The 288,358-nt window shown below is 47.7% G+C and overlaps 1 protein-coding gene across 6 annotated transcripts; it reads right to left on the bottom strand.

The window, feature by feature from the left end:
* Window positions 1-71,061: 71,061 nt before the first annotated feature.
* PAX5 (paired box 5) lies at window positions 71,062-258,765 on the bottom strand. 6 transcript variants are annotated; one of them, XM_036996586.2, is made up of 11 exons: window positions 257,986-258,763; window positions 244,917-245,082; window positions 239,580-239,777; window positions 232,376-232,440; window positions 228,650-228,778; window positions 199,961-200,136; window positions 160,590-160,646; window positions 154,571-154,700; window positions 113,389-113,490; window positions 82,685-82,771; window positions 71,062-76,274 (listed from the first exon to the last, which is right to left on the bottom strand). In XM_036996586.2, exons 1-11 carry the CDS (start codon window positions 258,029-258,031, stop codon window positions 76,198-76,200), a joined length of 1,233 nt encoding a protein of 410 aa, XP_036852481.1. In that variant the 5' UTR covers window positions 258,032-258,763; the 3' UTR covers window positions 71,062-76,197. The 6 variants fall into 6 exon arrangements, with proteins under 6 accessions (XP_036852481.1, XP_036852482.1, XP_036852485.1 ...); XM_036996587.2 differs by lacking the exon at window positions 257,986-258,763 and adding an exon at window positions 250,865-252,162; XM_036996590.2 differs by lacking the exon at window positions 113,389-113,490 and having other exon boundaries at window positions 257,986-258,765.
* Window positions 258,766-288,358: the final 29,593 nt, after the last annotated feature.

The raw sequence follows: 288,358 nt of genomic DNA, 5'->3' as shown, positions 1-288,358 counted from the left end.
CCATTTTATAGAGATGAAAACTGAGACTCAGAGAGGTGAAATTTTGATCACACAGTTCAAAAACAGCAAAGCCGAGACTTGACCTACATTTATGTAGCTCCAAAACCTTGGTTCTTTTTCCTGGACCACAGTAGAAGTAACTCCCAGACGCTCCCACCATGGGCTCCAGGATGATTCTGAGATCCCATATTCCTGCTCCTCTGAGCTGCCTGCAGTTCCCGATCAAGACAGCATGGACTGGCCAGTCATTCAGCCACCACACACCTGCCCTGTGGGAGCCAAAGCTGGTAGCCATGGTCATGTCCCCAGGAGGGGCTCTGTGTTGCTGCTATGTTTCCCCAAAGCCCTCCCACACCCTCTTCACCCCAGAACTACCTAGTCTCTAGGCTCTTTGAGCCTTGATTTGCACCTATTTATGAACCTCCTGGGATTATTGGTGACCCCAGGTGGAGAGCCCCTGGGGTGGGGCTTGGGGCAAGAACTGAGTCAGTTCTGCCTTCTTCTCTGGTGTTCAAATGCATCTGTGGGAGGGAGAGAGGGGAAAGCGCCACAAGCTTTACCGAGATGCAGAAGGCCTGGCAAGACGAGCTGGTGACAAGATGTCCACTCGCCTAAATGCTGATCAGTCTAGATGGAGCCCATCTGCCTGGATTGTTTAATATCCGATGCCTCAAGAGAGTGATGGTGGATTACTTAAGGTAACACTAGCTGCCATAACAAACAAACCTTCACATTATATAATGCCTCAAACACAACAGATATCTATGTCTTTCTCCTCTAAAGTACTAGACACGTGTTCTGAGAAGTATAGGGTTGCCAGATAAAATGTAAGACACCTAATTAAATTGGAATTTCAGCTAATTTTTTAGTATAAGGCATCCCAAATGATAACAATCTGCCCAGGGGGTCCCGAGGACCCAGAGCTGATCCATAAAGGTGACTGGGGTTGCCTCAACCCCCAGTTTGTCTCCAACATGTCATACTAAAAAATTTTTCATTTCATTGCTTATTCGAAAGTCTCATTTAACTGGGTGCTCTGTTTTGTTTTTGCCAATTCTGGCAGCTCTTGATAGGTGGGTGGTCCTCCTTCCATGCTAGTTCAGGGACCCAGGCTCTATCAACGTCTGGACCTGCCACCTTCACCCTGTGTTTTCCAGGATCATGATGCTCGTTTGCATCAAAGTGAAAAGAAATAAGCATGGAGGGTTGTGTGGGGAGGTTCTGATGGGCCAGAGCTGTTAGAGCACATGGCTCTGCCCTTATTCCATTGGCCAGAACCGAGGGCATGGCCACGCCCACTTGCAAGAAAGGCTGGGAAATGTGGTCTAGCTCAGAGTTTAGAAGTGAGAAGAGGTTTCATGAACAGCTGGGCAAGACCCTACAATTAAAAAAAAAAAGGCTTTTAAAAACAGGCATGATGCCCTACCTAGGGTCATCCTTCTATAACTACAGTTTTATTTTAGCAAACACACACTCCAGGAGGGAACAAGCCTATATCTGCGTTTGTTAATGATGGTCCTTCCCTCTGTTTCCCTTGCAGAAAAGAAACAAACAAAACATTCATTTCTTCTATATTGAGAATAGCTTTTTTCTAGACAAAGTCCTGGTAATAGATTGTTAAATTTTATGTTCTTAAATAAGCAGCAAGAAGCAGTCATAACTTCAGAATCCTGGCATCCAACAGACCGGGATGTATCCTGGTAGAGCCTGGTACCGCCAGCTCTGTGGGACCTTGAACAAGTAACTTAATCCCTCTGAGTTAGTTTCATTACCTGTGAAATGGGGCTGATGACATTGACCTAATTGGTTTCTGTGGGGTCATGGCCTGGTCCAACACTTGGCATGTAAATGGAGCTCAGCAAACATGAGTGCCCTCCCTGTTTCTGTCCCCTCCACATTCCTGTACCAGGCCCCTGACTTGATCCTGAGCCAGGCCTGTCTAGACACTGACTGGGGGTCCTCCAGGAATCCCCCTGCAGCACTGGGGAGAGAGGCCAACAAAATCAGCTTGGCCACAAGCCTGGGGTCATCAGCAGGGAGGAGTGTCTGTCTGATAACTTTCCTCCTGGTCAAGTCCATCATGGACTCATGCCTGGAGCCTGTGAGAAGGGAGCTGCAGCAGGCAAACATGGAGCGGTCTGTTCCAATAAAACGTCTGCAAATCGCTGGAACACAAGCCTTCTTGCAACACCAATGTGGGAGAACCACAGGGACACAGACAGGCTGCAGACCGCCTGGGATTCCAGCACAACCATGTGGAAATGGCACTGCCCAGTGGAAGGTGGCTGAAACGTGGTCTCGGGACAGTGGCAGGGGGTTCTCCTGTGACTTGGCAGAGCTGAAGGAGGAGACAAAGCAGGAGCTGATAAGACTTGTGGTAAAAATACAGGAGTTTTCCAGAAGTAATTAAGCAGGTGGTGGAAGCAGCTAGAAATTTGTATTATCAGGTGGAGGGAGCACAGTGAATCAGTGAAACATTGGTTATCAGTAATGATGTGACTCTATTTTAAGCCCAGAGTTGGTGTGACTGGGATATCCCAGGTTATATCATTTTCTTCATAGAGTACCTCCCCTGAAAATGTAGTATGGATACATAAAATGGAATATCATTCAGCTATTAAAAGGAAGGAAATCTTGCCATATTGACAGCATGGGTGGACCTTGAGGCCATTACGCTAAGTGAAATAGGTCAGACAGAGAATCAGTAAAGTCTCTCCTGTTACAAAATAAATAAGTCAAGAGGGTGTAACGTACAGCATGATGACAATAGTTAAAAATACTGTATTGTATTTCAAAAGTTGCTAAGAGAGTAGATCTTAAATGTTCTCATCATAAGAAAAACATTTGTAACTATGGGAGGTGATGGTTATTAGCAAGACTTACTGTGTGATCATTTCACAACATGGACATATACTGAATCACAATGTTGTACACCTGAAACTGTTATATGTCAATTATACCTCAATTTTAAAAATACGTAAGTATTTTAAAGAAAAAAAAGGAATAGCTCCCTCTACTAAGTTTGGTTGCTTTTTGCACGGGTGTGTCCCGTCCCCCCCACTCCCACCCCTTGACTGAACTGATTTGCTTTCCCCTTAGGGGTCTGTGCCCTGCAGTAGAAAATGGTTTGCCATCTTTGATTCAGACGCAACCTCTCTGTTCTTTCCCTGCCTGCTTCTCACACCCCTCTGATCATTGAAAGGTTGTCTTCTGGTCTCTGAATCATTAATTTTGGTAGCTCTTGCCTGGCAGAGCATTTTTTTCTCTGAAAAACTCTGATTATAAATAGTTCAGTAATACATGTGTTCCTGAGTTTAAGACTCTGGCTTATGTAATTGGAAATCTGGGTGTGAAGCAAGTTAAAGTTGATGCCATAAAGACAGTAAAATAATCACTTTGCTTCGTTTAATAGATTCAAGGGCATAGGGATAGCTTTGCAGCCAGGGTGAGTCCTCAAGAGTGGCACTTGCTGTCATGGTGATCTTGGCAGACACTGTGGGCAAGGGCCCCAGAAATCAGCATGGGCTTCAAAGGATGGAGCCTCCCCAGGGTGCTCTACAAAGCTCACTGATGCCCTGCTTATAAAGGTGTCAGGTGTCTGTCACCCTCTGCTCATCCCTCCCTCTGCCAGGGGCCTCTTGTCCCTGGGTTCTGGTGTAGTGTGTACGTCCTAACACATGCACAAGCCTGGTCCAGCTCACCCAGCTGACCCTGGGTGCAGCTCTCTATTGGAATAATCCCTCTGCAGCCCACAAAGGATTTTTACATCCTCTGCCTTGCTGCAGCCTCACAGCGCTGTGTGCTGCACACTCATTCTTTCCTCTCTGCTTGTCCTAAGGGAAAAGGGAGGCCCAGCTGGGTGCTGGGGAAATAGTCCATTTCACATGTATTTTACTCAAAGTCACACAGCTAGTTGGTGAAGCTGGGTCTTGCATGCCCATATGGGTGACTTCTCAGCTTATGCTCTCTTGGCTCTGCCTCACTGGCTCCCCGAGGGACCATGGGCACAAGGGTGTGGGTGTCCACCCGGTGGGGGGGTGCTGCTCCAGGGGCAAGGGCCAGTGAGGAGCTGGGAGAGCTAACATGATTTGTGCATTTGTAATGTGCCAGACACTATTCTAAGCCACTTGCACACATTACCTCATTTATTTTTCAGCTTGCCTTTTGAGGTAGCCGCTGTTTATTGTCCCCATTTTATAAAGAAACTTAGGCACAGAGAGGGAAGGAAGCTCTTGCAAGGTCACACAGCTAGTAAGTGGAACAGATGGATTTGAACCTGTGCTCTTACACATTGTACCCTATGGAAGCCTATGAGCAGCTTTGAGTCAGAGTTGTTCTCTTAGTTGACTTAGTGTCTCAGCATCAAGCCCAGGGCCTGACACCGAGAAGGGGCTTGCAGGATGTTTGCTGAAGCACTGGAAAGCTCATCCAGGTAGGGCCTTCCTGCTTCCAGACTGGCCAGCTCCTCACTGTCTTCATTCATTTATTCCTATCACAAGTATTTCCTGATCTGGGTCAGGCCCTGTCCTAGCACTGGGGATACAGTGGTAGATCCGCCAGTCTCTGCTTCTGTAGAGGCAGGTGGCACGTGGTGGCACAGCTCATAATAAAGCAGTGTGGTTAGTGCCGTGATGGAAGCACCCTGAGTACTGGAGGAAGGCATCTGAACCCACCTAGAACAGAGTGACCAGGCTAGAGGACAGTGAGGAGAGAACAGGCATATCTGATGGAGGAAAAGCCTGGAAGAAGAAGAGCAAGACTTTTAGTTGCGGTGGCTTAAATTTCCTCTTCACAGCGATTGGTAACTAAAGGGAGTTTGAGGTCAGGCGACATTCAGAACCTTGAGCTGAGGGGCAGTGCATCAGAGGAGGCACAGGTTAGCCCTAAGCATCTCCAGAAGAATATGAGTTGCCATGTAGTGTTGGGCAAGCAACTCTCAGGACTTAGGTCAGGAGTAGAGAGAAAGGACATGGACTGTGTCATGAGCCACACAGGCCTTCTTCCCTGGTGCCCCCACACCCCATCCCTGTACATTATCTATATCCTGTCTTAGGCCAGTTTTCCTTCCTATTAGAATCCTGTCAGCCAATTTTTCTGGCTGGATTCCTCTCCAGTATGGGGTGGCTGTGAAACAGAATTCAGGTTCCTCTATTCCCTTGCTGTAAGCCCTCAACCTTTTGCTTTGATGTTCTGGTTTCTTAGAAGTATTTGCCTACCAGAAATCTGGCTCCTGCACCCATAGTTAGGACAGGATCCAAACAGTCCACAAGTGAAAAACATCCTATCCAGCTGGCCCACCCCTGGCTGGCCAGGAGGCTGAGTTGACAATCCTTTGGATTGTGGAGAGCGCAAGAGCAGGTACTGGTCAGTGTCCACTCATCACTGCATTCCCAGCACCTTGTCTGGGGTAGATCCTTAATAAATACTCATCATATGGATCATGCTTTTACCATTTTTTCTCGACTCTAAGGTACTATCAATTGTAAGAAACACTGTCAACTTTTGTATTCTCAGGAAATACAAAAGGTAAACATGACATTATATGCACAACTATTGTAAGATGCATCCTGATAATAAGAATGCGGAAATGTGAAAAAACAATACATGTATTTCAGAATCATGAACTTATGTGATAATCATCCATCCTTCCATGAACCACGCAGTTTGCAAGGTGGCTCATGTGGCCAGTTCAGCTGTCAAGGGCCCGTGGTTTCTCATTCTCTTGCCAGCGCTTGCTTTTATGTAGATACATCCCTAGGCCTGTGGATTTCTCAAGCCCAGTTTTCCTTTCCTCCAGAAAGTAGCCACAGCCACAAGTCAGCAGTTGTGCTTGGATGGGCTCCCTATGCCATCTCTCCATGACTTTGTAAATGATCAGCTCCACAACATATTTTCTTTGGAGTTATAGGAATAGTGGAAGTGACATAAAACTGTGCCACCAGATTCAAATGAAAGGACAAATGTAGTTGGCCAAAATGAACAATTATAGGAAACAAAGGGAAAATAACGATTAAAGATCTTTCATTACAGCCGGCTAATTATCATGAGTTCTGGACTTAACTGTTCAGGCATAGAATTAAAAACCTTAATTATATTGTCACCTTTGTCTCTCAGCTCCCATTGCCACAAATGAATCCATTTACTGTAAGTGCCGCTGATGAGCAGAAATTGATGGCAGTCCCAGTGAGGTGGGAGAGGGGGCCCAGGAGTGGGGTGGGGGGTGTGGGGGCGAGTGGACCAGACAGCACTACCCGGCCTGCACAGCTGGGCGGCATCTGCATTCCAGGACATTATAAATTAGAAACACTTTTAATGAGACAAATACAGGTTTGATGGATTTTATGATTTCTTCTCCCCTTCAAACCGCTAACAATGCTCCTCCTCTTTCTTCCTTTCCGTTAGAGCTGGCCTCTTGTTAAGTGAATGCTTTAATGGTCTTTGGAGACAGGCTGACTGTGGAAGGACAAGGGGGGACTTCCCTTGCGAGGACACTGGGAAGCTCTTCCCTCTAAAGGAAGACAATTCCCAGCTGTTGTTCCAAATGGGAGCCTTTTAGGGCCCAGAGCAATGAGTAGAAACCTGAGATTACTTTGAGAGTGAGGGAAATTGGAAAAGAAAGCTGCAGGATGGCTGCGGAGATAAAAATCCTCAAAATTAGCCAATTGCTCAGTGAAAGGGGCCAGCTAATTCCCTGAGAGAAACCAGGCCTGGCTACAGGGGTGGCCAGGTGGCCAGTTCCTTGATCTCAGGGTGGGGTGGGGTGCATCTGGAAGTGAGGAGCTCTATGGACAAAATCTCAGGAGCAACGCTATCTGGGCTTTAATCCAGGTTCCATCTCTTTCTGCATGACCCTGGGCAAGTTACCGAACCTCAGTGATAGCCTCATCTGAATGGTAGAGCTGTTGATAGTACCTGCGCCGTAAGGCTGTTATGAGGATTAAAAGAGTTAGTAGGCTGAAAACGCAGAACAGTGCCTGGCATATTATAAGAAGTACGTAAGTGTCAACTATAAAACACAGTCCTGAATTCAAATATTGTGTCCCACTTAATGGCAGTGTGACCTCAGGCACATTACTTAACCTCTCTGAGCTTTGATTTCTTCTATAAAATGGGAGGGACCACCACATGCACTTCAGAGTTCACAGTGGGGAGTCCATGAGGAAATGGGAGGGGACAGCTGCTGCATATGGTGGCTGTGCCAGCTCCAGCTCTGCTATGAGCCAGCTTGGATTTCAGTACTGTGTGGAGAAAAGGCAGGTTCACAGTCACGGAGAAGCTCAGACTAAACTGAAAGCCATCTGCTAACACACTTGGTGGCTGTGGGAGCCTTGGGCAGGGCGGAGATTCTGGAGGCAGGCACTGGGCGCACAGTAGGTGTGCAGGCCGTGGCACCTACCCAGGTCCTGATTGCAAATGCCACCAGGTCTCTGGCACTGCTGTGTATTGGGAGGGGGTGCAGGCCTGCCCGGGTGTCTGCACTCCTATCTCCCATCTTTGGGAGAGTTGGGAGCCTGTGTTGCCATGGTGATGTGGAGGAGTTAATGGGATGGAACTCCTCACAGGGTGGCTGTGGGATGGCGGCAGCAGCTGCAGCCTCAGGATGCCCAAAACAAAAGGGTGACCACCTTGGCTGCACAGGGTAACAGCCAAACCTGGCTCAAAGGGATTTCAGGCTCCGCTGCCCAGAGAATAGGAAGGAGACTTGCTGCTGAGGACCTGTCCTCCGTCTCTGGCCATCCCCCTCTGCCTCCATCTCTCAGGACAAAGGCAAGGGCAGGGAGATGTTGGGGACACACCAAACAGGCTGGGCAGAGGGAGAAGGAGGGACCAATCAGGGACAGGAAACAAGGGGCAAGAGGGCAAAATGCCCCCCTACCCCCTTTTCCTCAAGTGAAGGCTCAGGCAATTGGGTTTTACAGGTGACCAGGGGTTCTTCTATCCCTTATCACATCTGTTTCTCCACAACCCCAGAGGTAGCTGCAGCAAGGCTTAGTATCCCCATTTCAGCGATGGGCAAGCCCGAGACTCAGTGAGGTGGTGATGAGCATTCCAATCGTCAGTGACAGTGGGATCAGGTCCTGTATCTTTTTTCCTTAAAACCATGAGAACTGGCAGGACTGTGGGGTTGGGGGAGCAGGCTGAGCCTCATGTTTCCCTCACCCAGGCCTTTCTGTCTTTGTGGCCCTGGCTGGCTGTGCAGAAGCCCAGGACCCTTCTGCAGCCTCAGTCAGGTCCCTGCTGCCCAGGTGGAAGCAGCAGCTTGCAGCTGCTCCCTCATCAGTCCCGCTCCAGCCCTGGAAGGGCGAGTGCTGGAGAGGAGCGGGCCTGGCCTGCGGGAGAGAGCTGGTTCTCAGCCTTCCTTCTGGCCGCTGGCTGGAGGCAGAGGTCTCCATCTCTGGCCTCTGACTCAGGGCAGTGCAGACACTGCACTTATTCATGTGAGCCCCATTCTTGAGGGCAGTTAAGTTGGCTGGAGTCTGCCTGTATGAATCGGGACTCATTTGGTTGCAGACAATACAAGTAACTTCAGCTGTTTAAGAAGAAAGGGCTTTAATGGGGACTAAGTGCTTACAGTATCACTTGAAGAGCGGGAGCAGTAAACACTGGCTGGGCCTCCAGAAATGACTGTCAGAAAAGTGCTTCAGAACTGGCCTGCTGCATCTGCCACCATCAGGAGATTGGGGGAATTTTGGGGCAGCACCCGCTAGATCCACAGCTATCATGATGCCTGGACTCTGCTTCTTGACATACGGGGACTCCTGCCAACACTGCTGCACCAGCTGAAGGAGCAGGAGTGACAGAAATGTGACTCCTGCCTCATCTCCTCCTGCCACATGCACGTGCCCAAGTGCACCTGATTGCTGAACCTCTGTCGCATCTGGACCTCAGCTGCAAAAGTATCCAGGAAATGTAGCTTTGGGCCTCTTGGCTCTACGGCCCAGGGAGGCCACCAGGGAGGGGGGTGGGAAGGATGTTGGGCACCCAGACCCTGTGTCCACCGAGCAGCCATGAGACTGCGCTAAGGCCAGGAGTCCAGGTCCAAACTGGACAGGAGGCTTGCTTATGCGGAGAGAACTTGCCCTTCCCCAAAGCTCCCGCAGTGACCCTGCTTTAAGAAAAGGAGCACTGTACTCAGCATCCAGCATCCCGAGATTTCAGGCTCTGTTGGCAACTCTCAGGTGACCTTGCACAGCTCACCCCCACACACACGTACACATGCAACTTCCAGTGGGGCGTCTGTGAAGGACTGATGGGGAAGAAACTTCACAGCTTAATCTCAGCCTGAGTCCATGTGTTGTAACCATTAAGATCTTGGTCTCTGGGGTCAGGCCCCTTGCCATTCAGGCCACCTTTCTTTGAGCCTGCCTCATTCCGCCGCCATCTGCTGAAGCCAGGGACCAGGCACAGTTAAAAACCCAGGTGTGAATCCCCAGGTGTCCCAAGAGCTTTCAGCCAAGCGTGTGCTCTTCCTACTACACTAGAGCTTCATCCAAGCTGGAGTGGGTTACCACCTTCAGGGCTGTGGTTCCCCAGAGCCCCCTCCTAACCCAGGATGCTCAGAGGTAAAGTGAGGAATGTGCCCCGTTAGGGGCCACGGGCAAAGCCCTCTCCTGCTACGAGCGACCCCGATGGCTACCAACCCCTGTTAGCCTCAGTGCTCTCACCAGTACAGTCACCTTCCTAACAGGGTCACCTCAAGGGCTGGGATGAGGATTAGGAGGGGCGCAGCGCACTAACAGCACCCGCGGGCCCGGTGAGCGCCCGCTGCGTCCTTACTGACCGGCGAGTGGCCACTCCTCTGCCTCTCCCTGGGAAGGCCGCTGAATGGCTGCCCAAACCCGCTGAAATGACCATATGTTAGCCATTCCGAGCAGGATGAAGAGCTGACCCTGGGGTCTGCGGGAAGGAGCAGGGGAGTGAGCAAGCTGGGCCAGAGCTTCTCAGCCTGGGCTGCGTGGAGGAAGCCTCACGCCAGCTCCAGAGGTGGGATGTAATTGTTTTACTTATTATCATTGCCTCTAACTCTGATTTTTAAAGAAGCCACTCAGAGTTTCCATTAGGGACTGGTGGGTTCAAGGTGTGTGTGGCAGGTACCTGGAGTTCTGTTTATTTCCTTGGCCCTGGGACAGGCGCTGTTATCCTCAGAGATTTTGAGACACACTGGACCCGGTGTTCGAGGCAATCTGATTGGTTAGGACAGAATAACAATAGCCCTTACACCTTTCCAGGGTCTCTTCTCTAAACCTTGCAGGATAGGAATTAAGACTCCCTTTCTGTGGGTAAGGAAATTGAGGCCTATGAAGTTTGGTGACCCTGATGCACGTGCCTGGAAGGGCAGTGAGGAGGCAGAAGAGGGTGACTTTCGTGGTCTTTCTTTGTGAAAATCCTCAGGAGGAATTACTGGCAATAGAGAATCTTTCCCTAGGAGCCAGGGGTGTGGACTGTTTGGTGGGAGCCTGCCTTGCTCTGACCCCTGCCAGCCCTTATCTCCCACTGCAGGAGATGTGGAAGGGGCCCCACCATTCTTTGAAGCAGCCTTCAGCTTGTCCAGGCCCAGGTAGACCGGTCCGACACGGACAGGAAAGCATTCCCACTTGGAACTGAGCGCATATCCTTCCCGGCCACTCATCTGTGTGATGGCATCTTGAACCCAGTGTGCCTGGAGAGCAGGTTGTCCCACAGGCCTGGTCCTAAGATTAGCTGCCCATCCCTGCCAGTGAGGATTTCACCTCTCTCCTCACCACTGGGGCACATTCATCACACTGAGTGTTTCAAACATTGAAAGAGATGGCATTATAGATGGCACCAGGAGAAAAATGGAGAGCTAGCTCCGAATAAATGAATCTATCTATTCCCAGACCCAGGTTGGACAACGCCTGCTGGAGGAAGTCATTTATCTCTTTGAGAGATGATTTTAGAAATACAGTCATGGATATGTCAGTTTTGTGCTTTCCAACCTCAGGGTGGACTAGGAGGAGCTGAAGCGTCTTCTGCCCCTGGAAGACAGCAGGGGGCTCCACGGTGACCAGCTGCTCAGCCTGACAGGGGGGTCCGGGCGCTGGGTGCTAATTACCACATCCTCTTCGGAATTGGAGTCTCTGTTGTTCCTCTTCACTTCCTTTTGATTATCTCAGGGCAGTTTTGAGAGAGCTGGGGACGAATCTAAGTAGAGCTGGTGCACACATTATTACAGCCTCTCTCTGGGCTTAAATGGCTCTCTTGAAAATAGGCCTTTTTATTTATCTTCTCTTCTCCTCTCCCTAAATTGTAGCCCAGCCCTAAAGGAGTGGATTGATTGCATATTTCCTTTTTCTTGGAATGAGCCTGTTTATCACTTCCGTAGGTCTGGAAGTAGGAGAGGAGGTGGGGGTGCTGGGGACACGATCCTCCCACCAACCCCTCCTGCCCATGCAGACCTAAGGCAGCTCTGCCTCTGACTCCGGTGTTTAAAAGGGCCACTTATGGTTTCCGTAGGGACAGGTGGGTACAGGTGTGTGTGAGTACCTGGAGTTTTTATTTCCTTATGATTGGATTGACCTGGGCCCCAGGACAAGAGCTTTTACCGGTCAGTTTAGATGAGGGAAGCTGCACCCATTTGCCTGGCCACAGACTGCAGGTGGACCCAGAACAAGTAAATCCTGGGCCCGGAGAGGATGGGTTGCCCACCCACACTGTTGTCAGTTGGGGACATAGGAATTTCCTCTCAGGACAATGATCTTCACCTTGACTGCTGATCTGGGAGTTGATGGCAAAACTGGGACCAGAGGTTGGGTCACTGACACTTTCTGCAACCTCTTTCTAGCTTCTCCTTGATCTGGACTTTGTCAATCTTTTAACTCTTTGACCACTTTGTGGGGGGAGGATCAGAGAGTCAGAGCCCACTCTGTGCCTGGCCTTGTGCCCCTCGCTAAGGCAAGGAGTCCTGCAGGCAGCATGCCTCACTGTGGGTGGCCTTTGGTGGGAGGAAGAGATGCCAGCTGACCTGTACTGTTGCTCTGTGAAAGTCCCTGTGCCAAGTGCTTCCCATCTACTGGCTTACCCTCACAACAGTTCTGTGACATGGTGCCTTTATTACTCCCACTATACAGATAAAAACACTGAGGCACAGACAAACTATGCAACTTGCCTATGGTCACACAGCCATACAACAAGCAAGTGGTGAAGCCAGGATCACACTCAGGCAGTCTTACTCCTTGGCTTGGGCTCTCAACCATTGCACCAGGGAGCCTGTGCTGGGTCTTGGGGGATGTCCTGAGGGGACCCCATGAGCACTGCCTTGGGCTTGGACCACCTCTCTCTCACTTGGCCACACTCAGCCTCTCCACCAGATGCCATGCCTGTAGTGTCGCCCATCTAACCACCTTTCCCTCCAGCCTGCAGGGACATTCTAGCAGAGAACTTTCCTACACTCTCCCTTTATGGCTCCAGTTGTCTGATTCTGGGTCCTCCTGACCCTCCTGGTCTGATCTCCCACCACACCTTTCACAGGTCCTAACCGACCAAACAGAAGGATTCACCCCTTTTTCCACACAGCATGTTTTCCCACCTCCAGGCCTTTATCCAAGCCGGTCCTCCTGCCAGAATGCCTGTTCTTTCCCATCTAGCTCTCTCCTCTATCACACCTCAGGGCCCACACGCAGCAAGTTCTCACCACTGTGCATTGTGTGTGGACGTTGCTTTATTCATACAGGAAGTTTTATTTTTCTGAGTCCTAAAAAGAATTCAATTTCATTTAGGGAAATTTGGAACACATAGACAATCTCTCAGGAGAAAATAAAAATATATAAAATAACTTGGAACCGTACATCTGCTGTCAATATTTTAGTGTTTATCTTTTCTATCTTTTTGCTTTCATTTTTTTATAATTGTGAAATATTTCAATCACACATACATAGAAATAGAGAATAATACAATATTCCTTTGGGCACTCACCTACTCTTTTATCAATCCAGTAATTTTTCTATGTGTATATGCAAACGTAGTTTTAAACACTTTGGGATAATGCTGTACAAATTGTCCGCACTGTTTTGAACGCTGCTTTGCCTCCATCTTCCACTTAATAAATCACAACTACTTTCCCATGACCGAAGAGTATTCTTTGGAAAGATGTACGATAGTTTATTTAATCAGTCCTCAATTTTTGGACACTTATAGTTATTATAAGCAATACTGCACATCCATGACTATTTACTAAGAACAAGTTCAGAGAAATTCAGTGGAATTATAGGGTCAAAGAATATGGACACTGATATATTCTGCCAAATTGGTTTTTCAAAATGATTACCCTCATTTCCATTTCCATAAGCAACATGTAAGAACATCAATTTTAATGCATCTTAGTGAGCACTGAGTATGATCATTTTATAAGACCTTGTCAGTTATGAGTGAATGGAAAAATGAATGTAAGAGCACTTTTCATGGGAGTGATCAGGTCTCCTTGGAATGCTATCACACTGCCCCTTGTGGCCAGCTCAGATCCCACTGCCTGTGCGAGTGTGTGTGGGGGTCCTGGGCAAGGTGAGTCAAGACCACGTCAGGGTGGCTTTCAGGCTTCAGTCAAGCCTGTGAAGTGGCCATGTGGCCAAAGAAATCACCCTTCTGTGGGCCAGGCTAACGTGCTCCTCCCTTAGCTGCTTGGATCAATACCATACCTACTGCAGATTAGCTAAATGAGCCAGCGCAGCTGGGAATGAGCTTCTAGAGACAATTACTAGGGAAAATGCAGCCATATTTTAGGGGGCACCACATGCATGAAGCGCTTTGCAAATATCAATATATATTTGCTTGCTTGACAAAAACAGATCATACCTAAGTCAAGAGATTAATCCAAATGATTGAACTGTAAATGATCCTTATTGCACAAAGCGTGGTGAAACCTTGACCTTTTCAATGGTTGCTATTGTTCAGGTTGTGCTGGGAACAACCAGCCTGGAAATACTGAGGATGGTTGGCCCACACTGTCATCTGCACATTCATCACAGGGAGAAATAGTGATGGTGCTGTGGCTGACAGCCATTCATGTCTGCACAGTATTACCTCACTTGCTCTTCACCACAACTTTGGAATGCTCGGTAAGTGCTCATTTAATAAATCAACTCATTCATTTCACAAATAATTATTGGGTAGCTTTTGTGGTCCTGGCATTGTTCTGGGCTCTGGGGAAACAAGAGTGAACAAGACAGGGTCCTTTTCAGTGGAATCCGCAGACAGGTGGGGCAAGGCTGACAATAAAGGAGAAAACAAGCAAATGGGCAAAGTGATCGTGCACTGAGGGAAGGGCTGCAAAGGGACGGAGATGGTGCTGCAGAGAGAAGATCTGTGGGTGGTGGTGCTTAAGTTTGATGGGTGGTTGGAGAAAGAGGCTTCTCCAAGGACGTGATGTTTAAGCTGGGGTTTGAAGCATGAGGAGAAGCAAGCCAGGAGCCAGGGCAAGAGGAGAGGGTGTGTTCTGGGCAGAGGAGACACACGAGAGGGGCAGCTGCAAGGGGCAGGAGGCCGCCCGCAGAGCTGGGCCAGTGGAAAGGGAGAAGGGCTCAGGTGGGAGAAGCAGCCAGCAGCCAGGCCACACAGGCCCTAAGGGCATGGTGGGGAATTGGGGTTTTATTTTAAGGGGGGATGGGAAGCCATCAAAAGGCTTTATACAGCGGAAGGACATAATCCAGTTTATGCTCCAGAAAGATCGCTCTAGGCCCTGGGTAGGGAATGAAACATATTTCATATTCACTGGGATAGCTGGTTCCAGAAGAGTAACAAATATAAGCAGAGAGGCTGGGAGGCTGGGGGAACTGCAGATAGATCTTCCGAAGGGCTTTCTGGGAGGCGAGAGCTGGCCAAGGCTGCAGGCTTTGGTTCTGATTTAATGTCTCATCTCACATTTCTCTTTCTTTTGGGAGGGGTTGCCCCTGGCCCAGTAAAATGGAGGGAAGAGATGTGGGAGCCTTCGAGTGGGTGTGCCAGGGAGCTTAGTCATGCCCTCGCAGTCCGGACACTAGTTTTCACCCCAAAGAACAGTGTGGGAGCCCCTCCTCACTATGTGCTTAGCCCCTGGGGCACAGGGGCAGGTGCCCTCCAGGGCGAGGTGAGCGAGTCTCCCCCACTCAGTCACCAGGCGTTGGGGGCCAGAGCTTAGGGAGCAGGTGACTGAAGTCCCTCTTTGGAGGGTGGGCAGCTCATCAGCAAGGCCACCTGGCCCTCAGACTGTGCCTGGGCTCCTCCAATCCCTCACGGCACTGCCCGGCCGCAGCCGGCTCTTGGGCAGCCGTCTGTGACTGGCTTCCCGCGTCCTTGCCCTGGGCCCACCTGTCCACCTCAGCCCCAACCCCACGCCCCACCCCAGCCCAGGGAGGCCCCCACAGTCTTCTCCTTCATTTCTACCATGCCTTCCTTACTCCTTGTGCACAACTAGCCACTAAAAAACTACAATGCCTTTTGTGTTTGAAAACAAGCTTCAGTTCTAGGTAAAGAAGTCTGGAGCATGAAGGGAGGTGTAAAGATGCCTATTCCCTTTTGGCTGCTAGGGAACTATGACGTTAAATATGCATTTGCACATTTAGAGGATCAACCCTAAAACACTGGTAATAGAATGTACAGGTTCCAAGCTAGTAGTCAGGAAAGGGGTAAGAGGAAACCTAATCCAATGGGTGGTTGGATGGCTTCTGTAGCAAGTGACAGAGAAAGGAGGAGAAGGGAAAGAGAGAGACAGAAAGAGAACAAGTTGAACTGCATTTCATAAACAGGTTGCACATTCTTATCTGACCACAGTAAAGCTGGGGTGTGTCCTTTCAGGAGGTGGGAGAGCCGGGGAGGCCATTATAGGCATCTCCAGGGCCCATGCATGCCATATGACAGTTTGCACATCTGTTACCCCTCAATTTTAAACTCTCTGGGGCAAGGTCAGACCCCATTCATCTCTTTATGCCCCCAGAACAGGGAGGCTCAGCTCCTGAAGAAGGAATAAGAGTGTATGTTGTTATTACCCAATACATGCTTCCTTTTAGCTCATGTTACCCTCTGAAGGAGTAAATTACGACCCCATTCTGAAGGCAAGGGAATAGAGTGCATGGAGGAGCTCAGGGACCCAGATGAATGGGAGCCTCGCTTGGGCAAGACCAACAGACATAAAGCTCTGAATCGGAGGGGCACATGAAGCTTTCTTATCACACCGGCTTCCCTTGCCACGTCCTCCTCCTCCCACCTCCCTCTTTTGACTTTTCCTTAGCAAGTTTGCTTGAAATAAAGCAGTTCCCTGAAATGTACACATGAATTTCCCCCTGGGAGTGTATAGGAAACTTGAGGGCTTCTGTTAGATTCTCTTGGGCTCCGGAGCACAGGGAACAGCATGAGCCAGAGCCTGGTGACACTAGTGTCCATCGTTCTCAGAAGGCTTCAGGAGGAGCCTCCCAGAGTGGCTCCCACCAGCAGGGGTGACCCCCAGCAGGCACGCACCAGGAAGACTGGAAGGGCCGCGCTGCAGGATCATGCTCTGGACTACAAAACCCTGCTCATTACCCGACCTTTGCTAAGTACATCAACCAATGGAGCGAGAGACATGACAGATCTTCACAGGCCATGTGGAAATGTAATTCAAACCCAATCCGAGGAGGTCACAGTAAGTTAGATTAATTTTCATCCGCCCTTTCCTTACAAAGCTAACCTTTGCCTTACAAAAAAGTTCCTTGAAAAGAGATAAGTCAGTGTTTACTTGGCATTTGAAGGAGTTTTAATCCTAGCAGCCCTGTTGGAAGTGTCCGCGTTTCCTTGGGATTCAGCCCAGGAAACTGTTTATTGATCCTTCACATCAGAAATAATTGTCCTGGGTTTGAAATCTATCAAGTATTGGAAATTCAAATTAAGCCATTTATGAAGTTCTGTTTAATGAGGGTTATCAACTAAGAGAGTAGTTTATTAGTAGCACTCGCCAGCCTCCTCCTCCCCCTCCGCCCCTGCTCCAGGGAGGGGCAGCTGCTCTCTGTGCCCAGGGGCAGTGGGACGGGCTCTTGGCTTCCTTTGGGTGTCTCCTCCCCCGGGAATGGGGCTCTGGGTCCCGCTGCTGCTCCCCCACCATTCTCTTTCCATGACCCTTGCCCCTCTCTCCCATTCATTTTTTATCCTGTCTCCTGTCCCTCTCTCTTCCTCTTGTCCCCCTCCCACCTGTCCCCTCTCTCCCACCTGTCCCCTCTCTCTCCTGTCCCCTCTCTCCCTCCTGTCCCCTCTCCCACCTGTCCCCTCTCTCCCACCTGTCCCCCCTCCCACCTGTCCCCTTTCTCCCACCTGTCCTCTCTCCCACCTGTCCCCTCTCTCCCTCCTGTCCCCTCTCCCGCCTGTCCCCTCTCCCACCTGTCCCCTCTCTCCCTCCTGTCCCCTCTCTCTCCTGTCCCCTCTCCCACCTGTCCCATCTCTCCCTCCTGTCCCCTCTCCCACCTGTCCCCTCTCCCTCCTGTCCCCTCTCTCCCTCCTCTCCCCTCTCCCTCCTGTCCCCTCTCCCTCCTGTCCCATCTCTCCCACCCCTCCCCTCTCCCCCCTGTCCCATCTCTCCCTCCTGTCCCCTCTCTCCCTCCTGTCCCCTCTCCCACCTGTCCCCTCTCTCACTCCTGTCCCCTCTCCCTCCTGTCCCCTCTCCCACCTGTCCCCTCTCTCCCACCTGTCCCCTCTCTCCCTCCTGTCCCCTCTCCCTCCTGTCCCATCTCTCCCTCCTGTCCCCTCTCTCCTGTCCCCTCTCTCCCTCCTGTCCCCTCTCCCACCTGTCCCCTCTCTCCCACCTGTCCCCTCTCTCCCTCCTGTCCCCTCTCCCTCCTGTCCCATCTCTCCCTCCTGTCCCCTCTCCCACCTGTCCCCTCTCTCCCTCCTGTCCCCTCTCTCCCCCCTGTCCCCTCTCTCCCTCCTGTCCCCTCTCCCACCTGTCCCCTCTCCCACCTGTCCCCTCTCTCCCCCCTGTCCCCTCTCTCCCTCCTGTCCCCTCTCCCACCTGTCCCCTCTCTCCCTCCTGTCCCCCATCCACCCCCTGCCTGGTTCTTGCCTTGCTCTGCACCCCCACCCCCTGCTGTCACCGGCATTATGGCCTAGGAGCATTGCCAACACTGTCTCCCATCAGACGCCTCTGAAACTCCCTAAATCTTACCGCAACAAGTTGAGATGTGACCGCATGAGATCCTGAGGTATTAAAGTTCATCACTCTTTCTTTATTCACAGCACTTTTTTTGGCCTGAAACTGTGTCTCTCCCCCTCTTCGGGCTGCCTCCTAGGGGCTAGGTCGGGAGTTGATAGGGGCTTCCTGGGCCTCTTCTCTGGCCCTCTGGGTTTTCTAGGATGTGATGCTGGGTTCTCTCAGCAGTGATGCTTTAGACTGGAAAGTTCTATGCTCATTGGGGAGCCTCCCTCCCCTTTGAGGAACTTCCTTTTTGCAAGACTGTCAGCCATGGGGCAGGAGATAAAGGGCCAGACCAGAGAGGAGCTTGGAGGGAAACGGCTGATGGGGCCCGGAGGGGCACGTGGGGAAGGGAAACGCTGGGGAGGCGTCCCCTCCCCTCCCTCATCCTCCTCCCTCCTGCACAGCTCCCCCAGCCAACCCTGGAACGTTTGCTGATGCCCACTTTCCCCAAGTCCCACATGAGCTTCTCCCGTGCTTGTCTTTCTTCTTCCTTCTTCGGAATCTCCCTGCTTCCGACTCAGGAGGGAGCGTTTCCCTGATGAATTTTTCAGAAAACTCCTGTCAGCCTTCCTGCTGTCCTCAGTAGCCACTCGCGGCCTTTTGGTCCATGAGGACCATCCAGAGCCCATGTGTCATTTTTAAGAACCTTAGCTGTGACAAGGCAAGGAATTAAGAAGGCGGTCCCCCAGCAGCAGTGTGCGGCCGGGTGGGCGGGATGGAGAAGCAGGATGACCAAGGATCCGGGTACCGCGCTGCAGAGCGAGGCTCTGCAGAGCTGAGAAGCCTGCACTGTGTGCTGCTTAGAGGCAGAAGCCCAAGTCCAAAGAGGTGAAGCAAAAACATGGGTATTTATTGGCTCCTATAACTGGCCTCTGGCCATGGGATCCAGGGCCTTATGGTCTCTCCTGAGAGGCAGTATTGCCTTGTGGTGAGATGCTGCCTGCATTTGCATCCTGACCCCATCTTTTGGGAGCTATATGACCTGGGGCAAGTTACTCAATATCTTTCTACCTCAGTTTCCTCATTTATAAATAGCAATAAAAATAGTACTACCTTATAGGGCTGTGAATATTAAATGAGTTAATACATGTAAAGTGCTTTGATGGGTATGGACCACATAGAAATGTTACGTAAATATAAAAGCAGCTATATTCCTTTCCCAGGGCTACCATAACAAAGCATCACAAACTGGAGACTTAAAATGACAGAAATATATCATCTTGCTATATATATTATATATATGTTTCTAACTGTATTGTATTAGTTCTGGAGGCTAGATATCCAACATCAAGGTGTCAGTGGTCCATGGTTCCCCTGAGACCTTAGGGGACTCCTGCCCTGCCACCCCCTAGCTTCTGGTAATTTTCTGGCAATATTTGGCATCTCTTGGCTTGTAGATGTGTCCCTCCAGTGTCTGTCTTCACATGGAATTCTCCACATGTGTCTTCACAGCATCTTCCCTCTGGTGTGTCTGTCTCTGTGTCCAGTATTTTCCCTTTTTCTAAGGACACCAATCATATAGGATTAGGACCCACCCTAAGAACCTCATTTTAACTCGATTACTTCTCAAAAGACATTACTTCCAAATAAGTCATATTCTGAGGTACTGAGGATTAGGACTTCTACATAATTTTGGAGGAGAAACAATTCAGCCCATTATAGCAGCTATTCAGCTATTTTCTTTCTCTCTCTCTCTCTCTCTCTTTCTCCATCCTCTTTACTTTCCTCTGTGTTGGCTTTATTCTAGAGCAGATTTTCCCCTAGGCTTTGGCAATGACTGTCATTGCTTTCTGGGCTTATAGTCTTCTATCTTAGCACTGTGCCATCTCTTCCAATAGTTTTAGTAAAAGTATCTCATTGTCTCAACTTGGACCGTGTACCCACTCTGGAGCCAGTCCTGTGGCCAAGGGCATATGTTGCTCACATTGGCCATCTCTAAAGCCAGGGGCTGGGGTCAGATCCACTCAAGCCATGTAGATTGTGAGCTGGGCAGAGGTCAGCCCTCAGAATGAAGACCTGGGTCTTGCTTCCTAGAGAAGGGGTGCTGGGCAGGCAAGAGAAATAGATGGACGTAAAGCCTTGAAAGAACACCATCAAGAGGCCTGTAGCACTGTCCTCAATTCTTTTAATGCTGTTATGTTAGGCGGGGTTGGATGATTTTGTGGGGGGAGGTTAGAGAGCTGGGGAAAGCCAATGGGCAGGAGAATAAGAGGCAAATTGGAGCTCAGCATGAGGAAATGTCTCTGATGCACGGAGCACTTAGTGATGGAAGGGACTTTTGCTTTCGTAGGGTCCGCATCCGGTTCCCAGGGCTGAGCAAGAGCGGCCATGCATTTTATAGAGAAGGCTAGAAAGGCGGCTCACACAGGGCGCTTGGCAGGGGCTTCACCAGTGGCTTTCAAACAGTTACTGCTGTCACCCACGGAAATGCATTTAGATTTTGAACCAACACACACACACACACACACACACACACACTCTGCCTGGGTCCTCTCCTCTCTGGGTGACCACCCTGAGAGGGAGCATTTGTGACCAACACAGCCCTTTGTCGGACCCATTCAGGGGTTCGGCTGCTGTCCACGGGGTGGAAGAGCAATGTCTTCATCTGCCGGCCACACGGACTTCCCCAAGAATCTCTCCCATTGCTCCCCAAAATCTGTCCTAGCTGAGCTGCCCCTCCCCCACACCCAGCCCCACACCTCCAGCCTGCTTTCCCCTTGACCAGGTGTCCTCCCTCCATGTCCCTTTCTCCAGGTTCTCCCTGTCCTACCTGAGGCAGTGCCATATCCCTCTTCTGGGTAGTCCCCCGTGGCCCATGCCCAGCTGGAGGCGGGGAAGAGGACAAGGCAGAGGGAGGAGCCGGGCAGAGAGGCACCTCACCGGAGGCCTCAGCCAGCCCTGCAGGGAGGTCTGTGGATGGCCTAAGCTTTCAAAGGTGTGCAGAGTCGGGGTGAGGCGACTGGTCCTTACACTCCTGTGCTGCTCAGGCCCTGGGTACAGGCCGCCTGGGCGGGGGGGCCTTAGGCAAGGGGACTTTAATCAGCGGGGGCAGTGCCTGGGGCGGGGCGGGCTGTGGGCTCATGCTCCCCTGCATCCATCTGAGCACATGGGCCTGAGACCCCATTACTCTGAGGCACACAGGGCGACACTGGAGGCTTTTGAGAAGAGATGTGTTGTAACCGGACTTACGCTGTTAGAGGGTCCCTAGGTTGCCCTGTGGAGTAGCACCTGGGTCACGGAGGAGAGGGGAAGGAACAGAGCATGCTCCTGCAGGAGAGGGAGGTGGCTTGGCCTGGTGGTGGCAGTGGCTGTGTGACAGGTGGTCAGATTCTGGGCAGAGTTCGAAAGCAAGCTGATACAATTTACTGACAGATTTGATGTGGAGCTTGAGAGAAATAAGGGAAGCAAGGATGATTCTGAGGACTGTGAGCAACTCAAAGGACGGTTGCGATTCCCAGAGATGAGGACGCCAAAGTAAAGGGGCAGCTGGGGGACAAGACTGGGTGTTCAGTTCTACACAAGTTACTTTTGAGATCCCATTAGCCCTCCCAGCAGCCAGTGCCAGTTGACAGGGAAGCTCAGGACCTCAGGGCAGGGCAGAAGCTCTCCAGGGCTGGACCAGTCAGTTTTGGGGTCATCAGCATATAGATTTCTCTTGGTGGTGTGTGTGTGGACATACACACACCCGCATGAAGCATATGGGGAGTGGGGTTACCCAAGCAATTGGGATAACATAGCCCAAGGATGGCTGTCCCAGGCCCAGGGCCACCCATTCCCGGGCTGTTCCAGGCCTGAGGGGACACTGCTGGGGCTGCCTGTGTCCCCCAGAATGCCACTGTAGTCTGAACCTGGTGGGTCCCTGTCCCTGAACTGAGGGGCTGAGGAGTGGAGCCTTGATATTGGGGGTGGACATGTCTCCTCTGAGGTCCCTTTCCACTGCCATTCTGGGACTTTCTGCAGCACCAGGGGCTCATCTTCCATTGTTCCTCTAGGTTCACATGTCTTCCCCTTGCCCACCTTGTGCCCAGTTTGTTTTAATCTGGGCAAAGTTCTAAAACTTCCCTGTTTTATTCTCAGTCTCTCAAACTTTTGAAAGATATTAGTAGCACCCAACCTGTAGAGGAAAGTGGGGTTGACAAAATGAATTCTGACAATGATAATTACATGAAGCCCGTGTAGCTCAGCCCTGATCATGGCTCCACACTGTCAGTTTTTATTTTATTCAAATCAGCTGGAGTCTGTTGTCTGCCTGCAGGTGAAGGAGTGGTGGGAGATTAGGATAGGAGAGGGGCTGCTGGCCTCAGGCAAGACTTAACCCCCGACTGTGGGAGCACTCTTGGGATTGGGGACAGTGCCATGGCCCGGGGCTTCCCTTGGCCCGGGACCTAGACAGTCTCTGGGATGGGCAGAGAGACGGGCGTGTGAAAGGCTTAGGGGACCAACTCGTTGGCACTGCCTGCCAGGCTGGGAATTGCAGCTTTAATGAACACCGAGTTTCTTGATGAAGCAGGCATGGGTTTGGCCCCCCGGGGTGAGAAGAGGGAGCCACTGGCAGGAGGGGTCACAGTGACCTTGCAGAGTTGCACTGCAGCCGGCTCTCCACGGGCTTCCCTGCTGTCATAGCTGAAAGGGGCCCCTCAAAGCCTGCCACTCATGTCCAAATGCCCTCATTTCAAATTTCCCAGCTGTTGTTCAGTGGCTAATACCCCAACACCCAGGTTTATGGCCCCTTTTCTGAGTCAAGAGCCAAATGCTCCCAGGGTGCTTGGTGTGAATGTCCCCATGGATGACCATGTGGCTGAGCCTTTGCCCATTCTGGCCCCTTTGCCTGGAGTGACCTTCCTCAATGTCCCACATTTCACTCTGTGAAACCCAAGCCACCCATCAGCGCCTTACTCTGTACTTCAGAGTCCTTCTCAGCACGGGTTCTAAGCACCAGACCCAGAATAATGAGCACTGGCAAGTGAGATGAAACATATTTACCATCCCTGATCTAGAAAAGGGAACCAAAATTTAACCAGCATTAGTGTTTTAGTAATATGGAATTTAGTTACATGCAAACTATGCCAGGGATATCAGAAGATGGTCTGGCCCCAGTTATGACAAAGTTCTTCATAATTGTTTGGTGATGAACATTTGATCATTGTGTGTGATGTTCCTAATTAAGACAGCTTAGACTTAAAGGGCTGATGGGGCACCCATTCTCTTGGAGGACATGCTGAACCACTCATTAGCGGTTTAACACCATGAGAAAATGCATGGACAAATACTTGGATTACCCACATTAGAGTCCAAACATGTAGGTAGTTAAATCCTATCAATTACTTCAATGAGCAAATCAGTCCAACCAGTGAAAGTGTGCCAAGCCCTCATTCAGGCAATCTTATTGAAACCTGCCATGCAGAGTGACTGGGGCTTCTCCCACTTCCTCATTTAGGATGCCCCACCTTGACTTCCATTGCTCAGAATCACATTTCGAAGACCTAGGGGTGTGTTGGGAGGAGGGAGGTGTTTATTACAACTGAGGGCACCCGTGGTGGTTTCCTGGCAAAGTGAGATTAGTGGGAAAGGAAAGACAGAAAGCCAATGCATGTTTGTCAGCTACTCCTCTTGGCTGCAGTGTCTTCTTCTGTAAAATGAATAAGTGCATCAAATTATGCTCCAGAGCATTCCAGAGGCCTGGTGTGGATAAAGTGAAGGTTCCTATGGCCAGGATCCTCACCTGAACCTAAACTGCTTGATGATGTAATTGGCCTGCTTCCACACCCATAGGCAATAAGCTATTATTGACTGAATCACTATATTAAGAGCTCTGGGTGGAGGCAGATGAAGGAGGATTATAGACTTGCAGACTATTGGATGCAGATGCAATTCTAGTGCTCAACCTATTGTTGGGAGAACAAGCCAGGTAATAAACCCTTTCACCCCAAGAATGTTCCATTGTCATTCCTCGGTCTCACTGAATCATAGTGAACTTGCCTGGAGCTGAAACTCATTGGCAAGACAACTGGCGAAGTTGGCAGGGTTCATTGTTGACCAAGGAAAAAAACAGGCTGCCCTTATGGGAGGGGTACTTCAGCGGGCTGCCCCTATGAATGGGGAGACAGTGGATTTTCCCCCAGTGGGTATGTGGTCTGAGGTGGCTTGCCTCCTAGAGGGAGGGACCCACCTCCCAGGCAGGTGGAGGTGATACCTGAGGCAGTAGGGGTGGCCCTTGGTATAGTAAGTAGGTGTTGCTTTGAGAAACAGAGGGCCCATGAAGCAACAGAGAGTGTGGGTTGGCTGCTTCTCACAGTATTAAAAAAGTCTCTAGATGAGAAGAACATACTCCTGAAAGAGACACAGGAAATGGCAGCATGAGAATGTGAGCTGCAAACTGCTGTGAATTCATTGAAGAATGAAATGGCATTGATACAAGGAGGTAGCACAAGAATACTGGCTGCGAGGTGCCATTGAGGAGGTAAAAAATTTGTTGGTGACTGAAATGGCATCACTATGAGGTGCTTTGGAAGAGGTAAAGGCCATAAAGGAAAAGGACAGACCCCTGCAAAAACCACAAGTGCAAGAACATGAGCTGTGAGGTCCAATGAAGGAGGTAAAAGATTCCTTGCAGACTGAGACAGCAGTGCTGCCTGGTGCTCTGAAGGAGGCAAAGGCCATGGAGGAAAAGGACATACTCGGGAGGGAAGCACAGGAAGAGGCAGCATGAGAACGCCAGCTGCGAGGCATTGAGGTGAAGCTAAGAGAACTGTTGAAGGTAAGCGCTGCTGCGAGGCACTGTAGAAAAGGTAAAGGCTATAGCAGAGGAGGCACTTGGGGGAGTGGAGAGAAAGGTGCCATCAGCCCTGGAAATGGAGGAGCTGGGGAAGGGTGAAGGGGTGGTGTGGGAGGTGCCAACCCTTCCTCTATTGAAAGCACTCCCAGTAGTTGTAAAGAAAATAAAGACACAGCAACCAAGGGTTCCCCCAGGAGAGGTGCAGTCCCCTCCCCAAGTCGTGGAGCACTCTATGCTCTGCCCCATACTCAGGCTGAACTGGTGGATTTGGGCTCCCGGTTTAGGCAGAAGCCCTTGAAATCAATACCAGCTTGGCTCCTGCATCTGTGGGATTTAGGGGTGGATGGAATTGTTCTGTCTGGATCAGAGATGGGAAAGCTGGCTTCCCTGACATTTCATCCTGTCTTGAGGCAGCAATTACAAAGTGCACATCAGACCCCAGGAAATCACTCCATCCTAGATTGGCTTATGGCTGCACTTCATGCTGTATGGCCCAGTGGGGGTGATTTACTGTCCTCCCCTGCTAGATGGCAGACATATGCTGAGCTCCAACAGGTGTTACAGGAGCTAGGCATAAAAAACGCCATCTATAGTCCAGAGAATTATGGCCCAGACAAGGAGCCTTTTACTGCAGGGATGAGAAATGTTGTGCTTCAAATGGCACCCACATCCCTGTTTGGGTCTCTAGTGGTCATTCTTGCCCCTCACTTGGGGCATCCCATAAGTTATGTTACATGTACAGTAGCAGACTTAGGAGAGGCTGAAGCAATGAAAGCATGAAAAGAAATAGTCTGCTACTCAGAGGAAGAATTTAAAGGGCTCCATGTAGGTTACAAGGACCCAGATGTGGGTTGATTTAATATGGGCAGGAGCAAACAGAAGGAAATTAGAGGGGAAGTCAAATAGGATCTTACTGGAGCTGTGGCAACAACTGAAACTGGAGCAGCAGTTCCAGCCATTAAGAAAAAAGAGGCAGAGGCCAGAGATAGAGACATAAGTTCAGCCTGTGTGTTTGCAAGACTTCCTGCTGGAGAGTGAGCCACCCTCACTTGAACCCACTCAGGAAGATGATTGGGGGACATGGTTTGACTGAGGGGAAGGTTGAGGTACCTGTCCTGAAGGAACAGGGGTGGACCAGAGGCCACATGTTGAAATAGCCATCCACTGGTCCCCAGTGAACATACAACATGTCCTGGCTCTGGTGGACACAGGGGCTGAATGTTCATTGATTTATGGCAACCCTGAGCAGTTTCCTGGGACCCCCACTATTATAGATGGATATGGGGGTAAGGCTATCAGAGTGAAACAAGCCTAAATCCTTTTGGGAATAGGGGGTCTACCCCCAAAGGAGTATACTGTGTATATTTCTCCCATCTGCAAATATATTTTAGAGATTGATATCCTGCAGGGTCTATGGTTGCAGACCACTGCAGGTGTGTTCAGACTGAGTACATGTGGTGAAGGTAGTTCTAAGGGGACATGCTAGTCACCCACCCATAGCTTTTTCTGTGCCTCGGTGGGTGACTAATACCAAACAATACAAATTGTCTGGAGGGCATAAAGAAATTGGATAAACCATCCAGGAGCTGGAAAAGGTGGGTATGTATTATAAAGCCCACCCATAGTCCTTTCAATTCCCCAGTGTGGCCAGTAAAAAAGCCAGATGACTCCTGGCAAATGACTGTGGATTACAGAGAATTGAATAAAGTCATACCCTCTAGGCATGCTGCCATCCTTTCTATTGCAGACCTGATGGATACCCTCAGTCACGAACTAGGAACACACCATTATGTGGTAGATATTTGCTAATGCCTTCTTTTTTTAAAAATTTTTTGTTAAGGTATGATTGATACACACTCTTATGAAGGTTTCACATGAAAAAACAATGTGGTTACTACATTTACCCATATTATCAAGTCCCCACCCATACACCAATGCAGTCACTGTCCATCAGTGCAGCAAGTTGCCAGAGATCCACTATGTCCCTTCTCTGTGATACACTGTTCTCCCCATTAACCCCCACACCATGTGTACTAAACATAATACCCCTCAATCCCCTTCTTCCTCCCTCCCCACCTGCCCTCCCACACCCCTCCCCTTTGGTAACCACTAGTTCATTCTTGGAGTCTCTGAGTCGGCCATCATTTTGTTCTTTCAGTTTTGCCTCATTGTTATACTCCACAAATGAGGGAAATCATTTGGCATTTGTCTTTCTCCAGCTGGCTTATTTCACTGAGCATAATGTCCTCTAGCTCCATCCATGTTGTTGCAAATGGTAGGATTTGTTTCTTTCTTATGGCTGAATAGTATTCCATTGTGTATATGTACCACATCTTCTTTACCCATTCATCTACAGATGGACACTTAGGTTGCTTCCGTATCTTGGCTATTGTAAAAAGTGCTGCGAATGAACATAGGGGTGCATATGTCTTTTTGAATCTGAGAAGTTATATTCTTTGGGTATTCCAAGGAGTGGGATTCTGGGGTCAAATGGTATTTCTATTTTTAGTTTTTTGAGGAACCTCCATATTGCTTTCCACAATGGTTGAATTAGCTTACATTTCCACCAGCAGTGTAGGAGGGTTCCCCTTTCTCCACATCCTTGCCAACATTTGTTGTTCTTAGTCTTTTCAATGCTGGCCATCCTTACTGGTGTGAGGTGATATCTCATTGTGGTTTTAATTTGCATTTCCTTGATGATTAGTGATGTGGAGCATCTTTTCATGTGTCTGTTGGCCATCTGTATTTCTTCTTTGGAGAGCCATCTCTTCATATCCTTTGCCCATTTGTTAATCTGGTCATTTGCTTTTTGGGTGCTGAGGTGTGTAAGTTCTTTATATATTTTGGATGTTAACCCCTTCTCAGATATGTCATTTACAAATATATTCTCCCACACTGTAGGATGTCTTTTTGTTTTGTTGATGATGTCCTTTGCTGTACAAAACCTTTTTAGTTTGATGTAGTCCCATGAGTTCATTTTTGCTTTTGTTTCCCTTTCTCAAGGAGATGGGTTCAGGAAGAAGTTACTCATGCTTATATTCAGGAGATGTTTGCCTATGTTATCTTCTAAGAGTTTTATGGTTTAATGACTTACATTCAAGTCTTTAATCCATTTTGAGTTTACTTTTGTGTATGGGGTTAAACAATAATCCAATTTCATTCTCTTGCATGTAGCTGTCCAGTTTTGCCATCACCAGCTGTTGAAGAGGCTGTCATTTCCCCTTTGTATGTCCATGGCTCCTTTATCATATATTAATTGATCATATATGGTTGGGTTTATATCAGGGCTCTCTAATCTGTTCCATTGGTCTATGGGTTTGTTCTTGTGCCAGTACCAAATTGTCTTGATTACTGTGGTTTTGCAGTAGAGCTTGAAGTTGGAGAGCATAATTGCCCCTGCTTTATTCTTCCTTCTCAGGATTGCTTTGGCTATTCAAGGTCTTTTGTGGTTCCATATGAATTTTAGGATGATTTTCTCTAGTTTGTTGAAGAATGCTGTTAGTATTTTGATTGGAATTGCATTGAATCTCTAGATTGCTTTAGGCAGTATGGTCATTTTCACAATATTAATTCTTCCTATCCATGAGCACGGGATGTGTTTCCATTTATTGGTATCTTCTTTAATTTCTCTTAGAGTGTCTTGTAGTTTTCAGAGTATAGGTCTTTCATTTCCTTTATTAGGTTTATTCTTAGGTATTTTATTCTTTTTGATGTGATTGTGGATGGAATTGTTTTCCTGATTTCTCTCTCTGCTAGTTCATTGTTAGTGTATAGGAATGCCACAGATTTCTGTGTATTAATTTTGTATCCTGCAACTTTGCTGAATTCAGATATTAGGTCTAGTAGTTTTGGAGTGGATTCTTTAGGGTTTTTTATGTACAATATCATGTCATCCGCAAACAGGTTCAGTTTAACTTCTTCCTTGCCAATCTTGATGCCTTTTATTTCTTTGTGTTGTCTGGTTGCCATGGCTAGGACCTCCAGTGCTATGTTGAATAGAAGTGGGGAGAGTGGGCATCCTTGTCTTGTTCCCAATCTGTGGTTATATTTCCTCTGGTGACAGCTATTAAACCTTAGGAACACCTCCATCTATAGCAGTCCCTCCAAAATCGACTGTAGAGATGGTTCGTGAGAGGTAAATTCTCTCAGCTTTTGCTTATCTGGTAATTGTTTAATACCTCCTTCAAATTTAAATGATAATCTTGCCAGATAAAGTAATCTTGGTTCTAGGTCCTTCTGCTTCATTGCATTGAATATATCGTGCCATTCCCTTCTGGCCTGTAAGGTTTCTGCTGAGAAGTCTGATGACAGCCTGATGGGTTTTCCTTTGTATGTGATCTTATTTCTCTCTCTGGCTGCTTTTAATAGTCTGTCCTTATCCTTGATCTTTGCCAATTTTATTATTATATGTCTGGGTGTTGTCTTCCTTGGGTCCCTTGTGTTGGGAGATCTGTGGATCTCCATGGCCTGAGTGACTATCTCCTTACCCAGACTGGGGAAGTTTTCAGCAACTACCTCCTCAAAGACACTTTCTATCCCTTTCTATTTCTCTTCTTCTTCTGGTATCCCTATAATGTGAATATCGTTTTGTTTGGATTGGTCAGACAGTTCTCTGAATATTCTTTCATTCTTAGAGATCCTTTTTTCTCTCTGGGCCTCAGCCTCTTTGTATTACTCTTCTCTAGTTTCTATTTCATTTATCATCTTCCCCACTGTATCCAACCTGCTTTTAATGCCCTCCATCGTGCTCTTCAGCAATTGGATCTCTGACCTGGATTCATTCCTGAGTTCTTGGATATCTTTCTGTATTTCCATTAGCATGTTGAGGATTTTTATTTTGAACTCCCTTTCAGGAAGAGTGTATGGTCCATATCATTTAAATCTTTCTCCAGAGTTAAGATTAATTTTACTCTGGACCAGGTTCCTTTGGTGTTTCAGGTTTGTAAATGGCACCCTCTAGTGTCCAGAAGCTCTATTCTGGAGCTGCTCAGCCCCTGAAGCAATGTCAGGGGTCACAGGGGAACAGTATTGGTGCCTGTGGGGAGGAAAGAGCTGTTCCCTGCTTCCCGGCTGCTGTGCCTGTCTCCACTGCCTTAACCAGTGGGCTGAGCACACAGGTATAAGCTTTTGTCCCAGAGCAGCCAGATATGGATCCCTGCTTTCCACAAGCAGCTGGAATCTCAGTCTCTCCAGGAATTCTGCCTCTATTAGCTTTCCAACCCAGTAGTCATGCGAGTATCATGAAAGCACCATGAAATGTAGGTTTGTACTCCCAAAGCAGATCTCCGGAGCTAGGTATTCAGCAGTCCCATGCCTTCCACTCCCTCCCTCCTCCATTTCTCTTCCTCTTGCCAGTGAGCTGGGGTGGGGGAAGAACTCGGGTCCCACCTGGCCACAGCTTTGGTACGTTATCCTGTTCCGTGAGGTCTGCTCTTTTCTCCAGGTGTGTGCAGTCTGGCGCCATCCTCTTTCCTGTTGCTCTCTCAGGATTAGTTGCATCAACTATATTTTCTAATTGTATACAGTTTTAGGAGGAAACCTCTGTCTTTCCTCTCACGCCACCATCCTTAATCCAATCGCTATGCCTTCTTTTCCACTGACATTGAGCAGGAAAGTCAGGAACAGTTTGCCTTCACATGGGAAGGATGGCAATGGACTTTCACTGTCCTTCTACAGAGATACCTCCACAGTCCCACCATTTGTCATGGACTTGTAGCACAGGACTTGGCTACATGGGAGAAACTGCCAATGGGGTGGCTGCACCATTATATTGATGATGTCATGCTCACGTCCAATTCCCTTTCAGATCTAGAAGGTACAGCACCCTAGACTGCTGCAACATCTACAGGAGAAAGGATGGGCTGTGAACAGCAGCAAGGTTCAGGGACCTTGTTTGTCAGTCAAATTCTTGGGGGTCATCTGGCCAGTTAAAACTTAAGTTATACCAGAAATAGTCATAGATAAAGTCTAGGCATTTCCTACCCCTACAACTGTAGCATCATTACAGGAGTTTTTGGGTCTCCTCAGCTACTGCAGAGTGTTTATCCTGCACTTGGCATAAATTCTGAAGCCTTTACACTGATTGGTTTGAAAGGATGTCAGATGGGACTGGGATGAGACATGTGCATCTGTCTTTACTACAGCAAAATGGGCAGTCAAGGCCGTCCAGGCCTTGAGTGTAATAGACCTATGAAGGCCCTGTAAGCTGGATATTCATGTGACTGAAGACAGTTATGGCTGGGGTCTCTGGAAGCAGCTTGAAAAAACTTGCCAACCTATTGGATTCCAGTTACAACTCTGGAAAGGGGAAGAGTTTTAATACACTTTGACAGAAAAACCATTTGCTGCCTACGGAACCCATCACTGGAATGGCCCTAATAAAGGTAATAACCACCTATCCCATCTTGGGGTGGGTATGAGACTAGACCCAAAAGCCAAGGAATGGTGTGGCACAAACACCCACACTGGCCCAGTGAAGTGTGTACCTACAGCAGCATAGACCCTCTCTAGTGGCCCCTTGAATGAAGAACTCCAATGCTTATTGTGGCCAGTGACATATACTAGTGAAAAGCAGGAAGAATTTACTTTAGAACCATTAGTAGCAGAGAGTCCTTATCAGGAGGGAAGAGCCCCTGTACCTGAAGATGCATGTACACAGATGGCTCCAGCCCCCCAAAATGGAGGGCCATAGCTTTCTATCCTATGACTGAGACAATATGGATGGAAGATGGTGAGGGGAATTGTGGTCAGTGGGCAGAGTTGCGGGCCATGTGGCTTGTGATCAGCCAGGAGCCCTCCTCAAAAGCTGTCTGTGCTGACAGCTGGGCTGTCTATCGGGGCTTGACCCTATGGCTACGACGTGATACCATGCCAACTGGTCACCAACTCCTTTGGGGGCAAGAATTGTGGCAAGACTTATGGGTCTGTGGTCAGACTAAAACAATTACAGTATATCATGTGACAGGTCATTTGCCACTGGCATCCCCAGAAAATGATGAAGCAGATGAATTGGCCCAGGTGTGCTGGCTAGAAGGAAAGCCTGTCTCTGATGTAGACCAATGGTTACTTACATCAGCATTTGTTGCACACGGGGCAAAAGACAATGTGAGCTGCAGCCCATCAGTGGGGCTTGACTTTGACCTTTGAAAAAGTCAGCAGAGCCTGGCAGGAGGGCATTATATGCTCTAAAAGGGACTTACACCAAGTTACACAGCAACACGGGATAATAGCTAAGGGGCCAATACCCCTCTTCAGGTAGTAGATAGATTATACTGGGCCTCTGCCCATGTCAGAAGGGTACTAATATGCCATGACTTGTGTGGACACAGCTACTGGACTTCTGGTTGCTTTTCCTGTACATTGTGCAGACCAGCAGATGACCAAAAGAGGCCTGGAATGTCTCTTTGCAGCCTATGGCTGACCACAGGTAACTGAGAGTGATCAAGTTACCCACTTTACTGGACATGCACTACAAGAATGGGTGTGACAGCTGGGAATCAAATGGAAGTTTCATGTGCCATACAATCCTACCACAGTAGGCATGATAGAGAGGCACAATGGCTTGTTAAAATCAGGACTAAAGTCAGATACCAATAGTCTGCACAAATGGTTAGTCCTCTTATGGACAGTGCTACAGCATTTGAATGAGAAACCCTGAAAAGGAGCCCTGAGCCCTGTCAACATGCTAATGCATATTGCTTCCTCCCCTATACAACTGCAAGTACAAACCAAGGAAGAATCGTTGAAGCTGAGGTTTGGCCACTGGAATAATATCTTGCTGCCAGCACCAACTGCACTAAACCCTGGAGACTCCATTGAGTGAATGTGGCCTTGGACATTTTGACACATGGACCAACAATTGCTGGCCCTCCTGGTACCTTGGGGACAAGGCCTGGAAGCTGGCCTCCTGTGTAGTCCTGGAGTAATAGCAGAGTGGCCCCCAAAGATCACAGTAGTATATCCTGAATGGCCAGAATGTAGGAGCATCTTACTGGGGAGTTTTGTTTTGTCATTATGGCCAATGCATGCACCTCCAGTAGCCCCCTCAGTAACCCTGACAGGGAGAGGGGTAAAGGTAAGCTATACTAGACCTGGACGGGACCCCCTTCCTGCTAGTCCTATCACAGGACCACTCTCTTGCATGCATCCTATCTGATGGACAAGATTTGCCTATGTTGGTGTCATTAAAACATGTGTCTTATTGTCCTTAAGGTTTTTGTGGATTGGGCACACACTCTAGCAAAAAAAACTGCTACTCTCTGGGGTGCATGGAGCTCCACTATTAAGTGTGAGTCATGCATTCATCTGAGTAGAACTGGTTTTGAATACAGCTGAAATAACCTCCTCAGGCTTGAAGATTATTATGATTTTTGTTACCTGTATCAAAATCTTGTGGTATCATGATTTTTGTAATTATTTCTATGTAGTTGTTATCCTCTGTTCCTGTTGTGAAATCTGGTTACAATGCTCCAGCTTTCTTGCACAGCGACCATTGTGGAAGATTGACAGCGTGTAGGTTGTGAGGCAAGAGTCCTGGAGGGGTGGAGTGTGGAGGAAGTGACTGTTCCTATGGCCAGGATCCTCACCTGAACCTAAGCTACTTGATGTAACTGGCCTGCTGCTAGGCTACTGCTTCCACACCTGTAGGCAATTAGCTATTATTGACTGAGTCACTATATGAAGAGCTCTGCCCAGTGCTCTGGGTGGAGGCAGAGATGAAGGAGGATTACAGAATTTCAGACTGTTGGATGCAGAGGTAATTCTAGTGCTCGAAGTATCAGTGGGAAAACAAGTCAGGTAATAAACGCTTTCACCCCATTGTCATTCCTTAGTCTCACTGAATCTACAGTGAACTTGCCCGGGGCTGAACCCCATTGGCAGGACACCTGGTTATTGATTCCATAGCTTTGAATGATCACCCATGAGAGGTTAGACATGTTCAACACCAAAAGTATGGTCTAAATGTTTATTGAGTAATTCAACAAAAACTAGTTGTCACCTGCTCAGTGCTGAGCACTGGCTGGTGAGCAGGAGCCAGCTTCTGCCCCCAGGGACCTCACATCCTGGTAGGGGCAGACCCAGGATGCATAGAGCTGTAATGTAGGCAGAAGTAGGGATGCCCGAATAGTCTGGGAGGAGAGAGCCTTCCTCTGGCCGAGGGTGTGTCTGTACACAGATCTGGGAAGGCTTCAAGGAAGCAGCAGCACTGAGCAGAGTCCTGGTGGCCGGTCAGGATTTGGAAATGGAAGGGGAGGGACACCCCTTTGTCCATTACTGAGGGCTCGGCACACTGTTTGCTACCGACCGCTGAGTCCCTGCACATCTAGTTTCCTCCTTTGGGGCCCTCAGGCCGTTGTGTAGTATTTACAAAAATTAATTCTGGGAGCAGGTTGGCAAAGACAAGCACAATCCTTCCCTCTGTCAAGCTCTGTTTTGAGACACTGGAAGTCTGGTCAGGAATCATTTTGAGGCAGGGTCTACAGAAACCCACTTGGAGCTCAGGTGGGAAGGGAGGGTCAGGGAGACCTAGGGACTCTGATGTACTTGGTTACAGAATGGAAAGATGGGCCTCTCGGGACCTGGAAGACCTCAGGCATCTCCTTTTTCCACTTTGCTACCTGCCCTCTTGCCTCTGTACCACAGAGCCCTTTGGTCTTACTTGGCATCTCTCGGACTTCTATTTCGTTCTGCAGGCTCCACAGCCTGGTTTTTTAGCTTGTCCCTCTGTTCGCGTGTGACCCTTCAAGGCCTCCACAAAATGGGTGCTTCAGTTGATAGAAATAAACTAAGCAGTCTGGCCCCAGAGTCTGGGTTAACAATTATGCTCTGAGATCCCATGGGGAGCCTGCCTCTGCATGGTTCTAGCCCAGCCTAGAATGTGGAAGTATATTGCCACTCAGCTGGGCTATCCTTCTTCATCTCTTAGCATGAAGCTGCTAGGAAGGTTTACATAAAATACTGCATTCTTTTTCCTTGTTTTCCTCCCTCCCTCCCTTCCTTCTTTCCCCCTTCTCTCTCTTTCTTTCTTCTCTGCTTATAGCCAGGTTGTATTTATTTATGCAATGAATAAGTAACCTGCTATGTGCTGAGGCTGGGAATGTGAAGAACCAAAGGAGACTGCCCTTGGAATGTCAGCTCAGCAGAGCAGATATGAAATGGATGGGAATACCTTCTACCCAGGGTATGGAGAGCTCACTATTTGGGAATAGAGACAGAAACAGAGGAGAGAGGGGATTCTGACCAGCAGGGAAGGCTTCTCGGAGGAGGGGGCCCTACAGCTGAACCTTGAGGATGAGGCAGCATTTTAACTCATCCTCATGCCCCCATTCTGAGTTTCAGGCCCTCCTATCAAGAGCTGACAAGGTATGTTGCTACTGGAAGGATGACCTTTTACAGGAAACTCAGAACTCAGATTCTTCCAGTGTCCAGCTGCCCCTGGTGCCGAGTGGCTGTTGTCATGCCTCTGGTGTGCTGGTGGGAAAGCAGGCTTGCTGGGACTCCTCCTGCCTCCTTGACACACTGGCCTCCTTAGTCTCACAAGGACAGCAAGAGCTTCCTTCCGAGGCCCAGCCTCCAGCACAGGCCTTGCACACACTCCGGGCACCTGGACTCCTCAGCAGTTGGCTCCTGGGGCCTGTCCAGTAAGGCTTGGAAGCCCAGGTCCCCACAGACCCACTAGTTAATGAGTTCTGCAAAAACTAGGTCTTTCTGTAATCGAAGTGGGAGTACAAGGCTCGCACAGTCCCTGAATTAATTCAGTCCTGTTCGGGAAGGAGTCAGGCAGAGAGCCTGCGCCTCCCGCAGCGTCCACAGAGGGGTCTGTGTGCCGTCGCTTCTACTGGGGGACCCATTGTTTTTCATCACTTCAGCACAATCTGGAAAACATTCTCCATGTCTATTATTCCTGTCTCCTGCTGCCACACTGAGGCACTTGTCAACAATGCCCTCTGCCTACCCCAGACCTCTCCTCCATTTAAATACCAGTCTGATGGGCAAAGGGAGCATTTAATGATTGCTCCAGACTAAAAAGTTCCTATTATTTTATTCCCTTCTTACTCTTGCTCAATTTCCTTCCATATGGGGACAGGTGGGTATAAAGTAAATGAAGCTGGAATTAGAATTGCAAGAAGGCAAGTCTGAATGCAACAGAGAAATTGGATGTGGCTGCAGAATTTGTCCAGGTCCGTCCGGGTATGTCCCCTGAGAGCTCACAGGACACCACTGCCACCGTGCCCCAGCCTGGCCGTCCTCCGAATGGCCTGGGCCTGGGGAATCAGTGATGCCCACTGCCCCTCCCACTAGAGTGGGCTGAGTATCCTGACTGAAAGAAAGGAGAAATTCAGCAAGGGGATCTTGTCACAGCAGCCTTTGCAAGACAGAGGCAATATTTAATGCCTGGCTCACCAGACCTTGGGCCTCCCGTAGAAGAACACAAAGCCTTTGTACCTTTCTTCTGGTATTTTCTTCTCTCTTATTTTTACTCAAATGCCATCTCCTCTGAGAAGCTTTCCTTGATTGCCCCCTCCTCTGTGCTCCCTCTAAACTCCGTTTATGTCCCATTATGTCCCCCAAATGTGCTATTGGCCTGTGGTGCCCTTCTGCATTACGGGCCTCTCTCTGCTGTTGATGGCTGGTGACTTCCTATACAGAGGAGGCCTTGGTGACACGTGTGCTAGACATGTGCAACAGAACTGGCTTGCTGTGAGACCTTGTGCAATTGCTTCTATCACGGGTCCTCAGCAACTCAATTTGCAACACGGGGATGATAAGGCAGAGCTTGCAGGGCTGTTAGGTGAAGTAAATGAGATGCAACTCCCGTCTCTCTGCCCTCATGCCTGCTACTATCAGGACGCTGGGGTCCTGGAGCAACACCCACCTGGCTTTGAATCCTGGCTCTGCCATTTGCTTGCTGTATTTTTAGTCCTGTTACAACCTCTCTGTGCCTGTTTCTTCATCTGTAAAATGATGATGGTAACTCCTAACCCCTAACCTGTGTACTTGTAGGGAGGGTAAAATTAGGTAATACATGTAAAGTGCTGAGCATAGGGCTGGCACAGAATAAACATTCAAAAGTTTAGCTGTTGCTGTTATTAGCATTGTGAGTTGGTGGGGACAACAATATTCGTCTAATACAGTGTGCAGTGGCCAGAGAGTGTGGAATATATAAAGGAAAGGAAAATGCTTTCATTTTAAGTGGGGAGCATTGTACAGATGTATGCTTAATAGTATTACCTTTTGTCATTCAGGAATGACTGGGATGTGATGCAGGTGATCAGAGAATATGGGTCTGGAAAGGTACATGGGGTTACATGTCACCTGGCTGTCACAGTCCCCCACAGCCTCCCAGATGCAGGTGAGCTGGAGGTGACAGACATTCACCCACTGATAGCCAGAGATTTAACCCAGAAAGAAAGAAAATCCATGGCTGCCAGCACACATGCAGTCAGGAGCAATTGCCAGTGAGTCAAGGTCGATGGTCAGACAGATGGGAAGAACCAAGGGGAGGGTTGGCAGTTGCTGAGGTTGCTGATTTTTCAAGCTCTGGCCTGTGGTGGAGCAGCAGAAATGTGTTTGTGGAGCACTTGGCCTTCCTTCTGAGCTGTACCATGGACTTACTAGCCCAGAGCCATGTCCATGTTTACATCTATGCCTATGTCTGTCTGTGTCATAGCTGGTATTTAGTAAGTGCTTATTATGTGCTAGCTTATGTGAACCAGCTGATGTAATATCAGTCTTAAGCATGACACAGATGCCACAGTTTCCTCACTGCGAGATAGTGACAGTAACAGGACCATGGGAATTAGTTAGGATCAGCTAAGTTATGCTGTGGTAATGAGCACCTCTGAGATCTTGTTGGCCTAAAGTGGCCTCGATCACATTGCAAGTCCTCCTGGATCAGCCAAGAGCACTGGTCTGGGCTGTTGTCATTGTCATCCTAGGGCCCAGACTGACAGAACCACCGTTATGTGGAACACTGCTGGTCCCTGGACAGGGACAAAGAGTGGCAAATCATGCACACTGCTTATAAGGCTTCCTCCTAGAGCTGATGAATAGTATTGCTTCTTACATTTCATTGGCCAAAGTAAGTCACACGACCACATATAATTCCAAGGGGGTGGGCGATTATAACCTTGCTAAGTGCCTGAAGGGAGAACTGGAAATATTTGGTGAACAGCAAAGGCCTACCATGCCATCTGTGGTTTTGGGGATTGAATGAGGTCATATATATCATGCACTTAAAACAGTGCCTGGTACCCAGGAAGCCCTGCATGGATATTTAGCTAGGAACACCACTACTATTTCTATTATTTATTTTAAAGATGAATAACCAGAGCACAGAGAGGCCAAGTAATTTTCCCAAGGTCACACAGCTAGGGCGCAGGAATTCCCTAGAGATTGCATTCCTAACCAGTGTACTACGCAAGCCACCCCTGGGGCACCAGGCCCACTCTGAGAGCCAGGGCTGGATCAAGATGAACATGACATGCCCTTGAGGAGCACTATCATTTAGTGAGGGAAGCTATCACTTAGTGAGCACCACATACAAGGTCCCACTGAATTCTCATTATAACCTCAAGGTGAGGATTATTATTTCCATGGCTAGGATGGGGACACTGAGGCTCAGAAATGTGAAGTGATTTTTCCAAAACTAAAGTCTAATTGGGAGTGGATCCAGCATTCACATGTCATTTATTGAATTCTAAAACCTATGGGTTCCCTCCACTGTTCCACCATGTCATGTGGCCAATGGCCTCTCGGATGTTTTCGCTGAGGACAGAGTTGGCTTTTTGAGGGAACTCAGGATGAATTCAGGGATGAACAAGACTCACTTTCCATGCCCAAGGAGGATCCTGGTGTGTGTGTCTGTGAGAGAGAGAGAGAGAGAGAGAGCCGAGAGGCCCACTCACGGCTCGTCACAGTGCTGATAGGCTGATAGGCAGAGGGAATAGCTCAGGGCAGCTCTGTGAAGACCCCTGAGGAAGCACACGTGGCTTCCCTTTGGCAGATTCTGGCAGATGGCAATGTCTGGAGGTAGGCAGACTCTGACAGCCATCTCTGCCTCCAGATCCTGTCTCTATCCTTCCCTCCTTCTCTGTGCCTGGAAGGCTGACCCTGTGGGCTGAACCCACCAGGCTTCGTGTTTAGCCAGCAGGAGGCACCATCGGGTGGGTGGGGTGGCAGAGAGGTAGAGGCAGGGCACTGTTTCCTCAGCTTCCCTTTGGCTTGGTGGCTCTGGGCCCCTCTCTCAAGGACCCCTGAGCCCAACACGTGCCCCTCACTATAGATGAGGCTCATGTGGGGTTTCTGTGACTGCTTCTCTTGGTGTCGCTTGCAGCACGAGGGTGGTAGTGGCTCCCCTCTGGTGTCAGGCTATTTCATCAGCCCTTGTTGGTTTTCCTGACACCTGGCATACCTTAGTAAACAAGCTCTTTACTAAACTGTCTCCAATCACTCCTTTTGAGTGAGCCATCTGTCTCCTGCCAATACAGGACTCTTTCCTAATCCACAAAAAAATGCTATTGGACTAGCAGCAGCTTCAAACCCCATCTAACCTTGTTCTGTGGCATCTGGGAAGTTATTCCCACAGGGGGATCAGTGAGCAACACAGACTCCATTACTCATGGGGTGGCTGAAAGGAAAGTGCAGGGATAGAGCATGGGTAGCTTGCTGACATCTGTCTTTTTTCAAGCCTCCAAGCAGCATCCCTTTGAATGTGTGTTGTGGTGAGGTTAGTTGAAGTTGGCACACTGGGGCTGGAGAGGCAAGGACTTGGGGCATGGCTAACAGTGACCCACAGGTGCTGGCCCCTCGCTGCTCTCTCCTGCAGGTGCCCCCTCAGATCATGAGCCCTCCCAGGGCAAGCTGGGCCTCTCACAGCTCTGTTTGCCAGCACAGCCTGGCAGGAGCAGACAGGGAGCAGCTAAGAAGTGACCGGAGCTGAGTTGAGCTGGCTTGAGTTGACTGGAAGCCTCCTTTGGGGCGGACCCCTGATTTTTCACTGGAAGGTACACCTGCCCTTATCAGAGAGAAGTCTGACTTAATAGAAAACACCATTTTATCCTTTTTTCAAAATGTACAAGTAATCAAGAACTTTCCTCCTGAGTCTAGTACTATTTCCTCTCCAGTTCACTGCCCCTCAAGCCGAATCCCAAGTCTGCTTTAATGAATATAGAAAACTTACCTGTCATTAGCTGGACAAAAGCTAATGGACTGGAGTCCCTGAGGACAGCAGGTCTCTTGAGCAAATTAAACACTCCCCTTGCAGTCTTGAAGTCTATGTTAAATTGTTTATCAAACCCTTCCTTCCCAGGTAACGTTAACGTGAAATTTCCCAAGTTCTGGCCATTACATCAGGAAAGTTTATTGAGCTGGAGTCCGTCTCTGAGTCTGGTTCCTTCTTTGTTCAAACACGCCCTTCCTAACCTGCCAGCTGACGCAGTTATGATGATGGCCAGGGTTACAGCTGGAGGAGCTTGCAGGACTGTGGAGCAGCCTCAGAGGTTTCCTCCTCCTGGGAACTTGACCTAAGTGGCAGCAACTCACTCAAGTGAATTCATTCATTCATTCATAAACGTTTTCTGCCAGGGCCTGAGCTGGGCTCTGATGATTCACCATCAGCTCAAGCTGGAGCTGGCTAATACCCTCCCATGGCCTTGTGGTCTCATGAGTGACAGGAGCTTTAGAAGAGGGTATGGCTTTGCAAAAAGTCCTACCATTGGCTGTGTGTCTTTGGCAGGGCATTTCACCTCTCAGTTTCCTCATCTGTGAAACAGGAGTAATATCCCTCTCAGAGGGCTCAAATGAGGGCTTAATATTACCCTGAGGGGATTAGAAGAGATCATTTATGTAAAATGCCTGGCACATAGTAAGCATTCAAAGAACACTAACCAACTGCCGATATCAGGACCAATAATGCCTCATAGATCAATTATCCATCATTGACCAATAACTGCTGTGTAGTGATGGGTAGGTGAGAACACTTAAAGGAAGCCATGGCATATGGCCAGGTGGGAGAGGTGAGCACTCAAATGGGGCCCGTGTTCACATTCATCTGGCCCTCTTTCCTTGTTTCAGATGCTTATGAAACAGAATTCAGTGCAAATATCCAAAAAAGGGGCTTTCAGAGTGCCGGAAAGATTTTTATGTCAGCACAGGAAGTAAACAATATTATTAGCCCTAAAACTGCGAGGAACATGTTAAAAGAATGAGACTTGAAAATTGAATAACTTGATTTGCAGACATTGCATCATCAATTTCATCAGCTCAACCAATCAGCCTGTTCCTGGGTGGCATGGGGGAAGCCATCCTCTCTCAAAGGCCCAGGAGGCTTGGTGCCACCAGGAGCAGAGTGACAGGACCCTGGGGTGTTTGTGCTGTGAGTTGGGAATAGCACATGCGTAATCATTTCTGTACTCCCAATCAGGCCTCTGCAAGGAGCAGCTTTGCGAAGGCATCTAGGTCCCATGTTGGGGGGGTATTTACAGAGGGTCAACAAGGGCATTTGACGGCTACTCCTGGGGCCACAGCTCAATGGCTTGCGAGTAATACATAAAGTAGAATGGAGGCAGGTCCACCCAGGAAAGGCAAAGAGTAGATTGAGGGGCATTCCAAAGACCATTGTTTCTCTTGATCCTTCCTTCTCTCTGTTTCATGATACTAAACCTGCATTGCCCCTGAGCATGCTCCTGGCCATAGTCAGGTACAGAAATATTATTTCCTTGGACATGGACATTGCCATAGAGGAATCTAGAGCTGGGTATCCGGTACTTTCCTGTCATTCCTGCCCTGGCCCCTCAGGAAAGATTTGAAACCAGGAATTTGTAAGGAAAGGAGATCCTAAACACAGACACCATTTAAATGACTTTACATATTCCTTTGTAATCTTCTTTCTCTTTTCTCCCCTTTGTAAACCTGCTGGTCTGCTTGAGGTTCCACTGGGATTCTTTAAGTTAGGATTTTCCACCATAAGCTGCACTTCTATAAATTGAATGTCAGGTATAATTGTTGCTACTAAAGGCATGAAGAAGTGTAAATATATTCCCCAGTCCCTGGCCACTGACTGCTATGTAGTGATGGGTAGGTAAGAACACTTAAATGAAGCCAAGGCATATGGCCAGGGTGGGAGAGGTGAGCCCTCGAAGGGGGTGAACATTTGCATTTGTCCCACCCTACCTCTTCAGTAAAAGGAAAACAGGAAAGAGGGAGGAGAGAGTCTCCGGAGAGAACCCCGCCTGTAGGCGTTTGTGCTCAGTTGAGAGACAAGCCATACTCAGCCCTGCCAGCTTCCCCCCACCCCCCACCAACTTTCCCCATGATGGAACAAGCTCTGATTGTGTTAAATGTTGACTATTTTTGTGCCACAGCCCCGTAGGGACAGATTCTGGTGAAGATGATAGATAGACGTTGGAGTGGGAAAGCAGATGATGTTTGAAAGCACAGCACCGGGGGAGAACCAGTCTGGGGCTTGGAGAAAAGAACACGTTTTGTTTGTTTTTGTTTGTTTCAGTTGTATCACGTTCATGGGAGGTGGAAGGAACATTGCAAAATGCCCTTTCTGGTCTGCTGTGGAAGCTCAGGCCTTGCACAGCTATTGGTGAGCTGGGTACGTCAGTAGCTGTCCTGTGCCGCAAGGCCAGAAGCCCCCGCTCTGGGTCACACCTTGTGAGGGTACTTGGGGATGCAGAAAAAAGTCAGACGTGGTCCCTGTCCTGAGCGGTTAAGTCTGCAGGAGACAGGGCATGCACAGACAAGGATGATCGGAGTGACTCACGTGGTGATGGAGGTGGGTACGAGAGGCTGGGGGATGGACTGGAGGGGGCAACTGATGTGCACATGTGTGGGGGTGACTGGCAGGAGAAGGTGGAAGGGATCAGGGAGGAGAGAATCCCTACACATTTGTGCCTGGGAGGCATGGGTGATAAGAGATTTCTTATGGACAGTGATTAGAGCAGGGGGTTTATGCAGAGGGAACACAGGAGTAAAACCTAGAAAGGAAGCAGAAATTGGTTCATGGTGAAGCTTGAGTGCCAGGTGTCTCTCCAGGGGAGTGCTTCCTGTTAGACAGAGTGAAATGGGACAATTTTACCCTTGGGCGTCACTATCCAATCTGCAGGCTGGGAGGGGAAAGGCAGTGAGGTGAAGTATCAGGGAGATAGGAGGAAAGGAGGCAGGGTAACAGGTGGTGGTTAGGACACAAGTATTGAAACCAGGCAAACCTGGCTTCCAAGTTCAGCTCCACAGCTGTGTAAGTTTAAGCATATTATTTAATTTCTCTGTATCAGTCAGGATAGTCTAGATTGTGCTACAGTAATAAACAGCTCTGAAATCTAAGTGGCTTAAATGATAGAGGTTTCTCTCTTGCTCTTGCTACATGTTCATTAAAGGTTTGGTGGAGGCTCTATTTGTAATAGGAACTTTAGGACCCAGGTATATGGAGGCTTCATTTCATTACTGCTTCTGCAATGACTGAGGCAGCATGGAGAGAGCATGGTGACTAACTTACTGGTTCTTAAAATGAACTACCTCAACTGCCACTCTCATTTCATTGGTCAAAATGTATCTGGCTATGCCTATCTCATAAGGTGTGGGAAAGTGAGAATTGGAATAGTGGTGAAGAGTTGACACATATCCAATGAGGCTCAATTTCCTTATCTGTAAAATGGGGATAAAACTACCAACCTCAAATGGGCATTGTGTGTCTAATGAGCAAATGAATGTGAAGTCTAGTCATACTCAGACCATGGCAGCTGGGAGAAAAAAAAAAAAGTGAGCAAAAAGGGGAAGAAAGTGAGGCATTTATTGCTTTTGGAGTTGCCTAGACTGATGGAATCTGGACCTGAGTGCCGCCTTTCCAATAAGCCCTCCCAGCATCTCAGAGAGACCTAGGTTTCATCTTACCTAGGCTACAAGCACTCTCCAGAGGACATGTAAGCAAACCATAAAGCCCACCTTTCCCCTGACCCCTCCCCTCAAAAAGCCTGCCAAAAATCCTAGCTATAAAAAGCCTCTAGGCTTCTTAGGGACCCCTTCCCTTTGTTCTGCTGGCCAGAACAGAGGGTCCCTCTCAGGTTTAGCAATAAACCTGTTTGGACTGTTGAGTTTGCATGCCTTTCATAGACAGCATGGTCAGTTTGCCCAGAAAGCTGGCTGCGCTTGGAACAGCTGTCTCCCGGGCTTTTGCTTTGCTTGGGACCTGAGGAATCCCTGGTGCTCCTGGAACTCCTGCTTGTGGAAGGCTTTGCTGTCCTCCAGGAGTCTCAGGGCTGAGCTGGGTGTTCTAAGAGGCAGCCCCAGGCCTCCTTCCCGAAACAGTGCATTTCAAACACCGACCTACTGCCTTCACTGCTGCTGCTGAGGCCCCATGGAAATAGCATTTCTATTCCAAGAATCAGTTCCCATTCATCACCGTGAAGCGCAGTACCTGGGGGGAAACAGTAACTGAGACTTTGTAAGTCTCCAAAGATGGAATGTGTCTGCACGAGCTGAGTAATTAGAGCAGTTTTCTGCACACATGCCTAATCTTTATTTAAGACATTTCACTTAGGTACACATCTAAGTTATTCAAAAGTCAGTTCGATTTGAGATGTGTATCATCCAACAATTTCTCTTCTGTTTTAGAATAGTTAAATGAGCGCCAGTAACCAGAGCTGCAAATAATTTATTGAGGCTATGTGCTAAGCAACTGGACTCTGCACTTTACTTGAAATAACTCATTTACTTCACATAACATCCCTATATTCTTTCTTGTACCTGATCTGAGAAAATCCCATAGGACTCCCCAATTGTCTCCATATGAAGGAGTCTTAAGTAATCTTTCAGGTGAAAATGGTAAATAAATAAGGGTATTTGGTCTGTAAAACTAAGAAAATAATGGTAGCTAACATGTATATAGAGCTTATTATATGCCAGGCACTGTGCGAAATGTCTCTCATGTATTAGCTGATTAATCATCTCTGTAATCCTGACATAGATACTCTTCTCCCCATTTTACAGTTCTGGATGTACCTGAGGCATAGAGGGACTGCATGACTCTGCTAGGGCAGCCAGAGCCAGCAGGGGGAGGAACCAGCACTTGGATGCAAATAGTTAGACTCTTGATCAGTGCGTCATATACAGCCTCTTGGGCTCTAGCACTCCCAGTGTCTGACCTGCTGTAGGACTGGCATGTGGGCAGGAAGACAGGAAGGCTTTTCACTAACTCCTAGATCAACAGAACTGGACCAGTGGTGTAAGCCACAGAGAGGCACATTTGGATTCCACCTAAGAAACAACTCCCCCAGCTAGTGCAGCTGAAACATCAGGGTTCCTTGTAGGCAGTAAGCCCCGTCATCAGAAGTCCTAAAGAACAGACTGGATGGCCACTCCCAGGGAGATATGGGTGGGATTCCTTCCGTGGGCTCAAGGTTGACTCAGACGGCCTCTGTGATCCTTCGACAGGACAATTTTGTGAACACAACGACTGTCATGACATCTGGATATGGCAAAAAGATTTTTTTTGTTTTTTTAAATTAAGATATTATTGATATACAGTCTTATGAAGGTTTCACATGAAAAAACAATGTGGTTACTACATTCACCTCTGTTATTGTGTCCCCCCCATACCCCACTGCAGACACTGCCCATCAGTGTAGTAAGATGCCACAGAGTCACTGTTTGCCTTCTCTGAGCTACACTGTCTTCCCTGTGATCCCCCAACACCATGTGTACCAATCATAATACACCTCAATCCCCTTCTCCCTCCCTCCACTCGCCCTCCCCCACCCCTCCCCTTTGGTAACTGCTAGTCCCTTCTTGGAGTCTGTGAGTCTACTGCTGTTTTGTTCAGTCAGTTTATGGCAAAAAGTTTTAAAACTTATATCCTCACCCTACTTAAAATTGGGAGCCGATGAGAACGCTACATGAGTGGTGACTAGGAAGGCCCAGGGTACTTTGCCAGATCTCAGTGGTACCATCAAATTGAACTCATAGCAGAGCTACTATGACACATGGTAATCATGCAAATAATTGTTGTTACCTGATGACTGATTAACTGAAGTTCACTTTGTCGACTCTGAGTAGTATAATTTTCATTAGTCAAACCTGCATTTTTGTTTCTTCTTTAGCTATATTAATTTACATTTTCAAGAAGTACTGCATTTGGTAGTTTTTCTTCATACTCCATTGGATTTTATTCTTGGTGCAGTCATTGGAGGGTGAGAAGCTGGGATGGCACAGGGCGGCTCACTTGCTCATTGGTTCGCTGGGCCTGGAGAACCACGCAAAGGCCAAGAAACTGCCAGGTGGGCAGGAGCTGTGGGTGGGGGAGACCTGACAGGGACACAGGTCACATGGGCTTGGGAATGTGGAGGGAGCAGACCGGCTGGCAGCAGAAACTGCAGTGATCCCTCAAGAGGGCTCCAGCCAGGGCAAGGGGAAAGAATTGGTCAGAGGGGGTGAAAAAGGGCAAACACGGGAGGAACAGTATGACAGCTTAGACATTGTCCCTGCCTCCGCTTCTGTCTGAGTCACTTGGGGCAGGTGCATGGGCATAGGTACCCGATGCAAGGACAAGAAATTGGTGATAATTGTTGAGCAAAATGACCCAGCACAGGGGTCCCAGGAGCTCTTGGTAGCAAGTGCAGACAGGTGTTCACAGGCAAACCTCCTCCCTCCCCAGCTCTTACCCCACAGGGATGGGGGGTACAGGGCTGGGATTCCAGTGCCAGTGCTGCCCTGACTCAACATGTAGCCTTGGCAACATCCTTTCCTTCTCTGGCCTCAGTTCCTCATCTCTGCAGTGCGAGAATTGGTCTCGACAATCCCTAAGGACCTCCCAGTTCTAAAGCACAGTGGGGGTGGCTCTCAAACATCTTTCCCCCTTCAAAAGGGCTGTCAGGGACTGTGGTCCCTCTCTCTTCTGCTCAAGAATCCAGGATTTCTATGAACTGGAATTTTTTATTTAGAGTCCCAAGACCAAAGTGGTGCAGGAGGCAATAATAAGCTCTTTTGACTTGGAAGCTCCTGCAAGAAATGATGGATGTCCCCTAGGGAAGATACATCCAGGAAGGCATCCCCAGCCTCCTAGCAGGAATCAATCTCCCTGTCCCCTGAATGCCCAACACCTCCCTAATAGCATTTTCTCCTTGGTATTTCAAGCAGTTGCTTATATGTCTTATATCTCCCAACAAGGTCCCAAGCCCCCTGAGGTTGGTGACTGTGCACCTAGTAGGCTGTCAGGTGAGGTTCCTGGTATGGCTGCTGGCTGGCTGGACGTCTCATTCAGAAGATGACCAGAATCCTTGCTGCTTAAATGCACAGAAGCCCTGCTACTTGGGAGAGCTTGCAAATAGAAAAAATTCAATGGTGGGAATGCTAGGTAGGAGCTGCCCAGTCACCCCGCTGGCTGCAGACCCCTGGAAGCTTTGCTCCTCCCATCTGTGGCCCTGACTCCATGGACACTACAGGGCAGATCCTTGGGGGGTGGTAACTGGGTTGGCCTGGGGGCTTCCAAGGAGCCTCCTTGCCACCTTCTTAGTGTTGGAGGCCTAAGAGCTGGGACCTGGTGGTGTCACACCCTAAATAATACAAATAATAATTGATGGCAAGTTTGCATTTTGGCAAAGTCTTAGCTAAGCTCTTTACCCACTGAATCCTTTTCACGACTCTATGACGGTATAACTATGTCACTCTCAGTGAGCAGATAAGGGAACTGAGGTCCAAATACGCACAGCCAGACTTGCTTTCCCTCCTCATAGAATGGTCCTCATTTTTAATGCCTCAACCATGAGCATCACTTCTACAGACCAGCCTTCTTGACCACCCTGAGCCAAGACACCTCTACCACCCCATCATTCTAAATCTGGGACCCTCAGACTTGAGCTTGTATTGGAGTCACCCGAAGGGCTTAAGATGCAGATTGCTGGGCCCCACCCTAGAGGTTCTGATTCAGTACATCTGGGCTGGGGCCTGAGAATCTGCATTTCTAACATGTTCCCAGATGATGCCTATGCTTCTGGTCCAGGGCCATATTTTAAGATCCATTGATCACAGCACTCAGCTTATTTCCTTTGCAACACTGATTTATAAGGAGTTTGTAATTCTTTAATATACTGATTTGCATAGTTGCTTATTGTCTCCACCAAATCATTAAGTTTCAGGAGGACAAGAACAATACCTATTTGGTTCACCCCCCTATCGTGAGCAGTTTGCACAGTGCCTGGTACACAGTAGGTGCTCAATACATATTTGTTGAGTGAATGAGCAAAGTGGTGGAGTTACAAGCCATGAGACTAAATCCAAGCCTGTCTAACCTGAGTCTGTGTTTCTAGAGCCCATTCAGTACCATGTGCCCCTGATTCACACCCTCCCACTGGGCTGGCTTGTTGTTGCTGGGTCAATAGGCGCCAAACCTCTCATTGTGTCCAAAGTGACTGTCTTGCCTCAGCTCATTTGCGTACTCCCTGGAAACTGCCCAGAGCCTAGAGAGGCCAAGAGACAGGGTGAGCAGAGCCTAATACAGTAAGAGGCAAGGCCTTCATTTTCTTGCTGTGCCCACCTGAGGCAGGGCCATGGAGAGCTCAGGAGGAGCTCTCCTGTGTAAACCCAGGAGGCCCCAGGTGCGCAGGTCTGACCAGGGAGGGCAGCTGATAGTGCCGGGATCCTTGGCTGCAGGTTAAAGCACACAGCCTGTACATGCTTCCTCCTGAAGAGGAAGAAGAGTAAGGTGAGCAAGGACAAAAGGGGGTAATAGAAGTGAATCGCTCAGTGTGCTTCTCTTTGGCAAACTAGATGCTTATTGACATTAAGATAAGCTTGACAGACTTTTGTTAGCAATTTTGGGCCCTATCTGAGAAAATCTTGCCTTGTGAGACTTCTATTAGAACCGACTCCTTAAGTAATAATGTGGTCTCTGTCACTTAACTCAAAAGTCCCTCCTGGACCCACACAGTGAAGCGTTAAGGAAATGAAATCTTTTTTTTTTTAAACATATACAGCAAAGTTTGATTTGTTGAGAACATTTCTTCAACTGACAAGTTACAAGCCATGTCTGAGAGGCCCACTGGGAACTTTCAAAATTTGAGCAGCAGTTTCTAATCACTGACGATCATTAGCATTTTAGTGAATAGATTTTTGATAAGAAAAATCTTTGCTCTGTGGGAAGAAAAAAAAAACCCTGACATTTGATAATGCAAACAGAGTAGCAATTTTAATTAGGCCTCCCGTCCTCCTTGGAGTGGCAAACATTGCGTGAGATCCAGATGTTTTCTATCTTGCAGGTTGTGAACTTAAGGCTCAGTCAGGCCCCTGGTGCTGGGTATGGTGCCACAGACCGGATCTCCAGGACGGACAATAACGACCACTATTTCCTGACTACTTACCTGGTGCCAGATACTGTGCTGTTTCACATCTATTACTTAATTAATGCTCAAATTGATCCAATGAGGTAGCTATTATTATTGTTATTACCATCCCCATTTTACAGAGGAGAAAACTAGAGCCCAGAAACATCCACTAACCCAAAGTCACCCAGTTTGTTAGTGGTGGGGACACTAACAAAGGTCTGGGTGACTCCACAGTTTCCTGTTTACCCACTGAGCCTCCACTTCCCAGACACCATTCAAACAGGGACAGTGGGAAGAGGGAAGAGCGCTTGACTGTTCCCTGGCTCTGTCGCCGAGTGTGTGATGAGTCATGTGACTTCTCCTGGCCTCAGTGTCCAAGTCTGTGGAATGGGGATGCAACCAGCCATGTTTTCTTGCCTGGACTCTGGGGGGCTGTGAGGAAGGGGGTGCTGTGCTTAAGAGGACATTGTTGCTCTCAGGGAACTAGACCCTGACACTTTGTATTGTATATTCTTTCAACTGATCTTAGTCTCACCCTTTGGGGCCACCTAGAAGAATTCTGATGCCCTTTCCCTGTAACATTCAGAAATTTGTAATCAGTTCCTGCTGGGCCACTGGGTAGATAAATGTCTAGCTTTTCAAGAAATTGCAAAACAGTTTTCAAAAGTGGTTGTACCATACTACACTCCAAACCGCAATCATGTGTTTTACAATTGCTCTACAGCCTCTCCATCATCTGGTTTTGTCAGCCATTATCATTTTAGTCATTAGATGGTGTGTAGTGATACCTCATTGTAGTTTTGACTTGCATTTTCCTGATGACTGAGAGTGTTGAAGACTTTTCATGTACTTACTAGCCATTTGTATATCTTCTTTAGTGAAGTGTCCATTCTAGTCTTTGGTCAATTTTTAAAAATTGTGTTGCTTTTCTTTATTATTGAGTTGTAGGAGTTTATATATTCTGGGTACAAGTCTTTGTCAGACAAATATGTTTTGAATATCCTGTCTTATTCTGTGGCTTGCCTATCTATTTTCCTGATGGCAGTTTTGATGAGCAGATGTTTTAACTTTGATCAAGTCCATCTTCTCATTTTTCCTTTTATGACTTACATTTCCTATGTCCTTTCTAAGAGATCTTTAAGTCACAAAAATCTTCTCCTCTGTTTATTTTGTTTGTTTTGTTTTCAGTTTCACTTTGAGGTCTATAATCCATGGTGAATTGATTTTGGTGTGACACAGTGTCAGGTTCTTTGTTTTCATATGGATACACATTTGTTCAGCACCCTTTGTCAAAGCCTTTTAACTGCGCATTTAGCTGCTTTGGCATCCTTGTTCAAAACCAAGTGACAATGTATGCGTGGATCTCTCTCTGAACCTTCTATTCTCTTCTATGGATTTATCTGTCAATCCTTTCACCTTCTTATTTTGTAATTCACTTTCAAGATTTTTTTTTTTTTGCCTTTCCAAACAAATTTTTAAGTCATCTTGACTGGGATTACAATGGATCTTTAGATCAGTTTGAGCAAACATTATAATTATGCTGATGCTTCCAATCTGTGATTTTTTTCATTCCATTTTTAATTTATTCAACTTATTTAGGTCTTTTGAATTCCTTTTGCCTTGTTTTATAATTTCAATGTAGAAGAATTTCACGTATTTAGTTAAATTTATCACATATTTAGTTAAATTAAATGTTTGATGCTATTATAAATGGTATTTATTTTTAATATTTTCTACTTATTTACTCCTAATGTACAGAAATACAATTGGTTTTATATATTGTGATATCCCAAATTCATTTATTTGTTGCAGTATTTTTTTTTCCTTGTAGGTCTCTTAGTTTTGCCTATGTATACAAATAATCAATTTCAAAAAAAAATCCCTTCTACCCACAAGGTTAGTATTTTTCCAGACTTTAGAACAAACTCAAGAATCCAGCTTTACTTTTTCTTCTTGGCATGGGATGAAATTTAACTTGCATAGTAGTTATTAGTGCTGTTTGCCAAGTACTTCTAGTCCTCCCACATTCTGGGGACAGCTAGCACTGTACTTCTTTGATATGTCATGGTTCGGTGGGGCTGTGTGACTGGTTTCAGCAGATAAGTGAGTGCTAAAATGATATGTATCACTTTTGCTCTAGGGCACTGAACTATTACAAGTCTCCAGAATTCTCTTTTTTCTCTATCCCATTAATCAATGATGCTTGAGGTAAAAGCTACTCCATCTGCCTGGATCTCTGAATGTCTACAATGAACAGAGCCCCACACCCCCCAACCCTCTGCAGACCCACAGTGGAACATATGGCTTGAGATAGAAATAAAATTTTGTTGTTTCAAGGCACTGCGAATTATGAATTATTTGTTATAGCAGCATTACCCAGCCTATCCTGACTAATTTAACTTGACTGAAGTTTTAAAAGAGAGATGGCTAAGCAAAATGATAGATGGAGGCAATATAGGAGAACACACTGTTTTTCTTCTCTGAGTGAGACAAAGGACATATGCCCCCAGAGAACCAGCAGTGAGCTGCAGCCCAGAATCTCATGCAGGTCTTATGTACAACCAGATCCCCAGTGCCCAGAACACAGTAGACAGTTAAGCCAGTGTTCTTTCAGCTCATGCTTTGTAAGGCAGCAGTGCAACATTTCCCTTTACTTTCCTCCCACTACATTCTCCTTGCTTGCAAACAGAATGATAAAAACAACATTTTCCTAGAGATTTGTTGGGAAAAATTGTGCTGATTACAAAACACTTTGCAAAATGTGAAATCCTATCTAAGTGGCAATTTTCTCCATTGCTCTGCCAATTGTAATAAATAAATATTGTTTTTAAAGTTGGCTCCTGGCTTGCCTTCCTGTGGCCATCCCATCAAACATTCCAACCCGCCTGGGGTTATTGTCCACTCTGGATTTGCATGTATGCGCATGGTACTTATGTAATGCTGTTTACTGAGAGGTTGAGTAAGTCCATCTCATAGCAATAAAACTTGAGAACGATGTCATACTCCATTGGAGAGGTGATGGGTCAGAACAACTCACTCAGGACAACTGTACTATGTACTCCTCAAGAGCAGAGGGGTTGTTTCAGTCATTTCTGCCGTCCGAGTGTGTCTGGATTAGGAAATGGCTTTTAAGATTTTTCAGTTCTTGGCCCAGCTTGGATTGAGGCCCTGGGTTTCTGAATCATGTTATAGTCATGGGTAGAGTACAGAAAGGCCCATAAACTAACACCTGCTGGTGGATAAACTTATGTTTACTGATCACTTACTGTTGAACACATGCAAGGAAAACTAGGAGGATGTAAAGATTACTAACATAGTCCCTGACCCCAGCAAGCTCCCAGTTAGTAAGGGGCTAATGGAGACATTCATTCATCCATCCATTCATTCATTCACCTATTCAGTCATTGACTTTACTAATGTTGATATTGATTGATGTTCCACATGCCATTCTAGTTACAAAATGAAGTCTCAGCTCTCGTAGAAACATGTGTTCTAATAGGGAATACAGACATTAATCAAATAATTAGTAATAATCATTTTATTATAAACTGTGATAAGCACTGTTGAAGAAGAGTTTAGAATACTGTGAGCACAAGAAAACAAGAGGAACAGACTTTGTCAGAAGGAAGCAGCATGGGAGGTGTCACTGAGCAAGTGACCTTTGAGATGAGACCTACAGGATGAATTAAGAGTTACTTGGTCTGGGGGTTGAATGGGGGAGGGGAGCAAGTCAGACAGAAGAAACAGTACATTTAATACAAGACGGACTATATTATGGGCCACAAAGGAGGGGGAGATAACATGCTAGGAGAGGTCCCAGAACAAGACCCATTATTTCTAGGGGAATGAGAAAGGCTGCCTAGACGGGGTGGGGCTTGGGCTGGGCCCACAAGGACAGGAAGGACTTTCCCTGGTGGATGTGCCGGAGGAAGGAGGAGGAGCAGTGCAAGCAGAGACCTGAGAGGGGTAGGGAAGAGCAGAGAATGAGGAATCCAGGGCAGGCTGTGAGGAGTTTGGAATGCCAGGCTAAGGTGTCTGGGCTTCCTCCACTCGAGGAAGATGTTGGAACAGAGAATGATGTGACCAGAGCACTTAGTGATGAAGGCTCCTTCTTCCCCCTTGGAGACAGCCTTGTATCTAACTCAAAAGCATCTCAGAGCCTCTGGCCATCCTGGAGCCTAGATAGGGCTTCTGTGGTCAGCTTTCCTTTGCCCACAAGAAGAAACCCCAAGGCCTTGAGGAGACAGTGCAGGGGAAGTAGTGGGGTGGAGGACACAGATCCTGCAGACGGTCCTTCTCTCGTAATGGTAAGGGGATGTATGGGTGAGCACTGTAGCCAAGTGGTCCAGAGTGGAGGGCTGTGGGTATGCCAACTAGTGTGTGAAACTGACATGAGAAAGGGCCTTGTATTAGTTTTAGGGTTCTTCAAGGTACAAGGAAAAGAATTCCAACTCAGTCTAAAATGAAGACTAAAGAGAAGTAATTGAGCTTTGCGACTGGGTACCTCCAGGGTATGGCACTGGCTCCTGGCATGGCTAAATCCAGGGCTTAAGTCAAGCCTTCAGGATCCTCTTTCTCTATCTCTTGGGTTTGCTTCTATCTATAGATTGCCCTCACTATTTCCCATTGCAGCTGGACTTCCTCTATGCAGGTGAAGAAAAGCTGTGGAAAGCTCTAGCCTTACACTGCAGCAGAAAGAGGCAGTCTCTGTGTGTGCAGTCTATGAATCCCAGGAAAGTATTCTGATTGGCCCTGAATCACATGCCTATCTCTTGGGCCAACCACTGGTGCCAAGGGGAAGAGGTTCTGTGCTTGGTCAGGCCTGTCCTGAGACACCCCCAGGTAAATCACACACAGTGGAGGAGAGCAGAGCCCCAGTGGAAGCAAAGCTGGGCTAACAGTAATAACCCAGAGCCGCCACAGTCCTCTCAGGCTGTGCACTGCAGGGCAAATGACCCATGGAAGAGTGTTTGTATTCATCCTAGGAATCTGGGAAGCTGGGTCATTTAAGGAGAGAAAAATAATAACATATGCATTTCTTAAATGAGCTTTTGAAGACAGGCATGGTAAGTATTTTCCATATGACAAGATAAATTAAAGCTGTGGAGTTCTGCTTTCAGTAAGGTTCTAGTTGCCCCTCCAAGGGGTTTTGATGCCAAAGGGTGGGTAGCTCTGTTATTTTGGGGGAAGAGCCTTAGAGGGAGGTCAGGTGAGCTTTGGCTCTGAACCTGCTCCCCGCTCACTCTGTGATCTTAAGCAAGTCATTTTTTCCTCTCTGGACCTCAGTTTACCCATCTTTGTAATCAGATGGGTGATGGCTGCTGGTAGATCTCATGGACTATGGCCCTCTTCTGTAATAGCAGCTCTTAGTTAAGTCACATTGCAGAAGACACCCACTGTCCCTACAAGCACAGGATTCCCCCACAGGGAGCATGTGAGGACTGTAGAGTCTGGAACTTGTGCCCCATGCTGGGGTTAAGAATAAATACAGTTCAGTATTCCTGAAGTGCTTGGCCCAGGTCCCACAGACAGGGACTCACATAGAGGGCATTTACCAGCTGTGGTGTCTGAGAAGCCGATTCACAGAGCCACAGAGACCACGGCCTAGAAGGACCTGAGAGGTTGCCAAGCTGAGACTCTAGTCCTATGCTGGAGGCTCCTCCCTAACAGCCAACAGGTGCTCCTGTGGCCATTGCTCCACACTCCCCATGACACAGGCTCACGTTCATCCTTGGACCCCTCAAGAGTCCAGTGTGCCCTGACTTCTTCCTATAGGTCCCAGTGGCAGATAAGAGTATCCTAGTCAGATATATAGGGAACGAAAAGGTCAGGATGGCTGGAGCCTTGAGCAAGGAAGTGGTGGGAACAGGAGATGAGGGGCACAAGAAAGCCGGGCTTCAAAGACTGGAAAAGAGTCTGACTTCTGCCCCAAGCACAGGGGATACCTCTGAAAGACATTAGGCAAGGGGGAAAGTTTGCCCTTTGGAAAGGCCCCCAGGCTATGGTGCACAGGACGGTGGGCGCCAAGCTGGTGCCTAGGCCCAAGGGAGATGATGGATGTCTACACTGTGGAGGTGTGGGAGGTGAGGGCAGTTGACAGGTGGGAAGGCCAAAAGGCTGACTGAGTAGTGATCCAGTAGATGCAGAATAACGCCCAAGCCAGAGGACAGAGGCTGGGATGGGAATGCAGGGAGGAGGCTTTGGAGAAGGAGGTAAGTTCATTTGCAGACAGGGGGCAAGTGAAATTTGTGGGGAGCCATGTGGATATTTCTGGGATAGTAGTAGTAGTAGATTCGGATCAAACCCCAGATTCATGTCACCCCCGCAGAGGCCTCAGCAATGTCTTATCCACTCTGGGCCTCTGAGTGGACTCTAGCTGGAGCCACATTTCTGAACAGGCATGCTGTTTAGAACGGGGATGCAGGATTTTACTGCTTTCTTTGGGAGGGCTCATGATCACATGGTCCTGAGGGGGGCTCTGACTCTCCGGAGAGAGGGATATGTCCCTGCAGTGTCCATTCCTCAATGGTGGCTTCAGACCAGCTTGGAAGGTGGGTGGAGGCTGGGAGGAAAGGGGAGCAGAGGCCAGGCAGGTACATAGGAGGGCAGGTTGGTGGGGGGGTGGGGCACCAACACAGTATATAAATGTGTGTTCTTATTTTACTAAATATTCCAGGCAAACCATTTCTCAATGTCAGGGTCAGAGGAGAGGATATTATTGCTCACCTTTGCTTAAAAATGGTGACTAACTCCTTGGGTCTGAATAGAGAGAAATTCAGAGGTAAGGCCATTTAAAAGACAAGGGCACTGCTGAGGGGAAAGCAGGGATCAGGAGGCTGTAAAACTAGTTTAAATAAAGGCAAAGAAAACCCAAAATAATTATGTGAGCGTATACTGTATTTGTGAAATAGGAAGTATACAGAAGAAAAGAGATTTCTTTCCATGCCCCTCTTTCCTTTAGGTGGTGGGGGCCGGGGCTGGCTCCATGCGATGGGTTCCTGCCTTGGTGCCCAGGCCAGCCCAGCAGGAGCTCGGGGCGGCTGGGGGCAGGCAGGACGGGGAGCCCACATCCCGGGCAGGTGCCGGGAGCCCGGGTCCTGCACATGCTTTCTCTGGCCTTGGCTGTCTCTTCTGGAAAGTGGGGCGAGGTGCCTGTGGAGCCTCCAGCCAGGGGGCCAACTGCTGATGGGCACATGGCAGGGGATGGAGGGAGCCGGCTGCAAGCTGGTAATTAATAAATGAAATGCCCTGGGACTGCCGCGAGCAGCCTCAGATGACAGGTCTGTCGCGGGCTCGGCAAACCATTAAATGACCATTTTCTGACAGAACGACTTCCGCGCTTGCCAGGACGTATTCTCTCTTCGCACCCTCTTTCCCCGCCCCTCCCGCAGCTACACTCCGCTTCGCGGTGCGCTCGCTCCCTGTCTCTGCATGTGTCTCTGGCTCTCTGGCTCTCTGCCTATAAGCATGTATCCCTGGGGGTCTGGTGTGGCCCTCTCAGCCTCTCCGGGTCTCTGTCTTGCTCTGTCTCTGGTGTCTCTGTCCATCCCTTCCCCCTCCCACCCTGGCATCTCCTCTGGCGGCTGCTTCTCCCCTCGGGTGTCTGGCCCTCTCTCCCCCCCTGGCTGCTCTCTGTCTCCCCCACCCCCTAGTCCCTGGCGCCCTCCGCGCGCCCCGCTCTGTTTCTCCCCGTCTGTATGAGGTTTAACTACCCCCGCTCAGCCTCCCCCTCCCTGCCCGCCCCTCCCCCGCTGCCTGACGGCTCCAGTTCATTTCTGCCTGTTTAATTGGGCCCCGGATGAGTTTGGTCGACAGGGCCATTCATCATGTGGCCGCGGCTGGCGGCGGAGCCCGGGGGAGCGGGGCTGACAGCTCCGCCAGGCTGGGATGCGGCCTGCGTCGGGAAGTTCACATATTTGGGCATTAGTGCAGCTATTAGTTTAACAAGCTTCGTTTATCCTTGTCACTACCACTTCAGCTTCCCATGTAATCATTTGAAATGTAGATTACAGCCAGACAAATGGGACGGCGCAAGACGCGCGGGTGGAGGGAGTGACACGCTGCTCGTTAGGGCCGCCTTCCCAGCCCCATCCCTTCCCGGGCAAGGCTTTGATTAGCTTAATATTCACATGATTTCGGTGGGCAGCGCCAGTCACCTGTGCCGAGCCCCTGGCCCTGGGCAGAGGTGCCCAGGGTGCACGCAGGTAAGGGTCCAGGTCTTGCCAGGGTGGTGTCCCTCTGGTCCAAAGAGGACCCAGCCCTGAGAGGACACCCTTGGATGGTGGGCCTCAGAGCCTGCCCCTGGAACGCCTCCCACAGGAGTCATCTGCCCAGGAGGAGGCCTCTTGGACAGGCTGCTCCCTCCAGCTCTGACTGGGGCAGCCTGGACTCTGGGTCACTGTCTCCCTGTGTGACTGGAGCAAGGTCTGGCCTTTTCTGGGCTTTGCGTCCCCATGAGGAAAGTGGGAGTTTCAGATTTGATCACATGGGCTCACTTTCCTCCATTTCCCCGCCAAGACCCCTCCCACCTTCCAGATTGCAGTCATTTCTAGTCTTCACCCGGGAAGCAGAGTGTTCTTTTCAAAATGTTAGCCTGGCTGTGCCTATGCCCTATGTTAAGGGCCCTTCTGGCCCTCAGTGTAAAGGCAGAATCTGCTAGTAGGGCTTGAGGGGAGGAGAGCTCCAGGACCCACTGATACCCACCTCCCAGCTTTACCTCTGGGCACCCCTCCTTTGTTTATGCACTTGGCTCCCTGCGCCCCTGGCATCTGACAAGATGCCCTGAGCTCTCTTTCTCCTTTGGGGTTTTGTGCATGCTGTTTTCTCTCCCTGTGCCTCCTCCCCCAACTCCTTTTCTCAGACAGCTTTCCTTCCTTCAGATTCTCAGTTCAGATGTTCCTCCAGGAAGTCTTCTCTCCCTGCTTCTGCCCATGCCCACCCTGCTCTGCTCTGAACCTCCACAGTGGCACTTAACACACAGGATTATGCAGGCTGCGTGTTTTCATCCTCTACTGGGCTGTGAGCTCCATCAGGGCAAGCCCTGCCTACCACAAAACTTGGCCCCTGGAAGCTGCCTAACCCACATGTGCTGAGAGAACAGATAGGACACAAACAGCGACACGCCTGCGAAGCCTCAGATAGAGAGGCCACCGTGCCCAGGAGCCTCATACCCAGGCGCCTTCTCCCTAGCTCCCCTCCCACCCATCCTGCTGACTCTGCCTGTGCCCAGCACACACACACACAGCTCCAGAAAGGTCAGAGTCTGCTTTTCTGGGAAGAACTCTGAATCAGTCTGGGTTTCAGGAAGTGGTTGGCCCACAAGAGTTCAAGGAAGAAGATGAGACTCTGCCGAGGTGTGAGCAGTGCTGAGAGACCAACCTGGGGCAGGGAGGCAGGTGAGGCATCAGAGGGGAGCAGTTGTAACCCTGGGCCTGGAGGGCAATAGGGAGGGAGTGTTGCCGCCAGAATCTGAAGAACAAAAGCCATGGAAAAGGGACTGCAAGAAGATGTAAACTCTAGAAGGTGTGAGGTGACTGGAGGGAGGTGAGGACAGAACTGGGTGAGGCAAGGAGGGAAAGGGGACGAATTCTTGGATCGCTCGCTGGTCTCTCCCTCCTGTCTCCGGCTGGTGCCTCCATGAGGACCAAGGGGCCTGGGTATCGTGGCCACAGAGATCAGCTTCTAGGATACAGAGCAGAGAGAAGGGAGGAGCTGTGGGGTACGGGACAAAAGGAGGATGCCGCGCATGCCCCTAGTGTCACCACAGCTGGCCCTTCTCCGGGGAGAAGGGCCGCAAGAAGTCATGTCTCAGGACCAAGTGGAGATCCTCCACAGGGGGCCCGCAGGGCACAGACACCATCACCAGCCACCTTTTACATCATCCCTTCACTGTCCTGTCTCTCTGGCCAACCCAGCCGCCCAGGCACTACCTCTGCCGGTTTTCTCACCTCTCCCCCTGCTGGAGAGCTCGCCTCCGTTTCCTCCCTGACACCCTCTGAATAATGACACCAGACCTTAAAGCCAATGAGTCGTGAATCAAAGTGGCTCCTCCATATCATAAAAGAGATGTTCTAAACCCCAAACATAAAGATCGTTTTATCTTTATTAATAGTTTAATGCATCTGAGAAAGCTATTTGACATATTTTACACCTCCAACTCTTTCCTTCATGCATTGCTGGTCAGATTACACCAGGGTTCAGCCACTTAAATCCACTTAATAACTGACTAAATTCTACACTGAATTTACATTGAGCTACAAGCTGATTCTAGGATACAGATGAATTTTCTAGTGGAAAGAAAAAAAACCCCACACCAACACCCTGACTCCAAAGTTGTAAATCTGCTTTAATAATGAAAAAGGAATTAGTTAAACTATTGGGATTGATGTCATGTTTAACAGCATGTCCTGATGAAGACTGCAGCACAGAGTGAAGGAATGAACCTCGTTTAATAATTGGGAATATTTTCTTCACTTGTTTAATTAAAGCATCACTTGCAGACACACGTGCAAAATTAATTCAAAACACCTGGAATTTGGGACCCGGAGAAAATTCAGTCTTCACAACTGCTGGCAGGCCCAGTATACTTCAGTGCATGACCTTGTGAGCAGAAAGCTTTGGTCATTAATGGCATCTGAATTGGAGTAACATCTGACTGGCTGATTCCTTCTATTGGAGATACATACACACAGCCACCACTACCATTACCACATCACAGAAACATGGCCACACACGTGAGATTACATTTACTACATACATGTGCACACACTGGAGCCCAGCACACCACACACAAATATATAAGCCCACATCTGGGCCCACACATGGCAGTGCTCTCTCATAGGAGGCACACATATACTGAGTCCATAGACGGCACACAAATACTCCTGAGTAATTCTTAGTGGAGAAAGGGGAAAGACATGTTCTCTAACTCTCCTTAACTTCCCAGGATGAAAAAATTTATAACTGTCAGAGATGTGATAGGACTGTCGAAGACATATGGAAAAAACTCAAACAAACCACGTAAGTTGGGAAACATAAATCCCAGTTCTATTTGTTCTGTGACATTGTAGAAACCACACATTTTTCATCAAGATAGAAAATTAAAATCCTCACCAGGTTCAGAATGCTAGGGAAGTTAGAAACTCTACTGTGGCTAACCCGGGACCAAAGGATGCTTGAGCACCCAGCACAGCAGAGCTCGGTGGGTCGGCGTCCTCTGCAGGGCAGAGGGAAGCCCACCCAGGTGCACACACCCAGGGCCATGGCTGGCCGAACCTTCCACAGGCGTGCCATCTAACTAAAGGACTCCTTGGTCAAGGATGGCCAGTCCTACTCCCCCACTGAAGCTCATCTCAAACCTCCAAGTAGCCTGGGAGCTCTCCTGGTGCTCTGGTTCCAAATGCTTAACTTCTTCCTTACAAGGAACCCTGCCGCCGCCCGTGATGACCAAATATACCTGAAGCCAGTTAATCCCAGTCCCTGGGGAATTAGACAATGTTACTCTATTCCATTCAGAGAAGTATCTATCTCACATTTGGTTTTCCTTTCCTTAAGCCATTTCTTAAGAAGTCTTGAAAAGCTCAGTGTTTTTACTGGGTTTGCTGCAGAATATCCCCAGCCATTTGAAGACTAAGTAATGACATCCTTTGGTTCTTCCTCATTCAAACAGATTCTTCCTCAAAAAAGTCTCCTGGATCAGGCAGGCAGGCTTCTTTTTGGAGAAGCCTCACTCTGCCCTCCCTCCAACATGGCTTGTCCTTCATGGATCCCCCAAACTACCATTTTGAATAGGTCCCCCCAGGTGACTTCTGTTGACACTTCCTTGGCTTGGGGCTGATTTCCAACGGCAGGTGCCTCACTGTGGCCAGAGTTCTGCAATCTTACTGTCTGCTTTCTTCCCAGCCCTGGGTGGGTGCCAGTGTTGGCTGAGATCCAGCTCGTTGGCCAAGGAAGATCCAGTGCCCAGGGGCTTCAGAGGGCATTTTGAGGGCTAAAGATGACCGCAGGGAAGAGCAGGCCAAGGGGCCTCGGTCTCTCTGATTCCCGTGGCCTTCATGGTCGGTGCTTGACCCTCGCCTTCATCTAGAACCATAGACTCACTGAGAATTTGAGATGGAATGGCTGGAGAACATGTGGTTAAACCTATGTCCCCCACTGTGCCGACAGAGAGGCTGAGCCCCAGGTGGGGACCTTCCGACTTGGGTGTGAGAGGAATCAGGCAGGAAGATGAGAGTTCTTTCTGGAGGGGATGGTGGGACTGTGGGAGGGAGCCATTCAGCTGGTCCCTCTTGAGTTTCTGAAGCAGAAACTCTGGGTCACCTGTCATCCTCATACAAATCTTCCCTACCTGCCATCTCCCTTCAGTTCAATTTAACAAACGTTTACTCAGTAGTGACTGGTTGAATAAATAAAAGTAGGAGTCTCTACTCTAACCCAGACAGTGTGCTATAGGTAATAAAGGCACAGTAGGGTGGCAGAAACTGCTGCTCATGTTCCAATATTATTCTCTTTTCCCCGTAGTAGTAGAATTTTTAGCTGGACAAAATAGGGCCATGCAGACAAAGATCACATTCTCCAGGCTCCCTTGCAGCTAGATGTGATTCAGTGTGGCAAATGGGATAAAAGCAGAAGTGTCAGGTGCCAGCTTCCTGGAACCTTACTCAAGCTGGCTCCCTTTTCTTTGTCTCCTCTTCCTGGAATCCTGATGCTGCCGTCTTGGATGTTGGCGCTGAGGGACACAGCCTCAGGAGGGTCACGGATGACTAGAAGACTGTTCCCTAGGGCTCTCCTGCAGCCAAGTTGCCATATCAGCCCTGATCACCCACCTCCAGATTCCCTATGTGAGAGAAGGTAATCTGCTGCTTATTTAAACCACAGTTAATCTAGATATTTCAGTCATTTGTAGTTGACTTACTCTATTGCAGGCAGTAAAATAAATACTTGAAGGTTTGGAAAAAAATTCCTATTCTTTCTAACTTCTCCAAGAAAACACTGGACTTTTTCAAAAGGAAATTGCATTAAGAAACTATATTCTCAGGTTGAAAATATTTTAAAGAGATAGTGTATACACATTAAACATACTCTATATATACATATATGCTTGTATAATTATCTTGCATAAATTTTCTTTTGAAGAATAAGAAGAGACTATGGTTATGGGAAAGAGAACTAGGAGCCTCAGGTTAGGTGGGAATTAGACTCACTGCCTACTTTTTTGTTCTGTTTGAATTATTTTAACCACCCATGTTGGGTTTTTTAATGCAAAAATCTAAACATGAGTGAAAGGCCATTTTACCCCTTAGAGGCTCCCAGTCCAGTCACCATCAGATGAACCCTTTCAATGTTGCCAGATGAGCATCCAGCTCCCCCTTGGATATCTCAGAGATGGGGTGCCCAGCTCCTCCCCAGATGGCATACTCTCTCTGTGGAAAAGGAGAAAAGGGACAGACACACCAACCTTGGAACTCATTTCCGCATCTTGGGAAAAGATGGGCCCTCCTCACAGAGCTGTGGCGAGTGCACCTGGGGAGCTGGCACATCCTAACTGCTCAGCCACGTGCTGATTAGCGTTACCACAGCCCATGCGTGCCTGGTGTGCCTGCCTGCCCCGCAGCACCTCCCAGACTGCTAGTTTGTGTAACTATTGTCCTGATATGGGCTGGCCTTCCTGCTACCAGATGGGATGCTCCCTGAGAGCAGGGACCATGCTCAATTCACCTCAGTCCCCCAACCTCCATGCCAGAACTTGGCATGGAGCAGAGATTGATCAAGGAGCATTTACTGGCTAAAGAAAGGAAAAAACAATCTGACGATTCAATTAAAAATGCAGGTCCTGACAGCAGTTCCCAGTAACCCCAGTAGGTTCATGATTTTTACTGTAATATCAGTGTTTAGTGTATTCCACTTCCAGATGTGTCAAGGAGTGCCAAGGAGGGGCCTGACAGGAGAAGGGCTGTGGGAACTCTTCTGGAAGGTATCACCAGGCAAGTGCTTTCCTCACGAGGAGTATGAGAACCTCCCAGGAACCTCCATCAGAACTCCACCCCTCCTGCTGGGCTGGCACTAGAGCCCACAGCCACAGTGCAGCGACTCTCAGAGACTGCTCTGGCTCACACAGCCTGGCTGAGCGTCTTGGCCCCACCGTTCACCAGTTATGGGAGCTGCGGGGAGATGTCTGAGGTTTCTAGGCTTAATTTCCTCAACTGTAAAAGTGAGAACTATAATAATTGGACTTACCTCCTAGGGCTAGTGTAAGGATTAAATAAGATAATGCACGTTAAAAAAAACCCTCATTATCAATTTATTAAGGAGTGGCAACTCTTTGAGGTATAAATATGACATGGTTTAATTTTTTCTGCAGCTCCTCCAAGCTATGCTACATAGAGCTATCCCCTTCCCTTTCCTGATAGAAAGGCAGAAGGACTTTTATTTACATCTTGGCCATATTCTAAAAGTTTCTAGTAAAGTCCACTGATTAGAATAGTTTCATTCTGAAATTTAACACTCAGTCCTGTTCTTTCTGAAACTCCAGTCTCAAACAACGCAAAGCTGGTATTTGCCCCTCATCCTCCAGAATAGCCTGGACATTTCTGTGGCTCCAACAGCCTGTAGAGAATTGAATTAGTTTTCCATTGCTACATAACAAATTACTGCAAACTCAGTGGCTTAAAACAACATAAAGTAATTATCTCACAGTTTCTGTGGGTCAGGAGTTTGGGCATGACTTAACTTGGTCCTCTCCCTGGGGTCTCAAAAGACTGAAATCAAGGTATTGGCTGGGGCTGCCATCTCATTTAAGGCTTGGGGTCCTCTTCCAAGTTTACCAGTTGTCAGAATTTGGTCCTTTGTGATTGAAGAACTGATGTTCTCAGCTCCTAGAGGCTTCCTGCCCTCCCCTGGCACATGGCCCTCTACACAACATGACGCTCTGCTTCTTCAAGGCCAAAAGGAGGGCATCTAATTCTCTGACCTCTAGATGCTCTTGTAAAGAAATCACTTGCTTAGCAGGCCCACCAGGACAATCTCCCTTTTGATTAAAGTCAACTGATCAGGTGATATAATTACCTCTACAGAATCTCTTCACCTTTACTTTGGGTAGTCCCATATGCCTCTCTTACCCAACTCCTACACAGAGTTCCTGAACATGGGGGATCTGACCCTGCTTCTTCTCCTTCCCCTGGTTCCCATTAGAGGTCATCACCCCAGAGCCTTCAGCTTTCAGATGTCCCCTCACTAGGGAGAGGCTCTTGGGGCAGGGTTCCAGTAGATGAGTACAAAGATGGCAATCACCAATGGTGCCTCCACAACTCACAAGGTTCACCCATATTTTTGCCCATTCTCCTTTCCCCTTTTTCACTAAAATGAGGACAGTTTACCAAATCTGCTGGCCAAGCAGATACCCATACAAGGAGCAAAATTCCAGTTTCTTCTTCAAAAGATCTCTAAGCTTTCAAGACATTCTGTTAAAGTCTCTTGATTTTGAAGAGTAGCAGCAACAGCTCTGTCCTCAGGACTCCTGGACCTGCATTTCCCCCAAGCTGACCATCTCTTCCTCTCCCAGGCTTCTTATGGGAAGGGTGAATGGGGGTAGTTACTGGATAGTCAGGCCCATTCTCCAAATTGTCATCTCTCAGCACTGCAGGAGGTGACTGGACCCGACCAGCAGAGAGACTCAAGAACTTCTGGCTTCAACTTTGGGCCTTACATATGCAATTCTGGAACAACAGGAAATATCCCACTAAGTACCAGTGCCTGGTAGACAGTTAGTGCCCAATAAATGTTAATAGACATTATTGATTATACAGGCTGAAGATCAGAGTGAATCAAACAGAATACTGCTGATGACAAGCTGTGGGACTCCTTCAGTTCTTCCAGGCCAGGAATACCCTTATTCTCCAAGCCTGTTGTCAGTTCAATAGACGGTAAGGAAAAAGGTGAGAATCAGAGAGCTGGGCAGGATATGGTCATGCCTTTCTTTTGCTTCAGCCTATCCATCCTTCACTGCCCCAGAGTTGGAAGAAAAAACTGAGTGAAGCTGAGATTGAAAGTCTCTGGAATTCATGGTGTCATGAAGACACAGCCTGGCTGTCTGCAGACTAACTTCCTCTTCTTCAGCATACAGCTAGACTACATTTCACAGCCTCCCTTTTCAGTTGTGTATGACCACGGGACTGCGTTCTGGCTAAAAGCATGTAAGTGGAAATGATGTATGCAATTTCCAGCTCTGCTCACGAACACCTCCTAAGGCATGATCCTCTATCCTCTTTCTTTTTTGCAGGCTTGATGCAGACAAACAAGATAACCTTGGAGGCCACACATTGCAGATGGCAGAACCAAAAGATAAAAGGAACCTGGATTCCTGAGTCATCTTGTGGAAGACTGCCTGCCTGACAGGAATATCCACACTTAGCAGTTATGTCAGCAAAAAGCAGACTTTTATTGTTGTAAGACAGTTAAGTTATAAAGCATATTTGTTACATCAGATGGCACTGAGTTAACTAATACACAAGTTCACAGACTAAATGATGAAATTTGTCTGCACCTACATTGTCTATGTTTTAAGAACTTGTAGGAGTTTCAGTTTATCTGCCATGCTCAATAAGGTATGCACAATGTTTTAATTCCACTTCACAGATAGGTTTTCTTTCCAGTCCCTCTTCAGGGGCCTTCCCTATTAAAAAGGCCCATTTATAGAAACTACTATTTAGTGTTTTTGGAACTTGTTATCCTATTTAGCAGAGTCTAAGTCAGGAGGCTTTGAACTCAGACAATTACTGCTCTTGATTAACAACAAGAACTGATGAGTTGGTCTTTCCAGTGTGCTAAGCAAATTCAGTGAAGCAGAAAATATCACTGAAGGGGAAACAATGGGAAGTGACTTTCTTGGCTACACTATGAGCTGTCGCGATATTTACACGTGTTTGTGGATAATGTAGGAAACTCTGCTGCTTGCATGCCCTTCCAGATGACACTGGTAGGCTTGAAATGCCATGTTTCCCACTTGACCTGGGCTCTTAACATCATCCTCTGATGGCAGGCAGCCAGGCTAGGGGAAAACTACAGATGGGTGAGTAGATGGGCCCAGGTACAGGATCTTGCACCACACCTTTGGGCTTCCTCTGGAGCCAGCACCAGGCCTAGTGATCAACAGGCAGCTCTGGTCCCTTGTTGGCAGACAGCTTGCTCAGCAGAAGCATGGAGGAGTGTCCATTTCCTCACACCCTCCCCAGAACTGGGTATTTTTTTTTAAAGACCTTTGTGAAGTTCAATCATGCTATTTTTAATCTTGGATTGGACATGTAATAATATTTAGTATGTCTTCATTTGTGAATGATCTAAGCATGTCTTTTATCATTTCTTTATTGGGGATAGTAGTATGTTTCATATAAATGCATATAAAATTTTAATATATTAAGGGCATTGGACCTCTTCATATTTCATAGGGTTTATTTTACCAAGTTGTCTTTTTTTTGTTGTAATTTTTTTCATACATATGGAAGTTAAAAAAATTAAGTGGTTAAATATTACCTTTTCTTTTAAGACTTTTCCATCTTTTAAGCTTACAAAGTCACATTCCATATGGTGGTTTGAGACATATTCATCTATAACCCCACTAGTTTTATTTAAAAAAATTTTTAAGTAACTGTTTAATCCACCAGGGGCTTATCTGAATGGACGATGTTAGGTGGGAACTCCAAAATCAAGGCAGTGACAAACTCAGTGTTTAGCAAGGACCTGTTTCCTACATCTTCCTATGTAGAAGGGATGAAGGAGCTCTCTGGGGCCTCTTTTTTTTTTTTTTTATAGTCAAATATACATTTCGAGGGGGTGGGTATTTATTTATTTACTTATAGGTATCATTGATATACAATCTTATGAAGGTTTCACAAGAAAAACAATGTGGTTACTACATTCACCCTTATTATCAAGTCCCACCCATGCCCCATTGTAGTCACTGTCCATCAGTGTAGTAAGATGTCACAGAGTCCCTACTTGTCTTCTCTGTGCTACACTGTCTTTCTCTGGGGCCTCTTTTATGAGGACACTAATCCTATTCATAAGGCTCTACCCTGATGAACTAAGCACTTCCCAAGGGCCCACCACCAAATACCATCGCACTGGGGATTAAGTTTCAATATGTGAATTTGGAGGGATGTAAATATTTGCTCTGTAGCCACCTTCCTCCTGCATTTAGCACTGAGTCTGACTTAGAAGAGGTTTTGACTACATTTTGATCTTTGGATGTAAAATTTTGACTATATAGCAGAGAAAACATCATGGCCACACTCACATTTGTCATTTGGAAAAGATTTCACAATGCATGACATATGTTCCTCACAACATGTTCGAAGTAAATGTTAGGTTTCCACTGTGCAGATGAAGAAACCAAGGCCCCCAGAAGCTAAGAGCCCACTTACCTTGGCAGACTGACCACCAAGGGCTGGGGCCAAGACTCCTGCCAAGGCTCTTAGGGGACCTTGTCCCTCTGCTTTTCTCAGAGCTTTGTACATCCTCATCCCCCTGCAGGTCACCTCTGCATGTAGCATGGGGCCTGGCTCCCGTGGGGGTTTGAGGAACAAATGGGCCTAAGATTCAGTCTCACAAGGCAGACCTCAGGCATCCCCCTGGCCTCTCTTTGTGGCCAGCACCAAGGCAGATGTGCTGCTGAAGACTTCTGCCCACGTGCCCTGGTTACCACAGGTACTCATGCTCCATACCCAAGGAGTGCAGGCATGAGGCCTCTGTCCCAGGAGAACAGGCACAGTAGCTGTGGCATCAGGGATGGAGGCTCCCGCTCTGCCTCACCAGTTCCCATAGGTCTGGGGTCCAAAATGATCAGTTCCAAAATGCTGCCACTTCCCTTTGAAGTTTATGCCTCTAAATCACAAGCAGTGCGGAGAAAGGAGCCGGGCCAGTTCCCCACCACTGCAGCATCCCTCTCTCCCTTAGGAGTTACTTTCGTCACCATCCATTGCCGAAATGAATGGAGGCCGCACAGCTGGCTTTATTAAATATGAATGAGTCGCAGCCCATGGCCCCCACGCGGTCACCTGCCCACTCCATCTCTGGCAATTACTGCACTGTACACACTGTGCCAAGGGGCGCAGCGGTCCCTGCTTGCCCTTGCAGACTGACACCACCCAGCAGGGGCAGGGCTCGGGTCCGCAGCTGCCCTGCCCCTGATGGAAAGCCACCTCTGGGCTTCCAAGCAGTGCTCAATTCTGAAGACAGGGACAGGGAACCTCCCATAGAAGGCTCATGGATTTTTGGGCTCTGAGCTCTGGTCAGATGTGGTCTGTGGCTTTGTGACCAAAGACTAGGTCTCCTGGCATGTGTGGCTTCTGAGCTCTGTCTGCATGTTAGCGGCGTGTGGGCAGCACCCAGACATTTTAGGTTCCAGGCAGTTTTGAGATTCAGCCAAGGTCAAGGTTAAGAGCATGTGTGCATGCACACACCAGTACTGAGCACACATTTGATGTGTGTTACCTTAACCCTCACAAACATCTACTAGATTGTAAACTTCCTGTTAGTGGGTTCTTGTTAGCTCTGTTCACTGCTGTGTCCCAGGTGCTGGGGACAGAGTAGATGCTCAGACACTGCTGAATGAAAGAATAAGGGTGTTCTGGGTGTTGCTGTTTTGGGGCTAATGAAGTTGGGGTTATAGAACTTAGCCAAGGTTCCACAGCTAGTGAGTATCCAAGATGGGAATCCAATGCAGGCCTGGCACAGCCATTGCTCCATCCTGCTAAGCCGGCCGGACCTGCTAAGCCAGCTGGTAGCGCGCCTTACTGGGGGCAGGCACTGCTCCTCTCACCTCAGCGCAAGCCACAGTCCGACGCTATAGCACACTGCTGTAGTTGCATGGATTTTGTTTTAACCCTGATTTCATCAGAAAAGCCAACAAAATTCCCCACAATCCCAGGTGGCTTTGTCAAAGATCATCTATGAAATTGTAAAAACAAATGAAATCAAATTCTTTTTCTGAACTTAAAAAATTATTTTTATTTTAGGAACCAATAAAATTATGGCAAATATTTACAAATAATTATCTCACATAAAGGTTACATAAAATCAATTCTTCACAAGTAACAGTCACTCATGAAAAGACACACAGATATTGAAACTACGCCAATCTTATTGCAAGTTTCTCCAACTAATCTAAAATAAAAGTGTTGCAGTCAACCATTTAACTTAGAATAAAACCACAAATTCCAGTGTTGACGAGAAAAAAAAGTTAAAAAATTAAACCAAAACCCCACCCTGTTTTCTCCCAAGTCCCACCCCCAGCCCCTGCCCTCGTCCCAACAAAAGAAAAATATGTCCAACATCTTTGGCAAATTGGCACTGCTGTAATTACATTCAAATATTATTACACACAAAAGCAACACACGTCACTAAGAAAAAAAACCACCAATATTTCAAGTCAGTTTTCTACTAGAAAAAAGAATACAAAACATACACATTTTTAAGAAGCATTTTTTTGTTTTCAATCCGTTGGAGACAGATCATCTCCTACTTTCCAAGGCAATTCCATTGTGGGTTTTTTTTGTTGTTGGTTTTTTGTACTTTTTTTTTTTTTTAACAAGTAAGCATTTATGCAGGCATCACAAACTTTGGCGGATACAGTAGATATGTAATTCTTTGATGCTGGAAGGGTCAGTCCCTAGGACAAAGCCAACTATCTCAAAGAATGAAAAGAAAAATCCATGTGTCTTCCTGGCAAAGAGTTCCATTTGCAATGTAATCTGCATTTCTACAAATACTCAATGTCCAAAGGCCACGAGAGGGTGAAAAACCAGGGCAGTGTCTTCCAGCAAGAGTCATGGCAAAACCCGGGTCCAATTTCCACCCTTGGCCCAAACTTGGAGGCAAGAAGCTGAGGCCCTCACTGGCCACTGCCCCACACTGTGCAGGCAGCTGGGGGCCAGGGCCTGCCTCCTCCTGAGCCCCCGGGTAAGCTGCTGCCAGGTCTGCTCACCTTCTCTGACCAAAGGCAAGGAGGGCAGGCAAGAATTGGCATGAGGAGACTCAGTGCTTTCTCTGAGTTTCAAGTATGTTTGAGGCGTGAGTGTGCATGTGTGTGCGTGTACACACTAATGTGCACGTATGGAGGGGAAGGCCAGATTTGGAGACTGAACTTTGCAGGGCATTTCAAATAGACTCAGGACTTATTTATTTTATTTTTTAGCTTTATAGCAATTAATTGGCTATTGATTGGTTGGGATGTTCAACTCTCCATTTCCTCTAATACAATAAAATAGTTTCATTAAAATGTATTCATGCTTGAAAATAAGGCAGCCATTAAATGGTTTCCTTTCTGTTCCACTCCAAGGGATATGCACCGTGTGTAAATCAAAAATCCATCATCCAAAATCACTTGTTCTTAATGGTGCTTTTAGAGAAGAGGAGGGACATGGCAACAAGCATGGTGATTTGGGTGGACAGCGGCAGGACTGGGTGGGCAAGGCTGCAGTGTGGCCTCCTCCAGCCAGGCCTCAGAGTCAGGCAGGGGGCATGTGACTCCCAAGTCATCTCTCACCCTGGAGCTTCACACACTGCCTGCCCGGTGCCACACTCAGAGCTGCCCAAAGCTGAAAGGGGGATTCCTTCCCTCTTTCTCCTGCCTACAGGCCAAAGGCATTACCTGAGATGACTCCATTTTAGAATTCATCAAGAGTCCCTCAAAATATAGATAAAACTGCTGCATTTTCTCCATGTGCTGCTTGGGAGTCTAAGATATGGAAGAATATCTAGACTTACTGAATGGTGGTTACATTTACTCCAACTCAGAGATGAGCTAAACAGGACCCCTGGGAACATGCAGACTGAAACACGAGAATGGCAGGGATGTGACTAGGAGGTCCCCTTTGGTCCAGGGAGTCTAGAAACAGGACCCCAGTGCTGAGAAATTACAGCAAATGAAAGAAAGACTGGTGCCTGCCTGCTTCTAGCAAGCAGCTCATTTCAGAGAAGCTGCAGACCCCTCATCAGGATAGTGGGCGGCCAAGGGACTTGTTTCTAGTCCTCTGCAGCAGCCCCTCGGGACCTGGCCGCCTGTGTGGAGGCACAGCCAGGAGCTGACAGAGGGGAAGTACAGATCAACACTGTGGTTCCACCATGAATATGCAAGAGGGAACCCTGAGGTTCGAGGATCTGAGGACAACAGGGGACAAGGGCTGAAGGGGCTGCCAGGAGGTGGGGCAGCCTGCTGGCTCGGAGTCATGGCCTAACTGTCCGACGTTCCAATAATGTATTTTGTTACCTTTTAGGAAATGTACTTGTCTTGGACCTCTCTGAGGCCTAAAGAACTAAGGGAATAAATTCTCCTGGAGCACTGGTGTGCATGCCTGGAAACCATCAGAGGCAGGCTCCTAGATGGGTGACAAGGTCAAGGCTGCACAGCCAGCCTCTCAGCAGGGCTTCTGGGGAGCTGAGCCAGCCCAGAACGCTGTGGGGTCCGCCCACTTCAGCCCAGGTTTGGCCTGTCCGGGAGCCTGGACTTTGCTCTACTCTTGAGGAAGCGGTGTCTCAGCCATATCTTGTTTCTAGGCATTTGTCTGGAGTGCTTGGTTTGTTGTTTGTTTTTAAGATTTGCTCCCCATGGCTTGGAGCTAAATTCTAGCTGAAATGTCATCCAGAAATAGTCCCAGGGGCTGCCAAAGACAGGGCAATGGCTCCAGGATGTGACTTCTCATAAAGGGATTTCACCCCTCAGTGCCCTGTGGCCACATCTGGGGCTCTGTCCTGCACATGTGAAAGGCCTGAGCAGCACTGACCTCCCCTCCAGGCCACAGTCTCCCCACGCCCTTCAGATGTTCCACCCCACCCACTTTCAAAGCTCAAACAGTCTGCAAGAGCCCAGGATGAGAAGGGAGGGGCCGCGGACCCAGGGAGACTGCTCTTGACACTGAGTGGTTGGACACCTCTCTCTGAGCTCACATCTCCCCCAGATCTGCAGTGCAGGGCAAGGAGGTAAAGAAGAAAGGGGGCATTGGACAAAGATTGGGGGTTACAAGCTGGTCACCAGTGGGGCAAATTTGGCTCACAGACATATATTTCTGCTTGTAAGAGCATTTTAAGAGCTTTCACACCTGAATGCTGCTGGAGAGGACACCTTGGCTCCCACCAGCCCTGGCCGCCTGCCCCTGGGGCAAGTTTGCTCCACCTGTCTGGCCCCGGAAACAGTTCAGGGCCCTTGAGATTGTGATGTGTGTTTCCAGGCCTGCGGGTCCCCTGATGGCCCGCTCAGGGACTCCTGTGTATTGTCACAGTGAGGCATGGAGTCTGATCCACAATGGGAAGAATAAAGAATGAGGAGGAGTCCATGGCACTGGAGCCCTGGACCCTGGGAGCCCACTAGGCCCGTATCCAGGCCCTGTCAGGGCTTCTGGGGTGGCCTTGGAAAAGCTCTGGTGCCCTTGGAGCCTCAGGACACAGCAGGGCAGGAGTCTGGGTGGAACTTCAGAAGAACTCCTGTGAATCTGGACAAAGAATTCACAGGCTTCAGTGTAACGGGGATCAAGTTGGATCAGCAAAACCGCCAGCCCCCGGGTCCCTCCTACAGGCCAGCCTGTGGCTCCCTGTTCTCCTTTCTCATTGTGGGTCTGGGGGTTTCTAGGGGATTGAAGGGTGTCTCTAAGCCATCCACTCCCATGACAGGAGCCCAGTTCTGTGAAGACCGAATGGGGCTCAGAGATCTGACAGGTCACTTGACGTCTATCTTGCACGTGAGCCCAAATCTCAATTTTCCCACCTGTAAAATGGGCATTGTGATCTTCGTCCCAGGGAACGGTCAAGGATTGCAAGCACCACACAAATGTCAGTGATGAAAGGGCTAACCCTACCTGAGGTGCCTTGGAAGTACAATGTTGGATATGATATGTCATCAAAGTTTTCAAGGCTGGAGCTAGACTTCTGGTAGGAAAACTGTTCATAAAATCCACAATGTCCTTTTCAAAAAGTCAGAGCTGGAACACAGGGTTGAAGGCCCATGGAGGAACACCCCAGGCTTCCTGCCACAACGCTGGTGAATGCCCTCACCTTCTGTTGCCCATTCACAGTTCTCTGGCATCTACTCAATGATTTGCATCCTTTGGAACCTTTCTCCCCAAGCTTCCGGGCAGCTGCATGGGCAGGGTGGGGACTCCTGAGTCGGGGAGAGCAGATAAGTGTATACGAGCAAGCACGTGCATCTGCCTACTCTTGGCCTTCTGCCTGGCAGCCCAGGAATCAAGAGGTGGTCTAATAAATACAAATGCAACCTGAAGACCAGCAGAGCCTCAGGGGAGAGAGGAAGGACATGGAAGAGACTCAGTGCAGGGCAGGAGGAGGCACAGGATGGGTGGAGGGGCACACGTGGGGCCAGGTGAGCTTTGCCAAGGAGGGATGGTGTGCACTTTAGGCTGTCAGTTCAGGTAAGGCTGACCTTCTTCCAACAGCCTGAGACCACAAGGAGGGACCAGCACCTAGAGATGTGGGTGCAGGAGGCCAGGAGACCTGTGCTGCACACTCTGACCCTACCCTTCCTGTCAAAGGGAGAGAGGGAGGCCGGGAGAGGCCAGGCAGCATACCTTGTCCGCCCTGCCTGGCAGAGGGAGGCTGGAGCCAGATCAGCCCTACTCCAGAGGTGGGCTCCAGCCCCAGCCAGCTCCCTTCCTTGCCCAGCAGGCTCCAGGGGCTGGGTGTGCCGGCAGTGAGCATACTGGCTCCTGCCACCCCACCCTGGGGGATGGGCCCTCTCAGCAGTTCCCATAGCCCAGGACACCCCATCTGGGCAGTGGGTCCAGAACCATCTCCCACTGCCCTCACTGTCAACTTCCCTCCCCAGGGAAGGGAAGATCAGCCATGTGCCAGGGCTCAGGGGACTGAATTCCAGCCCCACCTCTGCCAGTCACTACTTGGGGACTCCACCTTGCTGAACGTCAGCTTCTTCTTCTGGCCCACCACCTTGTAGGAGTGGTGTGAGGAGAACACTTGGTGGTAAATAGAAGAGGTCTGCTCTGTCTCCCTGCATGGCTCTGGGCTTCCCCAAGCTGGGCTGTTTTCCCTGAGGGGAGCTGGACTAAGTCTTCTGCAAAGCTGCCTCCCTGCCCTCTGGCTGTTCTGATGTCCCGTCTGGTCCAAATATTAGCAGGACTCTGGCGCCTGCCCCTTTGTGCTTGCTTTGAAGAGGAAAGCCTGCCCCAGAGGAGCCTGCCACAGACCCAGCATCCTGGGAGAGGGGAGGGGAAGCAGGGAGCTCTCAGGTGACCCTGCTGTACCATGGCAGCTGAGGCTCAGAGAGGTGAAGGGTCTTGTATGAGGTCCCACAGCAAGGCAGAGGTGCAACCAGGACAAGACCTCTCAGGCCTGATAACCTCAAGTGGGGGTTCTCTCTGCCCCAGCTCTTTGCCAACTTGGTGACATTTCAACATTGGGGACACTGTCACATGAGATGGCAAAGTCCACTGTCATTGCTGTAATTCAGCCCAGATTTGGATGGGGCCTCCACCTGGCTGTTTTGAGTTGACAAGAATTGAGGCCCCAGGCAAAGACATGGTGGGCCTAGCAGCCCCATCTCAAGCCACTCACAGTTCACACACCAGTTCCTCACTGCCAGTCCCGCTCCTCTTCCTGGAGGCCTTCCTCTGTCCCCCAGATCCTCCCAGGTGGCTCTTTCCAAGCTCCCCTCGAGGCTCCCAGGGCCCTTGGCTGTGGCCTTGACCATCATGGCCCCTTGCATCCACAGGTAGATACATACTACACAAGGTGAGGCATCCGCCCCCACCTAGCACCTCCATTCCAGCTGCATTCGAGGCTCCACAAGGACAGGGAGGGGCAGATCAGAGGCTTCTGGCTGACTGCTGCAGGTGTTTGTGGTCCTCAGTGCAGGGAAAGCCCTCTTTGTTAATCACTGTATACATGGCAGGGACAGATTGCCCAGAACCCACCCGCTGGCATCCTGGAGGGTGGGAAAAGTGTCCATGGTGGCTGTCCAATGTAATTTGGGCCTGGGAGTGCCTCAGAAAACACATCCCAGTTCAGTTCAGCGGATCCAGGGTCTGGGGCATCAAGAAAGGCTTAGGCCGTTCCTTGGACCGTGATCTCCTGGGTCCCGTCCAGCCCTGATGTCCAAAGTCCACAATAGACAATATCTTACTTTAGAACTGTAGCTGAGGAATCTCACAGATGGTTCTCTTTGAGTCCTTTGATGTGGAAAAGAGCTGCTTGCACTGCATTAGGCCCAGGGAAACAGAGGCAGGAAGCTGGGGCATCTCCCCAAAGTGTATTTCTCTTGGGGAGGGATTTTTGGGGAGGGAGGGTCTCTTGGAGCATAAACACCCCAGTGGGACTCCTAGTCCAGAGAATAAAGAAGTAGCAGTGAACAGGAGGCCAGGCCCTGAGGTGGGCATCGTCAGTCTCAAAGACAGCTCTAAGCCCACCTGCAGGTCACCCAGGGCAGAGGGGCTGCTCTGTGCACAGGTCTAAGATGTCCTGTGACGCATCAGGAGTGCTGGATGTGTAATGGGTGGGCAGTCCGCTCAGTTGGACCCTCAGGCCCACAAAAAAGCAAGAAAGTATTTACATGGGTGCTGCTGAAGCAACAAAAGCAAGCTTTCCCTCCTTCCCAGGCCTGGGGCAGGAAGACAGTGGGTGGTCAGACAGCTGGGGGACTGGCAGGCTGGGCGGGAGCTGCAGCTAGCTGCAGAACAGTCTGTTGGTTTGTGGAGACCCAGTCGCCATTGGGAAGAAGCTCACTGATTGATCAGAGGTGGACCTGTGTCTGCAAGTCCAGCAGCCCTGCCATAGAACCCCCGAGTCCCTGGCAGGAAAAGTGGGGAAAGGAGCTTCAGACAAGTGGGGGGTGGCTGGGCACGGTCTGATTGGGCCCCTTGGCTGTCTTCAGAAGGGACTGGGAGGCTATCGCCCTCAGTGATATGTGTCTTAAGTGCTTGGCGCCTGCCTGGCTCCGAGGGTCAGTGACGATCATAGGCAGCAGCGGCTGCAGGCGGGGCGGCTCCTCGGGCGGCAGCACTGTAATAGTACGGGGAGCCTGGAAGACACAGAATAGGCAAGGAGGTTGGAGGTCACTCTTGTGCCCACAGCCTCATACCGGGACCCCTTTTCCGCCAGTGTCTCCCACCTCTGTCCCTTCCTCTCTCTCAACCCATCTAGGTCACCATCCCCTCACCAAGACCTCTGTCTCAGTCTGTTCCCTAAACTTCAGGCCTGATCAGGGTTGCTACCTGCTCACAAGATTTCAAGGCCTTCCTAGAGTTGGGGTGAGCAGACTGGAGCCCTTGGGTCAAACCCTCCCTGCAGCCTGTTTCGGCCAGTAAAATGTAGTAGAAGCTGGCCTTGACTGTTCGTTTCTGTGTGGTCTGTGGCTGCTTTCTGAGGCAGAGCTGACTATGGTAACAGAGATCGTATGGCCTACAAAGTCTAAAATGTTTACTATTGCACCCTTGACAGAGCAAGTTGCCATCTTCTGACCTGGAGGATGAAAAGTCAACCCTTCTTTGGTCAGCCTGCAGATGTTTGTGCCACAGCCCTGCCAGCCACTCTGGGGGCACCTCTCATAACCACTGCCCTGCCCCAGACCCCAACACACACCATACTCCAGGAAAACAAAACTCTTCAGAGCTATCTCAAATATACCATAATGTAACAGCACCTGCTACTAGCTGAGCATTTCCTCTGCCCTACACCATTATGTCCTTTACATATGTTGTCTCTTTTAACCTATGGCATAGGTAGAGCTAGCCCTTTTATCATACCCATGCCTCTGTGACTTTTCCTAGGCTCTGCTTCCTGCCTGGAACACCTTGGCCATGTCTTCCCTTTTCCTGTCTACTAAACTATTCCACCTCCTTTAAGTCCCTGTGCCCCTGTCTCCTCCCCTGGGAGCCCCCTAGCCTGAGCTCACACTCCGGTGCAGGCTGGACCACGTGCTCTGATCACTTGTTTCTGTGCTTCCTCCCTCACTGCTGGGCAGAGCCCAACAGAGGCAGGGGCTGGGCTCTGCTCTTCTTGGTGTCCGTCCCCAGTCCCCAGCCTGGAGTCCGGCTCAGGCACATGCTCAGCCAGGTGTGCAGAGTAAACAAACAGCACTGAGTGAGCAAGCAACAGTGAAGACCTCTGCCTGTTTGTTCACTTATTTTCTGGCCCTATTGGGTACAGTGCTAGGCAATAACACATAAGTATCAGCCTGACACAGGTCAGTGTTCAGTGTCAGGAAGAGGACCAGAGCTCTGAGGAAAGAGGTCTGGGAAATGCAAGATTATTTTGTCAGGCTCAGGCTTCCTGGAGGAAGTGGGGTGGGCTGGGCTTGGAGAACAGAAGGATTTGGACATAGGGGCACTGTGGTACGTGAGTATATGGGGGAAGGGCAGGGTGCCACCTTGTTGCCTGTGAACTGGAGAGAGAGCCAGTGTGAGGCCCTTGTACCAGCCCTTGTACCAGTGCCCTTGTACCAGTGCTGGGTTCCTCCCACCATCTCCAGGGGTGCTGCTCTGTGCTCAAACTCCTCCCCAGGGATGAAAGTTTCTGGGGGCCTCAGGAAGACCAGCAGATTGTCAGAACCACAGAGGTCAAAGATACTAGGCCATCTCTTCTTTTTATAGGTAGGAAAACTGAGGCTCAACAAGCCAGTCATGTGCCCAGAGCCCCAGAGCCTCTCAGTGCCAGAGCCTGGCCTGGAATTCAGGCTGTCCGCACACGGCTCAGGACTCTTTACACCACGACGCAGTTCACAGCCGGGACACCCAGTGCCAGAGGGCCATGTTGACCCAAGGGAACAGCATGGACCATGTGTCCACTGGGGTCGGAAGAGTAATTCCCTAAGGGAAGTAATTAAAACCAATTCTGAAATATCACCCAAATCCAAACAATTCTTGGCAATTCTTTCAGATACCATAAGTGGGCACCAAGGCCTGGAGAGGGCCAGTCAGGCTCTCTCATTCTTGGCTGAGTGACCTTGAACAAGTGGCTTCCTCCCCTGGGCCTCAGTTTTCTCACTTGTAGGAGGGAGTCCCAGTGGCATTTTAGGAGGGCACGTGAGATAAGGACATGAAAGTGCTTTGGAGATGAACTTTTCTCAGCCCTTTATATACAGTGACTCTTCTTAATTCCTACAACAGCTCTATCAGAAAGGAACTAGAATTGTTCCCATTTAACATATGAGGAAACTGAGGCATAGAAAGAGTAAGAGCTTGCCCAAGTTCATACAGCTAATATGACATCAAGAGGACAGATGGGGCAGGCATTTTAGCATGTCCCACCCAGCCCTAATCAGCAGACATACCTCTCCTGCCCCATGCCCACAGGAAGGCAGTACGGCCTGGCGGCACTGACAGCAGAGGTGGGGGAAATGCCTTGCTGTGCTGTCCGGAAGGCGTGGCTACCAGGCCCATGCCCACTGTTCCCAGAGGCAGGTTTTCCAGCTGCCTCCTCTGTCAATCCTTCCCAGTCAGAGCCCTGACTCAGAGACACCTGCCGGCTTCCTCTGATCTGGGAGGGGGACACTGTTAGAAGGCAGGCCCCGGAGGACCCTGGCTCAGCACCCGCGGGCTGCCTCTCACCCTCAACTCTCCCTCACTCCCCTGACCTCTCGGCCATGCAGTCCAGGGGCCTCAGCAGGAAAGCTCTACAGCAAAATCAAAACAGCTTGCATTTACTGAGAGAAATGAAAACATCACCTCACAGAGCACTCTGCCTTCCTGGTGCCCATTAGACTTCCTTCTAGAATAAACTTGTCCTTTCTTCCGTCATTTTTCCTCTCTAATTCACATTATCATCCATTTACTTCTTGACACAGTCTCTGTCACTCTCTAATCCCCTTACCACGGCCACAGGCACACCCATTCTCATCCTAACTGACCACAGCCGGCTTCCTTCCCGCCACCAGGTCTGCCAGCCCTGCCAGCTCAGGGTGGGCCGTGCGTGGGCCCCCTGCAGGCAGTTCCGGGGGTGGGGGGGGACGCTCAGTGGGAGGGAAGATCTCCTGAGAGGCCAGTGTGCAGCTCCATCAGGTGCCTTGGCCATTCTCCCCTTGGCAGTGTTTCTGTGAATATCCGGAGGGTCTCCTGCGGATTTAGCAGGAGCCCCAGGGAGCTTCAGAGCAGGTTTCTGCAGCCCCAGCACCCTCCCCAGGTAATAATCAGTCTACTTCGCCCACCCCATGGGATTCTTTCAGCTAAAACCCAGACGATACACCCTGGGGGAGGGCAGGCTGGTAGAGGTGAATGAGCCTGAAACTCTTTTGCAAAACTGTGGTAGAGGGGCCTGGCATCTCACTCAGCTTCAGGAGAAAGGGGCATCTTGCTTATTTGGGGCACTGGGCTTCAAGAGAGCATTGTGCTCAGCAACTGCTTGAATAAAGAAGCTGCCAGTGGTTATTATCCTCATTTTACACCTGAAGCAACTGAGCCCCAGACTGACTAAGACCTAACAATGATCCCCAGGTTATGGACTCGAGCAGCACAGGGGCCATTTCTCATGTTTGTAACTGTCAGACATTGTTTAAACTTGTCCTGTGTTTGCAGAGTTTCCTGGGGTATGAGGCCCAGCTCTTGGGGCTGGAAGCCAGAACTCATTCTCCCAGCTTCCTTGCTGATGGGCACAAGTGTGTCACCTGGGCCCTGCCCATTAGACTCTCTTGCATATGACCTCTCCTGGGAAGACAGCAATTTGAGGAAGTGGGCTGAGAGACCCCATCTGCTGGGGTGGTGGCAGAGGCACCCAGCTCTGGGCGGTAGCTGGGCACAGCACTCAAGCCTGCTGGCTGAAACAGCAGTGCAAAGCGAGCTCCTTGGGGGTGCTGACCTGCAACCGAGGAGTGCTTATGCTAGAGCAGCCCTGGGGTTGTGGCTGGGGGTCCCACGCCTCTCTCTGGTTCTCCTGGGGATTCTGGAAGACTCCAATACCCCTTAACAAATTTGTTTTCTGCTTAAACCAGCCAGAGTGGATTCTGGTGTTTGCAACTGAAAGTCTGACAGATAAATACAATAACCTGGCATTCAAAAATAGACCAGAGCTGTTCTCATCACACACATGGTCTGAATATTTAGGACTCGCAAGGCTTGTTCCCATGGAGGAATGAGGCCCCTTTTCCTGGCTGTAGTGCTGTTCAGACTGAATCAGTCGGGGAGAGTAGGGTTACCACATCACACACTGGTTATGAATATAGGCTTTGGAGACAAGATAACCTACATGCTATGTGACCTCAGGTATAAGTTTATTAACCTTTCTGAGTCTCACTCCATCTGTATAATAGAGACAACAGTATATGCCCCCTAGGGCTGCTGAAATGATAAAATGAGATAACCCACATGAAGGGTTTTGCCCAGTGCCTATATGATTACCAAGGGCTCATTCGGATGAAGAGAGTTTTCATTCTCTATTCACCCTCCAGGTCCTGTGCACCTCCCAGCACAAACACACTTGCCCAGGGCCCCCTACCCCTGAGCCTGTGAGCTCCCTGGGACTGAGTCTACATCTCTTCCACATGGGGCATGAATCCCACGCTGAATCATGGGGGCTGTGAACTGGGTTTCACTCCAGCTCAAGCAGCAGAGACCTCAGATGTGGTCCAGTCCCACCCTCCCCTTGCCATCCCTTTGGGCTCTTCTGGCATTCATTCAACATTCCCCAGATGTGGCTCCACCCACCTCCCACTCCATCTCTTTGCCACACTTGTCTCAGAAGTTTCTTCCCACTTTTCTGCCTCTTGAACTCCCAGGCAAATAAGCCTACCTGACACCTCATGAAAATTAGAAAAACATGCCCACTCTGGGCAGCTATTGCCCTGTACCAGAGCTTGGGACTTTGTCCCAGGCATGTGCTGGATTTCAGCCCCCACTTGTCCCCTTGGGGAGTGCCCAGCCATACATGGAGGTCCTAGTTGAACGTGGCCTCCTTGGGGTCACACCCCTATCTCAAGAAATTCTTCCCACAGCTTGGCCACATTCTTTGGGGTCTCACAGCAGCACTGGGACCAAGTCTCCATCTGAGGAAGATCTGTAGGGAGGGGCTTCCAGGCTCAGGCCTTCAGACCCATGCCCCCACCCCCACCCCTGATGAAAGACTCTGGCTCAGGGAGACCACTTGCCGCCTGAGATGGACAGCTGGGCCAACTCAGAGCCCAGGGCCTCTCAGGAGTGCTGTTTAAGGAAAACATTAGGTAAGTATAAATCTGATTCAATTCTGAAAAATATTTTTTACCCAAACCGAAAAAGGAGTCTGACAGATCAGTTCAGAGATTTAGTCCCTCAAGGAGACCACAGACAGTAAAGGCCTAGTCTTCCATAAAATGGGATCTCCAGGCACAGGGAACTGGATTACTAGTTGGCAGTGTTTCTTATTTCGCCTGCAAGTGTTGCATGATATACACTAAACGCTGGTGTCCGTGTCATGTGTCTGTCCTGCTCACCAAGCAGGTTTGGGAAGGGGCCAAGGGTGTGACTCCATGGCCTCCTTCACAGACCCATAGCCTGGCACCTTGAGTTTGAAGACACCAGGGTCTTGCTCTTTTGAGGAAGTCTATGTTTCTCAGTCCTAAAATATTTCAGGATCTAAGGAATTAACAGGTTAATTTAAGCAGCTCTTTTTAAGCTGGAAAGACAAACCTGGATGGTCTCCAAGGCCCTTCCACGTCTGACCTTCACAGGAAGTCCTCAGCTGCCCACCCAGGAGGGATCAGGTTGCTGCCCGCAGCTGACTGGCTAAGTCTGCCGAGTGATCTGTGTGAGCCCTGGGCCCCGGATTCATGCTCCAGAACTTTGGCTCCAGCTGACACTCACCAGCTGGTTTCATGTAAATTCATTTCAACACAACAAAAGGCTCTCTTTGGCCTTCTGAGGGCTGAGCTATCCCTGCTTGGCCTTTGGGGTGGCCCAGATATCTTTGATGGCATGCACAGATCAGGCTGGCCCCAACCCTGCTCAAGCTGCCAGTCTGAGGCCTGAGTAGAGGCTGGATGCAAGCTGAGCTCAGAATGGCAGGACTCGGCAACACTTTAGCCACAGGGCAACCAGCTTCCTTCCAATGGAGCTTGCTCTGGTGATATCCACGGCAGACATCGCTGATCAGTCACCGGCCTAAGAGTCCATCAGGACAGGTAGCCACTACCAATCAATCAAGTTGGCCTCCTTGGCATCTCTTATTTAGAGATTTCTTGCCGGAATATTCAGATTCTTAAGAAACATGTCACTCTTAGGCAGGTATTTTAACTACCTTCCTCTTTCTCCCTCAGTGCCCTTTTTTCCTCCCTTACCTCCCAAAACACCTGGGAGAGGGATGAGGGCATAAGTAGGGCTGGAGTGCTGATGGCTGCCCAAGGGCCCATCATGACTCTCACATTGCAGGTGACCAGACCTCAGGGTACTGAGGGACCCCAGCCCAACAAGGGGGCTGGATGGGGCAGCCGATGGCCCGGGGCCCCACAGGACCCCCACCAATACTCACCGAGCAGCCCCGGGTTGGGGAACCTCCAGGAGTCGTTGTACGAGGGATACTGAGGGTGGCTGTAAGGGCTCCCGGAAAACTCACTCCCTGCATGCGGTGGGTGGGGAGAGAAACAGGAACCGAAGGTCAAGTCAGGTTCGGAACATGCCAGTGGCGTTCGCCTCTTCCATAAGCTGCAGGCACTTCTCATGACCAGTAAGGGCAAGTCCGGTCCACACCCTTAAGTGGACAGCTGTCCCTGGCATTGTCTATATTTCCCCCCATAACATTTTCTTATTCGTGGGAGTGAATATCAGCCTCTCACAGGCATCCCATGAAACCACCATGTTCCAGATACTCCCTTGGGCTACTGGCCCACTTTATAGGTGAGAAAACTGATGCCCAGGGTCTCTCACAAAATGGCCTTGATACAGCCACCCAAGTCTAAAGCTGCATTCAGCTTGGTTCTCAGCCCTGATGGAGGGCCTCTAGGACCCAGTGTGGATGCAGTTCCATTCTCCATATGCTTGCTTCCGGGATGGCTCTCAATGGAAGAGCCAAAGGTGGTCTCATTTGAGTCTGGCTGTCCGTACTGGGAATCCAGCGGGGGCTGTGCCTGGGGCCTTGGTCCAGTGGGTACCATGAGACACAAACTCAGGCCTCTGCCAGGAGGCAGGTGGCACTTTGCTGAGATGAAGGGCAAGCCAAGGGCTGGGGAGCACAGAAGAGGGAATGGGTTGGGGCCTTCGGGATACTGGGGAAACGGCAGCTGTTAGCTGCCCTGGGCATGCTCAGACAGGAACTGCAGGCTATGCCAGGGTGGGGACAGCACTGGGTGGAAAGGCTAAGTGGGACCTGAGGATGGCTCACTGTTGCCCAGCTACTCGTGGAGTCATGATGCTTGTGTCTGGCACTTCCTCTCCTCTTGTTTCTGGCCCCAGTAGTCTCTTTACCACTGGCCAGTCATAGGAGAGGAGTTCAGAACTCCTGTCCTCAAAGCTTGCTGCCTAGGCTCTGTAGCAGGGTGGGCCCTGCAGCTCCCCTCCCCATAGCTTGTGGCTCCCAGAGTGGGGGTTTGGGCCTGCCCCCCAGCAGGGAGCCCAGTGTCTGGCACAGCTGGTGTTGGCAGGTGGCTGTTGAGTGGCTTTTTAAGCCACTGGTTACAGAGCAGGTGGGCCCCTCCCTGGCAGTGATGATGTGTTATACAGCCACAACAGACCACCTTCAGCCCAAACAGGCTTCTGTGGATTCTTCTCAAGGATGCAGAAGGGCCAAAGGGCAGAAGCCTCCAGAAATACCAGCAAGACGTCAGGACCTGGACCACTGCTCTTTCTCAGCAGCCAGGCCCAAATATAGGGACCCCAGGGCTCTACCAGGTGCGGCAAGTACAATAAAGCAGACTTGATGGGCCAGCAGCACCTGCCCCCTAGGCTCAGCTGGTCTCCTCCCTTCTTCCACAGGCAGAGTGTGCCCCCCTACACACACACACACACACATGAGTGCGCGTGCGCACACACGTGCACTCCTTCCTGGGCCTCTCTGGGGGCCACTCCCAGCCTGACAGGCTGAGTCTTCCAATTCTCTGTTTTTTATGCCTCAGTGGTCAGGGTGTCAGGATCCAGCGTATGGAGGGAGAGCATGGTGACAGTGCTGGGCCGCAGCAGCCCAGCCTCGACATATCCATCAGTGCCACAGAGCCTCCTCCTCCTAGGGGGCAGGGTGGGGGAGTGGGAGACCCAGCAGCCTGGGGAAGGGGACAGCACCCTCCCCTCAGGGCTGCAGGCGCCCTTGGAGCTGCCCCATCACAGGCACTTCCTGACAGCGTGGCGTTTGGGCCTGGGGCATCTGGCTACGCAGGCAGAGGCTGTCTGCATCGCCCACCATCCAAAAGCATCATGCCCGTGTGCCAGGCCCAGCTCTAAGGCCATCTCTTCCAGGAGATCTCCTTGAGCTCCAGCCCCAAAAAGTGCAAGTCTGGGGGGTCCATTCAGCTGGAGTTGATTAGTTAATTGTGCCTGTGCTATCCATCCAAACCCCATGCCCAAATTAACAAAGGGCCATTAACAGTTTCAACTCCATTACAGGATGTAGCTAAGTCAGGGTTGCCCACCATCCTCGACCCCATCCACCCCTGCCTGGCTTTCTACAACCCCACTGGGATACCTCTTCCTCTAGGAAGCCCCCCTTCCCCCACCGCCCATTGTCAGGTGCACTCAATCTCTCGCAGCACCCCACAGCACCGGGCTGGCCCAGACTGATGTGGGGGTCTCCTGGGACAAGAGAGTGCTGCCCTGCAAGTCTGCATCTCATTCCTCCCTGCACCCATGGGCCACCCACCCCCCAGTGCAATGCCCCGTCCATAGCAACAGCTGGTGCTCCATTCATCACCATAGCTTGCCTGCCTTTACCTGTAGCACAATGCTCTTGCACAATGTCCACATGGCTCTCTCCTTCACCTCCTTCTAGGCTTTGCTCCAATGTCATCTTCAAACCACTGCATTTTAAATAGCAACTCCTTTCACCCCATTCCTTTTTTCTGCTTTATTTTTTTTCCCATAGAACTGATCATAATTCAACCTATCTTGTTTACTGTGCTTATTTTGTTAATTCTGCCTCCTTTGCTAGGATGTGAGCTCCATGGGGCAGGGAGATTTGTCTGTTGAGCTCATGTCTCCATCCCAACATCTAGCAGAAGGGCTTAGCATCTAGCAGGCACTGAAAGCTATTTGTTGAATGAATGAATGAATGAATGAATGAATGGGAACTCTAGGGACACAGATGATAGCTCCTACTACTTCTGTTATTAGTACTGATAGCCAGGTGTGTATTGAGCACCTGCTGGATGCCAGGACTCAGACCAGTTTATCTGATCCTTTGCCCAGGTTCTAGCTACCACACCATACTGCTCCTTAGTGGAAAATATGAATCCCCAGGGACACCCTGTCTGGAGTGCCAAGAGTGGTGGCATGATGGGCACCTTCAGTGGGACTCCTCTCCTGTGAGATGCCCTGTGAGAGTGGGCACTATGCATAAGGGGAGCTTGGCCATCTTGGCACGAGGCTGACCTTGGGGCTAGTGTAGCCACTTGCTGGGGACTCTGAGATGGTGTCTAGTTATCTCAAGTGCCACACAGGTAACTGGCTGAGGGTAGGAAGCCCTCATCCCAGGAGATGTGGGGAGGCCAGGTCCTCGATGGCTAAGGAAGCAGCAGACTACCCAGGTTCCAGCCCAGATGCTCCCTATCACTGAACCCTGTGGCCCTCAGTCAATCTGGCAGAAGCTGGGAGCACAGGATCTGGAGCCAGACTGCCTGGGTTCAATCCCAGGTCTGCCTCTTCCTACCTCTGTGACCTTCAGCAAGTTACTAAACCTCTCTGTGCCTCAGTTTCCTCCTCAGTAAAGTAGGTACAATTAATAGATCCCACTGCATATCTCTGTTGTAAAGACTGAATGATACAGAGTGCCTGGCACACAGTGAATGCTCAAGAAGTGCCAGCCACTTGACAATGACCTGATCCTCGACACCAAGACCTCCTTAGCATTGAGAATCTCACTTAAACCTCCTGGCAATCTCAGAAGCTCACAAGGTGGCTGCAACTTTCCACATTATATATGTGAGGAGATGGGGCCTCAGGAAGGTAGGGAGACTTTTCCAGGCCAGGAAGCAGCTCCAAGGCTGGCCTCCAGCCTTCCTGCCCAGCATCCTCTGCCCATGGGACACTGCCTTCCCACCCCAGGCCTCTGGCTACCGCCAGGCCAGTGATGTCTCAGGGCCCTGCTTGTCTGCTGAGCCTGGATCTCACTTCTCAGGAGCCATGAGACTCCTAGCAGGGAGCCACCCTCCTTGGGGTTCCATAGGCCCCACCTGATGCTGGCTTTTTCTGGGTCTGAGGCTCTAATCTCCTGCTTGAGTTCACCACCATCATGATACCCAAAGAGAAGACATCTTCTTTCCTTCAAACCTTACCTAAATCATGGGAGGTTTTGCTATGAGAGGGAGAAAGGGGCAGAAAGGAGATGCACATGTCCCGCGGCAGGGGTGGGGCTAGAACATTCAAGAAGTGAGTGTCTAAGTTCCCATTTTAAGTAGCCTATGTTGGGGGCTATAACCTCCCCCCACATCTCTCATACATTAATGACTGCTGCACACTCCAGCGCCTTGGGCGGCCTGTTTTCTCCCTACATGGAAATCAAGGGAAGTGGCTGAGCGCCAAGTTTGGGTGGCCGGAATAAGATGAGAGATTGTGGCCCAAGAGCCAGGTGATGTCAGAGACCGTCCCCTGTAAACATCAGAGCATCCTGGGGAGGACATGTGACTTTTCCATGAGGCTGGGAATGAGGGTTTGAATAAAGCTTATCTCGATTTCAAGGTGCCAGGAGGAGCCTGCCAGCCCTTGTTGGGATTCTTTGCACTGGGTAAAGGAGGGGTAGGGCCAGAGTAGGCAATGACATGAGCAGGGAGGTGGGAACAGGTGGATGGTATATGATGGAATTCTGGGGCACCTGGGCCGATGCCCCCTCTTAAGCTGTTGCCAACAGGACCAAGAACACAAGGATGGTCCCCCTTCAGGTTCATGCCCAGGGTCACACCTACACATGTGCCCCACATTCCGCTCCTGCTCAGACTTGCCTACTCTGGAGGAGATGATAGAAAATAGCCTTTGTAATCAGATGCACCAAGCTCCAGGCCAGGCTTTGCTACTTAGAGCTTGCATAGCCCTGGACATGTGAAATGAGCCTCAGTTTCATCTGTAAATTAGAGGGTAGGGAAGTCCCTACTTTTTAAGCTTGTGGAGAAGATCAAACAGTCACAGAAGATCTTTGCAAACCCCCACATGGTAGGATTTAGTACCTTCTCATCACGGATGGTATAGAGAGCTAACTCAGTCATTCCTGCCCCCACCCAAACCTTCCAACCACAGCCCCAGCTTCTCCCCCATCCCCTTGGAGCCTGGGGAAGGATTGTGGGGACAGAGAGAAATGCAGCGCTGCAGAAGTATCAGAACAGCAGGGGAGAGATCATCATACATGACACACTCTGGTTTTACAGACATGAAACTGGGGCTCAGAAAGGAGAAGGGATTTGGCAGAGGCCGAGCACGTGGAGTCCCTCAGAGACCAGGAAGGGTTTCCTGGGAACTGTCTGCATCCAGCCGAGACAAGAAGGAGAGAAAGCACACCTGCAGCCAGGAAGCCTGTCCAAGGGCAGGGTGCTCCAGCTCCAGAAGCCCCGTGCGAAACAGTAGAGCGGAGAATGCGAGGCACTTGGCTTTTTACATTAGAAGGGCTGGCCTGCTTCTCTCATTACCACTCAATCCCAAGCAAAGCGCTTCTTCCTAGAATTTATAGGAAGTAAAATTGGCTCACCACCCTCTACACCACAAACTTATGTTGAACCCCACCAACCTCTGCTATTACTCATAGTCCCGGATTATTAGGACTGGCAAGAATTTGAGAGACAGTTTATCTCAACCTCCCCGCCCTCAGGGCCACATAGCCAGACAGGGATGAAGCAGGGCCGTAATATCCTTTGTATTCCGGCCTGGTCTTTCACCAACCCAAGGACAACTTCACTGGGTTGCGTCAGCAGGGGAAGAACAAGTCCTGGGGTAAGAGCCCTTCCTACCCCTGATATGTTTGCAAATGTTCAAGCACATAGCAAAGTTGAAAGAATTTTGTAGCAAACACTTGTATATCTACTGCCTAATTCTACCATCAATATTTTCTTATATTTGCTTATTATCTATCTCCATCTCTCCAGCCTTTCATTCATCTTATTCTTCAGCATTTCAAAGTAAATTGCAAACATCAGCACATTCTCCCCTACCTCAGCATGCATGTCATCAACTAAGATTCATTATTTGTTTACAAGTTTTTTCTATTGATATAAAGTACACACATAATGAAATGCACAAATCTTAAATTTATTACTGCTGTGTTTTAGCAAATGTGTACACCTGTGTAAACCCATACCTCTATCAAGATGTAGAATATTATCACCACCCCAGAGAGAGAAAGTTCTTTCATGCCAGATAAGGGGGAGTTTTAAATAATTGAGAACCCAGTTAGCTGAGGATCTGACCAAGCCATTCCCCAATAAACATGGAGTTCTGAGATTACCACTGACAACCTAACCCTGATTGCTCAGAGGCCCCTGACCCACAGACCAAAGGCCCTTCCAGAGCCGCTAAGCAGAATAAAGCTGAGGAATGCATGTTCTTTCCTCAAAGACTCAGAAAGAAAAGCAGAAGCTCAAGAAATGTAGGATAAATAGTGCGTTCTCCCAAACAGCACTGTCTTTCAAAAATAAAAGAGCTAGCTGTGAAAATGAATGAAATAACTAGAAAGGGCTAATTAAAATCAAAGGTTTAAAGGGGCCAAAATACAATGCACTTAATGAAGCTATCCTGGAGATTTCAGGGCCAGGATAATCTTCAGAATTAGAGATGTTTTCAGTTTCTCCTTCACTAAAAGCTCAGAGATGGCAAGAAAGTCGGAGTTGCCTAAAATTCTCAGAAGTGACAGGTAAACCAGCTCAGTGAAGCTCTTAATTAACCCAAAAGGACACCTGCCAGATGATGGGGACTTGCAGCGCCCACTGGGGGCTGACCCCATCTGCAGATGGTAGGCTCCCACCTCTGCTCAAGACCCTAGCCAGCTGCAATTAACATGCACAAAGTCTTTCAAAGTGACTTCACAGCCAAGTTCTATTTCTTGAAGGATTGAAAGTGGACTTTGAGAGAAAATCTTTGCACAGGTGAAGGAAGAAAAGATTTAAAAAGGACAATGAGATTCCTCCAATTCCTCCCCATGATTTTGCGGAACTGCAATGGCTCAGGGGTCAGTGGGGTCCTGGTGCAGTGCTGTCTATGGCTAGAGTGATCCTAACTGTAGTACCCCACACAGGCACAGTCTGCCTTTCAAATATATATATATAAAATGTGTTATATAGTAGTATATATGTCACTACATCATGTTACATGTTTATACACATAATGCATACACATATTCATGTGTATTTAATAATATGTATAATACATACACAAACATGTTAAAATATGCATATCAGGATGTGAGTGTATGCATATGCACAAACACACACTGTATTCTAGGGCTCTGTCACAGCCTCTCTGAGTGACCTTAATCAGGTCCCTCCTCCTCACCCCACCTCGGTTTTCCCAGCTATAAAAGCAGTATGCCTGGGAGAGATTTAAATCTGACCTGGAAGGGCTTCGAGCATAAGATTCTCGCCTTTCCTATTTTCACTGTGCCCACCTCCAGCCTGACCCCCTTGAAGGCCAAGGCTTCTCAACCTCCCTCTGGAGCAAGCCCCTCCTGGGGTCCCAATAGGGAAAGGAAAACCCAAGCAAACTCAGCAAAGGTCAACCCTGTCAGCCCCAACCGAGTGGCACACAGGGCACTGATCCATTCCTGGGAAAAACCTCTTCTCCCACCCACCCAGGCCAGCCATGAAGGCCTTCAGAAAAACCGAGAGAGGAGAAAAACCTGGAGAGAGCAAGAGTGAGGGAGAGAATGCAGAATGCATCTCGTTTCTGCTTCTCTGCAGAGCTGCGGGCTTTGCAGCAGGGGGCGCTGCTGGGCGGGCCACAGAGAGTCGGGCTGGACGTTCTGGGCCTCCACTCGGCGGGCCTGTCTGTAGAGAGGAGGCCACTGTGGCGTCAGCCCGCTTCCTGTTGTCCACAACTACACAACCCCAAATGCAAGGATGCTTCAGGGAACATGCTGGGGAACAACCCCACTGTCTCATTATTACAGCGTCTCCACCATGGGCCACAGGGTGAGCACCAGACCCCACCAGCTAGCCATCCATCAGAGGCAAGAACTGGAGTTTTGAGCCACACGGGGCCAGCAGAAATACACTGATGGTTGCCCAGGGTTTTAAAGGGGCATGTGTTATCAGCCACAAAACAAGGAATTTACAACTACTGTCTTATTCCCCAAGGCTGACTTCCCACCTTTCTGCAACCAGCCTGGTCCCTGTAGGCATTTCAGTTTGAGACCTTCCGCTATGCTATGGCACATTTTGAGCAGTTCTGGTTCAGTTTTAATCTGCTCTCCTGCTGTGGTATTATTCCAAAGTTCTGTCCCAAAGCCCTCATCTAAGCAAACAATGGACAAGACAATGGGCAAATGGCCCCTGCAGCCTCACAAGACAACACTGGATTTGTGTGTGTGTAAGGCAGAGGAGCTCCAGTCTCTGGCCTGCCTACACCTGGGAGTGCCCACAGGCAGCACAGCTCTGCAACCAGGCCTGCAAGGCAATGTCCAGAAGCCCTGTGGTGGTGTTCAAGGCCCTGCTGGGTCTGATCCCATTGAGCTCCCCGATCTCACCTCCACAACCCCCTCCCCCAAAGCCAGGTTCCAGGCCAACTGCCATTCACCACGTGTTCCAGGGGCCCATCTCCACACACATGCTGTTTCTTCATCTGAAATGCCACCTTCCTGCCCCTCATGTGCAATCCCCAACTTGTCAAGACCCAGCTCAAATACCAACTCCTACAGAAAGCCTTTCTGGATTGATCGTCCCAGCTGTGAGCATTCCCCCACTTTTCCCTGAATTCCCAGGCTCGGGTCCATCCCTGCCCATGGCCCAGAGCACATCTTGCCCAGACTCAGGGTGACTGAGACCCCATCTTGCATCCCTTGTTGGTAAGTCTGTGGCTCCTTCTTGAGGGGAGGAAGTGTGACAGTCAGATCCCAGCAACCTCCATCCCCCCAGCCCAGGGCCCTGCCCACAGCGTGCATGCCAGTGGGGTGAGCACCTTGAGGACAGATGCTCCTTGAGCCAGCCCCTTTTACTGTCAGACAGAAGCAGGTCAGGGAACTGTGCTGGGAAGCACTGGTGAAGCACTGGTCCTTGGCCCCTGAAGAAGTATGACACAGAGAGGCAAAGTGTGAGAAGGGAGAAGCATTGCCCTCCAGGCCTTGCCAGGCCTCCCTGCCACATAATGACAGCACCAAGGTCAGCTCACTTCAAAAACGTGTTTTTTTTTTTAATTAAAAAAGAAAGAGTAAAACCTGCTGACAGTTATAGCTCAGAAAAGAGCATCACCAGACTGCATTCTTTGGGATGAGTAACTGGCAGGTTTTGCATTTTAACACTCAATTGGCCACTGGAAGGTGCCTGGTCTGGAAACCTGAAGACTGTCTTTGAATGAAATGACCTTGTCAGGGACCCCTGCTCTATGGCCTAAACTGCCAGGCTCTAGTTTCCAGAGTTCAGTTGGAATAACATTGAATTATATTCCTGAGAAAATCCCACTCACACATCTGTTATGGACGTCTAACCAACTCACTAGGATCTTGGTAAATCCATTCAATTCAGCACTCACAGTGGCCCAGCTCCATTTGGAGCTCTGTGCTTGGCCCCCGCGGCAGGTGCTCAGGCCCCAGTTCTCAAGGAACAGCCTGTATCTAAGGGGTTCTGAGACCCATAACTAGACATTCTGGTACCAGCAGAGGGTGTGGTGGCTTCAGAAGCAGAGCAGAAGATGAAAGTTATTCTGGTTGGGGTATCCAGGAAGGCTTCTTGTAGGAAGAGGCTGTAGTTTGGGACTCCAAGGACATTCCTCCAAGAACTTCATCCTTTAGTGGGTCACTGAATTCTGTCCCTGTGCAACTCCCTCTAGTCCTGGCTGCACTCTGAAGAGTCAAAGTACACTGGCCCTGGGACCACGGGCAGAAGCCTGAGGGCAAGGTCGATTTCCAGCTCCTGCCAAATAGGAGGCCAGTTCAATATGAAACAGGCCACAGAGGCCTGACTCTTCTCTTTCAACTCCCTTACAGGGCAACTGCTAATGAAGCACATTGGCCAATAAACCCAGAGGCCTCTCGATAGCTCTGATCCACACCATGATTTTTGTAAACAGGCAGGCACTGATATTATACACAGGTACAGAGGGCACAGAGAACTCTGTGTTAGTAACTGAGATGATGGGACCCTGACTTGGGACCAGTCAGTTCCTATCAAAGCCCCCCAGCCACTTAGCTGAGTGGCCTTTGGAGAAGTCACTTTACCTCTCTGAACCTGAGTTCCTCATTTGCAACATGGTATTACAACACTTACAGGACTAAATAACATTGATTTCAACAATAGCATTTCAAAGTCTGTGGTAATCAAAATGTGTACTACAACATGAAGGGGCTATTTGATGCTTACCCCAGTCCTTGGCACATAGCACGTGCTCTGGGTGATTGCTGAAAAAGATGGATAACCTGGGGTTTTTAAATGAAAATTGTATTCTCATATTTCAACAAGTGCCTAAAATTCTTGATTATAGGAAAAGCCTTGAACCAGGAATCAGGACCTCTGTTCTCATTCTGTTTCAATCATAGTGTGACCTTGAGCATGTCCCTTTCAGGTTCACTTAGCCTCAGTTTCCTCAAACGGACAGTGGCTGGGTGGGAGGTAGACAACACTGGTTTCCAATCCTTCTGCCACTAAAGAATATTTTTTCTCCCCTGATTCCTGCCCAAATGACCTTTTGTTTGCTTTAATGATCAGTCTAACCCCATGCCCTTTTAAAGTGTTCTACAAGGGCTTTTTGTAGGCAAATAGGCAATATCTACCAAGCTGCCTGTGAAGTCGAAACAAGTCTCCAGCCCCTATTCCTGGATCCCAGGCACAAAATGGCCCCAGTGCCCTACAGCTCAGAGGCCCTCTAACCTCCAGGCATATTTCCAGAGCCTTCAGGGACTCCTTCTCAGCCTGACGTCAGCCCAGAGCTGGCTTACTTTCCTGTGGCCTAGACCTTGGCCTGTCCCTCGGAACTGCCAGGGGTCCTCTGCTGAAGAAATTGCCTCCCCTGGCTGAGTCTGGCTCAGTGCGGAGGCTGAGAGTCCCTGCCGCTGACTGATGAGAGGGAGGTGACGGTGTCACACCTTCCTGGGAAGTCACAGTGCTAGTCCCAATCCACGCTGACTACCATCAAATTTTAATGCGGTTGCTGACATATTTATGGAAGGCCTCACCAAGTGTTCGTGAGGAGATCAGACAAGATTTACCTCCACAATTACTACCACGTTGTGCAGTCTTTGCTGTGTGCTGGGAACTGGGCAGCAGAAAGGCCCCAAGCCCCAGTGCGCTTGAGGAATACACTCAATTCTGCATACTTTTCCTGCCCCCAGAGCGCAGGGCCTGGGGCCAGGGGAGGTAGAGATGAATCAGACACGGTCCCTGCCCATGAAGAGCTCACAGTCTGCGGGAAGGGGCAATACACACATAAATTACGTGGCTCCTGGGTGGCTGGGGACCAGTGCACAGATACAGGTAGAGAAGCAGGCTAGGCTGTAGAAGAAGGGAGTTATTTCTCTATCAAAGTCAGAGTCAGCGTCAAGAATGAAGCCAAAGATTGGAGCTCTGAGGGGTCTTCCAGCTGCTTCAGCTCTCCTGGTCTCTCGCTGGCTAGAAGGGCTCACCAAGCTCTCCATCCCTCCCCGCTACTGGCCTTGGGAACTCAGCAGCTCCCTCTCCTTCAGTACCTACATGCCCATTCCACTCTTGGGGCCCCCACTCCCAAGGCTGCCCAGGTGCCTCACCCTTCCTCACTGTGCCCACACTCCCCTTTCTCTGTAAGATGAATTGCTCTCTCATGGTGGCACTGCCCCAGGGGCAGGAATAAGGTGCAGTGACCCAGGCCAGTGGTCCTAAGTCCTTGCTGCCCATGACCTCAGGAGCTTAAAACACCCAGCCAACAAGGCCACACCCCATCCTAGTAAAATCAGAATCTCTGGGGTGGGGCCAGGTATCTGTATTTGTCAAACTTCAGAGGCAATTCCAACTGCACTACGTTTGGCAGCCAGGGGACAGCTCCTTAAAGGTAGCAGCGTCAGCCTCACTGGGGGGCCCATTAGAAATGCAGCACCTTGGACCCCTCTCTGGATTTGCTGGACCAGGATCTGCTCTGGAAGATGAACTCCAGGTAGTTTGTGTGCAGTACCGTTTGAGAAGCACTTCCCTATGGTAAAGAGTTTATTGGCAGTCTCAGGGGCACACCAGTGTCTAGTCCCCCGGCCCTGGGAAAGGGGATGTTAAGGCCAACCTCTAAGAATGCTTAAAAGAGCTAGCTGGTGGGGTGGACTCCAGGCAGGACACTGGGCAGCCACCACCAGCCCTCAGTGACCTTGATAACATACACGTTCTGCGGAGGGGGCTGAATCAGGACAATCCCCCAGGCTGGTCCTCACAACTGCCAAGGCTGGACAGGAGGTAGGAGCTCCATGCAGTCCCTTGTCTACCACAGAGCCCCTTTTCTGTCACTGCAGCAAGGCCCTTCCTCAGTCCAGGCCTCAGTATTCCCTGGAATGCGGTTAGGAGATCAGCCCTGATGTTGGCTGTGCTGATGGAGACCTTCTTTCTTAAATTCAACTAACACTCTCATCCGTGTCCTCTGTGACCAGCCCACAGACCTGGCTGAGAAGTAGCTTTGCAGGGAGGAGGAACCTGTGGGGAGGAGAGATGTCTTTGGAGGCCAAAGAAGAAAGAGTGGAGAAACCCCGAAGGGAGCGAATGCAGGGCTAGGTGGAGGAACCCCACAGGTTTGTGGGGGAGACCTGGTATGTTTCTACCTTGAGGCCAGGCACACAGCAGACAGTCAATATTTATCTACCTATTCATTCACCAGATATTGATTGATACCAGGCACTATTCTAGACACTGAAGATACAGCCACGAACAAAACAGAAGTTCCTGCTCTCATGGAGCCTGAATGCTAGTGGTACAGACAGTCAATAAGAGAATACAAAAGGAGGTAAAATTTCAGATAGAGTAGCTAGGAATGCCTTCACCAAAAAGGTGACTTTTGAATAAAGAGCTGAAGGAAGTGAGAATTAGCCATGTGAATATCTGTGGGAAGAGTAATCCACACAGAGAGAACAGCAGGTGCAAAGGCCCTGAGGCAGGAGGATGGGTGATGTGTCAAAGCAGCAGCAACGTGGTCTGCGTGGATGGAGAGAAGCAAGGGGGGAAGTAGAAGGTGAGATCAAGTAAGGACTTCAACTGCTATTCTGAGTGAACCAAAGCGACGTGACCTGACTCAGATGTTAATAGGCTCACTCCAGCTGCTCTGCTGAGAATGGAGTGAAGGGGGCAAGGGTGGCAGTGGGGAGACCAGTAAGGAAGTCACTGCAAATATTAGTTAAAGACTGAGCTGCCTACAGAGTGGGAACCTCTGGCTATTTGGAGCCTAATGGAACCAGACAGGAAGGGCCAGGCTGTGTAGCTGTGCAAGTGGATGGTCAGCTGGCCGAAGCCAAGGACACTCATGGAGTGAGGTGCTCTGCATGACCTTGGGCCAGCCCCTTCCTCTCACTGAGCCTATAACAAAAGCGATAAGCAAGAGTACCCAGAGTTGTGAGGATTCCGTGAGTGTGGATGTACCAAGTACAGGTGTGGCTGCCGGAGGCGGTCCTGTCCTGTCACCCACCAGGAACGCAGGAGGGCTGTGCCTCCCTGTTCTCCACTAGGGGGAGCCTGGCAATTCTTCCCTGAGCAGAAATGAAGTTTGCAGGCATCAGTCCTGTCTCATCCAGGGAATTTGAGAAGCCCCCAGCACAGCCCTCTGGGGTGGGAATGAATATGGCCCTGAGCTGTCCTTATAGTGCCTGGGATCCTGTGGTTGGCAGGCTTGTTCTCTCCAAGAGACCTGAACAGTCCAGCTGAAAGGTTGGTACATGGAACCCTAAAAGTTCCGTCAGGCTATAAATAAACCAAAGGGGTGGAAAGGAAAAGCCATGTGGAAAGGAAAAGATGCAGCTGTCTCAAAGCATCTGGACTGCGGTAGGCAGGCTGGATGGCTTTAGCTCACCCCTGCACAACTGTATGCTTCTTTCCTCTCTTGGTCCACATGTTACTCAGTGTGGCTTCTCAGGCCTTCATTGAGCATCTGCTCCTTGCCAGGTTCTGTGCTGGGCAGTGGGTGGGTGCTGTGATACAGCAGGGACTCAGGCTCATGAACTCTCCTCTGATCCACAGAGAGCCAGGACCCAGCTAGGCTTTGAATTCCAGAGAGTCTCTCTCACCTCTGCATTTACCCGAAGGCCAAGATGGCCCAATCAGATTCCCTTAAAACAGGCAAAGGGGGCAGGTGCAGCTATGTAGGGGTGAGTAGGTTGTTCACTGCACAAGAGCAACAAGCTGACTGGGCTTGTGGTGACTGATAATCAGGCTGCTCTCCATTCCCCAGACCTTGCACCCTGGCATGAGGCTATATCTACTCACAGGGAAGAGGGAGCAAGGTCCTGAGAAACAGCCGAGGGGAAACTTCAAGACAAGCCTGTAGCTTCCCCCTTTTTTCCTGCAGTAGCTTCTTCACTCTGCTGTCACACATCAGGAAGGGAAGAAACATAAGATGCAAACAGTGGATTCCTAAAGACAGTTCGTACTAAGGCCATCTGGGTTCTCTTCTTTCAACCACATTTATTTAGCACTGAGGAGGTGCCAAGCACTTCGAGAGGCACAAACTGCCTTCAAGGGGGGGTCATCATGCCTTTTTCAGAAGAACGATCTGGCTCTCAGGGGGCCCTGCATCTTCTCTTGTTTAAATGACTCTGGAGCAAGCAAGACTGAACTCTGTTCTGGCCCTGCCACTTGGGCAAGTTGCGCTGTGGGAGCTGAGGCCTCAGCCTCCTCCTCTGTGAAATGGGATAACACTGACACCAACCTGGTTACTGTGAAGGGCAAGCAGGCTGGGAAATGACCAGCATTCAGCTTCAGCTAGAAAGCAGGGCCTTCTCCCTCTCTCCTAGCCTCATGACAGCCCTGGGAAGAAGACCGCCATAAAGATGCCTCCACCATAAAGATGCAGACAAAGGTCCAAAGAGGAGAAGGTGACTTTCCTAAAGGCTAGTAAACCTGGAGGCAGGACTGAGGTCCAAGGGTGCTGAGTCCCATTCCAGGGCAGCCTGCCCACACCAGACCCCTTTTTAGCCTGCCCACAACACCTGCTCCATTATGGCTGGAGGAATTCCATGCACAGATTCAGACAGAGATGTTCCAAGGATCGGGGAGAATGAGCAGGGATATGTCAGGGCTGAAAGACACAAGAGAGCAAGGCAAGACTTGAACTCGCTCCTTGTGGGTGTGTGGGCGGGAGAACATGCCCTAGAGTCCCCACAGGACCACTCTCAGAACCACAAGAGTCCTTGTGCCCCAACCTGAGCCAGGGGGCACCCCTCCACCCTCACTCTGCCCCACTGCCCCAGTCCAGACAAGGCTGGTGGACCTGAGCGCCAGCCAGCCTCCCCCACCTCCTCCCGCCTGCCTCCTCTTCCTGCAGGCATGGTGGCAGGCCCTGCCTCCTCCCCAGGGAGCCCTCCGCCAGGCCTGCTGGCGCTGACGAAGGGAGGGAGGCCGCCAAGCTGTCAGTCTGGAGGTGCCCCTCAGAGCCCCGCCTGGCTGGAGCTAGGAGGGTGGGCCAACGCTGGAGCTGGGCTGTCAGGGCTTTCACAGAGATGAGGCCGGAGAGGCGCTGCCTGACAGCTCGCCCACCGAATTAGGACCATTTGCATGCTAATTTCCAGTGCTCTAACGGGCTGGCAGGCTGACTGGGGTGTGTAGAGTGTGCAGAGAGGCACCACGGCCTCCCTGCTCAGGATGGAACAATGCTTGACTGATCTAGCTGCGTTAACGAGCAAATTATGGTAATTTTGTTATTACAAATGCATAGAAATTTCCAAAGCAGGCAGCCAGTCAGGGCGGCTCCCTGCTCCTAAATACTGAGCCCCCTGTTCGTACACATGGGCTTGGCACCTGCTTCAGGGCTGGAGAATTCTAGGGTCCAAGCTGCCCTCAGAGTGCTCCTGGGGAGGCCCAGGGTGAGCGGGCCACAGGCCGGCACATCCCTTTCTGTCAACAACCAAAATCTTGGCTCCCACATCCCCCAAACCTCACTCTCGTGTCCCCCAGCAGTCCCTGCCTAGTCCCTGGGCCCAACGATGCCACATGCAAACTGGTTTCTTTCCATTCTGAGCAGGTAACATGGGTGGTTCTCCTTGTAGATCTCCTAAGTCATGAGAAATGCAATTAATTCCCTGCCTACTCTGTGAGCTGGACTCAGCATCCAGGAGGAGCTCAGGGATTGTCTGACAAATGAATGAATCAAGGAATCAAGGAATGGATGAGTGCATGAGTGAATTAAGGAAGGAGGAAGGGAGGAAGGAAAGGGCTGAGAAGAGAGAGAAGAAAGGCAGAGGGAAGGAAGGAAGACCACGACTCATCTCACAAATGAGGACGATTAAGAGAAACCTCACCGGGTCAGCTCACTGGTGGTGTAGTTGACCCAAGGCTGCCCCAGAGGGGTTTATTTACCGACTGGCAACCCCTCCTGGCATTGATAATTGTCCACTGTCCAAATGACAATTTGTCCCAGGTTTTCTGGTGATCTTCTTTTTGATTAGAAGTATGTTGTTGGAAGCATGCTCTGGAATGCATCCAGATGGAAGCCATGTCCAAGAAAGTGGGGGCTCCCTGCTCCACTGAGTGAAGCCTGGGGGGCTCCAAGCATGGGGCTGGGCTCAAAGAATGGGCTGGGCTGGATGATGGGATCCTGTTAGAAACCAGTCCACTTGCTGGGGTGGCCAGAAGGTTCACTCCTGGGCCCTGGCAGGTGTCCTTCTCCTGAGAGGGATTCCAGTTTGGGTTGTTACTACAAGGCCAAGAAGCCGACTCAAATCCATTTTGGGAGTCGGTGGGGAATAAATCACCGATTATGGAGAAGCGCAGCAGCGAGACAGGTCTGTTCCGGGCGCCTGCGGAAGCCTGAGCTGCCTGGGAGTCACAGAGAAGCATGGGAGGCAGAGACCCAAATACGAGCCGAGACTTTATAACCTCAGCTGGGGTCACTGCCAGATTTTCCTATTTGCTGATTTTTAATAGGGTCACAACTTCCAAAGGGAAACTGAACCCAGGAAAAGAAAACAATTATTTCTTTTTGTTTAGCCACCTGACTCGGGGGAAAATCAGAGAGCAGGAGAAACTGGGGCCTTGGCATGGCCTGCAGGTCCTAGGCAGACCTCTGTGCCAGGGGGTGGACTCTGCTGCGTCCTAGGAGATGCTCCTGCAGCTGGCCAGGGCCCAGGAAGAACATGACAAGGAGGGGTGGGTGAGGTGGAAGTCCTGCTCTGAGTTCTTCAGGAAACCAGGTCACACAGGGACCATCCCAGGAATACCAGGTCTGCAGGACACCAGGAGACAAACCGCTTCTTTTCATTGCATTGGTGAAGAACTGAAGGGACAACAGGGCAGGCGGCTGCCACAGCAAGAGGGCCAGCCTGGTTCTGCCTCTGATCTGCCATGTGACCTTGAACAAGTACTTTCCATGACCTCATCTGCACACTCCCAGGCTGATGTCTGAGGGTTAGTCCAGCATTACCCATCCATGACGGAGGGAGGAGCAGATGTATAAGGGCCATCTCCAGCCCTCCATGAGGTCTGTGATAGAACAGATCCTCCGCACACTGCACAGACACACCCCAATCTAGACCTGTGCTAACCACCTTCAGAGTGCTTCCCCCAAGCCAAGGGCAGGGCCCTCAGCTGGAGGCCTCCACTGAGTCAATGCCTTTGTTACTGCCCCTAGTTACCTGCTCTACACCCCCAGAAGTCCTGCGTGGTGGTGCGTGGTACATGGCTCCAGATTCCAATTCCCTTGCAGCCATTTTTCCAAGCATCTCTGGCTCCTTCCTGAGGAGCTCTTCTTCCAGAAATCCTCCACTGACACTGCCCTCAGAAAGACTGCATGCCCACAGAGCCCGATCGCAAAATTTCAGGAACTGTGGCTATTTGCTTCAACCTGAGACTCAGTATAGATGTGGTACCTCTCCTGATCTCGGACCTGCTTATGCCCCATCTTTCTCTCGCGTCACTCAGAGGAAGCAAATTCTACACTTGTGCAAAGTGTTTCTGAGAGTCAAATGCCAAACTGGCAAAGTCCTCCTGTTGTCATATGGGCTCTACCACTATGCTGGTGCGTGACCTTAAGCAAATCGACTTTTCCTAAGCTTCAGTTTTCATCTCTGTGAAATGGGGCTAATAACTGTTTCTTCCTAACACCACAGTGGGGATCCACTGAGGTCATGTGTGAAAGAGGCTTGTAAACTGTAAAGATCTGTCTAGATGGTGGTTCAAATTCTTTGCATTGTTGTAAACAAGATCTCAAAATGGTCACAGCCGTTGTGCATCCTGTTCTGGCAGGACAATGCCAGAGGTATTTGTGACCTGGGATCGCTCTTGCTCTTTAGACAAAAGGACATAACACAGTTGTCATTTTAAAATTTCTTTTCCTCCCTCTTTTCTCTCTCTCTTGCCCTCTTTTCCACTCCTTCCCTCTTTCTTTCTCTTTCTCGTTCAACCCCGGATCTAAGGCTCCCTGATTCGGGCCCTTTATTTGTGCCTTTGCACATAGACTCCTTATAAAGAAAATTCATTTGTTCAGGGTCACCGCGTGGTTTTTCATTAAAAACAAATTACCCGCATTCAGGGAGGACATCTGGGCTTCGTGGGTCCCATTAATGACTATATTTCCAGCCTCCTCGGCCCGGTTGGGCTCCCCTTGCCTGTCACCCCGCGTTCCTGGCCCCGGGAGGACAATGAGAGTGACAGTCAAGTGAAAGGGGAAACATGAGGGATGAGGGCGAGAGGCGAGTCCCCCGAGAGGGGAAGGAGGGAAAAGTGAAAAAAATAAATAACTCAAACAGAGGGTAACAAGGGCCATTGTCTCAGCATCTTCCAGCAAGGAGCCAGAGCAAATATTGGAAGAGTGAGCGGGGGCTTGTAAGTCAGCTAAAGCTCTGTTTAATTACACAGTTCGGTCCTAAGCCCTTGACTCTGAACAGGACAAGATAGGGGAGGGCACGTGCTGAGTTCAAATAAATATCACCCATATCCGTTGAGTGCCTCCTATACTCCAGGACGGAGTAGGTGGAGAATTCTAAGAGGGGGGACCATGGGTTGGGGGCACTTGGTCCCCCCAGCTCTGGCCAAGGCAGACATGGGCAGTGCCGGAGGGGACACTCAAAGGGGAGATGAGGTTCCTGGGGGTCGGCAGGTTTCCTGCAGGGGAGAGCATTCAGTTTGGTTCTGTGAGGATAGGTCTCACATGGACAAGTGAAGACGGGGCGGTGGGGCGGGGGGGATAGAAGGGAATATACTGGAATCTGAAGTGTGGTTCCCCAGGGTCTGGAAAGGGCTTCTCCTGGGTCAGGAAGGCCATACACAGCCCCGAGGGAGCACCAAGGAAACCAAGATCTTCCCCTGGGCCCAGAGCCCAGTCTCTCTCACTCCCCATGGGTACCAGGGGCTAGGTGAAATTGAAGCATGAGTTCCAGGTGCCAGGCCCAGCTGCTCCCCCGATTGGCTGTGTACCCCTTGCAAGGCATGGCATGTCTCTGAACTCAGTTAGCATGCCTCCAAAATAAGGATAAACACTCCAACCTCACAAGATACTTTCAAATTGCAACCTGAGGTAATAGCTGTGGTTCCTTTCTAGATTGTAAAGCACCAGGCAGGTCCAAGGGAAGCTTGCTGGTGGGATTAGCTCATGGGCATAGGCAACTTGGCTTCATTAGAAAGCATTCTCCTTTTGGAAGGCACGGGAGCCAAGCCTCACTTACTATCCCTCCCCTAAATGCTCCCAGAACTGCCAGAAATTCTCTGGAGAGAAGTGTCCCAGGTGGAGTGACCCACAGGCTTAGAGGTGGCAGTCAGACCAGTGAGGGCTGACAGCTAATGAGGTCTTGGAAACAGGGACTGCAGATTCCAACCAATCAAAGGGAGGAAAACATAGATGACTCCAGAAGCTAAGATGGTTTTGGAAGGACTAGAGTATGTGCACAAGCAAAGCATGTCTCAGAACCTTTGTTATCAACTGCTGCCCCCACCCCCTCCACGATTTCCTCCCTCCTCACCCCACCTCCCACTGGCTAACATGCCAGATATTCTTCCCAGGTTCCTCCCCTGACCCAAGGGAAGAATCATGGGCAACTTGACAGGCTCGAGCTATGCCTCTAATTTCCCCCCATTCTTTGATGTGGACAATGTTTCTCAATTTCAGTGAAACTCTCTGCAAGGAAGCTTTAGACATGCCCTCTATGCCTCAACCCTCCTATAGAGAAATTCTGGAGCCCTCTATGCCTGACATCCCCAGTCTAGGCTGGACATCCTTGAACTTACCAGTTATCATGTCTACCCCAGACCTTTACTGACTTGCCCATCTGTACTGCAGACTGAGAGCTTTCCATGGCCAAGGGCCATGGCTTTCACCTTTATGTGCCTAGGCTTATGCCTGACACATGTAGATGGTCATTAAATGTTGGGAAAAAGGAAGAGATGAAGGGAAAGAGGAAAGATGCTGGCTGGCTGGCGGGCTGCTGCAGCCTAAGCAGCTCAAGGCCCCCACCATTTTTTAATGTTCAATACAGTTACTCAGGAAATCACGGTCTCTCCCAAGCCCCTCTTTCCTAGACCCCAGGTGCCATCCTATGGAGGCCCCTCTCTGCCCCACCTTACAGCACATCACAGCTTAAATGCACCACAATAATAGTTTTCATTCTAAAAATATGAAAGGCTTATTTTCATGATTTTGCTTTTGAAATTATTTGGCCACAAGTAAATACACTTATGATTGGCTAAGTCTTGCAAAGTGAGAAAAATCTAATCTAAAAATTGTTTTCAAATGTAATAAAGTTTTTGTAAGCATTGAACTTAATAGTTAATGAAGTAATGTTATAATATGTAGACTTTAACTTAACATTTATTATGCCAGTTTTCCAGCATCTTTTTGAACTTTAGAAGCAAAAGGAGTTTTGGTCAGGCCTGTCCATTCCTGAGGGTTTGCCTCCTGGAATCTGATGAGGCCGTGAGGACTTAGCAGGATGAAGGCCCATGGCTCAGTGAGGCCACCCAGCTGCCTCGGGACACCCACGCTCCGGGCTGTGCATCCACACAGCACTCTCCACACTGACCTGGGAACCCAACCTCTCAGGGCTGGGGTGGGGCCCTTAATGGCCACCAGAGCCAACCTGCCCCCACTTCACTCCACCCACTGCTCAGACACCTTCCAAATACTTTGATTTCTTCTAAAGCAAATCTTGACTGTATTCCCCCGATCTAAAAAGTCATCATGATCCAGTTTTTGACTTTTTTTGCTTAAAGAAATACCACTTGTAGAGGCACTTCAGGATGACAGAAGTCAGGAGCCCAGACACATGGTCTCCCATACTCATGACTGGGTCCACCAACCACCATCAGGAGTGGAGACGGGGGAAAACTAACCAAAACGCTAGACACGGAGTAGCCTGGAAGAGGTGGGGTGTCCTCCACACCCACTCCAAGCTCCCCAGTGCTGGACAGCAGGGAGCCTCTGGCTTTGCACAGGGGACCTTTCCCAGCTGGGATTCTGCTGGTCACTTGTCCTTGCCCCAGGGACCTGCCCTGTGTGAAAAACGCCTGTGACGTGCTCCCTCCCACCTTCATGCTCCCCAAAGGTACACTGCTTAGGTCATGGAACAAATCGTGATGATCTCTGCTCCCTGTCTTGTCCTGAGGTTCTAGATTCTGAAGTCTGTAAGAACCTCTCCTAGGTGTGGAGGCCCTGAAGGCCAGTCCTTGCCTGCCACAGAAGGGTTAGGGGACCTTGGGCGTGGAGACAAGGAGAGTGTACAGGATCAGCACATCCTCCCCCGAGGAGTTATGGTACACCAAATGACATATGACAGCGCAGGGCCATTGCTTTATCATATCATAGCCCCAGACCTGAAGGGAACTTGGAAGCGTTTGCTGCCCACTTAGAACAGAGGTGGCAGGGCTCAGGAAGCCCTCCAGTCCAGCCAGGAGCTGATTAACAGCAGACAGGGACCTCCTGGACTTAGAAACCCTTGAATGGTAGGACCTGAAAGCCTGCAAGGGAGCATCTAATCCAGTCTTCCTGCCCCTGCCTCCAGTTTGAGGGAGCAGGAAAGTCCCAAGGCCATGTCCCAAGTGCACACTGCAAGTGTCTGGCAGCTGGAATCGGAACCCAGGTCTTTATAAATTCCAGTAGGACCTTCATGCTTCCAGCATGCTTTCCATCTCTGAGTCTTTGCTTTTGCAATTCTTTTCTTTCCAAAGCAGCAAAGGGCTCATAAAGCCCACACTCGGTGTCAGTTTCTCCCCAATGCCAGCCTCACTTCACACAGGGGTTCCACAGAGACTGTCAAATAGACTGCCCAGATCAGACCTCTCCAGACCCCTCATGCTCCATTCTGCAAGGGCACAGCAGCCTCACCTATGACTCACATCTAGATCAGCCTGGGCAGAGCCTGCCATCTGTCAAGGCTGCTGTTTGCATCACCTCATGCCCCAGCCGTTTCCAGGGGTCCAGTCCTGGGTGCTGGTGGGGGCCCTCTATTCGGCATAGCCTGCCCTGCCTGCTTGTCCCTGCCACTCCAAGGCTTTGGTCACACCAGTTACTGCCTGATGCCCATGTTCGCTAGTCCCTGGGTCTTCTCACACACCAGTCCTTCACCCAGCAATGTTCCTCCAGCTTCTCAGACTGGTAAACTCACATTTCAAAGTCCAGCTGAAATGGCCTTTTCTGGGAAGCCTTCCCTGATTTCCCCAACCCCAGTTCCCCAGCAGATTCAGCAGCCCCCTTTCCCTGCACTTCCTCAGCATACTTGTAGATTTTTAGCTCTTAACATAGCCTGCAGGGATATTTTGTATCTGTCTCCCCAACTAGACTATGAGCCCTCTGAGGGCAAGGGGTGTGTCTGAAACACTACACCAAGCCCAGAATTGGCATCCAGTGTCTCCCAGGAAATGCTGAAGAGTAAATGAATGAGCAAATGAACAGCCATCTGCCATATATCCCCAGGGTTAATTTTTCATTCCTCTTGTGTCTGTGACCGATAGCCACTAGAGGGCAGCAGAGTCAGAAACAAGCAACAGGTGGGAGACCCAAAGCCCAGGGGTGAGCTTTGAAAGGTGCAGAGGAAGCTTCAAAAGTGCTTGGGCCACAGGGCCACCAGGAAAGTAAGAGCTGAGAAAAAGGCCATTTATTCCCTGAGCAAACACTCCCTGAGCCTGCTGCTTGGGCTAGGGAAGCACTAAGAAGCACAGGGCCTATCTCCCACCTGATGCTCCAGACCCTCTACCAAGTTATTATTGGCTTCTGCTGGCCCTTCCCAAACCTGCCCATTCTCCATCTTCAATTCTAATTATGGTGAAGGCTCTTTACACAGGGCAAGAAGGCCGCCCCTCTGACCCCCATTCACTGGTCCTGCCATGCCTACAGAACCGTGCGGAGCATATTCAACCCATGGTCCACCTCGTGAGCAAGTCCCAGAGAACAGAAATGGCTTGCCAGATCAGAGTCACTGGCTGAGCTCAGCCAAAGCCCACACTCCTGCCCACACACCTGCCTGTTTCTAGGTCCCTCAAGCCCCAGTGTCTTCCAGGGCAGGCCTGCCCAGCAGGGGAGAGGCTCAGGGTCAGGGAGGGGCTTGCTACAGACAGACAAAAGAGACGCTCCTTTCCCTGCCTTCACACCTCAATACCCTCCTGCCTCACAGGACTGGTACCTCAGTAACTAACTGTACAACCATCATGTCAAATGATCCTCAAGAACAAGCAAAGCTGGCTCGGAGTTCATTGCATGGGGCTTCTGCATACTCACAACCATCAATCAGTGGTGAGGCTACACTTCTTGCACCTTGCCCCTCACTCACTTCTCTCCGGACAGCTCTGTATCTCCTTCTCCCTCCCTCTTTCTCTCTCTCTCCTCCTTTCCCTTTCCTTCCCCCAACCTCCCACTTTACCCCTCTCCCTCCCTTTTCCTCTCCCATCTCTCCCCTTCCCTCCCTTTCCCTCCCCATCTCTCTCCCCCTCCTTTGCCCTCCCCCATCTCTCTCCCCCTCCCTCCCTTTCCTCCCCTGTCTCTCCCCCTCCCTCCCTTTCCCTCCCCATCTCTCTCCCCATCCTTTGCCCTCCCCCTTCTCTCTCCCCTTCCCTTTCCCTCCCCCATCTCTCCCCCTCCCTCCCTTTCCCTCCCCCATCTCTCTGTCTCTCTCTCTCAGCCAGACCTTTGCCCTTGGTGCTCCTGGCCTGCTTCACCACCTGTGTGCAGAGGGCCTTACCTGGCTGGCTGCTTGCCCTCCAAAAGTTAACAAGTCCAAATCCTAACTTTCAGCCTCCTCCTTAACCAGCCCCTCTTCCTGCCAACCCCATTTACCCAGACTGGGCTGGCCAAACCATGTTCCTACCCATGTGAACCCACTCTAGACACTGGGCTAAGCCCCTGTCTTACCCCAACACCCCCATCCTCCTCTTCAGATGACCAAGGATGCACTTGTTACAGTCCAGCATAAGGAAGGTCCCCTTCACCAGGACACACTTCTCAACTTGATCAACCCTAGGTGTCTCTGTTTTCCTAGGCCCATAAGCACACAGTCTGCTCCCACTCCTGCTTGGCAATGCTCTTGTTTGTCACTGGGTTCTTCTCGAATTGGTTCTCCCATTGGTCCATGGGCTGCACGGGGTGTGAGCTCTGCTGGAGAGCTCTTGATTTGATGCCAGCTGGCCAGGCCAGCTTCAGGCAAGCCAGCTAAGCTTTTTTTCTCACCACCACACCCAGTTCAGGCCACTATGTAATCAGCAATCATCATCACCACCAACACTTAAATGGCACTTGACATGCACCAAGCAAAGTTCTAAGAATTTTTACATTTATCATTTAATGCTCACTCTTATTACCATCATCCCCATTTTATAGATGAGGAAGAAATCAAGGCACAGAGAAGTTAATGTGCCCCAAGCCACAAAGCCAGTGATTCCGGACTAGACAGTCTGGCTGCTGAGCCTGTGCTCTGAAGCGTCCAGCCACCCTGTCTCAGCACGTGGCGGCCCAGCATCCTTGGCTGCCTTGCTCTAGCATCACTGACCTCTCACGGGCAGCCCAGTCCAAAGCCCTCCACTTTACTTCAGCTTCTATTTCCTGAGTGTTACTATGGACCAGAAACTGGGACACAGTGGTGAACAAAACAGACATAGCCTATGTACTGTACACCCGTGTATACTACACAGACCTGAAAAAGATTAAGCCAACTAAACTCCCTCAGTTGTGCTGAGCCACACAATGACAGGACCAGGATGCTTGGAGAGAGGAGCGATGGGGGTCCTGGTTTGGATGGTATGGTAGCAGAACATCAGGCCCCACCAAAAATGTCCACACCCCCCATCCCTGAAAGCTATGAGTGGGGTAGGTTATATAGCGGAGGGGGGTTAAGGTTGTTAATTAGCTGACCTGAAGGCAGGGATTGTCCTGGGTTATACAGGTGGGTCTTATAAGATTGCAAGGGTCCTTGTAAGTGGGAGATGGAGGCGGTAGAGAGAGAACCAGAAAGAAGACATCATGAAGATTCCATCCAATCTTGCCAGCTCTGAAGATGAAGGAACCAGGGCAAGAAGCAAGAAATGTGGGTTGTATCCACGAGCTGGAAGAAGCAAGGAAACAATTCTCCCCTAAAGCCCCTAGAATGACGTGTCCTTCCAACATTTTTAGCCTAGGGAGACCCACCTTGACTTCTGACCTCTGGAATGGTAAGATGGTAAATTTCTGTTGTTTTTTAAGTCTCTAGTTTGTGGCAACTCATTACAGCAGCAATAGAAAACCTAAGTGCTGGGTCACAGGGAAGGTCCCTCTGAGCAGGTGGAACACATTAGGTGTGAGAGGGAGCAGGCCAGGCCGGCCAGTCGGCAGAGCGGCAGGGGGAACCCCTGGGCGGAGGGGAACCACAGGTGCTTAGAGGGCCCCGTCTCTCTGTCCTCCTGATGGTCTCTTGTTGCCACTCCAGACCTTAGCAGCCTCAGGCTTCTCCATCCACCCCTCACCTCCTGCTTCTTCATGAAAATACAGGCCATCAGTTCACTGAGCAACTTCGTTGAAAGGTTCCTAGAAATACTGTGCACTAATCCATGGCAAGTAGAGTACTTAGGACGGGAGGTACCTGCCATGCTCCTCCACGGGCTTCCCGTCAGCAGCTCCTTGACTGCCGCAGCCCAGACAAGGCGAACACAAAACGCTCAGGATTTCCTCGAACTCTGGCCTAAAGCTTCCAAGAGGAATCACGTGAGGAGGGCGGGGCCAGGAACTGAAGGGGCGTGGGGGCCGCGCTTCCTTGACGGGTTCTTCTCAAAGAGGGTTACTTTGCTGCTTAGACTCACTGAAACCAAAAGGCAGTGAATTCTCCCTCCTTTCCCCCAGCCCAGAATTTTTAGGAGTTTCAAATGCCATGTCGATATCTGTTAGATTGTACAAATATCTTCAGGCAGGAATCAACTAGTTATACCCATCAAGACACCATGGAATCTGGTGCAAAACGTTTGGCATTTGCTAGGACTTGATGAAAATAAAATCTGAAAACTGTCTCCATTCTAAACTGATATGATGTGGTTCCCTGTTTGCTTTATTCAAAATAATTGATCAGCAAAAGGATATACAGGGTTTACAAAGCTGCAAAAACTGAATCTATGAACCCCTGGAGGACACCAAGAAGACCTGTTTTGCAGCTGCCCGAGTATACCCTGGAGGCAATCCCTTCTCCATTTGCCCTGAAAGCAGATCTCACAGACACCTTCCCTTACAAATGGAAGAGATGAAAGCCTAATTTCCCAAATCTTAACGTGGGAAAAAAAAACTCAGAAGATTTCCAGTTTCCCTCTGGATTCACTGCCAGGCTAGAATGGAGGGCTGTTTCATATAGTGAAACACAGCTGTGGTGTGTAACAGCCTCAGAGAGACAAAGCAGGATTAATAACCTCCAAAGCCTTCTCAGCTTGTTTCTGCAAACTGTCTCAACATTTGCTTTAGGGTCTATGAAAAGGAATCACTTTTGGCACTGTCCAATTGAATGAATGCCTCTGGGATTCAGAAGCCCAAGAGGTTATGAATCAGAAATCTGCACAAACATGAAGTCAAAATCCTCACACACACTCATACACACACACACACTGTGGTATATCCATGTCCTAATCCCTGCAAATGTTACTTATGTGGCAAAAAACGGGGGATGGGAGTTCTTTGTAGATGTGATTAAGTATCTTAAAATGGAAAGATTATCCTGTATTACCTGAGTGGACCCTGAATGCAGTCACATGTATCTTTATAAGAGAAAGATAGAGATTTGACACACATAGAGAAAATGCTGTGAAGGTGGAAAAAAGAGATTTGAAGACGGGAGTGACATGGCCACATGCCAAGAAATGCCAGGAATCATAGGAAGGTAGATGAGGAGCACATCTTTGCCTGGGGTCTCCAGAGGAGCAGAGTCCTGGTGACACCTTAATTTTGGGCCCAGTAATACTAATTTCAGACTTGTGGGTTTCAGGACTGTGAAAATATAAATTTTATTAAGCCACCAAGTTTGTGGTAGCAGCCACTGGAAATGAATACATGTGTCAATATTCATTTTCCCTGCCTTCCTCCCTTACAGCAAAACACACAAAAGGAGCTCCTATGTGCTAGGGACTGTAAAGGGTGCAGAAGACAAGTTAGGCAGAGGGCCTGGCCCTCAGCAACCTCACCTGCCTGTGGCATAGCTGAGTGGGCCACAGACACGCTGGAGCATGGGGTTTAACAAAGCCAAGTGTAAAGCATTATGTCCCAGAGGAGGACCGCACCAAAGTGTTCGTAGGGCAGGTAATGTTTCCACTCAGCCCTGAAGGGTGAAACTGGATCCAACAGACCGAGGCAGAAACTGGTCTAAGCCAAGGACACAGAATAATGTGGGACAGTGACCAGTAAAAGTGAGGCGTGCTGGGAATCAGTGAGTGGTCAGGGAGGGGGACAGGCTGGGAGAGTGGACTAGAAAGAAGGTGATGCCAGACCACAGAGATGCCTGAATGACAGGCCCAAGGTCTGCTCTGCTATGAGGGGGGCCCTCTTTGCTGTAGGCCAATGCTGGGGGCAGTTTAGCAAAGATCATGGGTGCAGGCCAGCAATGCCCTGTGACGCCATTCAAGAAACAGATTTGTAGATTACGCTGGAAACAGTTCAAAATATGTGACACTCGTTTGGCTATTAAGGAACAGAACTAAGGACTGTGTCTGCTGAGTGGGGAGTCCCAGCACAGACAGTGGGTCTGGCACTCAGTATGGGAAGGGTACGGTGTATGAGAAGAGAAAGCAAGAAAAGAAAGGAGAGAGGGAGAGAACGAGGAAGATGTGGGGCTCTCCTGCCAAAATGCTTGGGCTCCTCCCTCCACACTGTGCCCTCTCACTCTATGCCATGGGACAGTCTCAGGGGACCATGCCACCAGGCCACCCTGTGGTAGAACATGTCTACCCACTGTCAGCACATTTGGTAAGGCTGTGCCCTTGCTCAGGCCTGTGACTCCTGCTGCCCACTAATGGGCAAGGGGTTGCCATCAGTTCCCGCTGGGGGCTCTGCCAGGCCTGTGGCCATTTGTATCTTGAGCTTGGTAACTAAGGGCAGGAGGAATCGTGGGGGCTGGAAGGCAGGCTCTGTTTGGATAAACTCAGGAAAGCTCAACTGCTTCTCTGAATGCAGCCTCTGGGGTTTGCTGTGGAGAGCCAGCAGGGTGGCCTCCGCTTCACCTGCCAACATGCCCTCAGGACAGGGTCTAGGCAGCGCCTGCCCCTCTGCCTTCACTGAGGGGCTTGTGTTGATAGAATGAGAGTGCACAGAGGCAGCACAGTACAGAAGAGGGAGTACTAAAGTGAGGAGCAAAAATCCAGATTCAAATCTTCCCACACACAAGCTGTGTAGGGCAAAATCACTAACTGCTCTGAGTCTCAGCTTCCCCCTTTTGGAAAATGGGGATTACACTCTGGACTTGGCCCACCTGACAGGGCTGAAGCATCACAGGGCTCCTGGGAAAGCCCTTTGCATTCTATGAAGTGCTACATAAGTGTGAGGGGCCAGTAATGGATGACTTGGGAACATCTACTGAGGCTGCCCTAACTTGCTAACAGCTGGGGAATAAGTCAGGGGAAGGACAGTGTGTGTCCCACCTCTGCCTTGTGCACAATATTTCCTATCCTCTGCCTGGACCCACCCTTGCAACAGAAAAATCAAAGGTTTTGCAGGAGTGAACCTGGCAGGCCTCCCCCATATGTACACACAGAGCCCATTTCCCGTATGTCTCATATTTAAAAGTCATAAATCAAGCTAACAAACCGTTAAATGAAATATGCTCTACCCTCCTATCTTGTTAAATACATCTTCGTAACAACCTGGAGGACCAGGAATGAATTTAGCATTCTGGGACTCGGCATCTGTGCCAGGACCTAGCCGTGTGGGGAAAGCCTTCCTGGGCTATCATCTGCCTTTCTCCTCTCCCACTCTCAGCTCCTCTCACTGTCTTGTGGGGCCTCAAACACAAGTGTGGACACCCAGCCCTCACATCCATGCTCTGTTCACAGCCCCCAAAGAAAGCCAGTCCTTGGGCTCTGGGGCACACATCCCCCCTGACACAGGCTGGGGAAGAAGTTGAAAGAAGTGTGGGGCTATTTGGACAGGACCCCTATAGCGGGCTAGAAGGAGGGATGTAATCACCAGGGGCAGGTCCCTTTGGCCCTGCAGTCTCCCCCTGGTCCATGGCGGGAGGGTGGGAGAGCTGGCCCTCCACAGGGCCAGAATGGGTGCCTGTTGCCTAGGTCTAAGGGTGGTTCACTCTAGTTCACAGCTTCTAGTCATGGCTCTGTGTCCTCTTTGCTAGGTGACTGAGGAACATCCCAGCCCCCTCCAGACTCAATTTCCTCACCAAAAGCAGGTGAATGACCATCTGTCCCCTTCTCAGAGCTGTCGTGAGGTTCCCAAGAAAAAGCCATCTGGGTGGGAAGGGGGTGGCATAACCAACCTGGCTTTTGCAAATGCACTGAGACGATCAACAGTGTTTGCTAGGAGAGGAGCAGGCCTCTAGAGCCCCAGCACTGAATGAGTGGCATGGTCCTTGTAAATGGCTCAAACAAGAGCCAACACTAACCCTCAAAAGAAGTGTAACAACATCCAACTGAGTCCTGATTTTCCCCCTGATTTTTTTTAAAGCATTTTTCAAAAAACACTGCTCTGGGTATCCCTGCTATGCTCATGCCCTTGGTTCATAACCAGCCAGCACCATGGTGGCAGTGTCTAGTCCCCACCATGGAGGAGATGGGGTGGCTTCCTTTCCAAAGGTCTTGGAAGAAACTGACATGTTGTGGGCCACAGGGGACCAGGTCTCAATGGATACAGGCTGTCCGGCTTAGAATCAGGTGACAGACCCACCAGCCAGCATCCTGTCCACGGCACATGGTCCTTGACCCCAGGGAGCACAGCTGCCCAGGGCACAGGGGCTTTCTGGTGCTCATGTCGCACAGACTGGGTGGGAGGATAGAGGATGGAGAAGAGCCCCCACTCCCTACTGGCTGGGGCAACCTTCGGCCAGGTCCTGCACCCTCTGTGTTCAGAATCCCCGTGTGGGCAACAAGGGGCTATTTAAGCAATAGTCAAGGGTCCCCCTGTCTCTGATGTCCTCCCAGGTGCCACCTCGGGCTGGTCCCAGCCCCACTGCAGGCCTAGTTGCAGAGAAAGAGGCCGAGAGTGCAGACTTCTGCCTGCTTTATTCAGGTGCTCTTTTCAGAAGCTTAGAGGTCACCCAGGCAGTTTGGGGGGAATGCCCCCCTGAAACCCCGTCGACTGCCTGCTGCGGAGACGCCAACAGAGCAAACTCACCAGGCACCATCCCTGTCAGCGTCGGAGCTGAGTAGCTGCCCTGTCCGGTGGGGGGGACGTGCGGAGGGTACCCGGGGAGGGTCGTGCTCGCCAAGTCACGGCCTGAGGAATCAAAGCAACAAATCACGGGGTGAGTGTCTCCGTAGCCAGCCGCTCATGTCCACAGCTCCCTGGACATCTGCACATTTGTCACGTCCTGACGCTGCACACAACGTGCCCCAGCTGTCACCATGGCTCTCGATCGTGCACACACACACACACACGCGCACACACACACACACACACACACACCTCCAGCCGCCCTGGCTTCACTGCGCAGGAACCGGGGACAGTGCTGATACATCCCTGGGAACCTGGCGCTTTGGCCAGCTCTCTGCTCCCCATGCAGGACTTGGACTTCCTCCTGTCCATACCTTTGCTCCTAAGCTGTGCTCTCTGCACAAAGCACCCTCTCCTCCAGCTGCACACAGCCCAGTACCATGCACTTTCCGCTGCCAGTTCAAACAACTTTCTCCTCCTCAGACCCTTACAGCTCCACATCTGGTCCTTATTAAATTCTCCTTTGGCCTAGAGCTAGTCATTCATTCAACAAAGGTGCAAGAAGCACCTCCTGATCCCAGACACTTTTCTGGGCACTGGGACATGGAGGCTAAGGCCTCTGCCATCAGGGGTAGACACTCCAGTGAGTGCCTGTCTACCTCTGTGCAGGGTGCCAGCTCCTGGAGGACACCTTATTCATCCACCACAGGGCATGGCACCTAACAGGCTCAGTGAATAAATGTGGGAACAAAAGGAGCATCCAGGTGCCCTGGGTCCCAGGCCGTGTGGAAGAGACCCCCAGGGAGCAGAACTCTGTAAGGGAGGTGCCACTGGGGTTTGTGCCTCTTAGGTAAAAATCAGGGCTACATCCCTTCCAAACAGTGACAGTTACATGTATGTAACAAGGTGCTCGTGGTTAAAACCAATAGCCCAGATCTTGGGAGATCAGACTGCCCTGTGATTATCTGTTGGTTGGGTCCTGAGGACGAGACCCACCCTGGGAGGTGCGATTGGCAATTGCTCCTGAAAGAAAGGGATACATCCTTTCCAGCCCTGTGAAATGAGGTGCTCCCTTAGGATGAGGGAGTGAAGACAGAACTCTGACCTCTTCTGGATGTGGACACTGAGGACTGGGGAGGTCAAAAAGAGGTCCAGGGGCATGGGGGAGTATGCCTGACCACACAGGCCCAGGCCCTGGGAGCCTCCCTTAGGCCCAGTGGGGTGGTGCAGTCAGAACACAAGATGACTCTGAGTTCAGCCCCCTAGAAGGTGGCCCAAGAAGGACCATCTCTGACCACCTCCCCCAAAGAATGCAAGCCAGCACATGGTATGAGCCTTTGAATGTTCCCCAAATGAACGAACAGCCCATCTAGCGCCACTCATTCAAAGACTATCCAGCCAGCACCCACAGGCCACCTCATTTCACAGGGTTCTGCTTACCTTCCAGAACTTTACGGAACACCAGGCAGCTGCGGGAGACTCCCCCTCCTGCTCACCACCTCTCTGGCTTGGGATTGGGCATCCTAGCTTGTGACAAGCGTGGCTTGTGTCCCTTCATGTGCATTATGGTTAAGGGGAGCAAATACCCCAGGATTTACCTCTGGGAGACCTCAATCCCCCACATGAGCTGCATATAACTCCCCATGAAGGCCGAGATTAAACAGAAGACTGGAGTTGGCAGAACTGACTACTTATTTTTTTATTTTTTATTTTTTATTTTTTTGAGAGGGCATCTCTCATATTTCTTGATCAAATGGTTGTTAACAACAATAAAATTCTGTATAGGGGGGTCAATGCACAATCATTAATCCATCTCAAGACTAATTCTCGTCAGTCTCCAATCTTCTGAAGCATAACGAACAAGTTCTTACATGGTGAACGAATTCTTACATACTGAATAAGTTCTAACATGGTGAACAGTACAAGGGCAGCCATCACAGAAACTTTCGGTTTTGATCACGCATTATGAATTATAAACAATCAGGTCAGATATGAATATTCGTTTGATTTTTATACTTGATTTATATGTGGATCCCACATTTCTCCCTTTATTATTATTATTATTTCTATTTTTAATAAAATGCTGAAGTGGTAGGTAGATGCAAGATAAAGGTAGAAAACATAGTTTAGTGTTGTAAGAGAGCAATTGTAGATGATCAGGTGTGTGCCTGTAGACTATGTATTAATCCAAGCTAGACAAGGGCCTTAAAACATCCACGGATGCAGATTTCTCTCAAAACAGGGGGGGTGAGGTTCTAAGCTTCACCACTGTTGATCCCCAATTTCTCACCTGATGGCCCCCCTGCGACTGTGCCTGTCTTAGGTTGTTCCTCCCTTGAGGAATCTTACCCGTCTCTGGCTAACCAGTCATCTTCCGGGGCCATACAGGGAAATGTAAAGTTGGTAAGTGAGAGAGAAGCCATATTGTTTGAAAAGGTTAGCTTTTTACTTCTTTGCAGATTTATGCCCTGTGGCTTCTATGCCCAGCACTTGTCTCGAGGTATCTTTACCACCTGGAGGAATTATGATGCTCAGTAAATTCGATATGAGACACAAATTCTATTTAAGGGTTGTAATTAGGAAGGAAGAAGAAAAGCTATAGAGGTAGCATATGGAACAAAACATGGGAGGATTGATTATTTCTTTGCCGTATCTTCTTGTAGAGTACCTTAAGCATGTATAGGTTTTAAACTACTAACTACCTTGCACACACATATTAACATAATAGGAATACGGTGACATAAACTAAGCAAATCTATAATTACCAGCCATCTCCAGTGAAGCCAAGAAAACCAGTTAGGCACCCTAGGCATGTGTGAGATTTTGTCTATGATATGATGGATATTGTCCAACTGTACTTGAACAGTCTGAGAGAAATCAGACAAATTAAAGCAACCCATTTCTGGGATCTGTTCACATCCCATATGTTCTTTTAACCGTAGATAGTCTATAGTCGTAAGATTTTGGAGTGCTACAACTTGCACCCCTCCCAACTCCTGGTTGAGTTCCAACAGTACAGATCCACTCAAATTCGTTGTCTCACTGTATGCACATGCCAGCCTAGACATCTCCCTCCTCATGGGTGGTGAGTCCAGGAAATGGTGGGATGGATGCAGCCACAACCGCAGCATCGCCCAGATCCCTGTGGAGGCTTTTTGATGATCATCACCCAGCACGAGTCCTCCAGCGAGTGCTGATGCCGGAAGCTCCTCCTCATATCATATCTTAGTTCATTTTCTGGGTAGCCAAGCTAGGCCTTGATCTTCTGCATAAAAACAAACAGACCCTTTGCCCACACTTTGACATGCCCTCTATACCACTCTGTAGAACTCGTTGGAGGTCAGCACACAGGAACTGCTTTTTTTTTTTTTTTTTTATTAAGAGAACGGAATATTATCAGAAAAGAGTACTCCATAGCCGATCATCTGACACCCTTTAAGTGATCAAAACTAAGGATATTTAAAGCATGCGTTAATCTTTGATTTACCAATAGTTTTATCCTATCAAGGAGTAATCCTTTTCTTTCTTTTTTTTTCCTTTTGTTTTTTTTTAATCTTTAATCTATACTTACTTGAAGAATACTATGTTTACTATGCTCTCCCCTATACCAAGTCCCCCCTAAAAACCACATTAAAGTCACTGTCTATCAGCATAGCAAAATGTTGTAGAATCACTACTTGTCCTCTCTGTGTTGTACAGCCCTCCCTCCCCTTTCTCCCTCCCACCCCATGCATGCTAATCTTAATACCCCTTTTCTTCTTCCCCTCCCTTATCGCTCCCTGCCCACCCATCCTCCCCAGTTCCTTTCCCTTTGGTACCTGTTAGTCCATTTTTGGATTCTGTAATTCTGCTGTTGTTTTGTTCCTTCAGTTTTTCCTTTGTTCTTATACTCCTCAGATGAGTGAAATCATTTGGTATTTCTCTTTCTCTGCTTGGCTTATTTCACTGAGCATAATACTCTCCAGCTCCATCCATGTTGCTGCAAATGGTAGGATTTGCCCTCTTCTTATGGCTGAGTAGTATTCCATTGTGTATAAGTACCACATCTTCTTTATCCATTCATCTACCGATGGACATTTAGGTTGCTTCCAATTTTTGGCGATTGTAAATAGTACTGCGATAAACATAGGGGTGCATCTGTCTTTCTCAAACTTGATTGCTGCGTTCTTAGGGTAAATTCCTAGGAGTGGAATTCCTGGGTCAAATGGTAGGTCTGTTTTGAGCATTTTGATGAACCTCCATACTGCTTTCCACAATGGTTGGACTAATTTACATTCCCACCAGCAGTGTAGGAGGGTTCCCCTTTCTCCAGAGCCTCGCCAACATTTGTTGTTGTTTGTCTTTTGGATGGCAGCCATCCTTACTGGTGTGAGGTGATATCTCATTGTAGTTTTAATTTGCATTTCTCTGATAATTAGCGATGTGGAGCATCTTTTCATGTGTCTCTTGGCCATCTGTATTTCTTTTTTTAGAGAACTGTCTGTTCAGCTTCTCTGCCCATTTTTTAATTGGGTTATTTGTTTTTTGTTTGTTGAGGCGTGTGAGCTCTTTATATATTCTGGACGTCAAGGCTTTATCGGATCTGTCATTTTCAAATATATTCTCCCATACTGTAGGGTTCCTTTTTGTTCTATTGATGGTGTCTTTCGCTGTACAGAAGCTTTTCAGCTTAATGTAGTCCCACTTGCTCATTTTTGCTGTTGTTTTCCTTGCCCGGGGAGATATATTCAAGAAGAGGTCACTCATGTTTATGTCTAAGAGGTTTTTGCCTATGTTTTTTTCTAAGAGTTTAATGGTTTCATGACTTACATTCAGGTCTTTGATCCATTTTGAGTTTACCTTTGTATATAGGGTTAGACAATGGTCCAGTTTCATTCTCCTACATGTAGCTGTCCAGTTTTGCCAGCACCATCTGTTGAAGAGACTGTCATTTTGCCATTGTATGTCCATGGCTCCTTTATCAAATATTAATTGACCATATATGTTTGGGTTAATTTCTGGAGTCTCTAATCTGTTCCACTGGTCTGTGGCTCTGTTCTTGTGCCAGTACCAAATTGTCTTGATTACTATGGCTTTGTAGTAGAGCCTGAAGTTGGGGAGTGAGATCCCCCCTACTTTATTCTTCTTTATCAGGATTGCTTTGGCTATTCGGGGTCTTTGGTGTTTCCATATGAATTTTTGAATTATTTGTTCCAGTTCATTGAAGAATGTTGCTGGTAATTTGATAGGGATTACATCAAATCTGTATATTGCTTTGGGCAGGATGGCCATTTTGACAGTTTTAATTCTTCCTAGCCATGAGCATGGGATGAGTTTCCATTTGTTAGTGTCCCCTTTAATTTCTCTTAAGAGTGACTTGTAGTTTTCAGGGTATAGGTCTTTCACTTCTTTTGTTAGGTTTATGCCTAGGTATTTTCTTCTTTTTGATGCAATTGTGAATGGAATTGTTTTCCTGATTTCTCTTTCTATTGGTTCATTGTTAGTGTATAGGAAGGCTACAGATTTCTGTGTGTTAATTTTGTATCCTGCAACTTTGCTGTATTCCGATATCAGTTCTAGAAGTTTTGGAGTGGAGTCTTTAGGGTTTTTTATGTAAAGTATCATATCATCTGCAAATAGTGACAGTTTAACTTCTTCTTTACCAATCTGGATTCCTTGTATTTCTTTGTTTTGTCTGATTGCTGTGGCTAGGACCTCCAGTACTATGTTAAATAACAGTGGGGAGAGTGGGCATCCCTGTCTGGTTCCCGATCTCAGAGGAAATGCTTTCAGCTTCTCGCTGTTCAGTATATTGTTGGCTGTGGGTTTATCATATATGGCCTTTATTATGTTGAGGTACTTGCCCTCTATTTCCGTTTTGCTGAGAGTTTTTATCATGAATGGATGTTGAATTTTGTCGAATGCTTTTTCAGCATCTATGGAGATGATCATGTGGTTTTTGTCTTTCTTTTTGTTGATGTGGTGGATGATGTTGATAGATTTTCGAATGTTGTACCATCCTTGCATCCCTGGGATGAATCCCACTTGGTCATGGTGTATGATCTTTTTGATATATTTTTGAATTCTGTTTGCTAATATTTTATTGAGTATTTTTGCATCTACATTCATCAGGGATAATGGTCTGTAATTTTCTTTTTTGGTGGGGTCTTTGCCTGGTTTTGGTATTAGGGTGATGTTGGCTTCATAGAATGAGTTTAGGAGTATTCCCTCCTCTTCTATTTTTTGGAACACTTTAAGGAGAATGGGTATTATGTCTTCTCTGTGTGTCTGATAAAATTCCGAGGTAAACCCGTCCGGCCCCAGGGTTTTGTTCTTGGGTAGTTTTTTGATTATCGTTTCAATTTCTTTGCTTGTAATTGGTTTGTTTAACTGTTGTCTTTCTTCCTTGGTCAGTCTTGGGAGGTTGTATTTTTCTAGGAAGTTGTCCATTTATTCTAGGTTTTCCAGCTTGTTGGCATATAGGTTTTCATAGTAGTCTTTAATAATTCTTTGTATTTCTGTAGAGTCTGTCATGATTATTCCATTCTCATTTCTGATGCTGTTGATTTGTGTTGATTCTCTTTTTCTCTTAATAAGTTTGGCTAGAGGCTTATCTATTTTATTTTCTCAAAGAACCAGCTCTTGGTTTCGTTGATTTTTGCTATTGTTTTATTCTTCTCAATTTTGTTTATTTCTTCTCTGATCTTTATTATGCCCCTCTTTCTGCTGACTTTAGGCCTCATTTGTTCTTCTTTTTCCAGTTTCGATAATTGTGATGTTAGACTATTCATTTGGGATTGTTCTTCCTTCTTCAAGTGTGCCTGTATCGCTATATACTTTCCTCTTAAGACTGCTTTCGCTGCATCCCACAGAAGTTGGGGCTTTGTGTTGTTGTTGTCATTTGTTTCTATATATTCCTTGATCTCTATTTTGATTTGTTCATTGATCCATTGATTATTTAGAAGCATGTTGTTAAGCCTCCATGTGTTTGTGAGCCTTTTTTTTTCTTTGTAGAATTTATTTCTAGTTTTATACCTTTGTGGTCTGAAAAATTGGTTGGTAGAATTTCAATATTTTGGAATTTACTGAGGCTCTTTTTGTGAGCTCGTATGTGGTCTATTGTGGAGAATGTTCCATGTGCACTTGAGAAGAATGTATATCCTGTTGCTTTTGGATGTAGAGTTCTATAGATGTCTATTAGGTCCATCTGTTCTAGTGTGTTGTTCAGTGCCTGTGTGTCCTTACTTATTTTTGCCCAGTGGATCTATCCTTTGGGGTGAGTGGTGTGTTGAAGTCTCCTGAAATGAATGCATTGCACTCTATTTCCCTCTTTAGTTCTGATAGAATTTGTTTCACAAATGCTGGTGCTCCTGTGTTGGGTGCATATATATTTAGAATGGTTATATCCTCTTGTTGGACTGAGCCCTTTATCATTATGTGGTGTCCTTCTTTATCTCTTGTTACTTTCTTTGTTTTGAAGTCTATTTTGTCTGATATTAGTACTGCAACCCCTGCTTTCTTTTCACTGTTGTTTGCTTGATATATGTTTTTCCATCCCTTGACTTTTAGTCTGTGCCTGTCTTTGGGCTTGAGGTGAGTTTCTTGTAAGCAGCATATAGATGGGTCTTGGGTTTTTATCCATTCCATTACTCTGTGTCTTTTGATTGGTGCATTAAGTCCATTTACATTTAGGGTGACTATTGAGAGATATGTACTTATTGCCATTTAGATTCATGGTTACCAAAGGTTCAAGGTTAGCTTCTTTAGTATCTTACTGCCTAACTTAGCTCACTTATTGCGCTGTTATATACACTGTCTGGAGATTCTTTTCTTCTCTCCCTTCTTATTCCTCCTCCTCCATTCTTCATATGTTGTGTGTTTTGTTCTGTGCTCTTTTTAGGAAGAACTGACTACTTATTTACAAGGTGATTCAAGGAGGTTTGCCCCCACCAGCCCTCTTCACCTCCCCCTTTCATTCTCCTCCAACCCAGCACCGTTAGCCCGTCTACGCCAGCTCCTCCCTCCATGGAGTGTAAGCTCCAGAATCAAGTCTTTGTACCCCAAGGTCAGAATGGCATCAGCCTGCAAGTATTTGTTAGTGAATGAAAGAAGGGGTCCTGTTAGAGAGGCAGGTGTTCTCTGCAGACCATAACAGTACACCCATCGGCAGTCGAGAATCAGTGAAGGGAGGGATCTTGAGCTCTTCTTGACCAAGCCCCACTGCCATTTTGTAGATGGGAAAACTGAGATCTAAGGTAAGTAGAGAACAGCTGGCTCAGGTCCCACAGGGAGCAGGTGGCAGAGTGGGTAGCATCCCATGTTTCCTAGTATCAGCCCAGGACTCTCCTCTGCCTTAAGCAGCATTGTGTTTGGACCATGCAGCACTCTCCCCCAACACAGTCTGCTCCACACTCCTTACAGAGAGTCGGGGCCTGAGGGCTGCTGAAAAGATGTCTGAGGATGTGGACTGAGTGCAAGGGTCAGACTAGTCAGGACGAGATGGCAGCACCAGGGGTCAGACTGTGGGAACTTCCACCCACGCTCTGCCCCCAGGCTCACACCCTTAATGATGACAGGAACAAACCGCAAATGCTTACATAAACTGCAAAACATTCAGTAAGTTATTTAACCCTCAACAGCCCGAAGGTACTGAATAAGCCCATTTTACAGAATAATGAGAGAATGATCAAGCAATTTATTCAAGATTGTCCTTTGTTGCACAGCAAGGGCCAGTGATTAAACCCCAGCAATCCAACGTCAAAGGCCGTGCGTGTGTTTAGCCACCGACTCCATTACTTTGCACACCGACCTGGCTGTGCTTCTGACCACGAGTCCAGAGGCTCTACCTGCCTGTCAGCCGGGACACCCAGGCTGAGCCTTGCCTTCACGCCACACTGTCAACATTGTTTATTGGCTCTATCATGCATAAACAAATTCAACTAGCAGTTTTTGTGGGGTATATGTGTTGGGGTGGGAGCCAGGACCATTTCAAAGGAAGGCCAAGTCTCTCCCTGAAGGACAGAGAGTGTTATCCTGATAGGAGGCGGCCTGGTACGGGGAGCATGGGGTCCAAGCCTCACGAGGTTCACATCTCACCTGGCTGCCCAAGACAGAAAAAAGGGTCCTGGGAAGAGAAGGGACTTGCCCAAGGACATTCAGCTGACTGGAGGCAAGGCTGGGCCTGGAATCCAGCTCTCCCCCTCCTGGGATTGTGTTCTTTCTTCCACAGGGGCTGTTCTCAGGTCATGTCTGAACCCCAACAGTTTACACCACTGTCACACATGCTGTAAAACCTCGATCCCTAAAGTAGAAATGCAGTGCTTTGCCAAACTATTTAACTCAAGAAGCCAGATAAAAAAAGTAATAAAATGAACCTCAGGAAAGGAGGAGGATGGAATTGATAAAGAAAAAGCAGAAAATAATGAATAAGGAAACAGAAAGGCAGACACAATAATAAATGCAGCCAAGAATTATCGTTTGAAAAGACCAGTAAAATAGACAAACCTAGGACAAGATTCAAAAAAGGAGACACAAATACACAAATATCAAGATAAGATAGGAGGAGAGGATACAACCACAGATATGGAGGAGATGATAGTAAAACTTTAAGAAATTCATGGATGCCCTGCACTAATAAACGTGGAAATCTCAACAAAAGGTACAATTTTCTAGGGAAATATGAATTACCAAAATTCACTCAAGAAAATATGAACAGTACAATCACCATAGAAAAACAGAAAAAGTTATGTTTTAAAATAATTTTTTGAAATAAGGTGCCTTATCTATTTAACTGTTGGGCAAGTTTTTTGTTTGGTTTTGTTTTTCTTAAGTTCTTTTAAACGTTCGTGGGACACATGCTTCTGTTATTAAACTGTGCCAGGACATATAAAACTAAGAAAACTTCCCCCAATTCATCTTGCCAAGTTAGCATAATCCTAATACAAAAACTTAATATGCACAAAAATGAAAATTAAAGGCCAGTCTCACAATTTATTAATGTAAATGTAAATATAAATGCATATACAAAAAAGCTACTATCTCACTGACCAAGCAATATTAGAAAGAATAATATACAATGACCAAATAAGGTTTATTCCAGGAATGCAGGGATGATTCAATATTAAAAACACTGGTTGAGAAATCATATTAATGTATTAAAGGAGGAAACCCATACAATTAAAGCTGTGGAAAAAGGCACTGGCTTAAATTCAGTACTAATTCCTTACAACACCTCTTAGTAAATAAGAACTGAAGTATACTTCTTTGACCTGCTATTGTCTTAAATCTAGTCAACATCATACTTAATTGGTGAAATACGTAAAGCATTCTTAGTGAAGTCAAGAACATGTCAAGGAAACCTGTTATCACTGAAAATGATTCTGGAAGTTTTAGCCAGTATAAAAAGACAAGATAGAAGCATAAGAGGGTAGAGGGGGAGCACCAAAATTATCATTTACTGGGTATATCTGGAGCCTGGAAAATCACAAGAAAATTAGCTCATCTACTAAAACCAAGGAAAAAGTTTGGTGAGATAGCCAGGTAATAAATGTCTAGAATCAAAACCTTTCTAGACTCAGGAGCTCCTCACTGCCTGTTCAGTGGTGGTGTCAGCTCTGACTTGCCCGGCCATTCCCCAAGCCTACCCTGCTCTTTGCCGTCCCCAAGCCTTTGTTCATGCTGTGCCCTCTCTAACTGCCCTTCTCCCATTCCTGTCAATTAAACATTCCATCCAGTCTCCATATTCTGCCCTCAAGAGCTTGCTCTTCTGGGAAGACTTTTCTAGGCCCTTCAAGACTGCAGTATCTGCTTCTTCTGAAGCTACCCCTCCTCCCAACCCTGCATCACTGCACAGGGAGTATCATGCCAGGAGAACAGACGAGCTGGAGGTGACAGTGTTAATGATGATAGGATGGCACTTACTTTGTGCCAGACTCTTGCTCTTTTACATACATTAACTCACTTTATCATCTTAACAATTCTAGGAGGTTTGAACAATGATCATGTCCACTTTATGAAAGAGGGGACTGAGGAATGAAGAGGCTGTGTAAGTGCCTGAGCTTGTAGGAAATGGAACTGAGTTTGAACCCAGGTGGCTGGCTCCTGCCTGAGCATTAGTGGGTGTGTGGGTGGGAGAAAATGGCAAAAAAGGAGGGATGAGAACTAGGAGTTCAGTTATTCAGGTTAGCCACTGGAAGGAATGAGCATATTAAATCAGAACACAGAGTGCGGGGTCAAAGACGGGCTGTCATGAGCCAGAGCAGACGGTGTGTGTCAATGGCAATTTGGGAATAAACTCACCGATAATAGTCTGCCAGACTATGCACTCCACAGAGGCAGGCTCCCAGAGGACAGGACTACTTGGTGCCTGGCATGTAACAAGTGTCCATAACTACTGGTGGGACAGCCAGGGCAGGAAGGCCATCTAGGGCCCTTTGATTTGGGTCCCAGTTTTGCTACTGAACTTCTGTGGCACTCTGTGTAAACCGCCCTACTCTGAGCCTCAGTCTTCCCCAAATTTAAGAAGAGCTTTTAGCTCAATGATCTCCAAGAGCTCTTAGTGGTCTATGTGTGCATACACAGAAAGGATTACTTGGCTGTGAGTAGATTTTTCTACCTTAAAGTTCAACTGCACCCACTGCTCTGGAACCTTCACAGTCAATCCTGTAACATGAGCTTGCAGCCTGGAGGGCTAATATGTGCTCCTTAGAACAACGGCAGGCAGGTTCTCTGAGCTTCTAGCCTCAGTGGAGCCTTGTGTCAGCTCTAGCAAGGGTTCAGGACTTGGCTGTCACATTAGGGGCGCATCCTTATTCCCAGTCCCTTCCCCCAGCCACCCAGGATGGCAGTGTACGCAGTAAGGAGCTGACTAATGGACACGCATATCCTATGCATAACTGTCTTTGAGCTCCCTGTTACTGGAGCACTCCTTTGCACTGCAGTGACTCTAGTTTCATCCAGAGAATGTCGCTAGAACCAGAGGCTATGGCCTTTGGCTGTGTTTACCTTCCTTGGACTGGCCACGAAAGCAGAGTCTGAGTTATCACTTGTGGTGGGCAACAAAGGGAGAGACTGACAGCGTCTGTGTCATCTTTAGCCTCCCAGCCCACCCTACTCTGTGCAAGCACTGGGGTAGGTGTTCCTGAACATTATTTCATTAGGATCTGAATAGACATTTATCTAAAGAAATATACAAACGGTCAATAAACACATGAAAAGATATTCAACATCATTAGTCATCAGAGAAATGCAAATCAAAACCACAATGAGATACCACTTCACACCCACTAGGAGGGATATAGTCAAAATGACAGATTATGACAAGTATTAACACAGGTGTGGAAAACTGGAACCCTCATACACTGCTGGTAAGAATGTAAAATGGTGCAGCCACTCTGGAAAAGTCTTGCAGTTCCTTAAAGTTAAACATACTCACCATGTGACCAGCAATTCCACTCTTAGGTATATATCCAAAAGATATGAAGAGTATGTCCACACAAAAATGTGTACATGAATGTTGAAAGGAGTGCTAGTCATAATAGCCAAAAAGTGGAAACAACTCAAATATCCATCAATTGATAAATGGGTAAGAAAATGTGGTACATCTGTACTATGGACTATTTGGCAATATATAAAACGGAATGAAGTACTGATCCACATTACAGCATGGATGTACCTGAAATCAGTATGCTTAGTGAAAGGAGCCCATCACAAAACACTACTTATTGTATAATTGTATTTATATAAGATGTCCAGAATAAGCAAATCTACAGAGATAAAAAGTACATTAGTGCTTGCCTGGGGTTGTGAGGAGGGATTGCAAGGGAAAGGGAGTGATGCTAATGGTTATTGGATCTTTTTGGGGTGGGGGTGGGGTCATGAAATGTTCTAAAGTTGACTGTGGTGGTGGTGGCCTGAGTATGCTAAAACCACTGAATTGTACACCTTAGGTGGATGAAGTGTATGATTTGTGAATTAGATCTCAATAATGTTGTTATAGTTTTTATAACTACCACTTATTACGACCATCATCTTGAAAAGAAAAAGCCATTTGACAAAAATGCAGGAGGACATACTATTCAACTGTTTCTTAAGCCAAATAAATTTATTTTTATGAAAAAAATACAAGGAAAAATATTGATAAATTGGACTAGTCAAAAAAAACAGATAAGAAAACTCTTGACTAGTAAAAACAATAAGCAAAGTCAAATGATAAATGGCAGATTGGAAGAAATTATTTGCAGCATATATCAGAGATAAATAGCTACTATCCCTACCTAGCAAAACTTCCAAGAATTTAAGGGGAAAGACCAAAAATCCCATAGAAAAATGGACAAAATTCATGAACATATGTATCTGGCACTCAAACAAATTGAAAAGATGTTCAAGTTCACTCATAATATTAGAAATGCAGATTAAATGCAAAATGGTACAACCCTATGTGGAGGAGGATTTGGCAGTATCTAACAAAACTATACATGCATTTACCCTTCCAACAAGCAATCCCACATCAGAGGACTTACCCTAAACATACGTAAGCATTCAACAATACACAAATGTATATGCACAGGTTAGTCATTGCAGCATTACCAGTAAATATAAAATACTGGAAACTATCTGAGGGCCTGAACATAGGGAGTGCTGTGCACATGGTGAGGAGCTGGTGGGCCTCAGCCTGGTACAGGTGAATCCCAGAGCTAAACCCTGGCCTTGATCCCAGGTCAGAGACTTTAGGGAAATTCAAGTTCAGGTTCCAAATGGCTAACAGAGAGCCTTGGAGGAACAGTGGTAGGGAAAAGACAAATGTAGACCATTAGCACTGGAGGTGCATGAGTCTGGAACGCTCAAAATACAACCAGGTGGAGGGAAGGTGCAAACTTGCAGGAATACATCAGCTGGAGAGGGCAGGGCTGTCTAAGGCAAGCCATGGATGACACTGGTAGAGGAAGTGGCCTCCAGAGGGCAGACCCACCCCCAGGGAGGAGATGCTTGAGCCAGCACTGAGGGTGTCAGGCTGGAGGGGGCGCAAAGCCACCTTCATCTGCTCTAGCTTCCACAGAGGCCCCCCTCAGTTGCCTCCAGAGCCATATCTAGACCACTGGGACTGGCAGGGAGGTGTAACTTGGAGTCACACCAAGTCTAGGTTCAGATCTTAGCACCACTACTTATCAGGATTACCTCTGGCAAATAATACATTATCTGAGCCCCTGTTTTTTTTTATAATTGGGAAAAGAGGGTATTTACAGGGAGTGAAACAATAGTGCTCACTGTGACAGTATTAAAATATATCTGTGAATTCTCTGCTACTCTTCTCATGAAGGATGGTGTCTATGTCCCCTGGCCTGGAATCTGGGCCATCATGGTGACTGGTCAACCAACAGGGCAGCAGCTTCCTAAGAGGTGTGTCTGAGCCAGACACTGGGCCAGGCACCTCATGTGTCCTATCTCAGTCAACACTCACAACAAGTCCAGAAGGTGGGTGTGTTATTATCCCCATTTTACAGATGAGGAAATGAAGCCTTCAGGAAGTTGATATCCCTAAGGCCACGCGGGTGATAATCATGAGAGCTAACATTTCTGTGGCGCTCACCATATTCTAACACTAGGCAGTGTTCCAACTACTCTTCACTGTGCTTTACAGGTATTGACTCATTTAATCCTCAAAAACTCTATATGGTAAGTCCTATTATTATCCCCATTTTACAGATACAGAAACTAAAACTCAGAGAACTTAAGTACCTGCCCAAGGTCCACAGCTAGTAAGAAATACAGCCATCTCCAAACTGAGGCATTCTGGCACCAGATTCTTTCACATTCCCCCAAAACACCAGGCACTTGCCCTTTTCCTGCCTCTGGGCTGGAGGTCCCCAGACAGCAAGAGGTCTTTGCATGCCTCCCTCCCCTGCACTGGCCAGGCACATAATAGGCACGCAGAAAATGTCTGCCAAGATGAAATACATCAATAACATTGGCTCTATGATCCTAAAAGAACTTTGGTTTCCATCTCACCAACATCTCAGAACACCCTTCATCATCATGAATTCCACAAAATAACTAGGCCTGATTTATTTGTTTTTGCTTAGATGCAACTTTTTCTTTTCTTACAGCCCATTTCTAGGTAGGCTCTCTCTGTGTACACTAATGGGGGAAAATGTGAATCCAATTAACTTCAAATTTAGCTCATAATGAACTTATCTCATTTTGCTACCAGCTCGGTTCTCATCATGTGGCAGTAATTAACCACTGGGGGTTGTCACTCCCAGACACATGACACGGAGATCCTCCCAGCCCCTCACTTCAAACCCTTACAGAATTCATTACCCTGACAGTGTGAAAACCCTTCACTTTGCATACCACGGGGCACCAGCCGAACTCCCCCTCTACCTACCTGACCATGAGTGAGCGAGAGAAAGAAGTCCCTGAGAAGCCAGTAACTGCTGTGAACAAGGTGGGCGGTGGGGCCGGACGCTGGCGATGTCTCGATGGCCAGACAGGGTCTGCAAGCCTTGACAGCCCTGGGCCGGAGGTTCTGCCCAGAGGAGGGGATCTTCACACACAAGGCTCAAGCTGTACAGGAGTATGGCGGAGCTGGCTGGGTTGGCGCAGTCCCAAACTGACATCATATCCCCTGGGGACTCCTTGTGCCTGGGAAGCCTGCACACCCCAGGCAAAGGCAACAGTGATGTGCTATGTGACCTCAGGTAAGTTCTACCCCCTCGCCCGGCCTTAATTTCCCCATATGAACACTCAAGCAGTGGGAACAGATGGCCTCTGAGGGTTTTTTCTGCTCCAATGCTCCGTAAGTCAGAGGAGCATTTACCCTGTGTGGGTAGTAATGATGGAGGCTGGTGTGGCTGGCACAGAGATGTGTGTGGCAGAACCTACCCACTGCACCTCGGTGTCAGACTCCCTGGAGCCCCGGACTAGCTCCCAGTGGAGAGAGGGTAGGGATCCATCTTGTTTTCCTATCTCCAGGAAATGACCTTTAGGAAGGAGATGGGAGCCGTGACCTGCACACCACTACCATGGCTCGCTTACCAATGGCCATGTGGCTGACCAGGCACCTGGCCGGGGAGAGCGGCCCTACCCAGCTCAGGCTGGTTTTCAGAGGCTGAGACTCTGGTTTCATTTCATTTGCAGATCTCCTGTCTATGGGAATGTTGACACTGACCTGGTTTTTAAGACACATATGAGGGCTGAAGAAATCTTGCCCAAAGGTCATGTTTAGCCCCCACTGCCAGTTTTCAACTTTTACCTGTTCTCAAAGCCCTCAGGTCCTTTCTGAACCACCCCACCCCCAGCAGCTTCACCAGCTGCCAGGCCTTTTAAGGACATGAACTCTGCCTGGGTGTCCAGGTAACTGCCAGAGAAGTAACCCCCCTGCTGGGCGGAACAGACCAGGGCACACGGAATGAAAGCACTGCCGGTGATTTCTGGGAAACCGGGGCATGAACCCGGAGGCCACTGAACCTCCTGCCATCTTCTTTGTTCCTGTGGGTGACAGCCCAGCCTCCCACAGCCCAGCCATGCCAGCTTCAAAGACACCCCTCCTGCCTCATGCCAGTCAGTCCCCAAAGCCCTCCTGACTCTCTCGGTGCCCTCTCCCCCATGGCCCTGAGCTGCAGGGGTCAGATTGTTCTTTCCTTTCTCCTGTTTCTGGCAACCTCCTCTCAGGCCCATTTCCCCCGCACCCCACAGTCTGTTCTGACTGCCTATCAAGCCCCTCCTCCAGCCCCCCAGTGTCCAGCCACAGAACTGCTCAGCCTGCCCTGAAGGACCATCTGGAATTACGTAGGAACTCAGTCAGGGCTCCAAACCAAGGCTTCTAATCCTGTCTTGGTTCAGTCATTTAACCATAATTTACATTTTCCAAGAAAACACTTCTTCAGAGTCACGCACTATGAGAAACCTTTTTTTGTGTATTAAGAAACAATATTCAAATATTATGTAAAACTTACTTTTTGAAAGGTCACCAAGGTGGAAAACAGCCTTTCAATGTCACGGGGCACTATTTAACAGGCACAACCAAGGATCACACCTCTGAGAATATTCCTGTGCTTGAGGAGTCTTTCCTATTTGTCTAGAGCCCAGACATGGGAAAGTTACATGTTAACGTGTAGCTTTCTATCAAGTAGAAAGCATAAGTGTAAACGTTTGGGTTTGCTGCTCTGTAGGACATTAACCAATTTTGTATCTAATCTAGCAATTTTCTTTCAACATTCTGTTTAAATGCCTTTCCTGATGGACAAAGTCCCTGTTCCTCAAATGCTCTTGGAACCACTTTTATCTTTTTATAGGTTCCCTCATAAATTTATGAGTTGAATAAAATCTTCACATGTTCATTCCATATTTGTACATGAGTTGTATTCTTAACTTCTTAAAAATTATACTTTGACACTCGTTATAGGGAAAATATCAACCACGCCTGAGTGACATGAGCTGAAGACTCTCAACCAACACCAAGGCAGGTGACAGTAAACAACTGCCACCTTCGGGAAGGGGAAGAGCAACAGCCCAGCTCCAGGATAGGGGCGGGGAACGTGCTGCCACCCAAGCCCCATAGTACATGTGCCGACAGTGCGTACACCACCAGGCTCATTCGTTCCAGCTGGCATTTGAAATGTGTGACACGTGGAACAGGGGCTGCTCTGAGGTCTCCCTTTGTTGGGACCTGCCATGAGGAAAGGGTGTGCTGAATGGGTAGTGCAGAGGGTGAGCATTTCACCTAGAGGGGACAGGCTGGCCGGGATGTAACATCCCAACTCGCCTGCAGACAACAGACATGCTAATGCAGAGGAGCCACATCCCATCATTAGAGCAGGCCCAGAGGCTCCTGATGACAGTTTTATTAGCCACTAGTTTAGGTGGTATTTACTTAGAAATAATAACCCCTAAATTTCCTTTCCCAAAATTACTTCATCCCCACTTTGAGCTAATTTTGACTCACTTCTTCTAAATGCCCTGGCTAAAGATCTAATCTGGATTTGCAGAGCCAGGAAGACAACTCTGAGAATTGCGTTATCAGGGAGGTGTTTATTCTGCAATCTTAACCCTCCCTGATTCCTTCATTTGAACAGCCCTCTTCTGCTTCCCTGGAATTGCTGGGAACTTCCCGATTTAAGCACTGTGTTTCAATTTTGAGAGAGTGTTGGAATTACATCTGCTTGGCATTTGAGAGCAGATACTGGGGCTCAGTCAATATTTCCATGTACATTTGACGTGATCTTCCTCGAACTAGCAACTGTTGATCCAACATAATAAACCAATAAAGGCAGGGTTTTGATGAGCAAGGCCACAAAGCAGCTCTGCCTGCTTGGGCTCCAGCCTCCCTGCCAGGACGGGCCCGGCCCCAGGAACAGATGTTCCACTGCCCGTATTTACAGCAGAAGGACAGTGAGTGCAACTGTGGGCTGGCTCATGCCTTCATTCATTTGTTCACTCATTCACTCATGCACTATCTGATGCCTACTAAGTTCTAAGCACCTTCCTGAGTGCTCCAGAGGACCTTGGAGATGGGGATGATGATAGTGGTAATAATATCCACAACAGTAACAATTATTATTTATTTAGCTCTTACCATGCTCCAGGCACCATTGTAAATGCTTTGTACGCATTATCTCATTAGCCATAGGACAAGGGTCACAGGCTGGCAGTCTCGATCCAGACCCTGGCTCCATGCTTGCTGGCTGGCTGATCTTGAGAGAGTTGCTTGGCCTCTCTGTGCCTCAGTTTTCTCAACTGTAAATGAAGCTCTGCCCCACGGAGTTGGTGCATAGATTAAGTGAACAAGTTTCACACCCATCCTGGGGGATGGAAATCTATAAACCCTAATTTGAAGATAAGATATCCAGCTAGAAAGAGGCACAGCTGGATGCAAACTGAGGCCACCTGATGCCACAGTCTGTACCTTTACCACCCAGCCTCACACTATTCTGCTTCAAATAGATGAATTGAAAAATACAAAACACACCACCCCTCTGGACAGCAATTTTACTTCTAGGTCTTTTACTATGGAAATACACAGAAAAGTACCAAGATTTACAATTAATGGTAAGGAAGGAAGGAAGGAAGGAAGGAGGGATGGAGAAGAGAGAGGGGCAGAGGGAAGGAGACAATCCATGTGCTTATTGTAATGGCTAGGTTAAATAAATTACGATACTTCTTTATGAAGGAATATTACACAGTTTTGAAAGACAATGAGGTAGATCTGAATGTGTGAATTGTGAAAAGAACTCCACAATATACATTACTAATTGCATGCAGGAGAACACTATACAGCATGATTCCGTTTGTGCTAGTAAGTAGATAAAATGTACATGCTGATAGATGCATAAAAATGTTACTGGAAGTATAAACAGGGCATTGTTAACTTTGGGGTGGGGGACTATGGATGGAGGGCTGAGGTTGAGGGGGAGACGTTTTATTTTTCATTTTATATTTTTCTGTATGGTTTGAATATTTAACCACATGCATGTATTACTTTCGATTCAAAATTAACTTTGTGATTTAAAATTAACTTTTTCTTAAGAACCAGACATTGTCTATGCCCCAAGGGGCTCACTCACAGTCTGGAAGGGGAGATAATAATGAATCCACGATGCACGAAGTGAATGATGTATCCTGCCCCCTTCTGCCACCCCAGTAGCTCTGGGGCCAGAGCTGTCTCAGTAGGGACTTCCTTCTATCAAGGACAACTTCATAATGCCAGGAGCACCCTGGCCAAGTCCCGTATTTACAGTTCATTGGCCCCTCTAGGCCTCCCTCAAGCCCTCACATGGACAGTAAATACAGTGCCATCAAGCAGTCTCGGCCACAACAATCTGTCTGTGAGTAGCCCAGAGACAGGCACAAAGCCACACAGTTCCAATGAGCTCAGTGGCTTGATTTCCCAGCCCCCAACAGACTGAAAACACCGACATGAGAAGAAGAAAGACTTCTAAAGCCAGACAAACTGATATTAGGGGAAGTGACAGGTGACAGGTGAGCAGCAAGGATGGAGAGAGGAAAACAACATAATCCAACAAAAGAAGTCCAAACCTCAGCAGTCTGGGGTGCTTGGTGGAAGGGCAAGCTGCCTGTTTACAGACCTCCTGAGGCTTCATCAATGTATCAGGCAAGGGTCAGTAATGCCAGTTCAAAGAGATGACCTGTGTGCCATCATTGGAAGAGGGGGAACTTGCATGTATGATCATGTGCATCTCTTATCCGAGAAACTTGTGTGACACACTAGTGTTTTGAAAATTGGCTTGGGACCTCTATAATCATAAGTAGCAGATGGAGAAAAGCCCAATTGTCCATTTCAGTACAGGAAGAGTCCCTGGAGAATCCTTGTACAGGGCAGGGCAACAGAAAAGGCTGCCAAGCGATTAGGTTGCTGTTGGAGAACCCCCATGTCTCCATTCCTTGGCACGGTACACACCCACACAAGCTGGCTGGAGAATACTGAAAATGTATCTTTATCCCATGACATTTCAGAATCATGGAGTCCCATGGCTGGAGGGAAACCTGGAGATGTTCCAGGACCCCCTGACTCAGGGCTGACAGTATTATCACATTTCCCCACCCCCAGGTTGCTAATGCAGAACACACTTCCCAAATCTAATAGTTGAGAAAGTCTTCCTTCCCAAGAGTTGGATTCTACATAAACTAGATGCTTACTAAATGGAAAATGGAATAATAAACGAATACACAGAAAGCATCCAGGTCTCGTAAGGTGACCTTCCAGGCTAGGGGACATGAGATCTTCCTTAAGGGTCAGTGTGGCGTGATAGTTAGGGACGAGGGCTTTAGGCTGGCAATCTCCATTCAGACCCTGGCTGCATGCTTGCTGGCTGGCTGATCTTGAGAAAGTTGCTTGGCCTCTCTGTGTCTCAGTTTTCCCAATTGTAAAGGAAGTTCTGCCTCACAGAGTTGGTGCACAGATTAAGTTAACAAATGCATGTGAGGCCCCCAGCACAGGTGCCAGCACCGAGTGAACGCTCTGTAATGCCGCTACAGCTCCACTGCTCACCAAGAGCACAGCCAGATCAGTCTTGGAGAATGTGGCTCTGCTCCCATCAAGTCACTGTCAGAAAGCTGCAATGGCTCTCCACTGCTGACCCCTCAGCTCAGAGCACAGGGTCCGGAGGCTACCTGCCAGGGCCCATGTCCCAGCTCTGCCACTTACTCATTGTTTTGTAACCTTGGGCAAGATTATGCCTCAGCTTCCTCATCTATAAAATGGGTTATGATAACAACACCTTCTGAGACTGTCGGAAATGATTAAAGAATTAGGGCATGTAAAGCACTTAGAAAAGTGCCTGGCCCAAATGTTAGTTATGCCTGTTGTTACCTCCAGTATTCAGAGAAGGTAACTGAGGCTATGACACGTTAAGTAACATGGCCAAGACTATACAGGTAGAAAATGGGCAAGCAGGAGGCAGTGTGGCAGAGTTAGAAACCCAGGCAGCCTGTGCTCCTAACCACCAAGTTCCAAATCTAGGATGGGTTTGAAATTGAGTCAAACATGGTCAGAAGAACCCACTGGACCTTTCAAGCTACAGGGTAATGGTAATGTCAAGGCTGGAGGACCAAGTATGAAGTCCCACCAAGGAACAGCCAGCCCACTGGGAGTCAAAATCCCTCCACTTTCTTACTTGCTGGCTGGCCTCCACTTTCTTACTGTGCCTCAGGCAGGGCCTCTTCCCTCTTTGAATATTCTCATCTATGAACCCCCGAGTCCCAATCCCAGGTCACCCACTTGGGAGGAGATCAAACAAAGCTAGAGATGTGAGGAATGTGTACTGTTGGGTTCTCTGCCCTACTTCCACATCTGGCTGACAGTCCATTTATTTTAAGAAATAGTCAACCAGTATAAATATCCAAGCCAGAAAAGCCTAGGATAGGCTTCTGATCTCTTGTAAAGGGACTGAAGCCACCGCAAATCCTAAATCAGTGCCTCAGCCACTCCACTTCTTGTCCAGAGGATAAAAGGATGGTGGATGTCACAGATATCCCAGCCTGGAATGGAGAAATCCCACCCAGGCAACACCCCTGCCCTTTCAATTGTTTCCCCAAACCGAACAGCAAGGCTGCATGAGGGGCTGGCTGGGCAACTGCTCTGCTTGCCAGAGAAAACCAAGCCCACCCCACAGAGGCACCTCCCAGGGTGCACAGAAAATTAATGTGCTGCAGAGAACATGCATTAAATTGCAATGTCAGCCGGCGCTGTAGGCTGCAGAAGTGCTAGCCTGGCCCTCCCTGGCCCTCCCTTCTCAGAGAGGCTGAGTCAGGTGCCAGGGCTTCTAAGAGGCCCAGAGTGGCTCAGGCTCTTGCAAACCATTGCCATTTCTGGGATCACCCCTGCCCTGTTCCCCTCATGGGCCATCACCAGCACCACATGGTATCATAGAAGTGAGAACGCTTCACACAACATAGGGAGAGGGTCCTACTGAGTAAGGGTCATCATGTGGGCACAAGTGTATGAGCAAGTCATCCTGGGTTCAACTTGTTGGCTATTCACTACCTCAGTGTCCACAGCTGGGGAAGCTGAGGCTCAGAGACAAAGGGTCCTGCCCAAGGTCACATATGTAGTGAAGAGCAGACCTGAGATTCAGCTCTGTCAGTTGGACTGCAGGTATCTTGCAGGAGGCCCTGGAACTGGGCCTCTGTGGGTGGCATTCCTCCAGGGTTGGAGATAGGGCTCAAGTTAGGCAGGGCAGGGTGGGCAGTACCAGTGGTCCTACCACACAAGTGCATGAGCCTGAGCTTCCTCAGGCACAGGCAGAGGCTAGAGTCAGGCGGGTGGGCAGCTGGGGTGTAAGGCGAGAGGGCGGGGGTGCCAGAGGTGGGAACCAAGAGCCAGGCTGAGCAAAGGACACACATGTTCTTCACATTGACCTTCACACTGGCTGGGAAACTGCTCTGGAACCAGGGAGTACCAGAGCCCAAAGGAGGTTAAAGGTCAACCAGTACAGGGGTTCCAGCTGTGTCCCTCTGGGCCTCCATGGGGACCTCAGGCCTCTCCTTGTTTTCTTTATTCCTTTCCTGCCTGTTTAGTCTCTTTATAGAACACCCTCAAGCTCAAGAAACCAATTCTCAACTTTTTCTTCCAGTAGTCAAGGGCACAAATGTCCTGACAAAGCAAACAACATTTTCCTTCAAGAGTGGATCTAGGGACGTGGGCATCTTCTCAGGCTCCCCAGTCATGGCTGAAGTCAGTGGTGGCCCTGGAGGCCGGCAGAGGGCTGAGAGTGGAGCCAGCGAGGGGCACTGGCCAAACAAGCCAGATTCCTGCCCAGAGTGCCTGGCTTTCCTCTGCTTTGAAACTTCCTGTGTGTGCTCTGTGTGTATGTGTATGTGTGTATGTGTGTGCGCACGTATGTGCGTGTGTGTGTGTGTGTGTGTGTGTGTGATTTTGTCACATCTCTATATTTACTGACCCTGCTGGTCAACAAATAAACACACACAGGAATAAGCCTTCATGGAACTTACCACTGACTTCCTCCCTCTGTGCTACCAACTAATGACTATTCTTCACTGAGTCCTAGTTTCCAAATCTGCAAAATGGGGGTAATACTCCTTGCTCTGCTTCCGGGGTTCCTGGGCTTTGGAAATGGAGAAACGAAAGAGAGAGGGAAAAAGAGGAGGAAAGCAGAGCCTTCTGGCGAACAAGCAGAAACGATCACCCGTGGGACCCCGTGCGGCATCCGCTTGAGCCTTCACGCCTGATGGGCCAGTGCCTGCCACCTCCGCCAGCTGTGCACTGTTTATGCGGCTCAGCAGGTTACAAAATTTCTGCTCCTCAGTGTCATTGTCTACAAAATGGGGGCAATAACACCCTCTTTACAAGGTTGTCTGAGGTTTGAACCAGGTCACCCAGGAGAAGGAGCTGTACGGAATCTGGCCTCAGGCCACCACACAGTAAGTGGCTTCTCCCCTCCCCTGCAGCCTGGGCCCCAGGTCCCCAGCACTCCCATCCCTTCACAACCTTTCGGCTCCAGCCGTCCTCACCACAATGAACCTCACTGGGCAGAAAGACTCGGAGAATTAAAACACGCAATCAAACAGCTTCTTGACGGGAAATGCTTTGGAAATTTTCGGCTCCATTTACTTCTCAATCTAATTTTGTCCTCGGATGCACATTATGCGCGAGATGGGATCTCATGTGGTTTGCCGGGCGCTCCGCACACCAGCAGGAGGCAGCCGGCGTCTCGATCGCTGTTCCTAACTCTCCACCACCCATGAGCGGTGTAATGAAGGCCCCCAGCAGGCTCTGGGGGCATTCCTGGGCAAGAAGGCCCCACCTGGACACCCTGACACCCACAGGCCTGCCAGCACCCCTGGGGTGGAGGTTGGGGGGTGGAGTGGTCACTAAGTCCCAGCCCCCCTGCACCCACAGCTTACTCCAGCCACAGTTCAGACTCCCACTGCCGCCTACCCACCCACCCACCATCTCCCTGCCTGGGCCCAGCCTCCTCCAATATGCCAGCCCCTCTGCTCACTCCTTTAATGGCTCCGCACTGCCTCTGGATCAAGCCCAAACCCCTGGCTGCCCTCCATTCCCACGGGGGTAGTGTAAACTCCAGATCTAAGCAGCTTGCTTTCCCTCCACTCAACTCTAAGCCTTAACAAATGTTGCTGCCACACCCTGGCAGCACCCAGCAAGTGCGTCAGAGCCCCCACTGTGAGGTGCCCTGCCCACCCACAGTACAGGCTCCCTCCAAGTGCTCCCAGAGCCCCTGTGCCCAGCTCCACGCCACAGCACCTGTCAGACTGCCTGTCCACAGAAGACACTAGTCTGAACCCTTCTGGGGCACGGACCACGTCCCATTCATTCTTCTCCATGGTGAGAGCACAATGTCAGCACAAAGCTGAGGCCAAACAAAAGCTCCCTGGTTCATTCTCTCATTCACTTGCTCAGAGAACACTTTCTAAGCCACTCTTCTGGCCCAGCCCTGCATCAGGTGCTGAGAATTTTGTGCCCTTAAGAACAGGAGGCTTTCTCTCTGAACCTAACAGGTCATACTTTCCATCCTTCCTGCTGGAAAAAAGCCCACAGCCAAAGCTCAGAAGCTACCCAGTTCTAGCAAGGGGAAATGCCTCCCAGCTACCCCCAGGGCTGGGCCTGAGCTACCAGTCCTTGCTTCTTCCCTCTCACTTAATCTTTCCCCTAGGCCAGTCGTTCACCAAAAGTCTCTCAAATCCTAAAAACCAGCCCAACCCCACGGACTCCAGATCCAGCTGCCTCTACTCATTGGCTTTCTTGGAATCCAGTACAATCCCTTCCCCTTTCTTTCAATGGTTTCTGTCCTTTGAGCAGATGTCCTTGAGTTTGAATTTAATGATGCCTCAAGTCCTGCTGGAAGGATTTGACTATAGTTGATAAATGAACTAAAGAATAGGGCCCTCCTAACTGCCAACGCCACTCATGTTTCTCAGCCCTCCTTATCTTGGATCTCTCTGCTCACTCCCTAATTCTCCAAACATTTTTGGCCTGGCTGCCTGATGCCATTGAATACCCTTCTTTTGTTCTGGGAACTTTCCACCTTAAAAGTTTAGGTTCCTCAAAGCTGAAGACAGAAGCTTGATCTCCCAGCCTCCCTTGCAGCTAGGAGATATCTTACTGGCCTCACCAAGTGGACGCACAGTGTGAGCCATTAATTCAGAAGATCCTGACACAAAGAAGCAGGCGCCCATGCTGAGGCAGAGGTTTGAGTGGTGCATGCGGTATCCACTGACAATAGCAGGAGCTGAGGGCTCTGCAGCCACAGGCCAAGGGGCGGCATCCCAGCAGGAGGAGTCCTGCAGTGTGGCCCTGGTGTGTCTCAGGCATGGTTCAGGTATAGCTTGGGTGTGGGTCATGCATAGTTCAGGTGTGGCTCAGGTGAGGTTCTTAGCTGTGAAGCCTCCAAGCCTGGCTCTGTCACCATCTTGAGTGTACTAATATCCTTTGGAAAATCCCTTTTCTGCTTAAGCAGTCAGAATTCTGTAGTTCTCAGCTAAGAACTGTGACTGCTACAGCCTCCAAGATGAAGGGCATTTGTGGTCAGCATTGTCTTTCACCAATCACCTCTTCCCCAACTTCTCCATGGCTTCCTCTTTCCAGACGCCCTTGTTCCCAAGAGCCCCTTCCTAGATCTCTGCTCCTCTGGCCCCTTTTGTTTATTCACCTTCACTGGGTGACCCAGGTCCTCCATGCCCATGACTTCCAAATCCTTACCTCCAACCTGACCCTCCGGGCATTTCCCACCTGGTGTCCCTGGTGCACCACAAAGTCCAAGTACCCAAACCATCTCCTTTTCCTGTTATCTTTATCTCAGCCAGTAGCTCCATTATCGCCCTGGTTCGGCAAACTCCAGCCAGGGAAGCCACCGCTGACTTCTGTATCTCACCTAAGTCCCACATTTGACTATTGCCAATTCTCCCCCTCAGATCTTTTCTCCATCCTCATCTCTACTGCATGAGCCCAGGTCCTCATCCTTTCCCTCCTGGACTTTTACAACCACCTTCAATGAGTTCAGTCTTCTTGCTGAGTCTCTTCCTCGTTACACCCACCCTCTGTCAAGACCCCTATTTAAGGCCACTCCCTACTTAAAGTCCTTCAGGACTCCCCGGCAGCCAGAGGTTCTGGTTTCAGGCCCTTGGCAGCCTCCATGCTCTGACCCCTCCCTCAGCTCCAGCTGCACCTCTCACCACTGGAGAAGCCTGCACTTTCCCACTCACCCTGTGCTGTTTCTCACGTTTATCATGTTGTTCCCTCTGCTTGCTATGCTCTTCCTCACTTACCCTACCAGCCTTGCTAATTCCTACCCATTCCAACCAGCTCAGGGGTCACTTCCTGCAAGAAGCCTTCCTTGGACACCCACCCACACCCAGGTAGGCATGGGTGGCCCTCCTCTTGCTCCTGTGATGTCCACCACGCTCTTCTCTCATTGTAGTTCCACTTTCAGAAAAATTTGTCGAGTACTTTTTGGGGCAGGAAACCTTGCTAAAAAGAATCTTACATGCATTATTTCACACAACAAGCCTATGAGGAGAGTGTTATTTTCATTTCATTTCAATTTCAGAAAATTGAAGTGGCTTTCCCAAGGTCAGCAGCTAGACAGTGGTGAGCCTAGGACTAGAACGCAGAGTCACCTGACTCCAGGCCCCCAATTTCTAATGGTGATGCCCTGTTGCATCACCTGGGGAGTCACTGTCTACATCTGCCTGATGTGCCATAACCTTGGCCAAGTCACTTTGTCTTGTTGAACCTCAGTTTCTTCTTCTGTAAAATGGGGATCAAGTCTCTCCCTGCCATGGTTTTTTTTATTAACTACAAATCTCTTTTTCCTAATGAGACTGATGGAGTCTAAGACTTCCACAGAACCCAGCCACCCAAGGAGAGAAGGAAGATCTGAAAAATATCAGATGTAAAATCACTCTGTAAACCATAAAGTGTGGTGCAGGAGCAAGAAGGCATTAGCATACTTCTGGGATTTGGTTTCACTGAACAATTTCCTTGCTCACCTAAGAATCAAAGGCCCGCCATCTGCTCCTTCCTTGAGCCTGGGGAAAGCTTGCACTTTCCTCTTTGGCCCAGGTTGCCCCTGGAATTTTTGAAGTCATCATCCAGCTGTTCCCATCCCTCCTCCCAAAACACAATTGTGACAGTCAAGCAAAGAAAGGCAAGAGGGAAAAAAATCCATAAAGGCTCAGCAAAGTGGCGGCCGGTGGAGTTCTCCGGCTCCTGACCACCAGTTAGTGACGTCAGGATTTATAACTGTATTAAATGGTGTGACAGGCAGCCTTGATATATCAGTTCCCCCTTCTTCCCAAATCACAGACAATAAAAGCTTTGGCAGTGAAAGTCATTCATCATCATAAAGACCTGAGACATCCCGGTCATCAATTTCACTCACATCCTTAATACACTGGAGGGAGTGCAGGAGCTGAGCACCTCGAAAAGGGAGGAGGGAAAAACATGAAGGAAGATTGAGCAGGAATAATTACAAAGGTCAAAGAAGGGATTCCCCCAGGGGGTACCGTGGGCAGGGCTGATCCCTGCCGGAGGGGTGCTTAGCTCACAGAGAGCATGGACGGTTGCTGGGCCTGCTCCAGGCAGCCTGGCTCAGCCCAGACCAGGCCCTGTGAGCCTGGGGTCAGAGCCAGGGACAACAGGCTGCGGGACCAGAGGGGGAGTGTCGGGGGTACAGGCCACCACACTCTGGGCTCCACAGCCCCAGGCTGGGTTCTATGGGGTCTTACACTAATCAGTCTCATTAGTACAAATGAGATTTAAAGATAATAATAAAGCCACAGGTATCTTTTTGTAATCTACCTCTATATTGGCACAGGTGGCTACTTGTGCCAGCTGTAGTCTTCTTTCTGCAACACCTTTTGAGCAACTCTCCAGACTGACACTACCGGTTGTGAAAGATATTGTAATGCTGCCGGGCCAGCTGGGAAAGAGCCACATCAGACATGAACCCCATGTGTGGCCCCTGATCCACCTGTCAGCCTTGTTTGTGGCCTGTTCTCCAGATCAGGCTCTGCCTGACTCAGACCTTCTCTAGCCAGAACTCCTGCCAGCCCCCGACACACAGGTTGGTGAGAAGCCGTGTGGCACAGGGGTCAAGTGTGCAGCAGCTGGAATCTGACTACTTGGCATCTGCAACCTGACTCCACCCCTTAGGAGCTGTGCGATCCTGAGCAAATTTCTGTACTCCTCCGTGCCTCAGTGTTCGCATCAGAAAAATGGAGATAGTTAGACTAACTCTCTCATAGGGTTGTTGTGCAGACTAGACAAGTTAGCAAATGTATGATGCTAAGAACAATGCCTGGTACCTAGTGAGTAGGAGGCAAATATTAGTTATCCCTTCCACTGGTGACTCCTGGCTTCCTGGATTCTGGTCAGGATTGAGATCAGGTCTGGGAAGAGAGCCTTTATCCTATCCTTCATCCTAGATGCCAAGCACTCAAAACAGGCTATTTGAACACCCTAATCTTGTGCTAAGCATGTGACACCATCCTTGACCTGGGCTAGCAGAGGCTTAAGAAAGAAACTAGTGGGTCTGGATGGGCAAGTCCAGAAGGGCAGCAGGTGCCCCTAAAAATTAATGTTGAAACCAGCCTTACCAAAAATTTATATAAGACCTAGGAGTGGGAGTAGAAGTTCTACAGCCCCTCAGGTAGAAAATAAAAGCTAATAAAGATAAATCAGACACATGTTTTTTCTGGAGGGAAAAAGGCAGCAGCTCGACAGAACCAAAGCATTTGGAAAGAAATGATGACAATTGTGATGATTTGTTGCATTCAAATGTCCCTTATGCTCATCAAAGATGTGTATGTGAGTATGTAAATCATGTCAATAACCTAGGAGGGAAGGGTTTGGGGGCAATTAGTAACAACCAATCATAGTAGACAGCTTGTTCATCCATTCGCCCATCCATTCATTTATTCAACAAACATTTCCTGAGTACCTACTATGTTCCAAGCCCCATGATTCAGAACTTCATGATCTGAAAAGAAAATCAGGCCTGTAACAAAGAATTATAAATCAAGGCACAATGGGATAACATATGGGATGATACAGGGCCTAGATGAGGGGGACATCACTCTGTGAGGTATTCGGGGAGGTCTTCATGGAGGAGGTGGCACCTGCAGGCTGCTCCCTGGTGACATGCCCTGAATGCACATGGGCAGAGAGACTGGCAGGCCTGCTGGTTCCTCAGTCCTTCAGCAGGTGTCTTGAGAGCCTTTCACAGGCAAAGCCCTGCATCAGCTCCCATCCACTCTCCTGCTAGGAGATAGGACTCAACATATGACACTGTCAAGGTGGCACAGGCTCTGTGAGATCACAAGAAGGGGCAGAGCTCCTTACAGTTTACAGCTCATGTGGACTTCCACAGTCCCAGAGGGCGATGATGAGCCAGGATTATAATTTCCATTAGGCAGATGTGAAAATAGGCTCAGAGAAAGGAAGGGTCTTCCCAAAGCCACAAAGGAGTTACGGCAGAGTTGGGATGACAATCTGTGATCCTGCCTCCAGGTCAGCCCAGGGCTCCTCCTCCCACAGCAGATTGTCGCCACCTCTGGGCAAATGACAGAAGCATCCGAAGCAAAGGAACCGGCAGAAGCAAAGGCTTGCAGGACCAGGTCTAGCTGAGTTGGAAGGTGGAAAAAAGACAGGCCTTTATACAGGGTTCCATTGGGCAGTTTCACAGATGAGGTAGGCAGCTGGCAGTGGACCAGTCAGGCTGAGAAATTAGGATAGAAGAGGAAAAAAGCCCCTCTCTGGAAGGAAGTCCACTTTGGAAGGCTGAGTCTGGCATGGAGGATGAAGCACCAGAATAGAAGTCAAGGGACGTGGACTCCAGAGCTTCCTCACTTTGGGCCATCTTGAGTCCTCAGTCCTCAATGCCCCCGTCTGCTCACCAAGGAAGTTGCACTAGATGATTTGTAAGGGCCCCTCCAGCACCAACAGTCCAGTCTTTTGACCATGAGCACCTGGGAAGGCATGACTGTCACAATGCTGGGGCAGGTGGAGGAGACAGAGTGAGGACTGGCCAGTGCTTGCAGAGGTGCTGGGGGCAGGTCAGACAGAAACAGAGCAAAAAGGTGCCTGATCCCTTCCCGTGTGATGGGTCAGCCCGGTATGAGCAGATATGGAGTCCTCACAGAGACTTTACATTGGGCACTGGGGAGTTATGGTGGACAGAAGGGTGGTCCCTCAAACATGTCTATGTCCTAATCCCCAGAACCTGTGAATATGTCACCTTACAAAGCAAAAGGGACTTTGCAGATGTGATTAAATCAAGGATTTTGATATGTGGGGATGAATCTGGATTATCCAGGTGGGCCCATGGAATCACCAAGGGTCCCTATAGAGGGAGGCGGGAGAGTCAGATCCTAGAAGATGTGACACAGAAGCAGATGTCAAAGAGAAGACAATATGCTACTCTTCTGGCTTTGAAGATAGAGGAAGAAGCCACAAGCTAAGAGATGCAGGCAGCCTGTACGGAAAGCTGGATAAGGCAAAGAAATGGATTCTCCCCTGGAGTCTCCAAAAGGAAAGCAATCTTGCCAACACCTTGATTTTAGACTCTGGCCCCAGAACTATCATATATTTGTGTTATTTTAAGCCATGAAGTTTCTGGTGATTTATTATAGCAGCAACTAGAAATATACAAGAAGCCAACAGAACCTCCAGAATAGGAAGCCACAGGCCTGCTCCCCAGCCTAGGTAGATCCCAGCTCTGGTGGGCTCTTCCACCATCCCATCGCCATGGAGGGCCCCCAGGCTCTCTGGCTCAGGCTGCTTTCCTAAACTTCAAAATCTAAATCACCACTTCGATAGCACTCGAGTTCCAGGCAGGGCTTTTGTGCATTTGAAATATCAACTCATTTGATGAATATAATATAAGGTTCTGGAAGGACATATACCAAACCACCAACTCTGGCAATGTCAGAAGGCTGGGTTAGGAATGGGGTCAGAGGATATGGGCACATGTTACTATATATATGTATGCACCATTCAAATTTATTCACTATGAGCTTGTATTATTTTGTGATTAAAAAGAAATTATGAAAGGGGGCTCTGAGAGACTAAACCAAGCTTCAGAGCAAAGAAGCCAAGTGTGCAAGGCTCTCTCAGAGCAGCTTACTTCTGCTCCTCCGCAAAACATTCCCCACCCCCCCAGTCAATGACAAGTGATGGGTCCCTCTTCTGTGCCCTCAAACTTGCCTTCTTCCATGGTATTTCTAATTCTTTTGTTTGTTTGTTTGTTTTGTTTTGTGTTGCCTTGTAGGTATGTCCACATTTGCCTCCTCCCTATCAGACTATGAGTATGTTGAGGACAACGACACTGCAACCCTCAAGACCCAGCCTAGGTCTGACCTGGGAAGGAGCTGGATATTGATGGAGAGATGAATGAATGAATGAATGAGTAAATGATGAATGGCCAGGTGCTACAATTTGGTGCATTTTCTCCTCCAGACAAAGGCAAGGCAGTGGAGATCTCTGAGGAAAGAACAAACTAATGAAATTGCTATATTAGGAAGATGGATCACAGCAGGGTGGGCTAGGAAGCCGGAGGTTCAGAGAACTACTCGAAGGCTATTTGGAAAGGTCGTTTCCAAGCTGTCCACAAGTGTAAAAATCTATGAGTGCATTACCTGGATGGCCATCCAGCTTTGTTTATTTTTATCTTACAAAATACAAGGTCAGAAACAACTAGAGTACCTTCTGCTGAAATTTTTTTAAATTAACACTGTACTTTACACAAATATTAATTCATTGTTTTCAACAAATAGTTCTTGGGAACAGTGTGCTAACCTGAAAGCAAATCGTACTTTTCCTTTGATGTGCATTTTAATTACAGAGATGCTTGAACTTCATTTTGGCTTGAACATGGCCAAACGTCCAGCCTCTCTGAGCCTCTGCGCATCCTTCCAACACTAAGATTCCAAAGTTCTAGGTTTCTATACTATCTTTTTAACAATCCCAGACCAAATACTTTAAATCCCAATGGAGTTCACCTTGACTATTTCTGGTATGTAAATAGCCTTGCATCTCTGGGGAAAATTCCAATATTGGATATTGAATTTTCTCTCTGAGTTGTGGTGCCCTGAAGCAGGCCTGCAACATGTAGTTTGGAGAGAGTGTAATGTCACTGCCCTGGGATGAAATGCTGTATTGTTGCACATTCTCAAGAACTCGGCACTCAGCACTCCATACCCTCCTTACTGGATGACTTACACACTGAGCTGCTATTTGGGGAAAGCCATCCAGGCAGGCAGAATGGCCTGAGCAGAGGCCTGGAGTCAGGGCCACACAAGGCCATGTGGACAGCCTGAGGGCAGCCCTTCCTGGCTAGACAGAGGGGTTTTCTGTTGGGCAGGAGTAGGAGCTAGAGGAGACAGGAAAGGGGCCTGGAGCAGGGTCAAAAACTCATCACCCACAGGGGCCAACAGGCAAGGAAAGCCAGAGAAACTGGCAGGTAGAGTCTCAGGCAAACAGGAGAGGGCCAGCTCATCTAGAGGGGCAACCACCTCTCAGCTCTACCCAAGCGCAGCTGCATGGAAATGTGGACAAGTCTTCCCATTTTTCAAGAGAACTTAGACTTTTTAAACTCTACGTTAAATCTCTTGATTTTTAAAGCACTTTCAGATCTAACTTTTTGATAGTGATATATTGACAAGGCTCAAAAACTTAAAAATGTATAGGATTCAGTAGAAAGTCTTCTTTCCATACCCAGTTTGCAGCGTCTGCCTGAACATGGTTATTAAATTTCCGACCATCTTTCCAGATTTTCTTTATGCATGTGTGCACAAATATAATATGCATTCCCATTGTCCCTCCCTTCTTTACACAAAAGGTGCATTCTGTACACACTATTCTTGTTTTCTTCATGAATAATGTATATCAGCAATCCCTCCCTGTCAGGAAATAAAGAGCTTCCTCATTTTTTCCTATAGCTGTACCACACCTCATTGTACAGATGAGCTATTCTTTACTTAAAACAGTCCCCTACCAATCGGCATGTGGGCTGCTCTCCTCTGATCTTTAAAATGTTAAGTCTAAGCTCTTTTTTTAAGTTTAAAAAACACTGTGCAGACCAAACAATCTTTGGACTAGACAGCGGGGCATGGAATACCAAGAGAAGGCAGTGGCTGGGTCTGTGAGTTCAGAGCATGGATGCAGGCCTGGGCTTGGCAGACACCTTAGCTCTGGCTTGCCAGCAGGAAAGGAAATCACTCAATGGAGAAGAGTTTCAGGTAAGTACTGTTTAAAGATTCTTTGCCTTGGAGGTAGTGAAATCCCCATCACCAGAGGTGACCGAGCCCTGACATAGAATAGATCCCAGGGCTGGGTGAGGCCTGATTATGGGCTGGGCCCAACACTGGAGAAAGAACTGAGAAATGGTCCCATGTTTCTGAATCTCATTTGCTCATTCATTTCACAGTTAAAGGCATTGTCTGAGGCTTCTCTTGTCAGGGACCCTTTTCCCCCAAATCTTCCCACAGCTTCTTATCGTTAGGATCTCAGACCAGATGCCATCTTTTTAGAGAGGCTCTGCTTCGTCCCCGCCCCTGCTGGCCATATCCCCTCAACCCCTGCTCTCGGCTCTCAACCCGTTTGCTTTCTTCAGAGCACATGCCATTATGCAGTCACATTGTACATTTTTTTCTGTGTTTGCTGTGAATTGTCTGGTTCTCCCCAGCAGATGAGCCCAGCGAGGGCAGGGACTTCTGCCAGGACCACCCTGGTATTCCCAGCCGGGCCCAGAGTGACAGTCCAATAAACAGTAACTCCTGATACCATGCTCACTTTCCAAGGACACACCTTAGACACCTCAGCACCTTCCACGGGACTCCTAGGGAAGCCCCACGGCGGAGGGTTTGGTTAGGGGATATTATGCTGGACTGTGCCCTCAGTTGCCGTTTTTCACAGCACCTTTTGCCAGCCTGGATACATAAGGCGTTCTTATATTTTTGCTTTTGTTATTCATTATGATTTCACTCCAAGGGAAGAGGCATTTAGTTGGGTCCGATTGAACCCCAAAAAGGCTCAGAAAAAAAAACAGGTAAAAGGAGGTTCTCCCCACAGAAAGATGAATAAATGCCATTTGGAGCAGCCTAGCACCCAGCCAGACTTTTTGGTACAAGGGTCCAGAAACATCCTAATAACTACTATTTGTTAAAGTGTTCACCATGCTGTGACCCTGCATAGACCACACATGTAATCCTCACAGGAAGCCTATGTGGGGGTTAGAGCAGGTAGTGGGGCTCACACAGGGCCCTGACCTCCATGGCCTGCTGACAATATATGGTGGAATGGACTAAAAAAGTCCTGGTTTAGATTTCCAGAGGGTATTTCTTCAAGCATGTAATTGCGAATGTCAGCAGAAAAGCCAGACTGCCTGGCTTGAAGCCCAGCTTTACCATACTCTAGCTGGGTGACTGTGGGCAAGTCACTAGCCTCCATGTCCAGGTTTTCCATCTGTACAATGGGGCCCATAACAGAACTCCCACAGCCAGCAAGGACATAGGACGGCCCCATTCTTTCATTCTCCCAGGCAAAAGTCAGGCAGACACAGCTGAGGGCAGGACTGCTGGGCTCTTCACTAGGAGGGAATGAGCAGAGGCAGAGGGATTGGCACCCCACCCGCTGTCCTCCCTGACAGGTAGGCACAGTGGCTGCCCCATCAGCAAGCCTGTGGCCCAAGGACACACCTGCAGGTAATTAGTCCCCGTCAGGATGGTCCCAGACTGCTGACAATGCAGGAACAGGCTGGCCATGTCACTGGCTTGCAAATGGGGAGCAGCTTCTGAATAGTGGCCCTGGCTGGTAGAACAGGCATTTAACGTAATATTTAATGTGGCATATAAATGATGGAGAGAAATCGACTCATTCTCTAATGAGATCTTCCTTGGGCAGCATCTAGTGTGAGGGCCAGAATGGAGCAGCACAGAAGCCACCCGCCCCCACCCACACTCCAGGCCCACAGCCCAGCTAGAGCCCTGAACTGGGCTCACAGTCCAACAGAGTGCCTACTATGCTCTGTTTGTGGGGACGGAAGAAGGTAAGGCGTGGCGCTGGAAGATTCAGGCTCTCCTCTGAAGAATTCAGAACTGTGTCAACACATCCAGGAACAAGGTTAATGGCACGTGGGGAACGGAGGCCCACCCTAATAGCTCTTGAGGGCATTCCTTCCAGGAGTTCTAACAGTTTTCTCTAACAGTGGGATTTGCAACTGCCCCTTAGAAGGTGTTTTGAACATTTGTGGAGGCTTTTATATGACTGAGGGACATTACTGGCTTAGTGGAATAGTCCCACACAATGAAAAGTTTTCCTTCATCCTGCACTATGGTCATGTCCTGCCAAACATTTGTGTAGGTGAAAATTCTGTTTTAATTATTTGAATCTGGAACTGAACTTCATTTACATATAAATGTGAACTTGCAATTTCCATGGTATTAATATACACTGAATTTTCTGGGAATGCAAAGACCATGTAAACCGAGCAAAGCTCACATGTTGTTTTACTTGGAGTTTTGCCAAGAGCTCCTCACCTATTAATAAAATCACACTGGCAGCAGCAGTCAGTGTGAATCCCTACATGCACACTCCCGCATGAGTCTATGCTCAAAGCTGCTGCATTCACAGTGCATCTATGCACCAGGCAAGCCCCGGACTACTTCATTATGTCTCACAGCTTAGACCTGCAGAGTATTTACTTACCAAAGTAGGTAGTATTTAATTAAAAAACAATTTTGCTTTTATTTCTCCTTAAACTCATAGTTAAGGCATTCTTTTGATTTTATTTGAAATTAGATGTGAACATAGGCTATACTTTTTTATGAACTTAATTTCAGGAAGAGTAAAGGGGCACTGTTAATATCTGCTATTCCAAGGGGATGCTAGGGGACCCACGCAGAGAACCCCAGTGACAGCACAACACTACAACACCCCATAAAGCAGGAAGAAGGACTGGGAATCTCCTCCTGAATCCTCAGATACATGCATCTGACCTGCCTGTATGTGTCTGTGCCTCTTTACATTTTTCATACCAATGAGATATTACTTAACACATTATTGTATAAGTTGTTTATTAAAAATATATCTTGGGTGTTTATTCATATTAACAGATAGTTCTACTTAATTCTTTTGAGTGGTTGCATAGGATTTTGTGGTGTGAAGGAGCCATAATTTGTTTAACCAGCTCCTGTTGATATTCACTACATTGTTTCCATTTATTTGCCATTATACAAACTCCTGTAACTATTATACAAATATAAGAATCAGTGTGCATCTGTGCAAATATGTCTGTGAGATGAAGTCCTAAACATGAATATAAAGGTTCTGGGTTAGAGGGTAGGAATATGCATTTAAAATATTGAGTATCTACCAAATTTCTCTCCAAGAAAGGTTTTATACTGATTTATACACCAGTGACAGTGTATGAAAATATGTTTCTCCTACCTCTCCAGTACCAGACCTCAAGAAACATTTCAGTCTTTGAGAAACTGATGTTTTTTTTAAGTGCCTCATGATTGTTTTAATTTGCAGTATTAAAATTATAAGTCAGGTGAAAATCTTCATATGCTATTGGACATCTGCAATTTTTCCCATGAATTACCTATACATATCCTTTACCTGTTTTTTTCTACCTTTTTCTTATTTATTTCTAGAAGCTCTTTATATATTAAGGAAATAAGTTTTTTGTCATCTGTGTTCCACTTTCTTTTTTTTCGATTTTATTCTTTGTCTTTTGGATGTTCTAACATACATTTGAAAGATTTACATTGTTACAGTCACTTACATTATTTTTATTTGTCTTTGTATTTGGGACAGATTTTAAAAGGCTTTTCCCACTCTAACATTATAAAAAATGTCCCACATTTTTTTTCTAGTTTCATTTTATGGTTTATTTCATATCATGGTTTCATTTTTTGCATTTAAGGTTTAAATCAACCTGAAATTTATTTTGATATAAAAATTGAGGTATGGCTCCTAGGTGTTCCAACACCACTAACTGAATTATTTATCTTTTCCTGATTTTAAATGCTGCATTTATAAATATTCATTTATGTTTGGATCTATTTCTGGACTCTATGCTGTGCCATTTGCTCTCTTCAGTTTCAATAACAGTTTTAATTGATAAAACTTTATCATAAAGTTTCTAAATATGCGAAGACTTTTGCTCTTTTTCCTATTTCAGAATTTGCCCAACTATCCTTCAGTGTTTATTTTTCCAGTATTTAGTATCATTTTGACAAGTTCCAAAAAAATTAATTCTGTTGGTATTTTGATTGAGATTTCTTTGGATTAATAGTTTACTTAGGGGGGACTGACATCCTTATGATATTGAATCTTTCTATCCCAGAACAAGCTATATCTCTCCATTTATCCTTTTATGTCCCTTAGTGGAGTCTTAAAGTTTATTCCTCAGCATTCTACCTTTTTGTCCTTTTCTTGGTGCTATTGCTAATGGACTCCTCTCTTCTATTATGTTTTCTAGCTAGCCAGGGTTTATGCACAAGAAAACTAATGATTATATTTATAATTAGAAAACTTCTAATATTTTTAAAGCAAAATCAAGAAGTAGATGAATTGTGGTTTCTTTAGTTTAAATAAACTGAATAAAGATTTTTTAATAAAATAGCTCAGAATTATATGTGATCATGAAGTGGTCTTAGATTGACAAGAGCTCCTCCTTTAATGCAACACTGATTTTCCCAACAGCTTTTCCTCTGCTACCTCTTATTTTTCTTTCATAACCCTATGTGGTCCTCCATAGAAATATCCTACAGCAACAAACACCCAGGAACACATACCCCTGTAGCGAGGCACACACAACAGGCCAGTATCTTTACTTTTTGCAGAATGAGGCAGAAAATATTTCCCTCAGGCAGAAAATATAGCCATCCAATACCCTGAGTCATTTTGCTACTCTACAGCAGGTAATTTAATTTGTTTTTAGGAAGAATGAAAGTTGAAGCAACACAAAGTGTCAGAGGCTAGAATTATCTCAAAAACATTTAAAAAAAAAGAGCATAATTTTGACTTTAGTCTGGCATCCGAACAAGAACTTTGTCAGGAGTTTACCTGAAAACCCAGCCCACACCTAGACTTGCAGATATGGAAACCAAGTCTCAGGATGGGCAATAACTTGCCAATATAAGGAGCAAGGGGAAGAGTTGGAGCTGGACTTCAGTCTCCTTCTGGCCCACTGAAGCCTTCTGCAGACCCTCAGACAGCTAAATCACCCAAGAGAGGGTCGGCTCTCAGCACCGACCTTCTAAATCAGGGGTGTTCAACTCTGATCCCTTTCCAGACTGGGGGTGTGAGATAAATGAACAGTTTGGGGTGGGGTGCTGTCTTGAGGGGTAGCTGCCACTGAGCCCCCACTTACCACAACCATGTGCAACACATGGCCCGGTGTGGACAGATCTTTTCATTTCTCAAGGGAAGCCAGAGATTCAGATTTTTATTTATTAAATGTTGGCTCAAATTTTTTTAAAGTCCTATGTGGGCCAAACTAACTACATCCGTGAGCAGGATTAGCCTTTTGGCTGGCCACCAGTTCACCCCTTCAGTAGAACACTTACTGGGTGACTTTTCACCCAAATTCGCTTGTACACAAAAGGTAGAATACACTGCCCAACCCACGCCTTCCAATCCCATAACAGACCTTTTTGTAGAGCAGTCCCCTCCAGGATCTCATCTGATCCTCCCAAGGGCCCTGAGAGACCAGGACCATTTTGTCGAGGGAGAAACTGAGTCTCAAAGATGTGCCCAAAGTCAGACAGCAAGGAAGTACCAGCACCAGGATCAGCCCCTGGATTATCTGTGTGACCAAGTGGCCAACTGTCCAAGCCCTGGTGTTCAAGTCTAACTCCACCACTCACTAGCTATGACCTTAGGCAAGGTACTTAATTGCCCCAAAACTCAGTCTTTTTATTTGTGAACTGGACATGATAATGACAGTACTCACCTCCCAGAGTTCCTTCCTAGCAGAGCACCCGGTACACAGTAAATACTCAATAAAATGACAGTTATTATTATTGTTATTATTAACTAGTCCAGGCTTCTTCCCACTCTACTACCCTCACCTCCCCAGTTATTTGTAGGTTTTTAAAAAGAATAAGGACCCAGGGTCTAGGAGATTGAAGGTCAGTTCCAACTCTTCCCCTTACCCCTTATACTGGGCAAGTTATTGCCCATCCTGAGACTTGGTTTCTGTATCTGTAAAATGGGGGTGTCATCAGAGGTCTTGCCATGGATTCTCATGCACCAGGGGAGAGGACGTCATGGAACATCTATGATACTAGCAAAGGCTCACTGACTGGAGCTCCCCACCCCCTTCCCTGACCCAGTGTTGCATCCTCCCTACCTGTAAGCTCAGCTGCCCTCCAGGCTCTTGCTCCGTCTCAGGTGGACAGGGAACTGCCACCCTTGCCACTTGAATGAGCCCAGATCTTCACACAGGGTCCCTGCTGCTTCTATCTGAGCCCCATGAACCCCAGTGCCAGCCTGTCAGCCCAGGTCTGAGCAGGACACGCTCTGCCTTGGGGTTTATGGGACCCTATGTCATCTAGCCCCTTTCCCTAAAGTTCTGATCCAAGTCCAGCCCACAGCTTCCCTGGCACAACCTTAGCCATCCCTGCATTTCCAGGAACCCCTTGTCTCAGTCACTACATACTGTGTTCTGTCCACCAGCTTACAGGGACATCTGCCCCCTCAGGCTGCACCCTAGGTTCTGGCCCAAGTGCACCCCCCAGCCTCCCACCCTCTGGTCTATACAGTATCTGACACTGCTGCCTGCCTGCTAGCTTGCACACCCTCCCAGAGCCTGTCGCTCTGCACTATCCCAGTGCTGCTGGAGCAGGAAGGGCTGTCTGCCTGTCCAGCTCTCCAGCCCAGCCCCTTCAGCAGCAGCAGACCCAGTGGTGACCGGCCACCAGAAGAAGGCTTGGACAAGAATAATAATAGACACATATACTGGGTGTTTGCTGTGTGTTATATGTATTAACACATTAATCTTCACAACAACACTATGGGTTAGGCGCCATCACATTCCCATTTTAGAAATTTAAAAAAACCACAGCCCCAATTCTTACATAATTTACCCAAGATAACAGAGCTAGTGAATGGCATTGTGTTCAAACCCAGCAGTGTGCCTGCAGGGCCCAAACTCTTAATCTTCACATTGACAGCTACACGGTGGCCTTGGGCCTTCCATAAAGGCAGCTGCTTTGCATACCCCAAGCACCTTCCAGCCTAAACCTCCTGCCCTCGTGAGTTTAGCCTTTGTCTGGAAATCTGAAATACCAGTGACAATCTGCCAGGAGTTCTGCTTGTCCTCCAGGCCCACCAGCCAGGGCTGCCCTTCTCATGAGAGGGATAAATCCCAGACCTTACAGGGGATCCTGAAATCACTGGGGTTCCTCGGACATAAAGCTTCCCTGCCATCCCTCCCAGCCCACAGCCCATTTGGACAGGCAGTTTTATCGCAGCTGCAGCTGCAGCTGCAGGATCGGTCTCCTGCCTGATCTGTTCTCAGACTCTCATAACCACATTAAAACAAAAATGGCCAGTCAAGTCCAAAAGCACCAAGAAGCCATTCTTCCCACCATGCAGGCATTCTTTCTCTTCCTCCCTCCCGCTGCCGGCCATCCCGCACACTTCAGGCGCCCTCACCTGTCACAATGGGATAGGACTGTGGCCCTGGCACGCTGCCCCCGATGTCGGCAGGGGTGGGGCTGGTCAGGCTGGCCTTCATGTCGTCTAGCCCTCCAGCCAGCGAGGCCATAGCTGAGTAGTCAGTGGTCTGAAAGCAGAAACAAAACAAGGACATCTCAGCATCAAGACTCCAGCGCACCCCCGTCAAATGTTACCACCACATTCTGGGCTGAGCCACCGTGCTGGATTAGCACCTGCCAGCACAGAGGCCCACAGGAGGCTCACAGACCCCTGGCATTGAGAGGGCAGATTTGGCTCAACGGAACAAGACAGGTGCCCAAAATCAACAATTCTCCCTTGCTGAAGAGGTGGACAGGATTCAGAATAGCTTCACAAGAATTCAAGCTTAGCATCCTGTGGCCTGTAGGTTCCCTTCGCCCAGCCCCAGTGGCCAGAGACTACCATCCTCCTGCATGTGGGGAGGGAGACATCAGGAACCAAAAGCAAGGCTTGATGAATAAGAATCTTGTTGCCAAGAGGAAAGACAGGCTTTTGATTTCAGTGCCCTTAAACCACAGATGTAGAATCACAGAAACAAGGTGAAGAGGCATCTGGGATATCAGCCAGCCCAAGCCTTCATTTCACACATAAGTAAACTGAGGCTCAAGGTAAAGAGGGCTTTGCCCATGGCTGACATGGCAGAATCCCAGTCCAGAGGATGATTCACCATAAATGCTCACCCAAACCCAATACGTCAAACCAAATGAGCCACTCTGTCAAGTGCTTTTGAATTCTACAAGTGTACGAACACCTGTATGCTGAAAACTTTGGGGTGCATACACCTAACATAACAAGTCCACACCAACCATGTGCATTTAGCCCATGAGTCATGCTCCTTTCATAAGTCATGCTCCATTTCATAAAATCAGCACTTGCAATGAGTAATTTCCTTGGCATCCGACCTACTGTCAGAATGGTCTCCAGAGAAGGCTATGGAGATGCCAACCTGGGTCTTCCCATTCAAGGACAGACTAAATTACAAGCATGCGTGACAGATCTCCTCCTCACTCAATCCCCAGGCCTGTTTTCAGGTAAAGAAAACATTTACAAACACCTAAGCCAAAGTATTTGGTTTTGCATGCCAAGCTCTAATGTGATGAGTTCCCTCCAGGACCCTGGCATTCGCAATAAAGGACAAGTCCCTGTCTGTCTAGAGCTATGTCCTTGGTCCTCGGCAGATGGGCACAGGGAAGCAAGCAGTCTTCTGAAAGGAGTTGCAGCGACCCTGGGTAGGATGATGAGGACTGAGCTACAGGGCAGGAAGCCAGAGGAGCCACTGGGCAAGTGTCGGGCAGAGGGGACTCAGACTTAGGCACATAACTGGTGCTTTTTTCTGCAAATGAATTAGAAAATATTTCTTTGGCATCTCAAATGCTAACTGGGGTGGAAGGTAGCAGTGAGTCTAAGAGGGGAATACTGCAGGCCCAGGCACCTTGAGATGGTGTCTCTCTGAGGACAGCTTGTCCAGAGCTCCGAGGGTTCTTAAAGCATCTCCAGCAGGGGCTGACTGAAACATGCAGAGAAGGGCACAGGCCCTGATGTCAGCTGAGGTGCTTCTTAGAGGAGAAGGACAAGATAGGGACATGCCTCCCCAAATCAGGAATCACTATAAAGTTGTAATAATTAAGATAGGGTAGGATTGGCACAAGGACAGATAAATAGATCAATGAAACAGAATCAAGTCCAGAAACTGATCTGGGCATATATGGAATCTTGATATATGCGAGAGGTGATGTACAAATCAGCAGGGGAGGATGGATTCTAATAAACAGTGCAGGGGTAACCAGTTATCCATTCAGAAACATGTGGAAAAAAGAAATTGGATCTTTACTTTACACCAGACACAAAAATCAATTCCAAGTGGATTAGAGACCTAAATGTGAAAGGCAAAGGCATCTCATGTGGTCGGCTCTAGGTCCAGCCAAAAATGCTTGTGAACAGGTCTGTCCTTGCGGAAAAGGACATAAGTGTCTCTGGCATGCTCACACAGGGTTCTTGGTCACTGGGAGGACAGTAGTGGATCTCAGTCATCCTGCTGCACTACTCCAATGCCTCCTCCTCCAGGAAGTCCTTCCTGATTACCATTCCCCAGCAGGCAGGAGTCCTGCCTTTGCTCTGCTGGCCCCACCAAGTGGTGCTGATAAGAACCATAATCTTCACGACCGTGTCTAAAGTTCACATTTATAGATCACTTACTCTGTGTCAGGAGCTTCATCTGTATTATCCCATTTAATCCTCACAATAACTCCATGAAGTAGGTTCTATGTTATCTCCATTTTACAGATGAAGAAACTGAGACTTACACTATTATAAAGGGAAATGACTTCCTAAGGTCACACAGATTCTAGGTGCCAGAGCTAGGATTCAAACCTGGGTCCTTCTGACTCCACAGTCTTAACAAGTATCCTAATGATTTTCATACTGTGGGTTCCTGACCCGTTAACAGGTATGAAATCAATTTGCTAGTACCAACACTTTAAAGGATGAAATTAGAAAGGAAACTATCCAAGGATCTCACAAACAGAAAGAGTACGTCCTGTTTTGTAAATGTTTTACATATAAGTAGATATATGTGTACTAGTCAGAGACGAACATATATTTCTTGCTATAGGTCACTACCAGCAAAGTCTTCCTTCCATGTACCAAGGAGCTGTTTGGAAATAGTCACAGTCTAGACTTCATCCCCTGTAGAACAGGGCTTGGTCATGGCAAAGCCTACTGATTTGCTGAGAAGGAACTTGGAAGTAAAACTCATGGAAACAACTCCTTTGGTGCAGTGCAGTGTACAAAGAGAGAAGGCCCAAAATGCCTCTGTACGGATTTCTTCTGAGATGGCATCTTCTGGAGTTTCTGGGACCCCTGGGGGGTGTGGATAGCCAGTCTCCATCCTCTCTGTGTTCCCAAGTACCCTAGTGGAGGCCAGGGCATAGTGGATGTTCAGCGTTTATTGAGCTTGTGTTGTGTGCAAGATGGCATGCAAAGACAAGATATGTTCTTTGACCTTCATCTACAAACCCCAAGGGAAAAGACACATGGCCCCAGAAGCTCCATCCAAGAGTAACAAGAGACAGATCCATTAATGGACATGGGGAAGGAAGTGGTTGGGAAATATTTCTTGGGGCAGGCTGTATTTAACCTGTGTCTGAGCAATCACTCATGCCCAAAGCTAAGAAGATCTGAAGGAAGGCTCAGAGATAGGAGGGCAGGAGTGATCTGTAACAGAGCACATGCCAATAGTGGGAGGAGGTAAAAGCAGAAGAGGTAAAGATGGAAATGTAGGCAAGCTGGGATTCACTGTGAAGGGTTTGCATGATGGACACATGAATGAACAAATGAATGAGTGACCCTTAGGAGGGCCAGGCAGCAAGCATCTTAACCAAGAGTCAGCATTCCTGTTCCCTCCCCACCCCACCGCCAGGCCTACCCACTTCCTAGACTCCAAGCTGGGCAGCTGGGTTTGCAAGGGAAAGCCTCTATTTCCCCTAAGGAAGTAGAGCCAACTCTAAGAAAATTGTAAAAGGGTGGCCAGTGGGGATATACTGCCACTTAATTTCTTTAATGTCTATATAGAAGAGTCTTTGCTTTTTTATTTTGTTTTAGTCAATAAATTCAGTATCAAAGTTTGTCCAGTCACTTCAACAGTTGTGTTTGGATCATCTTTTAAAGCCACAAAATCTTTAATTGCCCAACTACCACTGACTGCCAGAAGGTAAAGTGAAGTTCCCTAAAGAGTTCAGGCTCAGGGGACAGTGGGACTCAAGAACCAGCCCTTGGCTGCACTTTTCCAGTTGTGCCTCCCACCATCACCAGCTTGCAGGGCTCTCCCTGAGTCTTGTTTCTTTTCTTTGGTGGAATCCATAGCTCTTGCTCTGTTCCTGTATGAGCCAGAAGGTGCTGTCATTCAGTTTTAATGTGTAACTATTCCCTAAGTCCTCATCACTGTCTGTCCTTTTGAGCTGCCTATGATTTTTAAAGGAAGCTGCACTCTGAGATGGTGTCTTCTGGAGTTTCTGGGACCCCTGGGGGGTATGGATCTCCTGGGCTCCCTGGAACCTTGGTGCACCAGCTGCTGCTCAGCCACTCCAGGAAGTCCTCCCTCTGCTTGAAGGGCCCATCTCACTCAGCCACTTAGAGAACTCCTACATTGCCCACAAGACCCAGCTCAAACGTCACCTCCTCAGTGAAACCATTCCTGGGCCCCACACTCTTACAAAGAAATCATGATCCCCTTATCTATGCTCCCATACTTGGTGGCATTTTGCGCAACCTCCACTATCACACTTTCCACAATATACAATGGCTGCTTACCTATTTCCCTCTAGGCTGCCTTGATAAGATGGAACATCCCTAGAGCTCCCTAAGTGCTTTTTGAATGAATGAATAAATACATAATACATAGTCCAGTAGCATGACATTAGCCATAACACTCAAAAATTAACTGAAAAGTATTTGAACAAGAGCTCCAAGGGATATTCTAACTTCCCCTGGGTCCCCTCCCAACTCAAGTCAGATGACCAGAAAACAGTGTCCTTTCTACCATTAATTAAAGTCCTTAGGTATGTGCCTTCACTGATCTGTGATGGAATATCAGGCATTCATCACTTGTTAAAGGCAATAAAAGAAAACAGTCATAAAAAGAACTTTTTTTTTTTAACCTCTGAAGACACTGCCCATTAGAATATTCAAATTCCTTGTCAATCCCTCCTACACTTCAAGTACCAGGAAACAAATTTTTTTCTTCTGATGAATGGTTAATCTGCCTCTGATTGGATATAAAATGTTGGAAACCACTGCATATCCCTTTTGCCTTGACTGCCAGGAAGCTCAATCATTCAGTGCCCAATCACCACAACCACATCATTGTTGGCACCTGTTGTAATGATCTTCTCTTTTTCTCTACATAATCTCTGAATTTTTTTCAGAATACATGTAATTGGTTATTTTGTTTATTGTTTAATTGTTTATTTTGAAAGACATCTCAATTCCTTTCTAAAAGGGGAGGCTGGGACAGGTAGGAAGAATGACAGAAAAAGGAACATGGGAAGAAAAATCAGGAGAGAGAAAGAGAAGAGGGAAGGCATTATTGGTGCCTATTTTCCTGGTAACAGTGACAATCTACTTCTATTTCTCATAGTTACTTAGGAAGCCAAGGGCTAAACAGTATCCTAGATATGCACATGGCCACACATATGTAAGTGTGTTGGTGCACCTGTGCACTTAGGAACATAAATCTCCCCTAACCCCAGCCACTGACAGTCACAGTCAATAGCTCTGTTCCACATTCTTACTTCTCTGAGCTCTTGGGGCTCTTTCTTAGGATATTATTTTGGGCTTCTGCTCCCTTCCAGTCAGAGCCCCCTTGCTGTCCTTAACTATGACCCAAGAGGAGAAAGGAACAGAGGTCAGCAATTCATAGGCTGTCCACTCCAAGGCAACCAACTAGGATAAAACTTCTCTGCCTACTGCCACAGACTCCTGTAAGGCTTCAAGGTCAAAATCACTAGGTCTGCACACCCTCCTCACAGACACCATGCTCCAGATGATGGGAAGTCTTGCACTCTCAAATGTCTCAGTGTAGTCAGGGTCATTTTTCCCAACCTGGGAAAACTGAGGTACAGGGAGGGGAATGGACTTCCTTATTGATTTTTATCTGCAGAATTTACAGCCTTTGACCCCGTGGAGAAAGGACATGTGACTCAGGGGCAAGAACCCCATGTCCTGCCTCTTTCTCACCTGTGACCTCAGGTAAGCCAGGCCAGCTCTCTGAGCCTCAGTTTCCTCATTAATAAAATGAGATCTGAGTCTAACCCTTTGCTACCTGCCTGCCAGGGTGATTATGAGGATCTGAAAGATTAGGAGAGGGGGAGCACTTCAGAAACTATGAACAGGAAAGGTTAGGGGACCCTAAAGGGACTCAAGAAGGCACATGCCCCAGGAAAGTGTATGCTGGGTGTTATTTGGGTCCCTAGGAAATTACCTGGAAAAGGACTGCCTGGGGCTGCACCAAGTATTGTCTCATCAGCACGGGGCACCACTGCCATAGCATGGAGGAGAAAAGAAACACAGACACGTGAGAAGGAGGGCAGCACAGAGGAGGGCAGGGCACAGGGATGAGGCTCCAGGGCTGGCGACCTCAGAGGGCCACCTGGGGCCAAGAGGCTTCCCCATCACCTGGTGAGTTCCTCCAGGCCCACCGCCAAGCCTCAGGCGGCCCTCAGAGCTGGGCCAAGCCAGGCCAACCACTCCCATCCTGAGGCACAAGACACCTGCCCATCAACACACCTAGAGGAGGATGCAAGCTGGAGTAGGGGAGGTGTGTCCCCAGGGCCTGGCCTGAGGACCTGAGATTGAGGAGGCAGAGGGCTCTGAATGCCTGAGGCAGCCAGGGTGGGACAGGGGCTGAGCGCAGATCCCTCCCTTCGCTAGCTGCTGTTTCCCCATCTGTCTGATCAACTTGCACTTGATCTCTAAGTCCCCTACTACCACTGATCACTCTGCCTCTGTAACTGGCCACAAAGTATGAATTTCCTCTTCAACAGGTGAATTCCAAGGCAAGAAAAGAGAGATAGAGGGGGATCCTATAGATCAGAGGAGACTTAGAGACACAAGAATCAATTGCAATGTGAACCCTGATTACAACAAACTGTAAAAAGTGCAACTGTGAAAAAGATTTTAGGACCTGTAGTGAAACAATTGGAAATGCAAACACTGATTGGGTACATTATAGATTAGCTAACTTTCTAGGTGGGATAATGGTACCAAGGTTATGCTTGTTAGGTCTCACCTTCTAAAGAATCATTCTAAAATGTTTATAGATGAAGTGTTATGATGTCTGGAGTTCACTTCAAAGTAAAGTGTGGTTAACAAATCTGGTATATCTCTGCAATGGCATACCATTCAACCCTAGAGGAACTAAATACTGCTGTGTGTTACAGCATGGATGCAGCATGCTCTGCCAAAGATGCCAGACATAAAAGTGGACTGTCCAGAACTGGCAAATCTACAGACTCAGAGAGCAGAGCAAGCTGGAGATGGGTGGGAGCCAAGAATAAATATAAATCCACAGGAGGGGTCTTTCCAGAGTGACAGAACTGGGTCAGAACTGGATAGTGGGGTAGATGGCACAACTCTACAAATTGCTACAAATATCACTGACCCACATACTTCAAATGAGTGAATTTTATGGTATAAAAATTACATTTCAATAAAGACATTAAAAAATAAAGTGGAGTGTGGGGGAAGCAGGGCTACTAGAGAAACAGGACCAGCTGTGAGTAGTCACTGAATCAAGTTGAGGAGGGCTTAGTGGTTGATTAGACTATTGCATCTGCTTTTGAAATTCTCGATAATTAAAGTGAGACACCCAAATGACATATATTTGACTCATGGCACTACTTGCCCCCACTCGTCAGCTGCACAGCAGACACTTCAAGGTGAGAGGTGAGAGCACCCTCGAGGCTGAGGACAGCCAGGAGTTTGCTCCCTTGAAGGCTGTTATCCCCCCATCCTCAGGGACTCCAGTTTCAAACACAGGAAGCGTAAGTCCTCTCATCTGCTTAGCATTTTCCAGTTTACAAAGTCCTTACAGGTCCATTATGTCCTTGGGAATCCTGGGGTATGGGCAGACGCAGAGAGGGGAGCCCAGGCTTGCTAAATCCAAGCTGGCCGTTATCCCAGAAGCACAGTTAGAATTTCCCTACCAGCCCGGAAGGTAAAGCGCAGACACATGGTGGAACATCCTCCTCCATGAAGCACCTTGGCCACAGACCCAACTTTACTCCAGCTAGCAGGCGAACTTGAGTCTATAAGCAAGGAGGAATATTCCACGGTTTTTAAACCTGGGTAGGGTACACAAAAACTGCACCTGCAGAGCATATGTTAAGGAATAGTTCTGCCTTCATTATAGTGGATTAAGCTGATTGGCTGGGAGCCTGAAGACCTGGCTTGGCCTTGGACTCCCATGTGACCTGGCGCAGACCCCACCCCTCCCTGGGCCTGGTGACTCCACCTGTCAAATGAGGAACAGAACAACCGGACCCTTCTGGCTCAGAGGCCTCACCACAGTTCGTGCCCCCCACGTGTGGTCCTCATCATGTGGAATGTGTTTCCCCTTGACGGGGCTGAGGCTGGGCTTAGCCTACACTCTGTGGGTGGTGAAGGTATTGCCCATTCTACCCATGGCTAAATCCAGAGGCCTGGCAGTCCTCAGAGGAGGAATCTGGCTGAGGAAGCCCACAGGTCTTGGGGCCAGGAGGACAGAGTTCAGGTCTGACATGGCTAAACTCATGAGGTGTGGAACTAGGCCAGGCACCTCACACTCTCAGCACCTTTTCTAATTTATAACATGGAGATCTATGACCTACCTCACAAGGTGGTTAGAAGGCACAAAAGGGAGTGATAAGAATGTCAAATCCTTGAGGGTAGGCTTTTTTATTCTCATTTTTTGAGTCCTCAGAGCCAGATATGTAAGTAACACTTAAAATACTGAGAAGGGAAATGCAAGGAGAGATCTTTGTAGCAATGGAAATTCTCGGTGTGTCAGGGCCAGTGCCCCACAGTGGTGCTATACTACAGTTTTGCAAGATGTTGTCAGTGGGAGAAACATAAGGATATATAGGATTCCACTGTATGATTTCTTACAACCACATGTGAATCTACAATTATCTTGAAATAAAAAGTTTAATTAAAAAACAAAAACAAGGTTTTAGTATTTCATCTCCACTAAAACTAATAAAGATTAAACTTGAAAGAAAAAGTTTGCTGAATGGAAGAACTATGAATGATGCTTGCAAAAGTACATAATCTACAAAGTGCTACTGTCAGTATTAACTGGGGGAAAGAACTGCCAAGGATTCTGAATGGGCTTACTCTTCCAGGGAGCCTTCCTTGATTTCTCCTCCTCCGTGCTCCTAGAACATCTAAGTGTGCATATCTCTACCGCTGCATTCATCACTCTGCATTGTATAGTTAATTGTTTAGGGCTCTCATCTCCGAGCTAGAGTGTGAACTTCATGAGGATGGGGTTGTGTGTCTCTCTCATCTTTGTGACAGCAGCTCCTGGCTCAGAGCCCAACTCTGAACAGGTGTGACATTAATGCCCGTGGAAACAAATGGACTGGGACAGGTCCCATGGTCTGGCTCTGCCAACAACACCAGAGGTACTTCCCAGGATCACTGAGAGGATAAGTGATCTCAAGGTGTCATCATTCATCAGAAAGTTCCCTAGGCATGAATGGGACATGCTCTTGAGTCATTTGGCTCTCCAGAACTGTGTTCGTGCCTGGGTCAAAATGGTGTGCCATGGAGTCGAGGGACTTCCAAGAAGAGATCTGCCAAGTTTAACTGCCTCATCTCTCCCATTCTGTGTACAGCCTGCCAGGCATCCCTCCAGTACACCCGAGACATATCCCCAGGTGGTGTGGAATAGCAGGGGCAGCCCTGGGGTGGAAAGACTGAAATCAGATATTGTGGTTTCTATCTAGGAGAAACTTTTCCAGCAACAACTAATTGAGAGGCCCTTTCTCCTCCACTAGCCACTTAGAGAATCTTCATGAGCTCAAATCTCAGGACCCAAAGGAGCTCAAGGGCTGTGGAGGCTGGCTGATCTTTATGTGATGCTTCAAACCTACCAGTGATGGGGAACTCACTACTTCCTGAGGCAGCCACTCCATGGTCACAGAGCTCAGTTTGCCCCTGGAGGCCCCCGGACCTTGGTCTCAGCTGTGCTCTCTGAGCTTTAGTTCCAACCAATGTCCTCTCAGGCCACAGCCACCAGTGCCAACCCCAATGCAGGGCCCCAGGTCTCCCACTCCTCATTCTGGACATGTTCTCTGTGACTGAGGCATAGGAAGCTTTTCTGGTGACCTCATCGTCTGGCTGAATCATACTGTTCTCACAGTCAGCACTGAGCTCACTACAAGTTCATTTGAAATGGAAGGTGATTATGTATATGATTTTTTTTTTAAGTGTTCATTTTCTCCCACCCTTACGAGTGCACTATTTGCAAGCCAGATGCTTGTGCTTATGAACTCTCCCTGGCTCCACACTGCCTCCATGTAATGTCAAATCAAACCATACCGGCCCCAGTCCAAACCCCAATCTGATTTTTCAACTTCAATTCAAATCTATCCTACTTCCAAAACACCTCCCTCTACTCCAGCTACAGCACACACACACTCCCTGGAGAGCCCAGGTCTCTGCAGTCACTGCCTTGGCTCACACTGTTTCCCATCACACTCTAAATCCTTGTCCTCTAAGGCCCAGTTCAAATGTCATCTTCTGATGTTTAAAGTCTCTTGGGTTGAAATAAATCACCTCCTTCTCTGAATTTCCGTGGCATTTTCCCTGCACTTTGTTTAGGATATCTGTTCCAAGCCACTTAGCTCTAGTAACTTGGAACCGTGTCTATTGCCCCTTTAAGATACGGAGGCTCCTGCAGACGGCATCCCCACCTGCTGCGAAGCCAGGTCTCACCAGCAGGCCTGGGCAAGACCTATCCCGAGTGAAACTGAGCAAGGGAGGGAAAGGAGGAGGAATGGAATTGAGAGCTCACTCTGAACCCTGAGAAATCTGCAAGAGGCAGGGGTAAAGGAGGCCTGGGCTAACAGCATTCTGGCTCTTGTCTTCCCAAACACAAAATAAATGACAAGGCTTGGAGCACAGAGCTCCACTTGTGGAGGACAAGAGCCAGGAGCCAGCAGTCAAGGCCTCCTGAATGACAGGAAGGTGCAGTGGGGGGAGTCACAGGAGGAGAGGGAGGAGGACCCCCTGTCTGGGGAGCCCCAGGGCCTGCTCCATCTCTGCCTGCCTGAGTAATGAGCAGCTCCAGATCCTGGCATGAAGAAGAGGAGGGAGAGTCCCAGAAACAATGCTCCATCTCTGGGCAGCAAAATTCCACAGCTTGTTCTAGGCAGTCTACGCCTGGGCCTGGCTGTCCCATCCTATAGGACTAGGAAGGAAGAAAGGCAGGGAAGCTTATTACCCCCAAAAGAATGCAGACCTCTTGGTTACCAAGGGGCCTGAACAGGGGCATGCGAAGGGAGCCTCACTCCCCTCCTAATGCACCTGTATGGTAGTCAGGGGGACATTCCAAGATGCTCATAGTTCATTTTCCTTTGGACTGACTTCCCAGCTACAGAACAGAAGGTTATCCTGAAGCCGTAAGAAAATGAAAAGACTTCCTTCCAAACTGCAAGATCCATAGGGTGAGGACAGGGAGGTGGGCCTGGATGCCCCTCCCCATCCCCACCACCTCTGTCCTGCTGCCGCTGCTGAGTTTTGACACACACCTGTGGGTACACGTATACACACATGTGCCGGCACACATGCACACACACTCCTCAGGCCAAAGGCCACCTCTGGCCCTTCTGCTCCCTACCAGAAAGGCCTTTCTAACAGGTGATATTCTGCAAAGGCAAACACAGGCAGCATTGGAAGGGAATGCCCTCTTTGTCACCAAGGTTTGCTAGAGCCAACCAGAAACCATGCAAGGAAAGCACTAGAAAAAGAAGGTTGAGAAGACCAGGCCTCCCACAACTTATTCAGACTCTTTGATTTGCAAGTCAAGAGCCTCCACCAGCTCTCACTTAACCCCTCACACACCTTTCATAACAGGACAGGCAGGGTAACTTGCACTTCCTGGATGCTTACTATGCACCAGGTACTGTTCTGGGTGTTAAAATGCATTGATTTATTTAATCCTTACACCAGCCCTACAGGGTAAGTTCCTTCTCTGCAGATGATGAAATGGAGGTACAAGGGGCAAATTGATGTGTCCAAATCACCACCCAGCTATGCAACTCCAGGTCCAAGGTCTTCAACAGCACTACTCAGCTCTCTGCCACTGCCATGACCTCCATCCTGGTACAGATGAGAAAGATGAGGCCAGGGAAACTGAGTCAGCTGTGTGTGTGAGTGGGGGCCAGACTCAGGTTCTGTCTGATCCCAAAGTCTGTGTTCTTTGCTATGATTCTAAGTGCCTCACAATGAGATACTGGGGCCAAGGGAGTGGGAGGCCAACCACTGGCCAGGTGTCTCTTCCCATGCTTTATGACCTCATCAGACAGCTACCTGCTCCTGACTCTCCACCTGCGACGAGGCCATCCCTCTACCCTGAGTGCCTTCCCTTTCCTCTGCTCCAGTCCTTGTCTATCTACTGCCTTCAAACCCTGGCTCAAGAATGCCTCCTGTAGGAAACATTTCTGGATGGGTTCAGCCATAGACATCATTAACTTTATCCTTTATTCTCCCCACTTGGACCCAGAAGACAGCCTATATGATAATGCTCAGATTTATGTCAGCAGTAGCAATTAATCTTAACATTAGTAGAAAACAATAGAGAAATAAACAGAAACGTTATGTTATTAGCACTGTTAAGAAGAAGTCAGGCATCTGACTGTTTGCTTGGTTCAAGAGCTGTGTTCTTTACTGAAGGTAACATTCTGACTTTTAGAAAAATCAAGCAACTAAAGGAAGGAGACACTAGGCTTAGGTTTTAGCCATTATGTATGAGCCCATATTGCTAGCACAGTGACAACAGTGTTTCGGTTTATATGCTGTTTTATCAAGGTTAACTTTACATAAGAGCCTTTGCTTTTAATTATTGAAAATATGTTTGCATTTTGCAGTTTTGTGTTAATTCCATGAATATTGTATTTTGTACCTGGAAACAAAACATAATAATAATTTGTGTGTGTGTTAATAACTATAATTTACTCAAACAAGCAAGCCATTGGCCTTGAGACTGGCCATGTATACAGACACACTACTGAAGGCTGAGTTTGAATTTGATTTTTAACAATTCCTTTTTCTCTCTTATATACACATACACATTAAATTTAGCCTCCTGGTTTTATTTCCTTTACTTTTCTCCCACAAATCAAACTGCAAATAATATAAAACTGCTTGCTCGAATCAGGCTTCACACAAACAAACAAAAGCTTTCGAGCCAAAGGCAGAGATGTTCACATCTCCCATCCAACCATCTCCACCTCCTCTCCCTGCTCCAACTGCCCTGGAAATTCCTGGAATACTTCATCTTCATTTCCAGGAGAAGAAGAGGTTTGATCCCCAAATAAAAGAAACTTCAGTAGTAACAGTAAGCTGGGAAAACGCAGGCAGACTTCTCCTTGCCACCCATGTCAAGCTCACAAAGAGAAAAAATCGTACCATCCGACATGGTTGGGAGAGTTTGATCCAAAGCGGTGCTAATTAATATCCTCGGCTTTCCAGAAGCCAGTGCCACATACAGCTGCGAGGGCAACAAGGCTGTTCTCCCTCCAGTTTTATGGGAAGAGCATTTTCATGACAAAGCCTCCTCCCAGACCCTCCTCTCTCCGCCAGATTAGCCTCTAGAAGGAAATGGATGATCCATATATCAGAACTCTTTCTCTCCCCGTTAATTTTCTTATTTATATCCCATTTTAAAAGTTTATTGGTGCAACTCCCTGTGCACCTGTCCAGAGCCCGTCTGACAAGCAGTGGTGCCTTCCCGCCTCCCCCAGCCAGGGGCACTTTGTGCACTGGTCACCAGGATGTGCCAACTTTTTGAAATCTGCCTTGGAGAGAGCTGACTCCAGTGGCACTTCCTGCCTCCTGCACATTCACTTTTATTTTTTTTAAATGAATGTTGAAGGTTCTAAGCTCATTCCTATGTGGAATATACATAGATTTGATGGCTTAGCAGGAACTATGGGTGATTCCCAGAGACCCCTCAAAACCCTAGGGGAGTGTCCCCACCCAAATCAAGCATTCCCAGCCTTCCAGCAGAGATGACCCATTTTTAACCCAAACTGCCAGAGCGCTGGGCAGGCCCAGGGAGTCCACATACCCTACCATTTTATTCTGAAATCACACGTGCTGAAGGCTGTCTCTTTCCAACCTCCTGAAGGGACCCCAAATCCAATCTGAATGTCTCGAATTTACCTGTTTGTCTTTTATACATATAAATAGCTGCATTTCCATTCTCTCTTTGTTTCTCATTTTCATTTGGTTCTAATATCTGCATGTAAATGTCGGAAAATAGCATCTGTAATTGGAGATTATGAAGTATGGCCAGCTCCTGACAGGCTGCTAAGGAAGATGGATTATCCTCATTTTTCTGTAAATTTTGTCAATTTTGGAATTCATAAGCTATCAACACTGATCAAAATGGGACTTCACAGCTGTGTCAAAAAAGAGAGAGAGCAAGCAGGAGAGCGAGCTCCGGACGGCGTGCGGTTGCGCGCAGGGGCCGGCGGCCCGCGGCGAGCGGTGGAGCAGCAGACTGGATTCCCGGCGCTCCTCCCCGCGCCCGCCTATCCTCGCGGGCAGCACCCTCTGCACCCGCGCCCTGGAACTCGGGCTGGGGCTGCCTCGTTCCCTGGCTAAATCAAACAGCTAAATCACGGTATTGGAAGGCCGCAAATCCTCCAAGGCGCCCACTCAAACCGAGGTTTAATTTACTGCCCAGCGCTGCCGCCCTTATTTATCCGGGGGAGTCCGCAGGCTCGCTCCGCGCGGGCCTCTGAGATGTTCTACTCCTTCCAGACCATCACGGCCCACTTGAGGCAATTGTGTTGGTGTCTCTCTCTCAATTTTCCCATTACTGGGAGTAAGTACTGTTGGGACTCTGTAATAGCCCGACTGCAGCCCATATCAATAACAGATGAGGTTTAATCGTCCAACACAGAAATTATTTAGGCGCAGTAAGGACATTCAATGTCATTTGCATAATGGCATTTCTATCTCACGCACCTAACCCGTCTTGCATAAACAAGGCCTTGGGACCATAAATAATAATAAATCATGACGTCTGCACGCCTCTTGTGGTAATAGGAGCCACTCTTTGTGGAAATTATTTCAGCAGGAAATGGGCATTGTAATTTTAAAGACATGTGGCGCGGTGAGGCGCGGTAAATCACAAGGGCGCATGATCCCAGGAGCAGCCGGGGGACCTGCCCCAAGCCCGAGCCCGCAGCGACATCCCTGGGGGACAGGAGGAGGAGGGTGGATCTTGAGGGGGTAAACATCCGGGGCCTCTAGAACAGCCACCAAAGCGTGCCACTGTTCTAGGAAGCAGCAAGAGGGCAGGACGCACGGAGCCCAGCAAAGGAGTCGCCTCTGGGCCTGGAGAAACACCCGGGCCTCAGGCCACCAATAGTCTTTGTTCCAGGAGAATGGATGCTCTATGAGGGCAGCGGGATTTCTGTCCTGTTCCCTCTATGCCTAGAGCAGCACCTGGCACCCACCAGGTGTTTGGGAAATATCCTAAAGAAATACAAAGAGAGATGATCCTGGCCCAGGCAGTGAGCAGATGAAAAGAGCCCTGAAACAGGTTAAGGTGAGAGAGATGGTGGCACCGACGCAGGAGGAATTAAGGCAGGAACTGGCACAGAAGCGCTTGTGCCACTCCGTGGTGACTGACAGAATAAAATTGCCCAGTTAACTCTAAAACGTCCTGCAAGGCAGCTGTGGGTAAGATAGGCACAGATGGGGAGATGGCGAGTAGAGCCCTCAAGGCTGCAGGCTGGAGAGGCAGACACAAGTGGGTTAGAACCTCAGCTCCACCCCCCTCGGACCAGCGGCCCTAAGCTCTGTGCCCCAGTTCCTCCGCTGCAGAACGCACCTACTGGCCGCATTAGCTCACACAGAGTTGTGCTGGGCTTACATGTATGCCAAGTGCCTAGTGCTTCATCTAGCTTAGCATTATTACTGGGACAACTGCTATTCTTTGGGAAGTAATGGAACTGTTCTTTGGGAAGTAACAGAAGTGAGTTCAGATATAACTTTGCCTCTGTGATCTGGGATAAGCTACTCCATCCCTCTGGGCCTCAGCTTCCTCTCTCTATCCCAGAAGAGTTTAAGATGGTCCCCACTCACCTCTGGAAGTGCTGAGGCCCCAGACAGGTCATGCTGTGAAGCTGGTTGTTACTATACAGTGCTGCCTGTGTGGGAGGATTGAACGTTAACATTCCTCATGATCGTGAACAAAAAGAGAAGGGAAGCATTCCCAGCACCACCCACCCAATGTCATCTCCAGCCACGCCCAACACTGGCAGCACCCTGGAAAGTTCGTGCTTACCAGAAAAAGTTCTGGCAGGATACACACCAAAGCAAACACAGTGTTGCCCTGGGAGGGAGAAGAGGGGGCAGAGATTGGCATTGTTAGGGTAAACATCTCTAAGGTGTTAATTTTTACTGGAAGAAAAGTTCTACTGTGTCCTCATGATCTTTAAAGTTGATGACATTTCGCGTGAAACTTCTCATCTCTGTGCCTTGGCACATGCAGTTCCCCCTACTGGAGCACCAAAGGCTAGGAAATGCTGACAGGACAGGAGTAAAGGGCCAGTCCTGTGATTCTTCAACAACTGAAGTTCTCTCCCCAAAGAACAAAGAGAAACACAGCAATCATTTCTCTGCCGTGTCTGCCCAGGGGGCGTGGGCCCAAGGGCTGCAGCATGCTGCTGCCACCTACAACCTCAGGGCACAGCCACCTCCAGCTCACACGTTTCCTTCACCTTCACCAAAATGTGAAAACTGCTCAAAAGCCAAATAAAGTCTGGAGTTAGTTATTAGTGTTGTACCAATGCTGGTGTCTTGGTTTCAACAAATGGATGATGGTTACATAAGACACTAACGATAGGGGAAACTGGGTGAGAAGTATGTGGGAACTCTCTGTACTATCTTCACAACTTTGCGGTAAATTTAAAACTATTCCAAAATGAAAAGTGTATATAAAAAACATAAGAAGCCAGACTGCACTGCTAGTAAGAGAAAAGCAAGTTAAAACCACATGTCTCCTTTCCCATCTATCAGAGTAGCGATGATTCATCACAAGGTTGCTCCTACACAGTGTGGGTGGACGGGGGAAACAGGTCTCCTCACTTCGGGAGATGACAGTGAAGGCAGTGAGGGCTCGCTCTCATAATGTGTATACACGGATTCGGCCGTTCTACTTCTGGAACTTGATTCTGGAGGTACAGTCCCACGTGCAAAAATAAATATGGACAAGGATGCTCAATGCAACCTTTTTTGAAAAAGAAAAAAATCAGAAACAACCAATAGGAGAGTTAGATAAATTATGATACCCCATATAATGGAATACCATGGAGCTGGTAAAAAGAAGGACGTAATACTCTTGTCAATGTGGAACAATTTCCAGAAGCAGTTGCTAAAATTTGAAAAAAGCAAAACTGGAACAAAGCATATAGTATGCTGCCATTTGCATTCACAAGGGGGGGAGTTATAGATATATGTATTGGAAAACCATATGTACACACATACACCTTACCCTCCTTAAAGTTTTGCATGTAAATCTCTAAAGAATACAGAAGGAACTGGGAATAGTGGTTGCCTCCCAGGAGTTCAGGGAGCATGGAATGGGACGGGGACTTACTTTTCACTTTATACATTTGGTATTGTCTGAAATTGTTACCACTGACATGTACTGCCTTTGAAATTTTTTTTTGAATAAAAAAATAAAGTGTCGAGGCGGGAGCCAAGATGGCGGCGTGAGTAGAGCAGTGGAAATCTCCTCCCAAAAACACATAGAGCTATGAAAATATAACAAAGAAAAATCTTCCTAAAATAGAGACCACAGGACACAGGACAACATCCAGACCACATCCACACCTGCAAGAACCCAGCGCCTTGTGAAGGGGGTAAGATACAAGCCCCAGCCCGGCGGGACCCGAGCGCCCCTCCCCCCGGCTCCCGGCGGGTGGAGAGAAACCGGAGCAGTTTTTTTTTTTTGGCGAGCGCTTTTTGGAAGCCTTAGAGGGACGGGCCCCCGTTGCTGGGGAGGCAGGGTGGCGGGACCGGTAAGGAGGTGCCTGGGAACAGCGCCGGAGGACAAAGAATATCCCGCGTTTCTCCCTGCGAGACCTGGGGGCGGGTGCCTGAGACCGGTGCCTGAGGACGGAGGAGGTCGCGCGTTTTTCCCCTTTTTTTTTTTCTCTTTATGGCAAGCGCTTTTTGGAAGCCTTGAAGGGACGGGGACCCCAGTGCTAGGGAGGCACGGTGGCGGGACTGGTGAGCGGGTGGCTGGGACCGGCGCCTGAGGGCAAAGAATATCCCCCGTTTTTCCCTGCGGGACCGGTGGGCGGGTGCCTGAGACCGGCACTTGAGGACAGAGGAAATCGCGCGTTTTTCCCCTTTTTTTTTTCTCTTTTCTGCGAGTGCTTTTTGGAAGCCTAAAAGGGACAGGGACCCCGGTGCTAGGGAGGCAGGGCGGCGGGACTGGTGAGCGGGTGCCTGGGACCGGCACCTGAGGACAAAGAATATCCCGCATTTTTCCCTGTGGGACCGGTGGGTGGGTGCCTGAGACCAGCACCTGAGGACGGAAGAAATCGCGCGTTTTTCCCCTTTTTTTTCTCTCTTTTTGCCAAGTGCTTTTTGGAAGCCTTGAAGGGACAGGGACCCCGGTGCTAGGGAGGCAGGGCGGCAGGACTGGTGAGCGGGTGCGTGGGACCAGTGCCTGAGGACAAAGAATATTGAGCGTTCCTTCCCTGCGGGACCGGTGGGTGGGTGCTTTTTGGAAGCCTTGAAAGGACAGGGACCCTGGTGCTAGGGAGACAGGGCAGCAGGACCAGTGCGCGGGTGCCTGGGACCGGCACCTGAGGAAAAAAAAAAAAAAATCGCGGGTTTTTTCTTTTTTTTTTCCTTTCTGTTCCCTCTCTCATTGTTGCTGTTGTTGTTTTGGTTTGGAGAGTGCTTTTTGGAAATCTTAAAGGGGCAGGACAGGTCACTTAGACCAGAAGCAGGGAATCTGGGGATCTCTGGGCACTCTAACCCCCTGGGCAGCAGGGAGCACAGAGGCCCCTTACGGAGATAAATAGTCTCCTGGCTGCTCCCCCTCTAACGGGGCTCCACCATTTTGGAGGAACAGCCCCAGCCAGGCCAAGCCCACAGCAACAGTGGAGATAAACCCCAAAGCAACTGGGCAGGAAGCAGAAGCCCTGTCTGCGCACAGCTGCCCAGCACAAGCCACTAGAGGTCGCTATTCTCCCAGGAAAAGGCTACAAACCAACAAGAAGGGAAGCTCTTCCAGCGGTCACTTGTACCAGCTCTGCAGACTATCTCTATCACCATGAAAAGGCAAAACTACAGGCAGACAAAGATCACAGAGACAACACCTGAGAAGGAGACAGACCTAACTAGTCCTCCTGAAAAAGAATTCAAAATAAAAATCATGAACATGCTGACAGAGATGCAGAAAAAAATGCAAGAGCAATGGGATGAGATGCAGAGAAAAATGCAAGAGCAGTGGGATGAGATGCAGAGAAAAATGCAAGAGCAGTGGGATGAAGTCCGGAAGGAGATCACAGATGTCAGGAAAGAGATCACAGAAGTGAAACAATCCCTGGAAGGATTTATAAGCAGAATGGATAAGATGCAAGAGGCCATTGAAGGAATAGAAGCCAGAGAACAGGAACGTATAGAAGCTGACATAGAGAGAGATAAAAGGATCTCCAGGAATGAAACAACACTAAGAGAAATATGTGACCAATACAAAAGGAAAAACATTCGTATTATAGGGATACCAGAAGAGGAAGAAAGAGGAAAAGGGATAGAAAGGGTCTTTGAAGAAATAATTGCTGAAAACTTCCCCAAACTGGGGGAGGAAATAATCGAACAGACCATGGAATTATACAGAACCCCCAACAGAAAGGATCCAAGGAGGACAACACCAAGACACATAATAATTAAAATGGCAAGGATCAAGGACAAGGAAAGAGTTTTAAAGGCAGCTAGAGAGAAAAAGGTCACCTATAAAGGAAAACCAATCAGGCTAACATCAGACTTCTCAACAGAAACCCTACAGGCCAGAAGAGAATGGCATGATATACTTAATGCAATGAAACAGAAGGGCCTCGAACCAAGGATACTGTATCCAGCACGACTATCATTTAAATATGATGGTGGGATCAAACAATTCCCAGACAAGCAAAAGCTGAGGGAATTTGCTTCCCACAAACCACCTCTACAGGGCATCCTACAGGGACTGCTCTAGATGGGAGCACCCCTAAAAAGAGCACAGAACAAAACACACAACATATGAAGAAGGGAGGAGGAGGAATAAGAAGGGAGAGAAGAAAAGACTCTCCAGACAGTGTATATAACAGCTCAATAAGCGAGCTAAGTTAGGCAGTAAGATACTAAAGAAGCTAACCTTGAACCTTTGGTAACCACGAATCTAAAGCCTGCAATGGCAATAAGTACATATCTTTCAATAGTCACCCTAAATGTAAATGGACTTAATGCACCAATCAAAAGACATAGAGTAATAGAATGGATAAAAAAGCAAGACCCATCTATATGCTGCTTACAAGAAACTCACCTTAAACCCAAAGATAAGCATAGACTAAAAGTCAAGGGATGGAAAAACATATTTCAGGCAAACAACAGTGAGAAGAAAGCAGGGGTTGCAGTACTAATATCAGACAAAATAGACTTCAAAACAAAGAAAGTAACAAGAGATAAAGAAGGCCACTACATAATGATAAAGGGCTTAGTCCAACAAGAGGATATAACCATTCTAAATATATATGCACCCAATACAGGAGCACCAGCATATGTGAAGCAAATACTAACAGAACTAAAGAGGGAAATAGACTGCAATGCATTCATTGTAGGAGACTTCAACACACCACTCACCCCAAAGGATAGATCCACCGGGCAGAAAATAAGTAAAGACACACAGGCACTGAACAACACACTAGAACAGATGGACCTAATAGACATCTATAGAACTTTACATCCAAAAGCAACAGGATATACATTCTTCTCAAGTGCACATGGAACATTCTCTAGAATAGACCACATACTAGCTCACAAAAAGAGCCTCAGTAAATTCCACAATATTGAAATTCTACCAACCAATTTTTCAGACCACAAAGGTATGAAAGTAGAAATAAATTCTACAAAGAAAACAAAAAGGCTCACAAACACATGGAGGCTTAACAACATGCTACTAAATAATCAATGGATCAATGAACAAATCAAAATAGAGATCAAGGAATATATAGAAACAAATGACAACAACAACACTGAGCCCCAACTTCTGTGGGATGCAGCGAAAGCAGTCTTAAGAGGAAAGTATATAGCAATCCAGGCACACTTGAAGAAGGAAGAACAATCCCAAATGAATAGTCTAACATCACAATTATTAAAACTGGAAAAAGAAGAACAAATGAGGCCTAAAGTCAGCAGAAGGAGGGACATAATAAAGATCAGAGAAGAAATAAACAAAATTGAGAAGAATAAAACAATAGCAAAAATCAACGAAACCAAGAGCTGGTTCTTTGAGAAAATAAACAAAATAGATAAGCCTCTAGCCCAACTTATTAAGAGAAAAAGAGAGTCAACACAAATCAACATAATCAGAAATGAGAATGGAAAAATCACGACAGACTCCACAGAAATACAAAGAATTATTAAAGACTACTATGAAAACCTATATGCCAACAAGCTGGAAAACCTAGAAGAAATGGACAACTTCCTAGAAAAATACAACCTCCCAAGACTGACCAAGGAAGAAACACAAAAGTTAAACAAACCAATTACAAGCAAAGAAATTGAAACAGTAATCAAAAAACTACCCAAGAACAAAACCCCGGGGCCGGACGGATTTACCTCGGAATTTTATCAGACACACAGAGAAGACATAATACCCATTCTCCTTAAAGTGTTCCACAAAATAGAAGAAGAGGGAATACTCCCAAACTCATTCTATGAAGCCAACATCACCCTAATACCAAAACCAGGCAAAGACCCCACCAAAAAAGAAAATTACAGACCAATATCCCTGATGAACGTAGATGCAAAAATACTCAATAAAATATTAGCAAACAGAATTCAACAGTATATCAAAAGGATCATACACCATGACCAAGTGGGGTTCATCCCAGGGATGCAAGGATGGTACAACATTCGAAAATCCATCAACATCATCCACCACATCAACAAAAAGAAAGACAAAAACCACATGATCATCTCCATAGATGCTGAAAAAGCATTTGACAAAATTCAACATCCATTCATGATAAAAACTCTCAGCAAAATGGGAATAGAGGGCAAGTACCTCAACATAATAAAGGCCATATATGATAAACCCACAGCCAGCATTATACTGAACAGCGAGAAGCTGAAAGCATTTCCACTGAGATCGGGAACCAGACAGGGATGCCCACTCTCCCCACTGTTATTTAACATAGTACTGGAGGTCCTAGCCACGGCAATCAGACAAAACAAAGAAATACAAGGAATCCAGATTGGTAAAGAAGAAGTTAAACTGTCACTATTTGCAGATGATATGATACTGTACATAAAAAACCCTAAAGACTCCACTCCAAAACTACTAGAACTGATATCGGAATACAGCAAAGTTGCAGGATACAAAATCAACACACAGAAATCTGTAGCTTTCCTATACACTAACAACGAATCAATAGAAAGAGAAATCAGGAAAACAATTCCATTCACCATTGCATCAAAAAGAATAAAATACCTAGGAATAAACCTAACCAAGGAAGTGAAAGACTTATACTCTGAAAACTACAAGTCACTCTTAAGAGAAATTAAAGGGGACACTAATAAATGGAAACTCATCCCATGCTCATGGCTAGGAAGAATTAATATCGTCAAAATGGCCATCCTGCCAAAAGCAATATACAAATTTGATGCAATCCCTCTCAAATTACCAGCAACATTCTTCAATGAATTGGAACAAATAATTCAAAAATTCATATGGAAACACCAAAGACCCCGAATAGCCAAAGCAATCCTGAAAAAGAAGAATAAAGTAGGGGGGATCTCACTCCCCAACTTCAAGCTCTACTACAAAGCCATAGTAATCAAGACAATTTGGTACTGGCACAAGAACAGAGCCACAGACCAGTGGAACAGATTAGAGACCCCAGAAATTAACCCAAACATATATGGTCAATTAATATTTGATAAAGGAGCCATGGACATACAATGGCAAAATGACAGTCTCTTCAACAGATGGTGCTGGCAAAACTGGACAGCTACATGTAGGAGAATGAAACTGGACCATTGTCTAACCCCATATACAAAGGTAAACTCAAAATGGATCAAAGACCTGAATGTAAGTCACGAAACCATTAAACTCTTGGAAAAAAACATAGGCAAAAACCTCTTAGACATAAACATGAGTGATCTCTTCTTGAACATATCTCCCCGGGCAAGGAAAACAACAGCAAAAATGAGCAAGTGGGACTACATTAAGCTGAAAAGCTTCTGTACAGCGAAAGACACCATCAATAGAACAAAAAGGAACCCTACAGTATGGGAGAATATATTTGAAAATGACAGATCTGATAAAGGCTTGACGTCCAGAATATATAAAGAGCTCACACGCCTCAACAAACAAAAAACAAATAACCCAATTAAAAAATGGGCAGAGGAACTGAACAGACAGTTCTCCAAAAAAGAAATACAGATGGCCAAGAGACACATGAAAAGATGCTCCACATCGCTAATTATCAGAGAAATGCAAATTAAAACTACAATGAGGTATCACCTCACACCAGTAAGGATAGCTGCCATCCAAAAGACAAACAACAACAAATGTTGGCGAGGCTGTGGAGAAAGGGGAACCCTCCTACACTGCTGGTGGGAATGTAAATTAGTTCAACCATTGTGGAAAGCAGTATGGAGGTGCATCAAAATGCTCAAAACAGACCTACCATTTGACCCAGGAATTCCACTCCTAGGAATTTACCCTAAGAACGCAGCAATCAAGTTTGAGAAAGACAGATGCACTCCTATGTTTATCGCAGCACTATTTACAATAGCCAAGAATTGGAAGCAACCTAAATGTCCATCGGTAGACGAATGGATAAAGAAGATGTGGTACATATACACAATGGAATACTACTCAGCCATAAGAAGTGGAAAAATCCAACCATTTGCAGCAACATGGATGGAGCTGGAGAGTATTATGCTCAGTGAAATAAGCCAAGCGGAGAAAGAGAAATACCAAATGATTTCACTCATCTGAGGAGTATAGGAACAAAGGAAAAACTGAAGGAACAAAACAGCAGCAGAATTACAGAACCCAAAAATGGACTAACAGGTACCAAAGGGAAAGGAACTGGGGAGGATGGGTGGGCAGGGAGGGATAAGGGGGGGGAAGAAGAAGGGGGGTATTAAGATTAGCATGCATGGGGGGGAGGGAGAAAGGGGAGGGTGGGCTGCACAACACAGAGAGGACAAGTAGTGACTCTACAACATTTTGCTAAGCTGATGGACAGTAACCGTAATGTGGTTGTTAGGGGGGACCTGATATAGGGGAGAGCATAGTAAACATAGTATTCTTCAGGTAAGTGTAGATTAAAAATTTAAAAAAAAAAAAAAAAGAAAGAAAGAAAGAAAAGGGGGATTACTCCTTAACAGGATAAAACTATTGGTAAATCAAAGATCAACGCATGCTTTAAATATCCTTAATGTTGATCACTTAAAGGGTGTCAGATGATCAGCTATGGAGGTACTCTTTTCTGATAATATTCCTTTCTCTTAATTAAAAAAAAAAAAAAAAAAAAGCAGTTACTGTGTGCTGACCTCCAATGAGTTCTGCACAGTGGTATAGAGGGCATGTCAAAGTGTGGGCAAAGGGTCTGTTTGTTTCTACGCAGAAGATCAAGGCCTAGCTTGGATACCCAGAAAATGAACTAAGATACGATATGAGGAGGAGCTTCCGGCATCAGCACTCTCTGGAGGACTCGTGCCGGGGGATGATCATCAAAAAGCCTCCACAGGGATCCGGACGATGCTGCGGTTGTGGCTGCATCCAGCCCACCATCTCCTGGACTTGCCATGAGAAGGAGGAGGGAGATGTCTAGGCTGGCATGTGCATACAGTGAGACAACGAATTTGACTGGATCTGTACTGTTGGAACTCAACCAGGAGTTGGGAGGGGTGCAAGTTGTAGCACCCCAAAATCTCATGACTATAGACTATCTATGGTTAAAAGAACATATGGGATGTGAACAGATCCCAGAAATGGGCTGCTTTAATTTGTCTGATGGTTCAAGTACAGTTGGAAAATATCCATCATATCATAGATAAATTTTCACAAATGCCTAGGGTGCCTAAATGGTTTTCTTGGCTTCACTGGAGATGGTTGGTAATTATAGATTTGCTTTGTTTATGTCACCATATTCCTATTATGTCAATATGTGTGTGCAAATTAGTTAGTAGTTTAAAACCTATACATACTTAAGGTACTATACAAGAAGATATGTCAAAGAAATAATCAATCCTCCCAAGTTTCCTTCATATGCTACATCTATAGCTTTTCTTCTTCCTTCCTAATTACAAACTTTAAATAGAATTCGTGCCTCATATCGAATTTACCGAGTATCATAATTCCTCCAGGTGGTAAAGATACCTCGAGACAAGTGCTGGGCATAGAAGCCACAGGGCATAAATCTGCAAAGAAGTAAAAAGCTAACCTTTGCAAACAATATGGCTTCTCTCTCACTTACCAACTTTACATTTCCCTGTATGGCCCCGGAAGATGACTGGTTAGCCAGAGACGGGTAAGATTCCTCAAGGGAGGAACAACCTAAGACAGGCACAGTCGCAGGGGGGCCATCAGGTGAGAATTTGGGGATCAACAGAGGTGAGGCTCAGAACCTCACCCCCCCTGCTTTGAGAGAAATCTTCTGCATCCGTGGATGTTTTGCTGCCCTTGTCTAGCCTGGATTAATACTTAGTCCATAGGCACACACCTGATCATCTGATCATCTACATTTGCCTTCTTACAGCACTAAACTATGTTTTCTACCTTTATCTTGCATCTACCTACCACTTCAGCATTTTATTAAAAATAAAAATAATAATAATAATAGGAGAAATGTGGGATCAACATATAAATCAAGTACAAAAATCAAATGAATATTCATATTTGACCTGATGGTTTATAGGTCATATTGCATGATCAAAACCGAAAGTTTCTGTGATGACTGCCCTTGTACTGTTCACCATGTAAGAATTTATTCACTCTGTAAGAATTCGTTCACCATGTAAGAACTTGTTCGTTATGCTTCAGAAGATTGGAGACTGACGAGAATTAGGCTTGAGATGGATTAATGATTGTACATTGAGCATTGACCCCCCTATACTGAATTTTATTGTTGTTAACAACCATTTGATCAATAAATATGAGAGATGCCCTCTCAAAAAAAAAAAAAAAAAAAAAAAATAAAGTGTCACTCAGGTAAATGGCAATGAGCACATGGTGCCTGGACTTGAACAGGGCCATAGCTGTGTCCATGGGCCCCTCAGGACCCTGTCTGCCTTGAGAGGTGAGCTCTGTACCTCTGCACCTCTGCATCACTCGGTGTGTCTGGCTCGAGTCCCCTGGCAGAGTGCTCAGCAGCTGGCACTGGATGCAGGAATCCATGGTCCCGCCTGTGTGTCTAGAATGCTGCCCTACTCCTCAGCTCAGCGAAGGGCTAAGGCCCCTATATCAGACCCCCAGCTCCAGACAGTGTCTGAGCTGGAAGGGATTTGGGGTATCCCTATTCACCAATTTTCAGGTGGGAAGCTAAGGCCTGGTAAGGGGAAAAGACTGGCTCAAGGGACACCACAGGAAAGTAGGTGGGCCCAAATCAGGGCTCAGGTGTCAGGAAAAGGCACACTTGCTGTTGGGAGGAGAGAGACAGGCTCCAGTTCCCTGGCCCTCAACTGCTTCACTAGCAAAATGGGGTAAAAGCCTCTGTCTGCCCTTCATATCCCAGAAATATTAATAGGGATCAAATAAGGTCACAGTTACGAAAGCAGTCACAGAATTTCTCAGCACCTAACATCTTTATCAATGTGCTGGGTGGACCTTGAGGAAGGTCCACAACAGGCCCACTTACAAACCCTTGCTCGGTTGTAAGAGTGTGCCCAGCACTGACACCCCTTTTACATTGAGCTTTGCTCCAACTCAGTCTGAGAGGTACTGTCATTATTAGTCTTTCTTTTTGTAGAGGTGGAAATTCAGGTGCAGAGATGAGGCGAGTTTCCCATAATCACACAAGTAATAAAACTGTAACCTAGATCATGCAGCTACAAATGCTGATGTTGGAAGCAAAGCTCTTAACAGAGAAGCTGCCAGCAGTAGAGGAGGCTGGCGTTCTCCCCGAAGCACATGGGCACAGGAGCACTGGTTGCCACGAAAGGCTGTGGCCAGTGGGCGGGACCTAGTGGCCAGTCAGCTACCTTCAGCACAGCTGACTCCACACCGGGGGTGCTGCTAGCGCGCTGGCCACTTACCAAGGACTGGAACACCCGCTGACCCTTCTCTCCCAGCCCCCCTCTGCACCCAGCCCCTCAGTTCCCCCCACCAGGGCCTTCCCTGTCCTTAGGCGCACCCTCCTCCAGGGCGTGCCCCATCTCAGTCAAATCCACACACCTCGCCTGCTTCATGCTCTTTTCTCCTCATTCTCTGTGACACGAGCAGGATCATCTTGCCTTATGTGTCTAATCTGTCTGCAGGATGACTAAATCTACCTCTCCAAGGACACTGCCTTGAGGTGGGGGCAGTCCAAACAGGGAGCACCGGCAGGAATCAGGGGTCCCCAGATCCTTCCCAGTTTCTGGCTGGCTCCCAGCATCCCACAGACACTAGCTCCATTCCACTTCCCATCCTTTCCTAACCCTCATTTCAGATGGTTACACCTGCCTTCCAGAACACGCATTGGAGTTTTACCACCTAACATTTCTTTCAAAAATCAGAACTTCATGGTAAGATAGAGCTGATTTACTCACTTACTTCAACCCTACTGAAATCACTGCTGAGGATTTGTGGATTAGTTCAACATTCACATGTGCACACAAAGCCACATTTTTGTAAGCTATTTAATACCTGAAAAGAAGGCCTAGGAATCTCTGTATAAAGATTCAGGGTAAAATAATATTTCAAGAGAATTTTCATAAGACAATCAGAAGAGTTACATGGAAGACTTTGTGTAAACTTTGAGTAAACGAATCCCCAACAACTGTGCCTAGCAGCGACTGCTATAGTCATGTTAGTTATTCATACACTCATTGTTTCCTACCTCATCACTTGCCAAAAAATATCTAAGACAGCTCACAATGATATAAAAAATACAAGGAATCAGGAAGGGCAGGAAGGAAGGCAAGAGGAGAGCACAGAATGGGACCAACAATCGCGGACAGAGCCGACGGTGAACATGTATGACCTGCCCCCGTGGACTCTGCACTGCACAGGGACCCTCACTTAAACCTCACACAGGTGCATCAGGCAAGCACTCATTACCCCCATTTTGTAGATGAAGAAACTGAGGCTTAGCAAGGCCACATAACCTGCCCAGGACCAGGTGGTTGGTAGACACGGAGTTGGGAATGAACCCCCACAACTTGGCCCTGGAACCCACACTCTCAAGCACCATGCTCTCCACACCCTCAAAGCCAAGATCAAGGCTAGAGGCTTAGGAACTTGCTACAGGTGGGACCACATCCAGCCCTTCTCTCTGCCTCTGGGAAGAGAGAAACCTGGTGTTCGCTGCACAGAGCTCATGAAATGTGAACTGCCCGCTGCTCCAGGGTTCTCCCTCTGCCTCTCAGCCCAGGCAGGGCTCTCCCTGGCCTCCGCAAAGAGCAGGCTGAGAGGTCCCTAGTGGGCCTCAGGAATGACTGCCACAGGATGTTTCTGAAGGTGTCCCTCATGCAGATTCAGGCGTCGCCCCCCATGTGCAATTCAGTGAAAGTGACAGTAAAGAGACCATGGGTGTGGGTGGGGGGCGGGGAGTAGTTACCCAATTCAATGGCTTAATCTGGGAATAATTTTAAAATAAGTGGGAAATTCAAAGATTATATGTTCTCCAAGAAATCCTCCCTAAATATGGTTTCTCTGAGCCAAACAAATGCCAATGGGGAGTGTTTTGATTCTTAACAAGGGGCAGGAGGGAAGCTACTCTGCGCCCACAGCATAAGACAGACCTGGCTTGGGGGGTGTCTGTGAAACGAGGGGCCTGATGGACCTGGGGCTGAAGCCTTGCAGAGGGGAGTGGAGCACCCACCCACCAGCAGAGAGGACTCTCCTTAGAAAACTGTTTTGGATCCACTCCAGCTCACAGTTATCTAGATGATGGGGACCCCTGAGTTATCCTCCATTTAGCACTATCACAAGGGTTATGGCCCAGAAGATACCTGGGGCAGGTACAGCCACACTCCCATCTCTGCCATTAGAAAACAAAGGAAGTAGAAGTCCCTTTGGACGGCTGGTTTTGATCAATGCTACTTCTAGTACCTTCTGAGAAGAAATCTATGCTAAGATAACCAAATCAATTAACTTGTTAAAACAGACTGCTATTTATAAATCTGCTCAAACATGAGAACATGAAAACAGGCCCTAAAATTAATAACTTTTATTTTAAAAGTTATTAATTTGCCATTCTTCCTGGCAAATTGGCTCAGCTGGTCCAATTGCTTGGGCCTCTCCTTGAATGAGATGGAAGAGGCTCTCTTCAAATCCCAGCCACCACTCACCAGCTGCATGGCCTGGGGAAAGCTACTTGGCCATTTTATCCCTCAGTTTTCTCCTCTATAAAATCAAGATAATAAAAGTCCCAACTTGACAGGGCTGTTGCATGGATTGAAAGAGTTAATTTCATGCAAAGCACACAGACCAGTGCTTGACACCACGTAAGTTTTCTATTACAAAGCAGCATGGTCCAGACAGAACAGTATCCAATCCAGGGACTAGAGAGTATCCAATCTACTGGAGGGTGGAAAGTTCTCTACACCAGGGTACAACACCCACATAATCCAAAAAAAGGAAACTGAAAGAAGCACATGCAAGGAACTCCACGCCCATCTCTCAGGAGGCTCACAAGGGTGCCCCTGCCCAGCTTCCCCTGAGCTCCGGGAACTCTGCAGCGCTGAGCAGCACTGCTCTGAGCATTCCTGTACAGGTCTCCAGGGCACAAAGGGCCGGCTTGAGTTTTTAAATCAAGCAGCTGTTATTGGGAACCATTCAGAGATCTAGAGAAATCCAAGCAGTTTACCTCAGTCTGCTGAGCCAGGAAAATAAACTTCCCCAGAACCAGTCAAAATCCAGGCCCACATTCACCAGGTTGCAACCTCTAGAGACTATGACCCCAAATCCGCTCTAGTGTGGGATCTCATGGCCAATCTCAGATCCTCCTGTAAGACTTTCCTGTAGCTAAGCTTCTTCAGGGTGAAATAATATTTCAAAAGAATTTTCATAATAAAATCAGAAAAGATACATAAAAGACAATCCAAGACAATGAGGGGTTCATCATTCAAGATTGTATGTGAACATTTCTGAGTTGTTTTGCCACCCAGCACAGATGAAGTTTTCTGACTCCGGGTAATGGAAGAGAAAGCCAGGTACTGAGGGCTTACACACTCACCAGGGCCTTTCGTGGTTCAAGTCCATTTTAGAATGTTAGAAACTCGCTGGTGAGCTGAGAGGCATCCCCAAGAGACACTTGAGGCAACATATGTACCAATAGGCAGCTCACCAACAGAATTTGGAAGCCCCATGGCCCACTTTTGGCTTCTTAGTTCCTAACCTCCCAAAGCACAAGGAATAAATGAGGAGCTGGTCATACCCAGAGCCAAAAGAGGAGGGCAACAGTTACCCAAATAGCCATCTACAGAGGATCAGAAGCCCAGAAAAAAGGTTAGTAGTGAGAGAATCTACAGTGCTTCCCACAGGGCACAAGTAGCATAGGAGTTCTCCAGGTTTATTCCACATGTTGCAATTTAACATCCAGATTTGGTTCATAAGTGAATCGTTGAGAACAATCTGTATAAATTAATACACCTATTCCTAAAGGAGTATCCCATTGGGGAGCAGGCTCCCCTTCCCAGCAGCTCCAGACACAGCCCCACCAGCCCCACCACCATCCACACCCCCGACCTCCTTAAGTGATGAGCATGGAAGTTGAAAAGACCATAAAAATGACACTGAATTACCAAACCTACTGTATATGTCTTGCCAGGTAAATATAATGCAAAAGTTTTAAACCTTGCTCTGTATCATCAGTTTCCTCATCTTTTAAATGAAGAAAAGAAACACAAAGGGTTTGTTATGAGGATTAAATGAGATTATACATATAAAGCATTTAGCCATATGCACTGTCCAGATATTATTGTATTCTAGGTTATATTACATTTCTCTATATTGTATTATGTATGTGTGCATATGTGTATGTGTGTGCACATGGTTTTTTAAACAGGCTTTCCAGAGTCATCAAACTCGCCCCCACACACTCCAGCCTCTTGAAGCTATTCCCCTTCCCCTAGCCCACACGTGCAGGGGCCTCCATGCTCCCGCTCTCCCTCTTCTCCACCTGGCCTCCAGCACTCAGCCTCTTCCCACCCATTTCCTGTGCAGCACCAGACTGTAAGCTCTGTTGGGGCAGAAGCCTTGTCTGCATCATTCAGGCACTCTCCGAGGGAGTCAGTAGTAAGGAGAGATAATACCTATTGTGTTTCTGCCTGCCAACAGCTGCCCAAGGCCTTACATACAGGAGCCTCTCATCTGTCCTCAGATCAAGTGGGGCACACCAGCATCCCTGCTAGATCACACAACCAGTAGGTACGGGCGCCAGGTGCCAGGAGCAGGCAAACTGCAGAGTCCTGGCTCTGAACCATGCTGCCATGTGGCCAGCGAGGGTGACCACTGCGGTGCTGTCTGAGTCCCCAGATAGACAGGGCATGAGGGGGAGTGACAGGCATCCCTGAGAGCATGGGCACAGGTGCTGGCAGTCCCAGCCCTTTGAGGGACATTGGCAAACTCAGAAGAAACAGGTCTGGGTTTGAATAACCCCTTCTCCCTTCAGGACAGACCCAGAAGACCAGAGAGTTCCTGTCCTCTGTTGTACTAAAAGGGATGGATTTTTCTAATTTTTTTTACTGAAGCATAGTTGATATACAATATAAAAGGGAAACATTAATTTGCTTGTTTGTAGGGGAAAATTCTTGTACTACAACTCATAATTTATTAGGAAGATTTCTTAGCTCCTAGGGCGGAAGTTCTGAAAGTGACACAAATTGTGATTTTGATTACTTTAATGAGATTTCCCCTGAAGCCTGAACTCATCTGCCTATGTAATCTGTAGCCAGGCAAACAGTAAAGCCCTGAGAAAGCCTGAGGAGGAGAAAGTTGCCAGCAACTCCGCAGCACACAGGTTCCTGCAAATGTCCCACCGCTGCAGGTCAAACGGCACACCTCTGGCCTACCCCTCAGCCTCTGCCTCCTCTTGCACCCTCTCCTGCCCAGCCAGCCCTGACCCCTTGCCCACCATGACCCCATCCCTCTGCCCTGCGGAACCACTGCTGTGACAAAATGTCCTTGATGATAATGATAATAATACCAGTAATAATAGGAATAAAAATATTTATCAAGTGTCCATTATGGGCTGGACCCTCTGCTAGGCCTTTTTCGTGTTTATTTCATTTAATCTGTATTACCAAAATGACACAAGAACTGCTATCATCCCATTTTATTTCTAAGAAAAAATTGAAGTTAAAGCAGTGGTAAAACCAAGTAGGTTTAAAATAATAACTTTGTGCATGAAAGAGGAAAAGTTACTGTTTGTTTGAAATGTGATGGTGAGCGGTGTGCTCAACCCAGACACAGAGATCCCACAGATCTGGAGGTAAGCTTGCAATCCCTTACTACCATCCCCTCCCGAGGGCCTCAGGGGTAACATAACTGGTGGCGAAGTCACAAGCAGCTGCTCCAGAGGACTGTGCTCTTAGCCACAATGCTGTGCTGCCTCCAGGTGGAGGTCCTTGCAGATGTCCTCTGCAGTGGAAAGCACAGCTCCTTCCTCTCCCCAAGACTTTCTAGGCAAAGCAGAGGGGTCTGCATACTCACTGTCTCCAGCACCAATTCCAGGTTCCCATTCCACACACCATCCTGCCACATCTCCTCCTCAGAATCCCATGCCATCTGCCAGTGCCCCCAAGACAGTGCCTTCAAAGTGTTAGTGAACTGCCTACATCCTTCCTGACAGGTGCCCTCTTCCTGGGGACCTCCCACCATCATCTTCCCCTGCGCTCAGCTTCACTGAGCTCACCTCTTTGACTCCATGGGTCTTGGTCTCCATTTCCCTGCCCCAGCCTATGGATGGCCACAGGAAAGACTTCATCCTGTCATTTAGAACTGGTCTGCCTCCAAGACCTCAGGCCCCTGAGCACTTTCTGAGCACAGCCTTTCATCACCTCCTTTCACCCCCTCATCCCAATGAGCTGCCTCTTGCCAGAACCCCAGAAGTTACAACAGTTGGATAAAGTTATCCATCCTCTTGGTGACCTAAAATGATAACATTGCCAATTCCCTTACCCCAGCCCAGGAACATCTGTATCCTCTTTAAAGCACTGATCCTGAGCTGGACTATGTGATGGTCTTCAATAAGTTCATCCTGTTTTGTTTCACAGACAAGACATCAGGAAAGAATCAACAAATCTGTTTTTCTCTAAAATAGAGGAGAGGAAAGGCAACCACATGTCAGAGAATGCCAGAGCTTGGAGCTGGAAGGGACCCTGGCGGTTCTCTCTTCCAAGTTCATCCTATGCTTCACAGCTGTCCTCGGCCTTCCTCCCAAGTGGCCACCCTGCCCATGCCACGTTTCCCCAGTGAAGAAAACCCACAGCCCAATCCACATTTGGGCAGTTCTGCCTGTTTGGAAGGTTTCCTTCAACTGAGTTGAAAGCCGCGTCTCTTTAATTTCCATCTAGGTCCTGGGTCTACCCATTGGAACCACAAATAGGTCTGCTCCTCCTCCACAGGAGCCCTTCTGAGATCAGATTACAGTCTGTGTATCCACTGAGTTTTCTTTCCTCCATGCCAGCCAGTTTCAGTTCCTCTCCAAGTACCTCACAAGATGGGTTCAGGGAGTAAGGAAGCGGGTAGTATAAGTGGGGAGCTGGATAAATGATGGTTCAAGCTACAAGCCCAGGACCTTGACTACCTGACTTCAAGATCTGACTCCAAATGTTTCTGCCTATAGGTGTTTGGAAAAGTTGTCCTCTCTCCCCTCAGTTTTTTCTCTGTAATACAGGAATCATGTTACACTGCCTCGTTCATAGAGCATGGAGGGGCAGGGTAAGGAGCTACATAAAGAGTTCAGCACAGTACCTGGCACATACTAAGTGTTTAGTGAATGTTAGCTCTTAAGTCAAGTCCTTTCCCCAACCTGGTCACCTCCTCTTGTCATGTTCGATCAGTCAACATCCTTCTTAAGATGAAGCACGCACCTGGAATCCCACACCATAAATGTGGCCTGTCCAACACAGAAGAGAGCAGTCCAGAGTCTGTTTCCACTGACAGCCACATGGCTGAGTTTACAGACAACTAAAACCTCTAGATCTTTCCGACCAGTACATCTGTTCATCTTCATGTCCCCTTCCCTCAGTTTTCTGAAATATTACTTCTATAACTATGGAGTTATTATTATTTGTGAAACCACTGATCCATTCCTATACTAAGGCCTGTCCACTCACTGCTGTAGCTATAACTATTCGCCCACTGTCATTTTTAGAACATACAAGTCTAGAAATTCTTCCTTTTTTAGTTAACACTGGCTCTGTAAGGAGACACAGATTAGGCAAGGAGTAGGAAGAGGGCCTTTCATTTTTATTTAGTAAGATTCTGTATTGAACTTTTTGCAACAGGTACATCTTTGAAAAGGCCTTTATTTGCCTTCACTATTAAATGATCGTTTATCTTAGTATAGGTCAATTGTTATTATTTCTTAACACTTGAAGACATTGTCTGCTGTCTTCTGACATCTGTTGATGCTAAAAAAAAGTGTCTTATAATATGAAAGTTATACTTTCTCTCTGGTTGCTTTTATAATTTTCTCTTTGTCTCTGATGTTCTTCAACTTCACTAGAGTTTTGCTTAGATGTGCATTTGTTTTTATTTAACTTGCTTGGAGTTTAGTATTCTTCTTCAACCTAATGATACATGTCTTAGAATAGTTCTGTTCTTTAGCCATTATTTCTTCAAATGTTGCCTCACCTCAATTTTTTCCATCTATTTTTCCAGAGCAACACTTAAATGTATGTTGGACCTTCCCACGAAATTTTGTTTATTGCTTACACTCTGTTTCATATTTCCCAACTCTTTAGATTTCTATACTGCATTCCTGGCAATTTCCTCAGCTCTGTCTCACAAATCACTAACTTTCTGTTCAGCTGTACCTTATCTGGTATTTAACCCATGAATTGAATTTTTAATTTTGATGACTATTTTGTTTCTAGAAAATTTATTTTGGTTCTTTTTCTAATCTGCTTATACTTATTTCAGGGTATCTTATTCTTTTGTAAGGTTTCTTGTCATTTTTTCATCTCTCTAGTCATTTTATGTCTTTTTCAGATTCTTATCTTAGGTTCTTAGAATACTAAGCTTCCTGGTTACATCTCCTCACATAATCATTTCCTCCTCATTTCCCTGTGTGGTTTGCAATTTTTATTTGTGAGCTCATCTTCAATGGTTATCATTTACTCTGTAGGCATGTTGACAAACTATTGTGGAAGGGTCCAGATAAGAGTTTTTCATGTGCTTTTGATAAGCATCTCAAGGATTTCACTGATATGAGCCCAGGTTTATATTAATTTATATTTCTAGGTTTCCTGTGAATAATATAAAACAAGATACCACACCTGTATGTGGCACAGGCTTGGAATTTTAACTCCTCATGGGAAACTGTTGCTGTGCTCTGAGTCCCATGCAGAATCAAGTTTCCTTCCTGCTTTCCTCAGCTTGTAGGTGAAATTTGCTTAGTGCTAATTTCATGCAAAGCACCATCCTTGCAGGTTTCAGGGTTTTTTTCAGGAGTTTCAGTTCCAACTCCAATAACACATAGGTCTAAGTCCATATCTTCTGTCTCAACACCAGCATCAAAACCCCAGCTTCTGTTAATTAAGTACCATATCTAAGACCCATACCCTGGGCCACCGGGACATTAGCTCATGTACTTAAAGTCCTAGTGCTGAGTTTCTTAAATTCCAGCTCCTGAGAACTTCCCTCTCTTTAATACAGCCTCAGATATATATCAGAAATATTTTATTGTTATATTTGATTTAGTATTTCTATTGTTTGAGATGGAAGGGGAGCCTACAATAGCTGAGACCTTGCTATCAGAACCAGAAATCTATGTTCATTTTTGGTAATTTATAAAACAACTAAGGTTTTTTAAAAAAAGAGCTTTGTAAATAGCCAAATTCCTTAAGCCAAATTTTCAGTGCACTCTCAAAACAAATAGTCTTGGGAGTGGAATATGTTGTTCTTTTTTGGTGGGGGGGATTATCTTTTTTTTTTTTCATTGCAAATATTGGTTAGCCTTGTTTAGGGGGAAATATCTCTACCCAAAAGTCAATTTTTACACAGTACCTTTGGCTCCATCTATTACGATTACTTTATGCCACACAGCACAGCACAGGTGGTCAATGTCAGTGACATGGCATATCTGTAAAAATTCCTTGGATGAATGAATGAATAAATGAATGAAAGAACATCCCAGCAAGGCTCAGGCAGCTCTTTGACAATTTGCTTGTAATCTTTAAACCCCACATACACAGAATTTGTCTGTCATCTAAAAGAGAAGAACAGACAGGAGGAAAAAATGTAAACAAGTCAAAATAAAAATAAGAGATGGATTTCCAATTTGTTTTATCTCTCATAGAATGTTAGAGCCGGAATAGATCTCAAGGATGACCCAGTCTAATCCCTCAGCCTAAACGCAGAAACTGTGACCCAGAGAGAAGTGAAGAGCCCTGGAGCTATCATGAAAGCCAGGGGTCTGTCCCATGCTTTTACACTATGGCAACTTGCTCTGTGTTCCTCAAACATTCCCAAAATGTCTTGCAAAACAGGTATAATGATTTTTCTTGGGAAGCCACCCTTCTGACTGACCCAGAGGAACACAAAGAATACTTAGAATACTCATCTATTTAGAAAATATTTTTAAAGATGCTTATTAGGAAGAAATGGGCATCCCAGGCAAGATTCTAGACAGCAGGGCAAGGGAAGAGGGCTAAGGCCTTACAGAGCCCATGTAACTTTCACCATTGAGTCACTTTGAGATGATGACCGTAGAAGAATAAAGAAGATTGTGGTTCATCTAGAGGAATCCAGTACCTCTGCAGATCTAGGGAGCAAGAATACCAGCATAAGCCTTGTCATTCTCTCATTCTAAAGGTAAGATGACATCCCAGTTAAATCTTTCTTAAGCATCTCAGCATTTGGGAAGGGGTTTCCATTCCTCTCTCCACTTGCCAGGAAGAACTGGAAAAATAACCCTTGCCCTTCTCCTGCTACTACCACTCTATCCACCCTCTTGTGGCTACTTCCATGGGGGGAGTCACAGACTTGGCTGGTCAGAGCCCAGGACACTCACTGAGCCATGTTTGACAGTGGGCAGCATCCAGTGCCTTTGGGTCAGAAGTCTTCCTCTGGCATGTCAGGCTTTCAGGTAGCAAGTATGTCAGACTGAGCCTGCTTCCCATGGGAAGGCCCAGCCATGCCCTCTCTTGATTCTATCCTCTCCATCAGCAACTGGGGAAGAGGGGAAGGCAGGAAGTGAGCCGTCTGCTTCTTTAATCTCTAAAATGTATGATTCTTCCCTCCTTCAACATCCCCCAAGTTCATGCACACCAAGACCTCCTCAGAGAAGTCAAATGAAAACTACTAAATTCTCCTTCTTATCAAGAGTTGAGTTGATGGTGAGGTACATTCCTATAGATCTAACCTCCTCCAACTGGGGAGAACATTTCCCCAGTGGTACTCTTGGGTGACAGAGGTCACAAAGCTCCAAAGTAGTAGCACATCTTCCTGGAGCATCAAAATGAAAAATCTAGGAATGGATTGGAAAATCATAGGAAATCATAGGAAATGAGTTGGGCTATTTAGAAAGGCTGCGTTTTCGAGCTATGTGGTCACACCAACCCTGCCCCTACAGAAATGTCCAATCAGCAGGTAGTCTTTACATTCACCCATAAGACAGAGCCCTGTAAAATCTGCTGCAGCACCTCTATGGGTACCATTGAGGACTGTGTCCATGCCTCTGCAGGGGCCCCCACTGGAAGCCCATTGACAATTTCCTTTCTACTCTAAGTGTCAGAAAAAAGATGGCTTCCTTTGGGGAATTGGCCTCTTTTCCCATGGTGGACAATGAGAAGCACATAACTATTTCTCATTTTGCTTTGACCATTAGGAAGCTCAGAATCAAATCTGAGCTCAGGTCTAGTAACCTGGGGCCTAGCTGAAGAGTTGGAGGTATAGGTAGGAGGAGGTAGGGGAGTGAAGGGGAGAGAAGACAAGCAGTGTATCATGGGGCCACAATTCTTGGTCAATGCCACAGATTAGAGAGAAGGCCATCCTCAGAAAGGGCAGGCAACCATTTCTAAGGGTACAGTGACATCCAGGGGTACAGCAACATTATCTGTACCTTAGCAATGGCCTCCTGATCCTCCAACCATCCAAGTCTCCTCACAGCAGCCAGATTACTCTTCTAATCTGTATTGTATTGGATCCTGAGAGTCCCTGGTTTAAAATCTTCCAGAAGTTTCTCCTTGCTCTCAAGATAAAACCCAAGGCCCTGGTCCTGGTCCACAAGTACCCTCACATTTGGACCCCACCACCTCACTAACTGTACCACATTCCACTTTCCACCTACCATGCTTATCAGCCCCACAGGACATCTTGAGGTTACTGGGCCAAAGTTTTCCAGCTTCACCCTTCATGTAAGGGTGTCCCCTCTGTCTGGGACACTGCTTCCACCACCCTTCCCCACCCTGTGCTCCAAGGTGCCATCTTCAGAGATGCATTTCCTGATCCCCCCATCTAGATGAGGGCCCTGGTCTTTCTCTTCACAGAGCTCATCATTCTGAAGTAATTGTAATGACACCCCATTTTTACTGGTATGATAATTTTATTAAACTCTGTCTCCTTTGCTATAGGGTAAATTCTGGGGACCATGTCTATCTTTGTTGCTGCTGTGCCCCAGACTCAGCACAGCACCTGGCAAAAAGGAGGTGCTCAACAAATATTTGCTGAATGCATTCGGTCAATCAGGAAATGTTTGCACCTGCAGGAGAAAGGGTGCTGACTCTAGAGGACTCTCCACCCCATAAAGGGAAGGAGCAGAGAATGTGGCTATCTTACTAGCTACATCCTTTGGGGCATGCTGCTTGATTTCTTTCTGCCTCAGTTTCCTCATCTGCATGAAGATTATACTGTAGGTGTACTCTACCTCACAGGACCATTGCAAGCTAGAGTTCTATGTAAGACATAGGATTTTTTAACTCAGTGATTCCTTTATCTTTTATGCATCACTCTCTGCCAGCCCCTCTGTAAGCTGTGACACCTGTTGGCATGGCATGGGTCTGGCCCCAAACTCTTGGGCAGAGGATGCCCTATGTGCGGCTGGCAGCAGCCACTGGTATCAAGACACCTGGGCGTGGCATCTGCACCAGGAACCCAGCCCTGTGCTGAGTACTCTAGAGGATGGAGTCATCACTGTCCTCCCAAGACCTTGCAGCCTCCAGCCCTTTGCTGCTCAGGGATGCGGCGGCCAAGCTGACTCTCTCTACCCACCCGAGTGAAGATCCCTGGGGGGCTGCCCTTTGGTGCTCCCACCACACTGCAGTGTAAAAGGTCTTCTTTTGTTGCCTTGCCTCCTGTTCCCTCTTCCCACTAGACCTTTCTCATTCTTGTTACCTTAAAATCTCTTTTCAGGTTGTAAAGGCCTTGACATTTAGCTAATCAAGCCCTCAGGAGATTCTTAAAACTTCTAATAGAGCATGCATGAAAAAGGATCCTACTTACATGCTTCTAGTGATAGGAAGCTCACTACTTCACAAGGAGGTTCACTCCACTTTTAGAAAGCTTGGGTATCAGAAAGTTTTCTTAGCCTGTCTCCTTCCCTGCTCACATTCCCAAGTCTTCCCTTATGGAGACCAAACAGCTCAATTTCTCCAGTCATCCCTCCTAGGAAAGAATTTTCAGTTATCTCTTCTGAACAAACCATGAGAGGCTTTAATGTGGGGAAGGACTTCAGGAAGGGAGGCCCAACAGTAACAGCAGGGACAGGAGCAGGCGGGAGCCCCTGAGAAGGCCGTTTCAGGTCATCAGTAGTCCAGGCCACAGTCTCAGGGCCTCTGGAGCATACTGCCCCAAAAGCAAAGTCAGACCTTCTCCCTCCACACGCCAGCTCCATTGTCCCTGATTTCCTCTCAGTCACCCTACCTTCCAGCCACCTAGACCTGCTTGCAGCACCCTGCATGCCTGCGTTCCTTTGCACAATCACCATCCTGTTCCTGCTGCCTTGGATGCCCTTGCCAGCCACCTCTCTGCCATCTCCACGGACCTGGATTCTGACCACGCCTCAAGATGCAGCACTGATAGCACTTCCTCCAGGAAGCCTTCACCCTCTCTCAGACTGGCACACCTGTCTCCTCTCCCTACCCCACCTCCTCTCAGTGGGCAGGGACCTACTGTGGAGGAAAATGAGCTCCCTAAAGAAAGGAAGTATGTCCAGCACCTCATCTTTCTCTGCAAAATCCCCAGCCCTTTTTCAGATAGGTGTTCAGCCCATCCCTGATAACCAAGCTCAGTCATATTCAGACACACAAACTAATCCCTTCCAGGAGTAGGACACACACAGGAGCAGGCAATGCTCGGTCCCTGGCCCACCAGCCTGGAGAAATGCTACCATTTAGAGGGCAAACCAGTTTATGAGTGAGGGAGGCATTTCTGGTGGCTTTCTCTGTTAGACAAGGGACAGGCCTTCTCCCAGTTTAACCCCCCATGACCTTTGAACTTCCAGGGAGGTCAACAGCATGTCCCTCTTCCCCAGCTGTCTTTCTGTCTCTGGCCCAATGGGAGGGAGGGCCCTAGGCCCGTTCCATTTTGTGCCCGTATTGATCTGTTGGCAGCAATGGGCTGGATAATTAGCCAGGAATTAGGGTTTCTATTACAGCCAGGAGGCTGCTCCAACTGATTTATCACCTGAATAATTTACTGTGATTGAAAGGAAATTAAAATGAACTCCATTTGACAACTGTGAGCTTTTATGGGCTTTAGTGAAGGCTCAAAAGCCAGATTAATAGCCTGGTGTTGGTTAATAGTCTGCCGAGAGTAAATACGGCAGGCTGTGCTCCGCAGCGGCCTTCCTGCTGCGGCCAGAGGAGGGACCAGCTCCCACCAGTAGCCTAGACGACAGCATCAACGCGAGTTTTACTGAAACAGATTCCACTGCTGGAAACGCAAGCAGGCACACACACATACATGCAATCCGCAGCTGTTTCTTTTCTTTTTTTCCCCTCTTCTCCTCCAAGGTGATCTTTACTCACTCCACATGTAGGGAAAACAGAATTTCTTTTTCAATAACTATTTTGAAAAGGAAGTGTCTCATTGCTCTAAGAATGTGTATACATTATACCCAGAGTCAAGGGTTTACTAAGTTTTCCTATAAAAGCAAAAAGCATGGGCCCACCAACCCAGAGCAGCTCTTGGCAGGAAAAGCAACACGTTGGTGTGGGCTCTTGTCTCATGGAAGTGACAGGCAGGACCCCACCCTGGCCCTGAAGAGAAATGTTCTTCATTCCTCTTGTGCCCATTCATGGGCAGTTGGGAGGGTGATTTAGGAGGATGTGACTACCCAGGTCTACAGCAAGACTCAGGGTTCTAGAATGACGGGCAGTCTCTGGCTACAAAAGGCCTGCTCTGCAGGCCAGCCAGTCAGGAACTGGCTCCTACACTTGTTCACGCACAAGGGGTCCTGTGTGACCACCTTGCACAAGATGGGGACAGAAGATCCTGAGGTCAAATTCCAGCTCTGTGGCCTCAATAAGTCCTGGAAACTCTCTGTGCTGAAAATGGGGTACACAATCTGGAAAAAAATGTTCCAACTTGTAAAATGGGGCTCATCAGTCTTGCCCAGGCTGCTTATCAGGCATTTAAATTGAGAGTCCAATGGGACGATGACAGTGACAGATCTCTGAAAACTGCACAGTGTCATGCGTGAAGAAGGGCACTGTTATTATTGCGGTTGCTGCAGTGCCGCCATGTTGTAATAAAATCATGATTATTAGCACCACAAATTAAGAAACTGAGGTACAGAGAAAAAGCAACTTTCCAAACAGGGTAGAGTCAGGACTCAAGTCAAACTCTAACAACTCCAAAGCCAGTAAATGCTCTCTATTCCCCACCAGGCTGCTCAATGAAACTGACAGCAAGGTCCCCACCTAGGCCATTAGACCTTGAAGACACAGATCTGCTCACAGATGGAAGACGTACCAGCTTCGGTGGCCAGAACAGAGGCCCCCTTCCTGGTACCACCACCATGCTGCTCTGGGGCTCACAAAGTAGGGCAGAGACTGCCAGGAGGGGCTCGAGGAAACCTGCACCCTTGGCGTGCATCCCTTCCAAGCCTTCACCCCTTGCTTGGACTATCATTTGTCCAGTGTGATAGGGAATTGGGAGCGAGGGTATGTCATTCATAGTCCAATGCCTGTGTGCGTGCCCAGCAGCCCCGTGGCCTCACCTTCCATCTCTCCTCATTACAGCACATTATGGGGAGGTGAAGCAGATTAACCAGAAAGCACTGAGTGAGTCATTATCCTGCCACGTGGCTCCCCTGCAGGCCCCATCTCAGAGCTCACACAGAGAAAGACCCTCAGATGTGTCCACGTCATTCTGAAGGACACTGCACAGAGACTGCTGGAAACAGAGTCCTCCCAGAGGTGGCCGTGCAGGTCTCCTACCCATCAGGCTGGCTGCACAGGGGCCTGTTGGACCTGTCTCCCAACATTTTCTCTGTGGCATCCCTCTTGGTGCTCCCAACAGAGGCAACTTCTCCATTCATCAGGGCCCACAGAACCTTCTCCCTTGCCTTTCAGGTTCTGAATCCACATCACACAGTCCCTGTGAGACTGCGGGCAGACAGAGCTGATGCTTGGTTCATCTGTCAATCTCCTGGGGTTGGCACTATGCCTGGGTCATAACCAGTGTGCAAGAAATATGTTGAATAAATGAGCATAAGAGTAGCTGAGCAAGTGAGTAAATACAGATGGATTCTGGACTCCTCCCAACTATGAAGCCCTATAATCTCTGCCCAGTCTTTCTGGGCATTCTAAGCTAAATGAATTCTCATTCTGAGTTTCTGTGCAAATCACGTGGAACACAGAGGGAAACAGTCTCTAACAGCAAAGGTCTGAGTTAAGTAAGGGCTTACCATCAATGCTGGAGGCCTCACGCAGTGAAGGCCAGGCTGAGTGTAGTCCTGAGCCCACACTCTTCACCATTCACTTGCTGGGTGACCCAGGACAAACCCTGTCACCTCTCTGGGCTTCTAAAAAATGAGGAGGTTGAAAGCATACTTCTGTAATTCCTGCTAGCTCTAAAATTACATGATCTTATCAATGGTTAGAAGATAAATTTTCTCCCAGATTCTGGAGGAAAAGGTGGGCCCCATCCAAAGTTTTCCTGATCGAGTCCCCTTTCTTTCTCCTCGTATTTCAGATGGATGTGGCTTCGGCCATATCTCAATGGGAGATGTGATTTGTGCTGGAAACCACTCTTCTCCCTACAGCCCACAACATAGAGTGTGTGGGATTAGCTCTGTCCAGCACATAGGATTACAGCACTCCCAGAGGACACTTCACTCCACCTACAGGAGAAAAGACTAAAATCTTGACCACAGTCTAAAGGACTAGACGCATCTCCCCAACATCACCTCTCATCACCCCCAGCCTGGCCTGCTCCCTGAAGCCCAGCCATGTAGCTCTTTCCATTCCTCACTTCTGCCATACTCCCTCTTACCTCAGGGCTTTTGCGCTTGTAATTCCCTCTGCTAGGCACATTCTCCCCATCCCCTTCTGTCCAAGCCCTTAAAGGCTCAGCATAAATGCATTTCCCCCAGGAGGCCACTGTGGCCACCAAACTGATTTAGCCTCCGCTTTACCTGTCAGAGAAACTCAGACGTTCCCTTCTCAACATTTAGCACATCTACGATCCATGACCCTTTGGGTTATTCTTACTTATTGTGAATCTTCCACATATCTGTAGGCTCCCTGAGGGCATGTCCAAGCCTGTCTTGTTCACTGATGTACTTAATGCCTAGCTCCATGCCTTGCACATAGTATACACCCATCAATGTTTGTTAAGTGAATATGTGGCTTGCTGCGTGGCCTTAGGCAAGTCCCTTTGCCTCTCTGGGCCTCTGTTTCCCCATCTAAAAACAAAGATGGTCTGTGAGAGGCCTCATAGATAGACACAGCCAGACTGTGATAGGATGGTAGCCCCATGGCCTTGCTCATGTCTCATCACCCAAGGACCCCTCCAGCCCCTCTCTTCTCCACAGGAGCTTGGGCATACAGCCTACATGGTTTTTAGCAGTTCTTCGGGAAAACTTCAGAAGCATCACCTAATTATTAGACAGAGTGCAGCAAGGCCAGTCCTCACCAGCAGAACCTGCTAGCAAGTGCTGGGCAGTCACCGCTCATCAGTCTCTCAGACTCACCCGCCGGATGGGAGCTCACAGCAGGCAGGAACCACGGCTGAGCTGCTGGGCCTACAAGGTAACCAGCCAGGGCCTGGCACAAGCTGGGCATCAGCAAATAGTCTCCCGAGTGGAATCTGGTACTTTAGGGACCTTATCCAGTCCAAATTGGACAGAGCCTTTCTGGTGCCATCTCTGCAGCCATGGAGAGTGACTGCTTTTCTGCTCAGGACAGAACTGGGGGCTGCTCAGCACAGGCTCGTCCTTCTGCTTCCTTCCCTCTCCTGCCAATGACCCAGCTGGGAGTTTGTCCAGTGAGACACTTCTTCATTTCCACACACTTGGATTCAGTCTCTAAAAGTTTGACAGAGCAGCCTGAAGACAGGGCTGGCAGTGGGGTAAACACCCCTACCATCATAACGTGGCCTGTGGCCTCAGGGTGCTTACATATTCCCACCTTCACCCTAACTGACAGGATGATAACCCAAGACCACCCTAAGTGGCCCAGAAGATCATTATACCCACCCTGTGCAAAGAGCCCTGGGATGGGACGCCATTCAGCAACGGCAGAGCAGCCAGACAAGTCACACCCACCCCCACTTCCAGCTGGCCGGGAAGGCAGAGGCACCAGGGCAATAAGCCACAGAGCCCCAGACAAGTCCTCCTGATCTCATGGGGTACTGCGACTGGCCAATTCTGGCCAAAAATGAGAAGCCCACATCTGAGCAGAACCTGGCTCTCTCACCCACACCCCACCAGAAGCCTTCCTGGGGCAGGGTGTGGGAGGGGGGTGGCCAGCCAGCCCTGTGTTTGGCTGGAGGGCTGGCAGGCAGTGAGTGGTGAGGCATACCTGCTCGGGCTTGATGGGCTCCGTGGTGCTGAAGATGTCCGAGTAGTGCTGCCTCTCAAACACGCGGTCCAGCACCTCCAGCTGCTGCTGCGTGAACAGATCCCCTCGCATCTGCTTCCGGAGGAAATCTCTGCCCGGAAGTGAGTGACCATTTGGCACTGGAGACTCCTGAATACCTTTGATGAGCATGAGAGAAGGGGGGTGAGTGCAGGTGAAGTAAGACATTATCAGACTCTGAGATTGGGAAGAGGGTCTGAGAGACCTATGAAGCCCACTCCCTCCCCGACAAGAGAAGCAGCATGTGCAGGGGCTCAGACAAGGGGTCCATGGCCAAGGTCGCCCTGCTTGTGAGTGCAGAGCCAGCCTCCCGTAGCCACTTGTCAGGCACTGTGTGAAGCCCTTTTTACATGCATCATCTCACCTAACCCTCACAATGACCCCAATGTAAATGGTATTTTCTCCATTTTGCAGATGAGAAAATTGAGTCCTAGAAAGATTAAATGGTTTGCCTGAAGACTGGAACTCAGGTTAACTGAGAGGCTTGATCACTCCATGCCACCATGTCACACCCACCCCCACTTCCAGCTTCCTTTTTGCATTGAAGACCCCCCTCAGAGGGGTTTCTGTGGGACAGTTCTGTCCCAGAACTGATGCCCTTACTCCCAGCTAGCACCTCTACTTGCTTTCTCTACTGTGGAGGAAGGAGAGGTACACCCTGACACTTTGCACAAGTGCCTAAAGTCTGTCATTTCCTTAAGATGGCTTGGGACACTCATAAACATATCATCATTTTTTCATTCATTTCATAAACACTGATAAAATATTCTGTACCAAGTAATATTTTTAAAAAGACAGAGGATACAGTGGTGACCAAGACAGGCCCATCTTTCCAAACTAGAAAATGCAGCCCACTTTAGTTAAGTACTCATACAAACAGACATATGGTACAAATTGTGACTACTGCTAAATAGAAAAAGTGTCTAGAAATATGCATCAGACCATGTACAATGGGGGAGGAGATGGGACCTCACAGGGAGAAATCAGGGGAGCCTTCTAAGGGGAAGTCATGCTTGAACTAAGAGTAGAGGACAAGGGGTCAGCAGGGCAGAGGGTCCGGGTGGAGAGGGCATGTAAGGCAGATGAGACTGCCTGTACAAAGGCCCAGAGATGAAAGGAACAGGGGTTAGGGGAACAGACCCAAGGAGGTGCTGCAGAGGCAGGCCGAGGTCAGGCCAAGCAACCCTGGAGGCCACAGGAAGCCATGGATAGTGGCTGAGCCTTCTGGGTTAGCAATGGGAAGACTTGGAAGGGGGCTAGAGAAACAATCACCCCTCTACAGTGCCAGAGCCTGAATCATTAGTTCCTTTAGATCAGGCTGTGCTTTCTAAGCCCTACTCCCAAGCCTAATCTATTGGAAAGACGGACAACACGAGTTTTGCCTTTGTGAGCATTTGAAAGTGGTACATGGAGTCAGCCTGTCAGCCCATATGGAAGAGGAAACCATTTCTTACTGATGTGTGTGCACTGCTGCCAGGACAGATGCAGCCTGTGAAACACCCAGGCTGCCTCCTCTAGGATGCCTTCCTTCATGCCCCAGCTGCTTCTCTCCCATTCTTGGAGCTCTGACCACGTTCTCCTTTATGGTGAACAGGAGTCAAGTCCCTGGGCCCTTCCCTCTCATCTTGTACTATTAGGCTGTCTTGGGTGGAAAAAACACTGTTAGTTCGTCTCTGTCTCTTCCACAGGAATGTCTGTGGAATAAGTCCACAAGTTAGTAATACCTGTGACAACCGCCTCCACTCTGCAGGTCTGGTGTGCAAATGTCAGGATCTCTCCGCCTGACCTCATTCATTCAGTCATTCATTCTTCCCTCAACCGGCCTTAGTGAATAGGCACTGTGCTAACACCAGGCATACAGTGAAGGGGAAAAGCTTGCCTAGCCCTGTCCTCATGGAGTTATGTTCAGTGGAAAAGGAAAATGTTAATTGAAAAATAATTAGACCAGAAAAGGTGCAAGTGTCAACCAAGATAAATACTCTGACAAAAAGGTGCAGAGTTCTCAGGCCAGGGACACAGCTGACCTACCTCTGGGTGCTGCATGCAGTGGGTGCACAATGAGTATGAGTCAAACCAACCAATTAGACGCTCAGAAATAGCTACAAAAATGGATATCAGAAAATCACCCCTGGCACAAGGATAGGTCTGAACCTCCAGGCCTCCAGGGGAAGCTTCTATAGCATCTTTATCTGTGCCACAAAGATGCTGTCTGACTTCATTGGGGACTGTGGTCTTGGAAACAGGCTACAGAAACACTCAGACCCATCTTATTCCAAGGAGAGAAGTCTGAACTTGGCAATGTGAATGGTATGCTTAAATATATGGACAGACATGGGCTAGAGTACAAAGGTATATAGGGGGCATGGTATCTTTAAATCTTTTTTTCTACTCCAAATCAAATAATATGTAATAGACCCAGTGCTGGGCTTATTCAACCATGTCTCATAGAATTAACATTCTGGAAGCTAGCTTCAGGGGAGCAAGGGGCAGGAAGCCCTGTCTCGGGGAGCAAAGAAATACTGGCTTTAAATTTCAGGTTAAACCAATGTTATTCACAACCCGGCTTTGAAGCTAAAAGCTTTACACAGTCAGGTCTGGTCACGCAAAGGAGGAGGAAGCAAAATAGCCTCAGATTCCCATCTGTCAAGAGAAAGCTGTCTCTTGTGTGTCTTAAAAGATCATAAACCCATTGCATTTTCTTCAGAGCACAGTGGAATCAGGGGTTTTGCATTTTGTTTGGTGGTTTCTGGTTAGTTTCTTTAAAAATCTTCATGTACTTGATGTTTGCAGATGCTTACTGGGAAGAAAAAACAAACAAACAGGAACCCCATTACTCCTTCTAGCACAGTGGCCTTTGGGATGCAACCACAGCCAAAGGTGCAGGAGCCCCAGAGAAGGAGGCTGCAGTCCCTGGGTCAGCCTCTGGCCTTTCTCTCCAGAGCCCAGCCAACACCAGAACCCTTACAGAGACTCCTTCATCCTCACAGGTGTCACTCTGTGTGGCAGGGCAGTGGCAGGGCCCAGTGGGAAAAGAGTTGGGAGCCAGCAGACCTGGGTTCTAGCCCCAGCTCTGCCATTACTTGCTATGTGAGCCCAGGCAAGATCCCTTCCTACTCTAGGCTTCAGGAGCCCCATCCATAAACTTAGGATGCAGGGCCAGTCATCTCTGATCATTTACTCCTCCAAAGTCAACCTAGATTTTGTCTACTAAATAGTATTAAACAAACATTAATTTATTTTCCTATTTTGGTTGGTTGTGCAGTCTTTGTAGGGGACCCCACCACCACCACCACCAGTGTCCATTCTAGCACAGGGGGATTGCCCAGACCTATCCAGGGGATCCCATTCTCTTTGCTAATACTTGGTTTAGGCATGGTCATGTGAGGCAAAGAGGGGCTGTTTGGGGGCTTCTGGGAAGAAGTCAGAGACAGGAAGAAATCTGTTTTCTTCACTAGAATACCTTTACCCTTAATCCTTTAGAAGAGTGAAAATAACTCTCAGGTCCTGTTACTGCTTTATACACAACAGCCCCAGCCTTACCCCAGGGTCCAAGGTCCTCTCCTGATCTGGCCTACAGGGCTTCAACATCCAGCCTGTTTGCTGCTTCCTACCCCCCGATCCTGGCCCCCATTGTGCACCCAGACTTGCCTCCCAAGTGAAGATGGCGGACAGAGACAGAAGTCTAGAGCCAGGGCAGCTGGGAAGATTGGACTGATGCTGGGGCATTCCCAGCTTGGGTCAGGTGAGCCCAGAGAGCTGGGGGCTGGTCTGCTCAGATGGCTGCAGTGGCTAATTCCAAAAGCAGTCTATAAAGCAGAGACCAACAAAATCAAAACACACTAATTTTCAGCTTTAAGAAACTATTTCATATGCAACAGATGCTTGCTGAGGGCAATAGTGGCTTCTCACTTATAAAGGTGGGGGAGCAAGTTATTTGTTTTGGGGTCACATTACCAAAATGCCCTGCATACGACTGAGAGAGCCTAGCAAAGAAGAAGGGTACCAATAGTAGTGATGGGGACACAGGCTTCTCCAAGCCTCCTGTGACCTTACCCTGGATGGAGCACTGGTCAGTGCCAGGCACTGAGCCAAACTTTTTTTGCATCCTTAAATTTCACTGATCCTCAGAACATCAGTGGGAATATTGTGTGAGACCCATATTCTTACCCCATTTTACAAATAAGAAAACTGAGGTTCATAGAGGTTGAATATTTTGTTTGGTGGTTTCTGGTTAGTTTCTTTAAAAATCTTCATGTACTTGATGTTTGCAGATGCTTACTGGGAAGAAAAAACAAACAAACAGGAACCCCATTACTCCTTCTAACACAGTGGCCTTTGGGTCACTCAGCTGGGATTTGTACCCATCTCTTAATCTGCAGACCCAGTGCTCTCTCCACTTCCCTTTACTCTTCAGGTCAGCTACTAAAAGCTCTCCGCTTCCTCATCTGGAAACTGGGAACAATGGTATGCAAGACATTCCCTGCAGCTTTACAAGGATAGAATGAGTTAACGCCTGTGACATGCTTAGCACAGTGTCTGGCACAAAGTTAGTGTACAAACAATGTTAGCTGCTAGCATCATCATTTTCACCAGGAAAACCTGTCTAAGACTTTCCCAGGACAAAGCCCAAGGCTTCTGGGCCTCCAGGGTCTGCCCCTCCAGTCAGGGTCCCTCTTCCAGTCACCCCACGCCACCATTCCAGCAAGCTACTCCTCACTCCTCAACTGTCCCTTCATGTTGCCACTGTTTCATCGTGTTTCCTCTGCTGGGTCACCCTTCACTCCTGCCCAGGAAGGCTCTGCCGAAAAGCCACCTCCTCTTGGAAGCCTGCCTCCAAGTCCAAAGGCTGAATTAATTGCCTTAGTTCTGGGTCTCCTCGGCAAACTGCACTGCTACCACTAGGAACTGGATTTTGCTCCTCACAAACCATCCTGTGAGGTTGGTTCTTGGAATCCCCATTTTTTATCTGAGGGGACTGGCAGAGATAATAAGAAACTTGTTCAAGGTCTCAGCAAATATAGCAGAGTACTGGCACCATCTTTTAATGTGCCTTCAAGTGAAGCTGAGCACTGTGAAGGATGCTGCACAGTGGCCGGGGGAAGCCTGGGCCCCTGCACTCAGACCAGCCCAGGGGCAAACCCTCACTCTGACTCTTACAAACCTGCGATATTTGAGAAACTTCCGTAACCTCTCCCATCCTTGATTTTCTCTTCTGTAAAATGAGGTAATAATGATTCCTGCAGTTGATGAAAGAACTGAACACGTAAATGCTGACCACAGCACCTGGTACATAGTAAGTGCTCAGAAAACACAAGCTGTTTCTAGAATGAGTCCTTCTCTCCTTCCCTGCTAAGAGTATGAGCTCTCTGAGGATGGAGATTACATCTGACTCGCCTCAGGCATAGACACTAATCGGTGTTTGCTGGATGAAGGAGTGACATCGGCAGGCTTGAGGGGCTGCAGGCCTAACCGACTCAGGGGACTCAAGAGTGGCATATGGTCTGCGGCACCACCAGAGAACTTAGAAAGACACCTTCGGGAATGACCTCTGTGACATCAGGGACCCCAGGGGAAGAAAGAATGAAATGACTAAGGGTTTATGGTCTACCTACTTCTAAGAAAGATTTGAGGCAGTTCATAATATTTTAAATGAGAGGATGATAAACTACCAAAACGCTGTTGAGCTCTGAGCTTCCCAGCGACACACACCAGAAGGAAAATGCATCAAGTCCTCCATGCTCAGTCCCCACAGGGACCAAAAAATGCCATTAATTTGTCTACTCAAAATAAATCACGGAGCTTCTATTCCCTGCATTGTACCAACTGGATGCTTAGGGAGACCTGGAGATGACTGACAACAGGAAGGGTTTCTGGAGGTGGGACCATCCCCGCCAAACCTCAGACGAGGAGGGGAGACAGGTGCTGAGATAAGGGTACAGGATTCCAGGCATAGACAACAAAAGCATCTATTATGAGCCAGGCTCTGTGCTGGCAGGGCTGGAAATGTTCCATGGCAGCCCAGAACCAAAATTAATGTTGTGGGTGAAATTATAAATCCCATCCCAAACTGGGGTCGCAGACTGAGAAAAATTAAAGTGGCATGGAGGAAAATTCCACTGGAACTACCATTATTCAGCAATTAGTTTCACTCAATCTTTCTTCTCAGAGAAGGAAAATGCAAAATTGTAAAATTGCTAAATACATTCAGGTTCAACCAGAGTGAATCTGATTGTGTTGTGTGTTACCCAATAAGTCATATGCTGTCAGCAAGAAAAAGGCCCCAAAGGACAGATGATTCCACACTGAAGGATGGCAAAGGGATTTGTCGAGGAAGAGCAGGCGGGTTCAAGGTGAGTGAACCTAGGAAGACATGAGGCCCCTAATGCTTGTTCCAAGCTTCACGAATCCATTCATTTTGGAGCAACATGCACCAAACTCTATCTGAGTGACTGGCCCTCTGCTTGGCACCTGAGGTAGAGGGAGGTTTAAGTTCTAGCTCCTGCCATCAGTGGAGGACATAGACAAGTGAATCATTTCAGTGTAGTAAAGTAAGTGCTGGGAGTCTGAGAAGCAGTGACAGCCCTGGAAGCCAAATGGTAGTAGCCAGCCCTCATAAAGTGCTTACTCTGTTCCAGGCACTATTTTAAGCACCTTATTTACTTTTCACAACAACCCAATGATGTCAAGTCTGGTATTGCTCCCTCCTATTTTACAGATGAGGAAACTGAGGCACAGAGGCGTTAAGTAACTTGCCCAAGGTCACAGAGCTAAAAGACGGAGGAACTGGGATCCAAACCCAAGCAGTCTGACCCCAGAGTCTGCCCCTAACCCTATACTAAACTGATTAATCCAGTCTCGGGGCAAGGTGATCCAGAAAGGCCCCCTGGAAAAGATGAAGCCCAAGTCTTAAGGATGAGAAGGAAGGAGCTAGCCAAAAAGAAAAGCAGGAATGAAGTGCACTACAATCAGAGCGAGGAGCATATGCAAAGGCCTGGAGGCACAAGAAAGCATGGTACCTGGGGAGTGGCTATAATTCTGGAGGCTTCGAATGCAGAAATTGGGGGAGAGGGATGGGAGCAAAGTGTGCAAGGCTCTTTCCTCTCTGTCTCGCTGTTCAACACCATTACCCATTATCCAAAGCCTAAAATATACTCTGATGTACAAACAATGCAAATACGAAATATATGAAGAGATGGGATTTCTTTGTGCTTAAATGAATCAAAATGACCAGGCAGGCAGGAAGTAATACCTTGTGCATTGCCACAGGACAAGTCTGGTCTCTCTAATCCATACTATCCAAGTCCATTACCTCCTACAGTAGTACCTAATTACTCCACCTTACAGAGAGATATGCACACTAATTAGGAAGGATGTTAACCACCATAGTGAAAATATTCCACAGCAAATGAAATATTACTAGGAGCAAAAGGATGATTTGTTTCTGTGAATTGTGCTTTTAAATGAGATCAAAGAATGCTAAAGGCTTCATTTTAATTATACCTGGAAGGTCTTCCTGTGCATGCACCCCTTTTTTGGCTTTCATGCACACAGCAGTCTGTCTCCCATCCCCCCCTGCACAGAAATAAATAAAGGGTTTAAAAATCATATTTACATTGATATCTTTGCATTACCCCATTTGAGTTTTTAAATTACTATCTTTATTTTTTTCCAAGGACAATATAACTAAAAAGAAGGTTCATATTTTGAAGTGTATCTATCTGATCATTGCACAAATGTTTTTAGGAGAAATCACTATATTTCTGCAAGATGGGTATGGGTTTTGCCATAGATCAAAGTGAGAGGGAGGAAAAAAAGATAAATCATCAGAGATCCAAAAATACTTTTCATTTGGAGAAGATATCAGGCCATTTCTTTGGGACTGATGGAGTCCCTGTTCTGTCTCCATTACCCGAGGCAGGCAGCCCCAGCTAGGAGCCAACCACTGAGATTATATTCCCCATAAGATGGTCCCCAATATATATATATATATATGATCTTCAACCTCTATTGATTGACCAATTTCACAAGCAAAGACTGGTGAAATGAAGCTGAAATGAACATCATGCTTTAACTCATTGAACCTATCAGGCCTGAGTTAATCTCACTGTCCACTGTCTCTGATAGAATTCAATTGATCAATCATGTTTCGGTGATAGTACCATTTCACTGGCTTATTGCTTCTTCATTTCAGAGCTTGACCTGTTAGATATACTTGGACTGGCTCAACTCCTCTTGGATACACAGAGATCAGCCTCTGTCTGCCAATGTGTGTCATCTCCTGTCCCAGTTGAAAAGAACTCGAGAGGTTTTTGTGTATATCTGTGGTGTGTTTTTATACCAAACACACACACATCAATGGTGGATTTATGATGGCATGGAATTGAGTGAGCACAAATTATAAGAGGGACTCTTCCTTTTGCACGGGAGCCCCATCATTCCCTTTTACATAGCTAAATCGACTTGTCTGAGCTCTGTACTCTGTAGAGACATATTCTTGTATTATACTGAATTGTGCTTTTAAATGAGATCAAAGAATGCTAAAGACTTCGTTTTAATTATACCTAGAAGGTCTTCCTGTGCATGCACCCCTTTTTTGGCCTAGACAGGATAAGGCACATTGGAAAATGGTAACCACAACAATAATAGCAATTGCTGCTGAAGTATAAATTCATGCTGACCTTTCACATTCATCAGTTTATCTGATTCTTGTGATAACTTAAGGAGATGGGCAAGAGATTATCATTCCCATTTTGCAGATGAGAAAATGGGCTCAGAGAAGGGGAGGTGGCTTGCCCAAGGCCACACAGCAGTTATCAGGATAGGTGACACTGAGAACCCTGGTGTCTCAGCTCCTGAGTGCTTCCCACCCCTCTGAGACTGACCCCCAAGTGGTCTCAGAATTGCCAAGCCATTTTGGGCACACCATTCTGTGCCTGACTACTGGGATAAAGAAGACATGCTCAAAATTCTATTCAGAGAATTTCAGAGCTAAGGATGGATTCTAAGATCAACTTCAAGCTTAGAAGCTGAAGCCCAGAGGGCAATAAACAGTTGTCCAAAGTCATCAGACACTCAGCAGCCCAACTGGAACTTGAACCTTGGATCCCAGGCCCTTGGCCCAGGACTCTGCACTTACTCTCAACACCTCCCTAATTTATGCCAAGCCAATGAGCTCATGGGAACAGAAAGAACTTCATTCTCCACTGCCAAAGTGGCCCAATGTGCTGGTGCCTTCGTGGCATTTAATTTAATTTTCCCAATTGCAAGCCAAGATGCTGCGCTTCGGGAAATCAGAGGACAGGGGCTCCTCTGGGCTGTCTGCCCAGAGGGGTGGTTCTGGGAGCCACAAGGCTGAGCCCAGCATGTGGGTCTCTAGAGGAGGCCAGGGCAATGACAGTTTGCAAATAAGCCTTGCATCTGCTCAGAGCTGGCAGAGTCTGCAAACACACTAATGGACTTTCCTCTGCCTGCGGGGTGCTGGGGAGAAGCAATAAATAAAGTAGGTGCCTCTGGGGGGAGCCATTGCTGAGGCCAGAGACAGGACTGAGATTAGGGATGTGCTGAGGGTGAGGGGAAGGGCTTCTGGGCCTCCCAGGGCAGCACGCTGCCCCCTTACCCACAAAATAACACTCCACCTTCCAAAAACACCAATCCCCACATCTCAGATTCCCCAGTTTGTGTTCCAAATAGTCCAGCCCTTGTCTGAGTATTTTGACAGTCCTAAAATTCACCCCAGACACAGAAGGCTTGTGCAGTGGAGGGGCTCATGTGGTCTGATCTGGCCACAATGTAGAGCCCCCGTTGGAGGATGACAAGACTGAGGCCCAGCGGCCAGATGGAGGCCCACACCCAGGACAGAGCTGATGACAGGAATGGCTACCCAGGGTTCAGGGCCAGGCTCAGAAGATGACTAGGAGGGAAAGTTGGCTGGAGTTAGTGACTCAGTTGCAACAGAGGACAAAATGCGCCTCTGAAGTTCCCTGTGAGACACTCTGAGCTGTCCACTGATGACCCACTGTACTCTGAGCAAAATTCACACTGGATCATGGCTGACAAAGGCCCTACTGCATATGGGTACTGGGCCCTGCCACCCCCCCACTTCCTGACCTCCCCCCTCCCCCCACCCTCTTCCACTTATTCTGCTCTAGCCACAATGGCCTCCTTGCTGTCCCTTAATCAGGCCAAGCATACCCTCTCCGCAGGCCTTTGCATGTGCTGTTCCTTCTCTCTTGGAACATGCCTCCTCAGGTATCTGTTTGGCTCACTCCTCCATCCCTTAGAGTCTCTAATCAAACACCATCTCACTATATGACCACCCTCCAAAACCAGCATATACCCTACCCTTGCCCCTGCTTCATTCTCTAGCTCCTTACCCAACTTATCACCCTCCAGAGCACTTAGCGATGTTGTTTATTTCCCTTCCTTATTTATTCTCTCTTCCCCCATTAGAATGCCATTTGTAAAGGCAGAGATTTTTGTCTGTCTTATTCATTGCTGTATCCCCAACACACAGAAAAATGCCTGGCACATAGCAGACACAGAGTAAATACCTGTGGAGTGAATGAATAAAAGTGGATGTTTCATTGAAAGTGCAAAATAATAAAAAACAGGTACAAAGGAGATAGCTACTCCTTGGTCATCTCCTTTTGGGAAAGAGTGGTCACTCCCTCACTGGGGGCATCTGATGACCCCTTTCATGCCTGGCCTAGGGCTTGAGACACAGAACTCCTCCAGAGAAAGCAAAAGGGGCCACCAAGCCTTACCCACCACTGAGGCCATAGTCCTCAACACCGAGTGAGGAATGGTGTTGGGTGAGGAACCAGTGAATGGGTGACTGACTCCCCAAGGGGGAGGCCCAGCCTTGGAAGTGTTTAAATGACAAAGACAGCAGTGCACAGGGTGCAAGCTCTGGCTGTGCCACTTGCAGCTGTGTGACCTTACACGGCTCAGCTCATCTATGCAATGGGGTCAATAAATTGTGCCAAGCCTAACCATTGGGTTAGAGCAAGCAAGCAAATGGATTCCAAATGAGAGTGCTGTCTACACAGCAAACATCTCACATTTGCAGATAAGGACAGGGACTGAAGACAGAAAAAGGGAAACCATTTCCTTAATTTAAAAGAGGGGCACCTGGCTAAGCTGCAACCCTTGGTTTATGTATTCATTCATCTTTTGTTGGTGCTCTGGCCCCAAACATAGCCCTGTAAGAGAACCAAGGCTCAGCCCTGAGGAGACAAAACCAGAAGATGAAGTTATGATTCAAGCATGGGGAAGTACCCTAAGAGAGCCCCCAAACAACAGGCAGTAGGGACTCAGACACAGGAGCTGTGTGGGAATGGGGGACGTGTGGTCTGGGAAGGCTTCCTAGAGAGAGGAAGCAGCATTTGAGACAGGATTTGGACTTGAGGGTATGGGGAAGACAGAGAGGGTCTCAGACAGAGGTGAGATGTGGGCGGGACAATGTTCACTGACTGCGGACCCATGGAGGAAAGTCACAGAGCTTCCAGATATAAATCAGGCCATGTTTCTGTCTCCCCAGGGCCAGAATTTACACACAGTATATGCAGACTTTTCTTTTTAACAGTCACAGAACTTCCCAAAGGAAGGCACCCCAGAGAGAAATTCATTTGTTCCAGTGGATCTCAACAAGGGTGCTCACATCAGACGATTTGGGAAGAGCGTGAGTTACTTTTACTGGGGTGGAGTTACCACATCAGCGGACAGATCCAGGGTGCTGCCGGCTCAGCCCAGCACAGTGAAGGACTGCCTGCCTCCCACACATCTTTGGAATGACTCATCCCACATTCAGTTAGGTTACCCATGAACCTAACTCAGTTTTACTTATATATACAAACTTGATGTTTCACTTTACACTGACTTTTCCAGAACTACAACCATCATATAAATAAGGGAAGATTATGCTTTGGCTGGAATTTTATCAAGACATGTTTACAATTTCAGAAAACCAGTTTGCTGATGGCAACACCACTAGGGGCCTTCGTATTGCCAAAAAACACATCTGTCCACATTTGTAGCTGCTGCATTCATGGTGATTCTATGCCTAAGTGCAAGCAACCGGCTACTCCATTGTGTCTTCTACTATAGCCACGTCTGAGCATTTACACAATGAAAGACATCATTCTATAGTGACTTTATTTTTCTTTCCCCTTTTGTTACAACTGGGGCATTGTACTGATTGTTTAAATTATGTGTGTAGGTAAGTTGTATTTTTTCTAAATTTCACTTTGGGATAGCAAGGGAAGCATAACAAAATATTGTTTTGAAGAGGGGACATTAAGTTGACAGGATTTAAATTCACAGCATGTGATTTCCAAGGTCCCTCCCATTCTGCCAGTTAGGACTATCCCATATTGGGACAATCTTCCTCATCTGTCTTCCTGAAAAAGGAACAATTCCAGGGAGAAAAAGAGTTCTCCAGACCCCTTTTGAGGGACAGGAAGACAAATGTCAAAATTAATTCTAAAATAAATGTACTTCCTCAGGCATGAATAGTGAGAGCTTATTCCTAAAAGACAGCACCAGATTCTCCCATTCTTTCTAAAAACCCATTTCCTAAATATGCCAGAGCCAAGAAGGGACCAGCTCCTCTTCTTGCCAGGGTCTTCCCTCAGCCATCTATATCAAGGTCGGAGCAAAAGGCCAGGGAAAGAAAAGACACCTGGAAAACTCAGTGCTCCTGTCATCCTGCAGACAGTCAGAATGAGCTTTGGAGCAGAGAGGGAAGTGGGACTGAGACTGGGGTGAGGTGTAAGAGCAGGGCTGGGGCCAGAGGGGGAATCTCTGCTACCTCTGCCACTAGCAGAGTAGGTAAGTAAACAAGCACAGGCTCTGAAACCGGACTGCTTGGGTTTGAATCCCAGCCCTGAGACTTACTAGCTGTATGACCCTGGACTGATTATTTAACCTCATCTTTTTCATCTGCAAAAGAGAAATAGTAATAGTACCTACACTTCTTAAGGCTGCTGTGAGCACAGTGCCTATCACATAGTGAGTACCCTAGGCTCACTTGTCAGCCTCATAAAGCTGAGAAAAGAGAGCTTTTTCTCCCCCACTGGTCATACTGCATGGCCAGAGCACTGGGCTGGGAGCAGAGACCTGGTCCTGGCTGATATTCCCCCTGGACCACTCACACTCAACTGGCCCTCAGAGATCATCAATTCCAATTGCCCCATTTTACATATGGGGATACTGAGGCCCAGAGATGGAAAGAAAAAGAACAGAACTCACACAGCAAACTAGTGTCAGATTTCTAGTGTAGACTCCTTCCACAACATCATGCTGCTTCCTAAGCTAAGCATCAGTTTGTACATCTGTGAACAGGGGTAACTGTCACAAGGTGGCACGAGGGGTCACTGAATGCAATGACAGAGGGAAAAGCTCTTACTAAGTCCAAACTAAGTCTTTGCCAACTTAAGGAATTTCAGTCATTCAGTCACTTGGCACACAGAAGATGTCTGACAGCCATTTATCCCGTGCATTGCATTATCATCTCTCACTGGCTAGTAAAGTTGCCCAGCAGCGGGGACCTGTACAGAGTACTTGACACATGGCTGGGTTTCAGTAAATATCCATTGAGTGTATGATAGCATGTCTGAAAACGGAACTGGAAAAGAAAAAAGAAGAAAAGGAACACAGGTGTCTCCAACCAGAGGGAAAGCAAGAGATTGCTAAGAAGAAAGACGGCCACTTCTTTGTCCCTCCTTTCACGTCTGTGCTAGGTGCCAGGCCCCGTACTGGGTGCTGAGGAAGCCGCTGGGGTGAGCGAGAGGTACCGCTGTCCTTGGAATTGATGGTCTGACACGGAGGCAGTAGGAAGCTGGGGGGCAGGCGGCCTCAGAGGTGCCACGTGGCTGGCAGTCTCCTCTGGGGGAGCAGGGAGGGCTTCCTGTGGGAGGTGCCATGCCACAAAGCCTAGGGAGGAGGCCTGGGGAGCGAGATGAAAGGAAGGCCATCTCTCCAGGGGAGAGGGCACAAAGACATTGCCAGCACACATGGTGGCTGTAATCCAGCCCTGAATTTGCTAAGCTATGGCACTCGAAGCAGAGATGACTTTCTGCCTGTTTCTACTTTTCCACGGGTGCAGGAGGCGAAAAGTTGATAACAGAGCATGGTCCGGGAAGACCGGAATCCCTGCAGGCCGGGGGGCAAAGGGAAGAAGAGCCCGCAGAGAATCCCGGGAGGACTGGTCAGTCTAACAGCAAGCAAGGAATTTATGAACCTTTATCCAGTTCTGCACTGTGGTCCAAGCGGGGGAGCTTGGTGTGCCAGCACCTCAGTCCCAGGCGGCCTCTCCTCCCCACAGCGTCCCTCGGGCCCCTGACACTCGGCAGGCCGCGCCCCCGCCACCAGAGCCCCTCGCCTCGGCGCGCATCCTCTGCTCCGCTGCCCAGCTCCCGGCTGCCGCCGGCCCGCGCTCCCCGGGGCCCGCAAGCTGGCATCCGTTGTTACCATAACAAACTCAATTGTTCTCAGCAGGGCCCCGGCAAATAAAGTCATTCATTAAGGGTCTCTCCCGGCCGCCGTGGGCTGCGCGGCAATCAGCGGGCCGCTCGCTGCCCCCTCGCGGGCCGAGACGCGAGCCAGCGCCATTACCTGCCGGGGCCGGGCCTGCGGCGCCGCGGCCGCCACGCTGAGCCCCGCGGCCCCGCCGAGGCCGCGCCGGCGGGGGGAGCGCCCGGCCGCCGATTAGTTTTATCTCGGAACGTCAATTGACTTATACTGATTGGCTTCCTGCCGCCAAATGTCAATTAAATTGCAAATGCTTGGCGGAGGCCGGGCGGGCGGGCCGCCTCCTTCCCGAGGGCGCCGCGCACTCCCTTCTTTCCGCGCCATGTTCTGACGCGGTTGAATTTACTTCTCTTTACACGTCGCACAGGAATATCCTGATGCCCTCCTGCAAGGCGTTTGCCCTCCGCCCTGGGCCAGGGTCGGGCTGGGGGAGGGGGCGCCCTAGAAAACAGGGAGGAGGAGGGTCTAGCCCCTGTCCAGGGCCGTCGGCCTGCTGGCGGGGCTTTATTTGCAAGGTGGCCCGACGGAATACCTGGAAATTCCTCAGACATCTTGGCATATGACTCCTGGTGCGCCCTTGAGCAAATCTCTTACCGCTTAGCCCAGGCCAGGCTTTCTTCACTGGCCAGGGGGGCTTGAGGAGATGACGACTGGAGTGCTCCATCTGGGTGAGCGCAGGGCGCAGGGTCTGGCAGAACCACTAACAATCTCCTGGCGCTCACTCTGCGCCCAGTCGTTTTAAGTCTGTGCACCGGCTAATCTGGGGAAGTTACTACTATCATTCTCCTTTACAGGCAAGATAATGGAAGACAGATAAGGGAAGTTACGGGAGATCTCCAGTGTGGAGTGGCCAACGGGGCTGCAGGCTGGGCAGCCAGATTTCAGAAGCCTGTGGCTTACTGGTGCACAGTACTCCAGGGAGAGGTGCTGTGAAGAAGTAAGAAAGGGAAAGGGACAAGGCACTAAACTAGACCTCAGCACCTGCCACTGCCAAAAGGCGTGCCGGCGGCCTGCCATCTGTCCCGGGTTTCTCACAGTAACAGTATGACTTATGTATTATAGTCCCCATTTTACAGATAGGAAAATGGACCTTTGGAGAAGTTAAGGATTTGTCCAAGGTCACAGAGCAGGCTCTGAACTTTGAGAACACTCCATTCCTACGTAGGGCTTTACAGTTTACAAAGCACTTTCTCACGCATTGCTTCTGAGTTTGCACCAGACTTGGAGAAAGGCATTCTGCTCCCTTCTTTGCCAGTAAGAAAACTGAGGCCCAGAATGGCTTGTGCAAGATCACCTGCACCCAAACCCAGGGCCCTGTGACTCCAAGCCCGAGGGAGGCTCCAAACCCTACCAGAAAGAGGCCTCAAAACAAGGATGACTCAGGTAAGGCTCTGTTTTTTTCCCTCTCTTCCCATTCTGCGGAAGGCTAAGAGGACGGACGACTCAAGTCATAACCAGAATCAAGCTGGAAAACGCTTTGGCTCATGCAAGAAAAGGAAAGGGGCTCCCTGGAAAGAAGGCATTTGTGGAGGGCTACATTAGGTCTCCAAAGAAATTTTACTGTTTATTCCCCCATTGTCTCCCATAAACCTCCCCCTTTGCTGCTCCTGTCTGTTCCTTAAGGCTGTGTCTTGGGAGAGAGGTACACAGGTTCTTAACTGATAAAAGATGCCAGCATTTAAAAGATACAAACCTGACTGGTCATCCTTTTCAGAAAAGAGATGTTAGCAGAACAAAAGTACCATTCAAAAGTGCTGGATGGCATTTGTCTCAGACAGAGAGGAAATGGAGAGAGAGAAGATGGAGGAGAAGGAGGGGGAACAGCAGGGAGGAGGGAGAAGGAAGCATCTGGACTGGAAGGGTTGTCCAGGCTCATGGCATCCAGATCTTGAGGACCCACAGGTTCAGGGACCTGACTGAGATCACACAGCAAGACACTGGCTGAACCGAGGTCAGGAACCCATGCCTCCCCACCTCATATCAGGTTTGTCCTGCCTCTGCAAGTTGCCCTCATCTACAACTTGAATTATTAGCTTCTTGAAATATGAATTCTGCCAGTATAAATTCTGGTGGGAATGTCTTTTTCTTCTGACTCTAGCCTGAATAATCCTGTCATTAGACTAGAAACATAAATAAAATAATCATTAAAAAAGGAGAGAACAGAAAACAAAAGAGCCTGGAATTCAGAAAGTTCTCAACAAGATCATCTTACAAATCTTGATTCAGGATAAACTCTTTGACCCAATGATAAAAATAATAATAGCTGGTATTCTTTAAACTTGCCATGTGCCAGTGCTAATGAAAATATTATAGGTGACATTGTGTACTTACCAGGTGAAGCAGGAATTATTATCCCTTTTTGACAGATGAAGAAATGGAGGCTCAAAGAAGTGAAGGCCCATGTCAAAGCTCACACAGCTAGTAAATGGAACGGCCTGAACTCCAGTCCACCCACTGCACCATCCTGCTGTGGCTTAGCACCTGCCTGCGATCAGCCAACTATTTGTACTTGAAGCCAACGAGCTGGAAGGTGTGACAGGGCAGTATGCGCAGCAGTGCTGGCGGAAGCCTCTGAAATGGGGGCCCTGAGTAATGAAACAGACTTTGAGCCAAGGTCCCCCAATGCTCCACCTGGCAGGGTGATGAGAAGCAGACCAGGGTGGCAGGCAAGGCTATTTTGGAGCCAACAACCTGGTGCCAGTCTGAACACACCCTACCCCTGCCACTGTAGGCAATTTCCTTGATCTCTCTGAGTCTCCATAAAATGGGGCTGATAAGAATACCCACCTGTACAGTGGCAGTATTAAATGAGTTGATTTTATATATATATATATATATATATATGTACATACAGTGCACAGTAAGTACATAGTGGTGCTGTCTTGCAGTTGCTATTTGGGGCTGTGACCTATACACACCTGGAACATATGCTCAGGTAAAGCAGGCAGGTGGAGGACTAAAGGCAGCAGCACACAATCCATGCATGTGTGTACATGTGTATGTGCATGCATATGTGCATTTAGACCATGGGAAAGCTCCCCCATTTCTAGAATGGTGGGCATGAGATCGTTTCTATGAGGCCAGACAGCAGCAGCTGGAGGATGGAGGCTTTGGGATCAGGCAAGAGTGGAAGGATGTTTGATGTGCAAGGCTCCAGGTCTTACTCAGCAGCCTACACCCACCGACCAAAGGGACTTAGTATCTATGACATCCAGCGACACCATTCATTACATGTTTGCTACCATGCACAGGTCCTGTGCTGAGCACTAGGGGAGACAATGGTGACCATGGCAGACATTGCTCCCGTCTTCACGGGGCTCACAGGGAAGACAGACAAGTGACAAATGTGATCATTTTACTAACAGACAGGTTCTGTGTGCTGCAGGTGGCTCCAGGGGAGTTAACAGGAGTAAGCATCAAGGAAGCCCTCACTTAGGAAGTGATATTCAAACTGGATCCTGAGGTTTTGGAAAATTCAGGTAGTTAAATGGTAGGGGGGTGGGGGAGTAGTGGGGGGAGTTTTTCAGACAGTGAGAACAGCATCAGAATAAAAGACACTCTTTACTGAGCATGTATCATGCAGTCAGGGGGTCATCCTGGGCACTTCACCTGCATTGTCTCATACAATCCACGTAACACCCCATAGTCATGGTTGGTGCCCTCATTTTGCATGTGAGGAAAATGAGGCTCAGAGAAGTCAAATAACTTGCCCAAAGTCACACAAATAGGTGTGGATGAAGTCAGTGCTGGAAGCCCATTGCCTGACTACAACCAATGCATGGAACCCTTATGCTGCAAGCAGGAAAGAACAAGTAGTGTTCAAGGGATGGAAAGAGGTTTGGTGACTGGAATAAGCATGAACAGGGTTGGGAGGGTAGAGAGGGATGAGGGTCATAAGACAAGCAGGGGCCTGACCACGGACAGCCTTGCAGCCTCATTAAGAAGTTTGGCTGGGTTCTGAGAATGACAGGCAGATTTGAAGGCTGAAAACCCTCCAGGCAAGTTATTGGTCAGATCTGTATTTCAGAAGTGCCTCTGGGGCTGCTGTCTGAAAGGTGGACTGTTTGAAGAAGTCAAGGATGTTGGAGGTGGGGACCCACTAAGAGGCTACAGCAATAGGCCAAACATGAGGAAACAGTGCTTGCACCAAGGCAGTGGCAAGCAGAGGGAATGGAGAGAAATGAGCAGATTAGAGAGATATTTAGGACAGAGATGCAATAACCTTGAGCAAACACCTGCCATGACGCCTTTATTTTTGGTCACAGACAGAGGCACAAACTTTCTAAGCTGTGAGGATAGTGGAATGCCTGCTGCCAGCTAACTTAAATTCCAGGAGAAAAAAAATAAATAGCAGCCCCTCCCTCTCCTACAGGACCAAAGAATATTTCAAAGCATTTTCCAAGGTACTTTTATATAAAGGTCTGTGAGGTTGATGTTACTGTAATCCCCACAGATAGTAAGTAACCTGCCCAAGGTCACACAGCTGACACCAAAAGATCCTGTATCCAACCCCAACCCCAGTGCTCTCTCTGGCACACCACAGAATGTGAGAGCCCAAAGACCCCAAAATGCTCTGTTCAAATCTCCACATCCTAACATGAAGAAAACAGGACTCAGAGAGAAGTGACTTGCCCAAGGTCACACAGAAGCTAAAGGCTTAGAATAGAATAAAGCACCAGAAAGGTTTGATCAAGACATCTATACCACGGAGGTGAGGAGGACCAGACTGATCCCCAACAGTGATGTCCAGCCTCCCCTTGCCCTGACTAAACCCTAGCAGAGCAGTGAGACTCAGGCAAATGGTCAGCCCACCTGGCCACCACTGCGCCCCATGAAATAGAAGCATACCAGGCTCACAAGTGGCCAATGCATACTGCCCTCTTACCCCTCATCCCCATCCCTGGACAGCAACTAAGCTGTCTTGGGTCAATGGTGCCACCTGGTGGCTGGTGCTGGGAAGTATCTGACCGGGGAGTCGTCGCTTTTCATCTTCCTTTTTAGTCTGACAAGGGGCAGTGCCTGTTTCCTCTCATAGCCCAGTTCATGACACTGCAGTCAGTCTCTTTCTCACACTTACCTTCTCTAGCACCTTTCATCCTGCCTCTGTCAATTCCTCTCAGGTTACTTTAGGACATTCTCTTCTTCTCCCTCTCCATTTCAGACCATTAGTCCAAAGAAGGACTAATGCAAATGATAAACTTGTACCAATGAAGATGAAAACTGGATATTTCAAAGTGTAATTAGACACACACACACACACACACACACACACACACACACACACACACACACACACACACACACAGTGACCAACCACTGACATTCTGGAAACACCCAGAAGTACCTATGGAACTAGAACAAAAATCTCCCCTTTATTGACTTTCAGACCTGCTTTTCCTCAAAGGCCAGGAGTCAAAATAAATACCATACCTACTTCTCTTGTTTCATTTTATTGTGTTTCATTCCTAGTCAGTATCATTTGCTGGTGTTTTCCTCACCAAAATTATGTCCAGGATGAGGTCTCAGGGATCTCCAGGCTAGTGTGGAGCTGAGCTGCAATGGGGAGATGTGGTTGGGTCCCCAAATGCCCACTTCCCAGGCTCTTAGGGAGCACAGGGCAGCTGCTGTTGGCCCTAAAGGAAGCCTGCTAGAGGGAGATCAGACCTCAGCCCCTACAGATACACTGCTGGAAATGAAAGGAGATGCAATAGCTGTGCCTTTCTATGGGAGCTCAAGCTTGGGAAAGGTGCAAGCCCCTGCGTACCCCAATCGGCTAGAGGAGGATTTTCAAAGCCCTGCATGTTTTGTCATTTCCTCTCCCAACTCAAAGACCTGATATGGCTCCCACTGCCTTCAGCAGCCAGAAGTGGGGAAAACTATGGTATCTTTCTTTTAACTAAAACCATTTAACTGCTCTCCCTCTCTGTATGAGTGATAAGCAAGCAAGCTCAGAGTGGGCAGCAGCCTGAGCAGACATTCTCCAAGTCTAGTCCAGGTACCCCTTGAGTGTCCCCAAGACCCTTTCAGAGGACCTGTGAGGTCAAAACTATTTTCACAATAATACTAAGATATTATTGGCCTTCTTCACTCTGACTCTCTCACAAGCATACAGTAGAGTTTTACAGAGGTTATAGAATGCGTGACATCACAACAGATTGGATACGGGACTATGTATGAGAACCTAGCTGTCTTTTTTTAAGCCAGACACTAAAAAGATTTGCAAAATCATAAACCAGTGCCACTCTGATTAAATTTTTTGGTTTGGAAAATACAGTTTTTTTATTTCAAAGATATTATTTATGTTACTTGTTTATTACTATTATTTTTAATGAATTGGTAAATAAAGATTTAACATTTTTATCTGTTTTAATTAAGCCACATAAACTGTAAAGTTCCTTGGAGCCCTTGATCATTTCTAAGGGTTTAAAGGGTTCTCAAGACCAAAAGTTTGAGAACCACTGGCCTAAAATACTATCAATAGGACTTGAGGTAAGACCAGGAGAAGCTTAGAATCTTGGTGCCACAAAGAACCTTAGGAATCCCTTGATCCTATATTTAGATGAGGAAACTGAAGCCCAAAGAGAAGGGGTTTCCCCAAGATCACAGCAAGTTAGCCACAGAGTCAATACTGGGACCCAGAGCTCCTATCTCCTTCCCCACTGATACCTTCTCCTGCCTCATAAGCCTCTGGTAATTTGGAGCCTTGTGAAATCCCTGCATTGCAGATTCTGGCCTCATTCCAAGGCCAGAAAGGACCATGGGATTCTCTGCTCCACAGGGCATTAGGAAAGTGGGGTGTGGAAGAAAGCCAGGTCCATTCCACCCTGAGCTTCCCTGGCAAGCAGCCTGGCAAGCAGCCTGCCCACAATGACACCATCCCTGTTGCTGTCCCTTCAGATGGCCCCAAAGCTCTTGTTCTGGTTGACGTCAGAACCAACTCCCTAAACTGAGATCCTCACACAGGGCCCTCTGGAACACCACCACACAGCCCTGTGGGAAACAGAGCCGGGATTCGGCTGGGGAAGGGGAGGGGGCCTGAGCACAGCCAGTGTGCAAACAGGCGGGGTCTTGGGTGGAAGGGGTGTTCAGTGGTGATGGCTTCCCACAGGCTCTCACTCACTGAATCAAAATGAAACTCAGGGACCTGGGGGCTGGGAGGAACTGAAACCTGAGCCCCCACCCAAGGGACAAGCCCTAGGCCCTAGGGAAAGGCCCAAGGAGTCTCTCCAATTGACCACCTGGCCTCAGGTCCCTCGCTTTACCAAAGACATCTCTGACACTTGTCTGCCTGGGCTTGGCTGATGTGTCAGAGACTACAAGGCCAGAAGGACAAGGGAGGGTGGCCAGCCATGCTGGGAGACTGAAGGCCCACTAGGTGCCCCCTACATGCCCGGGGGCAATGCCTGCACCCTTTTGGCCTGGACCAGTAGGAGTGCCTATCTGGTGGGTGTGGACTGAGCGACTTAAATAGCACTGTTCTTCTGGGCTGCCCAAGGGGTGTGGCTCCTTGGCCCTGGCCTACTGCCTCCCCTATCCCACCCTCCTCTGGCCTGAGAACTTGACTGCCCACTTCCGTGACCACACACACACACACACACACACACACACATACACACAGCCCCATCAGGCCAGGTCAGGTCTCCAGTGGTCCATGATGGGCCTGATGAACCCGATCACCTTAGACAGCTGTGAAGAACCACTGGTCCAACACTAAAAATCCCCCAGGAAGTGGGCTGGCTCTGGATCAGGCCAGGTCAACAGACCAGCCTCGGGAACAGCATTCCAGGGGGCGGGCCCTGCACGGATCATGGCCCAGGGACACGAAAGCTCAGAGAATACACAGGGAGTGGAAGCACAGAATGGATGAGAGGAGGAACAGGCAGCCGGGGCGGGAAGGTCAAGGCTCACTGTCGAGAGTTGAGGTTAGCTCTGAGGGTGAGTCAGGGGTCAGCCACTCCCCAGGTGATCGGCTGACAGGGCAATGGGGCTGGGTCAGAGTTGCCAGTGGCTTTCACCAGTGGGGGCAGTAGATGGGTCCAGAAGAGAGAAAGCAAGAGAAAGCAAACATTGAGATTTGTCACATCAGATGGCAGCAGGATGCCAAGGACGCTCTGAGGAGTCCATTCTCTCTCTCTCTGGGTTTTCTGCACTTCTATTGTGTGACCTGGTCAGACCCCTTCTCTCCTCCAAGCCTGTTTTCCTACCTGAGTAATAACTGCAGTGACATGTCCTAGATGCTCTTCAAGGCCCTTTTCTCTGACAGGGAGTCTTGAGGGCCAAGCTGGTGACCCTGTGACCCAGTCCTCCCAGGCCCAGGTGATCTGCCCTCTGGCCCTCCATCTTGGAGGCCTCCACTGCCTTGTGTACCCAGGGCCTCTCTTCATGAGGAACTGAGGCTTGGCCCTTTTATTCTCCCATCACAGGGGGCTGGAAGACCAAGGTCCTGAAGGAAGGGTAGCATAGGAAAGGGAGTGGCCCCCGTTTTGCTGCTGACACCTGGGGGCACTGTTGTTCAGTCCTGACACCCACAGCAGCAGACTGTTACAAACAGGAAGTTGAGGTGGGCAGATGAGCTAGTTTCAGCTGCCAATGGAACTATGGCTGGAACCTGCTTGCCCTCAGCCTGTGACTGGCCTCACACCCTCAAGCCCCTTCCTCCCTTGGTGGCCACTTACTAAGCACTTACTACAACCAAGTGCTGGGGCTAAACTTTTTGTGGGTGTAACTTCATTTTATATTGTGTGACCTTCCAATAACTCAACAAGGCTCGTGCCATCTTTATTTTCCAGATGACAAAATGGAGGCTCAGAGAGTTACTTGCCAATAATTTCACCACAGGAAGTCTTCGAACCACTTCGTCCCAGGCCTGTGAGTCTGTGTCCTTGTTTCAACACCTCACCATCTTATTTGGGTCTCTTCGGAGATCAAACAACTATGGAATCAAAGGCTAACTACAACTCCTGACTCAGGAAGCCTGAACTTCCCCACACATCCATTCTCTCTTGGGAAATCTGACAGGGACCTCTGTACCTTCTATCCCAGGCCCAGGGGCAGCAGACAGTCTGAATTCCTGCAGAGGAAAAGGGTCCTAAGAGAAGAAGACCAGGGCTTGCCCACGGTCGGGGGGCCTGGGCCCGGGGTGGTCTGGGAGCCTCTGAAAGCCCTTCTGTCCCTGTGATGGCTCCCATGGAGGTCTGCAGGCAGGCTGAGCTGGGGCTCCCAGCCCACAAGAGAGAGAGGAGAAGGAGGTGGTAAGAAAGGGAGAAAGTGCATGAGTGTGTGTGAGACAGAGAGAGAGAGAATGTGTGTGTGTGTGAGAGAGGAAAGGAAGGGAGGAAGAGGAGAGGAGGGGAGGGGAGGGGAAGAGAGGAGAGACAAACAATGGAGAGAGAGGGAAAGACTGAGAGGAAAGTGGATGAGAGAGAGAGAGTGAGAGCTGGACCCGGAAATGGAAGCAGATGCAGGGGAAGTATGTTAACAGGACATAAAGAGAGGCAGTTAACACTGTATGAGCTGCACCCCCAAATGAAAGACATGGGAGAGACACAGAGAAGAAGTCCAGTCATGACAGGACTCCCCACTAAATGCCTTCAAACTTCCCCTGGATGGTCTTGCTGGACATGATATCTCTTGAAAAGGACAGGCCACCTCTGGGTACTGGCTGTCCTTCCTGTACAGGTCTTCAGGAAGATGGCAGTCCAGGGCCCAGAGGGCCACCTGCAGTGTACCCTCTACTGTCCAGAAAGAAGGTCTGTCCCCCACAGTCCACACTAGCACTGGAATGAGCAGCTTTCTGAGCAAATGAAAGGGATTCGCACTCGGCTGACCTCAGTGTGTTCAGAGCCTTTCAAACCCTGGGGGAATGAGGTGGGGGGGGGGGAGAGGGAGGAGACCTGAATGGGGGCCCTGGAGATGGTGGGAGGAGGTCCCATCAGAGATCAAAGGCCCAGGCAGGAGCAGAGGGCCTGGGGCTTCCCTTTCACCCATGGCTGCTATTCACAGCTCTGCCAAGTCCGGCTGCACCACCACCTCCTCCGAGTCGGGGGAGGGCAGCACTGCTTCAGGCTCTTGACCCCCAGCCCAGGAGGATTCCTGAGGCCTATGCCACAGCCTTCTTCATGAAAGCTCGCAGGTGGGCCCAACCAAGAGACAAGCTGTGTCCCATGCCTGAGCAGCATGCTAGTCTGACTCAGTGCTATCCACGAGCCTCCTGGCATCTCTGCACCATGCCGGGTGCCAAGGGGTCAGGCTGTGATTAGAAACTTGCTACGTGGCCCCTGCCCAATCAAGTCCACATGGATGGCCAACTCAGAGTCAGGGCAGCAAGAAGGAAGCACAAGTTAGTAGACCCACTTCCAGACACAGGGCAGTCACAGAAGCGCTTGGTACCTAGATTTTAACAGGCCTGAAAAGACTGTTAAAAAGAGTCCAAACCAAATGCCCTCTTAGCTTTCTGCACCCCCTCTATCCAGCCCCCGCTCGCAGCTCCAGGGACAGGGGACTCACTATCTTCCCAAGCTAATGCTTCCATCCTTGGCTCAGCCTGGCTACTGTTTGAAAGCTGTTCCTTGCACTGAGCCATAATCTGCCTCCCTACAGCTTCCTTCAACCAGCCCCAGCTCTGACCTTGAAGGCCCCAGGGACCTTATCAGTCACAGAAGAGTTCATCTGAAATTTGGACACAGTGGCCACATCCCCAAGACTTACTTGTCTTGGAGGCAAACGTCCTGGGAAGAATCCTAGAATTTCTAGACTGAAGGAGCCCTCAGCAACACACTGCCTAACGGCACTCTAACTTGTTTGTTCTTGCTGTAGCACTCTTTATTCAGATGGAGCTTTCTGTGGAAGCCCAAAATACCAACCAGAAGCACTCCCGGTTAAGGGGAGTAAAGAGCCTCCCACTCATCCTCCTCATTAACTGTGAACCCTGTGCAGCCATGCGACCAACCGGCTCCACCAAGGAGCATTTGTTGAGCACCTGCTCTGTGCTGAACACTTGTGCTCAAGCCATGATATGTTGATATCCAATACAGTAGGCACGTGTGGCTGCCAAGTACCTGAAATGTGGCTAGTGCAACTGAGGAACTAACTTTTTATTTGATTTTATTTTAATTAACTTAAAACTTAAAAACAGAAGCAGTGCAAAATATCTCTCCCTTGATAAAGTGTCACTTCCTATGAGGAGCCTTCCCAGAGCCCCTCCCTGCCTGGCTCTCCCACTCCAGGGCCCCCCCATCCCCCATCAGAGCACCCCCTCACACATTGCCTGCCCATCAGAGGGATTTGGGCTTGCAGGTCTTGCCCCCGAGCCTGGGAGCTCTAAAGGACAGGCCTCTGTGGCTGGACTTTATTGCCACCCATCCCTGCCCTGAGGCCTGGGCCGGACAGTGGCTCCAGGAGGTGCCATAGGGCAAGACCCAAGTCCCAGCTGGAGGTGACTGTGAACCCCAGTAGGTCAGCCAATTCCACCTTACAGAGCCTCATCTGAGAAATGAGGGCGAGGACCCTCAGTGGTCTTCCTCTTGGTCCTCTATGCCTCTCTGGCCCTTCCCTCAGGTTGCCAAGGGCTCTTGAGAAAAATGATGCCATGGTCTGTGGCCTCACCAGGCTGGCCCTCCCAGGCACCTGGCGATTCCTGTGTTTCCCCAGTGGCTGGTTCATACTTTCTCGCCATGCTGACCATGCCCTCCGGCTTGAAACTCTTCTTCATGCTGTCCCTGGGCTCTACCCAGCCTTGGGCTGCTCCCTTTCCAAAGCATCTCTCTGGAGGGGATAAGGGGCAGCAGGGAGAGGGACAATACAAGGGAACTGAGGCCTCAGAAGCTCTCTAGCTTTTCCTAACCCCCTGGGCCATACCAGTCCTGTGGCTTTGCCAGTGTCACGGAACTCCCTGGGGCCCTGGTTTCTGTTCCTATATAATAAGGGTGGCGATCTCTGCCCTTCAACTCCCCTTGACACCAATTCATGGATCCAGGGGGCTATAAAGGGCAGTGGGGAAACTACACAGTACTTGCCCAGGCAGTCTGCCAGTCTGAGCAAGGGCACGTCTGCTCACCTCTCTCCCAACAAGTATTCTCGGTGATGCAGAGCAGGTGGGGTGGTGGGGAGGCTCTGGTTGCTGCTTGAGTCTCCCACCTTTCCTAATCCTGTGAGCTTCCAGGACCATCAGATTGTTTTCTCTCAGACCCCAGATCACAGACTGGATCACCTCCCACATCTTTCTGGGGATCAGGGCTTGATCATAAATTTAAAAACTGGGAGGAACTCAGATGATCCAGTCCTACATCAGATTCTTGTCACTCTTGTACAACAGCCCAGCATGGTCGCTCAGGCTCTATCACATACATGTAGTGACAGGGCCCTTACAACCTCCCAAGGCAGCCCCTTTGTGCCCCAGACCATTCTCATATTTACAAAGCTCTTTTTTACACTGAGCTGAAATCTCCTCTCCATCTGCCACACGCTGGCCTTTGAGGCCACCCAACAAAGTCTCATCCCACTCACCTTCGATATGACCCTTTCAGATATTTGAAGGCAACAGTCCAGTCCTGTTCATTCTTTTCTTCTTTGTGTCAAAAAAATCCCCAGAGTCTCCAGGTGCTATGAGATCCAGATCCCAGCTATGCCCATCTGGATACATCTCTATTTGTCACTGTCCTTCTTAAAAGTCAATACCCCAAATGGGCCACAGTCCTCAGGGAATGATCTGACTTGACTAGCACAGAGCAGTCTAGACTAAAACACTCAACCCCCCTGCACATCTTAAAGCAGCTTGAGAGGCTAAACAGTTACCATGGATGAGAGACGGAAAGCCAACAGAACATCCCACAAGCACAATAAAATGATCCCCCCAAACCAGGACCTGTTTTGGTAGTAAACATCTAACTAGATTTTCTTCTTTTTCCAAATATTTCTGCCTGGATCCCTCAGCCCCTGAGGGAGCCTCATACTTCCCACCCCTCCATGGTGATCAAACGCAGCTGGGCCCCAGCATAGGCACATCTGCTGTAAGTCCAGTGACAGTGGCAGAAAAGATGACACCTTCAGCCCCATAAACCAACAGAGATGGTAGTCCCACCACCTCCTGCGGTAACACAGCACAGCAATTCCACGGAGTTAAAGACTTCTGACATCTGCTCTGAGTGTCAGGAGCAGGTGAAAGAGGTGAGACAAGTTCCAGAGGCTGTGAATCATCACCACACGCCCCCAGGCTCCAAAGGGAGGCCACAGGCCCAGCTTCTGCTCTGCCCAGAACATGCAGACCACAGCCCAGGCCACCACTGGGCAGACTCAATTTTCTAGTTACAGATCTTAAGTACTCTGACATGCGCTCATGAGAACACACATGCCTTACAGGGAGGCGAGAAAGGGAATTGGGTCAAAGAACAGAATCATTGAATCAAGATTTCTGTCATGCTGCTCTAAGGCCCTAAACCATGGTCTGTTTTTTTTTCCTGTCCTGAGGAAGGTTTCTACAGAATCCCAGGGGGTCGCTCCTCCTCTCAAACACATTAATGTCAGCTGGTGGTGGCAGCCCATCCAGCAAAAGAGAACCTAGATTAAGGTGGGCCCATGGCCAGGACAGAGGTGGCCAGCAGCTCCACAGGCCCAGGCAGCACCCCAAAAAGTAGAGATAAACCAACTGGAAAGATGGTCATCTTTGTAATCCTGGGAAGGCCCATGAACTCCTTCTATCCAGGCCCAAGGGCTGAGATGAGATGATTAGCTTTCTCAACTCGTCCCTGACCTAAGCATCCCTAGAGGCCTTCTCGGGGAGAGGTGTGCACAGCCCCTCAGACAAGGCACCTGCTGACCCCCGCCACCCTACATGTGCCCCTCTAGCTGCAGGACACCCAGACCCTCTCTCTTCTCCAGGGCCCCCCTACAAAGGGAGCAGGCTGTTGTGCTCAAAACCTCCAAATCCTGTCCTCAGGCATCTGTCTGCAAACAAAAGGTCTCCTTACAGGCCACAAAGCTCAGGCCACAGGGGCTCTGCAGGTAAAGGGGTGCTCAGCGGGCACCTTTGCTCCACCCACCGACTGTGCACCCAGACACAGCTCCCATCAGGTCCATCCCAGGCAGGGCTGCGTTGGCATCTCTTACCTTCATCTCTTTTGCGCTTGTTGGTGTCAGCACTGGGGGACGTGATGCCCAGGATCCCGCTGATAGAGTACGAGGAGCCAGCCGAGTCCGTGCTCACAGAGGACACCTGCGTCACAGAGCCCGTGGACACTGTGCAGAGGGAAAAGGGCGGTCAGGGCCCGGCAGGAGGGCGGTAGGGGCGGGCACTTCGGGCCCTCTGCCGAAACAATGGCACTGACCCACTCTGGGCTGGATGCGACTGCAGAGCTGCGAGAGTGCAGGGACTTGGCGACTGTGCACTAAGGACGCTTGCCCCATGGCAGTGGCTGCACCTGGGTGGTGAAAGCGGCCCTGAGCTGTTTGCCTTGGTTCTTTGCTGCTGGGGGACTGGGGAATGGCCAGTGAGGAGGACTGATGGTAAAGAAAGGAACACGGGAGGATGAAGAGCACTAGCTCAAATCCTGGCCAAGGGTACATTTGCTGGGGGATGGAGAGGAGAGAGGGGAGCTGGCTCCACCACAAGCCAGGGCTAAAAAAGACTTACACTCGCTCATTAGGCAGGTTCACTCCCTGCTTACATATCCACCCACCCATGCAGACAAAAATACCTGCACATTCATACACAGCCTGCAAAACTCCAAATTGCAGACTGTTCCTTCTTTTTACAGTTGCTCTCTGTCTTTTCTCCTTCATTTACCTGGACTTTAATACTTAATGTTAATTATGTAATATTGACATAATATATATTGATATATATAATAATGATTACTAACATTTTCTGAGAACTTACTCTGTGCCAGGCATTATTGAGGCATTATTTCATTTAACTCTAAGAACAATCTTTTAAATTAAGTAATGTCATTATCCCATTAGAAAGTGAAGGGAACCAAGGCTCAGAGAAGGTAAGTGACTTGCCAAAAGTCACACAGCTAATAAGAGTGGTGACTGGAACCCAGAAACTAAAGTATCAACTCCTGTAGTAATCTGCTCCTCATTAATTACTACTGAAAAACAGTAATATGCTTCATATTAATGCAGTGCTTTTTGCTTGATGCTTGCAATAACCTAGAGTACTATATTTATCCTCATTTATCAAATGAGGAAATTGAGGCCCCACAAGGGAGTGATTTGCTCAAAGTTATCTCGCTAATAAGAGGTGGCACCAGGACTCAGCTTCTGGGTACTGATCTAAAAGTCTAGATTTCCCCTGCCCAGAAATGTGGGCAGAAGCCAGTGACATTGTGGCTGAGGCCAGGTTTCTAAATTCCTAAGGATAAGAATAGGGGACAGGAGGTTTTGTCCAAGTTTCCCATTAAGTCCTGGCTTCAGAGTCCAAGGGAGAGACCAGTCAGTCGTCGGGGTCCTCGCAGCGGTAGAGCTGAATTTCCATTTCTGGGCTGTGGGAATTCTTGGTTCATTAAAACCTACAAACCAATCTCACACATTTCCTTGGACTATAACTAGCTGGAGGCAGGTGAAGCCGCCTCTGACTCTAAAGTGTAGAAAATGACTAGCAACGGTGGTGAGTGCTCGAAAAGCCAAGCCGTGAGTTGCTCTCCCGGGAGCACACCCAGCTCTTGCGCCTACAGACCTAGAGGGAGCAGAGCCTTTCTTTTCACAGTTGCGTTTGATTTCAGATCTTCCTTAGGAGAAACAGAAGCAGAAATCGTTAACTTCTCTTTTCCTTCACCAGAAGAAGTTCCTCAAAATAGATTTATGCAAATCTCACAACCTTTTCTGTATTAAGGTGCAAAGAACAGAGGAAGAAAGAAGATCACAAGTCCTTTGGTACTTTAAACAACAACCATATATAACCATGGCTCACCACATTACTGACAGAGCCATGATATATTTGTTCCAATATTTTGTGATTATACTAGATTCAAGAGCAGGTTCCAATTCTGGCTCCACCACTTACAGGCAGTATGACCTTGGGCTACTCATTTAATCTCTAAGACTTCATTTCCTCACTCTTCAAAAAGTTTGTAAACTATAAGGGGCTGTATGCATATAAGATATGGTTCTTATAAAAATTTCTGAGACAAAGCATTCTGCTGACCTATAAGTAGAATTATTTCTCTCTCCCAGTGGAAGGAATATTATCAGTTACTCTCAGTTTGGTATTCATTGCTAAGTGGCCTGAAATAGTTAAAGCAGCAAACAATTCCCCAGGAACCATCCTCAAAGCTCTTCCCCCTGCTCAACAGAGCTAGTAGCACACTCCCTTTAGCCCCCACAGCACCCTGTACTTTCTTCCTGAACTTTATCTCAGTATTTTGCAAACTGCTCTTTGATACATTCCCCCATTAAGCTGAGAAGCCCTTGAAAATGGGGATTTTTGTCCTGCTTCCTTCGTAACTTAATTTCCAACGCCAGGTCTGTGTGGTGGGGGTGGCTTAGGGAACACTTTTGAATGGATTACTAAATGAAGAATTATTTTATGGCAGGAAAAAATTCTGTCTTAAACTTTATCCAAAGAAGCCAGTATGGAGGATCAGAGACTTCAGAGAGCACCACAAATGGGGAAACTGAGGTCAGAAAGATGAAGAGATTTACACAGTTCACTGGGTGAGTTAATGGCAGGGCTGGAACTAAAAGCCAGGTCTCTGCCTGTCTCATCACTTGCGGGGTGGGTGGAGGTGGGAGGGAGTTAAAGTTTTCAGTAAAGAAGGAGTGACAAAGGTGTGGAAAAGTGACACAGTCTGAGGCGTGATTAAGTGGAACTGACAGGAATGTGGCAACCAGAACAGTTAGAGGCTTGCTGGATGGTTGCCAGCTTTCTCACAGTGGAGTAAGGTTTCCCCCAGCCAGCCAGAAGTGTTTCCTTTATCCCAAGAGGAGAAATAATATGCTTCACGTAGACACATGACATTTTCATCTATGATCTTTGCAGGGAAGGGAAGGGAAGGAGACCTTCTGAACTTGAGTAGTAGGAGGCAGTATAACACAGAGAAGACAAGTAGTGACTCTATAGCATCTTACTATGCTGATGGACAGTGACTGTAATAGGGTATGTGGTGGGGACTTGATAATGGGGGGAGTCTAGTAACCATAATGTTGCTCATGTAATTGTACAATAATGATACCAAAATTTAAAAAAAGATTGTATATCAATGATACCTTAGTTTTAAAAAGCATAAAAGAAAAAAAAACAGTAGTAAGAAATAGGACCCCCATCCTTACAAGTCCTTACAGTCACATTCAGCCTTCACTCATGAGTATTGGAAACTTTACTGGCAGCCCTTGACAGTTCACAGAGTACTTGAGATCGAAGCAAGAAAGAGAGAAAGTTTGGGAAGTTTTGCCACATCTTCACTCAAGACTGCAAGTGTACAAAGAATTGTAGAAGGGCTGGTTGATAGAAGAAAAAAACACATTCAAAACTACTTACTGACTAATGATGCAGAAAATGTTATGAATAAGTATCCCTTTCTTGATTTATTACTTTAATTATCTGACATTCTATAGACCCCCATTAGTGGATTTTTTTTTTTTGGCTTAGATTTCAATTTTCTGTCTCATGGTGAAAGCTATTTATCATAATAATCAGTAAAATTCAAAACCTTTTAGCAGTATTTATAAAATTCATTTACCAGGTTCAGCCCTTGGAGAATGACAAAGAAGGCGCATTAGTACGTGTGCTGAAGTGTTTTATGCAGAATTATCTGCCCATAGAATGATTAAAAGTTCTTTAGAATATTTGGAACCTATTAGATTTTTAAATTTTTTTTAAGAAGTTCTTCTTACCTATGCTGTGACTGGAAGCCGGGACCGGCTGGTTGGGTGGCTGCTGTACTTTTGTCCGGATGATCCTGTGGGCAGTTGGGAAAGAAATAAATGGCTATTTACCATCATGGAAAAGAGGTTTCAACTAGCTATGCATGGACAACCAGAAAACCCATATCCAACTGGGTCACAGTCATGCAGCAGGAGTGGTAGGAGGAGATTTAATCCCGTGTTGGGGACTTGGGGGTTGGGAGATTTACAGCATAGTTCCAACTCAGCCCCCACCTCTCTGGGTGTCTTCGGGTAACTTACTTGCACCCCCTCTCCAGGCCTCAAGTGCCTCTTCTGTAGAAAGGATGATGTGCGAATGCCATGAATAGGCACCCCTTTCTCTGGAGCAGCTCCAGCTCCATAAGGAACTCACTGATGCCATAAAGGAGTTCCTTCCCTTCCCTTTCCTGGACCCTAGCCTTTCATCTGTGGAATAAAGGGGCTGAGCCAGGTGACCTGTCTGTCCCCTGGCAGCCTTCATGCTCTGATTTCTCTGCCTTAGAGAGCCACAAAAACAGGAGCAACCCTACCTGTTGGAAAAGACCAAGTGAGGGGAGGTATGTGCTGCTCTGAAACCAGAAAGGGTTAAAGTGCTGCCAGGAGAGGCCCATCGTGGCTTTGCTAAGAGAAAGCTCACTTTGTACAAACCTGGTAGAAGTAGCTGGGAGCCAGGGATGTCCTGGCCTATTTTTCAGACCCCTTGTTCCAGTTCTAATAAGAACTTGTGACCCTGAACTTGTGAACTTGTTGTGACTCTGGGCAAGTTCATTCCCTTTGTGGACCTCAGTACAATGAGGGAGTTGGAACAGACCACGCTTTGCTTACTTTCAGTAATTAAATCATTTTGGAGAAAAAATTTTTTACAGAAAAGCCCAGTATACAAAAGGGATAATAGTGGTATTGATGTCCTTCTGCACAACCTTGGGCTGAGAAGTTTAGTTTGCAGATTTCCAGCTGGGACAACACAGGGGCCCTCCATGAGACCCCAAGGCCAGTGTGTCACAGAACAGCCAACCAGGGCCAGGCCAAAAGTCTCCCTAGGGTCTGCAAGGAAGTTCCTTCCTGGCATTTGGGAGAAGGGTGGGTGGTAATAAAATGGTCAGCTTCTTTGGAAAAATTCTATTCCAACCTCCAACGATTACCTTTTAAAAGAATACTTTAATTAGAGTTTTTCCTTTTTATAAAAGTCCTTTTGCTCCACGTAGACTGTTTGGACAATAATTAGAAAGATATCTAAAATCACATTTGGGCATTTCCTTTAATGCTAACATTCCTGAGCATGTTTGGAGATATCCACTTTCTCTTAACAAAATCTGGATTAAACCATGTATACAGTTTTGTATCCTGCTCTTCTCACTCACCATCATATGAAAAGGTTTTTCACATTCCAGGCCACTGTTCCTGGAAGTTTGTTTCAAGCTGCACTGGGTCTCCAGTGTGCACAAACGGAGAGAAAGAACAGAAGTGGCAGATGCCTCCCCTTAACCTCAACGGGCCCTAGCCTCTGCTCTCCGTGATCACTCGGCTCAGCACTAGGCACTGAGGATTCTTAGTCCGAGACTAATGGCCTGGAATGGATATTTCTGTTCATGCCTCAGCCCAACAACAGGCCCTCTGGAGTCCAGGCCATTTGCCCTTCTCTGATGAGCTAGCTTAAGTGTTATTTCAAATACATTCAGAACGTATGTATGTTTGATTGTTTATTTTTTTCCAAAACTCAAACCACTTATTTTAACTAAGCAAACATGGAATGCATTAACAAAGACCTGGGAATGAGGAAGTCTTTCTGACCACCTGAAACTGAGCCAGCATTTGATCATTTTTCTTGTGCTGTGTATGTCACCTTTTCTGTAGATACATGTGTGGTGTCTGCAAAGATAGAGCTAGATATGTGAATAAATGGATATAACAGCTATAAAAATAGTTTGTCTATATTATGGTTTATATTTGTACAAACATATGGTAAAATATATTATTATTTCTCATTGAAGTCCAGCATGAAGTCCTAACTTTTCAAAGCATTGTCTGAACATTGAATTTGTACATGAGCAAAGCAAAGAAAACTACGTTTTTCTTACTTTTCTTTTAAAGTAGTTATAAATCATTGATAAAACATTCTCAATTGCTATAAATCATTGAGAGGTAGCTGCAACATAGCAATTAAGTGTATAGGCTCTGGAACCAAACTACTAGAGTTTGAATCCCAGTTTTGCAATTTACACACTGTATGTCCTTGGGTAAATTACTTAATCTCTCTGTGCCTCAGTTTCTTCATCTGCAAATGGGACAAGAATCATTCCTATGTCACAAGGTTATCATGAGGATTAAATTACTTACGTATCTAGAACAGTGACTTCTGCATAGTAAGTTCTTAATAAATGCCAGCTGTTGTTATTTTCAGTGGTATCTTCATAAAGATTAATGATCAGTTGCAATCTCAAAAGGTCCATATTTTCCACATATGCCTTAAAAACACATGGGGAGCCCTTGGGAGCTAAAGAGCGGAAGGGCAGCTATCCTCACATCCTATTGAAAGCTGTAGCAGGGCTGTCCTCTACAGGCCAGATCAGGATGTGAGAACCCTCCAAAGTTGTCCCCAGGGATAGAGATTTTGGCCATCTGCTTGCAGCAGTTGCCAAGAAAAGACCAAAGACCTTCACCTTCCATTGAGAAGAAGTGGTAGTGGGAAGAACACCAACTGAGTAAGAGCAATATAAAAAAAATAAATAATAAAAGAATAACAAACAATCCTCAAGACTTGTCACAGTAAGAGCCAATCACAGGACCCTTCCTAAGCCAGAGGTGGTCGGGACTAATTGGTAGTTAACACTAAAAGGTACAGCCTTTACTTTGCAGAGCATGAGCATGACCCTGGGTGCCACAGGAACATCCCAGATGGTTCAATGGAAAAGGGAGTTCAACAATCAACTAATTCCTACAAATGAGGAAACTAAAACCCAGAGTGCTCAAGTGACTTGCCCAGGATCACAAAGCAAGTCAGCCCAGACACCCAGCTCCTGTGCCTGAGCACTTTTCTTTGAACCACATTCAAAGAAAGTGGTCTCCCTGCTAAATATTTCCTATATGAGGCATAAAGCCCTTTGGATTCAAAATCCATTTAGAATCTGAAGATTAAAAATCCCAGGCACACACACACACACACACACACACACACACACACACACACACACACACACAATCACGTTGAAAGAAAAAAATCATGGTGCCTTAAATAAGGAAATGGGAAGATAGTGCTGAAGAAATGCCACATCTATGGCACTGATCAAACTGCTATTGGTGCAGTAAGAATCTTGGGCCATCAGCTATGCTAAGAATCCAAAACCCAGGGTCCAGCTGGGCCATGCTGAGAAAGGGCCCACAGGCAACATGCAAGCCTGTGGTTGATGTGGAGAAGAAAGAAGGAATGGGTGAACTGTCTCAGAAAGCTTGCCATCAAGTTATCTTCAGAGCAGAGTTTTAACCTGTCATCCCCAGGCCACATCCATCCCTGGGACAAGTTTTGTTTGGCCTATAGAGTATATTTATTTTCATCTGAATTAGTTGCCAAATTTGTAAGTTAGGAGCTTTTACATAAGTACATGGGTTTCTAGCTTCCCTTGAAAAATCAGAAGACCCAGCAATCCAGGCCCCAATTCTCACATGACAAAAAGCAGTTGGTGCTAAATAGAGCTGTCCATCAAAACTGGGACTGCCGCTCACGGTCCCCATCACTTGGCCCCTGATTTAAGAGCCACAGCGCTGGAACATAAGATGGAAGACTCCATTCCACCAAACATTTGGATCAGCTCTTAGTCATCTCCAATTGACACTCAGGTCGGATTCCAGGAATCTCTCATGCTGGTTGTGCAGCATCCCAGAGCACCTTTGTCCTTAAGAATCCACATAGGCATGGTTTGTGTCCCAGGAAATGTCCCACAAACCTAGCAGAAGTGGTTCAGTGTTGCTTAACCCCATGTCAATTATCTTCCCAGGCTGCTCTCCCAGAAGATAACAAGAGGGCATACATTTCTAGGAGTGGACAGTGGAGATGATCCTATGGCTACCAGAATAGCTAAAAATCCAGCCACTATCCCACTCCACTCCCGAGCTGTTTGAAATATGAGAATAGTGAGAAGTTGCATCCCAGGGAGGCAGAGCCTGGGAGAGAAGGCTATGGACCCTCTAGCACAGTGATGTTTGCAAGACAGTTATTTAGAAGCTGAATCCATGTGAATGCAGTAGAGCTTTGCCTTCCTACAGAAAATAAAACTGTATAGTGGGATGGCTCAGGCTTTCTTGGGGGCTGGCAGGCAGGAAGGCAACAACATTGGATTGGGCCGCCTTAGTTTATTTGTACTGCGGGGTCAGTTGGCTGAAGATGACAAGAGCTCTCACTGAAGAGTGTAGTTAGGAGCCAGGTGTGCTCCTAGAGGAGAGTCCCCTGAGGGGTGCACAGCGAACAGCCGAGAGCCACAGATGGAGCCTGAAGACCAGCAGAAAAACAGGTAGGCTGCAGGTATTGTGCCTCTGCTTGCCTCTCTTCTCAGTTCTGTCACTTAGCAGAGTCCTACAGGACAGTGGTGGAAACAGACCTGCCCTCCTCTTACCATCAGGGGACATGGGCTCTACTCCCATTCTATCTCAAAATCATCTCTCCTCTGCACTCCCCACCTGGGCCTAAGTTTCTATTCCTATCACAGGATAGACTTATTAAGCCTTCAGGGCTGTAGACAAGCAGATGTGAAAGCACCTTAGAGGTACTGCCAGCAGGGCCACCATTCTGGATTAGGACTCCCAGCCACGGCCCCAGCAACCAGCAGTCAAATCATCTGCACAGCCCACTCCAGGCATAAGCATCAGCTGACCCACGATTTCCCTGGCCTCTCATTCAAGCAGCCCCTTCGTAGCCTTCATAGACACTGTATCTGCAACCACTGTACTCTCTTTACTTCATATGTTTCTTTCAACAAACTTACTTTCTGACTTAAATATAGACTTATTTTATAAGGTCTATAATGCTATTGGGAGGGAGGTTTAGTTCAAAAAGTTCACACTCACTGGCTGGGTGTGCTAGTTATATTTTTCTGAAATACATTAAACTCATCATAAAGTAATTCTTACCCTGTATTACAGAGGATGTAAGCTGCAGCCCTATAAATGAGTTGTGCTTGTTCTGCAAGGCATTTTTTTAGTTGAAATCAGTTGCCACCATTTAAAAATATAGAGATTTCATATATATAAATACACATACATACATGCATATACAAGCCCTAGTTTCTGGCTCCTCTTTAAGAGCTGAAAAAATGTGGCAAATACTGGGCCCACATTCCCAGCAGCATTCAGCTGGAGCTGAGAAGCACCTGCTTCTGTCAGTACAGGCTTGTGTTGTCTACTTTACCACAGACTCAACCTCTCCCTATTGCCTTATGCCTGGCCCGCTTCACTTGCTGCATTATCTGACTAGCCACACATGAGTATTAGAGTCAGGGACCCCCATGGGCAACCTAAAGTTATCTTCTGAACCACTGATTACATATACCTTGCACTGGGAAATCTGTAGGCCCACAAAGCCTGACCATGGGTTGGCAGCAGTTCCTTGGCAGACCAGGCTCACTGCCCCTTCACTGCTCTAAGCATTATGTGCCTCACTCCACAGTAGGGCTTTTGGAGACCCAGAAAAAACATCATGTTGCTTCGTGTCATGCAAATCCCATAATGAGCTGTAAGAAGGAGATTCACACAGCACATCGGAGCCCCTCATAATCCAGGAAAAGAACAGTAGCTATTCCTCCCTCCAAACCCACTACAATCGTTACTACCTCGTCAGGAACTGTGTGCCTAATTCTGGCAGTCCAGACTTGTAAGTGCATGCCAGAACCCCTCGCAAACAAGGAGGCCCCTGAGAACAGAGACTATGAGACTGTGTGCCTGATCGCCCTCTCTTCTCAACACCTTGCATGCTGTCAGGGCCAAAGTCAAGGTTAGCTGAGAGGAGAAAAAAGGTGAACGGTACAGCAGGACTCAAAATGTCAACGCATATACGCACTGATTCTGAACATGTGAGTCATCCAAAAGGGACAACTGCTGTACCAGGGGGACCTCGGAGACATTCTGGTCTGACTCCCTCTGTCTGCCAGGGGGAGGGGGAGGGGGAGGGGCCCTCCCTGTGCACACAGGCTCTGCACTGACAGGAGCAGGGCATCACCTTGGACAAACAGGGGCTCTGAGAGTTTTCAGAATGTTGACTTCACTTTTCTTTGTGGGGTCTAAAGAACTACCATTTCTGTTTATCTCACAACTTCATCCCAGGACTTCTGTGGGTTTAAATGGAGTGGAAACAGCCATCTATAGTAGAAAACTTTCTTTCAGGAATTTGCTTTTAAAGTTCTGAGGGCTCCATTAGATGTATCCTGGATTAGACTGCAGAGAAAGAGTGGTTGTGGCTTCCAGAGAGTTCCTATGCCTGGTACGCACAGTATTTCTCTGGGTCTTTCTCTCCAGGGGTGAGATTCAGACAACTGGGGAGAGGGCACCCTCTTAACTCCACAGCACCTTAGCATCCTTGTATCCTTGGAAATCATTCTTGGAGATCACAGATCACATTAGAACCACCAGGGGCTTGAGGTCTCAGAGAGAAGAGCTTTGTCAAAGTCACACTGAGTTTGTGGCAGAACTGGGACAAGGAGCTAAATCTCCCAATTCCAAGTCGGGGCCCTGTTCCCCACGCTCAATGGCTTACCCTCTGCCCAAACTGGAGGCAGGGATTTTCTTCCTGGGAAGCTCTGAGATGGACCAGTGCTAAAACCTTGAGCCTGGGCTTGCAAGGAAGAGACGTTTGTGAAAGCCTAATTAGGACAATTCACTGCTAAGTGTTCCACATACTGAGGCAGGTGGTGAAGGGAGTGACAGAAATCACTCTGGGCTCTTACCAACCTCAAGAAGCCAGAGTGCTGGCATCATCTTCTCCCCCTGGGCCTAGGACTACTGACCACTTTGGAGAGAAGAGAAGAGCAACAGAAACACCCATGGGCCATATTCGCATTCCTCCTGTCTAATAATCCCTAAGGGACCTTGGCAAAAGGAGAGACCAGGTCTTCAGGAAAGGCACTTACAGAGCCTCCAGGATCCCTCACTCCCCCAGCTCCCCAGCCCCCCACAGGCACCAGCCTCTCACCTGTTGATGGAACTGACGCTGGGCACTGTGTCATTGTCACACACCCTTTCTGCCAGCAGCCGGTCCCTGATCTCCCAGGCAAACATGGTGGGATTTTGGCGTTTATACTCAGCAATTTTTTCCACCACTTTGGGTGTGGCGACCTTTGGTTTGGATCCTCCGATTACCCCAGGCTTGATGCTCCCCGTCTCATAATACCTAGGACCCAAGGAAAAAGGAGCTTAGGCTTGAGGAGTCAGCAAGAGGGATGTTGGCAACAAAATAATGGGCTACACTGTCCAGGAAAAGTCCAGACCTGTGCTATCTGATACAGTAGCCACTAGTCACATGCGGTTTCTGAACATTTGAAATGTGGCTTGTTTGAATTGAGATGTGCTTTAAGAGTAAATTACATACGAGATTTTCAAGACTTAGTACAAAAAGAAAATGTAAAATATATCATTAATAATTTTTATAATGGTTATATGTTGAAATGATCATTTTTAATATACAAGGTTAAAAAATATTTAATTAAAATTAACCACATATCTTTTTCTTTTTTTTAAATGTGCTACTAGAAAAATTTTAAACTTCAGATGTAGCTTTCAGATGTGGTTTTCTGTTGGACAGTGCTGGTCAGAATGCTATGTATTAATTAATTAATTAATTCTGTCACACTTATCTACCATTTCACAGTTTACAGAACACTTGTGTGTCTATTTTCCCATTTGATCCCTATAAGTTTTAAAGCACATAAACATTTTGAATGAGTGAACAAATAAATGAATAGGCCGCTGCCTATAGGTATAAAACAGAAATCCATAGAGGTTAAACAGCTTGCCCAGGGCCACACAAGACCCACTGGCAAAACCAGGACTGTGGTCCCACCTCCTGAGCTAATATTTCCCTAGAAAGTTGGCTTGTATTTTTAATTTGTCAGCCCTCTGATTCCTTAGCAGATTCGTCTGCATTCTGTGAAATTGTCCCCTAAAATGCAACTTACTTTTCTATAATAGAAAAAACAATAACCCTGGCAAAATTTAAAAAACAATTGAATTTCAGAATTAACTGGAAATGTTATATATAAGTCAAAATTCAAGCAGTCAAAAAAAACAACCACAAGTCCTCGGCAGCTCCTGCGGCTCTTGCAGAGACCTCCCCTGAGGTAAATCGCTGTTTCTAAGGACATTTCCATGCTATCAGCTCTTCCTCGTTAACGCAAATAGGATGTCAGGGTTTTACAGTAAAACCGAGACCAGGGAGAAGAGTGCCATGAAAGATCATTTCAGGGGGAAAAAATTACTTGATTCTTATTCTGTATCTGAGCCTTCACTGGATGTCTTTCTCAACATTTACAGAATTCTTGACTTCCTCTTGCAAAGAAGATTATCTTGCAATTGAAAAACAAAATGTTTAACCAAAGAGACATTTTAGAAATGACTGGAAATTTTTAAACCTAACAAGAGTTTATAATGATAAGAAAAAGAGGCGATTCTCCAATGGGGCTGGTAGGGTGGGAAATGCTACCCAGGAACAATGACTGGTTACATTAGAAGAGATGCTAAAATTCTTAGTTTGGATTAGTCTGGTTAGGGCCAAGTTAGTAAATATTCTAGAAACAGATGAAATAGTTTGAGAGCAGTGATATGTAAGTGGAAATCCTGTTTTTCATTAAGAAGAGTGAGTCACGTACAAAATTTGGATCATAAGGTAAAACTCAACGTATCCTCCCTCTTTTTGTAATTGCTAAACAATTGTTATTAGTCACAAACAGGTTTTTAGAAATACCCAGAAAATGTGTTTTTGCCAGAAGTCTAGAAAAGTACCTAAATCAAGGTACATAGCAATCTCCACAGCCTTGAATTATCCTTTCAGTTTTACAATAGAAAGTCATTGTTACAGCATAACAACTCATTATTTAGGCATAGTGCTTTGACGTTTACAGAACTGTTCCTTGAATTATCTTGACCCTCACACTAATCCTGAGAGGCCAGCAGGGCTTTATAGAAGGAAAACTGATGATCAGAAGACTAAGTAACTTGCCCAACTCCCTTCTGGAAGTTAGAGGCAGCCCTAGCTTTCAAACCTGACTCTGAATCCACTGCTCTTCCCAAAAATGCTTTAATTTTGGTTGTAAAAATTAAAGTAATAATAATAATCCTTGTAACTATAGAAAGCTTTAGTGTTTACTAAACATTTTCACATGTAACTCCTCATTCACTTACTTGTTCAATCAGTAGGAAAGGCACTGTCCTGCACTTGGTACTCAGAGTGTTAGTTGAATGGGACTGCAATATTCACGCAGCAACTGGGCTTTGAGAGGGCAGCAGGGTGAGGCCCCACCACCCCAGCCACCAGCGCTTGCCCTGCTGGCACGGCTCAGGGTGGCAGCACCCAGGGCTCTCCATCCACCCCACCTGGGCAGTGCCAACCATAGGAGGCTATGGTCTTGACAGAGGTCTCTGTCTTCCTTTTGACTGACACAAGGACCAGGTACTCAGAAGGCAACCCTGACTCTCCAGGAAACCCCAGCTAGCAAACGGTGTCAAGTGAGGATTCAGATTAACTAACTGCTCTTTCATCTCAGCAAAACAGCCATGCAGCCTTTTGGATTACATGCTCAAAGGGCAGCCACCAACACACAGGGTAGTTGAGTGCACAGTGTTAGTTTAGGAGTAAAGAGGAGTAGGTGCTCGCTAGTCAGTGGCTCTGACACTAGCCGTGTGACCTTGACCAACTCATTTAGCCTCTCTGGGCCTCAATTATACCATTTGCATAATAAGGGAAAGATGTTTGCCCTGCCTGCCTTGCAGGGCCATTATGAAGACAGAAATGCAGAATGGTTAAGAAAAAGCTTTGCAAAATATAAAGAGCAGGTGTTGTGGATTAAAATCCTCTGAGTGTTTATTGCTGTGTAAAATACCACCCAATTCCAAATGTCCTGAACCTCTCAACCAGGCTCCAGTGAAGAAACCAGCCAGGCTTTCTGCATGAATTTGAAGGGGCCTCACAGGCCACCAAGCTGTGACTCTTGAGTCCCTCCAGAGCCTTGAGCTCTATGGACTGAATGCCCACACTCCTGACAGACTGCCACCTTCCCAAGATGATGGGGGGTCTCTGCCTGCCCCAAGGACTCTGCCCGCCTTGCCATGCAGCCTCTGAAAACGACAGCCACCACCCAGCACATGCTCTCTACAATCTGTCACCCAGTGTGCACCCATCAGATTCTTCAGTGACCAAAAAAAAAAAAAAAAATCAGTGGATGGAACAGACCCAGTTCAGAAATTCCCAGTCACACTGTTTTAGGGCTGAACTTGTTTCTTAAAAGGCAGTTCTAATTAGAGTGACATTTTGTCCACTGTGGTTCTTAGTTATGAAAATAATGAGCTATGAAATTCCAATTTATTGTTGACAACTTAAACGGCCAGGCACCAGAGCGGCGCGTAACTTCCGAGTGCCACTCTACTTAGTGACAAATCTATTCCGGACCGCCGGGAGACTGCTGGCTGGGTCTGGGAGGCCCCGTCCCCTTCAGTCTCCAGGAGATTTGGAGGGTTCCCAGGCACCAGAACATGAGGACCTGGCATCTGGACCTCCCCTCTGGGAAGGCCTCAGTGTCTTGCCCTGAGAAGATTTCAGATTGCAAGCAAGATGTCGGCCCAGAAAAGATGTCTCAGAAAAACAAAGAAAGGGCTTTCACTCTCTCTCTTTCTCTTTCTCTCTCTCTCTCTCTCTCTCTCTCTCTCTCTCTCTCTCTCTCTCTCTCTCTCTCTCTGTACAATGACAAGGTTTCCCAAGAAGATAACTGAGATCCATTCAGCTCTCAAGAGCTTGTGTTGAGATAGTCTGAAATATTTCTCTTACATCTCTTTCTCTCGTCTTCATTTCTCTTTCTGTTTCTGTTGTATTTTTTATCATTCCCTTTTCTGTTTTTTTTTTCTTTTTCTCTTTTGTCTCTCTCTTCTCCTCTATTTTCTTCTCCTCTTGCTCTCTTCCTCCTGCCTAAAACCACGTAACAAGAACTCCATGCTGACACCCTGCCTTCCTCCCTGAGCTCTGGCTGGGGCTCCTCTGCTGCTGAGAGCTACACAGGAGTGGAGTCCACAGCGTCCACCGCTGAGGTGACCTAAGACGGGCAAGGAGATGAGGAAGAAAAGCCAGGATCAAGGTCACTAAAGGGCTCCCAGACCCCTGGCCCTGAAATGTCTTCCCTTGGCCTCCAGCATGGCTCTCCAAGGTTAGAAATTGTTGTTCTCTCCACCTGAGAGAACTCTTCAATCCCAGCAGATGGAAAAGAAAGCAAGCAGAAAGCCATTATGTCACTGACATACTTCAAAATCTTTATTTTCTCTTCAGGCATCTGTTCTCAACCATAATGCAAGCTGCAGGACAAAGGTTGTTTTCTGACACGGGGAGAGAAATCTTGAGAGAGCACTGAACAACTAAAGCCCGAGAATACTCCTGGCTGCCAGGACAGACCTACAACAGCTTCATATGCCTGGAAACAACCCTGTGGCTTTGGTTTGAGGGCAGGATGAGATGCAGATGTCTAGGAGTCCTTAAGGCCTCTTCCCAGCCCGAGTGCTGAGGGGCTGCATGGACCTAGCTTGGTCAGTTCACCTCTCCAGGTTTGCTTCCTCATCGCAAAACATGCTGGAGCTCAGCCCAGAACATAAACGGGAGCGCTAAAAGGCTATACAGGCTGCTGGGAGAATCAGCATTGTTAGTATTTTGCTTGCAGCAAATTGCCAGGTCAAGTGGTAACTTTCAAATGTCAGATTTCAGTTAGTGTTTGGGCTTTTTTTCCTCTCTAATTTAATATATATTTAGGATGCCTGTCACTACAATGGAAACAAAACATTGAAGGAAAATACTACAGCCCAGCATAATAAGGGTGATGATCACCCAAAACTGAAAATGACAGCTGGCTTTTAAAAATGGAATGTGCTTTTTGCAAACATTAAAATGAAACATTGAACTCTGGTTATGTGATTTTTAGAGCTTGTGGATTTTCCGCCCGGCCCTGCTCAAACTCTGGGCTCACCTAAGAGGTATAGGGGAAATTCCCAAGAATCTCTTACTCTTGAGTTCTTTGGAATAACTAACCAGGCTTTCAGAAAATATGTCATCTTTCCTGACTGAGTCACCCCATTCCACGTGTCACTTGAAACAGGGGTTTCCCAGGGCCACTTTGAATTGAATGGCCTAGAAAGGGCTTTGCAAATTCTAAAGTGCTGTGCACATGGGCAAAGTGCCACCATGATTCTCACTCCGACATTAGCACGTTGGACAGCTGTTGGGTCAAGTTCTATGTTGTTATTTGAAAAATCACGGGAAGCCCGAGGCGCCTGCCTTTACCTGCCAAGAATTTTGCTGACACAACCATGGCTGACCCGAAGCTGCCTGGAGATGTCGCAGGGCCGGACACCTTGATGAGCAAGTTCCACTATCCTTTGACGGACTACATCCGGGAGTGGCCGTCCATTCACAAAAACCCCCCCAAGCTGATTCACTCCTCCATGTCCTGTAACAGATCAGAAACAAAAGGCAAGGGAAAGGGTGGTTAGAACCAGTCACATAGTAGTAAAAGTGCCTTTGTAAGCACCCAGAGCCCCTCTGATCAGAAATGGCCACAGGCTGGATGTCTTGAGCCTGGAGTAGGATCACGGGGGATACAAAATCATCTGGGACTGCTTCTTAAAATTAACCTTAGCCTTTGTTCATATTCAGCCAGTCAATTGGCTAATGATAGCAAGCGTCCCCATACTATGTTTCCTTTACTTACTAGCATTTTCCTTGTAATTTCTTTTTAACAATAGAAAATGTGAAGATGTCAATCCATACTAGGTACACAACTTATTGCATACATGATGCTGAGGTCTAAGGGAGATCCTGGGGAGAAAATACATTGTAAAATACAGCAAATTTAAGAGATCCTAAAAAATGAAACTCTTTTCCTTTTAACAAATATCTTTAAAAGTGAAAAGGACTACTCCAGTAAACCTAGCTTTCAGGGAAAAATGATGTTTTTTAAATCAGCGATCCAATTCAAGGGCTAAAGACATTTTAAAGATTTGTTTTAGAATAGTATCTGAAGAATACCAAGACAAAACCCAACCACTGTCTTGATCCAAACCCCTACTCTATGGAGGTGAGGTTTATACCTCAATAAAGCTGGGGGAGAAAATGAACAAAAAAGGTGAGGCTGATATGGAGACCTGAACACTGCACCTTAACAGAGCACACAAAAGAAATGGGTCAGAAGATTGCATTTCACTCTACTGCATCAGGATTTATTATAAAGGAGTTCCCCTGGAATTTTTGAAATGTCTTAAAATGACAAGCAGCTTTAAGCTGGTTCAGGGGAAATAAGCTGGAGAAGGCTTCAGAGTCCCAGGTCTTGCGAGGGCTCTGCAATGGATTTTAAGTGAAAGGAGTCCCAAAAAAAGTATCTCCTCAACCCAAGGAGCAACCTTCTGGTACATCAAGGTCCATCTGGAGGGAATCATGAATCTAAGTAAATGAAGAGCCAAGCCAGTAAACACAGAGTGATCCCATGTAGCAACATCATTGACCTTGTAGCTGTTAATCAGCCACTAAATGACATTGCTGAAGTCTGTCAAAAGCCAGAAGCCAAGTCCAAGCATCCACCAATGCTGCTAGCAGCTCCGAGGCCAAGGAGAGGGAAATCTCCTCTTAATCTGGGACTTGCTTGGGACTGGACTGTACCAGGGAAGCCAGGGCATCTTGGAAGTAACACACACACTCTCTCTCTCTCTTTCACTCTGTCCAACTCTAAAACATAAAATAGCCATCTCATCTCAGCTGTTCCCCGAGCACTCAACTACTATCCAAGCTTATGAACAATATCTGAAATGGAGAGGAAAAAACACCCATGACCTAACTTGTTTCCTAAAAGCTGCCAAAGCAATTCGCTGAAGTTTCCCATGAGTCCGAATTTTCCAAGTTCAGGCTGATTTCCCAAAATTTCCAAGCTCAGGCTGATTTCAAGAAAAAAACACGATTTTATAGACAACAATAGTACTTAATTCTAGTTCTAAGCTGAATTTTTCTCTGATTTTCAAAATGAGCTTTAGTTGGTTTTGATTGTTCGAAAACACTTCAGACATAAAAAAAAAGAGAATCCATCCCAAACCCAGGATTTTGTAGTTAGGAACACAACTGCATGGTCCACCTAAAACAGAAAGATTCCAGCCACCCCTGGTCTAGGGTCTTAAGAAGGCTTTGTCTTGTGGTTGGGAGCACCTAATAAAAATTGGTTGTACAGATCTTTCAAGAACAGGCTGCATTTAAGAAGAAAGTAAATTCAAAATTGGTGCCAGCTTATCTGAGAAGACAAAAAGGAAGCTAAATGCATCCAGCACACTTTTGAGATAACTATTAGACCAGGCATTGTATCCCTACACCACTGGCAATTTAAAGTTTCTGCCCAAAACACAGTGGCAACCTCCAGAGGATTTAAATTCCAAGAGTACTACTGCAAGACATTTGTGAGTTTTTGTATCACGGAAAAAACCCTCAAGTGTTGGAAACTAGGTGACAGCAAGTCCACAAACCCTCTACTCTTGACCACAAAGACTAGGCTACCAATGCTTTTCCAGAGTCTGACCTGTAAGTCCATAGCTGACGCCAGACTCAGGGATGACCTGAGAGCCCCTAACTTTCTGGAAAGGTCCCCAAACCCACTTGGCCTTTTCTGCCTCAGTCATAGTCCTATCCAATAGAGCACTGCAGGTGGGCGGGTGATTTACAACTGTGGTCTGGGAAGGCAGTGCCTCCCACTTACCCTGAAATTAGAAAGAAGTGAACCTGAAGCCTAAGAGGAGGCAAGATGTGGAAACAAAAGAGGAAAAGTGAGGTTTTGAGGGTATGAGTGCAAAGAGACGGAAGAAAATGAGACAGACGGCAAGGAGAGAGCCTGCAAGGGGAGCCTCCACTTAGAAAGGCAGAGGAGAAAAAGGAAAGGACCAGCCAGGACAGGCGAAGGAAAGGAAGGTCAATATGGTACAGTGGGAGGCAAGAGACCAGAAGAGAAAATGGAGGAAGCTCAATAAGGGGGCATTTGGAGGACAGGGAACTTCTGGGAGGGGTCCCTTTGTTTTCTGTGACCCCAACTCCAGCCCTGCATCTCCTGAGAGAACGCAAGTCCCAGCCTCTACTTCCTGTGGGCTCCAGCTGGGTGATGGCTCATCCCGTGAGAGATGCTGGGGAGAGACACACTCAGCCACACTCCCTCAGGGCCAAGTAGAATTTACAGAGAGACTGACACAGAGACAGATGCAAAAGAATCAAGGCAAAGACCAGGCAACAGACAGATTGATATAAGGGAAACACAGCCCTGCCCCACAGGGTAGACAGAGCCAAGTTTGCAGGAGGGTATTGGGGGGAAAAGAGTTGAATTGCAGATGCCCCTGGGGGGCCTTTGTGGCTCTGATCTGGAAGGGCTGACCTCCACAGATGTTTCTTAGGCCCCAATAGGGTCAGAATGCCCGCTAGGGGCCCTGTCCACACCAAAGACCATGACTAGGAATAGGGTCTTGGGGAAAGGGTCTCTGCTGATTCAGTCGCATACTGAATGAACTCCAGGACCCACAGGGTCATTGAAATCCTCTTAGTGACACTGGAGAGAATGAATACAGGGACACACAGACATACAACACAGGATAAGAGCAGGGATGAAATCTTGATGGACTCTAACTGATAGACAGGTGCTGACACACATGGACAGTTAGGCCAACAGATACAGTTAATCCAGACAGAGAAGGTGCCTTGCACATGTGTGTACCCACCCAGCCAGTCCACTTCCCACTCTGGAACCTGAGTCCCTCCCTCTCCCCTTCCCTGTATGCTCTAAAACCCAAGAACCATGTCCAACTGTGCCTATGTGAAATTCCTGTCAGCCCTTTTGTCTGTCTGACCTCAACATCATACTCTGTAAAATGGGGGTAGCTGAAGGTTTAGATATGCTCAGGTAGGAACCGACTATAAATGTGCTTTGGGGCTGGTAACCATACCTGGGGGAGGTAAACATATAGGGAGGGCGGTGAGAGGCCGTTGTGCTGATGAAAATGATGAGTCTGGAATGCGGGTTGGGTGAAGAACTCAGAAGCCCATTTCCCAGCAGTGCCTGACCCTCCCCCCTTGCCACCTCCCCTACAGATGCTAGACTGCTCCAAAAGGGGGAGAGGTTATTGGGAAGAAACTGACAGGGGCCAGGAAGGAAGATGAGGAGGTGGGATTTGGTCTGAGCTTCTACTACCCCAGCCACCTCTCAGATCTACTGCACACCCCCACAAATCGCCAACAAATTGGGACCCCAGAGAAGGCCTATATTGTAAAAGCACATAGCTTTGGGTGTCAGAACCAGGGGCACTTCCAGAGAAGCCATCTCTGGAAGCTAGGCTGGCTGGGACCCAGCCTCCACTGAGCTGCTGCCTGGAAGATTGAAAATGGGAGGAGGGAGCACATCTCGAGGTGGGGGCAGATGAAAGCCGGACCAGGAAAGACAGAGACATAGTCATTAGCGGTTTACTACTAACACCTGGAAGGAGCTACCTTCGCCCTCATGCACAGCCAGGAGAACACGGGGTATGATGCTACTTCGCCAAGGGCCCAGGCACAACCTCTGGAACGCAGGACTCAGCGCAGAAGGATGCAGTGAGAGTCTGAGGATTCCCACCAGGGAGGAGAGCAGTGCAGGGGCTAGCCCTCCTCATTTTGTCCCTCAGCTGCTCCTTGGTTCAGCTAAAGGCTTACCCACCTCTCAGAGTATTGACCCTCACTCGTTTGTTTTCTGACTCACTCTGCAGGAGCAGACCCTCCCCCATACAGGCTCAGATCGGTGCAAAAGACGGCTGCCAGGGGCTCTGGGGTCACCATGAATTGAAAACCGTTTTGACACAGGCCCCAAATGGTAAGGAATCGTTTGGGTTGGGACCCGAGCAAGCGGCTTCACCGCGCGAATCTCCCCACCGTTTTGGCGGATTATCACGGACTTGGAAAATTAACACAAAGAGAAACTGACCTGCCTGCAGCCAAACCCTGCCGCCTGGGTCAGCATTTTCCTACCTACCAAGCCCCTAGGCCCTCTGGGGCAGAAAAGCGTATTTTCGCCAGAGGAAGCTCGCCTTCTCTCCAGCGGGGTCTCTGCTGCCTTTGTTATATAGGGGACCTATGGCTGAGTAAACAGTCTTAGGTTGTCTAAGAGAACCTGTCTTGGGGAGGGCTCCCAGGCAGAGAGCAACTCCCTGATGTGAGGCCCCTGGGGACCCAAGCTGGGCACCAGGCTGGATGCCGCCAAAGCCTGGCACCTTGCTCCTGCCCAGCTCCACAACACGCAAAAGGGAATACACGATTTGTTCCACTTGGAATTTCCCTGAAATCTCTGAATCTAATCCGGCGTTAACTCACCGTGAGAGTAGCGCTCATCTCACAGAAGGCTGTGCTAAAGGGTGAACTGGCAGGTCCCGGCGGGTCTGGCAGTTGGCCGGCCTCACCCACACCCAAAATGACCCTTCCCGTCTCCAACACACGCGGCTCCTTTCACAAGGCGGGGGCGCCTATATGGTGACTAATTGGTTTTCTTCTTCTTGATTTTTATTTATTTATTTTTTTGGGGGGAGAAGCCATCATGAAGCAACCGTCCTGCAGAGAAGGGCTTGGTGTCTTTAAGAGTTTCTGTATGAACTGGCGGCTTGTAAGCAGAAGCTCAGCTCACGGACCACTACTTCGTTGATTTTTCAGATTCCACTCCTGAACTCCAGAAAGCCTTTAGAGCTCTAGAGCTGGTGTCCTCACTTGTCTCCCGACCTCTTCCTCCACACATACAAGCACTCAGGCACTGATCGGGGCCCCACTCTCCCTCCAAGTCCCAGTCTTGATCAGCCACACCGCTGAAAAAGGCGCCATCGGCGTGTGGGGCACTGTTTGAGACTCAGACTGACCTCTCCCTACAACTTCGTGCCCTCCTACTAGGCCGGCCCAGAGACCTCTCCAGGCTCGAGCCAGAATTCTCCCGCCATGCTGAGATGTCGCTGCCAGAGCCCCTGAAAGGCTCAGCTCGCTGCCTACAGTACGCGTTGCTGGAGGCGGGATTCCCAGTGCCAGGTGGTCTGGCCCCAGCGACCAGGCGCGTTATTCTACATCCTCTGCCAGCACTTTGCAAATTTGACTGCACGGCTACAAAAGTCCTGGGTTCTCCTGGCCTTAGTACCTGCCCCGCGGTCCGGCACCCCCAACCCCGTCCCGGCCGTAGAGTGAGAGAAACGAGCTCGCCGCCTACTTACTATGCATGGATGCAAACGGGTCGTGCTTACAGTGTATTTCCATCGGTGCGCTCCAGACTGCAGGCCGGCCCGCGCCGCCGCCTCCCGGCGCCAAGGCGCTGCCCAGAGCAGCTAGGGAGCCGCGCCGCCAGGCCGGGCACTGTTCGAGCTGGGCTCAGAAAACACTGGTGAAGCTTTGGGGCCTCTCAGAGCCGCCTTGCCGGAGATCTCGGAGAGCTGCGCCTAGAGGCGGGAAACAGCGCTAGTGCAGTACGGATGGAAGCGGGACGCCCAACTCCCAGTGGCTTCCCTCCAGGGCTGGCTCAGGCGGCGACTCCGGACCTGGTCCAGGATAGCTGCGGCCAAGGGGCCCGCAGCTTCGGGAGCATAGCGTAGGCACCCACTTCCGGGATGGCTAGGAATCCCCGGCCTCCGCTAGGAGCTGCTTTGAGGAGGCCTGCGTGGGACACACAGCCCTTAGCTTCACTCAGGGGGCAGCGAGGCCCGCGGACTGCCAAGCTACTTCGGCGGCCTCGCTGCCTCTGGAGTCTCTCCTCGACCTCTCAGTCCCCACAGGATCCTTTCTCTCTCTTCCTTTCTGAGTCTCTGGGGCTCAGATTTGCTGCCTCAGACAGTCCTCTCTGAGGACTGCCGCCTCAGCTTCTCTCTACCCAGCTTTCCGACGTCTCGGACGAAGTTGCAAAAGAACTTCCTCTCTGGCTGCGCTGGGGGCCCCGGAGGGTTCGGAGACGCTTCCGCCACTGACGTTGGGGCCGAGACTCCTGAGTCCCAGATTGCTTGCCGCCCTCACATCCGCGGACCCGCTGCCTTCAAAGTTCCCGCGGTCCCCGCTGCTCCCCCATCGCTGGCACAGGAATGGGGACAACACCGACGGTCACCTCCTCGCCTGAGTATATGCCTCACGCCCACCAACTCTTCGAGCCCCGCTGTCCTCTCTCGGGGATCTAGTTCGACTGTCTTTCAGTTGCCTCTTCCGGGACGGCCACCACGCCTGCCTCAGGCGTGGAGCGAGGGACGCAGGAAAGAGCAAAAGGTCCCTTCCACCAAGGCCTCGGGGACTGCTGAGATGAAGCCGTTGTCGGCTTTGACTGTTGTGCAGCGGCCGCAGGCGCTAGCTCTCCGCCTGCTCGGCGCGCACAGTGCGCCACCGCGCCGCCCCGGAGCCGCTTTCAGGACCCGCTGCGTGTGGACAGCGCCGCCCGGGGCTCAGCCTCCCTCGGGCGGGGGCGGGGGGCGGGGGCTAACCTGCCAATCACGCTTCATCAAGCCAATCAGGACGGTGGCAGCCAGCGCTGGCCCGAAACACCTCCCTATTGGCTGAGCAACCGGCGGGCTCCGCCTGATTAGCCGATACCTGGGCAATGGGAGAGAATGGAGGGCGGGGCCCAGGCGGCGGCGCCACGTTCATTGACAAACGCGTGCGGCTAAGGCCTAGTGGAGCGTGGAGAGGGGGAGGGGGATACACAGTGCCCGGAGAGTCCCGCGGCAGTTCCCGCGTGAGCCTGGCCTCCTCTTCGCAGCGTTGAGACCCTGGGACGCCCTGAGGGATTAAGGGCAGCCGAGGCAGGGGTGGTGGGGTGAGGGTGGGAAACTAGTCTTCGGAAAACACGCGCACAAGCGGATATTGAAGGAGGACGAGCTCAGCTCTCAATCTAACGACCCTCAGAACCGCGATGGTCTTGTAATGAGCGCATACCCAGTCGCGTTTTGACCCCAGTTTCCTCACCTATAAAATGGGCAGAGTTGGCTTACCTAATCTTTAATGAAGGCTCCTTCTAATATTTCATAATTTTATCAAGCGCCTACTAATCCTTTTTCGACTACTCCTCCTTCACTTTCCCCGCAGGGCCCCAAATTCTGCACTAACCGAAAGGCAGAGACTTTGACAGTAAAGAAATCTCACACTCCTTTAAAGTTAATAGTCAGGGTGCTCCAGGAGAGGGGACTACTTTGAGGCTTTGGACCAGATTGTCCAAGCACGGAGCCCTCAGCCCCTCTTTCCAGCCTCAAGACCAGGAGCCGAGGGACCCTTTGGGGCTATTGATGAGAGGAGCTGAAGGCTTCTGTTGGCAGGAGCAATTCTGCATCTGGTGCACTGCCTCTTAGGAACTGAATGAACCAGTCATGTCTAGTGCTAAGGAGGGTTCCAGTAGTGGTTGGGTGGGCTGGCAATATTCTATCTGCAAGAACCAGTGCTAATGTTTCTTGGAGAGAGACCACGTTGCAGCTTTCAGCTGTAGAGAAAACCCTACCTTCCTTCTCCTGCCTTGGAAGTTCTTGTTTCTTTTAAGACAAAATGGGTGGATTTCTAGAACTCTTCATGTCCAGAAGGGTGGTTGTCTTTGACCAGCCAGTCTCAGTTTCTCAAGGGTGTGAGGCCCTGGAACCACAATTAAAGGAACTGGACTTTTAAAAGAAAGCTTGTGATAGTCATTCTACACCCAGGTGGCAGTAGTTCTGTGTGTGCCTACATCTAACAAGGCGCTAGCAAAGATACTAAAGACTCTCCTGCCCCAGCAGTTCGTGGGAGTGGTCCCAAAACCCACCCTTTTGAATTCTTAAATGATGATCCTCTAATATTATACATAAATCTACCAAAATAAGGGCTCTGAGATGCCTGCTTCAGACCTGGGCTTGCAAGAACTGAACACAGGTTGACCCTGAGAGAATGCTGTGGTCATTCTTTGCTGCTTCAGTCTCCCATCTCTTCCTCTGCCCCATTTCTTATACGCCTACACTAGGTAGGCTCTCAGGCCCGCCTTCTGTTCCTGTCCCAGACCCAGCTGCCCCTGACCGGTAGATAAGTTTCCGGCGCTGACATCATCCCCACCCCCTCCAGGGCACAGCTGCAGAAAATGGCCTGGGTGGGCCTCTGGGGGCCCAGGAGACAGCAGTGCGCACTAGGGAGGGGTGGCTGCAGTTATCTCTTCTTTGTCCTGAACCTTGCCTGTCAGGATCTTTGCATGCCCCTCCACCTCCCCTTGGAGCAGGAAGATCGAAACATCAGAGAGGAACCAGGATGAGTTAGTGTTCCCACATTCACTCCACCTGGTGGCCCAAGATGGATCGGAGGTGACTAGAATTCAACCTAGTGGCTCTGTATTCCTACTGGAGAGGCAGGAGTAAGGGGATGCCCTTAGGGACACAGCCGGTGACACACCCACCACTGGTCCCATTCGTTGAGTTCAGGCCTCAAAACTCAGATTCTAAAGTCTAGAGCTAAAAGGACCCTGAGGCTATGTTTTCCCCATTTTACAGATGCAGAACCTGAGGCTGAGGCAGGATGCAACTTGTCCAAGGTCTTATATCAAGTCCTGGGTAGAGGAAATGCTGATGGCTGGGAACCTCTTTCTCAAAAGGACCCCTCGAGCACCACTGTCTGGATGGCTGGGCTTAGGGGCAGTGGAGTATGCTTCCAGTCGAAGAACCCAGCTAGGATATGCCCACACAAAACCAGTTTTCCTTCTGGTACCTGTGTGGCTTGGACAGAATCCCCAGAGCACTGCCAGAGTTGGATGGAACTGTGCATATTACCCCAATAGGAGTATCTCAGCTTCCCACTTCATATAGAAGGTGGTGGGCTTCAAGATATTGGGATGCCTAACCTGTGTGGCAAGAGCAGCACCCTTCCCCACCATGGGGTGCACAGGGCAGAGGTTTTTTCTCTGAGTGGGGAGCTATTCATGACCTCCTGAGCTGTCAGCCTCCAGGGAATTCTTAACATTAAGAGATGAGGCAGGAGCATAGGGAAAGGAAAACATCTGGGAAGAAACTCAATTCATGTAAATAAAATTGCCTTTGAAAGTTTTGCTATTAAAAGAAAGCCCATTGAGAATAAGGTTCAAGAAACCAAAACACCTTTAGAGGAACATCACCATGGTCTTCAACCACAAACCTGGCTTCCCTGGGAACACACTCCCTTCCCCTGCCTCCCTTTCTCCATACCAGCCTCTCCGGTGCCCAGAGGCACTGGGTCAGAGGGATGGGGCTGCTTCAGAGCTCTGTGGGCCTGTGATCAACTCCTGAAGCTCAAGTCCCACTCATTTACCCCCTCTTGCTTCAGGCAAAGCAAGGCGTAGAAGGGCTCAGATTGGTTGCTCAGTTCGGGGAAGTCAAGAGAGGCCCTGTGGTCGTTGCTGTCCTAACTGGGCGGGTCCTCTCTAACCCTCCTTTAAAAGCATCAGAGAAAACAACTGAAGGGAGGTTACTTAGCTAGTCTGGGGCAGAAACGATTTCAACGTGATTGATGTGCCTTGATCAAGAGTCTGCTCTGCCTGGCCTAAGTCTTTTTGCAGGCATCATTGAAACGAGTGGAAGGGGAGGATTTAACCAGATTTTTCAAGAAATGTGTAAACTGTCCAGTCAGGGTATGCTATCATTACCAACGCACTGAAGACCAGGGGCTCTGGGGCTACCATTCTCTCTCCTAAAGCTTTCAGGCTGGGGGACCTCCTCAGGACTCAGCTTCCTTATGTATCTAACGGGGAGAAGAACTGAGATGAGGCCTCCCAAAGTTCTGCAAGGTGAAGATCTATGGGTAAAGAATATTGTTATCATTCCACCAGGCTCATTCCAGAGTTGGGGGTTTGGATGTCAATACCCAGCCAGACAGCTAGCTATTCAACCTATCCTGGTCTCCCTGGTTTTGGGACCTCTTAACTCCCACCTCAACTAGCTTGCCCCATAGTAGTTTTTCTCCAAGGGGGTCCATCCGGGGTGGGGCACTATCTCCTTTCCCAGCAAGTGGGAGAGGTCTAAGGGTAGACTAGTCACCTTCCTGTCCTAGTTCCTTCAAACCTTATGCTGTATTATCTTAGACAAGTCTCTTCCCCCTCTGGAGCTCAGTTTTTCCTTTTTGGTGCCACAATGTAAAAGCTAGACAAAAGGATAAAGGATCCTTAAGTGGCTGTCTGCTCAGGGCCAACTTTACCCCATGTGGGGTTTAGAGCTTGAAGGGTATATACTACTTCCCCATTGCACAGATGGAGAAACTGAGGTCAAGAGAAGGAATTATTAGAGCTCTGAAGGAAGGAAAAGGAGGTCAGGTGGCCCATAAGAGCCCTTAAATGAAGTTGGAGAGGGGAGGAGCCCACGCAAAAATCCAAAAACCAAACCTGAATGCTCCCAACCTGACCAGCTTCTCAGCTGTCTCCTCTTCACCAGCCAAGGCCCAGGCTGGGGCAGACAAGCAGAAGTGCAGTGTCATCTGAGATGTCCACCTTTTCCCAGGCGGGCACCCTTATCCCAACCCTAAGGTGAAGAAGGGGGTGTGGCTCTCCAGATTTTTAAACTCAGCCCAGCCCAAGTCCCCCCAGCCCCACCCAAGCCCTCCTCACTGAGGAATGAAATGCTTTATTGATTAAACGATTATTCAGGTGATTGAACTAATCAAAGAACCCATCGACCGCCATGAATTACATTCTTTGTAGACAGCTTGTCGGGAGAGGCAGCCAGGCCAGCGACGAAGACCCTCCCTGGACCCTCACAGGTCTCTGACCCATTCCCCTCCCCATACACACAACCTCTAGCCCCAGGTGCAGTCACCTCTGGGAGTCCCACCTACTAAGGGATCCACTAGTGGGGAGGATAGAGTAGGGCTGGAGCAGAGAGGGTTTCCAGGTTCCTTTCCTACAAGCTCACCCTGGGGAATCCTCAATTCCTGCCACTTAGACTTCTCTCCTCGCTTCTCTTCTGTCACCGTTTTGTAAATACATCTGTGCCCAGGGAGTTGTCCTGGGTTTAAGGTAGAAGTTCACCAACACACCCCACCCCCACTTTTTGCCATGTATTTAGGGCTGGGGTGGAGGTGAAGGCTCACAGATCCACAGGGTTGCCGGAAGGGGAGTTCTTGCCAGGGCCAGGAGTGTGTTTGGGTAGGCCTAGTAAGTAAAAGAAGCTCTCATACCCAGCTTTTATTTCGGGGCAGAGGCCTCCTGCTGCTTGACACCTCCTCTCAGACATAACATTTATACTTTGCTACCCACTGCCTGGGCCTGTGGGAGGGTGGGCCTGTGTGCACAGGCACCAGAGCTGCATGCCCAGGCTAGGCACACACGTCTACCCACTTGTGCTCTCCTCCATTGGAGCGGCACCCACAAGATAAAACCTGAGCGCACAGCGCACCAACACACACACACACACACACACACACACACACACACACACACACACACACACAGTGTCAGAGGCTTGTTTGGGTGAAAGCAAAGATAGGCTTGGGGGTCCCTAGAAATGTCACAACTAACCTGCAGGCTGCTCACTGTCACCTGTCAACATTGACCCTGCCACAGGAGACCCTTTTGTACAAATGGTAGGCTCATCAGTGCCCTCAGAGTAAAGCAATGCACACTAAACATCAAGAGGTTACATATCTGGAATTCACATTGCCACTCCTGGTTCTCCCAGCAGAACGGGACCTGGGCCAGACTGCTAGCAGGCTTAGCACAATGGACCCCCACAGGACCCAACACCTGTGTGCTTACAGGCTGGCACTTTTGTGTACACTGGCATGAACACTGTGAACAGCTGTTGACACCCAAAAATGGAGAGGTCAGTGTAACCACCTCATTCTCACTTCCAAAACCTCATAGGATATGACAGGTGAACATAGACCTTAAAAGGAGTAGATGTACACTCAAGACACTTATCCAAATTATATATGTGTCACTCATAGACACACATTTTGGATACTCAAAAGAACTGTACCCAGACACATCAACTTATAAACACACAGTAACACTCATGAATATAAAGATATACATAGGCACATAAACTCTTGGACACAAATTCATACATGTTGACAATACATATACAGGGACACACATTCATAGTGTCACTTATGCACTCTGAGCCCCTATGTAAACACACAGACCCAAACTTTCAGATCCCCGGACAGACCCCCACATAAACATTCAGAAATAGAGGGAAAAAAACAAGCTAACTCGAAGACACTCGGACTGATACAAAAGTGTATGAGAAGACATACAAATGCGATGTAGACAGACACGCAATCAATTCCTGTGAAAATGTGGCGCACGCCCTCCCCCAGGACCAACCAGTGTGAGGACCCGCGCGGCTGGGCCCCGTGGTTAACACGCCTGGAGCCCGTATCGCTGTCCTACCTGTCCTGCCGGTCCGAGGAGTCGGGTAATTTTTCTCTAAATCCATGTTGATTTTTCAGAACTTGACGATCTGGACAGAGGAAAAGAGTTTCCACTTTTCTGTGCTTCCTTTTTTTTTTTTTTTTTTTTTTTTTTGGTGCCAGGGGCCGCTCACAGGTCGGAATAATTCAAGCCTTCCGCTCCCCCGCCGAGCTGGGGTAGCTGATCACTGAGCTGAAACTAAACGTTTTAGGTGGAAAAAAAGCGTCCGAAGGCACCGTGAAATGATTAAGGAACTAAAGAGCTTCTCGCCATGTGAGATCATGTCCTGTTCTCGCCAACATCACAAGATGTCCCCAGACACGCCGCGCCCCCAGCGTGCCGCCCCGCACTGACTGCCCGGAGCCGAGAAAAGGTGTCCGCGCTGTGCAGCCGGGCCTGCTCAGCTGGCCAGACGTGGCGGGCCGGACCGGGCCGGGCAGTGCAGAAGGCCGGGAGAGCAGCAGTGCCGCCGCCGCGCCGCCCTGGACTTTTATAGGGGGTTAGGTGGGAGGGAAGAAAGGTTTCAGACGGAGCCCCACGCTAGCTAGCGCGCCTAAGGGAAGGTACCGACCGAAGGCAAGCCGGGATCCCTGACCTCGCAGCCACACCTTCTACAAACCCTTGCGCCTCGGTGTCGCGGTCCTTCGAGCAGTGCCCGGGGCGGGTGACCCCTCTAGGTGTAAACCCCGCAGCGTAGGCGGGTACAGACCCCGTTTTTGTTCTTAAATAAATTAATCACCCTGCCAAGCAGGTGCTTTTGAAGGGGGTGCAAAGGCAAGCAGTGTTGCCAGGCATAGAGGGGGCGTTCCGGTTTCTTCAGATTCACCCCTAGGGCGGCGCCCGCCCGGAGAACTCCCTACCACCCCTACCCCGTTACAGCTTTAATACTATCTTTGGGTCCCTGACAATAGGGCAATACCAGACCCTTTAATCCCCCAGGTTCCACTCAGCCTCCTGGTCCCAAACCCATTCCCCTCACCAAGTCCCATTCTCGTCCGTAGCATAGAGGTTAAGTTGTGAAATGCTGGTGATAAAATCTGGGCTTCTGATTTGGAGCACCAGGGCTAAACAGAACCATCTAAGTAGGTCCTGTAGATGGACTGGTGTCCCGGACGTCTTACCCAGGCCCGTAAATGGCATCCCTTTGCCCTCAAGCCCCAAGACGTTGCGGCGTTCCGGGGCCCCAGGACTTGATTCCAGAGGGGAAATCAGCCCGAGAGAGACCGGGCAGAGGTTTGGCATGTCCAGCACTCTCTTCGGCCCAGGCTTAAGACTTCCCTCCCTTCCACCTCCCCAGTCCCGAGTCCTGCTGCTTGGCTGGGCCGCTAGAAGCCCATGGGGCCCTGCTGCGGGGTGGTCGCAGGGGCAAGGCTCTCCAGGGCGGGGGAGCGCTCCGTAGGAGGACTCTTGGCCCACCGGACAATGGCAGTTTCAGAAAGTGAATCGTCCTCAGAGAGAATGTTGTTTGTTTTTTGGAGGGGGTGGTCACGAGGCTGGGCCACAATCTAGGGGGAAGAGCCCGCAGCTCGAGAAAAGGGAGCGCGGTGGGGGGAGGGTTTGCTGGCGGGAACCGGACATCGCTTATCCACTGAGATGATTTCGCCACAATCGAAAAGAGGGCTGTAGATTCCCGGGCGGCCCCCACCCCCACCAAGTAGTCTGCGCAGTCCCCCTGCGCCGCCTCTTTCCTGCAGACTACGGGTCCGGGTCCCTGCCCGCGCAATTTTAGTTTTGGCCATATCGGAGCTCTCGACTCTCTCTCTGCAGCCGGGCCCCAGCCCCTGCTTCCCGCCCTCCCGCCTGGCCCGCGCGGGAGGCTGCGCCGAGCTGGAGCGGCCTGTCGGCGCCTAAAGATCAAAAGCCCTCCCGGAATTGACATTTCACCCCCGGCTGGGGGCGGGAGTTGTTTGTTTTTTTTTGTGTTTACAGGGTTTGTTTTGTTTTTGTTTGTTTTCTTCGAGTTTTCATTTCATTATCTATGAGTCGTTTGTTTCTGGTGTTTTGCGTGTTGTTTTTTCGTGGATTTCATTTTAGCGGGTTTAACTCTGTGACTCTTGGTCTTTTGGGTGGGTTTTGATTTCTGTCTTGTATGTTTTGATTTTGTATCTGTGTTGCACTTTGTTCTTGTAGGTTGTCTTTCGTGTATCGTTTGGAAGGCTGTTCTTTCTGCGCGGTGTTTCGATATGCTCTGATTTTGTATTAGTGGGTGTCGTTTGTGTGTTCTGCGTTAGGTGAATTTTGTGTTTGTATGTGTTTTGTTTTCTTCTATTTTTATTTTGTTTTTATGAGTCCTGCGTTGGGGTGGGGGTTTTGCTTTGTTTTCGTGTGTTGGCTTTAGTTTTTGTGTTTGTGGGATACTTTGGTGAGTTTTGCGTGTGTATTTTGGCTTTGAGGGGCTGTTTGATTAGGGAGGAGACACCAGCCACTACTCCGTTCCTGCCCGCACCCAGAACGGGCAGAGGATTAGGCCAAGCATCATGAATGGTGGTTTTGCCATGCTCCGAAATACCTAACAGCGCTGCCGCGTTGTACTCTGAGTGCTCCAGACCAACGCGAAACAAATATGCATTCCCGAGGGGGAGCCCGCCCTAGTCATAACCCCGCGGGTCGTGTGGCGCCACTGCCCGGTCACTCCGGACCCCCTCGCGGGGTATCCAGACCCAGCCGCCATCCCCTGGTCCACCCTGTCCCCGGGGTGGATCTCCCCTTGCTCCTGGCCGGCGTGCTTCGGACATCTCCGACTCCCGCAGCGTTATAAAAAGGCACGGCTCCCTGCTGCAGAGCAGGTGGCCTCTTCGGAGGACACGGAATTGATGTGGCCCTAAATATATTAGGCAAGGGGCTAGGGACGCTTGGACTCTAGGTGCAGGTCAGCGTCGGGATCCCGGGAAAATCCCCTTTCTCTTCGCTCACCGCCCTAGAAGCCTGGAACCCAGCTGTGCTCAGCTTTCGGTTTGGAGAGCCTGCCCTGTTGGCAACCATAGACACAAATCCACACTCGAACGTACACATGCACAGCTACAGAGCGAGAGCGAGCGAGCCGGAGCCTTGGTAGCAGAGGCCTGCATGGCGGAACCAGCGCTGGTACTACTTCAAGGGGAAGCCAAACTGTAGTGACCGGAAATGTTCCAAAGACAGAAAAAAAGAATTCTTTCTGTCCGTTGCTGGAACTTGTCCAACCACGTTACACCTGGATTTGCTTAATGCTAAACCAGGGAGAAAGGGAGAAGCAAATCTAGAGAGGCAGAGATGTGCGAGCTAAACCGGCAAGCAAATGCGGGGAAAATATATAGAGAAAGAAACATGGAGTGGGAGAGACAAGATTGTGGGGAAAGGCAGACTGGAGTCTCCTCCAGGCTCCCGCGCGTTCTTGCATTCTGTGAGAGGGAGAAAGCAGAAAACCGAGAACAGGGTGACAAGAAAAAAAAGAATCACAGAACGGGTTGGCCTAGGCACTCTGCGAGCTTCCCTGCAACTCAGACGCTGCAGTCTAGGGGTGGGGAGGCCGACATCCGGAGGAAAGAAGCCTAGGTCGGGCTTTTCTACTGCACCATGAAACACCCGAGGACACCAAGGCTTGTAGAGCCGGGACTGGGGCTTGGTTCCGGCTCTTACTGAACCCCACCCCCAAACGCCCAGGCCGGAATATAGCAAAGGCTGGACCACCGCGATCAGCCTCTGGGCCTCCGTCGGTGCGAGCCTAGGAAGAAGCCGCCGGGAAAGACTCTGGCCCTGGAGCTCTATGCAGTAGCCTGCGCTGAGGATGGGTGGGAGCCGACGTCCAGGCGAGAGGCGAGGAAGAGGCTCCGCCCTAAAGATGGGGGGCCCAGTTCTGGGAGCTGCTGAGGCCGCAGCTGGACTCGCAGGATTCGGGGTCCGCGCAACGCGCACGTGGCACCGCACCTTCCGCAGGCGGCGCCCCTATGCCAGCCCCGCCCCGCTTCGTTTGCTGGGCCTGGATGGAGTTAGGATTGAGGGTGGACGAGTCGCGGCGAGTAAATCCCTTGCGCTATAAACTTGGGACTTGCCTAGGGGCGGCGCCCGGGTGGATGGACCACTTCTCCACTGGCAACTGCCCGGGCGTAGAGCGCAAAACGCGCAACGCCAGCCAGTTGCCACCGCAAGTTTTCAAACGGCGCCCGCGGCAGAAAGGGGCCGATGAATGGTTTGGGTTAAAGCACCCATTTTTGCTGCCAGTGGGATCCTCTGCGCATAAAGGGCTTCGAGCTCTGGCTGCTGGCTCGCTGGGGCACCATGTGCTAGCGGCTGGCTACCCAGAACTATTCGGGTAGCCCTGGAAAACACGATGGGACTGTGTTCGGGGAACCTGGTGCTTGCTCATGGTGGGTTATTGCTATTGTTGTTTTACTTTACTGCCTTTCTTGCTTTAATTAAAAGTGTTCGTGACAGAAGCCTCAAAGAGTGCAGACCTGGGTCGTTTGGATGGGTTCATTCCAACTCAAATCCAGTAATTCAATTCAGTTCCACAACTGGTTTCCAGCGCACAGGTACACATGGCAGACGTCAAGTTTATGCCGTACACACATGCATAGAGACACGAATAGAGGGCAACTCTTGGAGAATTTTGAGATAAAATTCACTCTCCTGGAGTTAACATTCGCAATATATGAACATGGAAAAAAGGCAGTCAGTTGTATTTAAAATTTGCCAACACGTCCCTGCAATCCACGAGTACCTAAGAATCCAAAACAGGGCATTCAAAAGATTTACTGGCGCTATGATTCTTCAACATTGAAAATATGTGTTAATCAGTTTATTTTGTCTTATATTTCCTTTCAAATTTAACAATACTATAATCTGTAAGTAATAAAATTGTATTTTCCTGAAGAAAGCTTATATGTAGGATGTTTTATTTCTATCAGTATTTATAGGATGAACTGTTAGCCCTCCCCACCCCTTTTTTCTTCTGATATTTCTCTGTGTAATGTGAGCTTTAAATATTCATGCACCAGCCCAGACGTGCAGAATGATTCTTTTAGTTTTTGGACGCAGATCAGAATGTTAAACAGAAGCGAAGCACTCCTGTAAGTAGGCTCTTTAATGTTCTCACTTACTTCATTCTCCATTTGTCTGTAATAACTTCAGGGCTATGGCAGAGAATCACAGCAGGATTGGAACGCTTTCCCTGGAGCCTGTAGGGTGACCTCGCAAATGGCCAAGTGCCTCAGTCCCAGGGCAGGTTGTGAACTGATTTTTATTTTTTCTTTTGAGAGGAAGTCTTCTGCGGGAGGAAAAGGAACTGCAGGATATGAAGTCTGGATTTGGGAACATCGTGAAATAAAACTGCGCTCTAAAAACCTTTCAATTTTGCTGCTGATTACCTATTCTTAGCAAGTTGACGAGCTATTTGCTGGTAGTGTCTTCCAGGATCCAGCCCAAAGTAGGATGGAAAAGAGAGGCTGGGCTTGGGTCCAAAGGGCCTTTGAAGTGAGCCCTGCTTCCAGACCCAGTGTCTAGCGATCCCCAGACACACTTCCAAAAGTGCTCAACTTTTCTTTTACTTTGTACTGGAGATGGGGGCCTTTGAAGTGAGCCCTGCTTCCAGCCCCAGTGTCTAGCGATCCCCAGACCCACTTACAAAAGTGTTCAACTTTTTCTTTTACTTTGTACTGGAAATGGGGGCTTCAGACACTGAATGCCAACCAACTAAAAAAACTGTCTACAAAGAGAATATTTAAACATGTTGCCTAGTTTATTTTCAATCAGATGGAAGCCACTTAGCAAACCAAGTTGAGGGGTTTACGAATGTAAAACAAGAACAAGAAAGTCGTTTACCCCCTACATCATGAAAATGGGAAATCATGGCACTATATTTTCCTTATAAACACATAAATGCCTACCTATAACACAAGGGAACTAACAAGCCACTTTTATTTAAAAATTTCCAAAATGAGGTATTGAGAGTATTGGAGGTCTAAGACAAAATAGTCATAGCAAATTCATACTAAAAGAACCATACTAAATTAGTCATTCTAAAATGGTGCTCGAATTTCAGTGAAAGCAATTTTTAGGACAAGTGATGGGTGATTTTTCTGAAGAGATCTTAATAATTTCTCTCAAAGAAACAATTAAGGAATATCTATCCAGATTTTGCATTTATAGTATAATTATATGTTTATATGTTTATACAAAGACAGAAAGATAGATATACAAACGTTCTGTGCATTGGCAGGTTGAGAGCTTGCAGATGGGCTTCTTAGGCACGAATTCTTTCTAACAGGTATGAGATGGAAACAGTTTGGTGAATTGAAAGGAGGGTGATTTTTTTCCTAGTTTGGTACAGCAGCTGGTGTCTCATTTCTCATACAATTTACACGTAGACTCGTGTACCCCATGAAGGGACAAAAGAGAATTAGACAGGATAAAAAAACCTGCCGGTGTCCACAGGAGGTGCCTCAAAGCACTCCTTTGGACACACGTTCCTGGTGATGGGGAGCTTGCTGACTCTAAACCAGGCCTGACCTTTTGTCTTTTGACCTCTGACGCATGAAATTAGGTAGCAAAAGAAAATGAGAAGTAAAGGATACAAAAACATGGAAAAACAGCTCTCCTTGACAATAGTCATTGTATCAGATCATAGTGGAGCTGCCCTGCACAGCCCGAAGTGCTTGTTTATAAGGTTTCAGGTCCTCCTGGCCACTGGAGCTCCTGTTCTCTTTTTTGGACGACCTGCATTTGTTGGGGGAGAGATTAAGCACTCTTTAATTAAGCTCAGACTGGGTTTTGTCCTGGCTCCTTTCACTAAAGCCCGCCGTTTAGCGACTGCTTGTTTCCTCCATTTCCTCTGAGGCCATCAGTATAGGCTGGGTGCCTGGGTTGCGCCAGCCAGGGCAGCTTCTGGAGGCCAAGAGGAAAGCTCTGCCCCAAAAGCCCCTCTGGCCACCCAGGTGGAAGCTGTTTCCCAGCTTGCATGGGGAAGGAGAAGGAGAGGTGTGCTTCTGTGTCCAGAAGGGCAGCACACTCCAAGTGGATAGCCCTCCTTTCCTGCTCCGGACCCAACTGGGGAGTCTGATGCCTGAGGTACTGGGATTCCCATCCACCTTGCCTAATGGGCCAGCTCAGTGACCTCCATTGTCATGAATGCCAGGGAGGAGGGCAAGAACATTTGCAGAGAAGCCCTCAGTCTCCATCCAGCAGTCATTTGATCCTCACAGTCACCCTGGGAAGGGGTGCAAAGCCCTGTGTCAGAGACCAGTGTGTAATGTCACTTGAGCCGTAGGCCTGGTCCAGAGGGGAGACAGAACTCTACTTAGACTTTAAGTGTGAGAATGGGTGTGAGCAAAGGGAGAGTTACCTAGATGAGTGTTGGAGGTTGAAGAGGACTTGGCTGGATAATAAGGATGCAGAGAACATGATTAATATTTCCATTTTGCAGATGAGACTACTGTATATCAATGTATAAACAAAATGCTGTGAAAATTGCTGACCACGGGCTTGGTGGATGGCAGGAATGACAAATGCTTCTGATGGAAGGAATTCACAGTGGTTTGTGAAGTGGAGCAAAGAAGGGAGGACAGATAAGCCGGAAAGCCCTGGCCACCCTTCCTTCAGATCACCAGAACATTAGCTGCAGATGTTCTCCCCTTACCAAATGGCATGAATGGACCCCAAAGTCCAAAGGGAGAGAGATAAGGGAAAAGCCTAGGACCACAGGAAAGAAACACAGAAAAATTTAATTACTATCAGTTTTCCACTTTCTGCCCTGGGAGCTTGCAAAGTTCATTAAAAACCCCAGCCTAGGATAAAACAAAAAAACTTCAGGCTGGAATGCTCCTCATGCACCTTAGTAAACCCTCCAGCTGTGGGGCATCCTCCCAGAGCTACATCTTGTAGATACACAGCCCTGAGCTATCTCCTTCCGTTTCCTTGTATGTTGGCAAGAGAGGATTTCTGTCCAGTCCTCACTCTTCTACACAGTTCATGAGCTCCTGTGGGCAGGCTCCACCTCTGGGACCCTAGCTCTTCAGGCAGTAATTCATTCTGTTCCCTCATGATGGTAGCTTCTAAACTTTAGTGTGAGAAGGATCACATGCAGATCCCTGGGCCCCACCTCCAGAGGGCTTGATTTCTTGGTATGAACAGGGCTTGGAATCCAGATGTTTAACTTCCCCCAATGAGTCAGATGCAGGAGATACCTAAACCATCCATTGAGAAGCACTGGCTTAAAAGCTTTTCCAGGGCAAGGACCAAAGCACTGTGATTCATTTACTCCTGCCACCTCACCATGGAACTTGTCAGGGTGGCAGTACCCAAACCCCCAAAATACCAGCAACTCTATTTGCAAACCATTTCCAATGTGCCCCCAAAGGAACAAAGAACTATCTGTCCCCTTCTTCCATTTTTAAATCAATTCCATTTAGCAAAGAGAGTCCAGTGCTTAGTCCTGGAGGAAGGCAAGACTCTCCTGCCCTCCAGCTGCTTCAGTCATGTCAGAAAAATAAACCTGTAATTTAAGGTAGAACTAATTTGACTTTTAATTAAATAAAAGAAAAATGAAGGAGTACTTTCCTACTTGGGGGAAGTCTATGAAGGTTTCTTGAAGGAGATGGTGTTTCATCTAAGCTTGAAGACTTAGTTGAAAAAGGTGTGAGAGAAGGGTGCTACAGACGAAGGGTTCAGTATGATCAATGGCTTACAGGTAGAAAATGCTTGGCCTGTGTAGACATTGGCAAAGCAGGAAGAGAGAGAATGTTTCCCTGGTGATGAAACTGGGACCAGCTAAGGAATCAGAGTTTTGAGGACATACAGTAAGAATTGCATTAGAGTAATCTTAAGGTTGGCCCTCTTACTCGCCACTCCCAGGTGGTGCCCATGGGAACATCTGAACATCCCTCTGAGCTTCACAAAGTTCTTTCTTGCCAAGCGTCTCTGTCCAAACAGAGGTCACTGCTGACTACTTCTGTGGGCTTCCATCTCTGCACCCCAGAACAACATAGGACCTGCACATAGAAGATACTCATTTGAGAGTCTGATGAATGAATAAATGTAGTCAAAGGGAAATCTCTGGACTGGGTCTCTGCAGTCTATGACTGAAGCTCACCCACTCAATCTACCTCTTAGGTCTGTTGTAAGGACCAAGTGAGCTAATAGTTGGGCACTTGCCTTGTGAAGTATTATTAGGATGGGTTTAGATTCCCCAATGCTGTTTAAAGAAAATCTGTTTTGGTTGACTAAATGTATTTCAGTAGAGGAGCCGATGGTCCAGCATTTGACGGGAGTTATGAGTGAAGGTTTGTATAGGAAGAGGCCAACAGTACTCATGTGTTGAAAAATTGTGCAGTTCTTTTTAAAGTATCCTTTTCCAGCACTGTGAGAGAGAAAACGAAAAACAAAAAATTCAACTCAAGCACATCTGAGAGCCATAGGTTAACAGCTGTCATGATACTGCTGCTAAATTTCTGAAAAGAGAATGTAGGATCTAGAATTGCTGGGAAAAAAACAGCTGGGCAGAGCTGAAGTGGGAAGAAAACCTCAGATCTTAGAGGGAAAATGAAAAGACATAATTGCAGTCAATAGTGCATTAATGAGGTGAACTCTACTGTATACACACACACACACATCCTATACATGGTAGAATTTCACTCTGTGGGAAAGAAGGCTCAGAAAGATGAGTCATAAGTCATGTGTTCTGTCAGATTCTCCACCAACTCCTAATCCCAGGAGTCTTCCAGTGGGTATTCTCTTCAGAGAGAAACTAAAGTAGGACAGGGCCTCTAGGATAGTACAACCAGTAGTTCATCGATTAATGTGTTGCTAATTAAGTAGTAATAAATCAGTGAATAGTTCATTAATAGCACAAGGACTTGGGGTAGCGGGCCTCATTAAATTGTATCAGCTGTATCTAGACTGGCCTTTCTGCAACATTCCAGTGAATAGTCATTCAGCCTGAGCTTGAATATCTCCAGAAACAGTGAGCTCACTAGCCTCTTTCACTGTGGAATTGCTGGCAGGAAGTCCTTTCCCTCAATGAGCATACATCCGTTTCCATGTAACTTCTATCCACGGGTCCTCGTTCTGCCCTGTGGGGGTCGTTGCTCTCAGGAAAGAACAAACAAGGTGACACAGTGAAGGTTCCTATGAAAATATCTGCTCAGACAGCGTGAAGGGGGTTTCAACATCTCTCCTATGTCATTGGACGAATGATCCCAGCTGCAAGGGGCAGTCTCAGATTGTTGACTGAGGGAAGCACATTCAAGAATAAAGGAGGAACAGGACTCTGGGGCCGAGAGCCCAATCTGCAGAAAATTTCTGAAACCCCAGTCCCATGGCTGCATCCCCAGGGACCAGAGATTCCCATGTCAATTTATCTTTAAAAGGACATTACTGCAACCACTACTGTGAAACCACAGGCTTGGGCCATCTATGCTAAGGCAGCCCTGGGAACCACTGAATCCAACCCTGTGCCCCATTTGACAGATGGAGACACTAAGGCCCAGAGAGGGAAATAGAATTGCCCAAGGTTCCACAGTGAGTTAGTGGGAAGTCAGGCATGGGAGGTTGGTGAGAAGAGTTGGCATGTCTTGAGTGCTCACTGTTTTCTGTGCTTTATATACCTTATCACCATGAGTTGAGTGAAGCTTTGACTCTGAGGCTCAGAGACACTGAGACTTGCTCAGGATCACCCAGTTAGGAGATGACAGAGCTAGAATTTGAAAGCCAATTTTGACTCCAGAGCCAGATTTCTTAACTAACGCTATAACTGCTTCCCTAAAACCTTGTCCTCCTCCATCCCCCATTCATGCCTTCACCTGGATTCTACATCTTGTGGGTCCCCCATTATGCTGCAGTGACTCTCAAAGAAAAAAGATGCAACTGGACAATATTCTAGAGGACTTGCAAAGCACTTCTGTGTCTTCCTGCACATTATCTCAGGGGATCCTGATAACAGACCCAGGTTGCAGCCTGGGCAGAAATTAGCATGCTAATATCATAAAGGAAGACCCACTGGGGTCCCTTCAGCCTGAGTGGACCTTCTCCTTCACTGTTTATACACCTGAACGGATGTCCAACGGGCTGAGAAGTGCATAATGTGGGAGTGAGTGTCCACACTCACTGGCAGGAAGGACCAGACATATGGGACTTGGCTGAGGAAACTTTTAATTACCAAAAAAAGGAGTGTATTTTCTCTCATTATATGATTTAAATAAAATAATGAGATAATCCTGGATTTTAAAAAATCAACTCTGGTGTTTACATATTGATTTATTCTCAGAAGGGTAGGAGGGTCTAGAGGAAATGCATTAGTGGGTCTTATTTTACAATTTGCTGTGATAAACCACATTTAATCCCTTTCTTCAGGAGGAATCTATGAAGGATACAACAAAATGTAACTAGCTGTTGCTTTCATTGCATTTTTTCCCAGATTTTTATTTAGTTCACAATATTACAACAATAAAGGAAATTAAAAGGAAAGAGACAATATCCATAATCCTACCATCCAAACAAATGAACTGTTCAGAGCTCCTCTTCTGTCCTAACTTACATGTCGGCAAAATTTACATAGGTAATTTATTAGTGTAGTTACAGCTTGGTTCACTTAACAATTTCTGGTTATAATGTCACATGGTCTTCTTAATTATCATTTTAAAATAAATATTTTAACAATTATTTTAATGGCTGCTTAACACCTTTTAAGTAGACATTTGATTCCTTAGTATTGTGTATTTAGAAGGACTCAGTTTTTCACTATCATGAATAATCCTAAAGTGCACATCTTCATACTACCTTCTCCTTTCTTTTTTATTCCTAAACTCCCCAGATCTAGATTTGCTGGGTAAGAGGGTATGAATTCTTGCATGGTTCTTGACATATATGAGCAAGTCACTTTGCAAAAGGTTTTTATAAGTTTATTTTGCCTCCAGTAATGGATGACTACAATACTTTCATAAGACACTCTTGCCCCAAGCAAGTGAAATCAACTGACAAATAAAAGCTAACTCCATAAGCAACATTTAAAATAAATGGTTTGACAAACCTGTCATCAGCTCTGTTCTCTTATCACTGTTGCTGTCATAAATTAAATGACTTTACCAAGAATTTGCAGAAAGCAGCAAAGCAATTATTATACCCATTTTATAGCTAAGGAAACTGAGTCTCAACTCAGGGTTTTGCCCAAGGATGCAGAATGAAAAAGCAGAAATGCTGAGACTTTGGCAGTATCAGTAACCTTAGTAAGCCAAATATTGGTTCCCTATAACCTCCTTTCATTCTCATTTTGTTGTTGCTGTTTGTTTTTTGATTTTTGTTTTTTTATCCCTGGGATTTGGGAGAAGCTGGTTTGGGGGAAATACTTTCACATCAGATACATCTGTAACTTTTTTTGACAAGCATCCCAGAGCTCCTTGCCTCCAATTGCTACTCAAAGCAGAGCCTTGCTTTGTAGGAGATCTTTCAAATATTCTTGCCAGAGAATCTCTGAATTTCAGAGCTTCAAGGAGCATCAGAGATAATCTCATACAGTGGGCTTAATCTAAGATAGGGAAACTGAGGTCCAGAGAAGGGAAAAGCTTCACCCAGGCAGTATCTATTCTCTGGTTTAAAATGCTGCCTAGAGCACATCAGTGGGTCACTTGTGTTTTGTGAGATAATAATAAATGAATATTTTTACAAAGAATTTGAGGATCAAAGCCATTGGGGTAACACTGGATATCTTATATTTCTTTGGTATACATAAATTTACTGAGTTAAAATAAGACTGGTTTATTTACTAAAGGACTTTCTAAAGTCTTTACACCCCAAACTATGTTTGTTTTAATGTTTTGTTTTGGTGGGAGGTTTTGTCTTTTTTTGCTATGATTAATCTACAATTACATGAAGAACACTATGTTTACCAGGCTCTCCCCCGCTCACCAAGTCCCCCCCACCCCACTACAGTCACTGTCCATCAGCGTAGCAAGATGCTGTATAATCACCACCTGTCTTCTCTGTGTTGTACAGCCCTCCCTGTACCCCACCACAACACTATACATGCTAATTGTAATGCCCCCTTTCTTTTTCCCCGCCCTTATCCCTCCCTTCCCACCCATCATCCCCAGTCCCTTTCCCTTTGTGGTGGGAGGTTTTTTTTTGAGCAAATATTTCCTCTTTACCAGATTTTATTTTTAAGTTTATTTATTTATTTTTTACTCAGTAGTACATACATATGGCTTGAATTCAAAAGGTACAAAAGCAACTGAGGAAATGTCTCTTCCTATTTATGTCTCAACCACCCATGTCCCCTTTCTAGTAACCTAGTTACCAGTACACTCCCAGATAGAGTCCATATGGGTACACTTAATACATCCTGGTGATTGTTCCACATTGCTACATAAAGAGCATTCTCATTCTTTGTAATTTTTTGTTCCTGTAGCATGGTATTCTGATTAATATGGACTTGGCTCTCCTATAGGAATGTAGTGTCCACCCTCAAAGAGCACACAGTATACTGGAAAAATGAAATATACTCATTATGGCCACTAAAACAAGGTAGAGAGTGCTCAGGGAGGAGCATAAACAGCATGGAGGCCACATGGAAGAAACAGGTCAGTCTCAGCTAGGTTTGGTTTGGGGTGGAAACTGGAACCTTAGAAAGTGCCTGCTGCAGGTAAGTCTCAGTGGAGGGACAGTGACAAGCAGTTATTCATCACATTGACCTTTGTTTTAAAAGAAGACCAGCATGTGTGTATTTGGCTAACTCCAATGCTTAGATGCTGAGCACAAAAGCTCAATTTTTATTAGCTATTTTTGTTGCCCATATATTGGAACCGATCTTAAAGTAGAAGTCAGATGTGAATGTGTATATCAGATATCATTTGGAGTAATAAGTGTATTTTCCTACTCTTTCTAACACCAACCTTACAACTCATCTCCAATAGCATGCATACTAATTAATTTGTTTTCCATATAGTAATAAGATTAACAACCTTGCATTTACACGGGGTACTGAGTCATGTTCAAATAAAAAAAGTTCTAATGAGAAAAATTGGATGCAGCAGCAAATCATGTCCCACTCGGCAACCCAGGTTTATGTGTGTTTGTCTGTCTTTGCTACACATATTTTTCTCAGGATCTCACTGTAAACAAGATGATTTCTTTCATGTTGGGTTAGTCTGGGTAAATTTGTTTAATGAACAACAAAGTCATTGTAAACATTGCACAAATCTGCATGCCCTGCAGCATGGCTGGGAATCTTTTAAGCTGCTTTAAAAAGTAAAACGTGTTAAACACAAAAAACAATATTGGGGAAAAACATTATTAATATATCAAGGCTCTTAGATATGCAACCCAGCTCAGTTCTCTCCTGGACAACTGAAGAGCTTATCATCAAATGAGGCATAACCTTGCACCTTCATTCTGCCTCCCCTAGTCTGGCTGTCATCTTCTGTCAGCTGGAGAGTTATCTGGGCCTGCGAATATCTTACCTGCTAATCATCATCAGAATCACCTGGAGAACTTTAAAAAAAGGCAGATGGCCAAGCTGTCCTACTAAATCCCAGTCCTGCTGAACTCCAATCTCTGAGGGCTGAGGTCCCAGAATCTGCATTTTTTAAGACAAGTTCCTTAGGTGATTTGCCAAACAGCTGGTTTGGGACCCACTGGACTAAGTCTGCTAAGATCTTTTCCAGCTCTTATGTTCTCTTTCTTTATGATTTCATGACCATAGAAGCCCATGATTCTAAAAACTCATCTTGGAATGCACTGTTGCTCTCATCTGGGCTGAGGAGAACTGTTTAGGGAGACAGGAACCTGCGTTCTAGTCCTGGGTTCCCCTCAAGCTGTCTGGATGACATTGGAGGAGTCACTGTACTTGGGACCTCAGTCTTTTCATTCACAAAACAGGAACATTGGATGCTTTCTGTCTGACATTCTAGAGCCTAATAATTTCTGACTCATTTGGCATTTATCCATTCATGTCAAACTGCCCTCTAGTTGAGTTGCAAGAGCAGAGAGAGGCTTGAAGGCTAGTTGCAGTCATGTGCAGTAGCCTAGAGATCCTTTCTGTGGCTGAGGGAGTCTCTCATGGCCTCTCCTTCCCGGTGGGCCCTGCTCCACCTGGCTCTTCTTCTGAGAAGCATAAGGGTAAGTTCAGCGACAGCGAGGCACTTCCAAGACCCTCACTGCTTCTCCCCATATCGGACTCAACCCATTCCAGCTTTTCTTGTTTCTTTGGGGCAGTATCTATGCAAGATACCTCCATGCTATTCCCCCCACCATTCCCAGCCCAGAGGCCTCAATGTAGTATGACCCCAGAGCATCTGAGGAATGAATGAATGATGCTTGAAGTCACAAGAGGTGGCTTTAAGCTCCAACATTTAGTGCTTCTGTGCCTCTTGGTCCTCAGTGGGCTCTATGCTCAGTGAGGCTGAGGCGGAAAGAGGCCTGCCAGGTCTGCACACTGTGTGGCAGTGAGCAAAGAGTGTGGTCACTTTGCCAAATATCGAGTTCATCAGTTTTTCTAACTTCATACAAATGTAGTCACACTGAATGTGTTCTCTGTGTTTTGCTTCTTTCTCCTAACATTATACTTTCCTCATTGGAGTGGGGGTAACCAGTGTCCGCTTTTACTTATTCATTAAACTAAATGCATGTGCTTCACACATTTTTCAGGATTTGTACTATATTTCACAAATGAATGATGGAGTTTACAGAGGTAAACTTGAGGGAATCTAAGATAAAACCTTCCCTTTTACCTTCCCTTTTTTTTCCATCCCTTAGAAAGCACTTGGTCAACAGAAACATTGCCTTGACCTCCTCCATCACTGCCCCTCTTCCCATCATCAAGTCCTCGGACCTGTTGGAGCTTTGGTTTCTTCATCTGTAAAACGATGGTGCTGCCTGCAGCGGTGGGGTGAGGAGGCATGGGGGTGCACGACTACATATCAGGACCAGACCTGCCGTACCTATGACTGGGCTTGAATCTCCACATGTGGCAAAGTAGCAGTATGGAAAATGGATGGTATAGGCTTCATGTCGATAAACCCAAGAAAGAGGGAGGGAAATTCATTTTCCATGAGGAGACCCAGTTCAGCAACATTTCAGTATTACCTGCCTGGGCTGCCTTATGCGTTCTCTGTGGGGAGTCAGGGTTTAATGAGGTAGGATAAACCACACTCGCACATTAGTTAGCCTCAGCACAGGCAGGATTAACTTTACACTCCATTTGCAAGGGCAAAGCTCCTCTCCTAGAGTTTGTTATAAAGGGATTTGGAATTACAGAATGATAGAACTGGAAGAGAGCCCCTAAGACATCATCATAATCCTCCCCTGTCATGTTACAGAGGGTCAAAATGAAGGCCAGAGAGCAGAAGGGATGTACCCAAGGTCACCTACTACATCAGTGACAGAGCTCAGTGACAGGTCAGAATACAGGCCTCCTGATCCCCAGACCTGTGTCCTCTCCATTTCATCATTGATTTCTTTCCAGCAGCCTTGTAACAAAGGTGGGGTAACACAGTTCTCTTGATGACTTAGCTCCATACCCCTTTGTACACACCCCTTCCCCCTTCAGGTTTCACGGGTGTATGAGAAATATGAGAATGCAGCTGAAGCTGGGGAGGAGGAATCTGTTGCACAGACTGCATTAGGGACATACTGATATGTTGGGTCACATTCTAGGAGATGCATCCAAACCCAGGGGCTGAAGGCAGACAGTATTCCTAACACCACCACTGCTACTACCACCAGCAGCGGCAGCCAGCACATATACAGCGCTCAGTGCTCTGGTCTAAGCACTTCCTATGTCTAGTTCAGTTAATCTTCACAACAACCTTAAAAGGTCTGTACTATTGTTTACATACTAGTATCATCCTCATTTTACAGAAAAGGAAACTGAGCAGATAAGTTAAATAACATGTTCAGGGTTATAAATTGTAAAGCTGGGATTCAAAGCAAGTAGTCTGGTTCCAGAGACAAGGCTCAACTAAACTAGCCCCATGTACTTTTCTTCCTAGTCCACCTTTCTTCTGGATGCCACTCTCCGGTATACATATACCCCTCCCCTTCTCTTGTGCATTGCCCTCTGCTCTGGCCATGCTGGACTGAGAGGCCCCAAGCTTTTCCCCATGTTCTTCCATTTTCCCGGAAGTCCCCATTCTTATCTGTACCTGTCAAACATCTTTAAGGCTTAGTTTAGATGCTTCTCCTCCACAGAGCCTTCACATCTAGAATTCATCTCTCTCTTCTCTATTTTGTAATTCTTAGTCTTTTCAGGAAGATGTTGAATGTTTTCAAGAAAAGCAGAAGCTCTTCCATATCTACTCTCTATCCTTCTCCTCTCTGCTTGGTAGACTGGCAGGCTGTCCTCCGTAAACTCCATCATTCAAACTTCTTGCCCTCTTACTTCATCTTGGGTTCAGCCAATGGGAGGCACCAGAGAGAAAGCAGAGGATGAGAAAAGAGAGAAGTCAGAATATTTATTCCTCTGGTGCTGTGAAAAGGACATAGCTGGTGATATGGGCTTCAAATGATGATAAGTAAAATGCTTCAATTTCTTCTGTGGCTCTCTGGTCCATCAGAGCAAGGTGTAAGCTCCTTAGTGTGAGATTCAAGGCTCTTTGCTATCTAGTCTCTACTCACTTCAGTTACATCTCTTGCCCAGTCCTGTCTGTGACACACCATTCCAAAGGCTTTGCATTTAGTCAACTGAGCCAAGCTCCTCCACATCAGTGCAGCTGTGCACTTGCTGTTCCCTTTGTCCAAACTGCCCTTCCCTCTCCACTCCTTTCAGAAAAACTCTGCTCAGTGACACCACCCCTAGGAAGGCTTCTCTGAATCATGCCCTTTCCCACCCCCCTAGATGGTGAGCTCCTCTAGAGCAGGAACTACTTTTTACTTGTCTTTGCATCCCTACTGCCTAGGTCCTGACAGGAAAAGGAAAGTGAGGGGAACAAAGAGGCTGCCTTCAGTGCCTGAAGGGCCACAGAAAGAGAGTCATCAAATGTCCCTCTTGGATAGGGAGAGTTAGGAGGGCTTCTGATCAGGTCCTGGGGCCAAAGACTTTTGCCAACATCACATCCTGGAGAGGAGAGTCAAAGACAGTCAAGGAGAGTTAACAGCATGTCTGAAGGTTGCCTGAGGGAAGCAGTGAGAGGCAGTAGAGACATCAGGCCCTGGGGGAGGGGAGAAGGAGATGTAGAGGGATAGGGATTGCCAGTGGGAGTGACTGGATCCATACTGGAATTAGGAAGAACTGCACAGGGTGGGTAGGAGCCAAGAATACTGTGCTCCCCAGAGCTGAGAACCAAGCTGATGGCAAGGGGGTTATAGAGAAGTTGATTTGGGCTTCCTCAAGGGAAGATTTTTCTGTTTCTGTTAGGCTTATTTTGGGGGTGGCAAGTGACAGAAGCCAAAATCAAGAAAACGTAATGGAAAAAAGACTATTTTGGTTCATATAAATGGGTAGTTCAGAATAGAGCTTCAGGGACTTTAGGATCTTGAAGAATGTTTCCCCATCCCTTGCTGGTTCTTTCTCGTGCTAGCTTCATTCTCTCACTGTGCAAGTGGGCATCTTAGACATAGTTACAGACTCCAGTCTTTTCCCATCCAAGCTCAGTGACACCCCCCACCCCACCACCATTGAAAAATGTATATACAGCCTGAAAGAAGGACCCTATAGGCACATCTCGCATTATATACCCATCCCTGAGCCAGTCACTTGTCTGGAAATACAGGTGCTCTGATTGCTAGGCCTGCTCACATGCAGAACCACATCAGTAAGGATCCAACTAGGAAATAGAAACCGCTCAGAAAAGAGGGTATTCATTACTTATACACAAGTGATGGAAGAAACCTTCCTGAGAATAATAAAGCAACTCTGATATTACCAAGAGCTAGAGGCCACTGCTAATCCTAAATCAGAATAAAGGGAAAAGGTGATATTTTGGAGATCAGCCAGTGGGAGTTGGAACCATGAAGGACCTGTGCAGCAGGAGCTGGATTGGAGTCATGGAAGAAATGCAGCTGTAGTACAGGAATCTGGCGCTATCTCCTCCTCTACAGAGGAGGAGAAACACCTTGGCTTCTCTCTTCCCTCCCCCTCCAACCTCCTGCCAATGCCTCCCATTGGTCAAACCCACCAAAACCCAGCTGACATGGGAACCTGGGATGGAGGGCCAATGGGGTCAGGCCCTCTCCACTGCAATACAGAGAGAGGCAGGGGAAAGGCAAGGAATGGATGTGAGGATAAACAGGCCAGGGAGCAGCACACCACCCCCGAGGCCCATCAGAGCCACATGGAAGTACCAGTTTCCCAAAGGAAGTTGGTGCTGTTATTTAAAAGGGGAAAGGAATTCTGGACAGTATTTGCCAACTGCCTAATATGAAATGGGTGGCTTTGTGAAGTAATGAGATGCCCATCACTTAAGGTGTTTGAGCAAAGACTGGATGGCCAGCTGTCAGGAGTCCTACAGAGCCATTGCTGAGTATGTGGGAAGATGGATGGAACAAATCCCTTCTGGTTCTTACCTTGTGTATTTTCTAGGGAGTTATTATTTTTAGACATGCTGCTGCTCCCATAAGCGTAGGCCATTCCTTTTTGTGATTAACAGAATAACAAACTTGTAAACTGCAAGCAAATTTGATTTGGAACACACTGAGGAATCTGGCACCATCAGGTGGGCTACTCATTGTATTTCCAGCTTGCATCTGGTCCTTCTTGTTACATCGTTGCTCCTGTGCCAGAAGTATCATTGCCAAAAATAGTCAGAAACTTATAAGTTTACTTTTACCTTTTGGCAGAATCAGTAAGCTGGATTATTCAAGTTTTGTCTTCCCTCCCTGGAACTCCCAAAGGAAAAGAAATCACAATAACAGATATTGGCACAGAATGAAAATGATACAAAGAATGTAATCATAATGCTAGTGAATGGTTTTCAGACTGACATCTGTACATTAAGAATATGTAAAAATACCAATTTCATGCTCTGACAGCTGATTCTGCATCAGGGGTGGGGTAAGGCTTTGGGAATGCCAAATGTCAAAGTGTAACATAATGTCAGTATTCATGTGCTCTTTTGATGAGATATCACTGGGAATGGGAATTCCTTAAGGGAGAGATATCTTAAAAAGTGGGAGGGGAAAGGGAAAACATAAGGAAGGAAGACAGAAAGGACAAAGGAAAAGAAAAGCTGTCAATCAGAATTTTTAAAATAACTGAGCAAAGAAAGGTTAATATATGTGTATGTGTGTGTGTGTGTGTGTGTGTGTGTGTGTATACACACACACATTTTTTAAACAATATATACTATCCCAAATCCAAGCCATCATGTGTAGAGGTTACTCATCTCTGTTTTGATTTCCCACTCTTAGAATATCCATGTTTGGTTTCTTTCTTTCATACATGTAACAGTGCTATTTTTTGCTTGAATTTGTATAGCATCCACAGAAATTTAAATATAAAAATTCATCCATGATCCTGTTGCTCCGACATATCAAACTTGCTTTTTCTGTTCCATTTTAGTTTTTGTCCAAATGTATAACTTCACACAGTGGCTATCATAATATAAGTAAAAACTCACCTGTTTTCTAAAATTTTGCATTAGGAATTTCCCCTTATTACCATATGGATTTCACAATGACCACTTTAAATACTCAAGAAAAGCACATTTGTACTATAATCTCCTTATCCTTTTTTGTGTTATCAAACTTTTAGGGTTCCTCCCTACTTTTTCATAGGTGTAGATAATGCCAAATATACATCTTTATATATTCAATGCATTCAATAAACTTTTATATAACAGGTACTGTATTAAGACAAGAGGGATTATCTGGAAGGATTCTGCTTCAGGGTCCAGGGAAGAAGCCAGAAAAATGAACACACATTTATAATTCAGAGCTCTAGCCCCCTGTCACCCAGTGTGGTTCACCGACCAGCAGTATCAGTTTCACTCAGGAGCTTGTTACAGTGGAAAATCTCAGGCCCCACCCCAGACCTACTAAATCAGAATCTGAATTTTAACAAGATTCCCCAGGGTGATTTGTGTGCGTATTACAAGTTTAAGAAACAGCCAATTCCAATCCTCTCTTGTCTACCTAGGTAGGGACGCTTGATTGATCATTCCCTGTCTTTCCCCCTTTCCGACCTGCTCTCTACTTTCCCACAGCCACAGACGTGCTCAGGTTTCTCCTATCTTGAAAACACCACCAAGAAACCTCAAGCTTTGGTACTGCTCCCTCCCTATTTGAGAATGGTTCTCGAAGGATTTGCCATGTGTTGCTCTGTGACCTTATTACCCACTTCCTCTCAAATCAGAGCTCTCTGGCTTCCACTCCCACCACTTTACTCAGACTTCTCTGAAGATGGGCTCTGGGCTCCTCTTAGCTGCCACAACCAGTGGACTCTCCAGTTTTCACGTGGTATCTGACACCACAATCAATCTGTCTCCCAAACTCTCTTCCGGAAGTTACCACTCCCTTCCAGTTTTCTCCTACTTCAATTACAATGTTATGCTGTATCTGATCGCCTTCCCTTTATCCTTTTGCTGCTAGTTCCGTGGTCTGCCTCTTAAACCTTGGGGACCAAAACCCAGGGTTCTGTCCTTGGTTCTATTCTCACTGTATACATTGTTCCTGAATACGCTCATTTCTGTCCAGCATTTCAATTGTCATCTTTCAACTGAAGACCCCAAATATACAAAACATGAACATGCAGAGCTCCCTCTGGAGGACCCTTCCTCCAAATCCAACTGCCGACCAGACTTTACCACCTGGATGTCCAAAGACACCAAGAGTGGTCCCCTTCAATACATCAGCCCTTCCTCTAGTTTCTCAGTCTTTATAAATAGTTCCACCACCACCCAGTGACTCTTCCCCTCCCCTGCACTCAACTAATCACTGTGTATTGTTAATCCTGCCTCTCCTGCCTCTCCCGGTCCCCACTGCCATTTCCCTGGCTCACTTCTTGTCGCCTCTCCCCGGAAGGACCGCCACAACTGCTCAGCTGGCTTCCCAGCCTCTGCTGCCACTCTCCTTGCCTCATCCTTTTCTAATCTAACATGATGGTATTACTTGTAATATGGAAATATGATCTTACTGCCCTCCTGCTATGACTGCTAAACCTTTCCAAGGACATCCGAATCTGTTCAGTCAAAACCTCAGCGGGGTGGGGGTGAAGACAGGGGATTTTTGTTCCTTCCACTTTGGTGGGAAGTAACTGGCCAACAACATAACATCCTTGGCTCAGCACTAACAGAATGAGCAGAATCCTTGGGAATTAAAAGAACACCTGCTCCCTGCGGCAAGGTCCTAATGGATGACAGAACAGCCCTGAGCCACCGCCACAGAGCAAGGCTACTGAAACCCACCTTTGGAGTTCCCTACTGAAAGTAGGGGCTTTCTGAAATGCTAGCACGAGACGCTGTTTGCCCTGGTAGTGACCAGAAGATACGCCACTTCCCCTTTCTCTGAGTTTATCTCTCCACACTATGGTGACCACATCCAGTGATGCGCTGGAAATGTTTAATAACTGGCTCTCAGCAGAGAAAAAGCCCTGATTTAAAGTAGCTACTGGTTTCCGTGGTATAAACACTCCCACAATGGCCAGTTGTGAGTTGCAAATGTGATGTCATTGGCTGTTGTTGGGAAGGGATGAGTTGTGGCATATCATCATCTGGCATTTCCACAATGTACAGGCAATAGATGTAAATTACTATAAGAGCAAAGGCAATACTATAATAATTAAGAAGTAATGAATTTTGAGTACTTGTTACTTTAAAAATACAATTTATTTAATTTTAAGTTCATATAATTTAATTTTTAACAATGACTGTGTTTGACAACTGGCTTGCAAAATTCCTGGAAATTTGACAATAGGCTCTTACGAGTTGCTATGAGCCTGCTCAAGCACATTACTACCCCTGTCCCACCATGACCGAGTTGCCTGTCACCTGGTCTAAGGCAATTTTTTCCTAATTGACCTCTAACCTCTAGTCTCACCCTCTCCACACTACCAGTAGGGAGACTGGATAAAACACACATCTGACCATGTTACCCTTCTTAAAACCTTCCAAGGGTGTTTGTCCTGAGGATAAAACCAAATTCCCTGTCTAGCATACATGGTCTTTGCAATCTGGCTCCTGCTTCCTTCTGCAGCTTCTCAGACTATTTTTCATGGTGCTTTTTCCTCTTCCTGCATCCCCCAACACGCCATGCTCCAGTCAGCTCCAGACAGCTCACCTGCAATTTCATGAACACATGAGACTGGGTTATGCCTCCAGCCCTCTGCCTGGAATGCTCGCCCCTGACCTGGTTTTACCACAGAGAACACTTTCTCTTCTTACAGGATTCAGAGAATCACTTCCTCTGCAGATTTTTCTCATTCTCTCAGTTATATATGAATCTCCCACTCTGGTGTCCCCACGAACTCCACACTCTGTCTGACTTAGAAGCTGGGAGCAGTATTCAGGCAGAGCAGGATCTCAGGTAGGTATCTGTTAAGTGAATAAATTAACGAGAGCCAAGGAAGCTCTGAAGCTGGAGTCCAAAGCCCTACTGTGGTGAAGACCAGGAGGCTGGATGAGTCATGTCTTTGCTCTTGATTACCAAAGAAGCTGTGTCTTTCTACAGAAGTAGAGGATCTCTGCGATGGAAAAGAATTTAAAGTTTCTGTAGCTCTGAAGAAGAATCAGTTCCTAATTCTGACACATGCTCCAACATGGATGAATCTTGAAGACATTATGTTAAGAGACGACATGACGCTAAGCCGGTCCCCAAAAGACAAATAGTATATTATTTCTCTTATAGGAGGTACTTAGTCAGCTTTATTCAAAGAGACTGAAAGTAGAGAGGTGGTTGCCAGGGGCTGAGAAGGGAAATGGGGAGTTAGTGTTTAATGGCTACAGAGTTTTAATTTGGGAAGATGAAAACATTCTGGAAACTGGTGGTGGCGATGGTTGCACAACAATGTGTATGTATTTAATGCCACTGAACTATACACTTAAAAATGGTTAAATGGTACATTTTTATGTGATGTTTATTTTACCACAATTAAAAAAAAGAGGAAGTCTGTCCCTAGATCTAGTATAAGGGGTCAGAGGAGAGAGTGTGTTAGACATAGAGCAGTGATGAAACTTGTCTTCCCTCTCTCCCTTCCACCCTCAACACTGGATGTGGGCCAGGTCCTGTTTTGGGCACTGATGCATGTGTGTGGGGACTCAGAGATGAATAACACAGAGTACCTGCCCAGGAGAAAGTGCTGCACACAAGTGAGGGCAAGGGTGAGTGGGAGCCATGTTAGCAGGTGGGATGATGAGGGAGGCTGCTCAGCATGACTTTAAATCTGCCCACTCTTCTCCTTCCCCCTCTGGCCCCAATGACATGCTTCTATCTCAGGCTTGCTGAGAAGAAACCCCACACTATTCCTGGTACCAAGATTAGATGTGAAGATTTAATCACATTAGGAGAAACATCTGGCTCTAATTATGGAGCTTTAAATGAGGTCTTTATATTTGACACTTGGAATTGAGGCTAGTGAATACTCCAGATGTTTTCAAAATAAACTAGACTATCTCATGAACAACAGAAGAGTAATTGGGAATGAGCCCAGAGAGACCTTGAGCATAAGCAGTCTGAGGAAGCAGTTTAAACATGTCCACAATAACACTTACAAAAGATCTATTAGCACTGGATGCGTATGTTGAAGAATCTTAGAATTTGGAAGGTCAAAGGGCTTCCAATTATTAAGTCTGGCTCCCTATCCTATTGGTGAGAAAATTGAAGTACCCAGAGACAAAGTGGCTTGGAAATTCATACAGTAAAATAATGTCACACCTGGGACTATAACCCTGCTCTTTGACTTCCAGAGTTCTTTATTTTCTGCTCAATTATTGCTTTCTTTTAATAAAATGTTGTGAAGTTTTTTTATATGTGTAATTTTTTCCCCTCCCATAACTACAATGAATCAGTGAAGTAGAGGTGAATCCTTCGAAACAATGAATATATTGTTAAGGATTGAATTATGTTTCTCTGAAACATATGCTGAAGACCTAACCCCCAGTATCTCAGAATGTGGCCTTATTTGGAAACAGAGTCATTGCAGACATAATTAGTTGTCATATTGAAGCAATGTGGGCCCCTATTTCAACCTAGCAGGACTGGTGGCCTTGTAAGAGGAGGCCAGAGACACAGAGGGAGAATGTGGCCATGTGATGACAGAGGCTGAGCTTGACATGGAATGCCAAGGATTGCTGAGAACCTCGGAATGTAGGAAGAGGCAAGGAAGGAGTCTTTCCTGGATCTGTCACAGAGAGCTGGATAAGGGCAGAGTTAGGGATGCTATTGAAGCTAAGTTGGTATCAGTTTAAACTACACTGGCATTAATTTGGATGTTATCTGTAATCACCATAGTAATCACTAAGAAAATAACTTAAAAATATACAGAAAAGGAATTAATAGGGAACAAATTTGTACAATAGAATAAATTTTAAAAAAAGGAAGGCAGTGTTGGAGGAAGTTAAGAACAAACAAGATAAACCAGACATATGGAAAACAAATGGCAAAATGGCAGAAGTAAATCCTGCATTATCAATGATCACTTTAAATGTAAGTGGATTAAAAGACAGATATTGGCAGAATGGATTAAAAAATATGATCCAAATATTGCTGCTTACAAGAGACTCATTTTTTACCCAAAGACATAAATGCTGGGATTGGGTCTCTTTTTCTCATCATTTTCCATACATGACATATAGTAGACACTCAATAAATATTTATTTGAATGAATGAAACAATGAAGGTTATTATTGATCTTTAAAAAATTATATTTTTTATGATTTATATTATGATTTATAAAAAATGTACAATGTTTTAATTTCCATTTATCTATTAAGAATATTGATTTTCTCATGTTAATCAGCTATTTTTAGTTCTTTGTCTAAAACTAACTGTTCAACAAATCTAAACAGAGGGAACAAAATAGCAGTAAACTCATAGCACTCATAGTAGTTACCAAAGGGGAGGGGTTGGGAAGGGTGGGGTCGGAAGGAGAAGGGGATTAAGGGGCTCAATAATTCATAATCCAATATAGGTTGGTCACAGGGATGGTAGTACAGCACCGAGAATATAGTGAATGATTCTGTAACATCTTTTTTTTTTATTAAGCTATCATTGGTATACAATCTTATGCTCAGGTTTCACATGAAAAACACTGTGGTTACTACATTCCCTCCTATTAGCAAGTTACCACCACACACCCCATTACAGTCACTGTCCATCAGCATACTAAGATGCTTGAGTCACTACTTGTCTTCCATGTGCTATGATTCTGTAACATCTTACTACATTGATGAAGAGCACTGGAGGGGATGAGGACTTGATAATATGGGTAAATGTTGAATCACTGTGTTGTATATATGAAGCCAACATAAGATTGCATATCAATGATACTTTAATAAAGTAAATAAATAAACAAACAAACAAATAAATAAATAAACAAAACTACCTGTTCAAATCCTTGGCTGTTTTTCTACAGAGGCATTTATTTTCTAATTGACTTGTGGAAACTCCTTATGTATTGTGGGTGACATATTTTGGTATATGTGAGGGAAATATTTTCTCTCATTTTCTAGTTTGTCTTTTAATTTTGTTTATTGTACCTTTCTTCTAAAAGTACTACATTTAAAAATATTTTTTCTAATTCATTTGTAATTTCATTTATCAGTGATTTATTTTTCGAATGGTATGAGGTAGGCTCCAACTTCATGTTTGGAGTCCTTTCTGTACAATTTATGAAATATTCCATATTTTCTCCACTGATTTGAAATGTTCTATCACACATCAAAATACATGGGTCTATTGTTTCTGACTTTTTAATGTTTATTTCTGTTAGAGTACCACATAAGATCAATTTTATTCCTGATAGTCTGTGGCTATCCTACTGTTTCTCACCTGATTGTAGTGCTCTTTGCAGCCTATAGCTACTTTATTATTTTTATAGATACATGCCATTTACCCTCTGCTATTCAGTACAGCTCCTAGCAATTCCTGCCCACTGTTTTTCTGGTTCCGAGTCACACAATTCTAGCCTGTTCTAGTCAAGTCAAGGTTTGTCCAGGTGGTCTTTGAAGACAGGAAACTAAATTCTTTGATAATGCTACTTGAGCATACTCAGAATTTGCATCTTCAAGCAGTCTGAAGCATTGTTTTTTTTTTTTTGGAGGGATAATATTCAGCCAGACAGATATATTCCCTCTCTATGCCCAGAAACCAAGGCAGATAATAAAACCTCTCACTATTTCTGCAAAGCTAGGCACAGGCACAGAAGAGAGACAGCTAGAGAATTAGTTCGAAGATCAACAGCACAGCAGAGCGAAAGAAGCCAATCTTGAGAGAGAGAGGCACTGAACATTCTGAAGTAAATGTGCGGTAGTTCCAGGGCTCTAACAGATTGTCCAGCAGCAAAGCAAGAACAGGGATTGTTAGGGGCATACAAATACAGGTGCTGAAGACTATATAGAAAGTGTGAAGTTTGAGGTATTGCAGTTAGGGAGACAGAATCTTCTGCAATTAGTAAGTCTGGTACAAGTAATACACCACACAATGCAGACTAGTATCAGTCGTAGAAGAATTATCAGACCCAGAATTAAAATAAAGGATGAAGGCAGAGGAAGACATTCCAGTGAGGAATAATAACAAATGAGAATAGAGTCCTTGAAATATTGGCTCCTATTTCTAGGATTTTCATCATAATGAGAATGTTATAATTTATATAGTTTATATTATACAGTTTTTAAATTTAATGAGTTCTATTTCTGTCAGAATAGAAACAGTCCTTTTAAGCCCCACCTTGCTAATGGTGTCACTCATTTAGTAAGAAACAATGGATATTAAGGTTGAAACACAAAGCATAACATCTATAATTTATTGTATATAATTGTGCTAAGTTGTCTGTTGTAAACTGTATATAGGTCATTGGATAGGGTGATCTTGATTATTCTCAATTTTTTTCTGTTGTCAGTCTAAAGTTCTGAGCAAAATAATTCATGCTAATGCTACTAGAAAAGCATGCCTGGATTGAATATTACAGGCATGATTTGGGAGTCTCGGACAAGTAGGCAAAGAAAGCTGCCCTCTTATAGAATGAGACATAAATAAAGTCTATCCCTATTTGAGCATGTGTGTCCCTTTATGCATTAGAATCTATGGGTCCAGGGCTCACAGGCATTTAAAACAAAGGTATGCTTTCTGGAGTATGCAGCTTCTGAACTCATTACTGATGATAAGCTTCAAGATTTCTTGTATGGACTCAGATGATTCTTAAAAATTAGAATCTCAGTAGTTTTGCTAGTAAATGCTTCTTACAAGTTACTTAGAATATAAGCCTTGAGAAATACATTTTCAATGAGGAATGATAACAAGTGAGAATAGAGTCCTTGAAATATTGGCTCCTTATCCTGACAATTTTATTGTAATGAGACTATTATTATTTATATAGTTTAAATTATAGTACATAGTTTTTAGATTTCATGATTTTATAAGGAAAAACATTCTCTAAGAAAAATTAAGCCATCTATATGAATGTCCAAATTTTCAAGAATGATTTCACAGCCTAGATGAAAATTACATGCTCTCTCCATCACCTTGCAATTCGAAGAACTGCAAAATCATGAATAATAAAAAAGGATGTTAAACTTTTCAACAAATCCAGATGGGTACCCATGTCATTGAGAATTCCTGAGAATTACCTTGATTGCAGCTTCAGACTAGGAGCCTGAACCGAGTATCACTTACTAGTTGCACTATATGGACTTTAAGTGACAGTAGTTTCTGTAATTACATTTTAAAATTGTGCAGACATTAAGTCCATGTTGGTGGCAAATGAAAAACTTCTAAACTAAAAAGGGCAAATGTTCAGTCATTTCACTTGCCAGCCTCTTTCTGCCTCAACATTTCAGACTGTGGTACATCATAGTCTTCCCTTTCAAGGAGTTTAGTTTCAAAAGGCAGCTTTTGGCATAGAAAAAAGCAGGGATTTGGGATTCAAACAAGTCTCGGGTTTGAATCCCAGCTACGTGAGTTAGACCAAGTCACATAGCCTTGTCAAGTGTCATCTTTGTGTCCATACTAGTGAAATAGGCTAATGCCTCCTGTACGGAGTCATTTTGAGGCTGGGAGAGTGGCTAGCAAGGGCCTATTTTATTACATAATAGGCTCTCGAAAAATGAAAAGTGATTGAAAAGTAAATGTTAAAGGGGCAAACTGATGAGTTAGTTCTCAGAGGTTCTAGGCACTACTAATCAACTGGAATAAAAGAAAGAAAATAAAGATAAAAGAAAGAGGGGTTTTCTTCCTCTGCAATGGAAAGGTGCAGATGCGCCACTCTGCCCAGAGCCTGCTACAGTATGTCCCCCATCTTGCCTGCCCTCTGCTGCAGATTTCTGGTTGTCCCCAATTCAGCTGCTCACTGTTAATGTAGCACTGCCACTGCCGTGGGGAAAGCAGGTGCTTCCTTCCTCAAATGAATGGGCTTTTGAGAACATTTTCTGTAAGAAAGGCCTCTGGATGTGCACGCTGCCACCCATAATCTCAAGAAGAGCAGACCAGAGACAGCATGAGGTAGAAAGAGCGGCACTATGTGTGTGCGTGGCTTGGGGAGAGACTCAGAGGCCTGGATTGCAGACACAATTTTACCTCTGCTAGGTAACTATTGGCAAGTTTCTTACCTTCCCGGCTTCAGTTTCCACATTACTGCAATAGGAGACTGGATCTCAGGATTTCTAAAAGCCATCTAAATGAGAACTCACCACGTAAAGACAATAGGTGTGTATATATACACAACTCTCCCTAGTCGGAAATCTGTATCCAGGGCCCATTCAGCCTTTCTACTTGCTTTGGCATCAGGGAACACTACACTGCATTCCTATTATTTGGACTCAAGACATAGTTTCCCTACTGAACGGACAGTTGGTGGATCCACATCTGGTTCTTGGTTTCCTAGAGCCTACTGGGAGTTAGGGAGCCTTCATTCCTTTTACACCTTTATTGAGTGCTTGCTGTCTGCCAACCACTATGTTAGCTGGTGAAGATAACAAAGATAAAATATCAAAGCTTCTGCCTTCAGCAAGTCCATGATGCAGCTAGGAGATAACTACAAGACAAACACAATATAACTGCCTTAATGGAGGTTTGTCCCAAGTGTGGAGGAAGCTGAGGGAAGGAATGCTTATTCTGTCTGACTGAGTTGGAAGGTTTCCCTGAAGACCCAGAGCTTAGCAGGGTAGGCTGGCTGAGGTATGTTAGAGGAACAAGGAAGGATTTTACATGTAGTTGGAATGTGCTCTGTCAAGGCACAGATGTGGGAGAGCACAGCATGTTCTGGCAACTGTCCAGGATTCAGCATGGTGGTAAACAAGCAGGTAGATGT

Source organism: Manis javanica, chromosome 2 (genome assembly GCF_040802235.1).
Source record: "Manis javanica isolate MJ-LG chromosome 2, MJ_LKY, whole genome shotgun sequence".
NCBI lineage: Eukaryota > Metazoa > Chordata > Mammalia > Pholidota > Manidae > Manis > Manis javanica.
Note: the sequence above shows the minus strand (reverse complement) of the source record. Positions and strands in the feature narration are given on the sequence as shown.

Bases quoted from the DNA above. Each gene is read 5' to 3' on its own strand.
- PAX5 (XM_036996586.2), bottom strand. From the start codon at position 258,031: ATGGATTTAGAGAAAAATTACCCGACTCCTCGGACCGGCAGGACAG. The intron at 245,083-257,985 runs GTAGGACAGCGA...GATCTGTTACAG, and splicing joins TCCTCGGACCGGCAGGACAG to GACATGGAGGAGTGAATCAG. The intron at 113,491-154,570 runs GTGAGGGCGCCT...TTGATTCCTCAG, and splicing joins GTCCTATCCCATTGTGACAG to GCCGTGACTTGGCGAGCACG.